This window comes from Plutella xylostella, chromosome Z (assembly GCF_932276165.1).
Source record: "Plutella xylostella chromosome Z, ilPluXylo3.1, whole genome shotgun sequence".
Classification (NCBI taxonomy): Eukaryota; Metazoa; Arthropoda; class Insecta; order Lepidoptera; family Plutellidae; genus Plutella; species Plutella xylostella.
The window spans coordinates 2,438,704-2,657,761 of record NC_064012.1 but is presented as its reverse complement, the minus strand read 5'-3'; the positions used below and the strand labels follow the sequence as shown (position 1 = coordinate 2,657,761).

Here is a 219,058-nt window from a genome sequence, read left to right as displayed (position 1 = left end):
GTCGCCATGTTTAGTGGCAGCAAACCAACCAATGAAAGAAACATCATTGCAACCAACCAACCAACAAGCTCTTCAGTTTTCAAAGCGACTTGCCTGTTCCAACGGGAGTTTTTCAACCATAGATTATAGATGACTTTATACTCAACAGCACTGCATTTTTTTTAGCCAGCATCTATAATAAAAATGCAGTGCTGTTTAGTATGAAGTCATCTATAATCTATGGTTGAAAATCTCCCATTTTTCAAGGAAATTTGCCACCAAATCTTAGTTGACGGCTGAGTTTAGGTATGCACGTTTTTTTGTCGGTAAGCTAAGTCCTCTTTTTTTCTTTCATCATTGAGGTAAACGTTTTCGTAAACGTAAATGGCAAAACCTGTACTAGAGTCTCTTTAGAGTAGGTAGTGCAAGCTGTGCAAGCCTTTACCCCATAACTAGGGCATTGAAGTCCTATGATTGGTGAAGGGCTGAAGGCTCATAGATTATGCTAGTGAGCCGCTTTCATATAATTATGATATTTTTAGGGTAAAGGGGTTTATAATGGGGCACCGTATTTAATAGGAATAAAATTGTTTGTTTTACATCAAACATTTATTACATTGATATTTATTTAAGAAGTTTTACAATATTCATGCAACACTAAGATAAATACAGAAGTCATAAATTCATAATGCGTGGAATGTTTCATATTCATAGTTCTGATTTCTTTAGTGCCTGAAACTAAGTTTATAAGTATTCGTAATTCGTATAATATAAATTTATTATTTTTTGAAATTTTTGGAACATAAATATTAAGTTTATACATTTAGTAGGTATACATAATTACCACTTGCTATTACAGGTCGGTAGAAAAAGCAAAATAAGTTTCGTAGATTCTAGATTTATAAAAAAACTACTCATAACAGAATGGATAGGTACTTAATACTTACACATCCGAAGTATGACAATCTAACTACCCTTTTAGCCAAACATTTGCACCATTTTCCATATATATTTGTTACTTTTCAAGTACCTATCTATTATAATAAAACAATGGGACAATAAGTAGATATAAAAATTCATATTATCATTAATTTAAAACAAGTATTTAAAATAGTTTATTTTTCTTATTTACACGGGAAGTTTGATATAATCAAGTGATACTTTTATATCAAACTCTACCGATTGGACCTTGGCAAAAATATCCTCAATTTCATTGAGTTAGGTTAAATTTTAAAGAATATTACAAATAATTGTGTTGGGTCCACAAGAGTAAAGTTATGTTTCATGTTATTTTATTTCCAACAGAGTAGAACAAGATATAATAATATTTATAAATATGATTTTTAGTAAGTATATAAGTATAGATTCTTAGTTTAAAACTTCATTTTGATAAATTGAACATTTCTTTTTGAAACGATTTGAATAAAAATTAATGACCAAGTTTAAGTAAATATTATGACCATGCATAATAGCCAGGAAACCGTAATGATCATACTAATATGATTGAACGCAAGAAAAATATCATGTACAGTTCTTCCTCAGTAACCTAAAGTCTAATACAAATATTAAAATTGAGCGAAATTACATAAGAAATCATCTTAAAATTAACTAATTCGTTGACCTGTTTTACATTGGCGATAGTAAAATTATAAATTTCATAATTATTTCATTTCAAAATATAAAAAGTATAAATATCACACAGGTGGATGAAATTTAAGTATTAAACATTCATTAAATACCATTTATGATATTATCTACTGTGACACCTATATTCAAAGTAGACACCTAAATTCACAATTATTAAAATTCGATTAAATTGTTTTAAATATTTGAAACCGTGATATAATTAAAGATTAATTTTCTAAACATGCTTATTTATCAATTCTTTACTCAGATGATATACCAGATTCGTATGTTAAACGTATCCTGTAATCACCGGTGCAGAAAAGTTGAAAAAGAAAAGGAACTCCGTAGTCTTCACTAACAACTATTGTGTTTCATACAGTAATAAATACATAATAAATACTTATAAGCAATTACATGAGTCCCAAAAGCGCTAAAATATATGTAGTTTATCCATAACAAAGAGTTGTGTAAAGGCTCTACAACGTATTAGATAGATTTGCAACATACCCGCCATATTAATTTCAAATATAATAAGCATAAATACCTACATATTAGTACAATTATCTACCTCAAGCATACAACAGTTATAGAGCTGCAAACTTGAAGGACTTGTGTCGACTCTGGGTATACATGGTCGACATCTATCTACGATTAAAACATTGAGACATCCACAGAGCAATATTATAATGATTAAATAGTAAATTCTATGTTTAAAACAGCAACAATTTTAGCTCTGTGGGAGATACAACGATAGACAAAAAATGATTAAAATACGCGTCCAATAAATGGAACAAAAGAACATACACCTGATTCCGGGCGTTGTTCACGCTTGCTTTGCAATTAAACAAGCGCATTAATCCGTACGGTCGGAAGTTTTGGACGGTACGGCATCAATGCGACATGTTTAATTGGCCTTTCCCTATCCGCCCTGTTTACGGGCCAAGGCAGCCGCCTCAGTCTGGCGTCGGTGGGCGCGAATGTGAGAAGCGAAGCCGAACTTTTTCTTAAAAATGCGTTTGCAACTGTTGCAGAACAGTCGTCCGCGGATGGTGTACGTGTAGGGGTACTTAGAGCGGGGCTCCAGCAGAGAGTCGAGGGAGGGGCGCGGGCGGCGGGGCACGGGCGCGGGGCGCTTCGCGCGCGACGGGCCGGGGGCAGTAGCGCTGAAAAATAACCCGTCAATGTCCTCCACCCAGTGAAAGCTGGCAGATGGCAGCACCATAGCTTTTACTCAATGCACTTGCTACTTACTGGTGCTCGAAGCACTTGCTACTTACTGGTGAATGCAAATGGTGCTGCCAAAACTTGACCATGACCAGTCGCTCTTCCCGTAAAATTGGCTCAAGCCTGGCTATGGTTAGTGAGAATGATATGTCAATAGTGTAAGGAAAAGCTTTCCCGTATAATTTTAAATATATTATATAATATATAGAAGTTATATATACAATACCTGGTAGCTATGTTCAGCGACCCCATGCTACGGCGCATCGCAGCCAGCCTGCGCGCAGCCCTACGCAAGTACGTCGGGTATCTAGACAACATTGTAATTTAAACATGTACATCATTATCGATAGTTATGATAGTATAAAATAGTATGATTTTGTGACTTAATAAATATTCAATCAAATTCTTGCTATTATAAAAAATAGTATATCGTCCAATACCTAACTTATTTGAAGTAGGTAATGGGCAATTTTATATTTGAAAGTTGAACGAAATCACCCCATTTTGTCTGAATAAGTAAGTACAAATAATCTTATATTTTATATCATATACATACAAGTATGTTAATATAAAATGGCGTCAGTATTGTGAATATTTACTTTTCCTACTATCACTCATTAATTCGCCCCATTTTTGATTAGCTAAACCGTTAATTTAGTGAATAATTACATAATAGTGATCGATATTAACTTAAGAGCCCATTAATAAATCTACTTTATGTATGTATACACGTAATCAAAACACTCTAACAAACCTACGTAAGTATATTTAGGAGCAATAAGTACTTAATATTAGATTTTTTAATTGTATACACATAAACATGTTTTGTTGTTTTTTTTGGTTCGGAATATAAACATTTGTTCGCTGTAAATTTCATTACCTACAGTGTTTTTTTTACATATTTTTTTCGATTACTATAAAATATATGTCCATATATTATATCAAGCTATTCATCCTCACTATAATATTTAATCAATTTTGTTAGGCACCAGAAGTCACAGACATTTCAAGTAATAGGAATTTCCCAGCTTTCACAACTACAGTTTGTGCTTTGCATCAATAGATGCAAATAGACTTAAATTACTATTTTTGAATTGCTTTTGTTTGGTTTTAAAAAAAGTATGACTTATTGGAATACTATTAGTGAGCTGAGCACTACTAAGGTAGTATTTTATCAACAATAAATCCTTATCCTATAAGTATCAAAGTTGGGAATCAAACAGAAAAGAATACTACGACTGATATACCTATTATCAAACTTTCAGATCCAACAATTTTATAACATAATTAGCACAACTTTTTTGTACTCAACTAGACAAAATAAATATAATATTTGTCCAGCAGTAGTATAGTATATATGTGAAGTATATTAAGTTTAACTTTAATATTTAACTGTGAACAATCAATAAGATACTTATTAATAAAATAGCTTTTATGTGTTTGAGAAAAAAGTTTTTCTCCCCTTACCATAACTGGGGTCTTTACCTTAAGTATAGTAATAATTATCTAAAAAGTAGTAATATCCTCAAACTGCTTATCTTATCATTAAATAAAAGCTAACTGTATCTACCAAAATGACCTATACCTACTGATGGAATAACGATCAGGTTTAAACTTCAACCGATTTAGACGAAAAAGTGTTGCAACGAATGTTACGAACGAATGCTACCAACGCCTATTAAATATCATGAAACCTATACTTACCATATTCATTCCAAATCATTTCCAAAGGTACAAAATCACAGTCATAAATCACTTCCATACAAGCATACAAAATATATACAATTAAGTAGGTATTTAAAAATAAAATAAAATGTAATTTTGTCTACAATATCACAATCCATATTTAAGTAGTAGGTAGGAGCTTAGATATTGCTTTCACGTTACGATAAATTGTTCTATTAGGTATTGACAGCGTTTTCTTATTCAATTTGTCTTGCTAAATTGGGTCCAATGCAGACGTATTTTATGTATACTTATACTATTATAGGTAGGATATTCGTTTACTTTACTTTGCACACTAGGCAGGTATTCAAAATAAAAACGGTAATAAATGACCGTCATTAAGGTATGTATGTATTAGCGAAATAGTTTTAACACGTGTACATTATATAATTCCTATATATTATGTAGAAAACGTTAACATTAAAAATACTTTTTCGTATAAAGGTATATAATTTAACAGTTTTCATAATTTATCCAAATTGACTATCAAAATAATATGGCGACACCATCAATATATTTTAAAAATTGTGATGCGTTTAAATTATAATAACCTTAGTAAAAAGTGGAAAAAGTAGAATTTGGGAAGCTACTGTACCTAACACGATACCCAGTTAGGTTCGAAACCCCTAAGTAGGTAATTTCGGACATGAGAATATAGGTATTAAATACAATATTAAAATATGACATACACATAACATTACTAGTGGTAGATAGTCGCCGAGCAGCACAGAAATATTAAACTATCAAAAGCTTTACCTATTCCTAAATTGATTTTTCTGAACGAACTTCAACAGCCAGCCATCCACAGAATCCCTCTCAAAGCTCACAGACTATGAGGTAAAGTGAAACTTTCAAACGGTTCCAATTTCCGAAACAATCAGAAACTTGCGGCAAAGCGATGCTGCCCCCCCTGCGGCCACAGAGAGCATCAATATCCGGTATCCACATCGGGAACGGTTTTCTGCATTCCACATCCGGACCTCTTACACCGTATGCTACTAACATAAGTAGCTATACATAGGTTATGTAAATGCACAAAGTTTCACCACAGAGGTCTGCAGAATTCCGTAACACGGCTGCGCAGTAGAAACGCGGACGACCATGATAAATATAGACGGACAAAGGGACAGTATCGACTGACCTCTGGTCATTCAGCAGACTGGACCGAGACAACGAAGATTCACTCTGCACTACACTGTAGAAAAATAGGAAATACATTAAAAATACATAATTATGGTGTTATATTTCCACCTACAACTGCCGAAGTTGGCTGAAAATTACAAATCGACGAGGACTCACACTGCACCTCCACAACAGCATCTGAAATTACTAGAGCCTATTACGCGAAAGGTAGGAGTTTCGGATCCTAACAAGTTATAATTGACCTACTTCTATTTTGAATGAAAGATCGCGTCGCACAGCGTTAAACTACCCATCTACAATATGTTAACGCACACCCACACAAACTTATCCACGGAAAGTTGAATCCAAACGTACGCAAAAACCTAAACCCTAATCCCTACCGAAAGTGTGTATGCACTTTAACCGCACAAGCTTACGGCGCTACGCTACGGGCGCTTGGCCGTCTAGTTCCGTGGACCCGTGTGGCGCAGCACGGAGCTTCACCTGGCGGAGGCGGCGGCGGGCTCGGGGGTCCCGTCGTGGTATTGATGGAAGCAGGGCACGATGCACAGGTTGGTGCGGCACTCGGGGCAGTGGTACTGCGTCTTGCGGCGCAGGATGCGGCCGCAGTCGTCGACGGTGTTCCAGCAGAAGTTGCAGCTGAGCGGCGGGCCGTTGCGCATGGCGGGCGTGTGTGAGATGCGCGGCGCGTCGGGGCGGCTGCTGGGCCCGGGCTGCGGCTCCCCGCTGCCGCCGCCGCCGCTGCCGCCGCTGCCACAGCCGCGCGCAGCCAGACGCTCGCTCGAGCGCTCCGGCTGCTCCATGCTCATCTGGAAGCAGGCTATCGGTCAGGCCCAGAGACTGAGATTTCCTGGCATTTACGCTGAACTGGCGTCCACGCTGAAGTTATACTCTTTGTGTAATACGATAAGCCGTTACGACGGAGTTAGTTGTAATAATTGTAAATAAAACTTTTCAATGGTTTTCAATTATCGCTATCGGATGTTTTCAATCATCAATTGAAATAGTATTCCACAAAAAGAAACTTCAGTGTAGATGCACCAAGGCACTAGTAGATACCATCGCGAGGCCGCAGGGTGGTTCTGGCTGTATGCATAGTAAAATGGTGACTCATTCGCGATCAGTATCTACTATTCAAATATTCAAATATATAAAATTTGTTATTAGGTCATATCGATCCACATGAAAATGTCTAGAAATACAAAGTCGGCTTTCTATCCAGGTCAAAGTGACCTTTACTTATTTATGAACCCGATGCTCAGTGGATGCATCCAAACATGCATGCATATATTATGTTTCTACCGATAGCTGAAGAGTAAATATAAGTCCCTCTTTCGTAGATTTTTTATATTTTTATTATTTATCGCTCAGCTTAGCTGTACATGTAAGGTTTTATTTTTAATCGTGATTCAAAGGCTTAAAGGCTCGATGCCGCCGTTCACCGACAACATCTGTGCGAGATTACGCTTCGTCGCCGATTTGTGGGGAACTCCCGGTCGGATTGTGGAATCGAACAACGCTTACAAAATAAATAAATAAATGCGCCAGCAGCATTCGGCAGCAGTTTGCAACTGTTCGCTGAATAACTACAAGTACAATAAAGTTTCAGTACGCTCAGCATAATTGCAATACGATCGCTAACTATTATGGCGCAGCATCTATAACCAAACAAATTGACTCAGCTACAATAAATTTCATAAACGCGCGTTAAAAAGTTTTATAAAAGTAGGTTTAAAAGACTTACCTTAGAGTGCGACATCGGTGGATGGGAGCTGTGCTTCTGCAGCACAGGCTGAGAAGGAGAACCCCTACCTGAAAGTGAAAAATAATTATTATTATTACTTGTAATATCAAACAGTCACATTGCTATAATCATTCGTCGCCGTCGCAGCCACGGTAGTCGGTACCTACAACGGTAGCTTCTACTTAAGGCGAGGCCTCATTGGTGCGTTGCGCAACGGGCCTAACCCTTATTACAACGCTCACAAAATCTCCCGATACATTGACCAATACTATAACCAGTACCAATAAAACAACTCCGAAGGCTATCATTCAAATAAATCAATATACATTGCGATTTCATATTTGTAGACTCTGGTATTTACACACCTACTTACCTACCTACCCCCTTTACATTCTACTCTATGCCGCCCACTTCCTAGAAAGCACCTTGGCAAGTAGGTATTTTATAAATTTCACACAAAAGTAAGTCTTCTTAAAATGGTCTAGACACGGCAAGTATTTCAAAGACAATATTAAAAGTACTTAAGTATATCAAAGTTAAGACTCAAAAAGATTAAGTGCAAAAGATGCTTTGCTTCGACGTTCTACCTTTGTGCTGCATTGAAAGGACCCGGTGGAAAGGTGTAGCAGAAAGCAAAACAAAGGAAATTATTAACAAAGAGTCTGGGGCTTATGAAACCCATTACCTGCAGCTTGGTACTAAGCCTGGGGTCCCAGTAGGCAAACAGTTCACTCATTACTAGGCGCCAGTAACGCCGCAAATTGCGTAGAGTCAGCGCAAAACTAGCAAACTGAAAACACTCGGCATACTACACCGATACGGGATACGGGAGACACAGTCTAATAGAAAAAATATTGTGATTGATGGGAGTAAGTATGTAAGTACCTACTTCATTTTAGGTTCAGGTTAAAGTGGGTTTAAATAAGTATTTCCAAGTAAAGATACCTTCTACCTCTTATTGTTTATTTAGTAATAAACATGTTTGATTTCCACCCCCAATTACCCCCTTTCGAAGCGACAGCACCCAGCCGCCCACAAGTAACTTGCCGTGCCTAAGTATTAAATATTGACAATATTGCCACACAAATAGGTCTTTGTAATGATACTAATGATATGTCTAATGTCTAGTCTCTACATCATAGCATACAATCAAACTTAAGGGATGAATTTTTAAACACATTCCTACTTAGTTAATGTAGTTAGGTTATTAGGTATTCTTATTTCAAGCTGCCCGTATGTGTACACTGAGTAAAATTTGCCTCATTTAATATTTGGGATCCTTTCCCCCGCACGCCCGGGGGCAATCGTCTGGCTGTCACTGACTGGTGGGTTTATCAAAGTGGTTTCTCCTAGCAATTTTACCTTATACCAGATATAGCCTTTGTAACGATGCATGGTGCAAAGCGGAAACAAAAAATAACTAAAACAAGGCAACGTGAACGTAAAAAAATCCTGGAAGCGAACAGGGTTAGAGAACAAAGGGCCCGTTATTGAATAATGAATATTCATAATTTACTCAAAGACACAATTTGCAGGGAAAAAACTTCATAAAATGACCACTAGTTCTAGTACCAACGTTGTTAGTACTCGTAACTAGTATTTATACACAGCCTGGTTTAACTAAGGGTGAAAGATTGTTAATTTCTCAAATTCGGTGGTGGTAACCCCACTGCTCGCACGATGCACAGTGGTAAAGAACACTACGGCAGCAACAGCAACTACATCTGCTTGCGAGTCCGTCCGCGGTCGTCGCTGCGCGTGAGCATCCGCAGCACAACGCGCCCCGTGGGGAGCGGGTCTAAAGCCCATACTCGATATCTACGAGAGATTTTGTCTCGGTTCTCGACCTAACTATTCACCATGACGAGACCTACCGAGTAGAGTCTCTCTCTACACTCTAGCTACGTCTCGTGTAGTTTTATCGAGAGTCTGCAGCGCGCTTTACTCGTCACTGTCGTCAATATAAAGGCTTGTTACATAGCACTTCGGTGTCACACACACGGGGGTTGCATATTGCATTGCTTCTTCCATATTTAAGGTGGTATCGATCGTGCCAATGTGTTGGTGTTGGCGGTATACGCACTACCTGAGTCTCGGCTATTCTTGAGATACTCGAGGAGTTTCTTTCACCAAATCTTCTACTCAGAACCTTTGGAATGGTGGTACATTGTGACAATCGAAAAATAATTGTAAAATTTAGAAAAGATACTCTTGCTGATATCGAGTTTGAACTTTGCTGAAATACTTTGCGTTCCCGAGATAGCCAATTTCCATATTTTCCTCGACCAGGGTGCTCGTGGCTTCGACCGTACATTCTGACGATGTTACGTGATAATGATAATGCATGTGCAAGGACATACCTGTAGTATTTTTAACACCTTTGAGGTCAGTTGTTGCATTAGGGATGGAAAGCCATTCGTTACAATTTGTAGCGAAGTCTCCACATGGCTAGTAAGTTACAAAGTTCGCATACATCACGTAATCATATGCCATATGTAGGTATAACTTTGTTTCTTTATTGGTAGTTAGGTATTAGAGCTGAATTAATTTTCTTTAAGTCTGAAGAAAATAATAAAAGGAAATTGAGTTTATTAAGATTGATCTAGTTCCAGCGCAGCGGTATGAATAGTTCATTTGCAATTTCTACAGAATTGTATAGATACTTATCAACAATAAAATTCTCTGGAAAATTTGTGTTTACTCAAAGATATATTTTCCTTTGGTAAGATCAGCAGGGGGTACTTAGTAGATTACGTCGCCACGGAAAAATATCCTTAAGAAGAAATGGCAACAATGGAAAAGTAGATAGTTGCTGAGATCTAAGACTTCGATAGCCGTTAAAATGGAGTATAAAAGCACAGTAACATAGATTCCTAGAAACCATTTTTCCTTAACGATAAAAGAGTAATTTCTTTGATGTGTTATCTGTCCGTCTGGTGAGTCAGTTACAGTTGAATTTATTTATTTCTTATTTACCAATTTTTTATTTAAAAAATACGTCACTTTTGTGCCTTCACTCATAATTTAACTGAAATAATAATGAATATTTTACAATTTGCTTCTAGGTGGGTATGTTTCCGTTTAGACCAGGATCAGGCCAGGAAAAATTTACGTTCATCAGGAAAAAAATATTACACGATGAATAAAAGCATTCGACTTTGACTTTTGATACGAAAATTAATAAGATGTTTGCCATTGTGTTAACCCTCATCATCATCAAACCTTTAACATAATATCACTTCAGAATCACGTTGCCGACTCAGTGGAGGCTGCCATAGTAACATAAGAAGTTACTTACGTATTTTTTGGCCAATTTTGCTTTAATTTCATTTTCTTGGAAAAAAGACATGAGAAGCCACTAAAGTACTTTTCAAAGTTTTGCAACAACTGGGTACAAACTCAACCGAGGACGTCGTATTTCGGCAGGTTTATCCTTTTAACCTTTCGACAAGCGGGTTAACTAGGGTCCTGACAAGAATTCGCAAGAAGCAGAGGTTAAGCCGGCCGACATCTGAGGGCTCATTCCTGTCCTGAAAAGATATCCTGACATAATTTCCACGAACACGACGACGTTTTTGAAGATCCGTTAAAAGTAAATGTGTTCACTAGTAGAAAAGAAAAACCTTTTTTTATAATTGCATTCTTGGAAATTAATCCTGCTTAAAGGTAACGTGACTTGTTTTGACCCATATGTTTATTATTTGGTTATAAAATATCAATTTATCATTTAAGTATAGTTAAGGTGATTACAGACGCCCGGCACCCCGCGTAGCCTCCTCGTTCGTCAGGCGTCCTGATGTCGCCTGGGCTACGACGAGGGACCATGCATAACTGGTCATATTATGGTCCCTTTCAGAAGCATATTATTATGACGCTTCTATAACTGGGTTTTGAGTTACTCTCTTTTCTCAACGTGACGCGCAGAGTTGGTCTTGGGAATTTACGAGTCAGAGATGATGGTAGCATTTCTTTCTCGTGAGGGCTAGTAGTGCAGTACCTATGTTTGATCGCATATTTTTTAACATTTAGCTGCATCTACGTAGTCGTCGCCAGCAAGGGGTAAACAATACAATATGTATCGGTCGACGTATGTCGATGTCTGTTATCAATAGAAATAGCATAGTTTTTGATAGTTATATAACATTAACAACTTATATAACATTTGATAGTTACAGTGTGTTGATTTTCGGACCCGACAAACTTTATGGTGGAATTCTATGAGTAATTTCATCGAGAATACACCCCCATATGTGGGGTCAAATCTCAATATTTTAGAAATGGCGGTCATTTTAAAGTTTTAGATACTTTGTTTTCATAAAAAATCATATCTCGCGATTTTAAGGCCTTACGTACATGAAATAAAATGATTTTATCCGTCATTTCTATCAAATAAAAATATCCACAACTGCTAAAAAGGTACATAAAATAAGTTAAAAGCACCTAATCTAGCTTTTTTGACAAAAAAACAGCAAAATCTACATTTACTTGATTTACTTTGAAAATAGCCCCTTTTTATGGTAAGCTCATGTAAGTTATTTCATTTACAATCAGAACTCTTTCACTCAATGGATTGCTACCTGAGCTGCGGCGCTCCGTTAGGTGTGTTTTGAACTTTCAATAATTTTTGACTGCCTCGACGTAGTGATACGGTTTTGATATCATTGTTTAGCTTATTTCAAATACTTTTTCAAAGTTATTCAAGTAAAGGTATGTTTTTGCTGTTTTTATTGTCAAAAAAACTAGATTTGGTGCTTGTAACTTATTTTATGTAACTTTTTAGCAGTTGTGCATATTTTTATTGGATAGAGATGACTTTTTTCGGATAAAAGCATTTTATTTCATGTCCGTAAGGCGTTCAAATCTTGAGATATGATTTTTTATGAAAACTAAGTATCTAAAACTTTAAAATGGCCGCCATTTCTAAAATATTAAGATTTTACCCCACATATGGGGGTGTTTTCTCGATGAAATCACTCGTAGAATACACCCTTAAAGTTTGTCGGGTTCGAAAAACAACACGTTGTATAACAGATGACTAAATTCTGAATTTACGATTTACCTATCGCATTTGTGCAATATGGCTAGTGTTAAAACGATGGTGTATAGGTCAAAGGGTTGACAAAATGAAAGGCATTATAAATCCACGGCTTAACAGAAATTCGAATGATTCTCTTGAATTAATTTACGATATTATCAATTCGACCAATTTTCCCATCAGGGGATTATTAAAATGGAAAATTGCGTCGGCTGTATGAAACACGATACTATAATGCATCATGGATGTCACAATTGGAGTGCTCAGTCCAGTCAATATAATTAATTTAATTAATTAAGACAAATTGGGCCATAAAATTATTTTTTACTAACTTTAAAATGGAGTAAAATCACAATTTTATTTTTGCGGTTTGGTTGAAGGGTCAACCACGCCATTATGCCAAATTCTTTAAATTTAATTAATATAATTAAAAAAATACGTATCACATTTCAGTAAAACATATTTTCATACATGCGTACTGGCATATATGAGCCGTAGGATGCATTTCCTCTCAAGTAAATAATTTATTTTTTTACTAAGGTTGCAGAAGAACAGTAGAGTAGCGCAGCCAAGGACCGAAAATGTAATCATACACAAAACGAGGCCTATACCCAACAGACAGGTGGCGACAGAGGGCTGATGATGATGAATTGGGAGAGGACTTATGTCCAACAATGGATGACTAATGGCTGAATATGATATTGACGAAAATTAAGTACAATTCCAGGAATAGCTCTTTCGGAGAAAGAAAACATTGTAAGGGAAAAAGTGCACATCAAAATTATGCTTTTGCTAAAATAGCGGTAAGTACAGAACACCACAATGTAGGAAAAGTGGCACACCAACTCACCACCAGGTATTAAGACCAAGAGATGGTCATAGGTCTTATATAATACCAGATGCTGCGTCTCCAACTCAGTTTAGGGCCAAAGGGTCTCGGCTCGAGAGAACCCGACTTTTAGTAACTGCTAATGACCTCTCAGTACATTAGAGACAAACCCCGACGAAGGTCTAAAGGGAAAAATACAATAAATATCCTTTTTTATACCAAATACACAACTTTTTCCTCTCTCTCCTCTCACAGTCGAGAAGACCGCTAGAACAGCCGCCGCAATCATTTGTTTATCTGAAAAGTTGGAATCTATTCTATTTTACCAGACTCCGGGGTGCTCGTCGACCTTGGACCGCATCCGTCGAAACCCACTCACTTTCTAACAATTAATTACTTTCAAAGTAATCGAAAACTTTATTGTGACGACGCGAATGAAAATAATAACAAAGAAAACTTTCGCAGTTTCTTCGCAAATTGAATCAACAAGTCGAACCCTCCCGGCATATAGCATAAGCATATTTATGCCCTAATTTCGTACTTAAAAGTCGGTTTTTAAATACCAGGAATTTTATTTAACATAATAGAAACTAACCGGCTGGTAGGTATTTGCCAGTGGTTCCGGAGCGTTTCAGGGATGAGCGGTCGGGAGGACGGTCGGAGCGCGACTGGCGGGTGACGGAGGCTCGCTGGGTCGCCGGGCTGAAGCCAGCATTTAATCGATAGAGCCCCGGTTCAGAAATACTGTTCGCCATCTTTGTTGCCAGGTCTCTCGTTCGCGCATACTGCGAAGTCGCGAAGCTTCGCGGGACGCGGGAAATACAACCTCGTGTTTCCGGTATGCACTTTGGTAAAGTTTGGCGGGTAAGAGCTCAATCTCGGTTTGAATGTCATAAATAGTCAACAAGCGAAGGTATTTTAGGTATCGCATGCATGTTTTCAAGTTGTGCAGATTGAGAACGATGTACCTATATTTATTCCAGAACAAAGATTGTGAAGATATAATTCGCTGTGCATTTCGACGGCACCGACAGCGACGAAGTGTAAAAATTAAATAGTAAGATAAAGTAAGATTCCATTAATTTCATAAACTTATTACAAGTTTAGTTTCTAAACTTTCATGTCGGTCTGTGCGTTCTGAAATTTCAAAACACGCCAACCCCGCGGCGTCGCCTCCGTGTCTAGACAAACACGACATTTCCGGCGTCTTCACAAGTCCTACAGGTAGTTCCTTAACATAACATCAGAGGTTTCCCGCCAAACGCACGAACACCGCGCGTTGCCGATGTTGCCACATCCAAAATTGCAACTTGAGCGGGGTAAATTTTCCGTTTATTGGCGAGTTTCTCGGGTCTCCTCGCATTTTCCGAAAGCTCCCGATTCGCTGGCCAATAGCGGCCGCTCTATTTCTAGTGACCTATACGCGTACCTAGGTCAGGTCATGCATAATCAATGCAGCTCATAGCCTGGGGATTCTGAGCGGGGATTTCATCAAGTGATATTGCAATCACCATTTGTTGTTTAAGACTTGGAATAGCTAGTGAAACTACACTAAATTGATTGTAATTGTTATGTGACATAAAATTAGGCTATTGTCTACTCCTCGGTAGGTATTTGACAATCGTTCGATTCCATTTAGTTGAGGTCCCAGTAGAGCTATCCGGAAAAAACGCAGCACATTCTATTCGATAGTCTATTCGAAAGTGCTGTCAACCTGTCAACAACAAAATGGCGGTGTATAGATTTGCGAAAGTTTGACAGCTATCATTCCATAGGTCATTGTCAGAATAATATTATGCACTCTGTGGTCATTCTTTTCGAAACTCATTCGAAAGGTAAAAAGTGTTCGAAAGTGCTGTCAAGTTGACAATAGTCGCACTCGCATTCGATTCTATTCGTTAGCTCGAATTTTCGTGATACGGGTACAGGTTCGATTCGTTGACAAGTTTATTCAAATGGCATCAAGAGAAATTGTTTGAGATCTTCTTTTTTCGTGTTGTGGTAGAGAGCTCTCAGGGTGGTCAGGGTATGACGACACGATTTGTCAAGTAGGTACCTAAGAAACACCTCATTTTGTCGCAGTCGGTTAAAAATTCATACGTTGACAAAGACCGTTTAATCTTCTAGCTACCAGATCGATTCTAGTGACAAATAATGGATTCAAAAACAATAGAATAATAATAATAAAATAACCTTTCCCAATCGAGCTATCCCATTTTCTTGTCAAGATGAATAAACAAAACGGCCTGCGAAATTAGTTGGGGTCAGCTCACCTGTCATTGGCTTGCCGTTGCAGAAATGCAGAAACAAACAAGCACCGCATTTCCCTATTTCGTTTTGACAGTTTGACACATGATAAACTGACAGTCGTGAATAGCATTTCAAGCTCGAACTTTAACAAAGAGAGGTAAAGCTGAAATTACAAGTAGGACGACGAAGCTGACGACTACCTGCACTGACCTAGCCTGTTTTCGTAAATAAGAAAATAAGCCTTCAGAATTTCATAACCGCATTGTGTATAGGTAGGTCAGTTATTGATAACACGATACATTTGTATAGTTTAGGCTCTTAATTAAAATAATTATGTTAACTAAAACGTACAACAGTTGTTGTTGTCGTCCCTTAGGACTTATCCTAACTTCTATGTCAGTAACCGCCAAAGAAGAATCGGTAGCTGTTCGGGTACCTAGGTAGAGCAATTTTCGAGACTATAAACCTCAAGATATCTGCGGGTCTTCCGCCTCTGTAAGGAGCGCAGAAGTCAAGGAGCCTAGGCCTAGAGCCTCCGAAAAAAGTTAGTTTTCCCTTGAGCATTGATTTGGTATTTCTAATAGGAGTCAAACATTGACAAGGCCTAAAACCCTTCCTTCTTTCAAGGAGACCCGTGCTCCAGCAGTGGCGACGTGATGGAAGTATAGTTAGTATATCGAAGGTACTCACTAGTGCTGGGTCCGGCAGTGGAGGGCAGCGGCTGCGAGGCGTGTTTCCTCAGCGGGGGAGTCTCCCCGGAGTTGCGCAGCCGCTCCTGGCGCTGCAGCAGGCGCCGGCGAGGGCATGAAGAGTTGCCGGCTTCTGTATGGGCGAAAGTGACATGTTTACTCCCGGGGATAGTGCTGGTAAAACATTCATTTTGACACTTGAGTCTCTTTTCAAGAATACCTAGGTCTTTAATCACACATACCTAATATGAGTTCCGATTCTGAGCTTAGACAACCCACGTTCCGAGTAATTTGACAGACATTCGGAAATGAAGCCTAAAGTTCATAGCTCATTAGAGTCACCCGTCACCCACCCCACACCGACCGCCTCGTCGCACGGCGTCAACTCGTTGACGACAGGTGGTCCACGGGTGGTAAACCAGTGGATCTTTACTCTGGCACTAGGAGCGGCGCATCGCCAACGTACCGTTCTCACGTGAACCACTCGCGGACAGCGCGCTTTCAACGTAAGGCATGTTTTCACCGAGTGGTCCACCCGCCGTGGGTGGACCACTTCACGAGGTGAATGTAACATGTTACACAGCGAGCATTCGTGCAGTCAGTACGTACGTAGTGTTACGGGTAAACCAGCCAGCAACTTGCCGATTTTAGAACACAGCGTTGCCTAACACGCTCTTTGTGTGTAATGTAACATAATGAGTGCAGTAGATGAGGGTGATCATTTTTTTAAAAAGCGTAGGTATACCTATTGATGAGCCAGTTAGTAATTAAAACCCCAGTACTTGAATACTCTGCACCGACAAGAGCGAATTATACCTACGTTAACTCAATTAGTCTGTAACTTGATTGAACGGGAAATTTTATATATTTTTTAAAGTTTCAGCATCAGCGTTTTACAAAGAGCACGATTTTTTCCAGCGAGAGATTTAAACGCTAATGAACAAATATTGCTTCGCTCCATCTAATGAAACTAAAAAAACCGTCCAAGTGCGAGGCGTACTCGTGCACGAAGGGTTCCGTAGCTACCTTATTTACCATTATCTAAAAATATAAACTTGCCAACTTAACATTTTTCATACTTAAACAAAGCTAACACGGCAGCGGCAGTTAGGTACTTACTAATGAATTTTATAGCAACTTCTACATAGTAAGTAGGTATCATATTTTACTCTGATTTTATTAGTCGTGTTGTGGTATCTACTCATAAATTAGCAAGTATGATAGCGTCCATGCCTTTTATAGATGAAAGCGTCAAACATAGATGTCTGTATTGTTTTTCGTTATGTTGATTGCATTGTGTCGTTGCTACCATTATAATAATTATCATAACATTCAAAATAATACCTATAAGTTTTTTTAGTCTTAAAGGATCATGGATGTGAATAAGGGCCTACATGGTTATCAAATTCTCCACGCGTTCCTGAGATAACAGGACAAACAGACAGACAGATAGGCAGACGGACAGCAAAGTGATCCTACATTTTCAGGTACGGCTGAACCCTAAAATGCGCTAAAGCCGGGTGTCTACTGTTCCGGAAATTCGAGCAGATAACAGAATAAAAACTGCAAATAATTTACAGGGAAACGGGATTAAATAAAGTTTCCTAGAAAAGTTGGGTCAAGTATTTTAATATTTAATTCATTTCTCGTATGTACTATTTGTTTATCACATCGACGGAGAAAAAAAAATACTTTTAAATACATCATTACGTCTAATAATCATAATATGGGTTACACATAAAATAAAAATCAGTGTTGCAGTTTTTATATAATCGTATATTCATTCAATCTCTAAACTTCTCTAGGAAGTTACAAACTTTTAACTTACAACTAAAATTCGAATAAAATTATAAAGATCGCTTACCATTGGACACATTTTTTGATGCCTATATTTTGTATTAGACATAATTTCTTGTTTCGTCACAATCTTCCTTTGAGACGTATTTATGGTGCATCCACAGGGCTGTTTTTTTCTGAACAACACCAAGCAACAAGATAACAGGTAACAATCTATAACTTCTCCCTATGATTTTATTTTTTTTATCTTATATCTTGGTCAGTAACATTTCAGAAACTTAGCTGGTCGAAAAGTGACTGCGGTGTGGACGCACCTTCGCGTACATTACGTCGGACCTCAGCGTCTGGTCGTCGGGGTAAGTCACTCTTAAGTATTTGATACGACAATACATAAGAGGGATAATCCCGGTATAATGTGATAGTTTAATATACATTGGAGCGACTTCGCTTATAGTCCGGACATAATGTGGTTACTCTTTTAGAAGAATGAGTCAAAAAAGGAAATGCCACAAAAAGGTCCCACCAGACAACAGGCTAGGCGTGACGCAAGCGTGCTACCGGGTGTATTAATACTATTTTGAGATGTCATTTATATGGAATTCCATACAATATGTACTGAGTCAATTTTAAGCCCCGTTGTGTGGAGGAACCTTAAGGTAACAAAGGACACATCGATATTACAAACCAAAACCATATCTCTTCCTGTTTCGAAGTGAGTACAAAATAAAACGAATATCAAAAGATTAACTGGCCTTCACCATAGCAACCCACATCCTTGTCTCACAAAGCAGGGATAAAGAGAGGGTAATAGGTTGATTTAAAAAATATGGGTAAACCTAGTCTATATACTATTTACACGCAACCGTCGCAGATCTTTCTTTAAGAAAACATTAGGTAAGCAGGTTAAAGGCAAATTACCTACACTGAATATAATGCGCAATATCATTATATTGTTTGCATTTACACTTTTCACACTAACATTAGGTAAAATTCATGATTCACTTATCTAAAAAATACGATTTAAATTACTTTATGAATCAAAATATCACGCATTTTGTTGGTTGGTTCTAAAATCATAGTATCAAGGACATTCTATGACTTAGGAAAATTAATCAGTTATATAAAATATTATTGCTGTTATGTTGGTAACTTGGTATTACAGAAAGTCCATCGGTTATCAAATCATAGCACGTAAGTTCTCAGATTCATAAAATAGGCAGTTATATAAAAAGAATGAATTGCTTTTATAGTGAATGTGTGCATGGTATGATTGAAAAAAAAAACCAATGACAGTTTTATACAGATTCTTAAAATCTATTAGATAGTTTTACATAAACAACATTATACTAGCTTTCCTCGTTCTAATCTGAGCTCCCTTTAAGGTCGATCGTACTATCAGTCCATGAAATGTAAATAAAAGTTATGCGTGAAATACTAATTATTACATAATTATTTACAACTATTTACAAAATGGGAAGTAACAAGTTGATTGAGAACACTGTATTTGACTGCAATATTGTGTTATGTTTGGAATTAGAATTAAATAGTGAATGAATTGAATAAAATAATGAAAAAAAATTGGGACTAGGACTCGTTAGTCATATGAGTTCCGAGTCATTAGACTCAAAAGACTGAGTCGTTAGAGTCCTCAAGGCGGAGAGGTAGGTAGAAAAGAGTCAAGATTGAATAAGAAAATGAAAAACTCGATGGATTTAGAGGACTGAATCAAGAGATACTTTCAAAGACTCGTCTTTCAGTTATTATTTTTTACATAAGAGTCCAAAAAAAGGACTCAAGTCTCGAAATGAAGCCAGAAAGACTTGAGTTTTTTAGCAGCACATAATTATGCAGTATTGCGGATTAATACAAATGTAAAAAATATATAATTAGTTGTATAAGGTGTAAAAAGAAGAGGAATTATAAACTACTGAATTGAAATTATTCGTAAAATAGAAAAACTGAGTTGAATCGCTTCCATACACACAACCAATTTATGTAAATTATTACTTGTATAAAGGCATTTACTTATAATTTTTGGGGATCACTCCCATAAAAACGTTTGTATTGCTTGTTTCGGTTCTACACATCTGAGATATCACTTGTGAAATTTTTCATCAGACTGCTAAATTACTGAAGAACTTATTACAAAAAAATGCAATCTTACATCTCTAAAATACAAAAAGTAAATGATAATAAAAGTTGCTTAGAAAATATTATCGAGTAAGTATGCTAAATTATAAAACGAGATCTCTTATTGTGGTCTAGATATTAAAATGAAAAATAAAATCTAATTGTAAACATAGGAATAAGCTAGCATTGTATGTTAGCCGATAATAATGGTCTCGCATCTAAAGGCACCATTTTTATATTGAGCAACGTACTTCATTGTTATTTTGTAAACTTTATGATTGGCTGCGTAAATGTTCCAAATTTTACAGTTCCAAAATAAAAATGTGCGCCTTCAGAATCGCTACCAATAAGAGGCGGTGCTATATTTAGTGTTTCATATAATTCCAACAGTTCATAAAAAATAATATTACCCTTTAAAAAAATACTAGTACTTATGTGACGAAATCACGCAAGAAAAAGTAATGATCAAACTTGTCTTCACTAATGGCTATAGTCAGTAATTAAAAAAAGTAACTAAAATATATCATAATTATAGAATCTTACTGTTAATCATGGCATAAATTAAGCAATCGTATAATTCTTAATTTCATTCGATTTTTATTTCATTTAATTTTAATCATAAAATACTTTCAATATGTATACACAACATGTACACATAAAATACCAGACATCTATTACAGCATTTAGTACATTCGTTATATATTGTATAAAAATAAATATTTAAAAGTTTCTAGCACTGTCACACTAGTTAGTACTTTTTACTTGAAGTTATTTAAATAAGTAAGTATTACTATATTAACACTGGCTTGTTGGCATATTTCCACACTGAGATATGTTGGACTTGAGTATATTGCGAGTCACCTAGAGTATTTACACTGCCGCCTCGATTAATCGTTATTATTAGAATATGTATTAAAATGCGGTTATTGACTTAGATTATTTTTCAAATCAGATATCTCACCATAATGTCTATACCAAAAAAGGGACACTTATTGCTTTTCTTCAACATTGCTAACAATTTTACAATATACTATAAATATTATAATGCAAACTGTATTATAGCTAGCATGATATGGTATACGAATAGTGGCTGTATTACCATTTTAAAATACTATTTACAAGCTAACATCGCATTAAAATGATATGGTATTGTTTCCATAACACATTAATAAGTAAAGCTAGTATTAATAATTACGGTAAAAAATAAATGCATAAAGTAAAATACTGCTAATATATGAAAAGGCGGTAAGTCTAAGGACTTGGTTCTAAAACTACACATTCATCCAACTTTTATTAACTTTACTATACTTTAATTAAGTATTTCGGGGCACCTCTAAGTTAGATTATTCACTGGCGTTCTTTTAAGGCAGCATTTAGTACATAAATGCAATATTTGTAGGTAATCAAAACTTATTCAAAAACGATAGATAAGCTTTGGTATATATTCTAATGTTTTTGAACGATATTAACCATGCTCCAAGCAATCGCCGGAACAAAAATACTTTTAGAGGTAGATTCGCTTGAACAATGCATGATTTCTTTCATTTGTAAAACTCAAGTACAAAAGCTGCTAAAAAATCGTAATCCTACGGTAATATAAAACTAGGGATGTGTGTAAGATAAACACTTAACGAATAATATTGAGTTATCACAATCATCTAATGCATCAAACTAAACATTGTGCATGACAAGACCGAGCAACTAAACCGACTCAAGCTTACGTCACTATTTGAGATCTAATAAGACGTGAATTATGGCAAATATATCATTCAATAAAATTGAACATATTGCTCAATGTATTGCTATATTCTAAAGATCCTTATACTGTAGAGCGAGTACCTTCCAGCTTGTTGAACCATTTCATCTATCTACTACTAATACTAGGCCGGTGTTCATCAGTTGCGGTGATTCTGCGATGGACACTAAGCAATAGGTCAACACCGCAGGCTTAGCTCACAAAGGCAAGTTACACATTTACAACATAACCAACTGTTTAACTCTGTACACTGTTCGCATCATCACACAAAGGCCCCTGAGTAATAAACGTTACACTATAATCGTATATTAAGTTACAAATCGTTCATTATTCGAGACAGAATCGCACATGTATTGCTCGTGTGTAGATCACTGGGCGGTCAGTTGACGTAGGTGTTCTGGGGCGGGAAGGGCGCGAGCGCGTCGCACGGCCAGTCGGCTGGCCACTGCTCGGGTCACAACGAGTACGCGTCGACGGTGGCGCCCTCCGCGGCCTCATTCTATTGCATCGTGTTGAAGTTGAGCTGGTGCAAGTTGATGGGCGAGTGGTGCGCGAGCGAGTGCAGCGGGTAGTCGCCGGGGCGCGAGTCGATGAAGCCGACGACGGGCACGGCGTGCGCGGCGTGCGCGGCGTGCGGCGGACACACCAACAGCTGCTGCTCCGCCGGCTGCTCGTCCTTGGTCTCGGGCGGCGGCGTGGTGTGCTCGCGCTTGATGCGGCTCTTGATGCTGGGCCGGTTGTTGGGGTAGCCCTTCTTCTTGTACTCGAGCCACAGCGTGCGGTTGTTGACGCCGAACATGCGCGCCGCCTTGCAGAAGCCGATGCCGCCGAAGCGCACGGCCTCGAGCGCGCGCTGGAAGTTCTCCTCGGCCTGCGGGTTGGAGGTGCGGCGGCGCTTGGCGGGCGCGGGCGGGTCGGGCGCCGGCGGGTCCGCGCACGACGGGCCCGGCGACGGCTGCACGGCGCCGTACTCGCCCAGCTCCAGCCCCATGTGGTTCAGCATGTAGCCGCCCATGCCGTCCTGCACCGCGCCCCCCGCCGCCCCCGCTGTCGCCCCCGCCGCCGCCCCGCCCCCTACGCACGAGTACCGCGGGTACGCGTGCTCCATCATATTCCACTGTCCTCCTGGGAAGAGAGATAAACGTTTTCAATCAGTATCAACAGTCGCTACGCGCTACTCGAGAGGTCTCGGCGCTTAGCTGCCGAGTGGCCGGACCATTCGGCGGCTAAGGCGGGCGGCGAGCGCTAATTTTTGCACACTCTAATTCTACTTAAATCATTGATCTCCCTTCCCTGGAAAGCAAGCGTTATATACGAGCCGTGTTATCCGTCACGTCGCAGTTCAAAGCACTTTTCACTGACACCGACCGACCGGGTTAATCGCGGAGGAATGAAGCTTTTAAGTTCGAAATATTCGCTTGACAGCGTTAGTTAGGGCGAGGCGATCACGGGATCACGTCGCTCGAGAACCGATAGCGTGAAGAAATGAAGCGCACTAAACAGGCAGCTTTATTTCAGTTTCAAATGATCATGAATGAATGTTTATGAAGGCGAAGGGAGGAAGTCAATAGTTGTAATAGAAATATAATGATGGCGCATGATAGAGAGCGGTGCGTGACACTCACCCTGGGAGAGGCCGGGCGGGTTGGTCTCCATCAGCAGCGGGTCGTCGCTGTGCATGTTGTTCGGCGTCTCTTCAGTCTGTGGACAAAACAATAACATTACAAATACAGTTAAGCGAGACAATTTCTTTAGCCAGTAATAGAGTCAACAACAGAACTATTATATATTTCGTATTGTGTATAAAAAGTTTATAGTCTCACATAAGTACATTCATGGTCATGCGTAGGATCATGTATTGCGCGTCACCCAGATCCAAATACGTCACACATCTATGGAAAACCACTATCGGGAAATCTGATCTTATTCTTCTCTGAACAATAGTGATAATAGCCTTTACTCTGAAAATAGCGCACCCCATTGTGCCTTTGTTATCGGATTAAAAGGAGAAAGGGTATCTTTGTATCGAGTTCTAATAACTCTTCTTTTGTAAAGACGTTTTATCTGACGCAACTACACCTTCAGACGTAGCTCTAAGAATATACGCTCCTTTGTACACGCGCTATTATAATGAAAAGTCCCTAGTTTTCTTTAAAATCTTCTTGTACTTATGAAGACTTATTCATCATGTACATTATTTCAGTCGGTTTTAATTGCCACTATTTAAAACAACAATGACTTTCAAGTTTTCATTGATCTTCTTCACCCATCATAATTATTATGATTTTGTACCGACGACGTATTGTTCGGGTAAATTGCAGCATAATATCACTTCAACTTTAGGCGCAGTAGTATTTTACGGGGCTCATCAAACACGCTCTTTATTACATTCTTCAGCTATTCAAGATAAGGCCATCAATTCACTACTAACCTAAAATACCTCAGATAAAGATGATACATGACTCGGGGACCCCTTCCCTCCATCCACTACTAACACGTTTCGAGCTCGCTCATTCGCATACGACACGACATGCCACGTTCTTCAACTGTTCAACAGTCTGTTCAACAGGCGGAGTCTCACCACCCTGAGGCGACTCTCCTTGTGAGTACTGTGGCTATACGCGGCAGCGGCTAGATCCACTGCTCCTTGGATCCCTGATGTCAGACTGCCGTATCTATCTATCTATCTATCTTTTCATAACCGAAAATCAGTCCTTCGACCCAACCTTTTGAAGAACTTCAATATTTACTTTTTTATGTAACGCTAACTGCCAGTTTCTACAACTCTATCTATGCATAACTGGTAGTTACTTTCATACGATTTTGACATAATCAAAAGTAACAATCTGTCAAAATCGTATGAAAGTAACTACCAGTTATGGATAGATAGAGTTATAGAAACTGGCAGTTATTAGTGTGTCGTCTACGTTACCTGTACCTGTTGTTGCGCGTCGACGGCGCGGTCGTCCCGGTAGCCGAAATCAGTGCTTCGACCCTAGCTTTTAAGAACTTTAATATTGAACACTTTTTCATTGAACGGTTAGTGTGTAGTCTACGTTACCTGTACCTGTTGTTGCGCGTCGACGGCGCGCTCGTCGCGGTAGCGGCGCTGCGGCAGGCTGCTGAGCGTGACGGCGTCCTGCCGCGCCGGCTCCAAGCCCGCCGCCTCCATCGCCGGCTGCTGGCTGCCGTTGGATAGGCGGCGGAACCTGGGAGCGGGGGATTATTTAGTTATTTAATTATTCCGTAAGTCATAGAGGCATGGCAATACAAAAAAACATTGGTTTTCGCCCGTAACTCAAGGTACTTCAAAATAAGGTGAGAACTATTTTCCCTTTGCCTTACTAAGGGTAAAAACCAATTACAATAGCACACGTTTTTATTAGAGCTTTGTCTTCTGATCTAGAATATAAATCTGTATTTCAGAGGACAGAATCTTTAAATTAGGGTACTTATTGGTAAAACACTAAGTAATATGCTTAACATGCAGACTATACTTGTTAGTGAAAAATGTTTTGAGAGTGATTGACAGTGATGGGTATCAGTAGCTATCACAAATAAATAATAATGTATGCATTGTGTAAACTGAAAACCATGTTCAGCCAGTATATCATGGCACTCACTTCCTTCGTTTAGCAGATGGTGAGTTGCAAGGGGACGAGCTCAGCCTCTGCTGGTCTTCGTCATTGTGCGACACGAACTCTGAGATAGACCCCTGGGAGCGGGTGAGCGAGGTGGACTCAGGCATCTCCGTCAGGCCCTTGATCTTCAACATCTTGGCCGTCTCTAGCACCTGCAGGGTGAGGAAGTATGGTTGAGTTTGGTTGGGTAAAATATAAGTGGCAAAGTTTAGTTGTGCCTGTTTAGCATAGGAAGTTGTAAGTTTATAGTTTTCGTATGCATGTGAATTGAGCAAGTTAGCAATAATATGTTGATCTTTTACTCATATAAGTGTACAAATGTGTAAATATTCTGAGATAGGATACATCACCAGTTGCGACTCTACAGAACGCTTCTTCCGAGAGGTGAACAAGCTACTGAATGCTTACCAATTACAAAATGAACCAATGGGGTGATATCTAATCCGCAAAGCCATTTGTCGCCGCTCGGCCTTTTTACTTAAACCTTTATCATCATGCGTTCATGAACTCATCATTGTGCTACCTCTTATTTGTAGATATAATTCTATGAAAATTGGGTTAAGTATATGTAACTAGTTATAGGGTACAATGTATACCTGAGGCAGTTGCTCCTGTGACACGTTGACCTCCCCATAGTACATGAAGTCGACCATGATGCGCAGGTCCGAGTATTTCACGTCCTTGAGGATCACGATCGGGTGTCGCGACGGATTCTCCGTGAACAGCGTCTAAGGGGAGGAATATTTATACAGGATGTTGATAAGGGTTAAGTAAAGGGTGATTCAGGGGACCCTATATGCATTAAGAACAGTTCTGGCATCAATTTTGCAAGATAGTATTGCCAGTTGAGACACTTTTTGAATGTGAATGGTATTGCAATAAAGTAATTAGGTCACCGATAAAAGTAACTTTTAAGCTACAAAGGACACATTTATTACGTGTAATTGATATAAGTAGGGTGTAATAATATACCTGTACAATGTTGCAAAAATTCTATTGTAATGCGAAATCAGGTCACATAAATTGTAAGTCAAAAGAACCTTTGTTCTGGAAATGCGTAAAGATGTACTTTCACCGTAATTTATAAAATTTCTTGGGCTGTGTGATTTACTGGGCATAGCTTTTTTTGGACCTCTATAAGGAGGCTGTTAAAATAGCGTGGTACATCTTCCAGCCCCTTGGAAAGACATAAGACAGGTAGCATATGGATGAGGAAGGTCGAAGACAGTCTTGTGGCATTCCTTGGAAAGAGCACTTGAGCAATTACGGGCTAATTTTAATGACTGTCTCAGATAGTGAAGAATAGGAAATGTTTGACAGCGAGAACACCTTATATATTAAGCGGAAAGTCCACTGAAACTCATACGGTTTCCTTACCTGAAAGTAGACGCTGCATGCCGACAAGACGACCTTGTGCGCTTGGAGGTGCCGGCCCTCAGCGGCCAGGGTGACGTCCACCAGCGACTCGGTGTTGAGCAGAGTGGTGAATACCGAGATGAAGTTGGGCTGGTGGTTGTTCCAACGTAGGCAGAACTGTTGGATCGACATGGTGGATTCTGCAAAGAGGCGAAGTTTGTATTAGTAAGTTTGTAGGACTAAAGGAAAGTTCATTGGCCAAATGGGATCTTTAGCAATGAATGTGTTCAGAGCATCAGAATACACAAATAATGGTCAGACAGTAACACAAATACCTTGAGAAGCTTGTTGCAGATGTGCGCCTATAACAATTTTTCATGTTAACAGGCGAAATATTTTAAACTGATACATTCAATATACCTATTTTTTACTTTAAGGGTGTCATTTAAACGATCGCCAATTAAATCCGTTTTGAATTTGCTAAATAATAGGTTTGAAGGCAAAATAGTAGATTTGCCAGCAAATTTTTGCCCCCAAACAATTTTAAATCAATTCAACAATTAATCACTTAAAATTGCCGGGATTTATGATCAAGTGGCAAGTTAACATTTATGTATATATTTTAATAGGTATGTCCACATAACTCGATGTTATGTTTAATATTTAAATGAAACAAAAAATTAAGTTTAAATCATCAATATTCTTAATTAAAAACAACATAAACAACCTTCTTCTAATTATAACTTAAACCTTAATCTTCTTCTAATCAAAAGCAATCTTATTGTAATTAAAACTTAAACTTCCTCTTTTCATCATCATCATCATCAGCCAATAATCATCCACTGGTGGAGATAGATCCGCTCCCAAGGAGTGCCACAACATTCGGTCCTCTGCCTTCCTCATCCAACCACTACCGGCTATCCGCCTAAGATCGTCAGTCCAGCGGGCAGGAGGGCGTCCCACGCTCCGTTTGCCTGTTCGTGGTCTCGACTCGAGAACTCGTCTACCCCAACGGTTATCGGTTCTTCGGCAGATATGACCAGCCCACTGCCTCTTCAGCTTGCATATTTTGACAGCTAAGTATGTCGGTAACCTTGGTCCTCTGACGGATAATCTCATTTCTGATACGATCCATCAGAGAAACTCCAAGCATAGCTCTCTCCATAGCACCGTCTCCGCTAATTTGTAAACTCATGTATTAAATTGCTAACGAATTATAATGTTTTAATAACTGGACCAATCATAATGTAACTACTGCAATGCTGATAAAATATGAATTAAAAAGAAATCGCAACATGCGACCTAGAGTCAATATATTTGCTGGCAAATCTACTATTCTGCGGGCGCAGTTATTATTTGAGGAGCAAAAATAATATACTGCATACAAAGTTTTTATTTATGTCATGAACTCAAATTTTTTGGCAATCCATCTATTATTTCAGATTTTTGTATTGATATTATTTGCTGATTCATACCAGAGGACACTTTTTATTTATTTGAGGACAAAAATATATTGTTGCGGTTGATCTATTAATTTGCTGATACAAGTTGATGACAAAAATAAACTTTGCTGGCAAGAAATATAGTTCCCTTACTTTAATACTAACAGGTACACACAAATAAACTTTAAATATACCGTTATTCTTTTGCGTTCCGAAGCCAGGGCGAAGCCAGGGCGAAGCCTCTACATTTATTGCTCCATTTACAAAAGTAATAAATAAATTATCAGAAATCGATTTTACAATAGGAAACAAGCAGGCAACCTAGTCTCAACCTAGCCCTCTCACATACTGGTGCGAGCAAGGTGGGTGAGTCTTAATTTTTCAATATGGCTTCGAATTTGCTCTTGTGACTGAAACATAATGAATAATTCAATGTTCATTGAACTGTATCCACTGTACGCGACCTTGCTCAGAGGAAACGCGTCAATATTCCCGCATAGTTTTCACAAGGGTTGTATCAAGGTGACAATCGCCCACGTAGTTTTCTTTAATGTGGCCTTCATACAGTCGAATTCATCAAATAAATAAGTATGCAAGTTCGTGTCTTCAAATGTGCCTACAGTAATATTAGCATGAACTATGGTACTATGGTCGTTGTGATTGTCACTGAGAGGAAGCCGACAAAACCTAAGATTGACAGGCAGAAGCAGTAATGTTAAGTTTTACTAGCCTGGACATTTATAAAGATTCTAGGGAGAGGCCTTAGGACAGCTGTTAACGATTAGAGGCTCATATTAAATTCATGGAGCCAACTGTTCGTAGGACGCACCAAAATGCCAAGAAGAAGTAAAGTTACTTTAAAATTCAAAACCTACTAAATAGTTATAGGTAAAACTTAAATGAAGACCAAGTAAAGTAAGGTTTTTATTGTTATTTCATACCTGATCAAAATTTCTCTTCTGGAAGTTCACTCAGGGACTCTTTACTGTGAAATAAAACAATAACATTATTTTAGTAAATATATTAGGTATAAATAGTGACGCTTCAACATCTAACTTTCTTTCTTTCTAATGTCACAAGCAATTTATAAAATATTTATTCATTGTACTTTATTTCTACTGTAAATCAAAGTTAGTTTAGATTTCATGGTCTGCTCTTTTATAAAACAATAGGTAAGATTGAACAAGAATGGTGTCGATCTAAATCGCCTTTGAGGAATATATAAGTCATTGCCAAAAAGTGAGATATAATAATGTAAGAAAATAACATAATAGAAACCATTGCCAAAAAGTATATTCAGCGACTGGCAAAATATGGAAGATAAAACTTAGTCAAAAGCTATAAAATAAAATATTGATAAGTGATTATAATATAAATCTACACCTAAGTTACCTACAAAAAAGAATCTTTCGTCGAAGATATATTCGGCATGCACTGCAACCTTACGTTATCAAAGTTATACTGTATTTAAATTCGCCAGAGCTGTTTAAATAATCACAAGGCGGGAAAAGTCCTACAGGGCGGAAATGAAAGAATAACCAAAACCCAAGGTTTAGGAATAAACCAAATTACCCTAAGGCCGCGTCCACGACGCCAGCAGGTGGAGCGGCGGCAACTAAATGAAGTACTAGTATTTAGTTTGTGGAGTCGGAGATCTGTACTCCGCCATAGAGAGTAAATAATGCTCTGTCCGTGTCGCTCGCTCCGCCCGCTGCTTGGCTACGTGGACACGGCCTAAGTGCTTGTTCATAAATTGAGCTAGTGGCGCGGTAGCGGGCACCGTCACCTAGACCGCAGGCGTATTTCGATGTAAAGTGTCAATTTCTCCATAGTCGGTTAGAGCATAACCAGGTATTAGTGGTTGACTTTTGACACATCTGTCAAGAATTTTAAATGGTTAGATAACCGACTATGGAGAAATTGGCACCAACACTTTCATATCACGTCATATGTTTGATATTTAGTGACCGCGCCCAGAACTTCAATTTGAAAAAGCACTAACCTAGGCGTAAATGAGCTAATAACTTCACATGAGGTAGTGATAGAGCCTTCTGTCACAAGTATTCACAGCTGTTCAGCTGCTTCTCGTTGGGCCTCCCTAGAGGCCCTAATACTGGACCGCAAATTATCATTACGATTTCAATTCATCTGTCCCATAGTCCTATTTTCACTCTACTCATTTCAGCATAGACATTCTTTCGTTATACATTGCCGGATATGCCGGCGCGACTGCATGCTTAATTGTTAGTGGATTTGTTATAGTTATAACGGAATTCCTACGGAAAAAAACCTTTTAGGGAGTAGTGAAGCCCGCGGGTAAAAGCTGACTACAAATACGATACGTAAATCCTTTAGGCTTTAATGGCTTTGGCAAAAAGCGTCCAATGACTAATTTGGTCTGATGGAAATGCCGGCGCGACTGCATGCTATAGGGTGGTACAAAAGTGGTAAGTATACTAAATCGAAATAGGGTGACTACAGAAGTCATTGTAAACATTATCTACGAAAAGTCGAAGAATAAAAGTTGTAAGTATACTTACCACTTAAGAAAAAATAGTTATAATTTTTCATGATGTTTGAGTATAATAATTCAGAGTTGTTATAGAATGAAAACAAGGTCTGTTCAGAAATACGCAGTTGATTATTCATGTACTTAAATGTTTATTTACTTTTAAAACAGAAGACATACAGAGTGAGTCTGAGATGCATATCCGAAAGCAGGTGCGTGCAGAGAGCTCTTAATTCTGATCAATTTTGTTTTTAAGGGTCTAGACAGACGGACCGCATTTCAACTGCAGTGGTGTCAACTGCATTCAAACTGCATCTGAACTACAATTTGCAGTTGGATTGCAGTTGAAATGCGGTCGGTCTGTCTAGAGTTCTAGACCCTAATTGCTACTGATTGGTTTGACTGACTGAATTGTTTCGAGACTTTGTTTGACTAGTAATAATTATGTTGAAAGTCAACTGTTATTTTTATTAATCATACTATGTCGATCAATATTTTATTTTTGGAAAAGGGCAATACAAGCTACAGTGCGGAAAAAACAAAGAAAAAATATTTGAGTGCAACTTCAATTTCCAACAGCTTAAATGTAGTCTATAACAGCAGGTATTCTGCAGGATTAGACTGAATTCAGGTCTCTAATCCTATACACCCTCCATAATGTAGGTGTATTTCATAATCTTAACCAATCACATCCCCACTGGTGGGGCACAGGTCTCCTTCCAATGAAGAAAGGGTTACAGGCCTTATTCCTCCATGCAGCCCTAGTGCGGGATTCAAACACAAGCAAGCTTGAACTGAGAGATGTATTTTAATATCCAGAATGTCATTGCCATCTTTTCTACTGTTACCAACCTAAACCAAATTCTCTAAACTGGAGATGTGCTTTACTAAAAAGTTACATGTGCATGATAATGGCATCTATTTAACTCCATAGAATGTCTACGCAATTTTATCCTGTATACCCAAATATAAATTCAGTAATTGTAAATTAGTTCATGAGGTAATACATATTTAATGGAGTCAAATGTGCATAATAAAACCTATGAAAGAAAGTAAATATTGTTATGCTTTAGGAATATCTATTTATTTATTTAATTGAAATCTACATTTTTGGTTTGTGGTGCTGGTCTTAGACACCAATAATTTCAGAATAATTAATAATGATTTTTTATTGAAGTACATTTTTTTATTTATTATGGTTGGTTGATGCATTGGTGCCATTGGTAAATCCTCTCTGAAATAAGTTTTAGCATCAACCATATTGTATTTGTCAGATGTACCTACAAATTGTGAGATAAAACCTTAGAATCATACAAAACAATATATTTTGCCAAAGAAGCAAATTCTTATTATATCTTCATAAAAGCTGATGCAGTAAGTGAAATAGAAAGTGATTAAGTAGTGATTCCTGTAGGGTTCTTTTATCATCAACATAAACCTTTAGATACTCTCAATGTAGCCATTCAGTGTAACTTACCTAATTTGTTTGTATAAATGCGAGTCTTTGTCTCCCGCTAAACTGTACTGCAGTTTGGGAGTATATATATGTAATTTGTAAGTTATACTCTGATCAACAATAAACGTTTATAAAAAAAAAATAAACGTTTATAAAAAAGAAAAAAAAAAAAAAATTCTCGTCCAGGCAGCAATATTTCACATAATATAGCTGAGCTCTTGAAAACTAGATGATTTTGTCTCTTTTATCTTTCACTCGTCTAATAAAGTTGAATTTTAAACGTAACTCTTCTTACAACGATTGTAAAAACCTTTGTTTGTACGCTTTACCAGAAGTAAGCGAAATAACTTACAATACTAAAGCCACGGTCTCTTTTGCCTAAAAATAACATTGTATAAGACATATATCGTTTCAGAGCCCACCGCACGTGTTGTTATGACGCTAGCACGTTAAATTACAGAAAAAATAAGGTAGATGTATGACGACAAGACCACCGCGAACACCGTGCATTCCTCGGAATCAATAACAACGCAGGCGACAACTTAGTTTTATGATTGAGAAAATTGTTTCCTTACCCATATTGTAATTTTGAAATGTACACTAGTCTTCAGCGCAGATTTTCAATCAATTCAAGCAGTAAAATTTAATATATTTTTTCAGAAATAATAATTTTACAACGATGACCCACGCCAAACCCACGCCGACTTTTGTTGCCATAGGAAAAAAATATATAACAACTTTAAGTAAATGTCAAAAAAAACTGGTAGTTTGTTAAAAATAAGAAGGTATACACTCTTGCACATTCGGAATATCAATAGGCTGGCCTAAACAAGATGTGAGTTGCTATCCAAGCTAAAACAATCGTTTAACATTACTTTCCACTCCCTGTTGAGATAATTTCGCGGAAGATTACGATTGACGAAGAATGATATCAATAAAGAAGAACGCACTATGTTTTTTTCCCCACCAGAGACACTATATCCAACATTATCTTGTCGTTTAGCGTTTCAGTACGGATGGTCTCATGTCTTATAGACCTTATGAGTAGCTTGCAGAATGCGACGTAGTATGGTACGGATGTACGGATAGTAGGACGCATTCCTGGACATAGTGGACATAGTACCTGACTGGACTTGACTTGCCTATGTTAAACAGTTAGGGAAGAGGTTTTCTATTTTGTATGCCCTTTTATGTTTGTTAAGGGCCCTACTCACGCCCACTCACGCTGCAGGGTCATTAAGTACCTATTTAAGATACCGGTCTGTGCAAGTTCACAAGTAACCACGCCGTAGAATAATGTTGGAACAAAGGTAGGTATATAAAAGAAAAAAAGTACCTAGTTAACTGATTTGGCATCAACGCACAGCCCAAACGGCGCAAGCTACAATCAATGTCCCAGAAGACCGTGCACACTATCAGTCGCGGCTGACAGCCGCGTCCGTAAGCCGCGTCCAGTAGTGTGTAGGCGCCTTAAGAAAGGATTTTCAGAAACTCCACCCCTAAAGGAGTAAAATAAGGGGTGAAAGTCCTTCAGTTTATCACGGAATTCCCGCGGGAAAATTTTTAAACGCGAAACGAAGCTCGAAGGTACAGATAGTTTAACGAATTTGTGCAAATACAAAAGCAATAAGTCGTATTATCGGAGATTGAGGCCGCGTCCAGCAGTGGCGGGCTGTGAGGGTGGTTTGCGCGGCTCACGCACAAGCCCACTGCAGCGTAAAAGTCGTAAAACGTGCGTGCCACGGCTCTGCGCCCACCATCCGCCGCCGCCGCGCCGCAGCCGCTGGGCTGCCGCTGCCGCTGGCGTGTTCGTGTTCGACCTATCCCATATTTTGTTTATCTGTGTATTCCCACAGAGTAGCTGTCTTCCTTTGATTGTTTTATAGATTTATAGTATGGCAACACCAAATTCAATACCTGTAAAATTTTACCGTTTGCTGCACGTAAAATGCGTTTTTGTGTGATTTACGTGTAATATTCCCGTCTTACGGTGTAGAAAATCAATAAAATAGTGATATTTTTGGTGTTATAAGTGATAATTCAAAAAAACTTTGTCAAGGACATCATTCCAAACTCTCATGCGTGTGACACATTCTGAGACGCCATGTTTGTCACGTTTTTAGTCATTTGTGAATAATTTAGCCAAAAAATTAAATTTCTTTCGTGTAATATCAGTGCTTTTTATACCTGTGACACAATGAGTACAGTTTTTACAAACAACAAGGGAAAGCGGTCTCGGTCGTCGTCCAACGAAGGAAACAATGTAAGTTGACTTAAGATTCCCGCTCTCGGCGTGAATGTCGTTAAAATTTGCAACAAATTGAAATGTGGCCTCACGCGTTGATTTTATTTTTGTCCTTGTGATGATGCTTGCCCGCCAGACTTTTGTATGATGATGCTATGTCTGCCCTTCGCGAACGTTTTTATGACCAACTTGGTGTACCCAGATAACCATTTTTGGCACAAAAATCCATGCTGGTGTTCGAACCTGTAGTTTTCATTAGCATTAAATAATGAAGCGATTATTATGTAGCTTCTAATTACTGTTGCAGCAGTACTGATAATAAATTATTTAAAAGACTAAGGTATTAAATTCAAAACTTAACCTTAACCAGCAAATTCATTTTGTAAATTATTTTTTTACGTGATTTTATTAGGATAGTTAGCCCTAACATCACACTTGCTTTAACTACAAGCCTGGCTTCACCTTAAAAAGGTTTTCCTTGTCATAATTCAAAGATAAAAAGAAGCTTATTTGATGCCTTTAAACTAGAGTTTCATCTAAATCTGTTCAGTCGTTTTTGTCAATTAAGTTATAGAAATACTCACAAACTGTCTCCATTGTAATTATGTGTATAATAGCCCCTTGTACATGCTGCACCACACAATAAAATTGTGAGGTGATATGAATCCTCCTAACTACCAATCACAACATTCAATCAAATTGGGTTAAGTTGGAGATGTACATTCATGCACATTGCAAATAAAAGATGAATACTGTGCTAGGTACAACATCTCACTATAACCTCTCAATACAATTCCAAGGTGTTTATTTAAGCTAAGCGTTCACCTTTCAGCATTATACGCAACTGACCCATCACATTCAGTATTCTTAGTATAGAAATTCACACAAGTGCATCCACTTCATTGGAATTTCAACGCCATTTCTCCATACATTTATGAAAATCTGTTTTCTCTTGTATGTATGATACACTAACATTTAATGGACCTTTTATATCTTATATCCTATCTTGATGTGTAGCTGTTTGAGTAAATGAGTCTTGTTTATTTTACACCATCAAATAGTAAGAACTATTGACATGTCTGTGTCCACTTATTTAATGAGGTACTTATTTGTTTTATTTATTCTTTATTTTAAAAAGACTTCAAATACCTACACTGCTAATTGAAATTATTTCCTTTTGACCAAACATTTTGTGTTCAACAATATTTGTTGAACATTATAGCACAAATAATAAAAATGAGAGAGACAATGGTGGACAGGATGATTCTACTGAAGGTCCTGGGTGTTTACTTATTTGTTTGATTCATGACTCCCTTGAATGCAACCTTTCTGTATTACACTTAACAGATTAAACAATGTTTAATAGGTGTTTAGAACCATATTTACTATAAGCCTTTGACTGCGCTAACCAACTGTTTGAAACTATCATTGTTACCCTTCCCCTTAGTCGCTAATATTATATCCTACATTGCTGGTCCACTGTGGGTCTGTGGGTTCACACATCTACATGTCTTAAATCTAAATCTGCAGGTTTTTTGCTTGGCGAATTTAGAAAAATAATCATTTTGTAATGCATGCTTTCTGATATAATACATACATGTATAAATGCTCACAACTGTAATCCCCAAAGAGGAGTTTTCCAAGAAAGTCAGCTGTATTTTGTTATACTTTTGGCACTCACATGATAGGTTGCGAGCCATATTGGAATAGGGTTTCGTTCCCGTGTTCCCGGGAATTCCCGTTCCCGGGAATTCCCGGGAAATTTGTCCTTCCCGAAACCGGGAAAAAAATAGCATTCCCGGGAATTCCCGGATTTGATTTTTAATCGATTCTATGCTATATTTTAATCTTTATTTGTCTGTTTCTCCTACCATAAACCAAAAAAATTATCGGCAAGCTTGTAGTCTACGATCAGAAACTCGGTTTTGTTGTAAATTATTGGAAAATCATACGTGTTATTGTTTTCGCGCAGCTGCATTGCAAAGATAAATGACTCATCTACATCACCTTGTTTCACCTCTTCCTAATTCAATATTTTCATCTTTATTTATCTGTTGGTCCGCCTACCTCAAACCAAACAATTGATCGGCTTTTACATAATAATATGTGACCAAAGAGTAAGAGTAAAAGCTAACGCTAGTGTGACGCCTGCCATATTTTTTTATGTCCCTGTTTTGTGTCCGCGTAAATTTTTTATAAAATTACTAACGCATAGAAAAAACCAAAGTAGGTTGAGCGATAAATCGTTGAATGAATTAATGTTTCTAAAACATTACCTCGTGTAATTAATTTTCTATTTTAATTATATGTCAAAATAATATTATTTTCAAACTGTTAATTGTAATACCTTTGTTATTGTTTAATTTACAATTAAGAAAAACAAATGAAGATTATGATGATATGATGATATAAGTTTATTTGATTTAATTTTAAGTGTTTTAATAGACTTTTAATACCCGAAAATAGCAAATCCAAGCATTTAACATAATTTCCCGTTTCCCGGGAATTCCCGGGAAATCTTGAAAAAAAATCCCGTTTCCCGGGAACAGAAAAAAGTCGGGAAAAACGAAACCCTATATTGGAATTTTGAAATGAGTAAAATGCACTTTGGGATGCATACATCTTGAAATCTAGATGTCATTATATTTGGTAGGCTGTAATTCTAACAACTAGTAGCTTGTATATCCATCAGTGGACTACGGGTTCCGCTCATCTGGCACAATCTTTATTGACCAAAACTCATTTCGCATAACTCGTATGGTCTAAACTTTTTTGGCCGAACCATCACTTTGATGTGGCATAAGGCTCGTTATGTCTAAAACTCTTTAGGCACAATCTTTAAACACCTAAGTTTCGTTTGCTCAAATTTATGTTCGTCTATATCTATGTATAATCTTGTTTCTCTTAATGTTATCTTAATAAATAATATATTAAGTATGTAGTAAATGTACAAATTGTGGTATTTTTCTCCTACATCCCGAAAATCACGATATTGAATGATCAAAGAATCGAAAGTTAACGACCAATATAATTATTACAAACCCCATGAGATCGAAACCTAAAGATAGGTGCGATGACGAGCAAAGCGAGGAGGAGCGTGTTAGGTGCACATGTTCATAAAAACCAAAGCGGAGCGCAGCGGAGCGGAGCGGAGCGTTTTCCAAACAGCGGAAACAATACAAGGCACCAGTTTGCGTTATGTAGGGAGACGCTCCGTCAAAGTTAAAGCCAAACGAATATTATTACTTTGTATAAACCTATGCCATAGCATTATTAGGCTATTCAAGATTTGGCCATACCATTATTAGGCTAAACAATGTTATGCGAAATAACTTTTTACTAAACGAGATTTATGCCATACGATTTTCGGCGTAACGAGACTTTGACCAAACGTTACTATGCAATACGAGATTAGGCAAAAAAATCTTATGCCAAAAAAGGTAGAACCGTGGACTACATTAATTGGCTGAAGAAATATACAGATTAAAACCTTCAGCTTGCTAGGGTATACCATTCATTCTCGAAGTTTCCTTATATCAAAGTGTGTAAGAAATATGACTTGGCTGTATTGAACAATATGCACATATTTGGAATCCAATTATGCAAATGTGTTAAACATCCTGTAACTGAAGATAAAGGTTATTTGAGGTGACATCTCCATTCCTATTATCATATTAAAGGAAAGGAACATAGGTACTGGTTAACTGCAAATAAATTAGCATGTAATTTGTCAGGTAACATCATTATTTGAGGCATGTTGGCCCTCCATGATAAATTGTATAAATCTAAAATAGAAAATCTTAAGATTGTGCTTGGTTTATATGTAGATTGGTTTTGATCCACTTGAAATCCTTTGATTATTTGCAATGCACAATGATAAGATTAATGAATATTATACTTAATAGGTATTTACTTTCTTAGCCCATTTGGATCATATCATGTTAATAAATACAGAGGAAGATTTGGATGTACTATCTATCTACATATTATGTATGCCATGAATAAAATCTGAACAAAAACTGCTTTCTTTAACTGCTTTTTTACCAGAATTGTGTGGTGCAAAGCTTGCGAATGTTCATACTTTGCTTTGTTATACACTCATGGGCAATGAAAAAGATCCAACGAGAAAATCATCTAATTTCTCCGAAACGGAAAAAACTAACTTCTCCGAAACGGAAAAAACTAACTTAATGACGCCTTCTGCAATATTTAAGACCATTTAACGGCCCATCAGAATATTATCAACTAAAAACTTAAATATTTTATTCAAATTTTCTATTAAATATTAGAAAAAATTGGGGCCATTTGGTGTCTGCATTTTGTAAGTGGAACTGATTCTTTCCCCGTGAGTGAATATTTATCGGACAACATTCTTAGCTAAAACATTTCCTTACCAACCAAACCTAGTCAGTAGCATCTCCAATTAACACGGCACACGTCCACAGTCCTTCGTGAAGAATGTGACGTCACGCATGACGGGGCTGCTCCCCGCTACCATCACCAAGTGGTTCAGCAGTCCGTCGACGACGTCCAACGGGTCGGCGCAGGCGGCTGACTCCGACTCGTCCACTGAGGACGAGGCGGCGGATCCCGGGCCCGCGCAGCCGCCGCCCTCCAAGCGGATGAGGTTCTCACCAAGTGCGAACTGCACCAACTTTGCTGAGGTTTGTGGGTAGATTTAGTGTAGATTTTTGATAGTATAAGCCCACCTTTTGCACTCTATAACTTGTTATTATGCAATAAAAAGAGTTAATCCTATATTGCTATTATAACTATTTATAACCCTATTCACGCAATCCGTGAACGTGACGTTTTGTCACATAAAATGTTGTATCAGGTTGCTACTTTTTTAGATTATTAAAAATAGTGGTTGGCATAAAAATAGTCATTGTATATTTACTATCATTGCATTTGTACCAAATTTTACTATTCTACAAGTTATTCACTAACTAACGCCATTATCACAGACAAACGCAGCAGAGAGCAGAACGTACGACGTGCCGGATCACCCAGAGCCGTGCACCTCAAACAGCAGTGTGGTGCAGACGCCGAGCACTCGCACCTTCCGGAGGGATCCCGAGTTTGTCTCCACACCGCTGGCCACAACCTCGGAGAAATCAGTGGACAAGAGTGAAAGAGACACCACCACCTACAAAACACACACTGTCTCACAGTTACGACGTTCTGTCACGAGGAACAGAAAGTCGTTGTTCCACAATGATTCTAGTGCCAGCGCTGACGCTTCTATCAAGGCTTGTGGTAAGTTGATTGCTAGGACTATAGTTGTGTACTATTATATATTATAGTATTGTAATTGATCCACTCTTATACTCTCATTAAGTAAGTTTAAGATAACACTAATTAATATTTATTGTCCAATTGTTACAGAGAAAACCTTACAAAACACAGTCCAAGATTTGAAGCAGCCATATTTCAAAGCGAGCTTGCTTGGTTCACCATTTTATTCAGGCCGGACCATGTATGGTGGCGCAAGCAGCTCAAAGTATCTAAATCAACCAAATGTCACACAGAGAAAGGTTGCAGTTGTGAACGAATCCAATAACGCCGACAACACAGTTAGCTCGGCAGCCAGAAGAGTTATGGATCTGCTAGAACATTACTCCTCCCCACTGATGGAAGCTAAGAGGATACCACCATATACGAAAAAATTAAATCACAGCGTAAACAACCATAGTTTCACTCTTCCTCCCAATAGCACATTCGAGAATAGGATCAAATGTAAGTACACCACAGGTCTTTTCTATAGCGCAGTTACTCGACCATATCTCTAATTAAATTTAGTAACCCTGCACACAACTTGATTGTTATTTGTCTGTCCACAGCGTACAAAACGCAAGAGCTATACGTGCCGAGCGTCGCGACGTTCCTGCGGGTGAAGCAGCGTAACCGGCTGATGGACTCCACGTCCTCCGCGCGCCAGATCATGGCGTCGCAGAGCAGCACGGCGCACCTCTACCCCGCCAGCGACACGTATGTATCCCGGCTTCTTCTTCTTCTATCGTGTAAATGCACTCAGCTAACTTCCTCCAGTGTTTTACTACTCTTATCCCGGCTACGGTGCACCGCGGTGAAGGAACGACTGTAACCGACTTCAACAATAATTAGTTCATATTTTGCGAAAATCTTTTTTGTTTTAATTCATGAGATCGCGAGAATGAGCTCTGTTATTAAAGTTATTATAACTCTGAAATAGTAACTACGAAAAACGGCCAGTACGGCCATCTCTGTGTTACATAATTGAAGAAAGGCTGATGTGTAAATGCTTTGTAGCTCTTATTGTATTTAGCTCTGTCTAATCTCCATTCTCATTGTCATTTTGTGTTTTAATTGGGGTATAGCTGATTTCAAAGTTATAATTATAGTCGGATGTAAGTAAGTTTTAATATGGAAAGTGTATAATTTAACATGAAACTTTTTGATTACAGACAAGATAAAGAACCAAGCAAATACACAGCCAAAGTGAAGTCGCGGTTGACGAGACCAAAACGTGGCGAAAACAGTGATTTCGAAAATGACATGTTGACTCCCGTTGAGCTGCCGACCGGGACGTTGCAGATAGACCACAACAATCTGCCCAAGTTCTCGTTCGGAGACGCGACGACGCCGCTGTGCTCCACCCCGCACCCGAGCTCGCGGCTCGCCAACCCACTGAGCTCGTCTAAATCCATCACAGCAAAAACAATTATATCCAAAAACGACAACTTTAAATTCTCTAGCCCCATTAGAATATCACACGACGAGGCCGAAGATGATGTAGATTCCAAATTCACATTCGGCAGCCCCGACCGGACCGTCGCCAAGACGGCCGCCGCGCCGCTGCCCCCTCTGTCCTCCCTCGTAGCTACCACCAACTCGAAAGACTGGAAATGTACAGATTGCCTGGTTCCAAACAAGTCGGACGCGGTGAAGTGCGTGTGTTGCGGCGGCCAGCGCCCCGCGCCCGCCGCCGACCGCCCGCCCAAGTGCGTCGTGTGCAAGCTCGCCAACAGTGCAGCGAATAAAGACAAGTGTGTCAACTGTGAAAAGACGCAAACGAATAGTTTAAGTAAATCTACAGACTCATCCAAATGGAAATGCGACAGTTGTTGGGTGAGCAATGACGAAGGTGTGAGTAAGTGTGTGTGTTGCGGGGCGACGAGGCCGGGCGCGCCCGCCGCCGCCGCCGCCGCCCCGGCTGCGCAGTGGAAGTGCGACGACTGCTGGGTCTCCAACAAGAGTGAGCTCGACAAGTGTGCGTGTTGCGGCGGCGCCAAACCAGGAGCCAAGAAAACCACGGCTACTCCAGCCCTCGCCGCCTCTACTGGATTCAAATTTGGCATCCAGCCGGCCGCAGGCACCCCCGCCATCCCCACCGCTCCCACCGTTCCCACTGGATTTAAATTCGGTGTCCAGTCGAACACAGATACCAATAAGACACCAATAAGTAATAGCTGGAATAGCACAAACTCAAATCCTAAAATTACGCTGAACAACTCTGAATCCAGCGCGAAAATCGCCGACTGGCGATGCGACGACTGCTGGGTGATGAACAAAGGTGGGTATGAGCAATGCGCGGCGTGCGGCGGCGCCAAGCCGGCCGCCACCGCCCCCGCGCCGCCCACCGCCAGCTTCAGCACCCCCAGTTGCCCACCACCACCACCAGCCAGGTGGGAATGTAGCAGTTGTTTGGTCAAAAACGACAATAACAGAATGAGATGCATCTGCTGCGAAGCCGAGAAACCGGGTACAAAGAGCGAAGCGTTGAAAAACTCCTTCAACTTCGGAGCGACCCCCAATTTGTCGTTCAAATTCGGCATCGACGCTGCGGCGACTAAAACTGACGCAGTCACCGCGAAGCCACTCGAAGACGTCACTAAGAAACTGGAGTCGGAAACAAATAACAACACATTACCCAAAGCACCCACATTCTCGTTTGCGACTCCGGACAAAAAGAGCGTAAGTTCAGTTACAGACAAAGACAAGCCGACCTTCAGTTTCGGAATGCCAGCCAAGACAGAGTCGCAAACATCTAGTACAAACTTCCTCAGTACCCCTGTGAAGGTAGCAAGTGTGAATAATGAAGAGAAAGAACAAGAAGTTCCTAAGATGCCCGAGTTGCCGAAGACTAACGCTGTGGTCGCGACGCCGGCCGAGGGCAAGCAAGCCCCCGCGTCCGCCTCCACGGGCTCCTCAGGTAGTCTCTTCAAATTACCGGAGTCAGATCAAGGAGATAAACCGAAGAAACCCCTGTTCGGGTCTTTCCTGGACTCAGGCGCGGGTAAAGAAAGCACAGAAAACAAATTTGTGATTAATCCGGATTCGAAATCCAGCCCGTTCATGAATAAAACTGAAACCGAGAGCAAAAGTATCTCCAGTGCGAATGCGGCGACGACGACCGCCGCGGCCGCTCCGGCCACCGCCGCCGCCGTCTTCACCTTCAACCCCGTCACCACAAGTGAAGCGCCCAGCTTTAGCTTCACAGCCAAGACGACGCCGGCGATCGCGCCAAAGTTCGTCAACGGTGACTCAGACACGTTCCGAGCCAGCCCGTTCCCCGCCGCGTCCTCCGCCGCCGCGCAGAAACCTCCCGCCTTCTCCTTCGGCACCTCGACGGCCTTCAAGCCGAGCGAGGGCGCGCCCATGTTCGGAGGCTCGAGCTCCGGCGCGGTGACGTTCGGCGCCGCCACCACCGCCGCGCCCACGTTCGGCTCTACCGCCGCGCCTACCTTCGGCGCGCCCGCGACAACAGCCGCGCCTACGTTCGGAGCGCCCACGACCACCGCCCCGCCTGCATTCGGCGCGCCCGCGACTACCGCCGCGCCCACGTTCGGCGCGCCCGCTACCACCGCCGCGCCTACATTCGGAGCGCCGAGCACCGCGGCTCCTACGTTCGGAGCGGCCGCCAGCACCCCCGCGCCTACCTTCGGCAGCGCAGTTACCAACTCGGCGGCACCCACGTTTGGAAGCTCAGTGACCAACTCAGCCGCGCCTACATTCGGCAGCGCAGTCAGCAACTCGGCGGCTCCCACATTCGGCAGCGCAGCGACCAACTCGGTGCCTACCTTCGGCAGCGCGGTGACTAACTCGGCCGCGCCTACGTTTGGCAGCGCGGCCACTAACTCAGCAGTGCCTACATTTGGCAGCGCAGCGACTAACTCAGCTGTGCCCACGTTCGGCAGCGCGGTGACCAACTCGCCGGCGCCTACATTCGGTAGCCCGGCGGCCGCGCCCGCGCTCACATTCGGAAGCGCGGCGAGCTCCACTGCGCCTAAATTTACCGCCAACCTGAATAACTCCGGCAGTACATTCGGCGGAGCGTCATTCTCGTTCGGCGGCGGCATGTTCAGCCAGCAGGCGGCGGCGCCCGCGCCCCAGTTCGGAGCGGGCTCCAACATGTTCGCCGCCCCCGCCGCCGCGCCCGCCGCTAATCCCGCCCCCGCCCCCGCACCCGCCTTCAACTTTGGCACACCGCAAGCTGCAGGTGTTTTCGGCTTCGGACAGGTTAGTTGAAAACGAATTAAATAATTTTATTTATTTAGTAAAAATATCAGAGGTAGATCACAGATAGTTATATGCAGTCAAACAAAAATAAATAGTATCTGGACTTTAATTTGATGATAAACCTAAAGCCGTGATATTTGTGTGCAATATGAATGATTGTGATATTGTTTTGAATTGTAGCAGCAACAGCCGCCTCAGGCCGGGATCTACAACTTCGGTGCGGCAGCGGCCGGCTCGCCCTCCGTGCAGTTCAACATGGGATCGGGGTGAGTGCTCACTACACTTGTTATTACAGGCCTCGCACTTATCATTTGTAAAATATAGCAAGAGTCCTATGACGTTTCATTGACAGATACAGACAGCTTATTAATTGGCTGGTAATAATAAAGTTCATTTTTACCATGAAAACGTATTTGACAGCTGTCATAGGGCTCGTGCTATATTTCACGAAGTATAACTTATTAGGCTCCCATGGCACGGGGGTGAGATGTCGTGATACCAGCTACATTAAGTAATGCACTTCTTGGTTCAAATATTTACTGCACTTCAGACTCAACTGGGAGATAACCGGCGCTATTTTGTTCTCATTTAAAATAGTTGTACTCTGGTTAACAAGTATAATTGTTTTTAGCATTTGAAATGAAATGTAGAAAATGAATTTAGCATTAAGTCCACCTTTTGTACACTTATGTTATATTTGTGAAATAAAGTATTAAATCATCATCAGCCAATAATGATCCACTGCTGGACATAGGCCTCTCCAAGTATTAAATAAATAAATATAATTATACTGTAACGTCTGTTTACAGAGCGGCACAAGGCAGCATGGTGAACACGGCCGGCCGCAAGATACGCCGGGCGACACGGCGCGCCAACCAGCGGTGAATCGCCACCGAGCCCCCCGCCAACACCGGGATCACATGCTAAGTGTATAGTTGTAATAATAGTTGTTAACGAACACTAACACCCGTATTTATAAACAAGTAAGTGATTACTTGAGTAAAAGTAAATACTCAAGACACAATTTTCATTCTACAGTTTAGTTGTTGTACAACTTGAAGTTAGACCTGTCAATTCCGATATAGAATAAAACTTTCTACTGAACAATAGGGAATATGCAAGCGATTCAAACAAAGTTTAAATATTATTTTTAATAAACTTGGTTATTTCAAAATTATGCCTCCATCAATATTTTTGATTATAAATTATTTTTGACCGAGTAAATAATTGTTAATTAAACTATCGTAAATTCAAATCTTTGAAACATGATGCCTTTTCATAGAGCGAATGTGACGTAAACAATGTTGATATGTCAATCTCAGAATAATCTATGCCCATTGAACTGAGCGTTCGCGTGACTGGAGAAACTCATTACGAGCTGAATAACGAGGTGATGACGTCACACATGTTTTGTGTGTTTTATGTGGTCGGGTCGGTTATAAACTTTTAACTTTCTTTAAAATATCTTAAATTACTTTTTGGCGTTGAATTTATTTATACTAAAATAAAGCTGGACACGTCTCACAACCGAATGGACACCTAGAGATGGACAGCGCAAGGTCGGCAAGCCGCTGATGCGATGGACTGATGAGTTAAGGAAGTTCAACTCATTATGGTGGAGACTAGCCCCAAACAGGAACTTGTGGAACTGGATGTCAAAAGACTTCATTGCTCAAAAATAGTAACAGATAACAGAAACAGTCTCTCTAGCTACAATATACAACACATCACCCAGTCAAGTCTGGTTAGCACGGGTGATTAGACCAAACCTCACTGATAGATTTAGTGAGAGGCCTACCATGTCCTATAAAGGACTTAAATGAATATGACATAATTTTAATGTGAATTCATATAAATTAATGGTATTATTTTGTTACGTATTGTTTGAGTTGCATAATATTTAATGGTAAATTTATATTGATTATAATTAGATATTAATCGAATGTAAAGTACTTAATTGAATGATTAAGATATTTGGATATAATAATATTGGATTAATTACAAGGCATATTTTTATATTTAATACTTTGCATGATAGTAGTGTAGATAATTGATTAATGTAATTTATTTAAACTGTTAATTTATTTTGAATAATTTGTCTACATTGTCAACATTTGCATGATTATGATTACTTGTTTGGTAATAATTTCTTAAACTAAAGTCAATGCATATGTTTGTAAAACTTATTATTGAATAAAGGCTTTATTATTATTAAAATAAAGCAATGTAAATCTATCGAATAAGAATATAAAAAATATGCATATTCCCTATTCTAGCTTCAAGTAATTTCTTAATGAAGCAATTAAGTACTTGAAGTTAGAATTCTTCAGCTATATACAAAGTTTTTTTTTTATATTCAAGTAATGAACGTTACTTACCTAAGTAAGAGTCGACACTTGATGGTTGTTCTCACTGGCAACTCTTCGTTGCTGCGTTTTGTTTGTTATATGTTCCTCATAACGTGAGGTCTAGATTTTTTTTACAAAGACTTGCATTGTTATCGCCGCAGTAGGAAAAAAATTAAATAAATTTTATCACCTGAATGATTTTAAGATCGCGCTTTTCAAACGGCTATGTTAAAATCCGTTAACTAGTTGGACGTTTTGTGACGCTTGTTCAATCAACGTTCGGCCTAGTCATAAAACTGAATAGCGTCATTCAGTGAACGAGTTAGTGATGGAAATGAGAAATGAAAGTGAAAAAGGAGATTCAACCAGATGCCTGGGACATACCTACTTACCTACCGTTTTTCAGGCATCTACAAAACAATTGATGAAATACAAAACTCTTATAAAAAATATTACGAAAATGTAAGGGGTATTAAAATATGTAGATTTATTGATATGTAAAATATTAGAGGAAGAAGCATAAAAAGAAGATACATGAGGAAGAACAGAAAAAAATTTCGCTTTAAACGAGTCTATCCAAGATTGTTATTTGTTAGCATGTTCTCATTCTTAAGCGCGCTCCACACTCGCGCCGCGAACGCCCGCGAAAAGCGAGTTTAGATGTTGTTCGCGCCTCCGCGGCGCGAGGTGTAGAGCGCACTTTAAGTAAAGGAAATGGCGACTATTACCTATCTGGCTGAGAATTCTAACTTTTGACAGGTCTAACTTCAAGCAATTTCTAAACTATAGAATGAAAATTGTTACTTGAGTATTCACTTTTACTCAAGTAATCACTTTTACTTGTTTATAAATACGGGTGTACCTAAGATAGCAACTAAGCTCGTTGCCCAACGTGCGTCGACGCAAGTACAGTCAATGTCAGATGTGTTTAGAATTTTGAAGTATACTTTGTAAAATATAGCATTAGTCCTATCCTATTAGATACTTGATTCGAGTTATTGTCATAGGACTCATGCTATATTTTACAAAGTATACTTAATAACTGTTGGTAGACGATTTGTTATGGCGTGGTATAAACATTTAAACGTATGAATCATCAGGGCATCGACTGTACTCAGTGAGCAACGTATTAATGCGTTTACAACTCATTCGGCAATCGCTCATGTAAATAATAGAAAAATGGCTGCTTATCACATGTCGAATTCAGTGTCTCGAAACAAAACGGGTATAGAAGACAAGCATGTAAATGGTAAACATCACTAATCTCAGTATGGATACTAATGTAAAGTAGGTACCGGTAGTTTTTTATAGTTGGTTTTGTTTTATACAATACAAATAATAGTAATCTTTGAATCAGGACAGGCCTTATTAATTAGTGCAGGAGTTAGATGTTTTACCAATAATACCTGTAGGGTCTAAGTATCGACTTATTTGATATCTAATTGTTTTTAAAATCCATTTAACAATAATTCTTGTAAATGACCTGAGTGGTTCGATGATGTTTCACAATTTTTATTCTTTGTAATCATCTGTTTGTGTATGGCTTGCCAATTTATATGTTACGACTTGTTATGAGCTTAAATTTACAATAGAAGATTTCCAAGAACACCAAAAATATAATACTGCGCCGTTCATTTTGATATATTAATTATATTACTGTATGTAGACTTCAATACTTTATAAATATACTACTCTAAGATTTATTAAAAATTGTAGCACAGGTAGTGTTTAAAATGCAGTGATATTAAAACCGACGGCTTCCACATTAAAATAAATAGTATTTTTTACAGAATTTTCACATACATTCTGAAAAAATGTGTAACTTTAAATTACTGACGAGATTAAATTAAGCGATTGAATTGTCATGATTGTTTCAAATACAAAAAAAAACGTACCGTGACATTACGGGTGTTTCTATTCGTATAAGAATGGCTATGGCTTCCATGCTAAAGTCAGCAAAAAGAAAAAATTTCCTATTTCTATTGGTCTCTATCACTAGCATACTTATATGTAATGCTCACACAGTAACCTTAGTAGTTGGATTGCAAGCGTGACGGCTCTATAATGACCGAATGGTGTAGTGGTTAGTGACCCTGACTGCTATGCCGAAGGTACCGGGTTCATATTTGTTTAAAATACATTCTCACTCACTCGAGTTTTAATATGTATACCTCTATACATTTCTATATATCTATACATCTGTGAACACATATTAGCTGGCTGATACCCATATTACAGGATCTGCCTTGACTGGGGTCGGATGGACGTGTGTGAGATGTCCCCACAAATTATTATTAGTACTATGTGCATGTGACAGAGACAAATATAAACAGGGTGATACTTGTTTTAGCTGTTCTTAGCTTTAAAATAAACCAGAGTAGAGCTCCGGTAGGGTAATAAGATCGCATAGTGCCTCTAACACGTTTAAAATATTTGTCAATTGCCATAGCCTTTCGGAAATACGGGACTATTGACGTGAAGTTTGCATTTAGTCAGTGCTTATTAAAAAAATTGTGCCTCCAGAATCGGCTAGATGGCTGCCTTAAAACCATAAGGATACTAACCCCCTTATTCATAGAAAAGTTACAATACGTTTTAACTAATAAACTGTTTTGTCCCTCTCTGTCAATGAACACATTGTTCTTTGTCGGAGAGGGACAAAACAGTTTATTAGTTAAAACGTTCTGTAACTTCTCTATGAATAAGGGGGTAAGTTTTTACATTTTAGGACCATTGTATGTATTCCAACATACAGAAAATAAGCAATATCATATTTCTAAAAAAACAGGAACACCAATATTTTATCTAAAACGTATTCGTATTTATTGTAGACATGACTTTTTAGTTTCAATGTTTTATGTGGCATTTTGATTCACTGCGATGATATCCGTATTTTGTAAAGGGTGCTATTTAAACGTATAACTAATAAATACCTAGGTACTATTTTCAAAAGTACTGTGATGCACAGTAAATTTGTATACCAAAAATTTAGTTTGCATAATTTTTATTTAGTTATGCATTTAAATATTTCCCTTTTGTAAACAGGCTAGTTAGTAAAGAAGAACCACACTTAAATAGGCTTAATTTTACTGAAAATAAACCGTGTGAATGTGTTCACTACTGCTGTACATTTATTACAGTTAGGTGTCGTTGTTGTTTATAAATACTAAATCACTTTTGTTTTTACTATTATAAAGTAAGATAATTATAATAATTATGGGTAAATTCAATTATTACTGCATCGGAGTAGTAAGTTGCTATAAACTGTTTTGAATGTATCGTTGTTATAAGCGTTCGGCCAAAAACATCAGTACACTATACAATTTATTGCAACTCGTTACTCACACATCTTCACATGAAGCGACTGATAGATATCAATACATAAAATTTGTGCTGGGCACGTGTCTCAAGTTGCGTTGCCAGCCTGCCAATCTACATACATGTTTTGTCATTTTGAATAAAGGCGCAATCGTTTTTATATAAATAACGACACATCCAGTCTACCCGAGAGAAAAAAACAGAAAACGTATATGAAATAAAATTTATAACCTAACAATAATTATAAACAAAAACCATGATGTAATGGTTGTGGATTATTGCAGTATTGTCTAATTAAAGTGTCTATAGCTATCGTTTGAAATTGTTCTAGGAACACACAGCAAACACTTATACCAAAAAATTGAAGCTCCTAACAAAGTTAAAATGATAGCGGCATATTAAAAGTCAAATAGATGGTTAGACCCAATTAATCTAGATACATAAATATTATGAAGAGTAAAGACCCAATCTGTAGCACTGCGGAACAAACTCTACTGACATGAAAGCCAGATTGCAAACTCACCTTGTGGGACTCACGCAACGATGACACACAATTTGTGGCGTAACTGAATAACTAATAGTTAATTTATTGAGTAGTAAGTTATTGATAATATTTCACTAATATTCTAGTATGACGGTTACACTCACTACGATCAAGTTCTACTTTATGGAGAATAACCCTGATTTCTGCCCATAGGCAATCTTTAGTATCCTATTATAGACATGGAATGTAAATGATAAATACAAGTTTCCTGTACAATTTTGTTTATCACAGTCGGTGGTCTTTACAATATTTATGAATAGACAGGATCGATTTTAGATTTAGTAGGTGCATAATACTGATATGTTGATTCTAAAGGCACAATTTCTAATTTTAGACATATATAGACCTTGAATTAATTGTTAATTTATGTTTGATTTGTTTTCGTAAACCAAATTTTTCACTGTCAAAATTTTACATCGCTTAAATTTAATGTTGTGTTTTCAGAATCGACATGACTGTTTTAACAACAACACACAACTTTTATATTATTTTAGTATCAAAATGAATTTTTGATGTACTATATATTTTTTTATCAGTTGTACATGTAAATAGTCAATTTCTTATCATTTGCACGTTTTATAGTCTCTCCCGAGGTTTTAACGTAACGAATATAATTAAGTAATTATTTTCTACGTTTGAAAAAATCACAACTTTCCAATACTTTTTTTCGTAGCCAAACAACCTATAAAAGAAAATATTATAAAGTTTGTTAATTTTATCATAAACCTTGTTATCTTGTGGTTTATCAGTTGCGAAAAATTAGTTAACTATTTAAACAGTTTTCGATCGATTCATTAAGTATCCGTACCAGTATCACTTATAAGAATATTCTTTATTATAATGATGACTGTGTTTTAGGGCCTATCCTGTATTTTTTATTTGTAGGTACTTCGGAATATTTAATTTTATACCCTGTTTAGTGTTCGTGTACATGGGAGTTGCGTTTCAAATATTTTTTTATTACACTCGTATTAAGAACAGTACAATGTCCAAAGTATTCTTCAGAATATTGTTCTCGTAATAGCTCCAATTTAACACAAGTATATTGATAACATAATAATAATCCTATCATAATCTAACAATACATGGCTAAATTATACAGTATATGTACGAGTATATAGAATAGATATTAATATCATAAATTATATTTCTTCGGTTGAACTTAAAAAGTTAACATAATTTGATAAACCATCAAAAAAGAACACCATTTACAAAAAAAAAATAGATAAAGAAAGCAGGTCTTTCGGAAATTTGATTGCGGTTCACTATAAAGAATTAAGTCTTATGTTTATTATTACTCTTTAATGTTTAAATATAATTAATTACTATTTAAACTTTACAGATATCGTGTCTAAAAGGTATTTGTAAATTTGAGTTTCATCTAAACTTTTAAAGTTTAAAGTAGTATTTTAATCTGTTATTGTGGTCGAAGGATGTTCTTTCGATTTCTGTACGCAAACTACTAAGACAAAAATATGTTTTATATTTGGCATCCTATATGACTTAATATGGTCTTAAGATCATATTATCTTATACCTACACATTGTACGTTAATTGCCTAGTTTTATTATGTTAAAGTCAACTTTTTATACTTTGTTTCGTGTAGACCATTTGTTAGAAAATTGCCGTTTTGTTTTACACTGTACCTAGTATATTGAAGAGATGATTTGACAGGATTTTAGACTATGTTTACGGTTAGTTTAATTATAATTTGTATTGTTAAGCATCGCTCTAATAGTGTAGCGGATTGGTTCGGCAAAACATTGTAACAGACATGGTGAATGAGCGCCGCGCGCGACTATTGTACATTAAAAGGTTTATAAACTTACCACTAAGCGAATGAGTAACTAAGATGAAAATATTGTATATTTATATTTTTGCCACTGATATGACTGTTACGATTTTTTGCTTATGGTTAGTGTTGTTGGTTTTTGTATATAGTTAATTGTAATGTGCGGTCGTATTTGGATAATTATTACGATAGGTTTATATTAAATTTGTTTCATAGTGATAAAATGAAATCAAATGCTATCCAAATGCGTACTGAACAAAGTCATTATGTAATGTAACAGTAAAATTATTACATTGTGAGAGGACATTACAATAAAGTGCAGGTGGGGAGCAAAACTAAGTCTCGTTTAATATTTGAATGTTGCTAGGTAAAAGAATAAATGATCATTTAAACTATTCTACAAGTTTAGATTTGTTCCTCAACGTCAATGAAACTTATTTTTTTGTTGTTTTATTTTGATATACCTATTGTCTCTCAATTTTTGGTCATCTTTAGTGAATTTCAGGATACTGTAAGCAATCATAGATAAACCTTATTGAAACATATTGAAATAATCACTTTTTTTAAAATTAAATAATTATTTTTACGATCGCAACTGGTAATAGTAAAAGTCTGTAATAAAGAGAGGGCTATAAAATTCACAGCAAAACTCACCACATGTTAGAAAGTATTCATAGGTGCAGGGATGACGGCGCCAATAGTCCGCTTGACCTTGCTGAGGAACACGTGTCTGTGTCCGTGGCCCGGCACGCCACACCCGCGCGGGCGCGGCGTGTAGCGGCCCACGCCCGGCCCCGCGCGCGCGCGCCCGCCGCCCCGCTCCGCCGAGCTGTTGAACCCGTGTCTGTTCTGGGTCACCTCGGCCGACGGGACCACTGTGTCGGCCGGCCCCGGCGTCACCACCCGCCGCCGCTCCTCCCGACCCGACTTATTCATCACCCCCAACTTGCTCTTCTTCAAATCCTCCATACAACCCGGTAAAGCCACAGGCCAGCCTGAAGAGCACGAGGGCGCTTTATAAAAGTGGTTCCGCATTGGTTGGTCCCGCGGCCCGGTGAACAGGTCGTACGGCCCTCGGAGCGACACCAATCGCTTGGCGATAGAGTCCTGGTCGACGGGGCTGTACCGGTTCGGGGCGAGCCGGAAGCCGGGCGCGTGCTCGCGGAACCGGCACGGGTCTCCGCGCAGGAAGCTCGGCCGCGAAGAGTGCGGCCCGTAGGGAGGGTGGTACGGGTTCTCCTTGTAATACGTGCCCGGGGGAGGGCCAGCAGTGGTGCTCGCGGGCTGGAAGCGGCGAGTGCGTCCGAACCCCAGATTCTGGCACGCCGCGGGCTCACACTTAGGCTCGCGAACGTCGTGCCACGCCGGACCCAGCACGGAGCGCCACCACCGACGCTGGGCTAGTATGCTCTCATTACGGTATCCCAAATTCTTTGACCACTGCTCCAGATCCTTCTTATATGTCCATACATCCTGCTTGGTGGTAGACTGGTGGGCTTTGCACATTTCACGGCGGTCCTTAGGGTGGTAGAGACAAGGGTCACATCCACGCGGCCGCACGGAGTAGAGACCGCTGGTATCCATGAGTGGGTGAAGAGGAGCTCTGTTAAATCGCTTAGAGCTTGTACCGAAGGCAGGTTTTTTTGACGGTTTCCTGGTTTTGGTGACCATGTTTGTGCAGGTATGTAGGTATTTGGTTATAAAGTTTCACAGTATTTTAAGGTATTTTAAGGTCTGCTTATATTTCGTAAAAGGTTGTTTTAACTATAAAAATCATAGGTAAGTAAATCATAAACAATTTTGTTTGAAAAGTACAACCTGTGAGTACAACATAGGCTCTCTAATCTGTGGTACAGTCAACCACAGAGTAGGTAAATAGAACTAAGAGAATTTAAATACTCATGTGAAATAGACTATAGAATCCATTAGGTACTTACGTACTATACTCTATTTTTTAATCCCGCGGAATTCTGACAGTTACCTATCCATTTTTTAGGGTGGGTTGCACCATTTAACTTTAACTATTACAAACGTCAAATCCCTTGACGAGAGAGATCAATCTTCAAGAGATTTGACGTTTGTAATAGTTAAAGTTAAATGGTGCAACCAGCCCTTACGTGTCAGAGATCACATTTTTTTTTTGGCTGGTTACTTCTTCACGTCAAAACGGCTGAACCGATTTTAATGAAATTTGGAATTGAGTTAGCTGACACCCTGGATTAACACATAGGCTACTTTTTATCTTGGAATTCCCACGGGAAAACTTATTAAGGCGAAGCGAAGCTCGCGAGAACAGTTAGTATTCTATTAGTTGCTTACTTACTTATTCCCAATCTCCGCTGGGGAGCAAAGGGCCGAAGTGAAGCGCCGCCATTCTTTACGATCTTGGGCCAGCTCAGAGACATCCGCCCAAGACATCCCCGCCTGGCCCATTTCCTTTTTCACAGAGCGCTGCCATGTCTCTCGCGGTCTGCCGAGTCTTCGTTTACCGCCCTCGGGGTGCCATGTCAGCGCTTCCTTTGGGACGTCTTCAGTACGCCTTAGAACGTGTCCTATCCATCTCCATTTGCGTTCTTTTACGGTTTCTGCTACAGGTTTTTGATGTGTTCTGCGCCAAAGTTCCTCGTTGGAGACAAAGTCAAACCAACGGATCCCTAGGATACTGCGTAAGCATCTGTTTACGAAAACCTGTAGCTTGTTCGTGGTTTGAACCGTTTTCTTCCAAGTTTCGCAACCGTAGAGGAGAACGGTCTTTACGCACGCATTGAACAGGCGGATCTTGGTTTGGAGACGGAATGCGTATAGTTGAGCAAGTAAATATTTAGATTAATCTTTTTGTATGAAAACATTAAAAAATATATTATAAAATGTCAAAATTCCGCGGGATTAAAAATCTAACTATAAGTTCTTATTATTTCCATGATAGAATCTTTGCTTTATGGAATCAATATAGCTGATCATAAAAGAGTAGAGAATCATTGAGGGCGTGGCAATCTAAGAAAGTGGCCACACTATTATAGTATAGAAAATGGACAAAAGTATCACGATACTTTAGCAAAAAAAACAAAACGAGAAATGTTTCAAATATTTACTAATTAAAAAATGCCACTTTTTGGGGAGGTTTATGTTAAGAAAAGAAATTAGTAGGGGAGAGGGGGGCAGTCTTGAATGAATTTCATTAAATCAAATCAACTGTAACTTTTATTTCATTGTGTATTTCATAATGTTTTTTTGCACTGAAACACGTGTTGGTTATCCCATTATGTACTAATTACTATAGGAGAAAAGTGATAGTATCACACATCGATATTTTAACCCACTGACGGACACTGACTGCATTTGACGTCCTCCACACTTTTAGAAAAAAATCACAACGTCGAATGCAGTCCCCACTCTTTTTCTAATTATTTCAACAACGGTCAATGCAGTCTTGTTTTACCTAGAGTTTGTATGATGAAGACCATCTTGTTGTGCCTTATTTGGCAGGATTTAAAAGTTATATGTGCACCCAGAGTACCTTTTTTTCACACAGCAATAAGTTTTCATACAGAAAAAAGTGTGCACTCATACGCACACAACGGTCACTGACGTCGTGTTTTCTTTACTGCGTCTAGGCAGTGTGCCGACATGTGCACCAGCAAACCATCACTCAACTCCCATACAAAAATGTTGTGCGTTTTTATGAGTTTCACCGTTAATCTAGTGTCCATCAATGTGTTAAGACAGTTTTTTCTTGCTCAGGAAAAAGTTGAAATGTGTCCCGGCAATTCTTCTAAAACTGTGTTTACCGATTTTCCTGCAACAAATTATTTAATTGGTCAGAAAAGCAGTGACTTGCAAATTATTATTTATACCGACTCTTACACTGAGTTGCAGAAAGGATCTTTAAGTTAATGTCGGCATTAAATGTATTGTTGCCTTGCTTTGACAGTATACGGACAGAAAGCGACAGACATAGATTTAATGTCGACATTAGCTTTGTGCAACTCGGCATTACATATTCTTACACATATTTTTACAGTAGGTACTCTAACACGGAGAGACCGACACACATAGACACCTACAGCTGTAAAACTTATCGATACCCTTTTTGAGTCGGGGGTTAGTAAAAAAGTATCTAGACCTGATGTTTTAACAACATTAGCATCCAGACCCTGATGTCATGTAACGTGTGACACTAGTATTTTCTAACCTCTATAAGAATAACAAATACACATTAAAAGGCATTCATTATCAGGTACGTTTTTTACCAGAAATATAAGCAATGTATGTTAATGGTTAGAAATTAAGTACCTACTCACCAGTATAAAACGCTGCTCTTTCATAAACATCGTATATATTGACTAATACTTCTCCAGCCTCATTCTCCGCCAAACATCGTAGGTAAACGCTGTAAATCACCTGTCTAGCTTCGCTGCGAATGGTTTTATTCATTTTCACCTCGTGAACAAACTCAACAATCCACAAAACTCCAAAATTAAGCAAAATTCGATTTGTTTATACAGGAACAGGGCGAGTTTAACATTCAAACCATAGAAACAGACCACAAATCACAAGTTTTTTTTTATTGCCAGGTTTAAATCTGTTTTGTTCCAAAAACATTAATCTCTACTCTTTTTTGTTCGGCTATAGATACAATGTTAATAAAAAATCGCGTAAAGCTGTGTACACACCGGCCAACGAACGCCCAACGAACGCCAACGGTTATCCCAACGATGGATATTTATCATACATAATACAGGGCAGATTGCAGCAACGAAGGCCAACGAAATCCGTTCGTTGGCCTTCGTTGGCCCGCTTCTCACGCCCATCCCGGCGCTGACATGTGCCAATGAGTTCTTAGGAATTGAAGTACAATGTGCGCGATGTGCACGATTTATACAATCGCACTGTGAAGGAAAACATCTTGCACATCAAGATTATACATGATTAAACATCCTAAGTGCATTGTACTCATTCAAAAACGGCGATACCAATCGCGTGAGTTGAATACCAATGTACCTACCGAGAAAAGCGGGTGACTCGTGTCACCTATGACTACCCGATTAGGTTGCGGCTGTTTCCGGGTCCAATCTTTGCCGAAGTCATAGAGCAAAAAAACAAAAATGAGTAGAACAAAAGAAAAAGGAAACATTAGAAAAACGATTTTGGCGGCTTCGGATAGGTATAAGTTTTAAAACTAGTTAAAGAATTTCGGAATAATTCATTAACATTTAGTGTGGGAAGAAATTGCTTGCTGACAATAATAAATTTTGTTCTATAAGTTTTTTTCCGATAGTAATAATATTTGTGTCTTAACGCTTATGTGCGAATATAAAACGTGTACCAAAACGGCAGATATAAGACGGATCATGCGGCTGCGACGCGGTGTGGGCAGTTGAGGTAAGTTTAGTTCACTATCTTATCTTTAATAGTATTTTCTTTACACATCTGAGCAGGCGGCTTCTTAACCGAGACATCTGTTGGTCCTTTGACAATTTTACAGTAGGTAATAGTGTTAATTATCTGTTTTGAGAGCTATTGACTTAGGTTTGACTCTACTTACGGTTGAGGTCCCCCTCTGTAGACTATGTTGACTGAGGGAAACTGATTGGTACTGAGACACGCAGAGCTTCATATTGTGTCGATGTCCTTGGTTTGATATCCGGATGAGAGTCTCGGTTCTTGGATGTGGAACGTTGGTTTTTGGTTTTCGGATTTTACCATAGTCTCCATCTAGAAACGATCTAACGTGGAGATTATGTTATAGAATCATAATTTTGTCCAGAGAAAACTTAAGTGCTTACACCGTTCTTATTGTCTTTACATTTAATTTTGCAATAGGATAACAAATTTTATTTTACAAGCTATGTGTCTGTGTCGGCTATGACTGCTGAAGAGCCGACAACCGTTGAAGTAGACAAATTTTAGAGCGCAGACCAGATTACCTTTGTCTCTGATGTACCCTCTTTTGCTGGACTGATGACTTTGAACACGTAGGGAGTCGATAGAGGTTTTATAAGAAAGTCTGAGAATTAACGTTCTGTGGCAGTTCTTGACGCCTGGATCACATCGCATTCTCGATGACGAAAAACAAAGTTGCTGAGCACTGCAGCGCTAACCACTAACGATCTCGTTGTATTGAACATTATTGAACGTATCGATTGCATGACAGCTCTTGTTCGTTAGTCTCTTATCAAATTAGAGAATCCTCTAGGGAGGCAGGCTTCGAGAAAATGCCTACGGGCTACGATATCCTTCGTAGCAACATATCGGCTACGAAAGCCTACGGCGTAGCAGCGTAGCATTATTCTCATAGTTCGGTCTTCTATCAAACTAAAACTTTTATTTTAATTGATTCATGATGCAACTACCTAGTTATATTAGTTAAATAACGGTCACAACTATAGGAGTGAAATAAAATACGAATTCAAGTACCTTTTACTTTAATGAATAACCATAAAAATTAAATTAACATGAACAAATGTACAGCAACTTAAAACAAAGTTTACAAGCCGATACGACTTTATTTGCCCCCTGATATCGCTAAGGAAGAGTTCACACAAGTCATACAAGGGCATAAATTAATATATTTTTTACGAAAAATGAGTCAAATTAGTACACTCACGAGCAATGTTAAAGTTCCAGTGACATGTGGAAGTAAATGCCAGGTGGAACGGAACTTTTTCCTTGCAAGTGAGTGTATTATTTCTTATTAAAATGTATTTTTGTCGAGATCAAATTGGGATAGCTTTATTGTTTACAGTGCACAGTTATAAGTGGATCCTTTGTACTTAATTACAAAAGCAATAATAGAAGATCGGCTCATCATGGTAGCGGGGAAATTCTCAACCACCTTGCCGTAGTCGTCTGTCAGTGTCGCGAAAATTTGTGAAAAGTTGAGTCTTTTAAAACAAATAGGATTATGCATTGAAAAAAAGAGTGGTTGAGAATCGGCTTCTAGGTATCACTTGAACTTATGAGTAGAAACTTTCCAAACAGTGTTTTGTTATTTCCAAATTTCATTTTCGTAAAATTAATGATACATATTACCGTGTCTACGGATCCACTTAAAATATTTCAATTAAATCTGTGTCACTGAACCCACATTTTTCATTGTACTTTAAATGAGTTGGTATAGAGGTAGGTACCTAAAAACATTCATGGATTTTATCTACTTTAAATAGCTTCAATATTTATTTTGCAATTATCTTTTAGTATATAGTACGCAGGTAGGAGTAACTAAAGATATTATAAATTCAAGATGGATAATACACTCATGAACAATAAAAAAGTTCCACTTACAAAATGTAGAGACCAGACGACAATTTTTTTTTAAAACATTTAATTTAGAACTTAATGTAAAGTACCTTTTTTACGTTTTTAGTTGGTAATATTTTGATGCTCTGTTAAATGTATTTCAATATTGCAGACGGCGTCATTGTACTTTCCGTGTATTAGATATAATTATGTTGCTATTGTCACTAGAACTTTTTCATTGTTGGTGAGTGTATATTTCGAATATACTAGCATCCAAACAAAGAAACCTGAAACATTAGGTACCTACAAGTAAGTTGTTAGAATATGTCACGCTATACCTAAGTACTGTTACGAGGATGATAGGTAGAATTAATATGTTTACATTACCTACTCGTTTGTATGGTTGTTTGTTGGATGTTGGGCATTAGATAGTTCTCTTATTTTAACGTAGATAATGCACTTACCTTAAAATGACTGCGCTAAATAATAAGTATCACACTATTATTTTTCTTTTAAATCATAAAGTCGTTGTATAAGTTGCTTTTTTGCAATTGGAAAATAAAAGGGGATGACTCGACATCCCTTGTAAATTCGTGGGAAAATGTGTTGTCCCCATATTGCGAAATTCACGAATTTTTAAAAGTTTATTTTACTAAGTTGTTTATTATTGTTCAATACCTACAACCCCATTTCGTCTTTCTATATTTTTTGCTTCATATAAAACGTTTTATTAAAACTTATCAAACATATACTTTAATAATTATTGGACTATGCTATAATATTATAAAGCAGCAAACTTTTCGAGTCCTTTTTATTCTGAAAGGGTATCCTTTATTTTAAGTATTCGCTAAAAGATAAATTTATAGTGTGATACTTATTAAGCAGCTTATTGTAGTCTCAAGCCATAAAAAAAAATTCATCACTAGTTTATGAAATCATATAATACTAACGAATTTAAATAGCAGAGAGTCGAACGTATATAACATAACTAATTAAGCATCTACGATTTGAAAATTACGTTCTAAAAATTTTACACGACATTTCTACGAAGGTGGACCCTCTAGGTAGTATTTACCACAAAACAGCCGAATAGTTAAACCTAGTGTAAGTAGGTACATGAATACTTGCCTACTTATATAGTTAGGTCCACATTATGTTAGTAGGTAGTTAGGGGTGCAAATCTTTACACAGTACTTTAAGCCAGTGAAAGTTGTGATAGGCCAAGACAAGTATTTTTAATAGAATTAAGATGATTGCGGAGAGTCATCCATCAAGATTAATTATTTTATTATACTTAGAAGCTGCGTTTAGTTGTTTTTATTGAATGGGACTCAATGCTAGGTGATGTTGTATGAAACACGTCGAAGTTACACCAAATATGTTTGTGTTAATGTAAAAACATATCTTTATCATAATCATAGTAAGGTGTTTTGACGCATCTTTGATAATCAGCTATGAGAATACCATGAGTTGCTCACAGAATCACAAAGGTAGCTGGTATGCAGTACACATTGTGCATTGCACGTGTCAAATAAAGGTTAATATTTCTGCTGCTGCTGAATCTATAATAACACAAAATATATTTTTAAGTAATATGTTTTCTCTATATATTGCTGTCTTGGTCTATTCTCTGGCTTTTACAGGCGGTATTTTATACATTATTAAGTATTAGTATTATCAGTGTATTCATAAAATTATTGACACAACATTCAACCATACGAAAAAATAATATTAAGTCGTTCATATTTTAAACATAAGAAAACTAGAATGATGTGCCTCCGTAATTTATCCTCAAACATGCCTACCTAAAGTGGTATAGTTCGAGGGTTTTTGTGACTAGTACAATAAAATGAAGTATACCTAATTTTATTTCCATGCTAGCGGTATGGCTACATCGTATTTTGGTAAAATAAATACGTTTATGTGTGAGATGTCCCCACATATTATTAAATTTATATCCTATTAGGTGTGACCAATTTATAAAAATACGTGCGTGTTATTTTACAGGTTATTAACTATTTAATTGTTGATAGTTTAAAATATGAACTACTTACTTAAATTATATTTTTGAAATTAATATTGTCGCCATTTAAAAGCATGGTACAGATATTTTTTAATTATCTCGATATATTATTTAATTCATGCAATATTATTTACTAGCTCTGTAGGTACTTTTGGTATATAATATCATTGCTTATTAGGAAGGAATAATTGAATTAAAAAATTGACTTGCTACGTTTAGAAGGGTTAGTAATTTATTAATGTACATTATTTAAGTTCTACTGTAGGACTGTCAATTATATAGTCTTGGAAACTAGACTGTGTGGTCTGTAGTTTAATAACCGAAATATATATAGATAGGTAGATTATTTGGCATAATTAGCCTAAACTCGTTTCGATTCAGAAAAATAAAATTTGTCTACATAGCTTTACGTTACAACAATAACAAATGTTAATGAAAGTGCCAGTTCTTTCTTGTGTCCGAGCGACATAGCTCAATAGTCAATAGTAAACATTAGTTTCAGTTTGTGTCAGTAATTGATACTGCTATTTTGACAGTCCTAGCTAAAATATTTTTAAAATGGTTAAATTACTATGTTGCACTACAAATTATAACGAAGCATTCAAATATTTTTACACAAATTGGTCATGGATAATCAACGACTAAGTACACAAATTTTATGTAAAACAAACCAAACAATTCCGTGTTTACATTTTGGTCGTATTAAGAGAAGCATAGTCAATTGGAACTTTGGCTTTATTTAACAATGGATACAACAATGTATTCGATCACATTCAAATAGGCTTAAAAGCCTATTGGCGATTATTTTCAATTGTAATGTTAATCTTCCTAATGAGAGCTGAGACGAGGAGGTAAAGTTTCGGTTAAAAAGTTATTTTCATCAGCGTTTCCGCCCAAACAGTACCTACACATATTTTGTCTATTGAGATATTTACCATACTGACTTAAGACCGAAATACAGCATCGAATATCAGATATCATTAGGGAGACTGACCTTATCACAAACAAAAATCACACAAACAATCACATCTAATAAATAAGACCAGAACTTGAATTCGCCGGGCGCTGGTGGCTTAGAGGAGGCGCAGTGTATATAATATGTATCTACACTATCATGTCTATGTACCTATAGGTTACCTAGCACGCCACAAAAATTACATCACCCTGTGCCATCAGCGTCCAGTTCACAACACTGAGACAACACCAAAATTCGGTAAACAGATCCAAAATTTCTTATTTAAATATATCGCAGTATATTCGAACATCTCCACTGACCGCACTGTGTATTCTATATCTACATTTATGTATCACTATGTTTCTACTCACTTCACGAAACTACGCATCTGATCACATTATATAATCACCTCTCCGACTACGGCTATTGTTTAGTATATATATTATATAATATGTAAATATGAAATATATTACTTTGTTACATAATAACTAGTGACTACACGACTACGTCTACAGTGAACAGTGAGATAGAAAACCTTACCCGAGTACAGGGTTATTGCGTAGGCGAGACCTATTACATTCTGTGCTTATTACATGCATGGGGAATGGATGTAGCCTCGTTACTATCAACAGCCATGTCCATTATCCATGTATGTAATTAGACACAGTGTTAATAGGTAAATATTATAGTCTGAGCAAACGGCTAGTTGCAATGGCAGCCGAAAGGAAATTGCACAAGATATACACAAATATGAAAATAATTCATGTATACCCACTTGTACAGAGATTCAATGGTGCACGATTCCAGTAGCGTTAATGCAAGCCTTGTAAGTACTTAACTATGTATACTTAAATACAACTGTAGTTAATGAAGAATATCATTTATACGCATACGCATAGATAGGTAATAGTACAAATAAATTATCCATAAGAGTTTTCATTTAAGAGCACTTTTGTTAATCATCAGTAGGTATGGTTTTCTCTCTAAATCTGTACCTTCTAACTTTCACTTTTTAGGCAGTTAATTTAGTGAAAACCTTGTTGAATCAGCAGCATAATATTAGCAATTAAGTATTTATTTTATAACAATACTAGAATATTTAGAATAACCAACGGGCTTATGGCCATTCACACAAATTCCTAGTGCTTTCAGAACGGTGCCAAACAGACGTTAATAGATAACTTTCGGATTCAATATAACGGCACTGTATTTTATCGGCTTAAAAAAATCACACATGAACGTCAAGTCAAGCTGAACTTGAATATGGAAAGTACCCACTTAACTTCATGCTTAGGTTTACTCAAGTGAGAAAGTGGATGTTAGGATAGATCTGATTAATAATAATAAAAGATGGAAAATTATATCATTAGAGATTCTTATCAAAGCCGTAGGGGTTCTCATTTTATCATCTATACAATTTATCACCAATATATTATAAAATTATTTTCGTCTTAAATTAATATTGCTTATTTTTTTCAATTTTAACACTTATATCAATTTATTTATAAGTAAATGTTAAAGTATCAATAAATTTCGTTGTAGGTATAGAAAAAGACGACCCGTTCTGACATTTTGATAACAACATTTCGTTACAGTATGAGGTTTAATGCAGTAATTTTCTTATGAACTTAAGCTTAAGAAATGTTTTCGTTGTATCTTTAGTTTACACAAAAATATTCGTTGTACCTTTTTAAATGGACTTTTATTTGTAATACCAACATCACTTTTCAACCCTTTTCTCATAACGAAATAAACGCCTAAAAACTGATGAGTCTGATGATTTATAACATACTCAGATAACACGACTTCAATCATCTATATGTCGCAGCCGGATCGTATAACCCGCCGTATTACATGACGGCTAGCCGCATTACAAGACAAGGCCGCTTTGTAATGCGGCGGATCAACGTTTAGCCGTATTGAATACGGCTGAATGAAAATGCGCCGGATTGTATTCGACATCATACGTCATTCAATACGGCTGGCCGTTATGTAATACGGCGAGAGATTAGCCGCCGCTTTGAAAGATTTTAGTTTTGATTTTTAACACTCGTGGCGCTGCTTAACATAACAACAATAATGGCGTTGGATACAGATATTTGATGATGATTAAAACGAAGAAATCGTGTTAAATATGCTAGTAAACAGTACTTCAAGAACAATTTTCACTTGAAATTAAATAATTTCTATTCCGATCAATGCGGTACAGTGAAAAACTTACAAAATATACATATAACGCACATCAATCAGCTAAAGTGACCATGGATTCTGCTGGTCGGCGGATTTCCAGATAATACTACTGGGTCAAAAAATATAAATGTGGCCGGCAAAGGTTATTTGATCTTGAAGAGACTGCGACGAGGCAAACGTAGTGTGGGACGCCCTCAGGCTAGATGGGGTGACGACTTGCGAAAGTTGGCTGGTTATGATTTGATGTGGAATGCTGTAGATCGCATCCAGTGGTGTGCTTTGGGAGAGGCCTACGTCCAGAAGTGATGTTGATGATGAAGAATAATAATTCCGAAGATCCTACACTCCGAGTAGTGCCTATTAACAGTATTTTGATACTTTAATGGAAATCCATATGATAGATTTACTCTATTATGATTACAAAAATCCTTCACCTGTAATGTAATGCTTAGTATGGACATGGTTACTAGGGTAACCATGTCCATACTAAGGTAATTGTAGGCAATTCAGTAGTAGTACGATGCGGCTAAACGTGGGCCGCCGTATTGAAGAACGTATTGAAATGACAATGCGGCTAAACGTTGATCCGGCGCATTACAAAGCGGCCCTGTGTTGTAATGCGGCCAGCCGTAATGTAATACGGCGGATTATACGATCCGGCTGCGACATATATATACTACGTAAATTTCAAAACTATTTTTACGTAAATTATACTAAACGTCTATAATACGTAGACTTTAAATTTAATGACCCTATCGCGAAGTCAAAACGAAGTAACATTTACGAAGTAATTAGTGTCAAATTCAATTTTAATTTGAATCCGAAAATCGTTGTCAAAAACAAGTTTGCGATAGAGAGCGACAACGGTAGGTGACATAGCTACCTATAACCGACATAGTCTTGTGGGATACGAGTAGTATGCAGGTATTTATTAAAATTTAACAATACGTCACCGTAAGACACCGTTTTGTAAAGTACTTGGAAGATGGTAAGAATAATATTTATACCTATGCTAGCGAATACTATAATTGCCATAAAGCACTATATTTGTGATGTGGGAAAAATAACAGGTATCAGGCATTTATTTTTCATAAGTTTGTAATTAACTCTGTACCGTTTGCGAAGCTTACACGGAACAATCATGTAAGTCTTTTTAATAACTAATAAAATATGGTCTTTTATCACCAATGGACAGTCTAAATGTACTTAAGTTTCCCCTTCCGCAATATATTCAACAAATTATAAATACATAAATATAATTAATATTGCTTTTGCATTACTTTAGTCTTAAAGTTATTGCTATTTTAGGCTATACCTATGTACCTAGTATAGGATATAGTTTATTGCTATTAGAAACTAGGACCTATTTATGTATACTTAGCTCTAGTTGTAGTTGCACTAGTTACTAATTTGGACATTTCGTTTTAAGTAATACTGACTAATGAATATACTTTTTTTTAAATATAACCTAAATTATTGCTTATGAATTTCACAAACATTGCTTTTAGTTTCTTACTTCAAATATTGCTTCAGCGAGGCGCTAAATATTATGAGTAACAACTTTATTGTTTTTCTTCTATCTTATTAATTTTTTATCTGGTTTTAAAAAATATTTTCCTAAAATTGTGCATGTTTCCAAAATATCACGCAATATTTTTTTTTTGTTTTTTGAAACTGCTTTCCAGCGGTTTATTTTAACTTTGCCATCTCAGAATGGACTCTAAGAAAAAAACCATCGAAATAAACAGTTTCATCTACTTCTTTAGTATATAGATTCTTTATTTATTTAGGTACCTAAGACTACGGAAATTGTAAAGAAGGGCATCTTGTACAGAGGAGTCTATTTACATCAAAAATGTATATTTAGTATGTATAAGATGGTTTCCTTAAACAATTTTTATTTTAGCGCTAAAATGTATCAATAACGTTAATATAAATATTTGAATAAAATATCTCGATTATTTTTTCATAGCAATTTTAAGACTTTCCTACTTACGACAAGGAATATGAAACTTGAAGAATGCAAGGAGTACCTACAGTATGATCTACTAAGAGGGGGTAGAAGTGTAAACATTTTTAAGATTCATGTAACTATCTGAGCAATCGCATTTTTTTTCTTGGCATTTCTGTATATTATGTACTTACGTATACAGGGTGTTGAAGAATGGGTATATATAGTAAGCTGAAAGTGGGTGAATCAAGGGGTCTATTCTATTCTATTCTATTCTCTGTGGGGGTGTTGAAGGGGTCATTCTGAATAACTTTGTTTCGGTAATAAATTTGCATCCCGATAGAATGAACCGATGAATGAATAAAATTGAATGACCAGCTGGATCAGCCCTTTTCTGTTTACAATTCCACTTTTGCAACGTGTAAGGTATAGGTAGGTGATATTTGGTTTAGGGGCCTATGGATAGCCCAACTTGATAGTACTTATAACTTATGCATCTGGTTTGAACTTATTAAGACGCATAAGTCGCAACCAGCCGCGATAAATTTACGATTAAACTTGTTTTTTTATAGAAGTAATGAGATAGTAAAGTAGTATCGATAGAAAAACAACTCCGCACCTAACATTCTAGCAGAAACAACTTTTAGTTTGATTTACAATTTAACAAAACTTTCAATATCCGTAAAACAATAATATATTTATTTTTTTATCTATTCGATGTTTTATTCGTTACTCTGTCTAATAACAGTACTCCAAAGCACCAAAAATATATTTTAATACTACAAAATTTCAATTTAATAATCCATAAATCCTATCATTATGTAAATCCTACATTAATATTGCTTATTAATTTACTTTATATTGCTTTTTTGCACGCGCAACGATAAGGCCTATATCTAAAAATAAATGAATAAAAGTGAACATTAGGAATTATTTATATGAGGGTAGATTTATATTGTGGCACTACATACTATGACTAGTAGGAATATATGGGAAAAGGGAATATAGCGACTAAAAATTATAAATAGAGCAGTGCCTCCGCAGGCAAACGAAATAAAATCGTAATTATACCTCTCGAATATATTATATTCTATTCAGAGAGGGGGCGAATATATTCTTCCGGTAACTTTAAAAATATATTATGTTTTTTGTGATTTTTCAATATATATTTTTCATAATTGACTGGGAAAACATATTTTCACCGACAGGGAATTGACTAGCGAGGCACCAAATAATAATTAACGTGTGGTTTTGGCCTTGTAGAACCGTTTCATAATTCCATGGCATTTTTTTTTCGGAAAATATGTTCTAATATAAGTTAATAATTATTTTTACAATGTTTATAATTAGAAGTTTATTGTTTTGAAATGGCTGTGAATACTTTGATGTACGAGTATACCGCATTCTACAAGGCCCTACGCTCTACAGGCTACAGGGCAGCTATCCACAAACTAATCCGATGCAAATTATAGAAGAAATTAATGTTAATATTGAAGTATTTTTTTTACAAAACATTGACCTTAATTTTCTAAAAAATGCATCGAAATAAATTGTATTATTAGCTCTACCGATTTCTACCACAGTATACTCAAATACAGTGAATTGTCTCATAATCTCCTTTCGTTTATTTGTTAGCATTGTTCAAGCATATTCACTCTGAATATTACAAAGGTAGACTTTTACTTGTATAAAAAAATCTATATTCGGTATTCGGATAGATATCGAGTAAGATGTTTGATGCACTCATATACCTACTGCTTTTATAAAAGCATAAGTGCCAGGATTATCTATGGATAGGTAGGATTTAGTCACTGTATTTAAGCACTGTGTATCTATAAACGTAACGTCGAAGCCTGTTGCATTGACAACGTTGCGCGACTTATTTACGATCTACATTTATTATTGCTTTTGAATACCCATCACCGCGGGCGACTCTCGCCCGCACTCGTTAAATCTAGATCTGTTAACCCTAACTTAGCCTACGTTATATTATTGCCAATTTATTTTAGACGTGTCCATAAACACTTGCTCTAAAGGCATTCTCGAAGGCACCCTGCAGCGACCCACTTACGAATATAGACGTCAAATGGAGACTCGTGTTTATCCAATACGGATAATGGTGATATTTTAAGTACAAGTCAACGACTTTTATATCAATCTTGAAGGCTTTTTTATATGTACTTAGGGCGTTTTATCTTTCTTATATATTTCTAAAATAGCTATTAGCTTGCATTTCGAACGCGTGTAATGATCGCCGCGCGGCACCGTTAAGTTACAAAAAGGAGGGTAACTCATTACGGCCCGGTAATTGATACGCGTGAGTCGGTCGATACAAGGCAGGGGTGAAGCGCGGCCCGCCATAGCCTCAGTTTGTGAACATAGTGTCGGTTCTACTAGCTGACTACATGCTCCTCGTGGTCTCCGCGGTGCTGGAGGCGCGGGGAGCAGGCGCGGAGACGGCGTAAGGCACTGCCGGGCGCGGGGACTCTCGGACGGATAGCTCGGCAGAGCCGCGGGGCGCGGGGCGCTGTCGCACTCCTCCCCACCTCTCCTCTCCTATCCACGCTACACTTACCGACTAATTCTCTAACCTACTTAGCGGTTGTAAAAATCACCTACAAAAGATATTCGTTTTTTCATTCACTTTTTATAATACTTCTATGTGTATATGGGTATATTTTATCGACAAGTATATGTACAATCAAGTTTAAAGTTAGCGGGACGATCGAGTGGCGGCCTAGTGCCTGCTACGGGGTCGTACGTGATTCGTTGTTCGCGAAACGTTGCTCGAGTGGAGGCGACGAGCGCCTCTACAAATTTGTAAATTCAAAGTATAAGTCTAAAAACTAAATTCATATGATTAGTAGATTGGGTGCGGCTGCGGCTGCGGCTAGGCGGGCGCGGGCGAGGCGGCGCCGTCGTCGCGCGTGCACGCCGACTCCTGGTGCTTGTTGAGGTAGCTCTTGAGCGCGAAGCTCTTGTGACAGCGCGAGCACTCGAAGTTCTTGTCGGAGGAGTGCGTCTGCATGTGCGCGCGCAGGTTGGAGCGGTCCGCGAACGACTTGCCGCAGTGCGCGCAGCCGTAGGGCTTCTCCCCCGTGTGCGAGCGCAGGTGGCCCTGCAGCAGCCACGGGCGGGAGAACAGCTTGCCGCACACGCCGCACACGTGCGACAGCTGGTGCGTGAGCACGTGCATGGCCAGCGCCGGCATGGACACGTACGCCTTGCCGCACTCGGCGCAGCGCTTGGCCGCCACGGAGTCGAGGCTGCGGTGGGTCTGCTTGTGGCGCGACAGGTTGGACGAGGTGGCGTAGCGCTTGCCGCACTCACCGCACGTGTACTTGCCCTTGTGGCCCTCCGCCTCGCGCGGCTCCACGGGCGAGGTCACGAAGTTGCGCCGCTTGGAGCGCCCGTCGCTGACGAAGAACGCGTCGTAGGTGTAGGCGACGGTCTCGCGCGGGCGCTCGCCGGCCGGCTCGGGCTCCGGCTCGGGCTCGGGCTCGGGCTCGGCGTCGGGCGGCGGCGGCGGCGGCGGGGGCGGCGGCGGGGGCTGCGCGGGCGGCGCGGGCCGCGGCGTGCTCAGGTACACGGCGTGCTGGCTCAGGTCGAGGATGGCGTGTGCGGCGTACAGGTCCTCCTCGGGCCGCTGCTCGAGGCAGTATGGCCGGTAGATGTCCTTCTTCTTGGGCGGCAGGGAGAGCACGGCGCCCGTGCTCGTGTAGCACATGGCGATGGACTTGCCGTTGGTTGGGGCCGGGGGCGGCGGCGGGGGCGGGGGCGGAGCGGGAGGGGGGACAGAAGAAGACTGAAGCTGCAGGTGGAACAGGGGCGAGGAGTCGGAAGGCGTGAGCTGCAGAAGGGCGTAGGAGACAGGCGGCGCGCCGGGGCTCAGCTCGCGGGGCCGCACCGCCGTGAACTGAGTGGAAGGCTGCTCCTCGGTGTAGCCTGCAAACAAAACACTATCTTAGACTAAAAGATACATCAATAACAGATAAAAAACTCAGCTTCATAAATGTAATCATTTAAGACGGACGTTATACCAACTGAAAACTAAACAGATTACAGAAGTGACGGTATTGGATATGTATGGTATAAGTATGCAGACAATACAACAAGTTTGTCGTAGTCAACACTTTAAAACGATGGAATCCGAAAGTGAATTTCAGCTTGCTATGCAATATTTACCACTCAGGCTCATATGTTTGAACTTCGCCCGTAGCTTGAATGCAGGGCTCTGCCGCATGGCATGCCCACACTATCGCTTTCAAAATGTTTGTTGCCAACTGAATACTGACGTGGAATTCTTCGGCCCAGTTGGCGCAGCCCCGCGCAGCCGTTTGTAATAAAGTTTTGAACTTTGTGATTCGGTTATATGCAACGGCTCTTTCCTCGACAGAATATTACCAAGTATACAATGTTTTAGATTGCTTGCAATTTGAGATAGTAAAATTGATATTATCGTAATAAAAGTGGAATTAACCAAAGCAAAGCCCGACTACCTAATACCTAAATCAGTTTAAAGCTTCTTGTTTTGAAACATTATGATTCAGGACCTCAATAATTTCGCGATGGAGTCATTAGCCTTGTAATATCGAACATACAATACATTCGTTACATAATCATACTCGTATGTGTAAAGTAAGAGTCAACTCTTACCTAAGCTACTAGCAAATACATTCTGAATTTCTGACCTACTCCTGAAATACACGACACGATTTAAGTCGCAAACGCCGCCAGCCGTTTCCAAGTTGAATTCTGGATGAATTTGTTTGCTAATATTGGCAAACGCCTCGCTGACAATACACAACTGATTGGGTGACGAGCTGACGAGTGTCGAGTATGTCGTATTGGAATTTCTGAATATTGGCTGATGAATATTAGTTTGCGCGCGTCGGCTGCCGCAGAGATTTACTAATGTGGCACATCTGATCATTTCGAACGGCGGTTTACGCCTCAATGTGCTGGCTCCCTATCGCGAACTTATTTTGTCAATGATTTATACTTGGGATTCAAATGGTTTTGAATTTAACACTAACTATTTCGTAAATGTAACTTCGTTTTGACTTCGGAATAGCACAAATTTTTCAGGTGACGTCATTTTACGTCACGTTAACATTAATTCGACAAGGTTCCTACATAATAGAAACGTTCAAGCCTCGAATTCACTAGGGCACAAGTTCTGAGACTGTTACAGAACATCTACGGTGCGTGTTCTCAGAACATTTTGGTAACATGTCGTGATACACAAGTCGCGCACGCGTCCACACTCTGCAACAGCGGTCGCTAGACCTAGTAAAAAAAATATACTCTATGCGCTAGACTGATGTCGCAGGAAGTTCTGTCTCGCGAGCCAAAACACGGAACCTGTTCTGCGACACGTAGATGTCGCTGTATAGTCGCGTGCGACGTCGCAGAACAGAGCGCGACGTCGCGGCGACACGTAGTCGACATGTGCCTAGACAGATTCTGCGACAATTTGTCGCCTAGTGAATACGAGGCTTCATCCTAAGTAAGGTCAGCTTTTATGCTTTGTCAAACTCAAGAACCGTCAATCTTTGTATCAAGTATGCATATCTTTAGCTACTACTAGTCATAGAACCACGCGAACTCGGGTGACCATTCATACTCAATGACTACTAGTGAACTACAGAAATGAAAAACTAAGCAATAACCCGATTTTCAATTAACTATTTAATAAGTCATTATGAACTGTGATATAAAATTCACTGCAATATGAAGTTAAGATTTATTATTTATTTTAATTTATTCATTACACAATGGCAGGTACATTTTTGTAGGATCATAAGATCGCAGTAAGTTATCTGCACACAGTTAAGTAAGTATACTTACTAGGAAGTTATTAAATGTCTGTGCACTGTGGCTACAGCATATGAATATATGCTCAATATATTAACTATTAAATAGTATACCTTTTATCATATTTTTATAACCAACATTATAAAATGCCGTAAACAACCATTGCTTCAAACATTCATGAAAAAATATGTAATAGTAAAAATAATACTGTGTTGACTACTATGGTACTTACTTAAAGGATGATGCAAAATTTTAGTACCCGCCACCAATATATTAGTTTAAAACGTTATTGGATAGCTCTTTGTGATCTAATCAAAAAATATTAAATCCATTATATAGTTCCAAATATAAGTCTGTTCAGAAATAAAAAGTCTTACTATAACATGCCAGTTGTAGACGAATGGAATGCGTGTATTGTTATTGTTTCTTAATTAACTACTGAAAATCAACACTAGAAATCAAGAGAGGCGCCATTCTTATTCATATTCTATAGAATAGAATAGAATACTACTTTATTGACTAAGGGCTGATTTTTCAATTCAGATAAAAGTTATCTGTAGAATAATTCTGATGCTGTCACATCTGAATGTTTGTATTAGACAGTGACAGCAACAATTTTATTATTCCTCAGATAACATTTATCTGACCATTGAAAAATCAGCCCCAAACAGAACACAACTACCAATTTATACAGTGGATATAACGGAATAGGTGACCTTATCGCTAAAAGCGATCTCTTCCAGGCTATAAGAAAACACTTTTTCAATGATATTTCACATTAATCACTGATATTACTATTGGAGCGGGTACCTACTAGATTTCATACAATCTCTTGCATCATCATCATCATTTTCATTTATTCAGAATGCTACAAACATTAGTTATCGAGGTAACAATATACAAACATATTATATATTGATTTTAGGAAAATCAAGCAAATCTTTATCATAAATTTATCTTACGTGGAACTCTCATGCTTTCGTGAATATATGCTAAGTTCACTTTCGTAAACAAGATTACCTATGCTCAAATAAGATTAGGCGCCCAGCTATAGGCAAGTGTGAGCAGGGGTTAAACACACAATTCTGAGTATACAAAGACTAGGAATTTCAATATACTGAAGTAACTACATAACTGGTATGAAGTATAAAATAAATTACTCTTATCACGTTGTATTGTTCCGTCTTTCTAATATAATAAAATAACGATATATTTGGTATTACACAAGAAATGTTAGATGAATGAATAAATTCGAATCATCATCATCATCATCATCATCACCCAATAATCATCCACTGCTGGACATAGTCCTCTCCCAAGGAGCGCCACAACACTCGGTCCTCGTCCTTCCTCATCCAACCACTACCCGCCACCCGCCTAAGGTCGTCAGTCCAGCGGGCAGGAGGGCGTCCCACGCTGCAAAGTCGAATAAATCTAAGTAATTCCAAAATTACTTATACCTATAGGGAATATATATTACAATGATACAATATTATTTATGAGCAATATACGCTACCTCTTATACACTATTATAGGAATTTCTACACATAGGGAATAATTGAAATGGGAAGCAATGAAGCAACACTTTCGAGAACCTTGAAATTGCTTAATCAAGGAACAAATAAAATTAACCCATCAGGTGTCGGGCAGATATTTTAATATTGCTTTTAACAAATGAGATATCACGAGAAATATGTTCTCTAGAAATATGGAATGTCTGCTCTAGCAACCCTCCGTCATTTCACCCACTCAGACATTAAAAGATAATCCTCGAATCATCTGCAGCCTTAATGAACCGTGCATTCGTTCAGCGATTTCTGTCGAGAGGCCACTACTCTTCGTGCCAAAGTCACAGATACAGGGTGGAACAAAAACTACAGACAGGGGGGCGGGTGTGGGCGTCGAGGGGGAACCGCAATGCACCAGTTGAATCTCGCCTCCGGTAAAGCTACGTGTCTTAGGCAATACACATTTTGAATAGCTCCCCTGTTAGCTCTGTTAAGTAAATAGGCTTGTATAGAAATTTGAGCGAACTAGACTGTTCGTTAGTAACACGTTTAATTAATTAATTAGCTGAATTGTAGGAATGTTATCTGTACGTAATTTGAATTGGAATAGTTTTATAAATTTAATATGTAACGTCAAAGTTTGTCAAGGAGATAAACTTTCAATAATTTTATTATAATAAGTACCTATTTACTGAGTTTTAAAGGTAGCTTCTGTCATTGATGAGTTAAGCCCCCCATTCACTACACGCACCGCGAGCCGAACCCCGAGCTGCACCAATCCGTGGATAAATCTGTCATCGCCCCTACACGAGCGCCGAGTAGCAGTTCATTCGATTGTGAACTTTGTTAAGCCTAGCACAAGGAACATAATCTACTTCTTTCGCGGCGCTCGCGTCTCAAAACATATCAATTAGTAGTGAAACATTCATACAAATATCTAACTAACCTATAAGTGTGAGATCCAGACATCCATATTACTGAAGAACGGTGAGCCAATGCCAATCTAACGACTCAATGCCAGAGCTTTTTCGAGACTAATTACAACAAACAAAAATAATATTTTTATCTATTGCACCGAAATATAGCAGGTGCTTTAAACAAAAGACATGCGCTAGAAATGATCATAAACGAGTTTGAAGAAATCTTCAGCCCATCGATGTAATTTGTTTGACTGAAACCTTTCTAGAGTCTGGCACAGAAATTAATCGTAAAGTCCAAAACTATCAATTAGCAAGTAGCTTTTGTAGAAAAAATTAAACAAGAGGCGGTGCTAGTATTTTAGTAAAGCACGGTATAGAATATAAGCCACTTAATATTCCAAAAGAACTACAATCGACATATCACTTCGAATGTTGTGGAGTAGAGTTAACGAAATTAAATACACATTTTTTTTGTATTTATAGAATACTAAAAAGTAATATTTCACAGTTTTTCAAAAACTTGGATTTACTGTTAGAAAGATTTTAGAAAGAAACCTATAAAAAACTTATCCTATGCGGAGACTGGAATATCGATATACTAAAAGACAACATGTATACCAAAGAGCTCAAACATATCCTAAATAATTACAATTTAACATGTCACACAAATACACCAACAAGGAAAAAAACCTGCATAGACCAGATAGCCAGCAATATTCGTTCAGCTTTCGGGCAAACACATGAATTGGCCTTATCAGATCATAATACGGGACAAACTATGACTTTTGAAATAAAACAAAAAATAATACCAACTACTTCTTGGACCCAAACACAACGCGACTATAACAAAGAAAATATGAAAAAATTTCGAAATGCTATAGCAGCTATGTCATTTTCGGAAATTTATGAAAAGACTAGTACTGACGAAGCTTTTGTCTTTGTTTTACAATTTATGTTTTCCTAAAACTAAGATTAAATTTACCAACAGAAAATGAGATCAAAATGGATTACTAAAGGTGTAAAAACTTGCGAAAAAAACGAAACGTAAACTCTATTATGAGTATCAAAAATCACGCCAAAATAAATTAGCACATAAAACAAAATATACATCCTACAGTAACATGTTAAAGAAATGTGTATACAATGCTAAAAGAAACTTCTCTCATAAATACTTAAACAAAGCTGATAATAAGTGTAGAGCAACCTGGAAATTAATAAATAACATTATTGACATTCAACCAATAAAAAACCCCATTGAATTTTTTTTTACGGAAGATCAAATTATTACAAATTCTCAACAAATTTGTAATAAATTTAATGAATTTTATATTAACTTAACCAATAACAAAAACAATTCTGATATATCTTCGGATCCTATGAACATAGTAAGAAACTCTTAGATGTTTCTTACGCCAACCGATGATGCCGAGATAGAGAAAATAATAATGAGTCTTAGGAACTCCATCCAACTGGGTATGATAACCTGTACAAAAACATTAAAACTGTGTGCAAAAGAATAATCAAGACCCCTAAGCTATATTATAAATCTGTCTCTACTTAAAGGAAAGTTTCCCGACAAACTCAAAATATCTCTAGTGAAACCACTATTTAAGAAAGCAAATGAGTATGATATCCATAACTATAGACCAGTGACCCTAATACCCGTACTGTCAAAAGTTTTTGAAAAGGCTATGTATAGTAGAATTCTGTCGTTCATAAACCGCAATAATATTTTATGTAAGCAACAGTTCGGGTTCCGTAAACACAGCTCCACAACATTAGCATGTTTTACTTTGCTAAAACATATAACTGAATGTCTTAATGAAAAAATTCGTGTGACAGTTGTCTTCCTTGACCTTAGCAAAGCGTTTGACTTTGTCAACCACAAGAAGCTGTTACACAAGCTACAATGCTACGGTATTCGAGGACACTGTCAAAATTGGTTTAAAAGTTATCTAGATGAACGTCTGCAGTGTGTAGAAATAGCGAAAATTATAGGGAATCACAAAGAGAATGTGCAATCCGATTTCAAATAAGCAACAGTTCGGGTTCCGTAAACACAGCTCCACAACATTAGCATGTTTTACTTTGCTAAAACATATAACTGAATGTCTTAATGAAAAAATTCGTGTGACAGTTGTCTTCCTTGACCTTAGCAAAGCGTTTGACTTTGTCAACCACAAGAAGCTGTTACACAAGCTACAATGCTACGGTATTCGAGGACACTGTCAAAATTGGTTTAAAAGTTATCTAGATGAACGTCTGCAGTGTGTAGAAATAGCGAAAATTATAGGGAATCACAAAGAGAATGTGCAATCCGATTTCAAATATAATAGCGCTGGTGTTCCACAAGGTAGCGTATTAGGGCCATTACTTTTCCTGCTCTACATCAACGAACTACCGAACATATCAAAACATGAGACCATACTATTTGCAAATGACACCACAATTGTTTTCAAATGTGAGAATCCTGATACATACGAATATGAAATTAACAGCACATTAAATAAATTTATTGAATGGCTAAAAAATAATGATATGTCTATAAATATTTCTAAAACTAATATGATACAATTTCAAACTTATAATTCCAATCCTGACAAAATTTATATAATGTATGAATCAAATCAAATAGAAGAAATCCATAATACCAAATTCTTAGGTTTAATAATAGACAAGCACTGTAACTGGAAGGCCCATATAGAACTAGTAATAAATAAGGTCGGAAAATTCATTTATGCCTTACGAAACCTCAGACAAGTGGTATCAAAAGAAGCAGCCCTAACTGCTTATCATGGGTATGTTGCATCAGTTCTTGCCTATGGGTTACTATTATGGGGGCGATCAACTGACATCTTCAAAGTCTTCCTTATTAAAAAAATATGTATTCGAGCCATAGTTGGTATAAGGAATGATGAGTCATGTAAACCTTTCTTCAAATCCTTAAAAGTATTAACAATATTTTATATGTACATAAAAGAAGTTTGTGTAATTGTTAGAGAACACATGGACTTGTTTAAAAAGCAATCAGACACAAATGAGAGGTCACGCAGAGATCCATATAAACTAACATTATCGAAGATTAGGGTAGATGTGTATAAACATAATGCTTATGTAATGTGTATTAGGATATACACTCACGGGCAGTGAAAAGGTTCCACTGAGAAAATCACCAAATTACTTCTAAACGGAAAAGGCTAGCTTAGTGCCGTCTTCTGCAACATTGAAGTTCATTTAACAGAGCATCAGGAAATCACCAACTAAAAACGATCATATTTTGTCCTATTTTTAAATTAAATCTTTGAAAAACTGGCGTCCTTTGTTGTCAACTTTGGTTGCGGACGGCACGTTAAGCCGTGGGTCCTGGTTGCAGTCGTTAAGCCTAGTCAGAGGCCTTCGGGCAGCTTGATAACATCTGAAAGACGGGTTGCCCACTTACCCGACAACTCTCTCAGCACAAGAGTGCTTGTGTTGGGGTCCACCAACCCGCACTAGGCCAGCGTGGTGGACTAGGCCTAAACCCTTCCTTCATTGGAAGCAGAACCGTGCCCCAGATTTGGGGACGTGATGGGTCGTGATGGAAAGCAACTTTTATGTTTGTTAGTGTGAGAACCACTTAACAGACGACAATTTCTATTGACGAACATAATGAAATGATTAAAATGAGGCTCCCATAATGAGTCTTCCCGGCAGAGTAAAGTTCGCTTTACATAACTTAGCACTTTCCAAGTTTAACACTGAACTTAGTTTATATAAACTTCACTAAGCTAATAAAATATGCATACTTACTGCCTTGTAAACTTTTGTTAATTAATTAATTACTTAATTGCTTCTCAAATAAACAATTTCGTGATCATTAGGAATATGTATGTTTATAATCGTAGTACGTACAGACGTACATATTATTATACATACATACAGAATTTTATTATAGGAATTACATTTTTGGTGGGCTATATGATGATTGAAGTGGACCAGAAAGCATTTTCTACCAGTCTACTTGTAGGAGGGTCGCCACCACCTCTTTGCCAAGTGTCAGTGCGTTGGTAGAGTTAATATAATACAACTTTGTAGTAGAATAGAATAGAATATTTATTCAGAAAATACTTAATGCTAAATGTTATTTACAATAATAGGTCAACTCTTAATGCTAAAGGTATTTTAAAATGCTGATCTGAACTAGGAAATAACAGAGTTTTTCCTGTATTTCAGATGGAAAAGCTCTAAATTAAACAATTTTAGAATCTAAATTAAATAATCTTAGAACAGAAAATATTAAGTAATCTTACTTTCTAAATGTTTTATGTTAGATTTATTATAAACAAGCCAATTTATGTTAGGTGTAGGTAATTATATAGGTTAAAAGTATTGTTTAGTTATACATTAATAATAATAAGTTAAATTAAACGGTAACAATTCTCACTTGACAATAGTTAATAAGTTCTCTGTATCTTCGTAGGACATCTCTTGTAGAGATTTCTGGAGAACGTTCTTACACTTGGTGTAAGTTAACGGGTAAAGGACCAATTTAGCATTTAACCTATTGTAAAGGATTGGTCCCAAGAACAAGTAAAACCTAGATGTTAACGCATGTTTGGTTGTTTTTATTGTGCAAACTTTATCTACTCTCCTTTTGTTTGTTAATTCTGGGCTGTAGGGAAGTGCCGTGTGCTGTTTTAAAACTGTACTTGAAATAAATAACTGGCGGACTGTTAGTACTTTGCATGATTCATATAGAAGTTTCGTCGGATAACGGAAAGGGCGAAATGTTGAGACTTTAAGAACTGCTCTTTGAGCTCTTTCGATCCTCAATAATAAGGTTTTAGCCGAGCCACCCCACGAAGTGATACAGTATGTTAATACTGATTGGCACAGCGCAAAGTAGACTTGTCTGATAATTTTGGAATCTGATATAAAACGAAGCTTTTTAAATACAAATATTAATTTACGAACTCTGCTGCTTAGAGCTTCTATATGTTGCTTGAATGATAGAGTTTCGTCGATGATAATACCCAGATATTTAGTTTTGTTTGTGTTAGTAATTGTAGGACAGGTGCAGGGATAGCCCAGGGATTTACAATAGTGAGCGTATACGTTTGGAATTTTTAATTGTGATTTGGGTTTTTGTTTTGAAAATTCAATAAAGTTTGTTTTCTCGGCATTAAGTGTAAGTAGGTGATGCTGAAGCCAGCGGTTAACAATATTGAAACCTCTTTGTGCATAATCGTAAACTAGATTTTTGTTTTCCGCGTTAGCAGAAAAAAGTAGAGCAGTGTCATCAGCGTACGACAGAATAATGCCGTTTTCTAGTTTAAGGTTGCAAAGATCGTTTATATATATTAGAAATAAAGTAGGGCCCAGAATACTTCCTTGAGGAACTCCAAAACCGGTATTTTCCTGATCAGAGCTGACGACATTGCCTATCTTCACGCACTGAGTGCGCTCGGTCAGATAATTTTCAAATAGTTTCAGCTGGGTACCTCTTATACCTAACATTTCGAGTTTATGTAATAAAATCGGGATAGATACTGTATCGAAGGCTTTGGAAAGATCTAAGAATATCCCTATTGTCTGATTACCTTTATCCAGATTTTGAGCTAAGTAGTCAGTTAACTCATGGACAGCATCGGCCGCTGATAACATAGGCCTAAAACCAAATTGTGTTCTAGATAAAAAAGAGTTTTTGTTTAGAAATTGCATTAATCTGTTGTTTATGATTTTTTCTAATATTTTAGACACAGCTGGTAAAAGAGAAATGGGTCGGTAATTCGTCACCTCTGTTTTATTGCCAGATTTATAAATGGGCACAACCACTGCTTTTTTTAAACATTTAGGAAAAACTCCACAGGAAAGACATAGTTGGAAAATATATGTCAGTGGTGGTATTAATATATGTTTGAATTTCTTTAAGATTTTATTAGATATATTATCCCAACCAACTGCGCAATCGTCTTTTAAACTCATGATAATTTTTTCTACCTCTTCCATGTCAGTATTTATTAACACAAATGAGTTTAGTGGGGCGTTGTCAGTAGGGAAAGTATTAGAACCCGGTGTTAGTTTTTCAATTTTTTCTGCTAGTCTTTTACCTATATTGGCAAAGAAGTTGTTAACATTGTTTGCCGATACTACATGGGGTGCTTGGGGGTGTAATAGAGCTGAGGGAGATTCATGTTGTTTTGACAAATAGGTGAAACTTTTAATGTGCTTCCAGATTTTTTTGCTGTTGTTTCCCGCCTTTTCTAATTCACTTTTTTCGTACTCGATTTTAACTTTTTTAAGTATTTTATTACAAAAATTTCGGTACCTTTTGTATGATAGTTGTAAGACAGCGTTATCTGGGTTAGATTTAGCCTTCATATGTAGTCTATCCCTATGTCTCATGCATCGTAGTGTGCGTGTGATAAATCATAAATGCTGTAATGGTATTTAATAATCGTGGTGAAAGGATGAGCAATTCAGAGTAGTTGCTGGTCGCTGACTGCACAGGGTGAACTGAACATAAGCTGGAGCTTCTTGCCCCCGTTCTACTTCTAGGGTATATGATCCCTTTTCTTTCCGAATGAGGAGTACTTAGTAGTTGTTAGTTGACTTTCGTCAAGGATGTAGTAGTTTTACTGACTAATAAAAATTTTAGATTTGATTTAATTTTTATGAAATACATTGTGTACAAAGGTGAACTCAATGATAGTACTATTGGCGACCAGCTAACAGTGTATACAGGTTGGTCCTTTCATGCACTCCATAATTAAATTTTAGTAGGCTTAAGATCATGAATTTTTAATCGGCTTCAATCAGGCCGTTCGATTTAATTTGTATTTGCTACCTAGATAGTGTTTGATCGGCTGGCGACGGTCAATGCCTATCTCTGTCTATGTTTGAACAGTAAACAGGCCGTGACGTCAAAGTAGCTAGATATAATATGATTTACTACACAGGTTGATGCAAAAGTGGTATATTTATTTATTCATTTTATTTATTTATTTATTCATCATCACACTACATAGCATTACAGTTATAAAGAAAAACCTTAGCGCTACATAGAGGCACAATAATAATAATACTTATTTAGTTATATAATAATAATTTATCCATCAGACTATTCAGACTCACAAAATTTCAGACATGCCTTTTTTAACTTTGGCCAACCATCCGCAAACACATCAACTTGTGGTGCCGAATCTATTATGGCATTCACCATCGTAGTGGCCCGAATTAGAGGCGATTGTTGCCGCGCCACCGAGCGCGCTGCACCCACCGCCAGCAGCCTGTGAGATCTGGCTCGCAGATACTTGTTAGGGGCAAACAGGCAGCAAACCTCACCAACCATATGAGGACATTCCGTCTCTCCTCGCAGGGTCCTACATGCCATTATCGCTAGGTTTAGATCCCGTCGAACTTCCAACGAGTTGAACCCCAGCATTCCCAGCAAGAAGCTAGTTGGATAGAGGTAAGGATAGTATCCATATTTTTTCTTATATAGAAAGCGAAGGAATGCTTTTTGGACCTTTTCTAGCATGAGGGTATATGTGGACTCGTGAGGAGACCAAACAACAGAGCTGGACTCAACTTTGCTTCGCACCAGAGCACTGTATAGAAGCTGGATGACGCATGTTTGAGTAAAATCTTTCGCATTCCTTATAACAAAACCCAGTCTTCTAAAACAGTTGGCTGTAAGAGCTTTAAAGTGGTCATGAAATGTCAGCTTTGTGTCAAATGTAACTCCAAGATCTGTAATGGTGTACACGCGAAGAATAACATCCATACCAAGCCTATAATCCGCCTCGAACGGGTTCTTCGCTCGGGTGTAGGACATAACTGCGCACTTGCTGGTGTTAAAGAGTAGTTTGTTGTCCAGCGACCACTGGTGAACTGCATCAAGGTCCTGTTGCAACAGAGCACTATCAGCCTCCCCACGCACACGCATGGAGAGCTTCAGATCATCGGCGTAGAGTAGGCACGTTGAGTTGTGCAGTTGTGATTCTAAGTCATTTATCATTAGAATGAAGAAAAGTGGTCCCAGAATTGAACCTTGGCTGACGCCGGAGCGAGTATGATAGGGCTCAGAGACATAGCATCCATGGCGCACAAACTGTTGCCGGTCGCGAAGATAGTCCGAGCAGAGTCTGAGAAGTTTAGGAGAGAAACCTATCGCACATAACTTCCCAAGAAGTATATCGTTATCGACTCGGTCGAATGCTTTTTTAAAATCAAGGTAGGCGACATCCACTTGTCCACCTCCCTCCATGTCCCGCGACACGATATCCACCAACGTAAGCAAGTTAGTCTCTACGGATCTCTTTTGACGGAAACCATGCTGGGCGTCAGACAGAAATGGTGCAACCTGCCGATAGATACGCTTGTGCAGTATAGACTCAAATATTTTTGCGGTCGCACAAAGGATAGCGATCGGTCTGTACTGATCCACACTTGACGTGTCATTGGTTTTGGGGATTGGAGAGACTCTGGAGAGTTTCCATCGTTTGGGGTAACTGCCAGTATGTAGAGACAGATTGAAAATATAATAAAGTGGCTCAATGAATGAACTACTGCAAGCTTTTAAAATGTACGGAGGAAGATTGTCTGGCCCTATTGCACTACGAGGCTTTAACTGGTGTAATGCTCTTGCAATATCCTCTTTCGATATAGTATATATACATACGTATAGTAAGGTGGTGAGAGAGTAGTGGGTTTTTAACCTGACTGTCATATGAAAACATAGAACAACGCGGACTCGGGTGTTATGTAAGTGTATGTATTCAAGCTGTCTAAAGACCTCGAACGTGGCTTTAATATATCGTAGAATTATTTAAAATAAAAGTAGGTAACAAAAACTCCGTGAATCGCTAAGCTAATGCGACGTTAAAACTGCAAATACTGACGGTATAAACTGGGATTACGTATAATCCCAGTTTAAACACGGAGATGTTAGCTGAACAAACAAAGCTTCATCTCATATTTACTTGTACGCTTTCACAAAGCTTTTTATGTAATTATAGCTTATATTTAGTAAATTACATTAAACCGAGCTAATCTGAGCTGCAGCTTGGGTAGAATTGGAAAATATATTACGGATAATATTGTTTCGCTAAGAATACACAGGTAATAAATGCAAACTTGTGAAAACGAAAAATATTTTTCGTCACGTCATCGTGATACTTGAATTTTGACTTCCTGTCCTACACAAATAGTAGAACTTGAATGAATTCGGGATGAAACATCTTGAATAAAAGGAGAGCCATTCAAGAAACCTACACTATTATAGTCGGAACGAATCCGTAAAAGTGATACCCTTTAAAGCAGAGTGCTCTAAGCTAGTCGCTTATTTAGTAAATCTGCCGTGACAGTTACGTCAAACTGCTCTTACAGCAGGCTTCAACGGGGCATGCGGTCACTAAATTAAGCACTTAGCCGAAGCGGCGTCCCGGCATAGTTAATACAGAGCGGAGTGTACCATCTGTTGTGGCCGGCTCTATTCTCACGGACTCCATTAGTCCAAGCCCGTGTTATTCCACCATATTTAACAATAATAAAGGAGAGTCCATTCTCTTTGCCAAGTCCGGTCGCGGTAATACGTGTAACCACGTGTACTGTTGCAGGAAAAAGAAACGTGTAGGAAGTGTGATTAGTGATTACATATTTTAGTCGGTGCCAGCTTTGAAGTAACGATCGATCGTGGGAAATAGTACTGTGATGAATAATGCTTTGCAAAAAGAGTTGTCATTTTTTCAAGACAATGGCTTCGGATCCTAAGCATTTTTTTCACCTGTAAGGGATTTGAATTTTCAGACTATACCAAAGTAAAAACTCACTTTATATTTTATGAGAGAATTTAGTACAAACAAACTTTTCTATTTTCTCTCATTCCGAGATAAGTAGAAACTTAATCGCGCATAAAATTAAGGGATTATAAATTTCACTCCGACCTTTATCAATTTATTATCAGCGAAACTAAAAATACCTACATACATTAATGTACAACCATACATTTAAAAGTAAGCAGAATCTCTTTCAGGTCAGTAGTGGTACTCTCGACGCGCAATCCATTGTGTCACGCTTGCCTTCGAGTCATTTGGCACTCTGGAACACGATGGTAGCGCCACCTTGCCTACCGTATTTGGTGGTTTTCGGGTGAACTAGTCTAAATTCGGTTACGAACGCAAGTTGGTACGCTTGACCGCCATTTTGACAGTTGTCAATATTGAACAAACTGGATATACGCAATCGCTAAGGCAAGAAGAAAAAAGTAACTTTATTACTTGTATTTGCACTTGTGAGTGGCGATTTTGTGTGGTTTTGTGTGGTACTGGTATTTGAGACTAAAGACACAAGCAAGCTTGTGCTGAAAGAGTTTATTTATTTATTTGAAGACCAACAAATTATACACTTGTTACATACATCAAGGCTACATAAATAAAATACAGTACAGGCCTCTGACTAGGATTAAGGACTGCTGCCGAAGCAGCAACCGGGTCCCACAGCTTAACGTGCCGTCCGAAGCACGGAAGCGTCCAGAAAAGAACCACTTGAAATTGGTCACCCATCCAATGGCTGACCGTGCCAGTTGTTGCTTAACCTCAGTGATCAGTTACGATCACTGAAGCCCGCTCGACTACAGACGCTTCGATAGTGTCAACTTGACACTATTCACGACAGTTTTTGTTATTTTTTCCTTTTCATTCATTCTTTCACAAAGTCGATAAAACAGTTTCAAACAATCATAACCAAATTTTAAGTGAAACCGAATTGTAACCAAATAGACGTCAAGAGTACCAAATCTAAATTGAAATTGGTTCTGACTCGAGCACAATATTAACGCAATATGAATAACCGTCTTGCGTATCAAGAGTAGCAGTACTGAACAATTCAGGGCACGTCAGCGCCGTCTATGAAAAACTGCTGCCCTCCAGTGATTTTTTTAACTGTTTTATTTATGAATAATAGTATATGAAGCCTGGCTTTACTATTTAGATCTCTAAATAAATAATGGACTATTATTAATAACGAAACGGAGGAGAATCGGAAACGTGAGACAATATACCACCTAATACTATAAAGGAAAGTCGCGGATGTATGTATGTATGTATTGGTCAATATAATCACATCTACATTCTACACCATAGCACTCTGCTTTAAAGGGTATCACTTTTACGGATTCGTTCCGACTATAATAGTGTAGGTTTCTTGAATGGCTCTCCTTTTATTCAAGATGTTTCATCCCGAATTCATTCAAGTTCTACTATTTGTGTAGGACAGGAAGTCAAAATTCAAGTATCACGATGACGTGACGAAAAATATTTTTCGTTTTCACAAGTTTGCATTTATTACCTGTGTATTCTTAGCGAAACAATATTATCCGTAATATATTTTCCAATTCTACCCAAGCTGCAGCTCAGATTAGCTCGGTTTAATGTAATTTACTAAATATAAGCTATAATTACATAAAAAGCTTTGTGAAAGCGTACAAGTAAATATGAGATGAAGCTTTGTTTGTTCAGCTAACATCTCCGTGTTTAAACTGGGATTATACGTAATCCCAGTTTATACCGTCAGTATTTGCAGTTTTAACGTCGCATTAGCTTAGCGATTCACGGAGTTTTTGTTACCTACTTTTATTTTAAATAATTCTACGATATATTAAAGCCACGTTCGAGGTCTTTAGACAGCTTGAATACATACACTTACATAACACCCGAGTCCGCGTTGTTCTATGTTTTCATATGACAGTCAGGTTAAAAACCCACTACTCTCTCACCACCTTACTATACGTATGTATATATACTATATCGAAAGAGGATATTGCAAGAGCATTACACCAGTTAAAGCCTCGTAGTGCAATAGGGCCAGACAATCTTCCTCCGTACATTTTAAAAGCTTGCAGTAGTTCATTCATTGAGCCACTTTATTATATTTTCAATCTGTCTCTACATACTGGCAGTTACCCCAAACGTAAAACCTTGTTAAGACAAGCTGTGATATAATTCTATCCCCGTTAAAAAATGTAGAACCTATCTTATCTAAAATATAAAAACATCAAGCTAAATAATAGATTAAGAGCTTTCCAAGTCTTAACTTCTTTTGTTTTAGAAGAGTTTTTTTTTCCGTTCACTTACGGGGCTTTTATCGACAACTTAAATTGTACTTAATACAGTGTAGAAAAAGCTGGTTCACTGACTCTAAGTAGTAACATAATATGTTGGTACTACGTGGTCGTCATGCCAATTATTACGTATAAGTATCGTATTCCGTAGCGGTATTTCCATTCTAGCAACAACAACAAAAATAATGGAGTTTTGCGGCGGAAACAAAAAAACAGCACACGTCATAACAACAAGAGCACAAAACCAGCTTCCAATTCATGCGAATAAAATAAAAGGTAATAAACGAACGTTTTTCATTCAGTTTGTTATTACTTCCACGCCGCGCTACAGTTTTGAACAGTTCAATTAACTGTTAAAGCATTTAGAGTGGAAAAAGGACAACCACGTTGAATTGCCTCAAATAGATGTCTAAATATTGAACGTACAAAATGGTCTGGGTATTACGTTTCACTTGAGTGAGCAGTAAAAGGTAAGTTTTCAGCATACGAGTATGTTAATTTCCAGTTGGGTTGTGGGAACGGCTGCAGTTGTCAGTCGGTTGTTGAAATGAAATAGTTGTGTGGACCGGTGGAGGCTTCTTGCCGATAGGTTCAGCGTGGAAGATTTCAGAGACGGAACGACCTCAGTTTTTTATGTAAGTACGTGTTTTTTTTTCTTTCTATAGTCTGGCTTTGTTGATTTGAAGTCTGTTCCTTTTTTTGATAAAAGCGGACATATTCATAATAAAAAGGTAAAATGTACCTATATGTATTTAAGTTGATTTAAGTATTTACAAAACTCATAGTATATCCTTGTTTGAAATATGATGTATTACAGCTCAAAATATAATGAAATAAAAAAATATCCCAGCATATTGAAACCAATCCAAAACATTGTGAAATCTTTAAATAGTACGCAGTGTTATTTGCAGTAAAATACTCGGTAAACTTTACAAACAGCCGCCATTTTAGAATATCTGCTGAGATTTAGTATAAAATAAGCGTTTGTATGGTTTTAGCGATCGCAACCGCCATCTAGCCTAATCTCTAATCAAGATGAATAGCTGGAGGAAAATTAAATGACTGCAGGCGAACTAACACCACGGCGGCTGCGGCTAAATTGGGAACTAAAATTATAATAAAACTTTTATATTTATATACGTAAGTCTCGTAATTGTCACGTTTATAAGATTAGTTATGATAAATCAATTATTTTGAGAGTTATTACAATAATTGTCATATCTTACAATTAATTTTAAGATATACGATCATTGTTCAGTTTATAAGTTTATAGTTGCGAAGTCTGCTCATAGATGGCGTTGTAGATAGTCGTGTACATCGCGGTATGGTTTCGTTTTAGCTTATGTATTTATATTTTGTATGAATTTGTAGATGGCTCCCTGAAAACAACTAAAATAAACGGTTATTCTTAATATTACGAGGTTTCATTGTGAATTGTGATTATGGTCAATAAGTGCTAGAAAATAGAGTTTACATTATGGTGCCGAAACCCGGGAGTATTTGAGTGTATAGCGTGCTATGAAGTGACAGTGACAGCGAAAAAGAAGATTGTGACAACGACAATAGTGACATTGACAGAGTCGGGCTCATTCTCCATCTCCCAAAATTGTTTTAGAAACGTATCTTCCTTTACACCAATATGCATGTTCACTAATTTAGTCCCTTCTTTAGTGTCCCGAACTCTTCCAGACAATATCCAACCGAACATCGTGTTCTGGGCAATTGGCCCGTCAGATTTCTTGATTATACCGGACAGCACTATGTCTCCGTAAACTTCCGCTCCTAGAAGGATATTAATTCGGCCAGGTGCGTTATAATGCGGGTCTGCTAGCGGTATTCTCTCCCCCTTTAGCCAAGCGATCTCCGTGAGTTGGGTGGTTGGGAGTAAAGATGTTAATGACTTCAACACAAATGCATTCACCTGTACGTTTTTTTCCGGATTGTGGCGTGACTCAAAGGAGAGAGTCAATTCATCATACATCGAGAGTAGACTCGAAGCACTGGAGAGGCTGTACGAGAAATTTGAAGAAGATCATGCCATCGTCGCCTCGATGACTTGCGCTTGTCTTGTAACTTGTAAGCCTCTTATACAAGTTCAGGAGTAAAACTTTGGTTGGTCTGTACAGTTTCGCGCATTTAAGAGGCCTACCCTGATTTTATTGTAGCCATTTCAGCTATCTCGTCCCGAAAACGAGATCGAGGGAAGAGAGTGCTACACTTATTTATTTATTTCACAAACTGACTTGTCCCACATTCCCATTGGCTCATAGAACGTTATATTTGTATCTTAAGGCGATGTGAAGAGATTTATATTTATACTTCATTTACTTATAGCTCGTGAGTCTATCTGGCAGTCAGGTAAGGGTAAGGAAAAGTTTAAATTAAATTACATTAATTGGATAAAAATGACCATATATTTTTGTCGTTCCACGTAAAAAGGTAAACAGATTTTTATAAAACAGCAATTATGTCTCAAAATCGATCAGAAATTGGTTCATCCGTTTCAAAAGTACTTGGACTCAAATTAATGAAGCTCAAAGGTTAATGACAGCATTTTATTATCTAGTTAGCACGATCCCCTACAGATATTTGCATAGCTTTTAAAAGTTTGTCCGCTATAGTTGAACCCGGCTGTGAAATATAACAGGGTGAACATTAAAGTTGTTAAAGTTACGAATGTAGATAATATTATATAGTTACCATTAATTGGCAGTTGATCATACGATTATATTAGTTTTTATCGTGTTGTAGATCACAATCTACCGTGATCTACTAAGTATTTAATAAATAAATATAAATATACGTAACAAGGTTTACACAATACTAAACCTTAAGGATCAACCTTATCGACTGTGTTCAATAAGCTAAACTGTGTTCTGAAAACTACGAAATTAGTACTAAACTGTTACGAATGGCTTTTTGTATGTTGTAAAGTGCCATTGCCTCAGGATTTTTACAAACTACAAATGCTACGAAGTTCCTATGAGTATGTACAAGGTTGCTACGAATAGCTACGAGATTGCTACGAGATTACTACGAGTGGCTACGAGTATGCTACGACTTACTATGTGATTCAATCAATACTAAGATCGTAGCATGTTGTACATGACTATTTATATTATTTTGATTTATGATAAATTGTACTTCTTGTTATGTTAATTCTTGTGCTCGTTGTTAATGTATTGTTTTTTTTTTTGTTTATTGAATTTTATGACATGTACTGAATATGGATCAAGTTATCTGAAATAAATGAATTTAATTTAAATTATTATTGCTGTCGATTCCGAGACAAAATTTCTTATTAAGTGCTGTCCACCTTAAATTCTTTAAGTGTATTCGACCATGAAAGTTTTCGTAAATCTTTTTTCCATTACCGATTGTTTTAGTTTCACATTGGAAAAATTTAATGATGTGCCTTCAGAATCGACATTATTAAAACTTTTAGTTTGATGATACATAAAATATACATCACACCTCTTAACCAAATATCTGTTTTAGTTCTGTGACCAAAAATTGCGTCTTATCGTAACATCCCAAAATCCAGCAGTAAAGTGAAACTAAACTAAGTTACAAACTGTCCACTTTCGGGTTGAAGTAGGTAAAACTATACGTAAATAGTTTGAGTGAACTTGTGGGCCAAGGTTCGAATACAGCGGTGGCCCACGGTCAATAAACGAAAGTGTAACCTTGAAACATTCTGCACCTCATGCCTTTTCATGCGGGTCTAGGCCTAGGTGGCCGAGGTATGCCATTGACGGTGACTTTCACACGTAGCGGCATATTTCTCGAACATTGCTATACAATGGGTAACTTATATGCACTTGAGTAGCACAACTACAAGTTGAGTATAAACATGTTCATTGAAAGCACATGTATGTAATCATGTTAACGACATACGTACATCTTAAAAACCACAATGGTTTAAAATAAATTTCCTATAAGTACAAGAATATTAATAACTATGCCACACAATAATAATATGCCGTCTGAATATTTTGCAGACCTGTTGTAGAAACGGTGTATTTGTTGTACAGCCCATTTTCGAGTCGAAAAGTCAAGCAATGTTAAAAAACTTAAGAAATCCGCTGACAAAAGTACCTACTCGTCAGAAATAACAAAACGTTGTGGAAGCCTTTTCATGACGTCATTATACAGAAAAGGTTCCGTATTTTAACTAAAAGGAAACATGCATTTATATTTGGGGGCTTTATTTTATTTCCGGGCCCTGAAAATAATGGCGCTTTGTTTTTATCTAAGCATGGGTTCTTGAAGACAATAATACGATGAGATGTCGCTTCGGGCCCCAGAGGTAACTATATATGTATAGGATGATCTATTATTTTACTAGGTATTGACCGCAAACTCCGCTACGCCTTAAAAAGTTTTTCTTTAACTGGTAACTCTAAATGAGTGAACAAAAATAAGACGCACGACTTTAGTGTAAAAAAAACCAAGATAAAAAGTTATGCCCTTAATAAGCCGTTTTTGCAGTTGGCACTTGTTTCTGTTGCAAAGTTTACGTTTTGAGACTCTATCACATTTTCAGTGGGGTTAAAATGGCAGGGTTGACACAAAGGTAGCTTCGTAGTTTCATTACGTTGCGACAGTGGCGGCGAGGCTCAGCGCAGGCTCGACCCGCGACAACATAATCCCACGAAGCCTTTATTCGATTATTTGCCGCAACGGATTATACTCCAGAAGTGTACAGGATGTTGCTGAAGTGAAGACTTTTGTTCTGACTTTTTTAAAATTCGTAAGGCACGTTCGTTATAGAAAGATGGTTAGTGACGTGATTTTTTAGTACTATGTTAAAGCAATATGCTTTAACATAGTACTAAGTACATAGTTCGTATTTTCAAAAGACGCAGTACGTTTTTATTTATAATTACCCTCTTAGATTGTCAAGCACAGCAAAATTAATCTAAATCTATGGCAAACTATTTCATTTTGATTAACTTTGATATGCAAAACGCCCTTAGTGACCGTCTTTCATAAAAATCAAAATACGAGTACCAAAATGAACAAGCCATCAAAAAGTCCTTTACACACACGATTAAACTTTGCTAAAAACACAGAATACAAGTGCAAGTACCTACAGGTGGAAGTGGAAGCCATTTATCGAATCGAAAAATTCATTACGTCAGTACACATCCGCAAATTGTGTAAAGGCTTCAGCATTCAGACATTTCAGTGCACTCGCTTTGCATATTGGAGCACACTCGGGTGCCGTTAAATCGGGTGCCCGTTTTAAATAATAAATTCAATACTGTATTCAGAAGCACGAGGGCTACTCTATACTAACGAAAACGAACGAACGAGAGCAGTCGTGCAATCGGCACGTTTAATACAACGAAATAGAGCCGTGGCTTACGCAGCTGCGATTTGAAACATAGTTTTACGACATATAGAGTGACCCCCTTTACCTTTGTACATATTACTGCCATTATGTCGGAGGCCCAATCAAACGCAATGTATTCATGCCATGTCCGATTGATGGGGAAACGATAACGTTATTGAATATAGGTATTTACTAGCTTTGAGGCGAGCGAGGAATGCGATTATAATCTCATTTTTGTATTTCGTCCTAACTCGGTAGGTATTAAATAAATACATACAAAAAATCTAAACCATTTAATTGCCCTATTACTTAGATACAATTTAAGTAGATTAATTATTTAAGATTATTGAATATTTAAGTATTGAAGTAAGGAAACTATGAAATAGTATGAAAGATATTATGCAATATTTCGTTGATAAATCAGTAATTCAATGTTCCGTCACGACTGCCGTCGGTCGTGTGCGGGCACGCTAAAATATTACACTATACAGGTTGTTACAACTACGCCGAAACGGGGTTGCTCAGAGAGAGAGTTATCACTTTTACTCTACGACTATTGTAAATTCGCAAGAAAGCCTTTTAATGAAATTGTTGTTTCGTGAATTCCCAAAATCCTAGAGCAAAAGGTGTTCAGACTGGCCCTCTGAGTAACCACTAGAAGTAACCCTTTTAGCTTAGTATATCACTTTAGCAACACCCTGTAGAACAGTCGAATAGCTCAATGCTCATTAACTTACACAAACATGTAAATTGGACATTAATGGGATTATTCAGAATTAAACGGACCTAAATGGTGAAGCATTTATTTACGTGAGTTTTTGCATTGCACAGTTACTTTACATTTAAATTGATGAGTTTGACAAATTTCTCTGTTTTGCGGTTGACCATAACAAGCTGTTTATGCCAGAGTTTATGAAATCCGTTTTATATCGTAGAATTATTTGGTAAATCGAATGTCACAAAATCAAAGATATAGGTATAGGTCAATAAGACATTAGTGATTAATACTGGTACTTAAGTTATTTGGTCGCTTGTTGAAGGCGTAAGAGAGGAAGACCAAAAAGACGTGGTTTGATTGCGCGAAAGAAAATATGAGATAATGTGTAGAAAGTATGAGGTAATGTATATGTATAGAGGTAATGAGGATGTGACAGAGGAAAGGTACCTCTGTTTAAAAAAAATATTTCGATTGGTTAGCTAACGACGAATCACACATGGATAGCAGAATTAATCTTTTTTTTTCTTGTTGTTGTGTTAATTAATGTATTACGTAGGAAAATATCCAGCGACAAGCGGGTGGCTCGCTTGCATGTCACCTTTAACTACCCCTTCGGAGATTACAATCATGCACATAATTATCTTCTATATGTATGTTACGGAAACGTAGAAAAATCTTTTAATACATAGGGTAGCCTGCGGGAAACAGATAGTCATTGAAGTGTGTGGTGTTGGTGATCAGGTTGGAAGGCGAGAAGTCAAGTCAAAGACATGCTTGATTGTTGGTGGTCGTTTATTGAATAATCAAAAACTGAATAAAAGTACTACAAGTATAACTTACTGACTAAGCATAACGTGACGGACATTACACGTGCAACCTAATAAAGGCATATTGCTATGTCGCAACACTACATCATAAATAAATAAAATAATTATTCAATTCGTGTGGTGAAACAAAAATAGGAAAGCGTGAAACTCGTTCAAACAAAATGGAAATGAAAAGCTGGACTGCCAACTTTTTGTAACTTTAAAATGAGTTTTAATTTAAAAGTCACCTGTTTGGATAGGGCTTCTCGTTGATTTTAATAGTTGTATTTGTGTAACAAATTGTTGATCGTAGTTTTGAGCTCTTACTTAAGTGGTTTACTTTATGATTCCGGTGTATTTAAGGGACTTTTGCGAAGCCAAAAAAAGGCATTGGTGCAGATTGGTTCAGTATTAAGAAAAAGGAGTATAGCTACTATCCTAGGACTATCCTACTTTTTCATTACACTTACTCTACACATATTTAGACAGGCTACTCAAGCTGAATGGGAAATCTTCGTTATTATATCTGAATTTTAATGCGAATTTCCACGGGAAAACTTTTTAATACGAAGCAAAGCTAGCGGAGAAAAGCATACTGTAGAACAGACGTAGGTGCAAACATATTATTAAGTAATTTGTTCAGTTATGCGGTTCTGCGGGTAGTTCCATAGCTGTGGTTACATTGCGGCTCGCACAATGGTTAACATAATATAACTCATCGTTTGTGGATGTGTTAAGTTGTAAATAATTATTATGATTTAGTAAATTGACCGGTAGTTGAATTGAGCGCGTGTTCGTTTAGTTTTGGAATAATGCCGCGGATTCTATATTTCTAGTTGGTAAGTTTTTGAAGCAATGAACAATATTTGAAATTTAAAATCAACTGAAAAGTCTAACATAAAAAGTGACAATTTGGATATGAAAATTTACCTAACTGCTTCAATAAATGTTTAATTATGATTACTAAAAGTCAGATATTTTGTACTTGGGTCTTGGGTGTTGATATTTATATTTAGTATGTATCTATCTATGTATTTGTGTAGATATATCAGCTGTCCGACACCCATAACACAGGTTCTGCCTATCCTGGGGTCGGATGGCCGTATGTGAGATGTCCCCACATATTTATTTATATTTATTTATTTATAACCGAGGCTGTCGCTTTCAAATACTATTTTGACAGATTAATTTATAACGTATAACAAAACGTGTGATATTTAATCCTCAATTAAGTGACATAGAAGTGTAAGTCGCTCTTAAAATGGTGGTTAAAAGATGCTGCATTTTCTCAATCACTTTTGTGAGTGATCTTTGCCGTAACTTTGCAGTGAATATTGTACGAACGTCGATCTCGCTTCGTTAGGCAATATACTCTCAGGGAATTCTTCCTACAAAATAAAATATTGAAGGAAATATGGCAGACTGCTTGCTATACTTACTTATATAAGTTATTTATATTATGCGAAGGCAAGGCAAGTGAAGGTAACGAGAAGGCGATTTTCTAATGTAGATTTTCTATATGAAACGTTGGATACGTATTTAATGACCTGCCCATGCAGTAAAGCGTAAGTTGAAAACTGGAAATCAATCACTAAATCACTGTATAGTTCCGCATGTGCATTTGTGCAACTAAAACTATTTTCAGTATAAGTTAATTTCAGTATTAGTAATTTTAATTAACGAATTTACAATATTTGTTAATATTTACATTTGAATTCTATTGTCAATATTTTAATTTTGTTAATTTTTTTAAATTTTATTACTTTTAAGGTTTGTTGATTTTAATTATGTTGTATACGCCTGTAACTGGCATATCGTATTAGATGTAAGACCTTACAACATATCTTTTAAAGACTGTAATAATATGTATGCTGTTGGTGTATCTTTAGTAATAAATAAATAAAAAAATGTCGGCAAAAGGTGCCATATTTAAAACCAATGTAAAATTTAATTTTAAGTTTTGTTATTTCTGTAGAATCGAGTATCGAATTGAAAATACCGCCTTTTCTACCTCGTAGAAAATACGGCACAGCCAATCAAAAAATGTTACGTAACGTTTTGTATTTTTCCATTTCAATATGAGTGAACGAGCTGACGCGTTGTCTGTATGACGCTTTGTACCTGCAATAAAAATGGCGGGCGAAGCGAAATAATGGGCGATCGCCGTTGCACGGTTGCGCTTGCTTTAATTATTATCTTTGGCCGCTGAAACAAGGTCTGTATTCCGATTTTAATTTACTTTCAGTAAGCCGGGTTTCACTATTTGTATTTTTAGTTTCGTTTGAATCTGAATATCGCGTCGATATTTGACAATATTGTTGTTTGTTATGCACTTATTCGTGTGTATGGGTAGAATAGATGCGTAGGTACATTCGTTTTTTTGCTAGCGCAATGGTTTAGTAAAAGATAACTAAATTTTTCGTATAATCAAGATCTTGATCCAGAATATTCTTAATCACGTTTCAACTTAAGAAGCGCAAAAGATATGATATCCGTTTATAAACTTGAAATTAGAATTCGGCTAAAATACGATTAGTTAAGCTAATTGTAAAAACTATTTTTTTTAAGTTAGCTCTCTCTCTTTTTAAATCTACGTTAAGTTAAGTTGCTCGCATGACATAAGTAGGTACATCTTAATGAAAGGTAAAATTGGATGAGCACAAAAAATTCAAAAAAATATTCACAGAGGCATAAAAATTTGTAAAAATATTTGAAGCAAGAATTTCCCCATACTTTTTTTTACGTTGCCTATTTCGTTTTCGCGTTTTCATATTTGGAACAATACACCAACCGTTAAAAATGCATTTGCATAGCCCACTCACACGGGCAAGCATATCCCACAGTTATTTTATTTTTCCCTGCACACAGACGCGAATGCCTAAGCCTATTAGCTCTGCGCCACAACATCCGAGATAGATTAACAAAGCCTTTTGAAAGAAAACCTCTATCATTTGCATGTGAACTCGGACAGTACAAAGAGGTTTTTCTCTTTTTTTTTTAATGTTGTGTTCGTGATAAATACACAACATGTGTAGAATGTTTTTTCTTTTATGAACAATAAGAAATTATTTTTGACGTTACTTTATTTAGACGCCAGTTAACGTAGATAATAATGTTAAACATTAGCAATAAGTTATTTTTTCTCTGACAACTTTTAGCTTAAATATTGAAAAGCCAATAATAAATAAAAAAAATATTGTTGCAATAAAAATGGCTTTCCATTACAAGTGGGATCTTGAAATCATATTGACGTGCAAAAAGGGTTAACAGAGGTCTGTAATGGAGTTATTCGCCCTGTACCTTCTTGTGCAACCAGAGCTCGCATATACTGGGTGACTCACGTTAAGGTTAAGGCACATCCGAAAGATAGTGACACAACTCGTTTTTTTTTTTAATATATTCAACTGCCGATAGTAAAAAAAATATATTTTATGAAGTACCTAGGTAGGGAGTAAAAAAAACTATATTTTATGTCTAATAACAAAATGGCGCCATGTCATGGCGTTGTGTCACTATACTTCGCCCATTGGAATTGACTTTAAAGTGGGACGATATAATATTTGCCATGCGACCCATTGCTGTCCAGCAAAATGGCTAACCTTTATGTTTAAAGTCCAAGATTTAACAACTTAACACACTAATGACTTCAATCTAATCCTGTCGCATGTCGTGAAGTAAACACACATTTTACGATCCATAAGCCCGTCGTCGTCTATGCTTAGATATTACTATGGATCGAGCCACAATAAAATATATATGTTTCGCTACGGATAACGTTTTATAGCGGAATTGCGACCAATCTCTATTCTAGTAAAATCTATGTAGGTATTTGGGATATTAAACCGTGAACAATTGCCTTAACAAGAGTTATCCCTTCACTATGGTGAAAATATACACCTTACTTTAATAATACCTGTATTGATTTTAAAACAATAAATCCAATTATGAAGGCACTGATTTTTATTTTGCAACGGTTAAAACTATAATTTGGAATATTTGATGTAGTCAACTATAAAGCCTTTGGAATCATTTTAAGTTTTGACTAGTCCCTCAGACTACAGACATCAAACTACAGATTTGTTTTTAATCTGGGAAAAATACAGCTGAGTCTATACAGCTGAATATTGCTTTATTATGGCATCTATGGATATATATATATATATATATATATATATATATATATATATATATATATATATATATATATATGGCAGCTTGAAAACATCTGACAGTCGGGTTGCCCACTTACCCGACAACTCTCTCAGCACAAGCTTGCTTGTGTTGGGGTCCACCAACCCGCACTAGGCCAGCGTGGTGGACTAGGCCTAAAACCCTTCCTTCATTGGAAGGAGACCCGTGATTCAGCAGTGGGGACATGATGGGTCGTGATGAATGAAGCTCGCAAGCAAAAGTTAGTACTTTTACTATGTAGGTATACATAAATAAACTTTTTAAAACGAGCTCGAATTTGATTTACTTGCATAGGATGAAAAGCGCCCATATATTTCATGAAAGGTCTTGAATGCATGGTTCAGAAATATGTTAATAACTGGATAAAGTTATATTCAGGAGGCTTTTTTGAGTTTTTTGTCGAAAGTTGAGGATGAACAATTAAATTTATAAGTATTATATAACTATATAAGTTTATATAAGTTATATAAGTTTATAGCTGAAGTGGCAGTGGGCTGGTCATATCTGCCGAAGAACCGATAACCGTTGGGGTAGACGAGTTCTCGAGTGGAGACCACGAACAGGCAAACGCAGCGTGGGACGCCCTCCTGCCCGCTGGACTGACGACCTTAGGCGGGTGGCGGGTAGTGGTTGGATGAGGAAGGCCGAGGACCGAGTGTTGTGGCGCTCCTTGGGAGAGGCCTATGTCCAGCAGAGGATGATTATTGGCTGATGATGATGATGATAAGTATATAAATAGTAACTTGAATTGATTGCCTAGACGTCACGTCAAAAATGGTGGTAGGCAAGTCGTGGCTTTTTTCAGTGGCTGAGACCCTACAGTTCATTAAAACTTATCAATAATGGAGGCTGGATATCGCCCATTCGCGAGCAGTCAGTAAATGGAAGCATTGAATTTTGAAAAATGTCATCAATTAACTTTTGTCTCAGACCCAATATGGTAGCGCTCTAAGTTTTAATTGTGCATCTGTGGCTTTTTGCGTTTGCGACATAGCCTAAAACCGAAGTCCTACTTTTTTGCTATGTGGTAAGTAGGTATATTATAAAGTATATTATGTTTAAGTCGTTGTGATCATTTAAGGAAAGTTAAACCGTTCAATTTTAATTTAATCATTTCCAGAAGCCATTATTCAGGTTGATTCGTTGAAAAGAACCAAATTAAGTGCAATTCCAAAACTTGGTTTATCACTTTTTGTTCGAAGGCTCATTATTAGATTTTAAGTTTTTTTGATTTATTTGTTGTAGAATGTAATTATTATAACGTAAGTCAAAATTGCAATACTCTCCAGGCCAGTTAGGTTAAACCAAGTACTTATGTTCCTTGGTAAACCAACATTTTCCATCACACTGACATACTGACCTCATGGTCACTGCCGTGGCCGTGGCGGGCTACCAAGGATACCATCCACATCGGCATTGTGGCAAACAAGGCGGTTGATATGTGAGCATTTATTTACTCAAACCTAAAGCTGGTTAGTATCCGAGTATTTATTTATTCAAAATTATTTTAATTAATGTACTTACTTACTTGAAATTTTAAAATAGCATGGCAATCAAAACTAAAAACGTAAAAATGTAGGTAACCTACGTTTTAATATTACAATTTAGATTAGATTTCGCTACATTATACCTACGAGTAGGTTCACCATATACAACTAAAAACAAGCAACGGGAGCGAATATTAAGAACAATTCAGTCAGAAGAATTTCTGAAACTCTTTCTACAACAATGGAATTGTTGCTAGGGGTTATCACAACCTACGGAAGTGGTAGTTCATTCTGAAAGGGTCTCTGCTGCAGTCCTTCAGCTTCTCTAACCAAGTGTGGAGTTCAAAGGTAACGGAATTAAAGCTATAAGGTCGACTTTCACATGACCCTCCACGCTGTCTGTTGTTGACATGAATCCAAAAGATGACATTGAGTGCCGGAGCTCAGCGACGGGACGTAACTAAGAGCAATTTGTTCAGCTTTCCAAACAAAAACAGCTCTTACTGCGGGCAAGTAGGAACGTTTCCGGATTTATTTTTCAGCGGTCGATCTCTATCGGTTTGTTGACTCAAGTTGTAGAGTCGATTCGTACATTGGGTACTATCGCATTGCAGAAAAGTTCCTTCGCTGGGGCATCTTAGGCTAATGAAGCGAGCTACAGATGTAAAGGTTAGGTTAGTGGTGATAGAAGAAGAAGAAGTTACCGTTGTAGAGGAGCGTGGGCTCGGGGTCGCGCGGCGGCGGGCCGGGCGCGGTGGCGGCGGGCGCGGGGCTGCCCGTCCCCCGCCGCCCCTCGCCCACCACGTCGATCTCCTCCTCGGACTCATCTCCGAGCTCCACCGCCGCCGCCGCCTTCCACTTCTTAGCCATGAGGCAACGCGGCATCGCGGCGCCCGCATCGGCCTCAGCGACGCCGCATCAGAGAAAGACAGAGAAAAGAGAGAAGAGAAGAGAGCCCCGAGCGAGCGGCGTCGTCGCGCGCGACCTGTGCGGTAGTGGCGCCGAGGGAGGGAGTCCACCGCTTATATAGGGGAGAGGGGTGCGCGCGCACTCCCCGCGATCGATGGGTGCTCCCCCTGCCGGAAAGTTTGAGACGTAAGTTCGCGAGTTGCCACGCGATCAACCAGTGGCAAGCGCGTGCGTGTGTGCGTACCCCGCATCCTCCACCGCTGCTCACTCGCACAAGTAGTCGATACCTACCTACGTGTACATATAGCAGCACCTACATATACCTTCCTACGTAGTCGTTGTTCGCACAGAGCCGACCGGCGATGTTACAGCCAACTTTTTGCAATCTTCCCGCAACTTGGTTTTTGTATTTGTCCTCATCCCTGCGGATGCTTTTTTGTGCTAAACTTGTTAGTCGCCGTTAAAAAATGCGGCCTTTGAAAGTGCACGTTAACTTGGAAAATTAATGTCGCTTGGGGGATGAAATGCTGAATTTAGGAGTTAGATTAGGCATGATGGTCTTGTTGGTTTACGAGGAATTCTGGGCCTATGTTAATCCGATTTGAGAGCCGGTGACAATAGAGCCGGATGCCCGGCGACCGGACGGGCCGCCCGGGCCGGATCGCTCGCCGAGCCTCGCTGGAAACTGAAATATTGCACTTCAGTCGCTTTTAATCCTCTTACCTAGTATTGCCGCTGCTATTTCCTAGCCGTTAGCGAAGTGGTCCGAACAATTGTTTACGTGTGTATTGTTAGAACTGTATTGCTTTTTTATAAAATAGGTATTGTTTTCACAAGTACAATTTAAAGAAGATTATAAAGAGTATCTTAGATCAATTACACATTACTTATAAAAAATATGTACTCGTAAGTATAACGAATTTGCAAGTAAAACTTCTCAAAACAATACGCGCCAAAGAACCATATAATCTTTATGCAACCTCGAAAACCTTTCTCCATCCATACTCAAGTCGACACCGAATATATTTAGAACATTTAGGTAGAATAGCTACACGTATGTAGGTACCGCACGCAAAATAGCTGACTCGTGGGCTGCGGGCGGCCACAAGTTGCACAGTATTGTGGGTTACTCTATCTTGACAAAATACAAACGAACGAAAGTTGTCATGGAATTGGTAGGTTTATCACAAGAAGATAGAGTCGTGGTTCGCTCGGAGACTTGGTTTATCGGCAGCTAGAGTGCGTGGGCTCCTCTGCAGACGGTACTTGTTGGAGGTCCGACCTCGCTTCCCGCCGCCGCCGCCGTGTGCCGTTCATTATCACCCACGTTCCAGCTCCCATTGTTTTAGAGCCCTCTCCGAATCGGGGAGTTTTTTCAGATCAAGTCCAATTTGTCATATAATGTAGCTCATGAAATGTTATAAGATTATACTACTCTTTTCTACTTTCCTCGTGTTTGTAATGAAAAGCACAGTTCACACTCGGGTGAACCCGCTATTTAGTCCCTCGGACTCCTCCTCTCTTCGCTCAGGTGCCAAACCCTGCCTTGGGTACTAAATAAGCTGCTTTCATCCCTTGGGTAAATTGTGCTATTATATGAAGTAGTCAGCAGGGCATTGTCAACCGCATGGACTACATTCTACAGGGGGTGAATTTTATAGCTGTGTGCCCGATCCGGCAGACAATTTTATTTATTTTACGGCACAAGATAAGCCGAAATAAAAGGATGCCCACAAATTTCAAATAGGGTTTACAGCGATTTCTTATATTTGATGTGTTTAGGAAAAATATCTATGAAACGTTGAACTGATTTTTTAATAGATAAGTAGTAGTTGTCTGTTGAATCATTTTTACTACGTCACTTCTGAATGTTTGTGTTAAAAAGTGCGGCATCTTTATTATTATGGCAACTTTTTACCCATATATAAATTACAAAATTAAAAAAATAAATACACATTACGATTTTTTTGGTGCCATAGGTTAACAGTTAGCAATTGTTTAAGGTTACTTGTGTGCTGTGTGCGACACCATCTTATATGAATGAGGAAGTCTCAGGACTGTTGTGGGTACCTCAAATTTGATCTAGTAGATGCATTTTTGTTCCTGATCAGTTTCACTTATCTTTAGGTATAAAAATTATGGATAATTTTGGACGTAGGGCGAATAAAAGAACATTATTTAGCAACTACAATTTATTTGCTTTACAATAGTAATAATGCCTAAATTACGAGTAATTACAAGCGGGTCAAATATTATTGCTGTTCATTGAATTGTCCTTTTTTTTGTTTTTTTTTTCACTTTTATATTTTAACGTGGGTGTGAACTAGGCCTAGCGCCCTATGTATTGATTTTGTTTTGATGAGACATCTTACTTCTGAATCAGTTTGTTTAGTACCTGTCAGGGCATTATACATTCTTTCTAACTAAAAAAGTATTTATGGATCGATATATAGGTATATTTAAAATAAGAGTCGGTTTTCTGATTTCCGTCTGTCACTATTACTCCTATTTGGCATAATTTGATTATTTCAACACATATCACCATCCATATACTAACTGTAATAACTTACTAAAGTATGATCGTACAAAAATTCTTTGTGATTTAATTACTTTTTTATAACAGTTGGCAACATTTTACAAGTACATATCGATTAATGTCATTAAAATTTAGCTTACAGAACTAAACATACAATTTGATATTAACATATTTACGCTTGGTGTGATACAATAAATTCGGTAACCACTGGTAGCCATTTTAGTAAGCCATATGTGAATAGGTCGATTGGCATCAAAAAAACCTCAGTTAGAGCTAGAACAAGAGCATTATTCATGTTCGTGTGATGTAAATCGACTATAAAGTTTGGGCCGTACTTATTTACCTCTCTTTGATGTCATATTATCATTAATTCCTGATCACATAATTAGCTTCTTATCATAAACCCAGATAAATAAAATACATTATTATTATATAATTATAATCCTTAAAATATATATAGTATGAGCGCTGTGGCCGTGGGTAAAATGCATTGTTTTATGTATACATAAGTTTTGACATAGAAATATTGGAAATTGCTACACGTGTGTGACTTCGGGAATAAAAATATATAAACTTTATGTTATCCCATATATATGCTTAAGTGCAGGTGCCACAGAGCTTTTCGTATATAGCACTTTAAGAAATATAATTTGGTTTGACTATTTTTGACGAAGGTACTTAAACAAGTATAATTAAATCTAAGTTTAACATAAATCTATTTGCTAGCTTTTCTACTCAGTATTATTAATAATACCAACCTTTTTATTAATGTACGATGTTGTAGGTATGTGACCTACAGGCAAGAAATATTAGGCAGAGTCTTTAGTAATGATGAAATTTAAGAAAAGATGGCTACAATAAAAAAACATAATTTCTTCATTATAAATTATACCTGGATGGAAAATTTTAAAAAACTTTGTTGACAAATTATATAATTATATCGATGTCGATGTTGTTCAAGTATGTATGGTATAATTACTATTTTTTCTATATATTATAATGTAGATAAACCGTTAATATTCTTAAATGCTATACGATGTAAATTTAGTTTTTAAATATATTTAATTTGAAAAGTCAATTATTGCTTGAGAATTTACACGTTTATTTGTCCCCACCCATAGATAACTTTTATGAATCCATAATAATAAAACTATTCCTGCTCAAAGTCGTTGTTTAATTGTATACAATAATATATATGTTATCTTATTGATCCTTTTACAAAAATAACTTTAAAATTTTCGTTGTTTAAGAGACAAATAATATTTAAATGAAATTCAGCAGAAATGAAACTGCGGCTACGGCGACGCCCGTAGGTGGGTAAATTCTTTGTGGCCAGGTTTAAGCGACCTTTTTAGCAAACAAGGCGGGGCAATACCCACTTAATAAGGTAAACTCGGACCGACCCTCCAGCTCTTAAGCCCCGCGCTATGCGACCTTTTTCCAACCCAACCTGTTTAAACTGTATAGGTACAAAGGGTGCTCCACCTTATTTGCCTTCGCAACTATTTTAATCTGAGAGTTATTTTTATTAAATCCCACCTTTCAACCCTTGTGTAACTAAGTTGAGAATTCCGCTGAATCTACTAAACGGTTGTAGGTAACATGTTAGCATTTGAACCGGAGTTGTCGAATGAACGTTTGGAAGTTTTGAATATGAAAGTAGACGATGGCAGTCAGCCTGGCAAGTTTTCACGGTGTAATAAGTTGCTCTATTTGCGTTTAATTATTGATATTAGGAAATATCTCCTAATATTCATTATTTTTTTAGGGCTGACATACACTTACTTCATATCTGCATTTTGTCCTGAAAGTAATTAATATTTTTAAATATAATTTTATTATTTAGTTAAATTAAAAATAGTATAATTATAAGTTAAAATAGTATTTTATTATTGTACCGTCGCCGTGTTGGATACATTTTCATTTTATAATTGAACATAGGAGTTATAAAAAGATTTCGGCATTCATATATTTTATAGAACAATTATAATTTTATCATTAAATTTAGAAATGCATGCGAGTACTAATTTTTAAAGGTACACGAGTACCACCTAAAGCTCTCCAAATATTGTAAATAAAACACTCGGTTAAGTATACTCGTATATATAAAAGTTATCTTTAAATAGTTAAGTAATATATTATTATTAAATTTTGATAAAATTGTACGAATTTATTGCTTTTTATTGCTTTAATTTAGTTAGCCGAAACTTGATCCTAATTATTTTTTTCTTCCTTGAACAAGAAAGTTTTTCATTTAGTATAAAATCTAATAAGTGTTTTAGCAGGGATATCTAACTTATTTATGTATGGCGTTTTTGATGATGGGGAATATAGGTATGTTTTTGTTAATATTTAAAAGGGAAAAATAAATTAGTAGCCAATGAATAGACTGAGGTATTTGTGAAGCGAAAAGTATGATTGTATAAGCAAATACATACATAAAATGAGTGTATTTTTGAGAGTTAGTAAGCGCCTAATGGAATTGTATACATATTTATTTATCAAAGGTCATACACTAAAAATAAATAAATATTCTTAAAACTATAAAATTTAAAGTAGTGTATTGCTTTTAGTTCTTAAATGCTAAATTACAGCTAATGCTATTTCTACACTAGAGGTACTAAACCTGACTAGAAATTGAGATCCTACATGATTATAAATAAGAAACGAAATCGTATTACTCGTATGTAATAAAAAATACAGTGTTGATTAAAATGAAAAAAAAAATTGCAGTGGTTACGGTCGCGTATTACAATTTGTGAATAAGATACAAGGCCATTATTTTATTTATTTTGTGAACACAGCTTTATCATTCTTATGTTACAGGAAGTGCGCTTGTGTGATTCCTACTTTCTGCACCTGAATGGCACAATTGGTCTTTTCATGGACTTAACATTTTAAGCCAAGTTTGATTGATTGCATGTATTTAAGATGTTGTATACATATAAAGCCACGTACAGACCGGCCCAACGAACGCCCAACGAACACCCAACGATGGATATTTATCATACATAATACAGGGCAGATTGCAGCAACGAAGGTCAACGAAATCAGTTCGTTGGCGTTCGTTGGGCCGGTCTGTACGCGGCTTTATAGAGATAAGTCGTGAAAAGTAAGAAGTGCTGTAATCAATAAAATATTAATTTATATAATTTGCCGAGAATCCCATCAAAAGTGTTGTACCTAGTTGTTTATTAGGTTACTTAAATCAAATAAAATATTTAAAAATATAATGATGTTAGCTGTATGTCACGAAACTATAAGTTACATTATAGGTATCTCGATGAAATAAAAGAGTTGGTAGGTACATATATTTTTCATATGTCTTAGCAATATCTGTAAAACTGAAATTCATAAAATATTTTTTAAGAGTTTTGGTAACGGCGTAATGTTACTTACAATATTCAGACAAAAAAGTGTTATAAGTATTTTAATTTTACTCGAACCCAATTCAAAATGGCAATCCACATCGGCACCAACACCGATCTAAACCCTATTTCAAACGTTTACATCATTTTTTGGAATCTGCTCAAATAACCTATTCCGTTGTGAGATTTGGAAGACTTAAGTCGATGACGAGCAATGACTCGATTTACTACTAATTAATCGATTATCTTGTAACACTTCGGATCAGTCTTTGACTATACAGTTTCAATGGAAACTTGCTTTAGTGCGGGATTCAGAAATTATGTAACATAAAAATGTTATGTACTACACGTTAATAATACGTGACTGTTTTTAGGATTATGCTGTAAACTAAACCAGTCTAGGTCGTACAACTACACAATCTTATCGTAAAATAGATATTTACCTCTCTGTCAATTGATATTTTAATGCATAACAATATGTACAAGTACATGTCAAACATCTCTTAAACCTTTTCGTCGTAATACAGTTTAATTTATACGGCATCTTAATGGCAGTCAATTTATTTTTATACCTAATTTAACTTTATTAAGTTAAGTATTTAAGCACTTTATTGTTAGGCAGTTTTTTATACGCAGCTTTGCAAACGTTTCTGAATCCCAGACTACTTTTAGAGCAATTGACGATGAAAACTCTCATGTACCTAATGGCCAGTGCGGTTTTTAGACACTATTAAAACAACTTATATCTATGTGAGGAATTGACTACATCTAAATTGACGATTTATATGTAATAATAATACTTACGCGAGTACAACGTAATATAATATGGAGTGCGTTTCTTTGTATACTGTGAGTGCAACATACATAAATAATTATTATAAACGTATGAATTTAGGAAATATTTATTAAACCTTTGAAAATGCGAAATTTATGATACCAAATACGGAATTTCTGCAATATATCTCAATTTCAATATATGAATATTTATGTGCATTTATATATTTCACCTGGACACTGTTTCGTTGCAATGTATCAGAGTACTAGTTTTTTTATAAACTGCCCAACATTCACAATGGTTTGTTTTTTGCTAGTACAGTCAACAAATCATATTGCGGATCATATTACCCACAATAATAAGTTAGTTTAATTCTAAAAGAGCTGAAAAATAAATCATTGATAAATACTCATAGCTCTATTGATTAAATATTTTAAACTTTGTGATTTATTTGTTGACTTAACGTTAGTTATTTTTATGTATTACTTTGTTTTGAATCTTGTGGAATCGATTGTGAATGTTTACCAATCTAATATCATTTAAGTAACTTAAGATTATGTGTAAAAGTATTCATTCACTATTTACACAATTGTGTTAAACAATTATTATTGTGACATAGAACGTAGCACACTTGCAAGGACCTTATGACTAAATGTAAAAAAAAACGACACCAAAAACAAAGCAATATACGCAATTTAACAAAATAATAAATATCTTAATTACTAATAACATCTTAAAACACTTTAAAAATACATATTTTCTTTTCCATAGATTTGCCACCGCATATTATCTAATCATTTTGTAAACGCTTTCTCAATTTCACTTAAATATTTTTTGATTCGTATCTAAAAGAACAAAATAAATAAAATTTAATCATAATGATCTATATGGGACACATAAATAGATTGTATATTATATAACACAAATGTGTAAATAATTACGTGCTAGTTACATATAAACATCAACTAAAAAGAGGTAACCTAAAGCTAGAGTTTCGTGCCAAAATATTATACTTATTTAAATATTTCAGCGATAGCGATTCGCAATATGACGTCATAACAATTTATCACTAATGTGTTCGGTCACAACATGATATTTTAGGCGGATTTTCACTGACAGCCGTCTCGGTCGGCCGGCAACTGATGCATTCGTTATGCATCAAGTCTTTACAATCAGTTTGAGAGTAGTGTTGAGTTAGAGAGTCCATCATTGTGTGACGACATGTCAGTCTCTAGTGTGTGTGACGGCGCATGCCTACGTCGTCGCGACGATGCCCTGCGTACTGCCGTAAATTGACCTTCGGCTGCGTTCGGCGAATAACGTTGACAATTTAGTATAGATATAAAACTATGTATACAAAATGTATTTTCGTTTCAAAAAAGTAAAATCAATTACCGTCTGATGCCGAGGGCCGAGACGGCCGTACATACTGCTTAAGTCTTGCTCGTCAACCTAGGTAATATACAAATAAACACTAGCATGTATTCTACGTACCTACCTCTACTCTAGTATATTACGGCATGAACTAGTTAACTTGTTAAAACTATTTATAAAAAAAATGGTGTTCTCAATTTGATATAATTGTATATTAATGATTGATATTGTTAAATTACCGATCCTATTGGACGCGATTCTGAAAAACTAAATGTTAAAATTTTGCACCGTCAAATTCTTAAACTCTGAACTGACAAAACCTTAAAATTATTTAAATATACGTTATTTTATTGGTGTTCTCTATGTCAGTTTATTTACGGCTCTATATTTACTACTTATTTCAATTTTCGGATTCAATTTTAAGTCGTAGCGGCTTAGTTATCATTAACAGTACAGTTATCTCACGATTAATTTTGGTACGAAACCCTAGAATTCAACACACACAAACTTATTCTAACTGTAACTTACTTGACTAGATCTACGTATATTTCTCCAAACACTAAGATCATTATATCATACATAACAGTTGCGGGGTCATTATAGAAATCGAACGAGCGAACGAACAAGAGCTGGCATGCAATCGGTTCGCTTCATACAAGACGAGTCGTGGCTAGCGCAGCGGCAGCGCTCCGAATTTTAGGGAGAACAAAAGTTTAGGAGCCAACCACGACTTTATCTCGCTGCGTGTTTTGCCGATTGCGTGACAACTCTCGCCGTTCGTTTGTCGATTTCTATAGTGACCCCCCAGCCATCGTTGAGCCCAGCGCCGTGCGAACTGAGTGCAAGCTTGATGACACCGCACAGGGGCTGGTGGTAATTTTGGCCGCAATCGCATCGTCGTTTAGTCTTTCACGTGAATCATTAGGTTAACGACAAAAGTTGTTCAGAATGACGAGCTGGGACTCCCTGTTTCGGTTTATCATACGACTTTGGTAACGTGAAGTGAGTGTGAGATCACACTTATCGCTTATAAAGCTATATTTATCGTTCAGTTCGCACGTTTGCAATGGTTCAATTATTTTACTTAATTCATGTTTGAGGCCGTCCTCCAGAGATACCATTCAAATATTAAAAGACCATAGGGCGGGCCACCCTATACTAAGCCAGTGTTATATAATTATGTAAATATTTTTTCTTGATCGGGTATATATTTCAGTAGGTCACTGACCCATGTGTCCCATATACTCGTACTTAACAAATGCCATCACAAGACGCGACACGCGAGTGTTTTAACATAAAACGCGAGGTTAAGTGGCCACTTAAATGAATTAATTTGACTTGAATAAGTTCCTAACTAAATGGTTTTCTTTCCATTCAATTTAAACTGACTGAAAAATGCGATTGATGAAGTGATGAAGCTAGTGGAGTTGTTAGTAATGTTGTGAGTGGGTGTGGTGGAGGCGGCCCGCCCCGCTAGAGAAGTGCAAGTGCCTTGGTCCTCTCGGGGCTACTCTACTCTACCCCTATTGCCTAACACTATGCTCGAGACACTAAGATCGTTAATTTTATTGCTCTCTTTGTACCACAGCTCGACGGTTTCTTTAAGTCTCTACGTATCACCGTAACTACTCACTAAAAAAAACTCACCACGCAAACCGTGCTTAAACTAACCTACCTACAGTGTAAATAAAGCCTACTTTCCATACGCTGGCTCTAGCCGAATTGACTCGATTCCCTCCGTCCGTCGTGCCCGTACTATAATTGAAAAAATACAATTTATTACTCCCCCTTTTACAATTACATAAATCGAACATTTAAATTTAGAGAAGAGCCAAATACGTTAATTTAGGTACATAGTTATTGCTTTTTAATTCCCTCGACACCGTCGACACTATGAGTTCTAGCCTAAAATTCTTTTTATTTTCGAATAAAAAGATGTAAAGAAGTTAATAGAGAAATCTTTTCGTTGCAATGTTTTTGTGGTGCGACAACGTCAACGTTTACCAGCACGTCTGTACAACCGTTGTCGTGGCCCGAGCGCGCGGCGGCGGCGGCGGCGGCGGCGCGGCGCTCACTCGTCGCGCGTGCACGCCGACTCCTGGTGCTTGTTGAGGTAGCTCTTGAGCGCGAAGCTCTTCCCGCAGCGCTCGCACTCGTGCTTCTTGTCCTGCGAGTGCGTCTGCAGGTGCGCGCGCAGGTTGGAGCGGTCCGCGAACGACTTGCCGCAGCTGGCACAAGCGTACGGCTTCTCCCCCGTGTGAGACCGCAGGTGCCCGCGCAGCAGCCACGGCCGCGAGAACTGCTTGCCGCACACGCCGCACACGTGGCCCATGCGGTGGGTCAGCACGTGCATGGCCAGCGCCGGCATGGACACGTACGCCTTGTTGCACTCCGGGCAGCGCTTGGCGGAGACCGAGTCGAGGCTGCGGTGCGTCTGCTTGTGGCGCGACAGGTTGGACGACGTGGCGTAGCGCTTGCCGCACTCGTTGCAGTCGTAGCGCGCCTTCTCCTTGGGGTCGCGCGCGGCGGCGGCGCGCTGGATCACGGACGTGGGGATGGACGTGGGCTGCGGCTCCTCCTCCAGCTCCTCCAGCTCCTCCACCTCCGCCACCTCCTCCAGCTCCTCCACGATGGGCAGCTCCTCCGCCTCCAGCTCCAGCTCGATCTGCGGCGGCTCGGGCTCGCCCTCGTACACCACGACGGGCTCGTCGGCGTACTGGATGGGCAGGTCGGGCACGGAGCCCACGTTCTGGTACATGGCGGGCTCCTGCGGCTCGTCCGCCAGGATGTAGATGTTGGAGGCGGGCTGGATGGTGTAGGTGTAGAGCGGCAGCATGGGCGGCTCGGGCGCGTGCAGCACGGTGACCACGTGCGCGGGCGGCAGCGGCGGCAGGCTCTGCGCCAGCGACAGCAGGTCGTGCGCCGCCTCCGTGTCGGCGGCCGAGCGCCCCGCCAGCCCCCCCGCCCCGCCGCCCGCCGCCGCCGCGTCCGCCGCGCCCGCCTCGCCCGCCGCCGCCGCCGCGCCGCCGCCCTCGATCTCGGCATACTCGCCTGTGCTGGGTTCTGTAGACAGAAAAGACACGGTATGTGACAATGATCTCTGGGAATTGCGAAAACTGTAAGTGATGTAATCAAGCATGCCAAGGTTTAAAAACGATATGCTTGTATTCTTAGATGTGCTCGAAGAATTAGGTACTTCATCACAAAATGGGCACTGACTTAAAACTGGTAGACAGGCAGCTTAATACTAGGCGGGCTGCTCTGGCTACAGATCGCGTGGAATTAATTTCACAGCATATCCATGGATTATTTACTTTCTTTGTTGGAGAAATACAAGTGATATAATATTTAGTTAGGTATATCTACAGTACACTATAGTTCTAAAGGTTCTAAGATACTAATTATTCATTGATTAGGCAATTAGTCAGTATTCCCAATCGCCTTTTCCTCCCGAGACATCCAAAGATGAACTCGTCATTAAGGCCCTGTTTCACAATGTCTGGTTAGTGGCTACCTGTGAGATAAAATACATGCTGTCACTCTCTGTTATTATTTTTTTGACAGTGACAGCATGTGTTTTATCTTACAGGTAGCCACTAACCATACATTGTGAAACAGGCCCTAAATGTCATAACACTGCAGCAGAAACAACAATGGGCAAACAACGTCAAATCTGATTATATCACCGCAAGTAGTTCCCAAGTTGCTGAACGCGTCGACATCTAGCGCTGGTTTGTGTGGGAACGCCGGCAAAGCTTCAAAACTCCAGTTCCAGGAAATTCTCATCAACTAGTCGAGAGGTAATAATTCCATTATTCCCATTCTCGCATTGGCACGGCACTAATCTGTTTGAGAACTTGTAGAGCTGCATGTGAGCCCGTAAACCTCACGAATTTCCATGTAAGATCGTAAGTAGGTACCTATTTATTCATCTACTTTATCTACTTACAAGCTTCACGTAAGAGTTTCGTGTGCGTGGTTTCTAGGATATAGAATAAAGCTTACTGACCTCTATTTACCATTACAGTCTCTGTTTAATTTGTATAACTTCCTAGATTATTATAGTACTTATTGGATTCTAAGAAATTTATGAATTCGACACAAAAAATCACTCTTATTTATATACTAGCTGTTCCCGCGCGCTTCGCTTCGCCTTAAAAAGTTTTACCCGTGGGAATTCCGGGATAAAAAGTAGCCTATGTTCTTTCCCAGGGTCTAGACCGTATGTATACCAAATTTCATTCAAATCCGTTCAGTAGTTTTGGCGTGAAAGAGTAACAGACAGACAGACAGACAGACAGACAGACACAGTTACTTTCGCATTTATAATATTAGTTAGGATACTTGCAAATTTTATTTATTCATTCTATTAAGCATTTCTAGATCATTATAAACATTTTCGAGTGTAAACTTTGTGAAAATTCCTGAGAGCTGTTACTTTTGTGCTGAAACTCTGTTATTTTATTACGTACTTATGATCGATCGTTTCAGCTTCTTTCAGGATCGAGTGGCCCCAGAGGACGCAGGATTAGATCCTAACTTTTAGCTTCAGGTTATGTTTTATAACATTTGCATATTTAGAAGTAAAATAAAAATCTCTTTATAAAATGGTTTTGAAACGGATAAGATTTTAACCTATTATTTGTGAGAATTGTAAGTAAGTAAATTTTTGAATAAAGACATTTTATTTTAAATACACTTACTTATTATACCTATATGTTTACTCGTATCAAGAGGTCTGAGTCAAAAAGTACATCAAAACGTGTTTAACTCTCTTTTGATTGTGATTGACTTCTCACTACCCCTTTGGAGATGATAACAGGTAGCAAAAGTATTATTTTCATTGGTCCATGTAGTTACTAAATCGTTTGGTCTGCCTTTGGTCACCCACAATTTTATCAAAACATTCAACAGCGAATATATATTGAACTGAATATTTTAATTGAAAAATAACTGTGTCAAAATTTAATATTGACAAAGTGAATTCCAACAACATAACATAAATAATACTCGTACTAAAATCACACTGTTTACTGAAGTAATGAAATATCAAACATATGACCAAACCTACCTGGCTAACCACAGCACAGGCTACTATAATGTTTGAAAACTAGGAATGCAAATACGTTAACAAAGTATAATATATCTAATTAGGTATAGAACAAAATACACTCAAGGGCAAAGAAACAGTTCCACTTAAAAAATGCAGACACCACATAGCCTCAATTTTTGTAAACATTTAATCGGATATTTGAACAACATGCTTGTATTTTCAGTTGCTTATATTCTGATGCGCCGTTAAATGTACTTGAATACTGCATAAAGCGTCATTAAGTTAGTTTTTTCGGTATAGAAGTAATTAGGTGATTTTCTTAAAGGAACCTTTTCATTTCCCGTGCGTGTATATAATAAGGATTTAATTACAATTAAGTACACCACTTACTCTAACATCGTGAGGAAATCTGCTCATCTAGATTCTAGATGTGTATCCTAAGCGTATTGTACTCATTAAAAAGGGAAATACGGCTCGCGACCTACCACATGAGTACAAATGTACAGGGAGAAGTGGGTGGCTCGCTTGCGAGTCACCTCTGATTACCCATTCGGCGATTACAGTCATGACTAGTCATGAGCATATTATATGTCTGTATGTAATTTTAGGTCATTGCAGCTTTTCAGATATGTCGCGTGAAAGTCAATAAGTATATGGGAGCCAGCAGCTGCCGCCAAGGTGAAGATAAAGAAAGTCTTCAATAAGTATATCATTATACTGCACCATCATTAGCAACTGACGTCAGCAAATACGTAGATAAACCCTTAATAAAGTATTACTTATATTAATTTAAGTATTTTCAATGTAATCCTTTTAGCATTTATCTATATTTCTCTACGTATGTCGTAATCAGCATGGACAGTATGCGTTTTTACTGAGTTTTTTGAGTTGCGAGCTAGCGCCATACCTACTGAGACGATTTTTATTTCAATGCACTGCTCGTTGGGTTAAGGAAAATATACGAGTACACTTATCATCGACACAATTAGAAGATTTTTTTTTTACTTATTTGAATAAAAAGTAGGTAGCAGATTTCGTTACTATAAAAAATATGACTAGTTAAAGTAAAAAGTATTACAAATGGTCCGACTGAACTGAACCTTCAATAAATTCGCTGCTCCGTAAATTGTACAAACAGACTATGTTTTAAATCAATATTTTCTCGCCACTAACAAGTCTGTAAATTGAGACGTTCTATTTTCTCTTCAGGGCCTCAAGTCTGCTAAGGAATGGCGGCTCAATGCTGTGTCGTCTGAATAGTTTTCCGACTTTAGGTATCAGTTTTATCTTGGTTAGTGAGTCCCAGTAGTGCAATATGAAACATGTAACACTTTTTACTGTTTATTTAAAGAACTAACGTTAGTAAGTTCTTTAAAAAATATGCAATAAATAGTCTCTAAAACACAGATAAGGAATGCCTATAGTGCGAAACCAATGCTGCCGACACACAACTGTGCCGCCATTCCTTAGCAGACTTGGGGCCCTGGAATCCTGCTCCAGCGAACGGCCCGGGCCGTCTCTCGTTCCTTTCTGTAAAATATACTGCTTCTTCTGTCGTTTAACTAAATTAACAATTGCATGAATTACAATTAGTTTTATTTATGACAGAAATAATATGAAAAAATAAAGGATTCCGGTTGAAATGAATTCCAAGACAGGGTTTAGTATATTATATAATATGTACATATTATAGGGTTGCTCACTAGTAAGAAGTACCTACGTCCATTCTTTCTACAGTGCTGTGTCGACCAAAAGTTACTAAAATATTACGATATCGGCCAGTTTTACAAGGAGGAAATATTGTAATCGCTATCCTGTGTTTCATTGTGGAGATGAAGTTATTTTTTTTGCATATAAGCTCAAACTCCTGTTTCTGAGCTCAATAAAATAGAAAAAGTAGCTTATACGAATATCGTGTATAATAATAACGAAAGAGTGGTTCCGCTTTCCCGTTTCCGCTCTAGCTAATAAATCGCTAGTATAAACTTTCCCTGTGTTGTGATACTAATTAATAGCTTATCGTACTCTTTTTAAATAGTATCCTACGTATGAATCTTGTTTGTGCTCAATAAAGCTTATTGTATTGCACTTAATTAATTAAGTAATTTTCACTTTGTAACGTTAGCATTAATTTATTATGTGAATAAATTGTTACTTTAAATGGCAAATTGCGAATCGGTAAAATGGTGAGAGAATGGGCTATACTAGATATTTTAGTCAGCCAATTGTGGCTTATTGAGAGATTCCTGTGTCCAGCAGTGGATATGACTGACACGACTAGCTGATCATCAGCATAGGTACTTAGAAAGGTACTGTCGCATATATGGAATACGGGTGTAAAAACCAATGCCTGCGCCAACTACAACATACCAATATTCAAAGATGAGGCGAGAAGGAGACAAAATTCAAACTAATTACTACATTGAATCTACATACTGCATGGGAAGTGCGAGTAAACGTGAATTTGTATGGTGTGGGAGAACTACACACTAGCTCCGCACCATACAAATTTAAGACAATTTCATTGGCAATTATTATTATTATATATATTATTACTATTGAGAAACACCTATACTTGGCCCTCTACACTCTGTTGTGTATTGACAGACTAGAAACGATAAAAAAACGAATCCACTCGTTTCACCCACTCACGTATAGAATAAAAGTTCCTCCCGAGTGAGAACACTCGGCAACCGCGACCAGGCATTGTGTGAACTAAACCAACTTGCGAAAGCACCGGGGAAAAAAACATCGTCCGTACAAAGTTTTGTGTTCCTCTAGAACTTTTACTTAGCCTCCAGCAGTGTTGAGACACATACCTTATTAGTGAAACATTACATAACTGTAGACCTATTGATAGGTAATATGTGTCAATAGCGGGACGTTAGTTCCCAGTAGTCCAACAGTGTATTCCCTTTCAAATGTCTGTTTTTAATATCCGTTTGATTGGAACTCAAAAAGATTCGACGTTTCAAGATTGCCATGAGAGCATTTTTTTAAGGTTTATTTTAATTTTATACGTTATCTCTGCCATATCCTAATCAAATACAGGCCGATGCCGTACAACGGACATAAATAGTTTTGCTAACATTACATAATTAGTGGCTTCGATTAAGGTTGCTATGCTTCCGGTTTGAATTGTATTTTATAAGTATTATTAGCATGAACAAATGATGTTGAATTAATTATGACACTTCGACAAATCAGAAGGCTAGCCTAGTTTAAAATAGGATACTTTTTAATTCCATTCATTTCCATTACGATGCGGAAATTGAAAAATAGCATTCAATATTCATCGTTCAATTTACTATATTTTATCCGAAGCATCGCTCGCTACTTCTATTTAGATAAAAAGAGAGGATACAGAATAGAGATTAAACCTTTTATGCTTACTTAGTATGAAATCAGTGGACATGCTACTACTTCTGTAAAAATTTTAACAATAATAGGGCTATAAAAATTGCATAAGCAAAATTATTTGGATGGCCCTCTAAGAAGAAGAAGAATTTATCGAAAGCCTCCACAATATCGAAGAGCAATCGATTGACTACCGATAGTTGATACATCGTGCGGAAACACTACGTTCTGTGAGAGGTGCGAGCAACGAGCACTCAAATTGCTGCACTCGAGTAATCGCGTTTGGAAACGTGCGCCGATTATTGTGGGATCGTTCATTTCTCAAATACTCGACTGTGGCAGGAATTTTTTTACATTGAATAATAACTAAGGGTACACCCAAGATACTCACAAAAAATAAAACAATTTTGAAAAATTGCTGACACTGCACACATGCGCAATTCTAGTTGTATAAGTAGTCAAAATAAATTCACATTTCGTTAAATTTCCCTAATTTAATTATGTACATTTAGTTTTACGTTATGTGTACTTATGATATATTGCAATATGTACCTACCCTATAGTACGATGTTTGTATACCAATAATATAATACATAATAACATTATATGCTGTATTACTCGCTATTACATTACATTTAAAATTAACACACGAGGTATTTTATTAATAAGTTTAATTATCTTAATTTATTATAAAGAATGTAAGCCCGCTGTGTGCATTACCTCAATAGCATCTGGCATCAAACGCGGTTTCATTCCGGGCTACATTCCCGTAATATACGAATACATGTACAATTGTACAGGGTGTTGCAAAAATTGTACACTAAGCCGAAAGGGGATGAATCTGGAGTCTCTTAACAATATAATCATGAACTTTTTGAAATTAGTGAAATAAAACCCTTTCGGCTACCATTTACATTAGCAGTGAACGTTTACGGCCTTATGATAATGATGATACAAATAAACTAACACATAACAGAACTGAGAACTGGTCACAGGGCTCCGATCTAGAAGAGTTATTTTATTTATAGTTTTAGTTACATAGGTTTAGGTCCTCGTCCTTATCTCTTGTGTATTAAATTCTTTATATAACACTTGTAAAGCCCACTTGACTACTAATCGCATATACCTATCATCGTCATGAAACTCATTCATGATCGTGTCATGACTAAGCCATGCCATTTACTTGCTCGGCATTACCATTGCAAAGGGAAGGGGTGGGGAGGAGAGGGGAAGTCAATGCATTAAGTTACATTAATGCTTGATTACATTGAATGCCTGGGTTTGCTCTTTGACAGGTCTATCATAACTAACTGCATGTATTGCGGCTAAATTGAGATGATGTTAACCTATATACAATGTGTCTCTCGATAAATTAAAGCTATTAAGGTTAGACAGAAGGTTAAGCGCCTCGAATAGAAAAAAAAAACTTCCGTATGTTTAAAGTTTTTCCGAAACTGCCAATTTTTACGGCTTTTTCATGATAATTCCATTTTTTTGAACCTACCTCCCAGTACCTAGTTCCTCTACATAGAAGTTCATGTAAAAAACGTTTGTTTTTTGCGAAAACGACATTGTAGATTGGGTTTTATATATATCTGTGTGTATATGTGTATATCTGTGTAGATATAATAATTATATGAGCTGTCTGATACCCATATTCGAAGCTATATGCCGGAAAACCTCAAATCTATTTCAGTAAACATTGACAAGGAAATTACTACTATTACTTATCATGTAGAGCGGTGGTAGCTCAGTCGGGTAAAGCGCCCGCTTCTCACGCCAGAGATGCGGGTTCGAATCCCGGCGCTGACATGTACCAATGAGTTCTTTTCTGAATTTAAGTACAATGTATACCATCGCTCTTACGGTGAAGGAAAACATCGTGAGGAAACCTGCATATCTAGATTTAGCACATCTAGATATGTGAACCCACCAACCCGCAGTGGACCAGCGTGGTGGGAAATGGTCCAAGCTTAGGAAGGCAGTTTAGACCTTGGGGATATGCACAAAGGTTCCATTCGAGAGAGCCAGGTGCAGGTACTGACACCCCCACAGAGAATAGAATAGAATAGAATATCATGTAATACTGTATGAGTGACTCTGTATGAATATTGGTAGTTACAGAATGAACACGTATTTTTCCATGAACTTTCATTTGAAAGCCTAGGCAGTTAAGTGGTAAAGTGTAGTTCATCCACATTTCTATTTCAATTACTATCAAAAGTCATATTGCAGATAACTATTCCATCACATTAGCTAAGTACATGACTTCAAAGAGCACACCGCGATAGAAACGAACAGCTCGATTAATATCTATCCATTTCCGGATCCAAAATGCAATTTACTTAAATAGAAAGCGTACTTACATCGTGTAAATTTTACTAACATTATCTTTCTATTTTGCGGAAATCAAAAATTAATAAACGTCATAGTACTAAATAGACGCCTATTCTCGTATAAAAGCCTTATTCTTCAATGGTGAAATTGGGTCCCAGCTACGTTACGGCAGATTTGACAGATAATGCAGTCTACTGACAAACAGTCTAGTTATCATGTCAGATGTCAACAAAACTTAAGAGGCTTGTCATTACTCCAAGACCTCTCCAAGTTACAATAAGAATATTCTCCGTCGAGAACCGAAGCCGGGACCGGTTCCCGGCAAATTGCTCGTTATGTCGACACAAGAGGCTTTAACTTTCAGCCTGTGCGGGAATTTGAATAAATAGTGCATTTAATGTGCAGCTATTGAAGCGAAAGTAGGTATACAGGTATGTTGTTAATAACATTGTTAGATTATAAGTTAATCTTGATTAACCGTTTAAGCCGTTATAACGTCAGATAATAGGTCACGTATAGGTGTTCGATATAAGAAATACTAACACATAAACAGAGTCTAGCAATTATAAATAACTTTTCAAGAGGTAAAAAGTGGGAGTTTTTTTGTCAATAACTAAGCCCTAATTAAGAAGTGTATAAACTTACCACGATAGTCGATAGGGTGTTGCAAAAATATTAAGCCAAAACCTACATATGCAACAAATTCGCGATTTCTTAATATAATTTTCCATAGAAATTTTGTTAGTCACGTTCTATGGCGAATGTTTTTTTTTAATTTCAATTTTGCAATTCTGATTTAATTTTCGAGCTTAGATATACCTAACTGCTGCACACGTAGATTTCGGTTTGGCATACCATTTTTGCAACATTCTGTATAGTAGATTCCGTATTATTTACATGTTTTTCTCGAAATTCCTAACCACTACGTGTTAAGGGTTATATTATATTATAATATTATATAATAAGTATTAAACTGAAATTCGCACCTACAAAAAGTTTTCGTCTACATGTTAATATATTTTGCGGAATTTTACTTTCGCGTACAAGCATCCCGCAGCCGCGGGACTTGGGGAGAAGTTTGCGCGACGCGGTTTACCAAGTTCACTGTTGAGCTCTCCGGATCCCGCGGAGATCCGTGTGCTGACGGGAGTAATGTGCGAGTGGAGAGATTGAACAATCAACGTTTTGCACTTTTATTATTGTATTGTAGGTATAGTTTTATTCATAAACAAATTACATTGTATTTGAATTTCCATGCACTTTTGCACCTCGGTTTTTGATTTTGTATAAAAGTTACACACTTTTTGCTTCTGCTGACTGTACTCTCGTCACGAAATCACTGACCTAAAAAGAGTTTATTGTGTATTTCTATTGTCCTTTGGTGGCTTCGAAAACCGATTTATTAGGTACCATTTTTGTTAAGCAGATTTAAAAAAATATATCTATACATAAGTAGCTTTATAGCAAAATGGAATAGTTACGAGTAAAGCGCATTCTTGCACTATAAAATTTTTGGCCGATGTTTATAATTACTGCACTGTACCTACGGCTTGCTAGAATGTTATCCATAGTTTAAATTAAGTACCTAACTATGTTTTTGCGTTGGACTGTTCGTTTCCCACTTCGTTGCGTCGCTGCTGGTTACTAGTCGCGGGTTGGGGATCAGATCCATTATTTTTATACAGGGTGTTTCGGTGACCGAAGTGTAAGTGTTATAGTATACCGTATACCGTAAAGTGGAAGATCAACAAGAAAAGAAACATGTTTGCACACGGTGCGTTTATACAATATATTTGTAATGACGACTAAAAGCTGAGAGTTTGCTGTAATCTGGCAAACTCGCTTTTTGCATAATACTTACTATAAAATGTATAAAAAACTTTAGCAGCTTCGATCGCGTGATAATTTTTACCACCATACACTCTAGAGTATTTTGTTTGCCTTATCAAATATCAAAATGGCAAATTTAATCCCGTGTAATCATTTCAGAGGTATACATACCACATACCTGTGAATCAAATTATAACCTAGGGGGAAATCCGAGGGGGGTAAATAGGGCGTTGTCCCGTGCGACTGTCTCGAAAACGGAAATCAGCAGGATGATTGCCAACCTCCGTTATGAGACGGTCCTGCAAAAAGTAACTAAGTAAGAAAAGAAGTTTCTATTTTTTATTCGTTCTAAAGTGACAATAATTCTTGAAGAAAGTCAAGTAAACTACTCTACTTTCGGAAAACGCTCTTTTAGTAAGCTGGTATGCGGAAAAGAAGGCATGAAATTTTCAGAAAATTTAAAATGAAATGAAGGTATTTTTTGTTGAGAATAAAATTTGTAAACTGTACAGCTTTTACTGAAATTCCAGACGGATATTTCGGTTGCACCGGGTTTTATTATAATCGGCTTCCGGTAATATACTCTCTGGTATATTCGAAGTGGGATTTAAACGTGATGCATAAGCTCCGATCAGACCGACAAATATTATGAATAATGTTACTTCATCAATTAATAAGTGAACAACAAATTAATATGGTGGTAAAAATAAATAGGTTTTACCATTACCAGACCAGCTATTATAATTTAACTACTAAAGACAAATTACCAAAATATATTGCAGGCCTAGCCGTAGACACCATTTTTCAAAAGTCGTAGAACAAAAATTGTTTAGAATGACTCCTTGAGTATTGTCCTTTCGGCTTACTATACAATTTTAGCAACACCTTTAAAAGTATGTCCGTTAGTAATAATAACTTAAGACATTCAACACTTAAAGTGTTTACCCATAGTGCACAACAATTTTGAACGGCTAAGCCGATTTTGATAAAATACTCGTCTATACCTGTCACCCTAAAAAAGTTAAAGAAAATAGGTTTAGCCGTTTGGGAGCTACACTACCTCAGAAAGATATATATACTCAAAAAACAGACACGTAAAACTTACACCCTTCTTTTCGCGTCGGGGTTTAACAGTGACTGACCTGTGTGGTTGTGTGGCTTGTTAGGGCTGTAGCAGGCGGGAGCCACGCTGCCCTCGGTGGGGCTGCGCGGCGGCGCCGTCTCGCCGTGCCGCCCGCCCTGCTTCACCATGTAGCACCGAGGCATCTCCACGTACGCTGCGGGAGAACAGCCAGCTGTAGTCATGTGAGAGAGAGATGGATAAAGATAAAGAACATAAAGAAACATTTATTAGAGTGAGAATAACAACAAAAAAATAATACAGAATATGATACAACATACAGTAATAAAATACAAAACAAACAAAAGTTGCTGACCAGAGCGTCAAGAGGCACCAACTCAGCATGTTCTGAGGACAATAAGGCCAGCGCTGGTTTTCAACTGGCCCTTATACGGTGAGCTCAGTTACGAAAAACAAAACACAGAACGCAAGATTGCAAGTATCGATCATCATCGAAAGGTCTATCAGAGCTGCGATCAGCCGGTTACACCAAAGCCGGATATGGAATGCGTTTACTATTTTCAAACGTTACCGACAGGGGCGCTGATTAGGATGTCCAAACACATTACGCTGAACGGTCTATTGAATAACCTATCGAGTATTTTTTTTTGAGTGAGGTAAAAATATATTGCTATGCATACCTATCATGAAAACGATAGTACTTATGCACATTTGCACATGTATTTCACACCAGTTTTCCTGTCAAAAAGAAATAATTAACTCTTCGCTACTGGTGTTGAGGCATGTCAACGTATGTTGCAGAGAGATACAGGTGTAGCGATAAGAAGTGTTGTGTCAAAGGGATGGAAAATATCGAGGAATATCCACGGGCATAGGCATTGAGAGTAGAGTATTAGTGCTAGGAAGTGAATGAGAGATACTGTTGCGCAACGGCTAGTACTCGGACCATAGACAGAGCTTTGACAAAGATATGCATTCGCCTTTGCAAGAAACCAAACTTCACAAACACCGATGGAGTAATTAAAGGTTTCTGAATCCATGCTTGGTGGGCTCAGAAGTGTATACGAATGGTATCCTGAGGATGAATAAAGCTTATCTTAATTTCACAATATTGAAAACTGAAATTTTGAGGATAAGACATGTTTATATAGCTGACTGTACTTGGTTTATACATGTATATTTAAATCCTAACATGTCAAGCCCATTTTGAAAAAAAACCGCAATTCATCCTGGTAGCTTTGCTTTGCTAAAGAATAATAATTAGCGATTCCGGGAAAAAGTACTAGTAAAATAGGTAAAAAGTAAAACCCGGTTTAGTAACTACGCCTATTGTACAACTTCATAACTTGTAAAATGTGAAATTACTTATTTGTCTTGTGTTTAATCAATAAAATTGTATTAAATTGAATCGGACAAGCTGGTAGGTATTGGAAAATACAAGCGTGCCAAGTAGAACGCGAAAATATTTGTGCTGCTTGTTCCAATTACCGGGTATTTTGTACACAACCTGATATTATTCCAGGAAAGCTCACCAGAGGGCTTGGTGTCAATGATAGAGAAGTGAAAATCGACTTAAATTTATATGGCGCGGAGCTAGGGCTGTCATATACTTTTTAATTTTGTGTAAAGTTTCTACTCGATCGGTGTTGAAAAACTTACACCCCTCTGATCAGACAAATCATCACGTACTGTGAAATATAAATTGGTTTATCAGAATTATAATAGAAAATGCAGATTTTACTGTAAATTGACTTTTTCTTGGTATTGAAATCAACTCGTATTCAAAGTAGATACTTAATTGGATTTGCGGGGACCCCGTCGACCAGCTAGGCCACCACGGCCTCTCCTGTCAGCGGAGTGCCGGCCGATTACCCCGCCACGCGGCCCTTAACGACGTCATACGTCGGGCCTTTGCGAGCGCCGGAATCCCCGCCATTCTGGAGCCCACCGGCCTGGCGAGAGACGACGGGAAGAGGCCCGACGGTATGACCGTAATGCCCTGGAAGTACGGGAAATGCCTAGTCTGGGACGCCACATGCACCGACACAGTGGCCCCCTCCCACATCCAGGGTAGTGCCGCGGCGGCGGGCACGGCGGCGGCTGCTGCAGAAAACCTCAAACGGCGCAAATACAACGGTCTGTCTGACAGCTACATATTTGTGCCGTTTGGGGTTGAGACCCTGGGGCCCTGGGGACCCGAAGCGCGACGACTAGTAAAAGAACTTTCGTCGCGCCTGGTCGAGGTATCAAGGGACCAGAGGGCTGGCAGCTATCTCAGCCAGCGCATCAGCCTGGCTATACAGAAAGGGAACGCTGCCAGCCTCCTCGGAACCATCCCAGGCGACGGCAGCGAACTAAAAGAAATATTCTACCTTTGATAAACTCCTGTTTATTAAGGGTAGAATATTTCCAGGCCAGGATATTATTATAAGTATTTTATATTATTATCTTTTTTATTTGTAAAATATATAGATAGTTTAGTAGGTATAAGTTAAGTAGTTAAATTTATTTTATGTGTGTGTACAAATGAACAATAAACAATAAATGTGTAAATTGGATTAGATAAGATAAGATAAGATCTTTATTTGCACACAAAAGCTGGATTAGCTATATTTCATTTTATATTTACTCATTTCATATTTTTATTTTCTTAATTCTGTATTTTATAACTAATATTTTTCTGAAAAATATTGCCCACTCATTTTTTGTGATAGTCTCCAACATTAATTCAAATTCAAAATTCAAATTCAATATAGGTATTTTATTTCCGATAAATTGCGACATTAGTTTTTACCCTAACTCTAGAAACCTAAAAACAAGCAATAATTGGTTCACAAAACGCAGGAAACAAAACAACTGTTTGGGTTGTCGTGTCTAAGCGCTGTTTGAGGACCACGCAGCAACAAGTAAAGAGATTCTGTTTAACTACCGTATTACTGGTATTCTTTTAATTTCACCGCAACATGGAAGTGCTTTGTCATATTTATAGTAAAACAGATAGACTGACCGACAAGTTAGTTTTTTTGCCAAATGAAATCGTTTGACGCTACATTTTACCCCAATTTTCTCCACTCTTTTATAGACAGGGGATTTAAACTCTTTTACTGTCTGGCATCGGTCAGGTCAACTGTTTATGTAATCATAGAAGTAATATACTATTACTCTTACTATTGAAAAAGTTATTTAGTACATAAATGTACGATATTTAAACCGTACGTCTGCCTTTTATACCTATGGCAATAAGTTGTGTAACTGAGTTCAACTATCAATATTATGCAAGTGTGTATTACGTATGCAGAGGTACTTATGCAGAATACCGTGGAGTAGTTACATTGCACAAATTCATTCTCAAACAGTACTCAATGTTGCATATTATCGCTATTCATGCGTGCTACGAGTGCTTTCAGGTATCTGTATCTAGATGTTTGCCTGAATACATCTGCAATCAATAGCCCTTCGGGAGCAGTGAAACTATTTCAGCATTTCCTTCAGTATTGAAGCAACAGAACGCTGTTACATCTCTTGGAAACTACAGAGTGTCCCTGACTTAAGTGCACATTCGAAAGATAGGCCAATTTATACCTGTGACTGTAAACAACTTTAAAAATGAAATAAAAAATAACCTACTTTCTTATAGTAAAAGATAACATGACTAACATTTATATGAAGTTGTAAAAAACAATACGATTTTTTAAAAGTCTTGGTACACGAATTGTATCACTATATTTCGGTGTGTAGGTATTTTCAACTGTGACACCGTCTCGTCTGTGTAATGACTAATGAGCAATTCACTAAGCCAATCTAAGCTCCTACATCGATATATGAATTAAAGAGGATAATTCTATGGCTTAAATCTTGTGTTCGCTCTCAATACTCTTGATTATTAAACCGCTTATTTGCCAAAGATCAGGTTAATACATATTATTACTTGTATTACATAATACATTCAGACTCCGATATGTATTTATTAGACTCAGCAAATGTACAGTGCATTTCATAAATAAGTATACCTTGGTTTATTTTCAAAACCAAACTTTGAAAAGTATTATTTATGTATTTTAAAAGTATTATAAATAGATTCGATTTATTTTTAAAATAAAGGAATTCAAGTAAAATTTTCAAGTAAGTTAAATTTCCTAAGTCGAAGATTTAGGTTTAGTTTCCCTCCAGAACCCTCATCTTTCTACTCTGCACCTCTATAAAGTTTTTTAAAGGCATATTATGAATATTAAAAGCATGGTGTCATTACCAAAACAGAATTCCTAACGTCTAGAGATACTTATTATTGAGAATCCATCACGCTCTCATATTTTATTCCAAGTGATTAAGTACCTAGTTCAAATGGGAATTCTATTGCTACAAATAAATAATTTTCTTTGAATTCCTCGTTGATTCCGTTTGTGCCTCAGGAATAAACTGTATAACGTATGTAAAGAATAAGGTTATAAAACGTTATATATAGCTATGTGACTCAGTAAAAAAACATCGTAGGCTGGTCAAAGAAAGTCAATATTATAAAAAGTCACGTCATGAGGTTCACTAGTATTATTTACAAGACGCAACAATAGGCCTAAAATGAATTTCATACGAACCCAATGGATCGATTCTTAAAATACCTCTTATATATTTCATCGCTACGGCGCTGCGTAGCAAGAGTGCTACGCCGTTCGTAGCGATCACCCCTGCTACGTCGTAGCACCTGTAGCAGCTGTTCGTTAGTAGCTACGATTACGTTATCGGAGCTCGTTAAATTTATTCCCTCGAAAAAATACGTGCGTTTTAGCGTAATATGATTTAACAATAAATAGTTTTGAATTTGTGTTAGTGCAATAAATATTTACTTTCTATCATTTATTTATAGCAATGAAACATTATACCCAAAAAAGCATTATAATAATTCATTATACAGCTTTGTGGTTACTTCTATACGACACCACACTATTTCACTGAGGGGACGGTGCCATTTTTATAAATCGTGAATATTTTTTTTAAAATCAGACCAAAAATACACAGGGTGTTGTAAAAGTGATAAGTAGTAATACTAATCTGAAAGAGGGTGACTCAGGAGGTCATTGTAAACAAGATTTGTTTTATTACTTTGGAAATTTCGGGAGTAATTTTAGATTTTCCATTGAAACTTTGATGGTCACATCACTCACATCACTTTCACACACGCAATATTTTTTTTGTGAATTTCCAAAAGTCGTACGACAAATGTTGACCAGAATGTTCTGACCTTGAGTGATGATGATCTGACCCTAAACTAGCAAAAGTGATTTACTTAGCCGAAAAGCACCCCTTTTCAGCTAAGTGAATCACTTTTGCAACCTGTAAGTATACAGCGAGTACCATACTATACTAGACCGGTGAACGATAATAGTTTAAGTACATACACATAGTAGGTCCCACGGTTTCTTTTATGTAATCCAGTTCTACCTGGCTTACACCCCACAAACAATAGACACAGATATGACGGACGGTCGATTGGCGTAGTGGTTAGTGGCCCTGACTGCTATGCCGAAGGTCCCGGGTTCGATTCCCGACTGGGGCAGATATTTGTACTCGGGTCTTGGGTGTTGATATTTATATTTAATATGTATCTATCTATGTATTTGTGTAGATATATCAGCTGTCCGATACCCATAACACAGGCTCTGCCTAGCTTGGGGTCGGATGTCCGTGTGTGAGATGTCCCCCACATATTATTATTATATTATTATTGTTATATACTACCTGGATTCCTCACGATGACGCCTGGTCTTGCCACGCGCCTACGATAGGATCGAAGCGACGACATGGCGTAGCGTGTTTCCAGTTTAAAGTTCAAAAGTTCACGGAAACGCCCACTAGATGCCGTTACTTAAGACACACCGATCAATAACACTTCTAGTTTTAATTTATAATATGCTAGCTTAATATGCTAACCAGTAGTTTAGTATTAACTATTTTGAGATTTATTTTATTATTATTCAGCGTCCAATATTTATTAATTGAAAAGTTATTCATGCCAACTAATATTTTTGTACACTACAGTTTGTTTCTTTACTAGCTATTTAAAACTAAAGCTTCTTCTTATTATGTATTTTTTATGTATTTGGTAAAACGATTAATGCGGATACTTATACATGAACAGCATGGAATAAGACGTAGTAGATAGATAGAAATTAGATAGTTCATCTCTACTGAATATTAGGATAAATTCACTTACACTTGATTATTTATACTTTTCACTTATTATTTAACACTTTTATATTGTTAAATAAGGACCTATTTAATGTTTACACTTAATTTTTACACATACACTTAGTGATACTTAAGTCTTAACTTTAACTTTGAAAATGTTTATCCACTAACACACACATATATATATTTAAGAGTAATTTCCGCATAACAAATAACTATCTTATTATTTTATACTAACACACACACACAACACAGATATATAAAGTTTCAAGAGTTCAAAACACTTATTTACAGAACACCTATATTAGAATCCTGTTAACAAAGACATAAAGTAACAACATAACGAAAACAATATAATAAATTAAACTGTATATGCGACCAATAGAATCAGTTAGGCGAATTTCAATATGCATTTGAATTGAATATACAAACAAATAATAAGAGCATTATAAATTTAATACGTATACGCTATATAACATTTATCTTATATAATTAGATTTTTTTTATCAAATGTGAAATGTCCTACAATTAAATTACAGTTGTAGGAAATTGGATCTGACTATCTGAGACGTTCGTGTGATCTATTGCAAATCACACTTAATGGTTGTTTGTGTATTATTAATGTTATGGCATCAATACTATCAATATGGTATATATACCTATTATGTTCTAATTAAATATGTAATAAATTTCATAATATTATTAATTTGATAATCATGATAGGTACACTTACTCATAGGTAAATACGTAATTTAAATGAATAAAGGTACGGTGGGGTTTGAGTTGTAATAAGGAAGAGGACATTATATTTACTACGCATCATATTTCGTTTGGACTATCATTTATAAGTTCACCCTGTATATGCGCTCAGTGGTAATACTTTAACAAGTTTTACCTGAAGAGAGACCTTTGCTTTGTACGGTCTTACGATCCAGACTACACAAAAAAGTAGATAATTACCTAAGTAGAGTAGAGGTTTTTTACGCCGCCACTAACTATATTTATTTAGTTACTGAGGTATAGTAAACCCTTTTGGTTTATTCAGTGTAAACGACAACAAATACTAAAACAAAAATAAAATCATAATATTTGAATATACCGTTCCTGTCTGCATCAAAGTCAAATATCAAAATAAAATTGACTGCAAACGAGCATTTTGCAGTTTAGAAATATAGCAGCAAGTTTTATTACCTCCGCAAATATGTTCATCGCAGCGGTACACAGGATATTGTATATAAATGAGCGCAGAATTTACCTACTAACAGTTAAAACAAATAAAACAAACGGATCTCATATTACGACAAAGTTTTAAGGTAGCCACTCGCCTGCGAAGCGACGCAATCAACAGGTATTTCAGAGACGGAACTTTTGCTAACTAATATTTACACAGCTTTAAAACGGCATCTCTAAATTATCGCCAATTTAACAAGACTTCTTATTTAACATTTACTATATAAGATAAGTACATACTTACACTACAGCAAAAACATAAATTACATAAAGGTATAATCTACCGGCCTTTCTAGGCCAAAGAAAAACAAATCCAACCAAATAAAACAAAAGACAAAAAAATCGCCAAATCAAAAAAAGAACTCGCCGCGCGCAAAATTCAAATTATGAAAAAAGAAAGAGCTATAGACAACTCCTCTTTCAAAAGCACAAAAGAGTTGGTATCGGTTTCCGCGACGTCGCGTCGGCGCGTGCAGCGGCGCAGCGCTTCAGCCGGGAGCGCGACACAGAATGCAGCGCTCGACGCAACAGAGCCCTGTTGCCGCCCGCCACACAAAGCTGCCAGGCTCATTTTGCATCTAGCTAGTTCGAAATACCTATAAATAAGACGCTATTTACAGGTAAAGCCGCTTTTTAATCCCTACCGGGTCGCTCCGAATCAGGCCAACGCGGATTTAATTTTTATTAAGGCTGAGTATAAGTATTTTTAATACCCCAGATTCCCTAGATCAATGAATTTTTAAAGGAATTAATTTCAATTGTGTCGACACTTTTGTCAGCGCCTTGTTTTAACTCTCCCCAATCTAATATGCTCCACTTACGAGTATCGAGGACCTAACTTTGTAACCGTAGACCAAAAAAAACCTACTTATATTATAAATTCGAAAGTTTGTATGTGTGTATGTTTGCTACTTCTTCACGTCAACACGGCTGAACCGATTTTAATGGCATTTGGTATGGAGTTAGCATCCTCGATTAACACGTAGGATACCTTTATAGTGGAATTTCCACTGGAAAACTTTTTAAGGCGAATCGAAGCTCGTGAGAACAGCGAGTATATCATATATAAAACAACGTAAGATAATGTAATTAATCTTATAAATGTATTGTTCTCCATTTCTGACGGTACCAAACCAAACCATAGGTGGAAACTATAAAAAAACACTTGCCACAAATAAAGTGATTGGTGTCACATCACCGCTGCACCGCACAGGCTAAACCATTTTGCAGGATGCAGTACTAACCTTGTTACAGCCGAAACCTACCCTCTGCCAGATTTTGCAAAATGTGTCTCGTTTTAACACCCTGCGGCCACGGGCTGGCTGGACGTATCGTATATTTGGATAGAAATTCGAATCTTGATATTTGTTCTGTAGGTTGTGAGCTGATAATAATAAATATAATAATGAATAAATATATAATAATGTAGATAATAATAAATATAATAATATAGAGACTCTGTATACTTTGCAACTTTGTACCTTGTCAAAAAGTCGAATTTTATCTGTGAATTTGACAACTGTATCGGTAATTGTGAATCTGACTGCACCCACTGACCTTACAATTTTACAGAACGTCTTAAGAATGAGCTTTTATTTTGTACACAATCTTATCTGTCTGACTTAAACATTGTTAAAGAAAGGTTACCATTGTAAAGGGGCTCTGTTCTTTGACTTTAAACTACAAAGGTAAGATCGTGATAGTATTATGAGGAAATCTTTTGCGAAAAGTTGAATAACCGGAATAATCCATAATACATCATTATTCATCGGGCATAATAAAATCAAAATACCAAACCAAAGATATGTAAGTGGTAGTAGGTAGGATGTAAATTACCAGAACTTACCATAATTAAAAAACCTCGACCCATTTTTTTTTAAAGTGTATGACGTCAAAGAGATGAAAAAGGCCGAGAGAGTAAGTGTTGTGGCGCTCCATCAGAGAGGCCTATGTCTATCTTTGAACGATTACGGCCTCATAATGTATATTAATAAATCGGCTGAACTATTCAAATTGCATTCGAATCGGTGAACGCGTGAAGTGCTACGAGGTCGATGTTTTGGGCATAAAAAGGCAATCGGATCCCGTGCGCCCAGCGGCCAGCGGCGAGGGCACTCAAAGACAAACTTTTACAAACGGTGAACAGCACTTCAAGCGTTGCACCGACCATCTACCTCCTGTCGGATGTCCAAAAGTGAGCAAAACAATCAACTCTACTCGATCAGCTCACTCTTAACTGGAAAATACAATTTTTGTCTCTTTTTTCACACGTCGACAGCATCGTCAGCAACATCGACAGCATCGCACACGACAGTAACAAGAACAAAGCCATTTCTGTGATAGTTATTCTATGTTGGATCACGATCGCCCTCGCCTTTTATACAGTAAGCTGGTACGCGGTCGCAATTGGTTCGTTACGGTGAACAATTAGCTGAAATGAATTCCGTTGTGGTAATTGTGGTCATAGAATTTAATGAGTTACAGTAGGTGTAAAGTAGAGGTAAATATGATAATAGAAAGCTATCGAGAGATACAATATTAACGCAACATTCATTTTTAATCGAAATCCTACACGAGAATAGATTACATTTATTAGCGACTTCATGATAGTTAAGTAGGTTGCTGCTTATAATGCTGGTATTCGGTACAATTACTAATCCATGTTATGTTGAGTGAGTATATACATTTGAAACCATAGCAAATAAGCAGGTATAATACTTGTGTCACGGGTTTTAACAATTATGCATTTTCACATACCTACCATGAAATATGTCTGGCTAATCAAAAACGCATTATACACTCACGGGCAATGAAAAGGTTCCAGTGAAAAAGCACCAAATTACTCCTAAACGGAAAAGGCTAGCTTAATGACGCCTTCTGCAAAATTGAAGTGTGTACACTACCGGGCAATGAAAAAGTTCCATTCAGAAAATCAACAAGTTACTCCTATACGGAAAAAAGTTACTAAATGACGCATTCTTCAATATTTAAGTACATTTAATGTGCATCAGAATATTAGCAACTAAAAACGTAAACATTTGGTTCAAATATCCGATCAATTTTATTTTTTTAATTAGGTTATTTCGTGTCTGCATTTTGTAAGTTGAACTGTTTTTTTGCCCGTGAGTGTACATTAAGCAGAGCATAAGGATATTACAAACTAAAAACGGTAATATTTTGCTCAATCCTTTGGTGTCGACATTTTGTGAGTGGAACTTTTTCATTGCCCGTGAGTGTATGTACAATAATAATATTACCATCTATAACTATTGTTAAATTTCTCGTCCGTAAAAAAATTAATACAGCAGATTTTTACTGATTATTTCTTTGTAAATTTGTTTAGTGATTATCATAGAATTAAACTATTTCATCTCAATATTTATTTTAATTAGAAAATGAAGGGAGTTCTTCGTTGTTGGGATCGTATAATGGTATATTTTGCAATTGTAAAGGAAAGTTTACCCATCGAGTCCTATTCTGGGAGACAGAAGTAGCGCACAGCAAGTGTTCAGTAGTGGTGTAACTATATATTAATAATATTATTGTGTAATATAAAAAAGGTTTTAAGTAACGGGTGTAGTAAAATGGGTGACTTGTCAGAAGGGCATTCATACAAGACTTTAGAAAATGTACGAGAAAAAAATATAATCTCCAAACTTTTTTGATTACTTAATTGACTTTTTACTACAGGAATCCGCCGAGGGACAGCAGTTAAAATTAAGGAGGAACAGGAAACTTTAGTAGATAATTTATTATAAATGATTGTAAAATTTTTAGATCAAGGAAATTTTATGTGTAAACGAACATGATCGGAAGCACGATCAAGTTCAAGTCCTCCACTGCAAACTACTTAACTGTAGCGTTCAATTCAATCCCACCACAGCTCTGGGCCAACTTAGTGCAGCATTGGGGAAAATTAAATTTGTAAAGAACATCGCAGTTTCGAGGGGAGTGCGGTTTGCAGTAATATTGCACGTTTTAACACGTTCACTGCCGTTGTACTCGACTGGGAAGCGATTAAAATTTTGTTAATTTTTATAATATGGTGGTATTGTTTAAATGAAATCAAAAAAAGGGATGAAATCTGAGCAGATTGTTTTATCGAAAAACCTCTCGCTTTGTAGCTAGTACTGAATATGATTCCATGTAATATTTAATTTTTAATGCAGAATTTCTAGAGTACCTACTTGTAAATACGAGTTTAAAGTATGCGCGCTGTCACAAAAAATGCATTTCAAAAGAGGAGAGAACATGTTAACAACTCTCAAAATAAAAAGTGAGAAATTATTTTTTTTTACAGAAAAGCTATATACTTCGCTTATTTCCAAAAGTTATGAAACTGAAGTAGGTACATATATAGGTAGGTCAGAGGATTAAGACCGTATCACATGTTCTTCTAATATTAAAAAAAAACCTTTATAAAGGAGACTTTTTACTCATATAGATGTTATGAATTTCATTGTAATAAAAAGTAAGGAAGATTAAAATTGCCTGAACATAAAGCTTTGTTTACCATATAATGGACACGTTTTTATTACGAATGAAAGTACCGAAGCGATTTTATCTAATATTTATGTTATTATATGGTATAGAATTAGAGATCCTCGATCGAAAATGGCGCTGGATAGGTCATTCGTTGCGGCAGGAGGATTCTCGCCTCACAAAGCAGGCCCTAGTTTTTGTCCCGCAAGGAAAAAGAAGGATAGGGCGCCCAAGAATATCTTGGATAAGGACATTAGCCCAGAAGATCATGTCGATCAACATGAGCTGGCCAGAAGTTGTGGCTGCTGCCTCTGATCGTCAGAAGTGGAAAGCTGTAGTTGCGGCCCTATGCTCCACTAGGAGTTAAAGGACTTAGGGGCCGTCCATTAATCACGTGAGGCTCAAAGGGGGGGGAGGGGGTACTGAAAACCGCACGAAACATCACGAGGGGGGAGGGGGGGTTCTCGTTAGACATCACGTGTATTAATTTTTTGTCAAAAATTAGGTATTTCTGAACCGATATTTTGGACGGCGCAAAAATTTTAACGATTTGTAGTATGACCTATTTTTTTTCTAGTCAAAAATTGCCATTACATAGACTTCCAAAAAAATACACGTGATCCAGAGGGGGGAGAGGGGGTTGGTCCCAAACCTCACCAAATATCACCAGGGGGGAGGGGGGGGGTCAAAAAATGAGAAAAACGACCTCACGTGATTAATGGACGGCCCCTTAAGAAGAAGATATGGTATAAAATACACTCGCGAGCAATTAAAAAGTTCCACCTGCCATTGCCGATATACATGTCACTGGAACTTTTTCTTTGCTCTCCAGTTTATATTTACTTGTAGGTGTTATTTTCTTTTAAAATTCGTTTTATAAAACAACTTTCTACCTAGCGGCTAAAATCATAATTGTTGTTTTTAAGTTACCAAATAACGACGGTACCATTTCCGTACCAATTATTATAATAATGATAATCATCTTTTATTTCCGTATTACCATTTTGCGTACCTATTATTATATGTGTGTATAATTAAACATTTGAAGTAACTAACCACTCAACTGGCTAAAGACAATGCATTACGTAATTTGCTCGAGATGTCTGCACTGAAATTTGTATGTACAGTACACAATCTAAATGAGAGTGGGGAGAGCGCCGCCGCCGCCGCTTGGAGGGTGAAATTTTATCAGTGACTGAGCTGAAGGCAGTATATTCCAGCGAACTATCTTATCTAGAAGAATATTATAATAACCAGTTTAAAGATTTTGAAGTCTTTTTTAATAATAGACGATATTTAATTTTAGAATGACAACTGAATGGCGTATTGGTGAGTGACCCTGACTTCTGAGCCGGGTTGCCAGCCGGGAATCGAATATTTGTTTAAACACAGATATTTGTTCTCGGGTCTTGGATGTGCCCGTGAAATGGCAGTAGGCCCGCCCGTATTACATTTGGACCAACATAAACACAGTGGGTGCAGCAATGCACCTCTGCCTACCCCGCAATGGAGTACATTTGTACAAGGTGTGAGTGTTTATATTTATATTTTTTTAATAATAACATTTTTATTGAAGCCGCATCCAGAAATTATATTTTTTTGCGTGTTTAACGCTAGAAAATATAATTTCTGGTTGCCGTTACATATTATACATTGCAAATATTGTTTTGTTGACTAAAACAGTAACTTTTAGATTCCGGGCGATGTCCCATGTGAACCATATTTCAGGAAAGCTTAGCCGCTCACTTCCGGAGTTTGCAAAACCATAAAACATTCACATTGCCTTTAACACACACAAACTTTTGCAGCGCATATCGGTCACGAGAAATTAATAATATGTCATGTGAAAAATGTACGTTATTTTCTTTACAGGTACCCACAAATGGATTATTATTGCTTTCTAGTATCGAACAACAAACCTGTATCAACTCCGACAAAACTAGAGCATGGATAGTTCAGAAATTCTCAGTATTGCAATTATCACAAACAGGCTGCATTGAAATAGCATTTACCGACGATCGGAAAATTAATTTCCCTCCAAAATCTACATACTTAATGCCAACTGTAATGGAAATTGACGGCTGTAATTGACGAAATAGCCCGGACGTTTTGGGAGATACTATGTAGTGTAGTAGAACTAAACGTGGCTATTAGAGCTAATTTAGGGTTGAGTTTTAATTGTATGGAGGGTTGAACTTTCATATACAACCTGGGTACGGGGACATCTGCTGCTGTCGTCTTTGCAAATAATATTACTAACCTACTTTTAACTTATCGCTAGTAGACCGACCGCAGTGATAGTAATGACATTAACAATTTCATTAAATTCAAGTTTCATTAATTGTCCAGTCAGATAGCGTCAGTGGCTGTCTGCCCAGTGTACTACGTATCGCAAACTTGTTCGGACAATGATTTTCGGATTTAAAATGTATTGAATTTGACAATAATTTACTTCGTAAATGTAAACTCATTTTGACTTCGTGATAGTGACCGAAGGGGTAATTCTAGTTCTTAAAATGGGTCCAAAACTGCTTAGACCACAATCATTAAAAATGTTTTAGTAAGTTCAGAAGGGCTAGTACGGTGCGCATTTAAGACGTGACAAGAGTTATGCATCGCGCTCATGCACTCACATCGCGCAGCCTCAAGAGTGAGCGCGACGGAGAACTTTTATCATGTCTTAATAGTGCCCCGTGCTACATGGCCAGGGAACTCAATACTTAATCGTTTATTGCATTGCATTCTTGTTGATATTCGCTAGACAGCTATTACGCTTTTGATACAATTCACCTTTTAAAGACAGGTACAGACTGCATTCTGTAACGTAACATGCAATGGAACACGCAACGTAATTAGGTAAATAATTCCCATAGTGCCGACGACGACCCGACGCGCGTGAACAGAGCATTTCAACCATGGGAATTCATTAATTGCGTGTTATATTGCATGTTTTCGATATTCATAATCAGACAACCAGGCTATTAAGGTTAAAAAGTCAATTTGAATGTGTTTACTCAAGAATGATCCTTCAGCGCCTACCGTGTTTCAGGAATAGGTAATACGGCACGCGGCACTAGAAAGGGCTCCTTGAGTGCACCCCAAAAGGAGCCTTCAGAACTGACTGTACAGTGCTACGTAGTATGGATGCGTTTGATATCCACCGATCATGTTCATTCGTCCACATAGCATAGCACCGGTGGGAACGTATTTCTTCCACATCATCGCAGCATAGTTGCATACAGCACATGGCTAGTGAATCGACCTCCTGACGTCATTGTCACTGAAGGCTTCACCGTCACCCTACTTAACCTGTTTGCGGTCTCCGCTTGCAGTATCTATTATTTACTCCAGTTGGAGGTTGGAAACCAAATGCTGTTGACATTTGCACAAATCAAGAGCTCACTGTTACAAGCATCGATTTTATTTTTTCAACCGAGGTTAAAGTAGAACTTGTAAGACAGTAAACATGTACTTCACATATTATAATTTATTGAAGCTATAAAGCTACTTACTGATTGTCTGGAGGTGAGTATTGTATGTATAGGTTCGTATTTTGGTTTGTTCAACTAGTGCTTTGTATTGTCGTCAGAACTTCGTTCGTTAGTTCAATAAACTAATAAACTACACTTACGAGTATGTGTCTGTGAGTACTTAAATAAGCACTTACTCAGTCGTGTTCAAAGTGAAAGTTTTGAAAAGCCAGGCAGGAGTAATGGCCGAGGCAACTAAGGTGATTTAATTGGTCAATTTAGTCCATTCGCAGAGCCGTCCTGACTGGCTTTAGTTAAGCCGAATTCGGTCTAAGCGAGCTCAGCCCTTTAATGAACGGTGTGGCAACTACGTAAGTAAAAAAATTCAGGCGATTAAAGGTAAGCGCCCTATCGGACAAAAAAGAAATTTCATGAATGTACGGAAAAACACGGCGTCGGCAATGTCGTCGATGAAGTAGCTGTACCTGTGTCAATGTCTATGCAAAGAATACTGAATGCGACGCGTCAGTTGCGGGTTACGGGCAATGCCGATAGTTGGACGCTTACCTCTTGTAGCCAATTCTCATTCACTCGTGGGGTGAGTTGCGTCGCGTCGCCTTTATCGCAAAGAAACTGTTATAAAAATGTGTGACTGCGACCACGACGCGACGCAACGCACCAATGGAGCCTCGCCCTAAAACTTTAAAGTTTTATTTTTTTTAGTTCTTGTTAAACGTTCCAATCATTATTGGATAAAAATAATCCCCAATCTAATTTAATGTCTTAATTACAGACAAGCCCAATACCAAGAAATACCGGCGCCCGATGCCGGCACAGTTTGCTGTAGAAAAAGACCGTGTAAAAATATTTAAAGGAAAAAGGTGGAAGGTGGAAGTTTTAAAATTACGTGGTCAGCCCGGCGGCGCCCGAGGTGGCGGGCAACTTCTGGAGCGCACTCTAGCATACAAATAACTGCCAAGTTCGAGTCCAACTCGCGCACAAAAGGCTCCGTAGAATCCGTACTGTCAACTATAGTTAGAATAATACTACATTGTTATCCAAGGGGTTCTCCAGAGGTAAACACTGTGCTTTTCATAGCAAATACGAGGCAAGTCGAATTACAACGTTTAAATATGTATATGAAAAACAAAAAAATCCTCACCTCCATTAAAAGGTAAATATTAGGTACTTATCAGGTGTATTTTTCAAAAGAATTCAAAATTTTCCCCCGGCATAAAAAGAGCTACTTTCATTCCTCTTTTCAGGCAAATCACACCACACCTACTTTCAGAGCGTGATTGATTAAAATTGTGTTTGCCCGCAACCATATACATATACAGGGTGTTGCAAAAAAGGGTATACTAAGCCGAAACCTACATGTGCAGCATGTTATATCTAAGCCCGAAACTAAAATCAAAATTTGAAAATTCGCGAAAAAAAAAATAATTTTCCATAGAAACTTTGTTGGTCACGTGACTTTTTACTATGGAAAAAAATATTTTTTTTCGCGAATTTCCAAATTCTGATTTCAGTTTCGGGCTTAGATATAAACATGCTGCACATGTAGTTTTCGGCTTAGTATACCAATTGTATTTATTTTTCATAGTAATTGTATGAGAACGATAATTTGCCACTTGTTACATTTACATGGTAGTCACTAATAGATTGAACTAAAAATGACTAGTTTTCTAATTTAAATTTTAACTCGATATTTTTGCTCATTCCCGTGATATAGGGTATTGCTACATAGACACTTAGACAGACAGACAGACACAACCAACAAATTTATTGGAAGCTAAGCTGCGAAAACTACGACTTTATCTATTTGTTTTAAACGTTCTGGGCCTCGAGTGCGAGTTTTTTCACCTATCGAGAAGTGAAATCGAAAACGCAGATTTGTATGGCACGGAGATAGTACAGCTACGTACCGCTCGCTAGGTAGCGTGTCTCCCGTGCCGTGAAAAAACTCAGTGCGAATTTTATGTTATCTGATTGCAAGACAGCCCTCGTTCGTTCTTTTGTTTCTTTTTTAAGCTGGTGTGACCCTTCTGTTATTTTTGCGGTAAATGCTCCACTGAACTTCACTTTACCTATGCTTACTGTTAGCCCTATAATTTTCATTCCGCAAATACTTTTTAAAGTTTAAAGCGTTGCGTTGTTGTTATAAATTTATCATGTTTTCGTACCCGAGCAACGTTGTTCTATGTGTTCATGCATTGTTAAATTAACGTTTGATTTGTTTGTATACACGAGGCCTCACGGCGATGCCACTTGAAGGGTACTTTAATCTTTAATAGTAAAGACATTTTACTGGAAACAGCTGGCAGCAGCAGCATTTATTAAATTTTAAAAACAATACCATCTGCATTTAAGACTTTTTACATAATGGTGGAGTTTTACCGAAAATTCAACCCGCTGAAAAGTTCAGAGAAAAAAGTTTCATCGAACGAAAGGGTCAATCACCCTTGGGGGATTACAGTCGTGAGCATATTATTATATGTATGTATAAAACTTCTGTTTATGAAATAAATAACCGATGAAATTCAAAAAGGAAATCTGTGTGCTGTGAAGCTTTTATCCCATAATATTGAGCATTTACTTCAAAAGCCTTTCTGTTTTACTGACGTTATTCCGTGAGCTCGACACACTTGTTAAATGAGCATCATATTGAAATCGTAAATATTATAAAATAAAATAAAAGGTTATGAATTTAACGATATTCTCCACAAAATATTAAAAAACCAAAATCAAAATCATTTATTGACGCCATGTAACACGGGTACACAAGAAAAGGTAGGTATTAGTGGAGTAGATAGTAGAATTAGTTAGGTAAGTTGGTTTACAGAGTAAAATAGAAGCAGTAAGAAGGAATCTGAATATAAACAGTTTTTTATATTTAGATCGCGTAAGTAGGTGGTTTAGATATAGGCTTTTGTTCATCTTTTATTGTAATATTAAACTATTTTACAAATCTTCAGAAATTTTATTTTTATTTTTTCAATTACTTTTAATTCGGTTTGGTTAGAAGGCTTGACTTTATTTATTGGTACCTACAATGGTGTCAGACTTGATTCTAATCATAAGATGGTGAATGAAAACTTTAGCAACTCAGCCCTACCCTTGTCTTGTCTACAGCTCAAGTTTAGTTTCTTGGTCTTGCTTGGAAGTTCGGACGGAAATATAATAAATCAATAAATGGCAGTGCACCTACTAGTGACAGTGGAGATATATATTTGTATGTATGTATGTATACAGAACGTTGCAAACGTTGTTATACAAAGCCGAGAAGGCGGGCTGAACTACTTTTGTTCTACGAGTTTTTGAAAATCCTTTTACTTGTACTTTGTTTGTTTATATAATGTATTATTACATTAGATTATTTAAAATTAATTTTCGGATATTTTGAACATTCTGTATAAAACATGTCAATTGTACGTCAATTACAACTGAAACAATGCGCTATTGCTACCGCCCGGCAAGACTCCAGTCCAGCAAAGCCTTATAATGAAATTATCTGCAGTCTGGAATAAGAGAGTACCGGTCGCTCGCTGCAGCAGTCACATCAAACCAATTAGTTATTGAGCGCTTATTTTATACTGTTTCGTTCTGTCTCGCTATTGGAATTGGAAACTGTTTTTTGTGAAATGTTTATTAATTCCTATTTTGAAACATTGAAATATTATTATGTTCTATTTAAATACGCCACTTTATCTTAGAAAGCTTAAAAATTAAGATACAATACGTAGAAATACGAATTTTGCGTTGTGTTTTTATTTTTTACTTACAAATACTAACTAGCTAGATTGTTATTAAGAAATTTTAGCTCTTGTTGGCTCAAATAAATCACTAATCTTTGCAACAAAAAAAATCAAAAGTCTTTGGGTCGTCTTTTTTATACTTACTATACAATTTTTAACCCCCTGTACACAATATATTTGTATTTAATTTCAGTACGAGTAGATTACATTTGAAATTTCAAATCCAATAATTACCAATTGATCATAATACAAATTCTAATGGGGTATGTAGTTAATCCATTCATTAGCCGATTCGAACCATTAGTTTTTGTTTATTGTATACGGATACCCTGACCTAACTGACCGCGATTTACCCTGAGGCCCTAGGTGTCTATTGGTATTAAGTAAAGGGAGGATAGGGAAGTAAATACATCACTCATTGAATTAACTGAACGTCTTCATCCATTGCAAATATACGTATGATAAAAATGCTTCGTATAAAGACAATCCAATACCAAAGGTACCTAAATCTAAGCCTAAAAAAGTTAGCCGTTTGTGTGATGTATACTTGCATATTTAATCATAATTGCTCATAAATACTAACTACCCAAGAGTACCCTAATAAATAGTAACTTAAAATGTGTTTTCGTAAAATAAAATGTATTAACAGGTTTCAAATTGAAGCGGTCATACGCTGGGCACGGGATGCGGGGCTGTGGGACTTAATCCCCTGTCGGAAACACAGGGAAAACGAAACCATCGGAGCGGAGAACGTATTTAATACGACCGTCATAAAATATTGAAACTCGTAGTTAAACAATCACTGTAGATACGTAAACAAAAATGTTACTATTTTTGGAATAACACGTTTTTAAGGCGTTATCTAGACAGATTATTTTTACGCGAATTTTCAATATTAAAAAGTTGTTGAGTTGTCTTACTACATCCTTTTTGTAACACCACGTGTGTACATCAGGCACATGATTTTTATTTTTTATCAAACTGATCAGTCCAGTATGAAGTATAAGATACAGAAGCAGCAATTTATTTCCACTGGGTCTGGAACCCGCAGTGAGGCGAAAGACTTCAAAGGTAAAACTCTCTTTGATACTCTGCATTGATTAGCCACTTCTTCGCGAATAGGTCAAGGGGAAACGTGGAACAGGTAGGTACCTAGGGGGTCACTCTATGAACGAACGAACGAGAGTTGTCCCTCGATCGCCACGCTTAGTACAATTAGATAGAGTCATGGTTAGCGCTGAAGTTTTTGTTTTTTCTGAAGCTACGGAGAGCTGCGATAAGAGTGCCGATTGATGGCGATTCTCGTTCGTTCGTTTGTCGATTTAGAGAGTGAACCCCGTGTATGTCGAGACCGGAAACAAGCAGGTAAAACAGTAAAACTACTGTGTGTACTGGAAATATATGTACCTTTTATAGTAGGTCGGTCTTTATTTATTTAAAACATTATTACTAAAAGTACACTCACGAGCAAACAAACAGTTCAACTTACAAAATTCCGGCACTAAATGGCCTCAATTTCTTCATACATTCAATAGGAAATTTGACCAAAAATTTTACGTTTTTAGTTGGTAATATTCTGGTGAGCTTTTAAATGTACTTCAATATTGCAGACGGCGTCATTAAGCTAGCATTTTCCGTTGAGGAACTTTATGATTTTCTGACTGGAACTTTTTCATTGCCCGTACATATTTAAAGCTATTTTATACTCATATTATATAAAGATCCGTTGAGCTAGTAAATATTTTATAACTTTATTGAAAATAGTGCAATTCAAAACAAATTCTAATCATGGCAATTGAGAACCTCCTCTTTTTTCGAAGTTGTTTAAAAAACAGCACCATGTTGGCTGCATCAGGATTACTGCAATCCATTAGGTCGGTAAAACATAAAAACAAAACAAATTACATAAAAGAATAACGTAAGTAGACATCCACCCGTTGCCTGGCTTAGCGGACCAATTTCATGAAAGCTTTTAAAAGCTCTTATTATATCCGTTTCAATTGATGCCTGAACAGATTATTGGCTTGTGGTTAGGTGCTTTATCATAATTATCCATATTGTTTGTATGTGGCTTTATCTTGTATCACGTAAGTAATTGAAAATGTTCTACCATTTTATCCTATAAGTACTATGGATAACACACACATCTTTACGCACAGTTATTATTATGCAGGTTTAATAGGTATTATAAAGACAAGTTTCAAGGTGTTGCAAAAGTGGTATAATAAGGCGAGAGGACGTGGAGGAAATTCCACACCGCTGAATTCTGTTCACGAATATAAGCCTGAATCTCAAGTTCATGTTACTACGCTTTGTTTCCCTGACATGTTAAAATTAAACAGAACCCATATCAAGCACTATATATAGTATACCTGATTTATGTTGCTGACAGTACTCAAGTCTGAAGTTAGGATTAGACTGTGCACTATTCCTAATAATAGGTACCAAGTTGCAGCTGACAGCTCCTCACGACTGTATAATATCTAATCTACAGCAGAGTAAATTTCCATCACACATTATTACTCTTAGATTACCAATATACGAACAAGATGAAGTGTCAGTGCAAAATGAACGTCTCGGAAAATAACACCCCACTTCCTCCATGCCGCTCGTTATTTTTAATTAGTTCGGTTAGAAATTTTGAGACTTTATTTATTGGTGCAATAGTTGTCATTAGGTTGAACTTGAAACGACAGTAAACAAAATGAGAACAGTTTTTGTTTTGTTTTTGTACGTGTCACACCTATTCGTATATTGTTAATCTAAGTTATTACTGTATCTCCTTCTCAGTCATGGTATAAGTAACTCGTTAGCTCTCGCGCCAGTGATCCAACGTCGCATCGCCGGGTAATTTCTTCATCTCGAACTGCAGCCTACGGAAGAACGTCCTCAGTGGTGCGTACTTATGTTGTATTTAAAGAACTTGTTTTCTTTCATTAAGCCTGCATATTTTTTGTTTAATATTTCATCTAGATTTTATTTTTTCGATGTACGTTAGATATACGTTTTTTTTTAAGTTACATCATTGGGGCACAGATTACATATTAGTCAAAGTAAATTGGCTGCAATGAACTCCTGATGTCTTGTTAATTTATTTTATTGCTGGTTCGACTAAAATCAATTCAGCTTATAAATATAAATAAATATGCATATGTATGTAAACAAAAAGCTCCAATATCAGCCAGAGATGTACGACTGAGATATGAATGCCTACCTTACCCGTACAACTATACATACCTACATACTTGCCTAAAAACAAATAATGTAAATTTATTGCACAAAATATAGCATGTATTATAGAGAAGGTTAGGTAGATACATAAGTATCTCATAAAACAGCTGAAGAACAGAAGGCCAAAAGAGAATTATTAGGTGCAGATTTGTGCTCGTAGTTACAATACAAACAATACAAAAATATGAGAGAGCACCGGCGATCGATTAGTAATGTTTTTTTTTGTTTTCAGAGGGTGGGCGAGAAGAGTACATTCATTAGGTAATCCGTCGAAAACAGGGCGGTATCGGTATGAAAAATATTTTATCGTACGTATTTCTGTGCCATTTAAAATTGAAGTAAGCGGATTTTCAGACACTAATTTGAAGCTTTTGAATGGTAAAATGGTAGTATATTTATTATCGGTAAAAGCATCGGCATATTTGGATATTATTATTTGAGCTGATGTAAGTAATCGCTTACCATTAAATACCTAAACAAATAAAGAGTTTGGAAACAGCATGACTTAAAGAAAAGGATGCTTACTGAAATCTAATTATTATGTTTCAGAGCGGTATTGCAATATTATTATTTATCGGCACGGCCGTCGGCGTCGTCGGGGCATACGCGATAACAATTACTTAAAAAAGTGTCGTGTGCATGGGTATCAATCAAATCAATTTTTAAATAACATGCACTAGTATGTATTCTAGCTTTATAAGAATAAAACAGCTAAGTATATATCTCCTTAAAGGTAAATACATGCAGGTAACTCGAGCACTCCTTCGCTTCGCTTCAAACAGAAATAAAAATACCGAAGCTGAGTTTTTTTCACTCTCAAATAGCTTTGGCTGACGCCGCGGAATTCTCTTCATCCACAAGATTTCACAGGATATTACGATATAGCATTCTTGTTTGAATTTCTCGGCTGCTATTGGTTGGTGGAAAATTGTATAAAGTTCGGATTTAATAGACTTAGTCGATGCTGGGTGGGTTGCTTCAGAATATACATAATGTGCTATTGTTTCCAGGGTAGCTAAAAGAATACCTCTCAAGGAATCTTTACTTGTCTAATACAATGGAATAAGACACGGGTCTCTATGAATAATATAACATTACTGTACAGTATAATACTCTGAATCTTTGTAAAGAATATTTTGTTAATGTAAATAAGCCCAAGTAAAATATTTCACGTATTTAATGTAACCATAAAAATCGTCAAAGGCAAAGATCATCATTATTTATGATAAAATATCACTCATATTACTCGCGAAATAATATATACTATTAATATTGGGTTGGTTTCCTTAAGGGAAGATCAACTGTCTCAAATCTAGCTTTACTGAATGACTGCATTACTGAACGTATGGATAGGGGAGACCAAGTTGACGTAATCTATACCGACTTCAGTAAAGCTTTTGATCGAATTGACCACGCGCTTCTTTTAAATAAACTTCTAAGACTGGGTATAAGGGGTAACCTCTTTAGGTGGTTTTGCTCATATGTCGATAACAGATCGCAAGCTGTTGTACTCAACGGTTTTATGTCTCCTTGGTCTGGCATTCCTTCTGGCGTTCCGCAAGGGTCCCTTTTAGGGCCCTTATTGTTTATAATTTTTGTAAATGACATAGACTCCTGTTTTCAGCATTCTATGTGTCTATTATTTGCTGACGATTTAAAATTATTTCGCACAGTCAATAACATTGAGCAACAAAATCTTTTACAGGAGGACCTTATCAGATTTGACCACTATTGTCATACTAATAAATTAGATCTAAACATTTCAAAATGCTACACAGTATCTTACACTAGAAAAATCCATATTTACCTATCTAATTACACTCTCAGAGGTTTACACATCCAGAGAAGTAATAACATTCGTGATATAGGAGTTATACATGACTCGAAATTGGTTTTTGATCAACATATAGATGCTATAACTACAAAAGCTTTAAAATCCCTAGGTTTCATCATGAGAGTCTCTAAATCTTTTCGGTCATTGAAATCTCTGAAGGTTCTCTACTGTGCTTACGTAAGAAGTAGTCTGGAATATGCCTCCCAAATTTGGAACCCTCGGTACAAAGATTACGTCTCTAGATTGGAAAAAATTCAGAAAAAATTCATACGGTTTTTAAGATTTAAATTCCACTTGCCAAAGGAATCATATGAAATGTCTTGCAAACGCCTACACTTACTTCCACTTTATATAAGAAGAGAAGCTGCCGATATTTCGTATTTAATCAATATAATTAATGGTAAGACTGATTGCTCAGATCTAGTCGCAAAGCTTAAATTTTATGTCCCTAGTCGCCTACCCCGTCACCATTCCATAATGCAAATTCCACTTGTAAAAACTAATTATAGACAGAATTCATTTTTTATACGTGCGAGTAATTCACTTAATAAAATTTATAACGATTCAGAGTTTGATCCTTTCAGTAAGAAACATAGTAATGTTAATAGATACCTAACAGTTGCTTTTGTGAACAAAATCATTTAAGTCAGTCTAAGTACCTAATTATCATATCTAGTTTTAGTTAACTTAGTTGTTTTTATTAAGTACAGATATTAGTGTTTTAGTATTAGTGTGTGTTACAGCTGGTGTCGTGTAACGCCTAGGTATAATAACTAAGGATTGAGTTCTGGAACCGGTCTCAGCGCTGAATAGCGAAGAAATGGGTTCTAGAATTCAATCCTTACCATTGGAACCATATGTGGGAACTTGTAATTGGCTAGTAGCTGTTTACCTGATATGTTCATATTGTGTTGTAGCTGTAAGTTCTCCAAATATTATAAAATAAAATAAAAATATAATAGTCTTGTTTATTACACAAAAGTGGTAGTGGTTGTAAATGTATATGTTATTATTTAATGTACTATTTATGCATGTTTTTTTTTAAATAAAAAGCACAAATGAAAGCTCTTTTTATAGAATTTAGATAAACAGAAATAAGCATTTATGTTTTAGGTAAGCGTCCATCTATTAGTATCGTAGTATAAGGCAGAGAAATCTGACCCCTCCCAGAAGCATTGTTACTATGAGAGGGGGGTCAGGTTTCTCTGCTCTGCACATAACCGTAGGTATAGAATCGTATAAAACAATATTTTTTTCATAAATGTTTGAAGAACGCGGCCGTCAATGCACATGAATTCGCACTTGTGTGAATTTCTAATAATAATATTGAATTCGATGCTTCTGTTGCGTACGAACGTAGTAAGCGTGAACCTATCGGAGTTTACGCTTACCTAATTTACCTATATTTTGATGGCATATTATATGTATGCCAACAAAATATAAAAGTTTATTAGGTCCAACAATGAGGTATTCTTTGTTATTTGATTTCTGGAATTGAATTCGTACGTCTTGCTAAATAATTTTTAAGGTTGATTTACGCTACATCGTGTCTCGACCGGGCCGCCCGGCTGGGGCACGGTGCATGTAGTTGGGCACGGCCGAGCCACTGTCAGGCATGAAACTTCATACAAAAGTGCCCGGTCGAGACACGGTGTAGCGTGAATCATGCTTTAATCTGTGCTCTTTACTATTATACACTCATGGCTACCAGCTTCTTGTTAGTACTTATATTCCTTGAAAAACATTTTTCCATATTTTACCCAAGTTGCGAGGTTAGCGTCGCTTGGTATACTCTAACTAACTAGTTACGTGTTTATTTAATTCGATTTTCGATCCGAGCGATCAGATCCAAACCTTATCCACTTGATTAAGAAGCCAGTCAGTTACCGTTTTTTAGTTTTAATCCACGGTTTAAATAAATAATAGGATTATCTCCGCTGTACTTAAACTGTAGCCGAAGCTAAGGTTCACAACTATACATGAGGTTAAAAAGTTTGGTAAGACTCCTGTTATAGAAACGTACGTACTTTATTTCTACATAGAAACTTTGTTGGTCACTATGGTCACTAAATTTTTTACTACTTATCAAGCATTTCATAAAGTTGGTATATAAAATAAGTTGAGACTGATTAACCGTGTCACCCTATAAAACCCCTTTTTGCAACACCCTGTAGATGAACCAAAGCTCAGAGATGCCTCGCTAGCAGGCCATGTGCACAAAAACACACATAACTGCTAATAAAACAACCCAATACTACAAACAAAGTTAGATACCTCATGTAAATGGTTTACAAAACCTTTGTCCATTGCTCAATTCGAGTGGCAGTTTACAGTAGAGACAATACATAAGGGAGTCTGAGCAGAACCTCCCCGCCATGTCCGACTTTTGTAAAACTCTTTCGATACAAAACTGAACTTGAATCGTATCTAGAGGGTTACTCTATACTGACGAAAAACGAACGAACGAGAGCTGTCGTGCAATCGGCACGAGGTAGAGTCGGGGCTCGCGCAGTAGCGTTCAGAAACTTCGTTCTTCGTCATATAGAGTGGCCCCCTATATCCAATTCCCCATTGCACTAGCGCAGGGGTGGCCAACCGGTCGATCGCAGTAACCATATTATATATAACTATACTACGCTGTCATTTAAAATTTCAAACATAATACGTAATTGGTATATCGCACAGGGTTGATTAGCAAAAACGATCGACGATCTTTGGTTCAATTAAGTTGGCCACCCCTGCACTAGAGCCTAGGGCCTAGAGACTAGAACAACGGTTCCCATAGTGATTCACTGACTCAGGGGTTCCGTAAAAGCGGTCAAGAGATCCGCGAAAATTAAGAATACCCTTGCATACGTAATGTGCCAACTAGGTCCAACGCCTAAAGAAGTGTTCCGATAAAAGAACGCCTAACAAAATAGGGTACCTTAAGCAAAAAGTATTCGAGAACCGCCGGCCTAGACTAAGTATAGTGAAGTGGTCCAACCAATAGGCGTTGGGGAGCGAGCTGCGAGTCTATTGTTGCTAGTTTTCGAAGCGAGTCAGAAAAATACGAGCTTTGTGTAGGTAAGCAGAAATAGGTCGCAATTTCACTCGTGTTGTTGGAGACGGACCGGGAAATTGTGAAGGTTCTAGTCAACAAAGACATAGACAATGTGTGCCGTAATATAGGAGAGGTTGGTTTATTCCTCCTACCTCACAAGGGAGTAGCCTTCACTATGTCAACTAATGTACCATGTACACACTTTTATACCATGTCAAAATACTGTATTAATTCATAAACTTTTTATTATGACAAGGCAGAAAAAAAATTCAGTACTTGCCGAGATGTTTTTTTTTATGTTTGTCAGTGGCATTCTAACATTTTCATAAAATATCTAAAAAAGTACCGTGCCATATTTTTACATCCTTGGAATAAACTACTTTAAATTTCAAATCTGAAACATTATAAATAGGTAACTATCTAGCGGTAGAGGCTAGCTTTCTTTGTTGCAAGTTTACAGCAAAATATAAAAGATAGCTGCATTTTGTCCCATAACTAGATAAACAATATTGCATTTCCTCTTTGGTAACATTAACTCGCATTGTCGGCAATAGCTTTTACTACGATGACGGTAATATATTCAGAAATATCTCGTTTTTAACGTTAAAGTCGCTTTGACTCGCTGAAATCATGCTATGCATTTATTTTCCTCTACACAAATGTATTTAGGAGAAATAAACTAGGAACTTATATTCCGAATGACATGAATAACATAAGATAAGCAAGTAAGTGAAAACTGATCTAAACACAATGGCAAATACCTACCACATTTTGGCTGTGCCTCATCTCTCCTCCAAATTCATCAAACCAAGATTCGTACACCAGCGATCACATCAAAAAGACAATAGACCCCCCTATTGTCTGTACCGCATTCAACAGCACGGCCCGTCCAGGGGGGTCACTCTATATGACCAAAAACCAAGTTTAGGAGCACTGCTGCGTGAGCCTCGACTCTATCGTTGTATACGTGCCGGTTACACGACAGTTCTAGCATAAAGTAACCCCCCAGTGCTCTGCAAGCGACGCGTAAAGCCATAACGAGGCCCGCCTAGATTGTGCACCTTTGTAATTGACAGCCCTGTAGCCTAAACACGGTATAGACATTATAACTATCGATAGTGGACATAGTGGCACGTAATTGTGTTGGCCCCAAGTCAGGAGGGTCACTGCAGCTTACGAAAAACTAACGAACCATAGATTTCATGTATGTACGCTTAAAATGAAAAGTCAAAGAGTCTAGTTCATTAATGCGGCGCTCCGAAGCTTATAAAAAAAGTTTGTTAGCGGTACCACTGTTGTACTAAACACATCTCTATGTTGCTGCATTAACCGTATCGAAGTACCGATTGCGTAACAGCTCTCATTTGTTCGTTTTCCGTAAGCTAAAGTGACCTCAGTACTAGACAGCAACGTCACGATATTAACTACCCGGGCGATGGTGTGGTCGCTAAACGAGGGTGTGTGGTGTTCTCACCAATTTTCCCTGCACCTGTTTTAGCTGCGCCGAGTTTAATTTGCGGGCCTAGCACCCGTTAAATAGGGAAGCAGTGAATGGTATCGTAGTGGACATGGTAGCGATGTCAAGCACAAGACTGGCAGGCTGATGTGAGAATGTATTATATGGGATTGGTGGAGGCAGCTCATGACCGTCACTACTTTTTCACCATTGCTATTTGACAATCGCGGCATTGACACGTTTCAACTGCTGTTTTACTATTCAATTATGTTTGTGCCTACTACATGAGAAAACGGCATATATTTTGGTCAACTTAAGTGAATGGTATCGTACAGGGACGGTCGGCTGGTCAGCTAGTCGAGCTGGAAGGCTGGCCGGCGCATACTGCCTTCGGCATCGCAACTCGACTGAGTGCATTTGCCTCAAATGTGCAGTGCCATTTATAAATCATATACCAACATACGATAATTAATTGTAAGCTTTTAAATGTATACTTTATGCTATTGCATCGGGGGTACAGTCAGCTGCATAAGTAGCTATAAATTTTTGTACCTTGTCAATCTGAAACCGCCTATCCATTCATTGAAATATTGACGGTTCGTTAGTTTGACAAGGTACAGAAGTGTATAACGACTTATGCAGCTGACCGTACCTCAATAAATACCTACATATAAAGTAAATATCATTTTCCAAGTTCTAAATAATATGTTATGTTTCAATAGTGCTAAAATTAAAGTTCCTTCAGGTACGGTTCTCTTGTATGTTTGTGATGCTCTTCAGCAGAAGTTTCCGAAGTGACCACTCTAACATTTCCCCGGGGCAGGTATTGCGCGCTATTTGTCGTGAAACAAAAGGTCTAGACTGGAGACATATTATGAACAGATGCTTAAATTCTGTGAGTTTATTCCTTTGTAGAATATGCATTTCCCGTCATATGTACGGTAAGTTTATTTCAGTTTCCTTATGGAATACATTTATAGATGAATGAGGGTGGATGAGGATGGTGAAGTTTGATATTAAGTGTGTTGTGTATGTATACTTTTAGGTATATGCTCACCTCTGTATTTATGCTTGTGTTTGTATTATAAAAATAACTTTTAAGTTCTATATGTAGATTGATTAAAATGTTTGTTATGATTTATATTCGTTAACACACTCTCAAGTGTGTGTTCACAAGTTTGTTTTACAAGAAAGATAAAAGGTAAATAAAGGCTTGGAAGAGTCATCGTGGTACTTGAATTTTAGTATTATGATGATGATGATGACGCTTGCAAGCTTCTTGTAAACTGCTGACAGTTCATTCTATGTATTAGGCTATTAGGGGATATAATTATATCATCCTAACCTATTATATTTATCAGCCCAATTTTAAAATTTTAAATAGGCAAATATATGTATTAAGTTCAACAATTGGGACTAACATACACTCTGGCGAAAAGTGGGTGCAGCAATGCACCTCTGCCTACCCCGCAAGGGAGTACATTGGTACAAGGCGTGAGTGCGTGTTTTTTTTTTTCAACAATGGAGAAACGAATCTTTGCATTTACCGAGTTTAATGTCCATTATGCTGTGATTGTGGCCTATGTGCCTATTCCCCGTTTCAGACTTTAATTACTTTCTTCACCTGTATGAGCATTGAGCAGGAATCAAATATTAAAATGCATTTTCATTCTGACCCACCTGTCGCGACCAGGCGCAATTAAATATTGCATAACAATTCAGCCACAAAGCAATTGCATGATATTATGTTTCATCAGCAATCTGCCTAGAGTGCGACAACCGAAACCACTCAAAACCAAAAAAAAATATGTTTGTTGAATTATTATTCTTTGTAATTTTTAACACCAACGTAGTACTTCTTGTTCTTCTTCCTCCGTTTAAGGAGTTAAAGAAAATTAATAATTTACCCGTAGCAAAGTTAGCGTTGTTGGAGTATAGTTGCCTCGCGGTGACAGGCTATCCTCGAATGTAATATTTTGATACACATTTTCATGGAAATAATTCGGCGTAACCACTTTCGGCCGCGTTGTATAAATTTCATCACTTATTTTACTTAATTAATTTGCCGTCCAATTTACAAAATCAAACGTGTATGGTTACATTGAACAAACAACTGAAATCGATGCTGAAGTGTCTGGCTTTATATGCGAAACTGGCCACTTTGGAACTTTGCATTTTTACTCCCAATCATTTTAATTCATCATGTCCACACTGCTGGGTCACGGGTCTCCTTCGGGGAAGGGTTTTCCACCACGTGGACCTAGTGCAGGTTGGTGTACCACAACACAATCAAGCTTAAGTTGTCGGGAAAGTGGTAAACAAGACTGTAAGATGTTTTCAAGAAGCCTGAAGGTTTGGTGTCTGCCACTTATACACCCAATAAGTAAATGCTATCCTAGACCTATTCTATAGAATCAATTATAGAGCTTCCATTATGTTATTGTATTCTTGACGTTTACTTATGTCTGGTAAGTAAAGTTGGTTTTCCTTTGCAGTCGTCAAACATGTATGGGATTTCGAATGTCTAAAAACCAATAATATAATGGAAAGAGTATAGGTATATTTCCTAAAGGTAGATAAACCAAAAGTACTTACCAATTTATTTTATCTCAGATACCTACTGAACTATTATATTATTTATTACCAGATTTTTTTCAACTTGAAATGAGCATTTTTCACTTTAGTATCTGAGATTTTAAAAAATACACTTTACACATGCACTGTTAGTCTTTTGTTTATGGGTTTATTATTGTTCTGCGGAACCTAGGGGATCCGTGAGAGGCCTTCGAGTTTATGAAAAATCTCAAGAATACTGAAATCAAACACGTCGTATAAATAGCTGTATGTTAATATCTATGATAAGAAATCTTTTGAGCACAGAAGAGGTAGGTAGGTATGTATTGTACCTATTTGAATATGAAAATGTATCGAAAAATCTGGTTAAGTATAAGCATCACAATAGGTACTATTTCGGTGCAGTCTAGTGCATTAAAATACGTGATGAAACATTTTTAAGTGTTACTCTTATCACATTTTAGTCATTGCACGGTATGACGCGTGGTTGTCTTGTCTTGTACCAAGAATCATAAACTTTATACCTAAATAACAGTCAGCGAAATTTCATTCTTAGAAATTCAGTAGCGGAGTCAAATATAACAATTGCTTTTTTAAGATAAGCTTCCGTCTATCGCTATCGTACAAACGGATTTTCAAACAGCGTCGGCAATGCCGATGACGTTGATGCACTTGTGTAAATTTCTACACAAAGAATACCTACTTAATGCGATGCGTCCGTTCCGTACGATGCTGCCGAATGGTGGACGCTTACCTTTACGTATAATAATGAGCATTGTATACTTATTATAACATGATTGTTTGTGCAATAATTACCACTGTACATTATGAAGTTAGGACCATAGCTTTGGCGTAGCCATATTTTTAATGGTATAACTAGTGTTTAATAGTTTAAAATATTGAGTGAAAAGTTATGCCTATAACCAATGTATTGGGCTAGATGGTTTCAAGTCGCTCTGTAACACCCGTTAAACCAAAGAGAATTCAATACAGTAATAATATTTTTTTCACGAATTAAAAAGGTTTTTTCGAACTACCTACTAAACAAAATTATTGTGAGGTGCTTAAATGGTAATATGTTAATTTGACCAGCCTTATAAAGCGCAAAAATAACGTAGTAGGTAACGCGTGGTTCTAAATAGATTCTTCTAAAGATATTGTTTGTAAGTAGATACCAAGTTACTTAATGCAAAATTCGAACTTGTATAACTTGTAATTCTTTATTTTTAGACAAAGTTAGTAGGTATTAAATTAATAATGTAAAGATAATTCCTACATCTAAAATAGTTTGTAACTATATAAAATCATATTATAATAAGTCGTGTTCTACAACAAAATTAGAAAGAAAATATGGTGTATGTAACCCTTCAATCGAAAGTGTAACCATTCAGTTTTCTTCACAGTCAACAATTCAAAAAAAAAGCAACATCGGAAAAATAATAAAAAATGTGGAAACGTCAGAAAAAGTTTTAACCTGGTAAAAGCATAAAAGTTTTGAAACTTTTTGAGGCATTCGAAATTTAAATTAAGTATAATAATGATGTTCCTTGGTCTGTGAGCCCACCGTGGGGGTCGCCGCACCGGCTCGGGATCCGGCCGCACACACACACGCACGGACGGCGGCGAGCGCGCGCTTTTCAAACTAGGAACGCGGCCGGCCAACATTTGAGGTTATAACTTTCTAGAAAATTCGCTAGGGCTATTAGTGATTAGTTGGTCACTTACCTGGGTTTTACGGGGCTTCCATATTAGGGTAACAGGTGGCTCTCGCAACAAGTCGGCCTGTAGCCGCCGCAGCCACAGGTGACGTGTGTCTGGTACTGAAGCCAGACTAAAACACGCGGGCTCGCGCGGCGCGACGCAAGCGCCAAAACCCACCCCCCCGCATCGATTTTCGCGCGTATTTACTAATGCAGTGTTCCCCTTCCTTCAATTTTTAGGAGGGTAGCGTCGTGCGGGCTCTGGTCCGCTAGCTGGGCCACTTGCCTCTGCCATTGTATCTATTGGCTCAGACTACTCTTCTGATTCGAATACTTTATCTCTGTTTTACTTACCTTGGTTTTGTTACGAATGCGCTAGCAGGTAGTATGGTTTGCTACGATTTATAAGATTAGTAAGTACGTTACTAACTTATTAAGTTATGTTAAGCGGCTTTCCATTTAGCTAAAGATATGAATGCGACAGAACTTGAATACTTACGTTCGGAGGTTGGGGTTGACCATAGGTAGTTACACAATAAATTCGTACAAAATAAAATGTTAGATAAAATGGTAATTGTGTGGATCATAGGCATACCTTCTTACATATCAATACAAAATCAGATCAGAGTAATTGGCCTAAATCATTACTGAATATACAATTATACGTCACTATTAAGAATATAATATGTACCAACTTAAATATAAAATAGCAAGAAGTACCTACTTATATAAATTATGAACCGTAAGTATGTAACTATAAAAAATTGGTTACCATTAGTTCCTCAAATAAAATAATAGGCACTCATAATTACAATATTAGCTCTATTATCCTCGTAGAGTTAAAGCTAGGAATAGTCATCATCAATAAAAAAATATTAAACTAATCTGAAGATAGGACAACTAGGTTTCACATGCAGATAAACTTTATTAACCATTAAATCTCTTACAAACGAATACTTAGGTATACATATTTCTATATTCTAAATGGAATGAAATAAGACCGTGTCTATTTTAGTTAGTAAGGGGTGAGGACAAAAGAGTTTCCAGTAACGCCATCTACACAGGGGCGGGTGAACTAACTAGTGGATTGTAGTTCCACATTTTAACACATATGAAAATACAAAAATCACACATCAGTTGGTTCGGATTTCGGATCGGATTGGAGTAAAAGTTCCTGGCAAAATATCTGTCATAAAAAGTTTTAACAGGGTTATCTAACAACATTTAAGTTTTTCTTCTTACATCTATAATTCTTAACGACAAATAAGTAATAAGGAGATACGAGTAGATAGTTTGCATGGTTTTGTTACTTAAAGACGCCTATCGACATCTCTGAAAGCTGTAATTAGTGGCCCACACGTAGGTAGGTAATCTAATTTCATATATTATATCATAGCAAGCAGTAATAATTTTTTATACTTTAGATTTGTGTTTCACTAGAGTTCCTGATCGCAATAAAGTTTTTATTAGTTAATTATTATAATGATTTACACCACATATTTCATCGGTAGGTATGAGTTGTCGAAATTCCTTCAGCCAAAGTATTTTAAAGATCACATTTGATCATGTAAAACAAAACGATGCAACCAAACTAGTCATAACTACTTAAGAATAAGCATCCACCTATCGGTATCTTACGGATAGGACCAAACGGATTTTCATATATTTCTGTATGGAGAATAAATGGCGTCAGAAATGCCGATGAAGTGGACGCACTTTTGTGAATTTCTATACAAATAATACTGAATCCGATGCCTCCGTTGTCTACGGTGTCGAAAGGTGGACGCTTACCTTCACAACCATCTTACAACATAGAAACAACCACGAACGACAGAGATGTAAACGGACAACATGAAACATACACTCCCGTATCTGCCTTCTTTTGATAGAACACTTTCACTTCATACAATGTAAAAAAAAATACATAAAATGTTCACTCAATATGAAGTTGGTAACAACAGTTTAAACAGCAAGTATACTCACTGCTTCAGATGTAAACAAGTGAAAATTGATTAATTTTTATGAAATGTAAAAAAATACGTTCATCAGAAAAATCAAATATATTCGATGAATTAAGCATTTTGATTTTGACTTTAATGAACTAAGTTGGCTTTGATCGACCATAATTATTATGAAGTGAAAAAGAGAATATCATATGAAGCGAAAGTGATCATTCAACAGTGGTTGTGGGCCTACGGGAGGCCCGCGGCGCCGGGCTCCGAGTCGGAGCTGTCGCCGTCGTCGGGCGACGCGAGGTGCAGCACGAGCTGCAGGTCCCGCTCCGTGCGCACCATGTACTTGGGCCTCAGCGCGCGCCGCCGCAGGAACACCCGCCCCCCGCGCGTCCACACGTAGCGCCAGTCGAACAGCCGCGCCAGCGCCCGCGCGCGCTCGAACAGCTCGCGGTGGTACGCCGTCAGGTGCTCGTTGACGAAGAACGGGCCGCGGCGCAGCGTCAGCCCCGTGTTGTAGGGCGAGCGCCGCGCGCGGTACACGCGGTCGCGCACGCGCCGGTGCACGAAGCGGACCACCAGGTCGCGCGGCAGGCGCACCCGGTAGCCCCCGCGCCCCCCGCCGCCGCCGCGCCCGCCCCCGCGCCCCCCGCGCCCGCCGCGAGCGCCGCGCCGGCACACGTAGCGCGGGCTGCCCACGCGCTCCGCGAACACCACCTCGGACCGCGGCACGCGCACGCCCAGCGCCGCGCCCGCCTGCACCGCCAGCGCCACCGGGTCCTCCCCGCGCCGCTCCCGCAGCCCGCGGATCTGCACGTCATTAAGCAGAAGTAGCGCTTCGTTCTCCGCGATCATCCTCTTCAGGTCCTCGATCTCCATCTGCATGCGGCGCTCCACGGCCGCCAGGTTCCGCTTGAGCGCGCGGTGGTAGCGCCTCATGTTGCGCAGGTCCAGGTCGCGCGCGCGCAGCTCCCGGCTGGACGCCATGAGCATCGCCACGAGGCGGTGGTTCTCCTCGGTGGGGGTCACGCCGAAGATCTTGTACTCGTCGTCGGTGAGGCCGTGGCCGAGCTCGGACTCGGTGGGCGAGGGCGGCGGCGGCGGCGGCAGCGGGGAGGGGGGGCACGACGGCACGCTGCAGCAGTGCCGGTGCGGGTACGTCAAGTTGCATTCGATCATGGGAATGGCCTCGCCGCCGTCCTCCATCCTTTGCTTGTAGCTGGAATTGGGAAAAAAAATAATGTTTAGTTCCATCTTTAACTACATATATATTAATCAACGATAAATCTAACGCACGCAAATTTCTTCAAGCACTATTATTAATACGTTATAAATAAAACATTTTTTTATAAGTTTTTACTGCAGCGATGCTATCGCGCGTTCATAATTCGCATCGACTCAGCCGCGATGCGGTCGCCAGCTGTACCCCGTGGCGCCGACCATAGAGGTGGCAGTTATAACACATAACAACTTATATATCACATTATATTTATATAATTTCATAATGATTATTAAAATAAAAGAAAGACTGTTATAAATATAATTATTTTCCGTAAAAACTTTTTTTCGTGACAGCGCCATCTTACGGCGTTCTAATCAAATTATAGTTTGTCAAATCTAATTAGTTGCTAAAATCGTCAAGAGATGTCTCTAGATTGGCCAACAAATCGAATATTGAAATGAGTAATATGAATTATGATCCCTGTGTACTCGTATTAGAGCCTATTTTGCTTCGTGTTATTTTTCATTATGAATATAATTTCAACTACTGTTATGAGTATCATTATATTGATTGTCTTTATAACAGGTTATCGTTTCGGTATATCGTCGCGCGTAAATTATAACTGCTCGGCACATTGTTTAAAGTTAAATATGTATAATAACAGTGTGTTTAGTGTATAACTTTATTGTTTAGTTCTACGTGTTAACTTATTTGTAATATTTAATCATAATTCATAAATATCATTATAATTTTAATATAAACATTACAAAGAAAAACGCAAATCAAACATGGATATTCATGAATAGAATGTTCCTAATACCTAAGTATTATGTAAAACTACACATACACTCATGCTTATATTACGAGTAAATTATAATTCTACCCCATAAGTAACACACGAGTACATATTAACTGAACAAGTTATAAGTATCATATTTTCTAATTTTACGTTATAGTTTGAAAATATATTTATAATGATGATAACGTATCGTTCATTATACTGTTAAAAAAACAGCAGCTTAAGATACCTATACTGCTATCACAATAACAACTTAGGATATTACTTATACTGTTACTTTATATTCGTTATCTTACACTGTTGTCTTAAACTGTTGTCTTAAACTGTTATATCAATAACAGTTTAAGACAACGAATATAAAATTATAATATAACGTATAATTCATTATTAAGATTTAGCCGTTATAACCACCTATACCGACCACGGGCGGAAAAGCTCAGTATCGCTCGCATCGCTCCTATAAAACATCGTGGGCTATGGCCCTAAGACACAGTGAACAATGCTATAAGTACTTTAGGAGATATATGAGTGAGTTACATTCCTGAAAGTATTAACCGCGGTTCTGAACTAATTTTAAATTTAGCAGTATCAAAACTTAAAATACATTGAGAAATGCACGTGAAATGCAACTTTATTTTTATTAGACGCGTAAATTACATTTTTACATACATAATACATAGGCTTTCTTGGGTTGGACATGTTCTGTATGTTATAAGAAAAAGGACACAACTTTTACTTAGGTACTTACTTACAACATTTTTTTATTTTAAATGAGAAACTAGCAGTGCAACCATAATTAGATACGATTACAGTTCTGAAACGATTCTACTGGAGTTCTGAAAACAATATCTCTAACTAGAATAATCTCGGAAAACTACGAACAACAAAGGACTTTTATAGAACGACAGAGCTATTGTGGAGCTAATGTGTCCAGCCTTTGTCTCTTTGTCTACCTTTAGAAGGGCTGGCGCCCCCTCGGTACCCTGCTGTCAATCACGACACCCGACACCCACATGGCCACATAATGTACTTATCTAGGTATATACCTTACAGGTAGGTACTTCATGTACATTCGTTATATACTCTACGTAGCCATGCTGTATGATTTACAGCGGGGATGCTATAATGCAGTACTAATAACATAAGGTATCACACCTTTTGAAATTATGAATTATAAGTTTAGACCGTTCAATCCTTTTTATCAATTTAGTTAAAATTAAACTTTAGCTGGCTATTGAATGCTTTTAGCGTTAAGCTCACCTATTGTACTTTTATTTTTCATGCTTGTGCAATAAAGAGTTCAATAAATTAATTAAATTGCTTATGCATATGGGTATTCTAAAGAACTCATTTCGCAAAACTCAAAGCTCGCAATAATTTAAACGCGACGCGCATATCTCTGAAGTTAGCGGTGGAAAACAGGACTACATTTTCCGCAACCCTACTGTATCTGGATGCGTTTCCCCCATTTCCGTGTATTGGCAATTTACACTATCTGCCTACCTAATTGCAGCCAACTTCGTATTAGTGCATTCGATGCGCGCGTCGATCAGCGCCCTATTTGCATTTGGCGTAAATTGGAACTAAATTGACACTGTCGCCATTTTTAACTACCATTGTCGATCACAATGTTGTGACTAGATTTTGCGTGAAATATAAAGTCACACAATGAAAATCAAGGATTTTTGTAATAATCTAAGGAAACTTGGTCACTACCACCACCAATCACTCAAATATGTAAAACAAAAAAAAAATATGCACACGAAATGAGAACCTCCCCTTTTTTGAGGTCGGTTAAAAATACCTACTTGCTGCCTATTATTTCCTTCACCCCAATCCCTACATATTCACATTTCACATATGTATATAACTAATTCTAACTACATATTCGATTTAGAATTCTACAATTTAGCACTCATTTAGAAAACACTAAACAAAACAAAAAAAAACCTTTGACCTGCGCAATCAATATGACCTAGATATCTAGAACGCCTGGACAGAGATGCCTCCCGAAAATCTAGACTTCCGTTCAAAATAGGTTACTCATATCAATAAAATTTATTGATAGGCTGATTTTGCACCCTATAACTACCGTACTCGCACAATTTCCGTAAAGAAATTGATACATCAAGCAAAAAATATGCCCTGGGGAACTATAAATCATTCGGTAGTTTCAATAAGCTTAATTGCTCTACTGCGCAGGATGGCGCATCTCACCAAATTTTCATCAATGTCATTTCCTTTCAGAAATATCCCAATTTTTTGGTAGTAAGTCTGTATGAACCCAATACCTGATAATAATGTCGTTAATGGAAGGTTGATGAAAGTAAAGTAACTACAACCATGTACCTAGTTACATTTCCATAATCAAATCAAAAACACGAATTGACAATGAACTTTAAATTTCAAAATGGCGGATCGATACCAATAAAATGAAAATTTTCAGATTTCAATCGGTTGATAAACTATGTTTTATAGTCAGGCTGGCTTATTTTAATAAGTAAACAAACAACAGGACGCGACAAAAATAATAACAAGAGGCGGTACTGTTTTAAAGTTGAAAATATTACATCCATATGTTAGCGCACAGCAGCATATCAGGGCTTGTAAAGGACCTAGATTTGGAAATAAGCTAATATTCGCACACAATCAATCGAGAAACAGGCATTCGCGAAAATAGTCTTTAAACAATGGCGCGACACAGTCCGATATACAAAGGCGCGACAAACAATCACTTGTTGAATGTTGGAAAATACTCACGTTTCTTCGTCTGCAAGTCCAGCGAAGCACTGGCAGAAAACACGACAAATAAATAAAAAGATTATCAATACTCAATTATATTTTTAGATTACCCTTGGGAGCTCGATTGGCAACAAACGCCCATGTAGGAGGTTCTTCTGTAAATGCCCGGGCCTAGGTTTCAGCTGTACAGTCTAGCTCAGAGTGTAGTTGTTGCCTGTTATGAAAGTTACCTTGACGCCTCGGCAGAGGGCTGGAATTGATGCGTCTACCACGCATGCACCGACTGCACTTGTAGCCTTTAGCTCGCGAGAGAGGTCCCTAGCAACTGCCGGCGCTGCGAGAGCTGAATCCCCGCCCCGTATCTAGGCACCCCCCCTTTTCATGGAACTGCATAATAGCGGTTCAGTCTGTGCAAGTTTGGCCCCAAACTTTTATTACTTTTTTTAATGTATGTGATTGAATTATTAATGCATCAACTTAGTTTTGCAAAAAATGGCGAAGTGATTAGTTTAGTTAAGTGTACTTTTGCGTAGGTACTTTTCTTTTCTCGTTATTCTAAATGTTTACTGTTTTGTTTTTAAGTAAGGATTTCGTTAATGAGCGGATTTAGGGCCGAATTATACGAGAATAATTCGTCTAATTAAGGAATATAAATAACAGACAGAAAATACCTACATTTTGCGTATTGAAAAGCTCCATTTTGCGAAGGGGTTTTTAATTGAATCCGACTAGTTACTTATCTAACATAAATCTGTGTTAGGTACATCCATCAGACTAATAAAGACGTAATTACACTCTATCTATCCTCCGGGTTAGGATGGCACAGGAAATGCATTTTATTTTATTTTATTTTAGCCCGGTGTGAACTGTTCTTTTCCACCTGAGATATTCTATGTTACAATGGATGCATTTTGTAGATATCCATCAGTCAAATTCATTGGTCCACATAGAATAGCACAGGAACGGATTTCTTTCACGTATCGCAGCATAGCACATGTCTGGTGGAACGGCAGGTAATATAATGTCAGAGCGATAGTTTTTGCCAAATTTTGGGCACATGACGGCAGATCCAAGATCTATACTTAGTTATAGTTATTAATATTAAAGCTGTCCTATAAGTTAACGTTAGGATGTGATACAAATCGTCATTGCAAGCAACTTTTGTTCTTATTAAAAGTTTATTTTGTTTCTCCTTACCTGATATGGTTGTATTTTATTTAGTATGAAGATCGGGCTATTTAAAATAATGTTATATGTATTTTTTATAAAGTTCAGTAAATTTTAACTTACTTACTAAGGGCCACTTGCACAAACATATTAAATCCAGATTTAGTGTAAAATTTTACATGGATTGACGTTTCTTAAATCGAGATTTGACACTAAATCTACATTTAAATGTTTGTGCAAGTGGCCCTAAGACCAACCTACATATTTCCCTAAACAACACCCATCGGTGCATACCCCGGCGTCAGTCATGAAGTGCAGTTGTTATAGTGTGCCTGACTGTTGTGCCGAGAATCCCAGGGTCGAAAACCGGCCTGCCCCCCTACTCTTGAAAGGCAATATATTGCGTTTGTCTTGCGTTCCCAACAGTTAAAAAATCATAACTTCTCTTCAAAAGCGTTTTTACAATGACTAAAAATACTTATATAATCAGCTAGGTAATGCCTATTTTAAGAACCTAGAAACAAGAATATAATGCATACAATTTAGAAGTTTTTTTACCAAAATGCCAAAAAAGTCTTTTTCGGCCAAAATCTAAAATAAATTCTTCATTCTGGGTACTTGGTTCTTAGTGCTAGGTTCTAAAAAAAGCCTTTATCTTGATGAACATTTATTTATTTTTACTTTTTGTAAAATCGATTTTGAAGGGAAGTTATGATTTTTTTAATGTTGACAACGCAAGACAGACGCAATACATTGCCTTTCAAGAGTGGCACCACTGGGCTGAATGTTTGTCAATGCCAATCATGGGGATTATGGCAACCCTCCATTCTTGGAGGAGATCCTTATACTGTACATATTAAGAAGACTGTTCTTAACTTATTTGTAGGTACCTCTATAGCGTCATGACTCATGACTTATACACTGACGCTAAGTTACACGAAGTTACTTTAAGCTAATGCAAGCATTAAATCTAGGTCTGTCTCTTTTTGTCCGTATACTGTCAAAGCAAGGCAGCAATACATTTAAGTTCGACTTCAGCTTAAAGTTAATTTGTGCAACTCAGCGATCGAGGTATAGATATATAGGAACTGCTGATGTATTGGTGCATACAGTCAGTAGCAAAAAAACCTGACTTGTCTTAGGTATCTCTGTGACCAATGTGCAATGTGAGGCATGAGAGAAGTGAGATCGGATCCACGACTCATCGCCAGCGTGCGAAGCGGGTGGTAAGAGCGGTTTTCATACCGAAACTACCCCACCCCGCACCCCTCACCTCAAACCGTGAAGCTTCTTACAAATCTATGAATTTTATCAAGACGCGCGTGCAAGTCAAAAAACAATGGATGATTTTATTATCGTTTGTTATAATATACATATGTACCAATAATAATTACGTAACAAGCTTTCAAAAATAAAAAAATGCTCCCATAATAAAGAGTATTTTTTTGAATTTCAAGAATTCGTAAAGCGAAGACGCCGTAACTAGATCTATGCGGTAGCTGGGCTATATAAAAAAAAAAACGTAAAATAATAGTTGTCCAGAAAGAACCCCAATCCCCCCTTTTCGGCTTACCCTTTTTACTTACTTAAACTTACGTACTAGCCTTTTTGTACACGCTATTAATTATTTTTCCAAGCACAATGCAAATCTTAATTAATTATTTGCTTAGTTATATGATCTTTACAATATTTTGCCTAACTGCTTAACATTTCTTACAGTATGTTCTATAATAAAATTGGCCATCATGTTTACATTTATAAAGCGGTTCAGAATCAGTTAGGTCTACCTACGGCATATCTTTGGATTTTGTCATCAACAAGGTAGGTAAGTACCTAATAACCTATTAAGGTACGCTAAATCGATTAAGTTACTATGATCTAATCTCTCAATCTTACTAGTAGCCTATAGGTATGTCAACTACAAACTGTAATTATTTCCTTCACTTGATGGCATGCAAACTTTTGGATTGTAACACGGCGACGAGATCAAAATCGGTCCATAAATGGCGGAGTAATCTAACAGCAAATCAATCGGCGAACATACATTAACACAAACTCATAATTACACATTGATAGTCTCCCCCCGGTGACTGTCTTACCCACAAAGCATGTATTTGCTTTGTGGTCTTACCCCACCTTACCTTACATATAATAACTACCTATAATAATTAATTATACTTATTTTATTAGATACCTATATACCTTGTTTCACGGGGAAAGTCATCTGATACTAAACAAAACTACCTACCCTTATTCGAATGTAATAAGGGTTCTGTCAGATGTCTTTACCCGTGAAACAAGGATACTGATGTATGAGAAAAGCAGATGTTACGAATTATAAGTTCTTCCACTTCAGGCGGCTACGGCTGTAGTTAAGACTTTTTTTTGTTCTCGTATACAGATTGGCGACATAAATGTACATACCTAAATCTGGCTATGTACCGAGGATCACGGGTTCGATTCCCGGCACTGCTGGACTTCAGATATTTGTACTTGTGTGCCTTATTCAAACGAAACTATTATTGTAAATTTAATGTAAGTCGATAACCAACTAACCTACCAATTTAATTTTTACAATATACTTACGGCTATTGGGTCCAATACATGTCCATATCAAACCAAATCTTTATCTCTGGAACAAAGCTAATTTCTAAGCATAGAAAATCAGATGTCAATGTTAATGTATCTCCCTTTATCTAAGTACTCACACTCATTACTAATTTGCTAAAATAGCTCATGAGTCTGAGGCTTTAAGCATATTATCTAGTACTCCAGTATTTTCTAAACCAGGGGGGTGCGATGTTCTATAGGTTCCATCATATGTCGTGATAAAGGGGTAGAGATAATCCGCCATCACTGTATTTTATATTGACGCCATATTGACGCGCAAAAACAAACTTTCTTCCTTATGCAAACACAAAATTTAAATGAAGGTAAGTACTTTTCAGTCTCAGGTGAAAAGTCAACAGTCGACCAATGAAGATTCCCACCAGATCTGGCCCATATTTCCCATTATGTTACTTGCATTCATGAATCTCAACGCATGATCGCTTACTTGACATGCGCGACTTTCTATTTTGGGAACAAAGCGATACAATATGGCGAATATGCGAGGATATCCACCCACCCACGCACTTACTATCGGTATCGTCGGCTACTTATGCAAAATGTCAAAGGTAATATTTATAAATACACGTATATAAGTAGCTACCGAGTCCACCTACTTATTCGTCCTCTCATTCTAGGGGTCATGGGTTCATTCTTCTTCTTCTTCTTCCTTGCCTTATCCTTATTTAGGGTCGGCTTTGTTGGTCATGTCACGCCATTTTACCCTATCCTCTGTCATATCCTCATTCACTTCACACTCTCTCATATTTTCTTTCACGCAATCAAGCCACGTCTTTCTTGGTCTTCCTCTCTTGCGCCTTCCTTCGGGTCTCATTTCCAACACTTTCTTTGTCACATAATCATCTTCTCTTCTCATGACATGCCCAAACCAAGAAAGACGATGGCTTTTTATCTTCTCCACTATAGGAGCCACTTTCATACTTCCCCTTATAGTTATACTCATTTCGTATTCTATCTTTTCTTGTAACACCACACATCCATCTCAACATTCGCATCTCTGTCACATGCATCCTTTTCTCATCGCATACTTTGGTTGCCCAGCACTCAGCCCCATACAACATCACCGGCCTTATGACGCTTTTATATATTTTGCCTTTGATCTTAATTGGCATCTTGCGATCACACGTCGTGCCGGTGAGTTGTTTCCATTTCATCCATCCTGCATTCATTCGTCTCGTCACATCCCTGTCAATACTTCCATCACTCTGTAGAAGGGAGCCGAGGTATCGGAAATCCTCACCTACTGCCAGTGGCGAGGTACCCAGAGATATCGACGCAGCTGAAGTAGGCCCTCCGAATTGACAGAACATATATTCTGTTTTGGTCCTACTCAGTCTCAATCCCACACTCTCTAGGGTATCTCGCCACTGGTTCAGTTGCACCTGTAATTCATCCCCACTCTCATCGACAAGCACGATGTCGTCTGCAAAGAGCATGCACCAGGGCGCCTCCTTCTGAATTGCCGATGTTAATGCATCCATTACCAATAAAAATAGGTATGGACTCAGGGATGAACCCTGGTGCACGCCTACTCGGACCTCGAACCTGTCGGTGACCCCGACTGCGGTGCGGACCTGTGTGTTGGCACCTGCGTACATGTCCTGAACAATACTTATGTACTTTACGGGTACACCCTTGTTCTGCAAGCACCGCCACAACAGGTCTCTCGGGACACGATCGTAAGCCTTCTCAAGGTCAATGAACACCATATGGAGGTTTCTTTGTACAGCTCGAAACTTTTCCATCAATTGTCTCACTGCGAATATGGCGTCCGTTGTACTCCTTCCAGGCATGAAGCCAAACTGGTTTGCCGATACTGTCGACTCCCTCCTAATCCTACTTTCGATAACCTTCTCATACAATTTCATCGTGTGTGCCATCAACTTAATTCCCCTGTAGTTTCCGCAATCTTGAATATCTCCTTTCTCCTTATAAATTGGCACCAGATAACTCCCTCTCCAATCAGTTGGTATTGACTCCTCTGCGAAGATTTTATTGAAAAGATAGGTCAACCAATAAATACCATCATCTCCCAATAATTTCCAAACTTCTACAGGTATGTTATCTGGGCCAACAGCCTTCCCATTACCCATTTTTCGTAATGCAAGCTTGACTTCCCATTCATTAATCTTATCTACCATTCCTAAATTAAGGCCCTGCGGTTCCGGTAAACCAACTCTATCATTCTCTACATTCAGCAATTGTTCAAAGTAACTCTTCCATCTCACCTTTATTTCTTCATCTTTTGTTAATACTCTTCCATTCTCATCTTTCATACATCGTATCTGAATCATATCTTTTGCATTTCTTTCCCTATTACGCGCCAATCTAAATAGCGCTTTCTGTCCTTCCGGCTTTTCAAGTTGTTTATACAGTTCTTCTTGTACTTGGGACCTTGCAATCGCCACAGATGTTTTAGACTTCTTCTTCATAAGCTGATATATTTGCCTTTTCTCTGCTCTTAATTGGTCATCTGTTAGTTCTTCTTGCCAATTTTTAAATGCATTCTTTTTGTCTTTCAAGGCCCTCTGTACTTCTGCATTCCACCACCATGTCTCCTTTTCTATCTTCTTGACTCCTTTTGTCTCTCCCAGTACAGTCTTTGCCGATTCTCTTATGGTATTGGCGATGACGTTCCAATCATCATCCACAGTTATGTTTTCATTAAATTCTACTTCTCTAATTTTTCTTACTATTCTATCTTTAAAATCTGCTGCAAAATTTTCATTTTGCAGTAGCCACCATTTGGTCTTTGATACATGTTTTTGCCTATAATTAATTCTATTGAGATCAATATCTAATTCTACGACTAATAATCTATGTTGACTAGTTAGAGGCTCCCCGGGTATAACTTTACAATCCTTGACTTTTTTAATATCAGTTCTTCTGGTTAACATGTAGTCTATCTGTGTTGCATGTTGACCACTTTTATAAGTTATAAGGTGTTCATCTTTCTTTTGAAAGTATGTGTTAACCAGAGCCAAGTCAAATGCTGTAGCCATTTCTAATATGCACTCCCCTTCAAAATTTCTACTGATTCTTCTACTATATTTCATATAAGAGATAATTGTCTAAGGTTCAAATCCTGCAAGTAGTACGATTATATCACCATGCTCTACGGTGACTACGGAGAATAAACCACCAGCCTGAACCCACCAAGTCCACCAACCGACCCAGTCACAGAATAATAACTAGTACCTGTGAATAGAGCGTAATGGGAAATGATCCAAGCTTAGGACGGGAATTTACACCTTCGGGATATGCACTAAGGTTCAATTTCAGTGAGACATGTAGGCTACTACACTGTAACCGAAAATATTTATAATATAGCTAGGTAACTACTTACGTATTCGTACAAGTTATGAATTTCCGATTATCAAACCTGGGACATTCGCACACTCGACTGTAGGAGGCTGTACTCTTCTTATTTGATGCAAAATATGTATTGGGTAGGCACAACCCTCCATTCCCTTCATTGGAAATTTAAAAAAATAGGTAGGTACTTCTCCGTCGAAACTATGATTGCTATGTGCCTTTTTAATATGGAGAAGTAGGTATATTTTTTTCCCAATTTCCAAAAGCTGAAGAACAAAAGTTGTTCACACTGACCCCCTGAGTCACCCTCTTTCTGCTTAGTACCACTTTTACCAACCCACCCGCTTTTCGCTCCACAAGATAGTGTTAAGTCGCGAGCCGTATCTTCGCTTGCGAGGTCACTCTGACTATCCCTTCAGGGATTACAGTCGTCGTGAGCAAATGATAAGTGATGAAATGATGTGAGTAGCAGCATAATGAATTCCGTTTATTGAAGAATATTACTAGATATTTCAGTAAATTTCGCTAGATGTGGCTAAATAATGTAGGTAAAGGAGAAAATAAGTACTCTATTTAATAATTTAGCATTCCTTTATTTAATTTGCATGGTATAAAGAAGGACATAACACTACATAAATATTATCCAATCTTACACAAATCCACTTTATAAAAAAATAACATAAAAACTAAGCGCCTTTTGTTTAAGAAAACCAGATAAATTAATTTTATTGATTGCAGTTTATATTGTGATTCTCAGGAGCAATACAATAACTTCATGAAAAAAAATATAAAATATTTAAATGTATGTAAAAGGGTAATTGAGTTAAAAAGAGCCATAACTAACTATGCACATTAATAATATTTTTTAATAAATAAGGCATTGCAAATCATTGCTAGCGTAAATGTCAATATATTATTATATTATGCAATTTATTAGATAGTACAACAATTGAAAATGATTATTATGTAAAGAATGTATGTATATTACAAGCGCAGTCAAATCTAAGTGATATTATCGTTTCGATAGTTCTGGCTTAATCAGTATCCACGGTAATACACCTTAGATGAGAACATGCCTTAACCATCGCAGCACACAGAACTAAGCGATTACTACAGTCCTTCCTGGTCACAAAAGCTTCCCTTGATCCCACTCGATTTAACAAAATTACCACCACGGCGCTGCGGCGTGCCTCGTGGGTATCAACAACTATGTATAAAGCAGTGTTATCATGGCAATTGTGATAGAGAAATATACTTTTGTCAGTGTAACTAAAGTACATAATTATACATTTTACATCAGAAGAGCTGTTTACTATCACTGCTCTGAAAAGCGTTCACCGCTTCAGCATTATGGTTATAATAAAATACACGGACACTTAGCTGTATTAACTTTTAATCGTTATTTTATTATTTAAAGGTATAATATAGTTATATTTAAAGTATCCGTGAATTTAGTTCAATATCCCTTTCAAATTTGTATTATCATTTATCACACTCAAAGGTCGCTTCATATTACATTATATTTAAAGTATCCGTGAATTTAGTTCAATATCCCTTTCAAATTTGTATTATCATTTATCACACTCAAAGGTCGCTTCATATTACATTAAGATTTTTGATGAGTTTGGTTATCTTATATCTTACAAATTACAACTAATAAAATAACATTTTTGCTAAAATCAGCAAAACAACGACCACCTAGCTAAATATGTATATCTATAGGTCGTATAGTCGTGACTAGTTGTTACATTCCAAGATGGTTAGAGGGAGATTCCTTCTATGTCTAAGTACATCAAAAATATTGAAAATAAAATATAACTTAATCACGAAATACATAACATATAATTTTAATCATACACCCCTTTAACCAGCTTTCAATGCAACTTTTTAAATAACTTATTTAAAATATCTAAAGAGCAAAATAGATAAATATTATTGTATTCATCGGAAAAAATCCAAATCTTTATTATAGGTATATCAAATACTTTTACTATCAAGTATTTTACATTAATTTCATGTCGATAGAAGTATCATTTAGGCTTAAATTACTGTCGCACCATTAATGAACCGAAATTAAAATAATCTGTCATAAAAACAACAATGCGACATCTCTTCAACAAGTGATTACGAGATGCGCGTGTCAGATGCTAAAAACAAAATATAAATAAATAACAAAAACAAAGTACACTATACACTTGTGATATAGATTGAAACCACAGCCATAATGGATAACGTACAGCATCTTCGCATTAAATAACAAAATTCATCGCTCGTACAACTATTTTGTTACTACACATTACAATATAAAAAATCTCATACGCTTCCTCGCGTCTACCTTAAGCTCTATCACTACTAAAATGTTTTATTTGGTGGTTACATCTTGTACAACTTCCTTAACATTACCAATAAGCCTAAACAAGGCGAATGTAGCAAAAGAGCAGACACACTAACACACTCACACACACGCACACACCCATGTCTTTGTTACAATAGCACTATCATCCCCACAAAGTATTGATAGAGATTACAGTTTACACCATCACGACCCATTCACAATGATACGTATGAGCAATCCATCACACTACAGAATCCTGATCATTTCTTATGATTCTATCTTTTCACGACCTCCTTCGAATGTTACATTTTTGTTTGCATGCATCTACACACTTTACTTATATTTTCTAGAACATTTCCTCGAATAGCATAAGTCAGATTTCAAACTCACACGCTATGATTATAGTCATAAACTCAAGGGTCATTGAAACGTGTTTACAGCTAGAGGAAATGATCGAAAATTCTAAATATACCTCTTGGTATAAAATAATATTGAATCGTAAGCATCGATTCCAATTTAAAGACCTATAGCGTGCCACACAGTATATTCAGCCTAAAGCAATAAAGACTATAGTGATATAAGTGAGGTTACATGTCTAGTTTAGGTTTTGGTGCCGTGCTCAGCGCCTCAAGATATCTAATCGTCTACGGATGCCTGTGTACTGGTGAGAAATCACACTAGGACAGACTGGAGCATTGGTTTTGAGGTATCTGCTACATAAACCTTAATACAAGGAAGAATTTCATCGCTTTTACCACATGAATACAAATTCATCGTTTTAGACAGCAGTGTACCTCAAAAACAATTGAACGTGATAGTGAATAGGTGAACCAACACACTTTGATAGAAAAGTCCAAAATGTGAAGGCGAAAAAAGGACTGAAGGACCAACTCTACACACAAAATTAATTAATACTTAAATATTAATTTGCCATCGCAACCAAATCTTGTAAGACCATTCGTAAGTTACACAATACTGACCTATATTTCCTTAACAATCCTTCTACTTGGGCAGTCGCTTTGAATGACTAGCTGGCTGAGCAAACTTCTCATATTATTATCGAGAAAACTTATTTGCAACATACATAGGTACTAATTTACGGATAAGTAATTAGAAATCGCATTGCATCGCTACAGAAAATTATTATACTTACATATTTATAGACATAAACTGAACATACAAGAACATTAGACATAAGCCAGTTTAGTTTATGATCAAAATTATCATTACCATGCTAAGGAACTGTAAAACAAAGCTTACTCAATACGACTGTCAACAAACACTTCGCTTCAACCAACCAGCCTCTCTAAATCCATCGCTCAGCCGTCATTCAAAGCCACCAGCCGTAACCACTCACGTCCCGGATAGATATTCAACCGTCTCTGACTTCCCGGGATGTGACTGGTTCATTATTAAACCACGTTCTCAGGTTTGGTAGTCATGCAGACGTAGACGTAGTCAGACTCTGACGGGGGGCGGGCGCGGCGCGGCTTGCGTTAGGCGGGCGCCACCTGCCACACTATCAGGTGCGACTTGGACGCTCGCTCGGCGAGGGAGCTAGGGCCTGACGACCCGTCTTCGGCCACTACTACGCTGTCCTCCATTTCTGAGTCCGCTGTAAGGGTGGGCAGTGTTAAAGGGTGGTGTCGTTTTTGTTGGGTGGATTTGATGGAATGAAAACTGTTGTGGGATAACAATGGGATGTACCAGAAAGTGTATTTTTTAATTGGTAGGTTGTACTGGTATGGAGATTTAAGATAAATAAAGGTATTGAATTATTTGGATTTCAGTATTTTATTTTTTATGTTTAGATAACATTTCATAAAGCACACATTGTTCTAAATTAGTATACTTAGTTCTCTAAAGGATGCCGTTAGCAATATACACGTTAGCAAATAATATACACGTATATAATTTTGACAAAATAAAAATATTTTTAAACTAAACTACGCTTACCTCCTTTATAATTATTATAAAAATACCTAGGTACATAAATAAAATGATATGATGTATGATACTTATTAGATGTTTAATACCAAACCGATGTTAACATAATGTTACGATGGTGTTATGGAATTATGATAAAATAATATAATAAATGATATATTAAACCATATAATGATAGTAAACGTGTTAATTGTGAATTTTATGGTACGACCATGCGTCTTGGTGAAATTTTGAGCTTGTTAAATGGTTAGCATGATGTTAAATCCATAAGCTTTAAACTTATTTCAGGTATGTGAATATTTGCGACCACTTCGACCATTACACGATATAACTTCAATGTTGATTTATTTATTTATTTTGATTAAGAAAACTTACAGCACTAGTTAGTTATACCATCACAATTTTGCTTAGTTATTAAAGTAAGCAGAGCGTTTTAAAAGCTATATTTGGTTTTGTTTCGATAATTTCGAAACTATCGATAACGGTAGACAGATTTGTACAATTAATGTAAAGGCAGTACCTAATGTATATTGTATCCATTACTAAACGTTCATTTACAAGAATTTCTCAGTGGTCGCAAACGACTCCCATACGAAACAAGCCTGAGCGCCGTGAAAATGAGGGTAGACGTACCATTTCGTGTGTTATTTATAGTAAAATAAAGCTTATTCGAATCAGGTACTCGCATTCAGTTCTCAGAGAGAATCTGCCACACTATAAGGTGCGACGCGGTGTCGCGAACGTCATCGGCGTGCTCCTCTATTCGAAAAAAAAGTAAATTGACGAAAACAATAACTTGTCTATGGTCTACATAATAAAAAAGGTACAGTCTATAGTCTATGGGTACTCTTGTTAGTGCTGGTCGTCGATTAAAATGTGGATTGTTAGTTCTTTTTATGAACTTAGCGGGATTTTGATTTTATACTGCGAATATTAAATGGATTGTTATACTATCGGTGGAGGGGAAGCATTATTGGTTAGGATTTATATAAAAAATCTCGACATTTTAATGGAAAAACAGCACCAAAAGACAAATCAAACAATAGGCACAAAAGCAGGATTAAAAGGATAACTTTAAATTCGTTCGAGGGTTTCGTATTAAGGGCATGGTCGCTATAATAAAACATATTAATAAGCTCATAATGATGACAAGCAAAGCTTAGTAACTACTTAAACATTTATTTAAATACTCAAAAAAGCATAAATATAAATTATCTGAAGCGTCCGCTAACGTGCATATTGCTTGTTTTGTTTAACAAATAAACATCACATTATGAAAATGTTTAGAAAGAATTTTAAGAATTATAACAGAGTATTAAACTTGAATCTTTACTTATGAAGCTCACACAAACAAACGATGGATAAATGCATCCATGCACTTATAAAATAATATAACAGCGGTGGTTGTAATCTATAAGGGTGAGGCTCCATTGGTGCGTTGCCTGGCGGCGTCGTCCCAAATAAAGAACGGCAGTAACGATGCTGCGGCGACGCAACGCACCATTGGAGCCGCACCGTAAATCAAATATAAATAAAAAACTTAACTTAAGATAATACTTTTATAAATATTAAAATCAGAATTGTAATTTTAGGGCTGTTTAAACTGTACGCTAAAGGCGTACGTGCGTGGATTCTTCCATAAGTCGTGGGTACAAAACGTAATATTTTTTTGCTTTACACGATACTTTCAACGAAACCAAATACCCACTGTCCCGGACTCTATACTTTGTAAAATATAGCATGAGTCTTATGAGAGCTGCCAAATCCATACATTTTATTTGTCATTTGTTCAGTTCAGTTCAGTGCGTTTTCGAGGCAAAACGAACTATGCACGACGCATCTGTCAACCACACGTCATACGACTCACGCTATTACAAATTATAGGTCTGAACACGGCCATCAATAACAACGCACGCGACAAACTCACCTATTCTAAAGTCGATATACCCCTCCCCTCCGGACACGACGAGCATCGGGGCCCCAGTGGCGCCCCCTGTGGGGGACTCGGGGGACCGGGCGGGGGACCCCGCGCCGGGGACGCCCACGAAGAATGTGACGGCGTCGCGGTGCCCGTGGAAGCTGAGCTGAGCGTGCGCCATGGAACACCAGGGGATGGAGCCGGTGGGGAGCGAGCGACGGTCCGCACCTGGGGGTGAGGAGTGGACGGGGTAAATATGAGTTAAACAAGTAGATAGGACTGGCACTTTTATACCGGGTCAAACTAACCAACACAGCAATAGCGCTATGGACACTTACGCGATGTTTAAAACTATTAACTAATAGTTACTGGAATTTCAAAAAATTGCAGGTGTATTTCATGAACACAAAATTATAGTTACATTATTTATTAACTGTTCGGTAGTTTAAGTTTGTACTATAAGATGTGTACAATGTAAATGTACCAGTCAACCAACATTCACCTGCAAATAACAATCCCAACTCACCAGAAAGCGGCACGGACGGCAGCGACCCGCCAACAGAATCGCGACTCGACTCAGTCAGCGGCACCGAGATCACCACCCCATTACTAGTGCCAATCCACAGCCGCCCAGAACTTATCAACAGGGCCGTGATCCGGACCAATGAGAAGCCGAGTTTGCCTGTTCCAAGCATCTTGGAGACGTAAGGCTCTATGTCCACGTCTTTGAGGTGTTGGTAGGTGTGTGCGTGGTAGAGACGGAGGGTGGAGTCCATCTTTATTGAGACCCAGACGCCGTCGCCGTCTGCCGCCATTTGACGGACCTGGAATGGGTTGGTTTTTTTAGGTGAGTTTATAAACAAGTAGTTTTACGATATGGTAGGATATACACTACGTAACAGGTGTAAGATGTGATAGCACATTGATGTCGATTCTGAAGGCAGAAATTCTAATTTTAACGCTGTCAAACCAAAAAAATTGCTAGTATAAAATGAAATTTTAACAGGGAACAGTCATAGAGTCGAATTTTAAACAAATAATTTAAGGTTTTGACAGCATTAAAATTAGAATTTCCGCCTTCAGAATCGACATCATTATCAAGGGTAATCGGTGGGTAGTGTCAATGTGTATAGCACATCTATTTATAAGCACTTGGCGTGAAACGAGCCACTAGAGGGCATCAAAAGTTTGTTACCATGGTTAAGTAATGGGTCAGTCTCTTACTGCCCAGGGAGCGTCACCTGTAGGTCAATGGCGGGTGGACTCTAGGAAGGTCAATGTCGACGCCAATATGTATGTATATTGTATACGAGGCGTAAGATGTGATAACACATTGTCACGGGTATTCAGTGGATAGTGACAATGTGTATAGCACATCTATATACATGCACTTGGCGTCACTAGAGGTTTGTTACTGTGGTCAAATGATGGGCTGTCATATTAGCGTCAGTTTCTTACTGCCCAGGGAGCGTCACCTGTAGGTCAATGGTGGGTGGACTCTAGGAAGGTGAATGTCAAAGTATATAATTTATGTTCATTCATTCATTTCATTCATTCATTCATTCAAAAATATTTTATTCATGTGAAGCTTACGACTAAGGTACATGCTTATGAGCCCCAAGCTAGAATGTAGCTTATGTGGGCAAACGCTCATATCAAGTTTCAATGTTATAAGTAATTTTAACAGTTAAATTATGTTATGTTATGTTAATGTATAAGTATCTATAACTATAGTTCTTATTTGTTTACTTTTTATGTGATTAATTGAATAAAATATTTCATGTCAAGTCAGTCCGTGACTTAACCCAGGGTCCTAGCCGAAAACCAGCGCTATGGTTTATCATAGCACCAAGCTGAGCTAGAACCCGTTTCTGCACCGGGAAACAACACCCTTGCTCATTTTCCTTTACTTAAACCTCTTTATTATTTATTTTTGTGTTGTTTCCGTGTGTGTGTGAAATAAATGTATTTTCTTTCTTTCTTTCTTTCTTTCAATGATGTATATGAACACCTCACCTGGCTCTCCTGGCGTGGATGCGCCTCCAGCGAGTAGAGCAGCTGGCGCGACCGCGGCTCGATCACGTGCACCTTGTTGCGGTAGCCGCACCACACCGTGTTGCCCACCGCGCTCAGGCAACGCACTGGAATTTTAAGTATAAAGATTGTTAAAGGAAATCCGGGGAGAATTGGGGTGTTTTAAATATCTTGTGGGTGTTTGGGTATGTGTTACCATGCAGACGGTGATTAGAAAGTAGATACGCGTGTTTAATTGGCGACATGTAAAAAAATAGGCTATATTATGGCATTGTTATAGCTATTTACATGCTAACTTCCGTCAACATAGACGCGACATCGTGATACATTTTTCACACTCGGTATTTGTGTGTTTCTTGCTTATGCCATCTCAAAATTGTTACAAAACTTTTCCATCCTCTATGAATACCTTGAGCAATGTTGTGCACAGTGCACTTACATCCAAAGACTTAAGTTATAATCCATTGAAATGACATTTTTGCACACTTTACCCATCTCACCTGAGCACTTGGGGTCCCCGAGCGTGAGCAGCCAGTACTGCGAGAGGTCCCAGGAGCCGTCGGCCTGTCTCGCGAACAACGCCACCCGGCCGTCGGCCAACGCCACCGCGCACCGCGACGCACAGACCACGATGCTCAGTATGGCGTCGTTTAGCTTTATTCTGTGGAGAGTTTGATGATAATTGTTAGTATGGCGTCGTTTAGCTTTATTCTGCAATGTGGAGAGATCGTTGATGATAATTGGTAAATCCAGTTTTTCCTTTCAGTAAATCTAACAAAGGATATTATCCTACTCAATGAAAATGCATTGCCCGTCCGCTAGAGAAACCGAGCAAGCGTAAGCACATAACACGATGCTTCGGATAGCGTCGTTTAGCTTTACTCTGGAAAGTGTCGGGGTTTTTTAGGTTGTTAGATAAACCCAGTGATAGAAATATTTTAAGAAACTTTAATACGAAAACTTTTTGACATACTATAACATAGAAAACAGCCTAAATATTCCGAAAACTATACCTAGCACTCACTAATCTCACTACAGTCACTCCGGGAGCAAGTTTGTCCGACTTTACTAGCTCATGTACTACTCACCTAGCGAGACACTTGCTGTAGTTGCCCATGGCGGAGTGTATGTACAGATGGCCGCTCTTGGTGCCCAGCCACATGGTGGCCATGACCGTGGACACGGGGCGCTCGGGCGGCAGGTCGGACCGCTGCTCCGTGTCCGACTGCTCTTGGGCGAACGCGTCCACGCCCGGCTCGGGGGAGCCGAGGTATTCCGCTGTGGGAGGAATGTGAGGTTGAATAGTTGAGTATAGTTTTAAAGGGCTAGGAAGCCGGTTCCCATTTCCATAGAGACAATTTCGATGTTTGCTTTGAATTAATGGAAGACAATTTGTCAATGAAATAAAAAATACGTTGGATGGCTCTAGTAGCACGTCTTTCAAGGCTATAGTTGGAACTCATATTTATTGCTTTTTGGAATGGCAATTTAAAGTTGTGTGATTGATAAAAAATCAACTTTTATAGTCTTTCCCATCAATCCAACTATACTGTATTCATTCTTATTTGGCGAAAAAGGTAAACAATCTTTGTGTGTCTTTTTAATTAAAATACTATTAAACAAATAAACTATACGTCCAAAATAAATGGTTTAATTACGAAATCAATCATTTTTGCTTGAAAGTATTTCATTTGTCAATATGTTTTATTTCATAACTTAGTTTTTAAATTAATTCAAATAAAAAGACACTCCAGGATTGGTCAAAATCTACGACAAGTAAGAAAAAATACATTATACACTCATGTACAATGAAAAAGTTCCAACTGCCATTGACGTTCCATATGTCTCTGGGTCGTTTTCATTGCTCTTGAGTGTATTATTATAACTCTGATCTCACGATTCTGCGGCGTAGAGCTGAGCGGAGGGCTGTCTTCCATCTCCTTTGCGGAGCACTCCTTGGGTATGTCCTGCGGCACCTCCGAAGTGTCAGTCGGTTCTTTGACCGGCGACGACGGCGGGCTCAGCAGGATCGACTGCACCTGTGGTGGGAAAATTATAATGATTAATCGTGTAATGAATATGAATTGCATATCGATTTCTCATCTTTATCGTAGAAAGAAACCTCTTGTTAGTTTTTTTGACACCTACCAATGTCAGCATCATCTCTTAGGCGCCCTAGTCTTACCAATTATTAATTGGTGATGCACATGTTGTTAGATGTTACTTACGTTATTACCCTGCAAGTTTAAAATCACTGAATGAGACAGACGGTGAACGTTCAAGAAATTCTTTATTTAATTGAATTTTGCTGAGACCCTACAAAATAGTTAGGCGTACTTATAAACATACTTCATGATATAAGTCTTACCAATTTGGAGCTGCCAACAATGACATCCTTGTCGCTGGAGTCGGTATTGCTGCTGCTTCCGTTGCCGCTCTGGCTGTCCATCGAGACACTCTTGGACGCAGTGAACTGAGCCTGTTGGGAAAATCATACAAGGATTTTATTATAAAGCATATTTCTTCACTATCTTTTGTTCTTGTGTAGAAAAATTAAATCTTACCGACAAAACTGTACCTAAACTCTTGATGGTAGGATGATGGCGGCCTCGTTATACACGATTTCGTTCGCTGGTTACATTATCGCGGTTGAGTTGAATCTCGGGCAGGAGCTTAAATAATACTCCAGGATCCGCTGCACTGCATCTTTATCTATGTGGATAAACGTGACTATTTCGCGATTTGCGTTACTTAGCGCGATTTGATTAGAGGATCGTACGTTTTCCACGTAGATAAAGATTGCCGGCGAACGGCGATACGGCTCACAATACCACGTCAGCGCAAATATACAGTGAAAAGCGGGGGACTTGCTTGCGAGTCATTTCTGACCACCTATTCCGGGATTAGACGTCAGAATTTAATAAAGATTGTCGTGCATTAGATGTGTTGTGTTCCTAAGGCACCCCAGAGGTGCAGAGGGTCTCCACTAACGTCCGCCACTTCCGCCTATCATCGGCTGTACTTTTGGCCTCGCTCCGGCTTAGTCCAGCGGCTCGCAGCTAGTTTTCGACGCTTCGGCGATACTGCAGACTATATAGTAGTGTAGTGACCTGCGCCTTCTCCTCGTGCAGCCGCTGCTCGTACTCGGCGTAGTCCTCGGCCGCGGCGCCCGGCACCGACGCGATGCACAGGATGTGCTTGTCCGACATCGAGAACGACTCGATCACCTCCGCCGGGTTGTTCGCGTCGATTATCTGTGGATTAGGCGAGGTTTAGGGTGAATGGAAATACACTCGCTAGCGGTGAAAAGTGACATAGAATGGCAATGGTAGGTGGAATACGAAAGTCGTCGATGAAAGAGGCCACAGCATTTAATATTATAGACATTTCTTTGTTCTCGAGTTTCGAGAGCATAAGATTTTTTCGTGTCGTTTGTACATAATGTTATCCTTGATCCTTGGGCAACATAGTTATTTTGGCCAATTTTCCTGAGTTCTAAAGCAGAAGAGTCCTAATGAAAGTATTAAATGATATATGACCGTGTCGTTTTAATATATTCTCCTTGAGCGTAGAGCATAGCGTCGCTGTTATTGCAAAATGTTCTATATCATCGCAAAAAGATTTGAGGTTTTGATCTTTATAGGTACTTTATGGAATCGTTTCAAAGTTCAAAACCTGAAATCTATATTCTATGAAATATTCAACATTTTGGAATAACAGCGACGATAGTTGATATTTTTGAGTTTTATTTCATCACAATCAGCCTATAGCAGTCCACTGTTGAACGTAGGCGTTTAATCTCACGACCGAATGGCGTAGTGGTTAGTGACCCTGACTACTGCGCCGAAGGTCCCGGGTTCGATTCCCGGCTGGGGCAGATATTTGTTTAAACACAGATATTTGTTCTCGGGTCTTGGGTGTTGATATTCATATTTAGTATCTATCTATCTATGTATTTGTGTAGATATATCACCTGTCCGACACCCATAACATAGGTTCTGCCTAGCTTGGGGTCGGATGGCCGTGTGTGAGATGTCCCCACATATTTATATATTATTTATTATTTAATCTACCGGTGCAGTAATCTCACCATAACGACGGCCTTGCTCTGCGTACTAGAGCATATCCACAGCAGCGACGACAGATGTCGCTCCACCAGCTCCGCGCTCAGAGTGGACTGCAGCTGCCGGCTGATCTGTTCCACTTCGGGCGAGTGCAGCGGGTTGGCTGATACCGCCGTCATCTCTTCAGCTGTGGAGATAGGGTGGAAGTGAGTTTGGAGGGAGAGTAGGAGGGTTTGGTTCTATGTTTCATATTTTAAAATGGAATTAAGATTTTTGTACTGCTAATAGGTTCTGATAAGATGCAACGCTTCGCTCAGCTTGTTGTTTCGATACTCGTATACGGTGATAGTTTGCCAGGTAAGAATAGGAAATAATAATTAGAGACACTCGCCCTCCCGATGATGCAGTGCTCGTCAGGCATTCTTCCACGGATCAAATTAAATATGGGGATGCTAGTTTTCTACACAGTGGCAGTCACAGAAATGCTCCAAGCTTGTCCGTTGGACATACTCGTATATGGCTATAGTTGGTCTCTGATAAGAATACAATAGTAAGTGTACCTAGACACACGGTGGTGGGCGGGTAGAACGCGCTGTCGCCCGCCATGCGGCCGCCGCCCGGCGTGAGGCCGCCGGTCAGGTTCACGCCGCACGCGCACAGAAGGGTCATTCGCGGTTCCGACTCCGCTATCGGCCTGCGAGTGGAAAGTGGGTATTAGTTATTACAGGGGAGATTGAATATAAGTGTACAAGTCTAAAGGATAAGGGGCAAAACTAATTGAAATTATCCCCCATAGTAACAAATTATAGACAGCCAAAGAAATTTCTAATTAGAGTTTTTCTAGTTTGACTTTATAATTTGAATAAGAAGCAAAGACATATGGCATAATATGTCTATCATATCCACAAAATAGTTAGCGTCGCGTAGCGGTCACTCCCCGCCAAATACTCATTAAAACCCCCGGCCGCTGCTAGCACAGATATGGCGAAAATTTCAGTAACAGTTACTAACCAAACAGATCTTTTGAATTTGGAGTTGTGTTTGACTAATATATTGGCTCTTTTCATCCTCAACTACCTCACAGTTCGTGTGCAATTAAAAATAACCTTTTGACGATTTTGTTCACTTGCACATTACATTCTTCATTTATTACACTATATATATTATTTACTACACAATTAGGGTGCATTACTAGTTTTAAGCTTGAATTTATATATTTTTATTGCATGTTGTGTTATGTACCTGTTGTGTGATGCCAATAAATAAATAAATAGATTTATAATATTATTATTATTACTTGCAGCAACATATTAAATTTAGATTTAGTGTCAAATCTCGATTTAAGAGACGTCATTCCTTAAAAATTTGATACTAAATCGAGATTTAACACTAAGGGCCACTTGCAGTAACATATTAAATCTAGATTTAGTGTTAAATCTCGATTTAGTGTCAAATTTTATATGGACTGACATTTCTTAAATCGACATTTGACACAAAATCTAGATTTAATATGTTTCTGCAAGTGGCCCTACATCTAGTTTTTATATGTTGGTGCAAGTGGCCCTAAATGCTCACTCAGTCATGAACTGTTACAACTACACTCCCTTACCGACAGAACACGGGCACGGGCACGGGCACGGCGCCGGGCGGCGCGGCCGGGCCGGGCGCGCGCTGCCCCGACTTGCCCGGAAGGCTCCAACCGTAGGCCTGAGTACGACCGTCTTCTTTACGCACGTGGGCTCGCACCTTGGTGGGAGAGAGAGAGAGATATATTTATTTATTTATAGATAACCAACAGCGTTACGAAGTAGATTATGCATAAGTAGTGTGTGTAAGGTAAGGCCAATAATAGGTATCCTTAAGTGTATATAAAATACAATGTTAAACAGGGTGCACATAATATAACTGCATGAATTTGTACTTAAAGAAAGAAAAGGTAAGATCTTACTAACTTAAATAAACTAGGTAAACAATAAGATATCTAATACTACAATAAATTGAGAATAATAATATACAGGGTGTCCCAAAAGTCAACGTCATCCCTTAAAGGGCTGATAGATCAGCTCATGAGAGGCCAGAATATCACAATATGACCTTAGTAAAAACTCGATAATTTTCGAGGTATTGACACTTTTATAAATTTGCTGAAAATCGACACCTTGGATCAGTTTTTTGCGTGCCGCCGGTACAAAAATCCATATTGTTAGAATTTGTTTGGTGTTGCATCACCCTGCATAGCCCTGCTATTGATCGCAGTCAAAAAAAATATCGAGTAATGCTGTATGTTTAAAAACAACACGGTTTTCAAAGTCATAAAAGGTAATCATATTTTTTTATAAACAACTTTGACTCTACATACTGTAAAAAAAATATACCACGCAAACCTGGCACCTTATTTGAAAAGATTGCTCATTTAATGCAGTTTCCAATATGGTATGAAACGTTGCTATTGTTTCAATTAACAAAAAAGTTATTGCTATTTTAGTACAAAACGACCTCGATGTAAAATTGTTTGAAGGAAATTTATCTGACTGAATTTATTAAGGGTAAGTCATGTTGGAATGAGTAAAAGTAAAATAGGTGGTGTGGCCGGGAGTGGGAAAAGAGACAACGTTGTCACAGTTAGTAAAAAAAACACATTTTGAGTATCTTTCTCGAAAAAAGTGGACTATAGCAACTCCACATTCCCCATAAATGTAGCGCATGGTAACGTACATTCCTGAGTAGTGCTGATGTGTGATATTGTACAAGTAAAACGCTTACACATGTACATTGTACACCCACAGTATCCAAAAAAGGGACAGATCAGTTTGTCATTAACATTACCTCTAATTACTTGTTATTTATTTTAAAGTTATTGTTAAACAAAACCAAACTCTCAAGATTATGATTATGACCATTAATGAGTATTATTTTTTGCTGATTATGTACTTAATATAATAATGTGGTGTTATAATTTTGAGAAATAAAAATAAAAGTCAATAAATGTTTGTTTTTTTTTAAATAAGGTGTAAAAAACGCAAAATATGTTTTATAAGAGTTTGGTAAGTTAGCAATTTTTGCGTCATCTGCGTTGCCACGGCTAACCCCACCACCTATTTTACTTTTACTCATTCCAACATGACTTACCCTTAATAAATTCAGTCAGATAAATTTCCTAACAATTTTACATCGAGGTCGTTTTGTACTAAAATAGCAAGAACTTTTTTGTTAATTGAAACAATAGCAACGTTTAATACCATATTGGAAACTGCATTAAATGAGCAATCTTTTCAAATAAGGTGCCAGGTTTGCGTGGTATATTTTTTTTACAGTATGTAGAGTCAAAGTTGTTTATAAAAAAATACGATTACCTTTTATGACTTTGAAAACCGTGTTTTTTTTAAACATACAGCATTACACGATATTTTTTTTTGACTGCGATCAATAGCAGGGTTATACAGGGTGATGCAACACCAATCAAATTCCAACAATATGGATTTTTGTACCTGCGGCACGCAAAAAACTGATCCAAGGTGTCGATTTTCAGCAAATTTATAAAAGTGTCAATATCTCGAAAATTATCGAGTTTTTATTAAGGTCATATTGTGATATTCTGGCCTCTCATGAGGTGACCTATCAGCCCTTTAAGGGATGACGTTGACTTTTGGGACACCCTGTATATAGAAGTTGTAAGTTAAAAAAGACAGTAATAGTCATTAGGAAAAGACACCATACTCCATGCTCCAGCTTGAAACACGGCGACTAATCGTACTTCCAATAGTGTTTGTCACAACCTCGCTTCTGAGTCACTCGTCATGAGAGATACCATCAGTACGTTTTATAATCTTCATAAAGTAGTGGTTAGCATACATAAACTTAGTGTTATTCATCAGCTCTAGCTGAATACTCTTGTGTTACATCGGCGATGGTTATACAACCATCTCTGAAGACAGTTCACCCACCCACGAGTCTAAGACAGGTGGGGAGAGCGTCACACAATGTTGCTTACACACTGAAAACCTCTTCTATCGCACACTTGTTAGCGCTCTTTCACGCTTACAGGGCTAGAAGCATGGGCAGTAGCATGGGTCGCACTTAAAACGTGACATAAGTTTTGCATCGCGCTCATTGTAATCGCGCATCCTCAAGAGCGCGTGCGACGGAGAACTTTTGTCACGTCTTAAATGTGCGCTGTAGTGTGCTATAAATAAATAAATAAATAAATATGAGGGTACATCTCACACACGGCCATCCGACCCCAAGCTAGGCAGAACCTGTGTTATGGGTGTCGGACAGCTGATATATCTACACAAATACATAGATAGATACAAACTAAATTTAAATATCAACACCCAAGACCCGAGTACAAATATCTGTCTTTAAACAAATATCTGCCCCAACCGGGAATCGAACCCGGGATTTTCGGCATAGCAGTCAGGGCCACTAACCACTACACCATTCGGCCGTCATGCTATAGAATGTGTCTATGTTCCTGTCGTCACCTGTCGGAACTGGTCCTGGCGCTCGCTGCGGCGGCGGTGCGAGTCGCTGAGCTGCGTCTCGATGAAGTCGGCGGAGGTGCGCGAGTGGCGCATGGCGGTGGGCGTGCACACGGCGCGCAGTTGCGGCGTCGACAGCGGCCTGGTTGGACGCTCGCCCGTGCTGGAACGTTACGGGAGTTTGGAATAAGAGCGAGAAACTATTTTATAAAGATTGTGCTGGAAGGTCAAGGGTAGAGGTTGAAATAAGAGCGAGTCTGTGTTTTATAAAGATTAAGATGGAATACTCTTTGTTGCACACAAACAGAAACATTTTCACAAACATATAAAAGTAAATAGTAGAAGTAGTAAAGAGCGTCGACAGCGGCCTGGTTGGACGCTCGCCCGTGCTGGAACGTCACGGGTAGAGTGTACAATTAGACGTAATAGGGCGAGGCTCCATTTTATAATACTCTGTGTGCAATACACAAACATACACAACAGTTTCGCAAAAATAAAAATGAAAATAAATAGTACAATCGGCATTACTAAAAGTGGAAGAGATTCTTCCAGACAAACCACATACAAAGGAAATCGAAAGTATGAAGAATATTTTATGTTTATTAAATGACATGAGCCTGAAAAATAAATGGAAAACAACGCAGCAAAGGGGCCTTGCCCTGTAAACGGAGTGTGTTAAAATGGGAACGCTATGGCGTGCGCTTGGACTGTATTGCAATTCGAAAAAATGCATAGATAGATTTAATAAAATAATAATATGTATTGTATTGTAGAGGTTTATAGTAAGACTTTTCAGTAGTAGTGGCTGGATGAGTAATTCTGAGTGTGCGTATGAGTTACGAGTTAGCGACGCTCGGCAGTGCACAGTTACGGGTTGATGATAAAGACGATAAAGTAAAGTGATAAGTATATTTTTTAGATCTATTACAGTATAGTATAATAATATTCCATCGCCATGCTGTAAATTAGAATCCAAAGCATACCATTAATGACAATGGCTGGCGATTTCTTATTATGTGGTCATCTGAGCACAAACGCAGTTCAGTTGTTATTAAGATCAGTATATAAGTACCAGAGCAATCGTAATACAGTTTATAAAGAGTACAAATTGGAGACAGCTGTGCATATGCCATAAACTGCTTGTATTTTTACTACTAATGTTACGAATGTAGAAATGTTAAAGAAAGGTAAAATGTTAAGAAACAATATAAAAATAGCGGACAAACTCATACTATCACGCCCTATTCGTAAGTCTGTGAGTACTCTACTCTACTCCAACTTATGTAAGAGCTACTCCCACTTATGTAACAGTCGCCATATTCATATTGTTTCTTTATCAGCTAGCAGTACATCTAAGGCGGAGCTCAGTTTTATGTAATTGTGGAATGAGGTAATCCAATATAGTATAATGTGAACTTGTGAAGTGCAAACGTGATTTTCATAGTTATCGCCATGGCATAGTTTCGCAAGCACGCAACGTATTCGCATGTGCATGTTATTTAAACCATATCAATAGTACTTGAGTAATTGTAATTTCGCGTGTAAATTAAGATCATAGGATTAAATTATATGCTTCATACATGATTTTTCTTTATCTGTAAGAAGCAACAAGTTCTGATTCTTTAATATTTGTAATTCAAATATGGATCATCATCATAGAATTAGATGTCTGAAAATTACGTTTCATGAAGGAAAACATCAAATGACAATGGGTGCTGGATTATTTAATAAAAAATAGTCAATTCGCATGATATCTTCTATGTTAATTCGTCGTTGATTGTAAGTTGTAATTGCATTTAGAGCTAGAGGTAAAACTGCTAGCAATGCTATCTAGAGTCTCAAAGAATTCCAATTGGCTCTGATTGAATTATGAATTGAGTAAGAGTTTCAATATAAACACCCGGCACACTGTATTTATAAATCCTATATATCATAAGCATTAACATAATAAGGCCTGGGTCTCCTATTTATGCCGTAGGTCGCGTCCAGCGTCACGCCGTAGGCCGCGTCACGATGCTCACTATAGAAATGTACTGATGCGGTCTCCCTCACACGCCGACGTTGGCGCGTAGACGCCGTAGGTAGGCCGTAGGACGTTGATCGAAATGTTTACGTCAAAGTCGGACGCCGCATAGAGCATAAAATAGGAGACCCAGGCCTAAGTAAACTTGTTTCGCTAAATTGACGTAATGAAATATTTCGAAGCCATTCTTAACGCAACGAAAGCCCTCAAAAACTCTGCATCAATGAAATTAATTCGCTCAGCACAGCCAGCCCAGTTGTAATTTCATGCCGCGCTCTGGTGTCAGCTCATCGAAACAAAGACTCTTAAAATCCTGTAACTATACCTTGTTTCACGGGGAAAAACATCTGACAGGACCCTTATTAGATTCGAATAAGGGTGGTATTTGTTTGTATCAGATGTCTTTCCCCGTGAAACAAGGTATAACGTATACAAAATCTCCACATGCATTTTATTCTAAGAGGGCCAGCCCGTGTGTATTGGAGCATTGGTGTTGCAACAGCAAACATATTCGCTCAGCCCAACCGCCTCACCTGAAGAGGTTGCTGAAGAACTTCCATATGCTCTGCTTGTTCTTCTTGTCCATGGTGGAGTCCACGCGGGACGCTCGCACCATCTCCGTCCAGCGGACCGCGTCTTGCAGCTCCATGAAACGCTCCTGGAAATTACATACCAAGCTATGTTAACAAAAATTGCGGTGTCATAGCTGAAATGTTTGATAAAAAATGCTTTTGACGTATTGTACGTGACTACCTGGCCTTGTAGCCTGAAAATCCGTCAATCCGTACTATGACGTGCTTGGAACGCTAGAATAATTTACATGCACCATGCTGTGCGGTCGAGAAGTTAAATGTCAATATTCCATGCATAGCTGCTTTAGACCGTCGCTGTAAATGAAAAATGCTTTGGCATGAGGAGATCAACGAATCACACCTTAATCAGATTGATTTATACGATCACAGGCAAAGCCTGGTCCAGCTTTGAGACCAGTGCCCAAAAATTGTCCTTAGCACATCCAATTAGTCTTCGTTCTAACACTCTCATAAAATGCGTTAATACCATGGTATAATAGTGCGGTAAATACGAAAGGAAGATGAGAGATAGGACTGGATATAGATCCAGTCAGATGTTAAACCGTCAACCATATAACGCTAATGTTTCACAAACGTTCGATTAAGCTGTCGCCTATGGCATAATTGACAATGAATCTTGCTATTATAACACTGACCTTGTACTGGTTGCGTTCCATAAGAACCCGGGCCATCTCGACGCGCGTGAACCGACGGCGCTGCGCCATCGGCACATCAGCTTCATCCTCGTTCTCCCCTCCAGCATTGTTGTTCACCGTCTCCTGGGGAGAGGAATGTAGAAGCATTGTTAATACGACGGTCGAATGGCATAGTGGTTAGTGGCCCTGCGAAAGGTCACGGGTTCGATTCCCGGCTGGGGCAGATATTTGTTTTAAGACAGATATTTGTACTCGGGTCTTGGGTGTTGATATTTATATTTAATATGTATCTATCTATGTATTTGTGTAGATATATCAGCTGTCTGACACCCATAACACAGGCTCTGCCTAGCTTGGGGTCGGATGGCCGTGTGTGAGATGTCCCCACATATTATATTATTATTATTATACGATCGCGAAGGAGTAAAGGCTTTGATTAACAATTCCACTGTTCAATTCCAAAACTGTCTATAACGCCAATGTTGGTCGCTTGTGCGTCGCGTCTCGGCAAGTCATTTTCAGTAGCATAATAAGCGAAAGTCGCGTAGCGAACATGTATCCAACTTGTGTTATACTCGAGTATCGTACCCTTCAAGTACCGTTATGGAAGAAGAGCTTGAGAGTCTCCATAACACCATAATAGTCGTACGCAGGGCTATTATCCTTGGCTAAAGCTGCGTACAGACCGGGCCAACGAACGCCAACGGTTATCCCAACGATGGATATTTATCATACATAATACAGGGCAGATTGCAGCAGGTCAAAGAAACCCGTTCGTTGGGTCGGCCTGTACGCGGCTTAATAATGATGATGATGGTGACGTCACCAGGGCGTACGACTGTACATGACGTCACTACACTCGGCAGGATCTCCCACCTCGCTCGTGACGTCACTGCGCTGCACGTACCTTCAAGTGGCGCAGCTCGTCCTCCAGCTGCGAGACCCGCTCGCGCAGTCGCTCGCGCGCCGCGCTCAGGTTGCACACCTCCTCGCGCAGGATCTCCTGCTCGCCGGTCAGCTCGTCCACCTTCACGATCAGGTCGTCTTTGACCACGTTCAGCGCGTTTCTGGGGAATACGGGGGATTGTGTTAAAAGTGATAAAACTTTGGTTGCCTTCCTATTGTTTACATTAATATCTAACTGCATTGTAATAACAGTCAGGTGGCTGGGTCATACCCTTAGAAGACCTGAAGAAACTCCTTCGAAGCGCATACTCACCTGGCAGCCACCTGGAAGACGTAAAAGAGGCCGCCCAAAAACAACCTGGCGACGTTCTGTGGAGAGTGAGGCAAAGGTTGTGGGGATGGAGTGGGAAGATCTCGCAGCCGCTGCCCAAGATCGAGTCAGATGAAGAAATCTTCTCAAAGCCCTTAGTCCCAGCTGAGGGACGTCAGGATGGATGTATGTATGTATGTTATAACAGTCGCTGGTTTTAAAGCTGCAAGCTGAAGTGGCAGTGGGCTGGTCTCTGCCAAAAAACCGATAACCGTTGGGGTAGACGTGTTCTAGAGTGGAGACCACGAACTGCCCGCTGGACCGACAACCTTAGACGGGTAGCCGGTAGTGGCTGGATAAAGATGGCCGAGGACCGAGTGTTGTGGCGCTCCTTTGGAGAGGTCTGTGTCCAGCAGTGGATCATTATTGGCCGATGATGATGGTTTTTAATAGAAATTTAAATTAAAAAAAATAATAATATAGACACAGGATCCATTCAACGCCTTGAGGTATGACTAGGAAGTGATAAATATTGAATCAAACTTACTTGGTCGCCAATAGTTCGTTGTTCTCCAAAATTAGGTTCTCCACTTCGCGTCCCATTCCTGTGAAAAGTCAACAAGGTAAAAAGAAAGTCACTTCACACATCATTGTACTTTGTAAATAACTGTTTCACACGTATAAGGTTGAGACATAACATATTGGTATTGACACTACGCCAAAGCTTTAGCATCACTGGACGAATTATCACAATGGTAGCAAGAACAAAATGATATAATGCAAAACATTACCACCCTAAATAAAACTATGGTTTTATTTCGTCGCATTATACAACTTATGTGATGAAATAATTATTACAAATCAAGTAAACATCCATTTATTTTGCGCCCAAATAAATTTTGAATCGACATTACAAGATTGCCCAAATGCCCAAAGGATAAATAAAATTTGACAACGCTATTCAGCACAGCCAAGCATTAACATGGATAGCTTTCAATTTTCACATTACATTAGGCTAAAAACTCTAAAAACAAAGAAACAAGCATATGTTGCTCTACATAATTTATATTTCTAGTTACGGCGATGAAAATGCTTCGTGGTAACGAATAGACTCAATAGAGAGCGTTTCATCATATAAAACATCTGAAACTAACAAAAACTATATCCCAAGGTAATAAGGGTTTTACCAGATACTCGTATAGGTATTATTCGGTGAAACAATCTCTAAAGGTGTCAACATGGAATATTCGCTCGATGTGAATATTTGCATGAATATTTGGTAGAGTTCTTTTTATCTAGTACGGGTTTTGCAATTAACGAATACATCGAGACAATAACGAGAAAGAACTGTCATCTAATACATTATCTGTCAAAAGTTTAATGATAGTTTCCTTTTGTATGTGAGAAAACGTAAACTTTTATAGTTTTCCACAAACTCAAAGCCGTACTAGACGTACTGACAGGCCGAATGTTCGACTTACAAGTCGTGTTCACATCGATCAAATATTCGATATCAATTAGAAAAAATAATAAAAGAAAATGTTACTCACCAAAGTAGTTATCATTCACTGCGGTGTTATTGTCGTTACGAGTGTTAGGGCATGGAAATGGATAATATATTATTAGTAACTCGTATTAAACCAAATTCTGAAAAGCTGTTCGCGGTAATATAACACGATTTCATCAGCGATTTAGAAACTGTTGGTGTGTTAATGAAATGGTAGAAGCAATAAGCACTAGGTAGATAAATATATTTTTAATTTATTGTATCTTTTTAAACGCAGAAGATAATAATTATACAAGCGTTAAACAACGAATAACCATTAAAATTCATAGCATTTACTATACATAGAGCTTCCACTATGCTATTGTATTTTAGACGTTTCCTTATGTCTGGTAAGTAAAGTCAAGGAAAACCTCCTTTAGAATAGAATAGAATAGAATAAGTTTAGTAGAATAGAATAGTTTTCCTTTACAGTCGTCAAATATGTATGGGATTACGAATGTCAAAAAACCAATAATATAATGGACAGAGTATAGACAATCTGAAAGTTCTGAGATTCCAATATACATCTGCCCAAAATAACATAAATTTGCCACAGCACATTTATCATAAAACAAGTAAACATTAGATATATATACATTTAGAAGATAAAACTCTTCCCTTCCACAAAATACCAATCATGCATTAACATTATTTATACAGCCGGAACTTACGCCACGCCTCTTTTCCCATCGAACACAAAACCCAATCAAATTAACCATCGAATCAATAGTTCATTCTCAAGAATTCTCAAAAGACAAGGTGACTTTCACCAATCATTTAATTGTAATTAAATCTATTACTGATTTGCTCTGACACTATACCGTCAAAGCCAGCCAGCAATAGATTTAATTACGTTTAAATGTTGAAATTAAAGAAATAAGGAAAATTACTTACGGAAGTTGATGATGTAACAACTAAAATTAAGACCCAAAAATGGAGATGGACTGGTTACATGATAAGAGGTAATCAGGAAAAATGGACACAAATGGTAACAGCTTGGTACCCTAGAGACCAAAAACGAAAGAAAGCAAGACCTTACCAAGATGGGATGACGACATAAAAATGGTAGCCGGTCCCCTGTGGATGGGAACGGCCAGAGACAGAGAGGCGTGGAAACGGTTGGAGGAGGCCTAAGTCCAAGAGACGGACTGAATACATGGACTTATTACTATTTATTTTTGATGAATGATTATTTAATAGAATATTATTACGATATCATTATTATAATGTCAATGCATGATTACTTAATTATTTAATAAGTATGAATCAATTAATAAAATGAATATAAATAATTATTAAATTTTTAAATTATTAATAAATGCTTGGCTTTAAGACCACAGACTAATAAATGTTTGGAGCAGACCATAAAAGTGCGAAGCTTGTTCCACCAATGGGCGTGCGCTACAAGCGAAGCTACAGGCGAAGAGTGATTGTGATTGGCTGATCGAGCCGGGGGTGTTACCTGCGGACGCGTATTCCCCGGGGTGCACCCAGCTGCCTGGAGGAGAGAAATTAATACAGGTAACTTATGTGTGACGGGGATTTTAGATTCGTGCTAGGGTTATTCTCGTACACTACACATTCTTGACTACATTCGTTATGTTATTTATGTATGTGTGTGCTGTTTAATAAAGCTACATAAATATTGAGTGTATTTTATTGAGGTTTTTATTGGTGCCATAAAGTTTGTACAGTTGTAATATAATACTAAGTTACTGCAGGGTCGCAATTGAGAAAATTAGTGATTTCAAATTGCACAGCATAGTAGCACGGAGGATGACAGAACCACTGAACCATTGGTGCTACAGTTGCTCACTTTCGGAATATCAACATTAGCACACAATAGGCCACACTGCTGGACATAGGCAATTCGTTCAGTTTTTTTATAGATACCCTTGGACCCGAGTTAATTGTATTAAATTTAAATTATCATCCCCAATTTCTCATTTTTATACTATTCGACGATGACCGAATGGTGTAGTGGTTAGTGACAATAACTGCTATGCCGAAGGTATACCGGTTTCGATTCCCGGAGCAGATATTTTTAGTCGGGCCTTGGGTGTTAATCTGTATATAATATGTCAGCTGTTCGATACCCAGGCTCAGCCTAGTTTTAAGTCGGATAGCTGTGTGTGAGATGTCCCCTCATATTATAATTATTCTTACCTGTTATATCTCCGCCATCATCACCCTCAGCTATGGTGTCAGTATCGTTGAAGGCCAGCTCTTGATACAGGGTGTTAGCGCTTCGCTTCTCGCTCTTGGTCTGGGAACGACTCATAGAGGCATTCATAGGCGTAGACGGTGACGTCGCCTGTATGACAGTGGATAGTTAAATTAGTTAAAAGACATGGGATGGATAGCAGGGCATGTTTTGTTGTGAGGGGGTGAGTTGTGGTTGTGGGGGAATTTTGTGAATATCTGTTGAATCGGATCGGAAAACTTACAATGTACATTTTTTCTATATAAACCGGCCAAATATACATTCTAAACTATCTACTAGTTCCATGTTTATAAGACCTACGAGGTCACACAGTAGCTACCAAACTTCACTCAATATTATTGAGGCCTATTTCTAGAAACCCGGCCACTGAGATTAAGATAAAATAAAATGTCACCACAAAAACATAACGGTATCTAACAAACAATGTTAAGCTTACGCAAATCTACACTGATTATTTGTATTGTAATGTGTAAAATGGTAATTTCACTGAGATGCTATCAATGTTCTTCACAAAAGGACTCCGGATGTTTTTCTCACAATCTCGATAAGGATCACTTGAAAGACTGTGCCTCGAATAATGCTGTTTGCAGGACTATTTCTCAAGTACGATTACTTGTACATTATGTTACAAGTATTATTTGGTTATTTAAACCTAGAAAGAGCTCAGTTTTTCTGATTTGAGTTAATCTACATACGCCTAAAATTGTATGTTCTGCTCAATGACAATTTAGCCAATCACAGCGCTATACTTAAGTTCTCACTTGTAGTAAACCTATCTCTACCGGAACGCTTCTGCGCTTTACAATCAATTTAAATTCAATTTTAATCATGCTTTAGTGCAAATTGACACACAACTCTCTCTTCAAACCACAGGTGCAGTATTTTCTACCAAACCAAGACGTGTTAGTTATCCGAGAGTGCGCTAGTATCTACGGGGAGCAACTCAATTGCACTCAGTCAGAATGGAGTGATGTCCACAAGTCTATCGGCTGTGAATGTGATGTGGACGCGTGCAACACAGCTAGGGGATCTCACTCGGGGAGTGTTGTGAATATGTTACTATTGTGTTTGGTACGTTTCGTGTATTAAAATAATACTGATGAGTATATATGTAATTTGTTTTTGTTTCTAATGCTAATGAAATACTAGATTACTGTGACTCACACGTGGTTTTAAAAGTATGTTTTACATATAACGAAAATTTAATATATACTAGATACTCTACTACAATATAGGGCCGGTTGTCCGCTACGACACGACTGTGAATCAATTTTGACTTACCCTGGAACCTGATGCCGATTGTATCTAAAATATGTAATTTCAATATTTAAATCAATCAATTTATCGACTATTGTATAGGCATTTTTTGTGGTAGTGCAGTCAGATAATATATGTGGAAAAGTTTTTAGCTTTGTGATTTTGATTTTGATTTTGTTGTGGGTCATTACTTCATTGACTGAGACTTGTTTAGTTTAATTCCTTTGCACATATAGGGTTATTAGGGTCTCTACTGATTTCCAGATATTTTCTCATATGATAACACTGAACAAATTAGTAGAAAACAGCTCTGGTTAGAAGTCAAAATACTATCAAGTTAATCACCTGACTCTGCTGCCTGATTGGATCAGTCTGATGCGCCTGCTCAACCGTCTGCACGGCGGCAAGCTCGCAGCCAATAGCGGGCGACGGCGGCGACGACGATAGGCTGAGCGGGCTGCCTGCGATGCTTTCTGATTGGTCGAGGCCGTGCACGGACTCTTCGAGCGACGCGAACCCGATCGAGAATGGTCCTGGAATATTATGGATTAGGCCTATTTAGATATCGCGTTAAGTATTTATGGTACTCGACACGCTGGATCGAAAATTAGAAGAGATGGGTTTATGAAAGGGTAGATTTCTGGATATGAATTCACCAAAAAACAGTAACCTTAATGTCCTTAATAAAGCCAGTACTGGTTGGATCAGGGAAACCGATGGTAGTATACTTGCGCCTCTGTAGACGATTATTGTATGATAATGATGATAATTACCGCTAGTCTTCCGAGGCCTAGTCAGTTGAGCATCTTATCTCAATCAATAAACCTTCTGACCTAAAGGTCTAACACGGGGCGAAAGACGCGCGTGAAAACGTGACAAGTTTTCCGTCGCGCTAGCTCTCGATGACATTACCAATCTGGTGAAGACTTGTAGTACTCGGTGTTTCGCTAGAGCTATACAATCATCACCACATATATCTGTCGCAGTCATCTGGTTCAATCTGGCTATTTGATTGAATCACTAGCTCGTTCATTGAATGACTGCAACATATCTATGACTATGACCAGAAGACTGCGACATATGTATGACATTACCGCTAGAGCGGCCCGCGTTGCCGAGCCCCAGCCGGTTGTGCACCTCGCCGCGGTCGCTGGCCGTGCTCAGCAGCATCTTGGTCCGTTCCATATAGTCCAGGTGCGTCTTCACCAGCTTGGTGTAGCGCTCGTGCAGCTTCGAGAACTCCTGGAAAGCGAGGGAAGGTTTGGTAGTTATGGGTCCCCGAGACGATCAAGTCGACTTGACAAGTCTACATGCTTGATGGTTTCATTTGACGGCACCGTCAAGTCGCGTCAAGTCTCCCGTCAAGTGAAACCGTCAAGCACGTAGACTTGTCAAGCCGCGACTTGATCGTCTCGCGGATCCATTAAATGGGTGGTTGGCGTGACTTGTTTTGGAAAGGGTTTTTGGGGTGAGTCGTTATTAATCCGCATGACACGGAAAACTGTAGATCGCATCTAGTGGCGTGCTTTGGGAGAGGCCTGCGTCCAGCATTGGACTGCTATAGGCTGGTGATGATGATGATGATGATAATATTATAATTATTATAAAAATTTAAACAAATGCGAACTTAATGCTATTAGCATTCTCTACCAGTTAACCTTTGGTGATGTCGAACAAGTGGTTTGTAGTGCGATCGTTTGAGAGAGGAGAGATTATTGAAAGGTTTTCCCGTGTGAATATTTAATATTATATTTAATATTAATATTATATTATATATAATAAAAATAATAATTATTACTATTGCTAGTTGGGACACTACAGTTTTGGGCATGATTGCATGGTCTAAGGTTCATATTGCGGACAAGACTTATTTGTCTTTTTAGATTTCCCCTTTACTACAATTATTATAGAAGGTATAATAATAAATATTTCACTTGTAATCTGATGAGAAATAAGAGTGTTATTACAGGCTGTAATTTACGGCCTTATTTTTGTTCTAATGAAATAACTTGAGAAGAAAATAAAAAACAACGATTTGTTTAGTCTACAGCTCATCCTACGCCGAATCCGATCACTGCTAATTAGGGAAAATATCTTGTTTATTTCCATTGTTTGAGACAACAAACAATAAAATAAATGCTGAATTGAATTTAAAATTATACAGAAACGTAATTTTCCATTAATGTTAGAATAAACAGAATGACTTGTTATTTCTCTTTTAGAAAAATAATCCTAAAACGAAAAGCAGACTAAAATTAAGGAGCATTATTTTGATACACTAATAACTATATCATCACAGGAATTGATCGTTGAACAATTACCTATAACTATAGTAAAAAGCACGTATACATAGTATTATATGTAAAATAACATAATAACGATTAGATACTCGAGCTGTATATTTCTTGACAAAAAAGACACGCAACCATCATTATGTAAATATCTCAAGGTACATGGCCGTTTAGACGCGTCATCGTAAATTAGTTTTAGATAACGCACAGGTAAGGTAACACACACTGTGCATTCTATAAAGTTAAACTATACTACGCGTTCTATGTTTGCGGCGTTTTTCTCCAAATAATAGTATTCATTCGTATTGACAAAGGAGAATGGCCATTTCTCTATGGCGCCATGACCCGCCAGATCAACCACTGACTTGATGAAACATATACTGATGTGTAGCCCATGACTACAGTATATCCTGTTGGAAATTTTATTAATATGAGGCATGGGAGGACGAAGATATAGGTGCTGAAAGATGAAGTCTTTGTACTGACTAGATGTTTCCCTCATACTTTTTTTTTAACGAGGTTTAGATATTTTTAAATATTTTTCCCTCATTTATAACACCTTTATCATTGAATAAAAATAGGTTTGGTTAATGGCTTCAAAGCGGGTCAGATTTGGCCATTCTCATTTACCTAAATAGATTGGTAATGTACACGCAAAGAACAATAATCATAATCACATAGTTATTTTATTTTTATCCAATGGCTGACCGTGTCAGTTGTTGCTTAACCTCAGTGATCAGTTAGCCCTCTCGACTACGGACGCTTCTCTAGTTAAATAAAAAAATATAAGTCAGAGAAGTTCTGTCCTCGGCCTTCCTAATCCAGGCATAATATACGGCTACCCGTTCTATTAGTATTAGTGGAGTCTTAGCCTGTTCGTGGTCTCCAATCAAGAACTCATCTTTAGATTAACAGAAGATATGTACAACAAAATTTGCATTCTAGGCTTTTCAGTATACTATCTCGGACGGGAATCAACCCGCGACCTCATACGCCTCTTTTTGTCGCATTCGAATATAATTTACATATCTATCAGGTATATATGTACCTATACATACCTACGACGACTGTTTCTAGATCATGACCTTACGAGTGAAGGTTTCATCGATTGCATTTTAAACATTTTGTTAAGTGCTCATTACGTAATGACGGCGAGTAGTTTATATTATATTTTTTGTGAATCAGACATTTTTAAGGCAATTTAAAAAATATAAAATTACTAAAATTAGTACACTTACGAGCAATGAAAAAGTTCCAGTGACAATAGCCATAAAAGACTAGCTTAATGCCACCGTCTGCAATAATGAAGTAAATTTAACAGCGCAATATTACGTAACTAAATAGGTACGTAAATATTTTGTTCAAATTTTCAATTAAAGTTTGAAGAAATTGCGGCCATTTCGTGTCGGTATTTTGTGAGTGGAACTTTTTCATTGCTCGTCGTGTGTATTTCATTTACAAGTCATAACCTCATTCATGTGAAGTTACTTTCTAGCTTGTAGCAATCGTGAAGAGGCTGTATTTCTAGACATATGTTTGATATCGACCGATACGAAAGTGACACGTTATTTACACAACCTCTATAGGATATTGGTTCTACTTTTCCGCCCATATTGTAGGTACCTATGTAAGTCTACTGTCTGGATCATAGTATTCTATACAATCCTAACTCTATCATCATCTGCTGTCTCATACGATTGGAACAAAAACTCATAAAAAGGTCCAAGGCGAGCTACTGCTAAAAAAACGAGTTTTAACTAGAATTCAAAAGTAATTTGTATCTTATTTCAATAGTCACAAGAAACAAGGATATAATGCCTATTCGTTAAGCAGCTCACATAACAGTCGTATCGGGCGTCGCCAAAGAAGCCTTACAGTTTAATTGTTATCCGATATTTCATTGTGGAGGAGGGCTCTCCTAGGAATACTAGCTGCAGTAGCAGACACGGCCAGTGGAATGGACTTTTGTATTTATTGCCAACCGGGGACATAAGTAGTACAGTTTTCACTACGGATACATAATATCGATTTGTATAAATACGAACGGTATGTAGGTACTTATATTAATTATTTACCAGGTCTGTACGAAATTAATTACTATTTTCGTACACGCTGAGCAGCAATTAATATTGAAAACCTTTTTAATATTAGGTTCCAAGTAAAACATAATATATACTCATTAAGAAAGTTGCTCGTTAACGACTACCAACATAGTTGTAAGGTACCTAACACTCCCATTCCCGACACTAATTAGAATATCTTGGAACTACACACTAATATGACCTACGGAATCAGCCAAGTAAAAAAACTATCCGACTGTGAAACTAATTAGTAGCAGAGTTGGGATGCAATTAGTCAACTCGAGTCTACGTTTTGTATTGCGACATTCATTTATATTACCATTGCTGTAGAATATACCATATTCCCAAAGGATTGATTCGAGACCAATCGGGGAATTTTCCTGTACCTACAAATAATTAATACGTACACACGTTGGAATAAAGAATTGCGCACGGGCCATTGTCCTGAAATCATGCATGGATGAAGCATGCATTTCCCCGATGGTACTTTTTCCCAATGGCTCTAATGTTAAGGCACTACACCTTAACAAGATAACAGATGCCGGAAGACTATAGAATTCGTCCTTAACAAAAGTATGCCTTCAAGATAAGCGACATAATAACGGATGCCCAGTAAGTACCTGCTCTCCTTGACAAAACACATGACATTATGAAAGTTTAACGCTTAGAATCAGGTGATTCAGATACGATAGTATTACTATACTACCTTATACCACATACCACTAATGATGTAACAGCAATGATTTTTTTAATAAAGCACTCAGTTAGGTGACCGGCTTATTGTTTATTATGAGGTTATAGTTTATGTGAATTGAGAAATAGAATAAACAAATAAATACAGGTATACAATAATCCTAGCCGGCTATTCAGCCGACCCCTTCACATTTGCATTTTGCCACTATTGCCACAGTAGAGATCGCAATGCCTACGATATAATGATGTCGTGAATAATAAATATTTAAGTACCTACTGCAGTGAAGAGTCAGATCGATTTGCATCAATACCGAAACTTTTTTACTGCGTAGCTATTGGTCTAGTAATTTATTACTGTTTATTAGGTTGCTAAATACTCAGATTATATTCAGATTATAATTGTTTAATTTGAAGGCAAGGCAATCTGTTTTTCCGTTTGATGAAACAATTTAACCCCCTTCTTTTAACTAATCTCCTTGTACCTCCTGTCGGTTAGCTGGTAGAAAATGCTTTTAGCATTAAGCCCACTTTTTTCACACCTATAAATAAGCAATAAAGAGTTATAAAATTATGAAAACACTGACCTTCTTCTGTTCGTTTTCCCGCTCCTCTATGCGTGAGGCGTGGTCCACCAAGTTCTTGTGTTTTATCTCGAGCATCTTGATGATGCTCTCGAGGCTCTCCAGCCGGCTGCACAGCTCCTTCTTCTCGCCCTCGAAGAAGTCCTCCGTCTCGATCAGCTGCCAAACGCAATGGTTGTCGTCATCATCATCTCAAGCCAGTTGGAACAAGTGACGTATCAACTGTACCTTACATACGTCCGAACCATGAGCAGTAAAGACTAAAAACTAATATTTTCACACTAGAACTGGAATATGATTGATGATCTATGAAGATCACTTCTAATAAACGTGGTGCTATGTTGGAATAGCCACTTCGTGTTTCGCCACACTTACTTACCACGGCCGCGCGTCTTCCGCACTTCAAGTGAGACAAAACGCGGAATAGCTATTCCGACATTACACCAGATTTATTAGTAATTAAGTATCAGTAACTTAAATCAACTAAAATCCTTTATCACCGCAGCAATAACTGCTCAAATCGGAAGTGGAGCGCAAACTGCACACAACACGAATAACGAAACAAAGACTTAACGGTCAAGGCTCACCTTCTGTTCAGCTTGTTTCCTGCCGACCTTCTCCCGATCGTACTGATTCATCAGCTGTTCGTTGTCCTCCCTCAGCAGTTCCAGCTCCACGGCCTGCCGCTGCACCTTCCTGTAGGAGGAGTCGAGGTTCTCCAGAATGTGCACGACCAACGGCATGAGCTTCTTGACCACATCCTCGTCGTACCGGCCGATCATCCGCTCAAACTCGGTGTAAACTTGGCCAGCCAGGTTCTGCACCTTCTCCGTCATGACGGGAGTTTCCTCGGAGGTCCCGTAGATGGTCTCTTGGGTGATGAAACCACCGGGACCGTCCTCGAAGTTCATCGTGGCTGCGGTTGTCGTCTCTCTGTGGGAGATTTTATTGCTATAATTTCACAGTTATTAATTATTAGCAAATGTGTAGGGGTAGAGACGCATGGGACACACAAAGACGGTAACCTGACTGTTTACTAATCTCATGTGACAAACACGGTCTAGGTCTTGTGCTTATGGTAAGATGAGAAGAATTTGAATAATTCACTAATCTTTGTTTGATCACGCACGTGGGATTACCCTGCATGCGTTCATACAAGTATTCATTATAACTCGTGGAATATGCACGCGAGACGCCGGAAAATGGCGTACCATCCCGCGTGCGTGATGAAATCCACATGAGACGTCTTTTTGAAAACCTACAATGTGTGATTCTATAGGTCATTGGTACTCAACCTTTTTTATATAAGGGCCACAAACACGTTTAAGTCATGGTGTCGCGGGCCGCAACCATTTTTTTTTACTGTTATAAAGCCATGCAAACTATTGAATAATAATATAAAAAAACACATGCATATACTACTCTGTGTAAAAAGTATCGGGATAAGAGCGATTTTGCTAAGACTTTATATCATTTTCAGTTATTAATTTAGGTACATACATTTTAAAAATAAAATACCGATTGATAATAGCTTTTTAACGGATTTGTCCTTAAATAAATAATATAATGGATCAATTAAATACGGTCTTAAACAATTAGTTATAATCTTCTTCCGTTTTCAGGACTTTATAGTTGTACTGTACGCCATCACAACATTTCTTTAAACACAGCGTTCCAGAGTTGTGTTTAGTACTCGCGGCGAATTTTCCTTTTTGTCTTCTATCGATTGTTAGTTTGTCATGTTGACAGTTTTCTTTCACTATCGTGGTATTGTGCACTTGGAATTTTTGCCAGAAAGACAAACGGTAGGAAAATAACGAAGATGTGTGTAAAAAAATTCGAGAAAATATTTTGCACCGCGATATTGCGCTTTTCGCACAAGGATCATCATTATGAATGAATTTTTGAGCAAACACTCAACAAATACCATCGAGCATCCACCATATTAACCAGATATGGCCGCAGCTCACGGCTCTAGCTTCTTTTTTCCTAAACTCAAATTACCACTTCGAGGCACTGTTTTCAATCGATAGAAGACAAAAATAAAAATAAATGATGTGTATCGTTTTTGAAGGAGCAAACTTTGAAGGTGATAAAATAAATTTGGATGTATATCAATATTTTTTTGTTTTACGGATTTATATCCGATACTATTTACACAGAATGTATATTCTCTATTATCTCTCATGGCACGCGGGCCACTGATAAAAGCCCGACGGGCCACATGCGGCCCGCGGGCCGCAGTTTGAGTATAGCTGCTATAGGCGTTGTTTAAAACAAGGATATAGGATAGGATCTCTGGTTATAAAATACTAATGATATTTATTGATTTTGGATTGGTTTATGGTAATTATGTAAAAATATGCTAGCATGAATACATTGACTAGTTAGGGTTCTTCACAATATTATTTTTTCATGTTTACATAATAGTCAACATAATCTATGTTGTTCTATACTGCATTCATATTCATACTTGCCATAAAAGATTGAAATAAATAAATATAATGAAACAAATAAACTACAGCTAAAATAAATGCTTGCTTGGCGAAATAAATATTTTTTCCTAGTAAGTATTTAATTTGTTTTTATGTTTTACTTTAAAACCTAATTTTAAATAAATTCAAATAAAAAGACACACTAAGATGTTGACTAAGATCCACACGGCGCATACTAATGTGCAGCAAGGGGAATCTGCCCTTGGCATGAGTTTGGGGTGACACAGACATCTACAGCCTATTTAAACAGTTTATCATGAAATTCACTTGGGAAACACAGTAAAAGTAGAAAAAAGTTGGAAATCAATAATGGGGAAATAAGGAACACCTACACTACAATTTGGAATATTCCCTAAAATATAATGAGTATCATTTCACAATCACTGAATAGATAAATGAATAAACATTGAATAAATTACAGGAGAATTCACAGAAGTTTAATCCCTCTGGCTGTCCCAACACTGGTCATCCAAGACGACCTCCTCAAGGCCAACCACAGGGGTATTGACACGGCGGACCACTGGGCCGAGCAAGTCTGACACTTTCCAGCAACACCACAAGAAGAAGAAATAGGTGTATCCAATAAATAGCAGAAGTTACAAGTGAACCAACATGCACCGCCATTGCATGGTACATAATAGGGTAATCAGATATCAGCCAGTAACAGCCCTCGATAATTTAGAGCCAAGCCATTTAATAATAAAATCAAAATCTTATTGTCTAGTAAACTCTAGTAGACAGACTGACCTCATTTCAACTGCAATCCAACTGCAAATTGCAGTTCAGGTGTAGTTTGAATGCAGTTAATACAACTGCAATAGAACTGCAAACCAAATGCGAAGTCCGCGTTCACACGACTGCACACCGACTGAAATTGAACTGCAATTGGACTTCGCGTTTGGTTTGCATTTCTAATGCAGTCGTGTCAACTGCACCTGAACTGCAATTTGCAGTTGGATTGCAGTTGAAATGCGGTCCGTCTGTCTAGCTAGACCCTATCAAATACACATACTCGCCAAGTCAAATTATTTATTTTATAAAGTGTTTAATATATCAAAAATATATTAAATACATAAAAATAAGTTTACCACAATTTCCAGTACTTATTTTTATACACTTCTACACACTGCTACAACTATCCTATAAAAATTATCCTATTGTCATTGTTCAGCAATAAACAAGCAACACATTATTTGCTCATTAAAATCTATAGTAGTTAGTTACCAGAGGCAAAATATTAGATTAGATGTTTTAGGATAATAAAAATTCCAATAATGTTTACGATATACCTATATTATGTTAGTGTAACATTGACCTTAGTAGGAAGGTGCACAAATTACGACTCAATATTACAAAAATAAATTTCAATTTCATAAATTGATACACCTCCCTAATAATGTTATGAATATTTATTGTAATTAAAACAAGTAAACTATAATGTTATTAAATTCTATTTTTGTGGAATAAAGTTTAATACAAGATACTAACAGCGTGTTTACTTACCGTATGTCGGGAAATCTTGGACACTTTATTAGATTCGAGGCAACATCAACATCTACGAAGGCAATGGAGTGACTAATGCATTTTTCAATCAGGCATTGCAAGTTATTTGAAAAAGCATGGATAGCTAGTTTATTTTAAGAAGAAGAAATACGATATATTAATACGTTCACATTTGTTTCAATCGCTTTATTATTGCTATGTAAATTTGTAAAAATCACACAAAAAATTATCCCATTCTTCTCAATACCCATAGACAACATAGACTAGGAATAGAGAAAAGAGTATTTTTTTAATTTCATTGATGTCTATGTCACTATGTGGCAGGCAGCAGACCCCCTCTACATTTTACAGTTATGAGTACAGTAACGAGAAGGTTTATAAACTTCACTTTAGATCATTATGTTTAGTTATAAAAAGAAGATAGGGCATTTTTGGCATTTTAGGTACCTACTGATAGAGTGCGTTTCATACAGTTTCATAGAATATTATAGAGGTGTCTCAAAAGTCAATCGACTTTTGGGACATCCTGTATATGCCGTTTTGTTGGCTCCCCTGTCTGTCAAGCCTGTAATGTTACCAACTTAGCTACTTTATAACTAAACTAGCCATGGAAGTAATAATACAACAGGAATGCGCACTGCACCGAAAAAACGAGCCGACAGAGATAGTCAGCACGGAGCCCTCCATCTCTTTCTATTTTTGGTGACCATAATTTTAGGTAATTCATGAGACATCACTTCTAATCTATCATGTCGCGAATAGGTGTCGATGGTCTCAAAGTCACCTATTATTCGAATAATTCGATTGCAATGTAGGTACACACGGCAACGTTAAATGGTTGGCAGGGCACACTAACGTAGGTAGTGTATGTGTGTGTCGGAGACGTCGACGTAATTATTTAGTTCTGGGCAACCCACACACAGATATTGTAAGCATGTAGTTGTGCCAGTGACAATGATTCATTGTTTTTATTATATAAAGCAAAATTTTGCATGGCATTGTAATTGATTGAATGGCTCAGTTGGTATGATACAAGACTTACGTTAATCGGTATGGTGGTTCAAATCCCACTGAACTTACAATATTCCTTTTTTGTTTTTTTTATAGATTTAATTTATTTTTTAAGATGGTTAATAATAGTATTGTAGTATATACGAATAAAAGCAACACAGAAAGTAAATGAAACAAGTTATTAAGTGTTAAAATTACCAAATTTATTCTTGCCGTAACATAAACATTAAGGATGTTACGTTTTTGTTGTTTTTCGTTTTAAAACATAGTTGTTGTTTATATTAATAAGGAAAATTTTCAATTAGCAGTTTAAAATCATAATAAACATCAGAAAAGGATGGACTGGCTGTTTTACTAAATTAAATAGGCAAGTCATTAGTTATATGAATCAACATGTTAATTAGCTAGAAATAAGATAACTTATTCTAACCTCAGTAACAATAACACCATTAACACATTGGCTTACCCATAATTGTAAATAATGATAAGTATTTAACAAAATAACTAAAATTTTATACAAATGGAAAAATAAAAATTACTGAGCTAACCCCAATAACTATAATTTTCACCACTTTTTCGCCATAATATCTTACGTCCATCCTTGTCTGACTTAAAGAACTTTTCATCACTAAATATCACCACATTGTTGCACCAATCAAAGTTTAAAATAGTCAGTCGCAAAACGCACTCTGTTTCGACGATGCTGATCGGTGCTGCAGAACGGATCAGCGCTATGTGCAGCTACGATTTCTCGCTGGCGTGGTGATGCATCCGTATAGACGACTACTGTCTACATGTCCCGAATCTGCGTATCGGTGAACCCATAATTGAACAGTTCTCCTCTGCAAACAAAAAAAACAAATACTTAGCTTATACAAATACAAATATTCTAACAGTCAAATAAAATATTTGCAATTCTATGTTACTTACCGTTAAACGTCTTGCGATTTCACTAATTGTAATATTTTGTTCATATAAATACGATTATCTCCGCCTTTTTGAACATGGTTAAGTGACTTTCCATAGTAACTGCGAAGAGTAATTAATTAAATTGACAAATCACAAAGTGAATCACTTTGCAGACGCAGAGGTGAATTGTCACTAAAACTAAAAACAAATTTCGTTTATTCATATTGTATGAGGGTAGAATGGTTTTAATTCTCAAATGAAGAACGAATCATATATTTTTGGCGAAGAGAAATAGTCGACAGCTATGCAGCTTGTAGTCATTTGTCAGTTTCAAATATATTAATTTTATACTCAACAGCGTTTAAATTAACGCAAAATTTGAAATTAAGTTAAAAAAAGAATAACCTTCCGTGGACTCGAACTCACGACCTATGTTTCATTAGTCTAACATTCTACCAATGAGCTACGAAGTGTATAGACACAGGCGGTGAAATTTTGCTTCACATCAATTTTATAACTATTTCACTAACACTACCGGTTCATATTTTTATGTCACAGCTGGTATACGGGCGTTTGCCTACGCGCAAACTCGTTTGTGCTGTTGTGTGTGTGTGTGTGTGTGGTTTGTTACTGGTGTGTGAACCGATTTCTGCGTTTATGCACACATAGACAACGTTAGTGTGCACACATACACTACGTTAGTGTGCCCTGCCAACTATTCGACGTTGCCGTGTGTACGAACTACGAATGTATTTTGGAGATATGTCAATTGAGTAAACAAATGGGGTGAAGGTAAAATTTGTATAGATGTAATATTGATATGTTTTTTTTCCACATCAATTAGATATGGGTACAATTTAAATCATCACCAAAAAAAATAATTGTACGCTAATACATTGCACCAAAAAAATCAATTAAAACCAAATTAATTAAACCAACTCCAAAATCGAAATCCCAAAAAAAAACGTTTACGTTCCAAAATAAATAAACACGCCTCCAAATAATTGCAAGTTTACAATAGAAAATCTTTTTCGTCGCCAAAACGGATAAATCATCACCAAATTATGCTATACTAAAATATAAACATTGACACCAAAAATAAGTGTTAATTTTTTTTTTATCACCAAATTATCCTACCTAAAAACAATATCCTAACTAATCCTAACTAATACTAACTAATATTATAAATGCGAAAGTAACTGTGTCTGTCTGTCTGTGTGTCTGTTACTCTTTCACGCCAAAACTACTGAACGGATTTGAATGAAATTTGGTATACATAGTGCCTAGATCATGGGAAAGAACATAGGCTACTTTTTATCCCGGCATTCCCACGGGAAAACTTTTTAAGGCGAAGCGAAGCGCGCGGGAACAGCTAGTCCTAACTAATATTATAAATGCGAAAGTAACTGTGTCTGTCTGTCTGTTACTCTTTCACGCCAAAACTACTGAACGGATTTGAATGAAATTTGGTATACATACGGTCTAGACCCTGGGAAAGAACATAGGCTACTTTTTATCCCGGAATTCCCACGGGAAAACTTTTTAAGGCGAAGCGAAGCGCGCGGGAACAGCTAGTATAATATAAATGCGAAAGTAACTGTGTCTGTCTGTCTGTCTGTCTGTTACTCTTTCACGACAAAACTACTAAACGGATTTGAATTAATTTTGGTATACATATGGTATAGACCCTGAGAAAGAACATAAGCTACTTTTTATCCCGGAATTCCCACGGGTAAAGTTATTAAGGCGAATCGAAGCTCGCGGGAGCAGCTAGTATAGTATAAAGGTAATCGATTACCTGTTTATTTTAATATGTAGGTATTTGCGACTCTACGAGTGGTGCGGCATGAATTTTGATTTCGCGCGATGCTTGTGGACGCAATGTATCAATGATGTCTAGTACATCGACCACAATACATCGCGGCTGAAACCCGCCTAAGGTCGTCAGTCCAGCGGGCAGGAGGGCATCCCACGCTGCGTTTGCCTGTTCGAGGTCTCCACTCGAAAACTCGTCTACGCCAACGGTTATCGGTTCTTCGGCAGATATGACCAGCCCACTGCCACTTCAGCTTGCATATTTTGACAGCTATGTCGGTAACCTTAGTCCTCTGACATATAACCTCATTTCTGGTATGATCCATCAGAGAAACCCCAAGCACCAAGCACTTAACTATAATAAATTGTATTTCAATTCCTTATTTCTATAGAATTTATTGGTACATGACAGAATTCAAACCCTCGGCCACACGGCCACACGAATGGGAGTCGAGATGGCGTAACGGATAGATTTTACTAGGCACATACTAATGATTTCATTAATTCATAAACTGTGTCTGTCTGTCTGTCTGTCTGTCTGTCTGTCTGTCTGTTACTCTTTCACGCCAAAACTACTGAACGGATTTGAATGAAATTTGGTATACATACGGTCTAGACCCTGGGAAAGAACATAGGCTACTTTTAATCCCGGAATTCCCACGGGAAAAGTTTTTAAGGCGAAGCGAAGCGCGCGGGAACAGCTAGTTATCTTATAATACTCATATCTATCACCAAAAAAATCAACAGCTCATAACTCTTTACCAGCCTTATAAGATAACAGCCACAAAAATACCTAATGATACTTAGGTATAAAATAAAATAAAAAGTTGAATGAAACAGGTCCTAATTAATGGAAAGTGATTCAAAACTACGAATGAATGGTCACCCTAACCATAACGTCTCTCACAACAGTATAAACGTCATCCGTCATCTTGACAACTTCGGTCTTGTCGTAAAGTATTTAGAAAAACTACCAATATTTTTTTTATGGAATTATTATTCATACAAATACTAAATATTTCATTAAAATTACATGTTTATAATGATTTATAACAAATTTGTTTTTGAAAATGATATTATATACAGTAGTCTATGATTTAATTTAATATTTTTTTTTGCATAGCTCTCTTCGTACAAAATCTACTAAAGTTTACACAAATAAATCCTGGCAATTGTTAGAAAGAGAGGAAGGGCTCTGTGGTAACCCTCTCTATCGGCTCGCGGCCTCTTTCACTTCAAATATAAATCTTAAGGTGAATGGGTTAGGTCTATTTTTGTTTGCATCATTTTGGTGAGTGCGCATTCCTGTTGTATTATTACTTCCATGAAACTAGCTGTTGCCCGCGAGCAGTGGCGGATTTACCTATAGGCCAAAAAGGCCAGTGCCTAGGGCGGCAGATTTCGAGGGGCGGCAAATATAGCTAATTTTTTAAACAGTTTTTTTTTATAATTGTACTTGTACAACTGTACATAGTCCATACCTATATAAATAAACGATTAATAAACGCACTGTAATATATACTGAGGTATACTTTTTTGTATTTATGTGACCATAAAATTTAAAATATTCTAATAGCGTTTCAATAAAAATAAAATAAAAAACTCGTAACACAGGATCTTCGGAGCCTAGCACGAGCACCATCTCTCCACAACTTCGTGTACCTAATATTGTTTTATTACCATGTAGATCAGCTCGTTTCCGAGTGAGAGAAACGGCAAAAGGCCTACCACACGAGTTAAACGAGAAGTTTTCTTTTCCATCTAAAATGAGTGAATTGTTACCATCGACCCTAATGGAAAAAGCCATTTCGTTGGAAAAAAATATCCTAATAATTTAGAATCTGTGTTGGCGCAGATAAGTGAACTGTATTCTTAAGTGAGGACTGGTCCTAGCTTTCCTAAACTCACACGTATTGGGCACCCTTATTAAATTGGGATAAGAACAATTCACCACCCTGTGCACGAGGTCAATGGCCGATCCGTCTTCCGAGGAAAGTTCTTCTTGCCAGGCCTGGCGTAATGTTTAATTGATAAAAAACACACACAGCTCACTATGCAAATATTCTTGTTAAAATGTAAAAGTTCACCAATCACAAATTGTCCGTAATAAATGAGTGGGAGCGGTTATAAGGTCCGCTGGCAGCCGACGACAAACGTTCTGCAGGGATCCCGAGTCCACACTGATGATGGCCGCCTCTCGTAGGACGCAGCTCACAAACCGCCATGTGAGGGTAGTTTTACTATCCTCATACCAAAAAAATAAAGGTGCCCGAACAATCTGATTTAGTTAAGGAATGCTTACACTTTCAATGCCATGTTTCTTCTGAAAGAATTTCGATAAAACCAGATTCTAGATTATTACAAAGTCTATCTTTTTTACTGCAAAAACAAAATTTGGAGCATATTTATCAAAACTTTTATCAAAACTGATATAGCATTTCGCATGACACTGTGCACACCGGTGACAAATTTTCTTGCTTAAAACGGGGTAAATACTATCTAAGATCTACTTTAAGACAAGAAAAGCTTAATAATCTATTTTGTGCATAGTCAGAACTCATGAAAAAGACTTAATATGACAGTATGAGTATATTTAATTAATAATTTTGCAAAATTAAAATCGTCGAAGAAAATAAGTACCTAATGTAAAATTATTGGAACTTATTGTCTGTCACCATTTAACTAATTGTTACATATTTTAATAGAAATTGATTGTATTGTTTTAAACTGTTACGTGCAATAAACATATTTAACAAAAACAATGTTTGGTTACAGTTGTTAAGGTTAGAGAATGAGCCGTTACAGAGGTTTTAAGTCCAAAAGAGGTTCTAAGCTATAAAGTCGGGTTTTTTTTGTTTTGACTTTAACAGTCTATATATACAGGGTTATTGGTAATTATACCGGATCCTTTCAGGAGGTGATAGAGGAAGGCATTTCCATTCGATTGAACCCAAAAATGCATTATCCGAAACTTAATTTCTAAGATATTTAATATTTTAGTTTTTTAAATTTTTTGCCTTAATTTTATGCTTAAAACCGAAAAAAAAACTACCCATATTCTAATACTTTTTTTTGGTTGTTTTGCATAATTAATCCCTTAATAAACTAATTAAAATAATCAAATGTGGATTATTCGACTTAAATTAGACACAATACCTCAAAATAGTTAAACATTTTAAAAAAATATTCAAAACCCAAAAACAAATAAATTAAATTAAAAAATAATTTCATACGACTTTTTTGTGCACTTCAGCTTATAAACATGGAAAACTAATAAGCTTTCAAACCAGATAATTCAATAATTTGTGGCAACACTAAAAACCATTGCTGCCAAAAAAATGGCATTCATAATATTATTATTGGTTTCACTATTAGCACTATTATATTAGCCTTCATAATATTATTAACACTGCTTGAACAAGAGTTTTTTTGTGGATGGTAACTAAGTTGTTTTTAAAATACAGAAATATAGGTAGAATTTCGAGTAACAAAGTCGGTTTTGTTTCGCTATATATATATATATATATATATATATATATATATATAGGATTGCTAGTTGCTACATGGTTAACGTGACCATACGTCCCGCTTTGGGCGGGACAGTCCCCCTTTCAAGCTGTGCGTCCCGCTGTCCCCCGCAGCAGCAAAAATGTCCCGCTTTCTTAAACAGACCAAACGATAATTTAAATTACCTACATTTTGTAACTTCATCCCATATTTCCTTTCTTTCATTTAATCACTTGAGACAACTATTAAATTTATCTTCTTACCACTTACTCACATATACTATTGGGAGTTTTAAAAAATAAAAGTGGGATGTTTAAGAATTTTGTAGCGTCTGGTATTCCAAAAATTCCGAAAAAGTTTTTCCGAATTTAAAACACCGAATACCTACCTACCAAATTTAGAATATATTGCAATAACGATTTTTTAAATATCGATTTATAAAAATCGAATAGATATAATAATCACGATTGTTAAATACACGAACGTTAAAAAATAGGATTAAGTAATTCTATACGAAAAATAAAAATACAGATTTATTATAATCACGAAATATAAAATCCGGACCAAAAATATGATAATTCGTGATTTTGACAAAAATAAAATGAAAGTTTCACCAACTTTAGAATTAAAACCTAAAGATAGGTACAACGACGATCAAAGCGATGAGGAGCGTGTTAGCTGCACATAGATATCGAAAAACAAAGCGAAGCGTTTCAAATATAGAGTAAAAATATTGTTAAATAGAAAACTATTTGTAGTATTTGTTGTTAAGTAACACAACAAAGCTAAACAATTACTGGGATTTTTACGGTGTTTACTGTTTAACCTTAAAAACTTTAGGACCTAAACTTAAAGATAGGTGCAACGATGAGCAAAGCGAGGAGGAGCGTTTATTAGGTGCATAATGATGTCGAAAAACGAAGCGGACCGAAGCAAAAAAATAAATAAATTGTTAACTTAGTTACATTCGGGGATTTGTGTTTTCGGAATATTAAAATTTCGGGATTCGTGATTTAAACAATTCCATAAAATAAAAAATCGTACATTTAACATTCGAAAAGTTTACTTTGGTCATTTTAATAAATCTGTTGTTTGAAATTCGTTTATCAACTTTTCGTAATTTTCATTATTCAAAAACTTAAAATTTACTAGAAATATGAAATTCATAATAAAAAAAATCGTTATTTTCATATTCGTAAAAAAGTAATTCGGATTTATGTAGTGTACCCGTCTGGTATATTTATAAAAACACAGTAAGTAAGTACTTAGGTATCCTAAATATACCAACTTTACAAGATTATTAAATAAATATAAAAAAATTGTCATTCACCATTCATGCATCTCTTTCACATTTCACTCTTTCATCGTAGGGATTGAATTTTCAATTGATGCACTGAGCAAACTGAGCGAAAAGATAAGAACATGAGAATGAAAGATAATATATGTATCTTTGAGGGATATGAAATTCCGCAGGTGTCTTGCTTTGACAAAAAAAAATGGTCACGTTATACATGGTAGATAGCAGTGCCCTCATTTATTTGGACTTTATAGTTCAGCTGTTAAGTGCGACAAACTTATCTGTTCCGGTGAGAGCGAACTAAATTGATCTATATCTCATTATTTACTAATGAATTATATATTGTTATAGATTAAATGGGTTTATTGAAACCACAAGAGCTAATTACCACTACTGGCAAACTTAAAATCTTATAAAATGAAGAAATATTACACATTTACGTGAGCTGTCACCGGAACAGGATAAGTTTCTGGCACTATCAAGGACTTTGTATATATAAGGTATTATTATGAGGTACGATACAAAATAATATCTTATTAAATAATAACTTTAATCTTATTAGTAAGTTTAAAGTTATTATTTAATTATAAGTTATGCTTAGAGTTCGTATGATAATTAAATCATTGTTTGAAATAAAAATCTAACATTTTAAATTCAAATCAAATCAAATATTTTCTACCAACTATCACGTTTTTTTTGGGATGGCAAGCGTTAGTAAGGGACAAACGGCCTCTAATCTAGCTATCTCGCTCGGCTCGTTTTGGCTCTTGAAACGTTGATTGCCAAATTGAATCTTATTACAACAGCTTACGACGTGTTTAAGTAATTAAAATTTTGGCAGTACTCAGTCCTGTTATAATTCAAAGTCCTTGGGCACTATATAGTGCCACAATCTTATCTGTTCCGGTGGTCAAAATGTGCAACTAACGAGACGTCATTGTCAAACGTCATTTCATACTCTGTGCGTTATTTGAGTTGTCAATTTCTGCGAAGAGGCTGACGCTACGTTATTTAATTTGTTTTGTGATTTTCTGGGTGAAATAATGCCAAAAGCGCTGTAATGTGATGCAAGAAAAGTAGTACTATATATATTGGCTTTTATGCAGGAAGAATAACATATTCAGGCGCCTTTAATTCCGTTTGAAAAATTGGAAGAACGAGTTGCAGCAGCTACAGGTTAGTGTTGCCAAATATGACGAATAATTTTACCCATATACTCCATGTAATTTTATTAAATATTTTCCCGAGAGCGGAGAGGCCCGTGCCCCAGCAGTGGGGACGGGATGGGTCGTGAATAGTCGTGATACTCGTGATGAAAAGTATATAATCTTTATTTTTCTTTGATTACAGGTGTGAGGACATGACATGATACTTTAAATCTTATGCAGTATACCAAGAAGAATTTCTCGCACCTGCAGCGATTTTAGACGAAATAATGATGATTTATGACATGTCATTGTTTTCCCAACCTATCAAGAGTTGGCTGAAAGAAATTGCTTTTTGGCAATTAGCCTTTGGAAGGAGACCCGTGCCCGCTGGTCCCCACTGCTGAGTGGGGACGTGATGGGTCGTGATGATGATGAATTAACCTTTGCACACTGTCTGAATTTCTTTTAATTGTATGCTCTTGTTTCTATTTACTTTAAAAATGTTAAATAAAGTGTTCAAAAATAATAATTAATAGTTTTTTTTAAGTCGTATTCCCACGAACCACATATATTACCTATACCTACCATTGTAATCTAGATTTAATCTCCTATATCAGAACATAATCAGAACTAATTTTATTTCTGTTCGCCGTGGACAAATTTTCCATACAACAAATGTCGTTTGATATATTATATCCTCTTTCATTTACTACCGACCCTATATTTTGATTTATCTATACTTATGAATGTACCTAATTATAACAATAGGTAATAGCAGAAATGCATTGTCGTTTAAACCAGAAATAGGCAAAATTTAATCGATGGCATCACTGGATTCGACCACAGCGAAGTCGCCACCGGAACAGATAAGATTGTGGCACTATACCTGATGTTAATGTCAAATTATAGGTTTTACCCTCGTTTTACCACTAACCAGTTATTCTTATTGCTGAAGCTTTTCATCGGTTTTCCAAGAAATATATATTTATATGCTTGATAGAAAAAAATACCTATTCAATGTTAACAATAAATCTATTCTAAACAATACCTATGATTTAATTTAGCTCGCGATCCAGTAGTACCTAATAATTTTTTAAGGCAATATGGGTGTTAATTCACTGGAGTACGGATTATGGATTGAAAGAGCTGCGGGCATAGGTTTGCTTACTTCTTGAAACTACTTACGTCATCTAATTAATATTTTCCGTTGGCTCTAATCTCATAAATGAATAGGATAAAATAAAAATAGGTTTAAGAGCACTATTGTGACAAACAAAATACGATAAATTTTCCCTTTTTGCCCGACTATCCACTTTACTGTACACTGTACAGTGTATTCAATTCATACAACTCCAACGCGACTGATTGTAGAGTGAGCATAAAGTGCCAACAAAACGAAAACGAAACGTCACCAAGTTATGTCAATTTGACAGTGACAAGCGAGCGTCAGAAAAGTTTTCATTTTCACTTGCTGGCACGGTAAAACTTTTAATTCATGTTTTTAAATAAATTGTGCAATACAGCAATAATCCCTGATGATCACGGAAAGAAGTTTCTTCCACGTAAGCACTTTTTAAAGTGACCTGTTTGTAAAACAGTTGCTTAATCGACCTTTATCTACTTGAGTAAAAAGTACGGTTACACGACACACATAAATATTTTAGAAATCATTGAAAATGTCAGCAACCGGAGATAGTATACCGAGTCAAAAGTCTGTATTTTGGGCGTATGTGTTCTGGTTGTTCGGTGGCATACTTGGGACTCACCATTTCTACTTGAGGCGGGATCGACATGCGTTTGTTTGGTGGAGCACCCTCGGAGGGTTTGGGGTGGGCTGGCTGGGAGAAGTCTTCAGGATACCTCGCTACGTTCGAGATGCCAACGAGGAGCCCGTCTACATGGCCTGGCTGGTGACCAAGATGAAGCAGAACAAGAAAGTAAGTAAAGTAGGTCAAATAGTGTCATGCAGGTGTAATGTAGTTTTTTAATACTTTATGATGGATAGCATAATTTTACAACATTAATAATTGTATTTAACTACGGGAAATGGTATTGGTATACGTATGTTTAATTTGGTTAGTTATGCAGACCGTGGCATAACTGTACATACATCATTTAGCAAAATGCTTAATTTAATACTTTTACAGTCATTTCCAGAGGTAGAGATCTTAATACCTTTTGATTTTGTAAAATATGAATATAATTTTGTGGTATAATTAATAAAATAGATATTTAATAAAAGTATACTTAAAGTAAATATTTTAAATGTACTTTTTTATAAAAGGTTTTGGGTTTATTTTATATACTTAATACATAGTTTATCTTGTGTTATTTTATATTTATTATGTATCTAATTGCTTTTCTTCTTTTAAAGCTGTTCTCCTTTTATCCAGAAATAAGGGCTTGAAGGTAATACTTTAGTTAGATCCTTAATTTTTCATCTAACTGCTTTCAGATTATGCTAATGATTCATGAAATACATTTATTCTGCATCTCAGCTTCACTGCACCATTCATTACCAATGTAGATAAACAGCTATTGGTCATTGTTATTTTGTCTCTTTTGCTATTTTGGTTACCAATGAAGACAATAATATTCTATCACTATTCTTTACAAGTTTATTTATATATATAATTATGTTGATCAAGATTTCATGGGTCCTCTATGTATCTGTAACATGTGAATTGCTAACCTTTGTTACACTCAAAAAATTGTAGGGTCACTACCAAATGAATGGACAAGAGCTGTTATGCAATTGGTATGCTTAACTCAAATCAATAGGGTTGTGGTTAGCGCTGCACTTAGAACAAATTCTTGTTCGTTGATTTAGAGAGTGACCTCCCAGTGTGAATCAATATGTTATACTGCATTAAATGAGATGTTACAGCTAGCTATAGGTACTATAGGTGAATCAATTTGTAAATAAAGCTGGTGATAGTCTTGCTAACTGCTGGGTCTTATTTACAAATAACATTGATCACTATCTTGTTACCACATTCCCTCAAACTCATTCATGGAAAGACAATTGTTGAAAGCTAACACCAAGCAAATCATATCCATTTTACATTCGAAAGTGATTCATTATTAATTTCACAGTACCAAATCTCCACATTACATAATTTTGTCATTATGTTTACTTTTGAAATTTTATTGTATTTTGCCACCAAGTTATTGGATAAATGTGTTTATAAAACACGTTTTCAGCCTCCGTTCTCAATGAACCGGTTCACGGGTATGCTGATGGTGGGCTACTCCTGGGCTCAGATGATGATGCTGGCGGTGCCCCCTGATGAGGTGTGGGGCATCAACTTCAGATATCTCAACTACCTCATACCATTTGTGGCCGCTCTGGGTAAATACTCTTTGTACTATTTAAGAGTTATTTGTTACATTGGGGGGGGCCTCTGTCTCCTCCTTTTATCCTCTGGTTAAAGCTGGCACTCTGTCCTCAGCCATCCTCATTTTAAGATCCAATAATCCCTAACCACTACCCCACCAAATTCCTTCAACATTTTATTCTCCATAGCAACCAAGCCTTTGTGAAATGTAGACTGATATTTTGTTAATCGACACATAATCTTAAAATCTATCTTTGAATGTAATTTCAATGACCAATCCCCAGGCGTGTGGACAGTGGGCAACATCGGGCGCGAGCAAGGGTCGCTGAAGTGGCCTGTGTTGGCGGCGTACCTGGCCTACCCCGTCCGCTATTACATCTTCGACGAGAGCATCTGGTTCACGGTGATGGTGCTGGCCTCCGGACTCGCGTTCGACTGGCTGTCCAAGGACTGGAGACGCACACCTAGGAAGAAGCAAGGGGTTGTGAAGTGAGTGGTCTTCGAAAAGTATGAAGCATAAGCGGTGCGGAGTACCACACTCCTAGAAGTCTCTATAAAGAATTAGTAGTTAGCCCTGATAGTGAAACCTAAGATGCTGCTATCAGATGTCGGATTTAAATAGATTACAGTGATTACGGTTCCTGTAACGAAATTACTGCATGAGCACTAGCGGATTTGCTTAAGAAAAATCTTGGATTACCTGTTAGTCCCTATTACCTGCTTTTTAATCTTCGGTTTCACAAAATATGACAATGAATCACTACTTCTGCGTCGTACTCTAATCTGGGTGTTATTGCCAGCCTCACCCGAATGGGACCTTTGTTAATAAATGACTTGTTATTTCCAGGCGTCTGGCAGTGCTAGGAGTTTGCGCTTGCCTGTACCTGTCGCTGTGGTGCGGCTACCTGTACTTCCACGGTACAATCACCGACAGTGAGGGAGACGAAGTGCCGGTCTATGAGGCCATCCATCACTTCTTTACCAGCCCTTGGTAAGTGTTACAGAGCATATTTTCATTCATACTTTGAAAATTCTGATTTATTTTATTGTCAAATGAAAATATTCTCAACGAAAGCCAAGTACACTACTCCCCATTCGGAAAAAAGGCTCTTATGTTCTACGGAGAAGATGGGAAAGTCCAGAGCCATCTATCAAACATAGAACTAAGTACATATATATACTTGGGTCCTAGATTGAACCACTGAACGGAGCTATTCACTTCTCTTTGAAGGTTCGTTTATATGTACAGACATTGTTTTTGCGGGCTGTGTGGAACAATATTATTTTGTGACTCGCTCGATGTGTGACAAATGCACTTTTAGGTGTTAATTTATAAGGCCATTATAACTTAGAACATGTGGTTACTTCTCAGGTGGTTGGATGTGAAA

General features: G+C 37.6%; 8 protein-coding genes across 16 annotated transcripts in view; 2 read left to right on the top strand and 6 right to left on the bottom strand.

Moving 5' to 3' along the window:
* Positions 1-1,637: 1,637 nt before the first annotated feature.
* LOC105394165 (longitudinals lacking protein, isoforms H/M/V) lies at positions 1,638-33,041 on the bottom strand. Of its 4 annotated transcripts, none has more exons than XM_048632870.1 (12): positions 32,907-33,041; positions 29,308-29,351; positions 26,946-27,124; positions 26,165-26,296; positions 25,551-25,720; positions 24,989-25,136; positions 23,553-23,628; positions 16,246-16,377; positions 7,442-7,509; positions 6,181-6,506; positions 3,056-3,136; positions 1,638-2,768 (listed from the first exon to the last, which is right to left on the bottom strand). In XM_048632870.1, the coding sequence occupies exons 3-12, from the start codon at positions 27,114-27,116 to the stop codon at positions 2,525-2,527; spliced, it is 1,548 nt and encodes a 515-aa protein (XP_048488827.1). In that variant the 5' UTR covers positions 27,117-27,124; positions 29,308-29,351; positions 32,907-33,041; the 3' UTR covers positions 1,638-2,524. The 4 variants fall into 4 exon arrangements, with proteins under 4 accessions (XP_048488827.1, XP_048488828.1, XP_048488829.1 ...); XM_048632871.1 differs by having other exon boundaries at positions 24,995-25,136; XM_048632872.1 differs by lacking the exons at positions 1,638-2,768; positions 3,056-3,136; positions 6,181-6,506; positions 7,442-7,509; positions 16,246-16,377 and adding an exon at positions 18,000-23,052.
* Positions 33,042-34,208: 1,167 nt separating this feature from the next.
* Positions 34,209-48,938, top strand: LOC125491289 (nuclear pore complex protein Nup153-like). The gene is made up of 8 exons (XM_048632869.1): positions 34,209-34,594; positions 39,022-39,240; positions 39,544-39,835; positions 39,965-40,315; positions 40,420-40,567; positions 41,023-44,077; positions 44,258-44,343; positions 44,887-48,938. The coding sequence occupies exons 1-8, from the start codon at positions 34,529-34,531 to the stop codon at positions 44,960-44,962; spliced, it is 4,293 nt and encodes a 1,430-aa protein (XP_048488826.1). The 5' UTR covers positions 34,209-34,528; the 3' UTR covers positions 44,963-48,938.
* Positions 48,939-52,627: 3,689 nt separating this feature from the next.
* LOC125491219 lies at positions 52,628-53,879 on the bottom strand. The gene has a single exon (XM_048632682.1). The coding sequence runs from the start codon at positions 53,748-53,750 to the stop codon at positions 52,740-52,742; it is 1,011 nt and encodes a 336-aa protein (XP_048488639.1). The 5' UTR covers positions 53,751-53,879; the 3' UTR covers positions 52,628-52,739.
* Positions 53,880-63,823: 9,944 nt separating this feature from the next.
* LOC119694827 (transcriptional repressor scratch 2) lies at positions 63,824-100,316 on the bottom strand. 2 transcript variants are annotated; one of them, XR_007268171.1, is made up of 3 exons: positions 100,027-100,316; positions 65,154-70,382; positions 63,824-64,111 (listed from the first exon to the last, which is right to left on the bottom strand). XR_007268171.1 is itself a non-coding variant. In XM_048632535.1 (2 exons), the coding sequence occupies exons 1-2, from the start codon at positions 100,205-100,207 to the stop codon at positions 69,328-69,330; spliced, it is 1,236 nt and encodes a 411-aa protein (XP_048488492.1). In that variant the 5' UTR covers positions 100,208-100,316; the 3' UTR covers positions 65,153-69,327. The 2 variants fall into 2 exon arrangements, 1 of the variants encoding a protein (XP_048488492.1); XM_048632535.1 differs by lacking the exon at positions 63,824-64,111 and having other exon boundaries at positions 65,153-70,382.
* A 2,092-nt stretch (positions 100,317-102,408) lies between these two features.
* Positions 102,409-155,050, bottom strand: LOC125491214 (zinc finger protein SNAI2-like). The gene is made up of 3 exons (XM_048632670.1): positions 154,929-155,050; positions 122,004-122,138; positions 102,409-111,347 (listed from the first exon to the last, which is right to left on the bottom strand). The coding sequence occupies exons 2-3, from the start codon at positions 122,125-122,127 to the stop codon at positions 110,356-110,358; spliced, it is 1,116 nt and encodes a 371-aa protein (XP_048488627.1). The 5' UTR covers positions 122,128-122,138; positions 154,929-155,050; the 3' UTR covers positions 102,409-110,355.
* Positions 155,051-157,095: 2,045 nt separating this feature from the next.
* LOC125491268 lies at positions 157,096-168,415 on the bottom strand. Its single transcript, XM_048632809.1, has 3 exons — positions 166,335-168,415; positions 157,537-158,074; positions 157,096-157,302 (listed from the first exon to the last, which is right to left on the bottom strand). The coding sequence occupies exons 1-3, from the start codon at positions 168,413-168,415 to the stop codon at positions 157,096-157,098; spliced, it is 2,826 nt and encodes a 941-aa protein (XP_048488766.1).
* Positions 168,416-170,251: 1,836 nt separating this feature from the next.
* On the bottom strand, positions 170,252-204,904 carry LOC105385470 (JNK-interacting protein 3). Of its 5 annotated transcripts, none has more exons than XR_007268165.1 (26): positions 204,646-204,904; positions 201,235-201,580; positions 200,651-200,806; positions 196,096-196,243; positions 195,347-195,534; positions 193,687-193,834; positions 192,983-193,018; positions 191,525-191,542; positions 190,522-190,579; positions 189,666-189,825; positions 188,759-188,881; positions 188,064-188,188; positions 185,511-185,670; positions 182,636-182,772; positions 181,587-181,720; positions 181,053-181,213; positions 180,073-180,216; positions 179,331-179,441; positions 178,860-179,001; positions 178,051-178,240; positions 177,463-177,623; positions 176,945-177,069; positions 175,455-175,752; positions 174,938-175,156; positions 173,644-173,769; positions 170,252-172,678 (listed from the first exon to the last, which is right to left on the bottom strand). XR_007268165.1 is itself a non-coding variant. In XM_048632454.1 (26 exons), exons 2-26 carry the CDS (start codon positions 201,556-201,558, stop codon positions 172,560-172,562), a joined length of 3,585 nt encoding a protein of 1,194 aa, XP_048488411.1. In that variant the 5' UTR covers positions 201,559-201,580; positions 204,646-204,904; the 3' UTR covers positions 170,252-172,559. The 5 variants fall into 5 exon arrangements, 4 of the variants coding, with proteins under 4 accessions (XP_048488411.1, XP_048488410.1, XP_048488412.1 ...); XM_048632454.1 differs by lacking the exon at positions 173,644-173,769 and adding an exon at positions 177,656-177,673 and having other exon boundaries at positions 177,463-177,605; XM_048632453.1 differs by lacking the exon at positions 173,644-173,769.
* A 10,857-nt stretch (positions 204,905-215,761) lies between these two features.
* Positions 215,762-219,058, top strand: part of LOC105385449 (dnaJ homolog subfamily C member 22) — a 5,220-nt gene continuing 1,923 nt past the window's right edge. Inside the window, exons 1-5 of the mRNA XM_011555834.3 lie at positions 215,762-216,269; positions 217,537-217,684; positions 217,955-218,159; positions 218,518-218,661; positions 219,043-219,058. The exon at positions 219,043-219,058 is cut by the window's right edge and continues 108 nt beyond it. Of these exons, the coding sequence (XP_011554136.1) occupies positions 216,009-216,269; positions 217,537-217,684; positions 217,955-218,159; positions 218,518-218,661; positions 219,043-219,058 (774 nt within the window). The 5' untranslated portion in view covers positions 215,762-216,008. The remainder of the gene's footprint in view (positions 216,270-217,536; positions 217,685-217,954; positions 218,160-218,517; positions 218,662-219,042) is intronic.

Bases quoted from the DNA above. Each gene is read 5' to 3' on its own strand.
- LOC105394165 (XM_048632870.1), bottom strand. From the start codon at position 27,116: ATGTCGATCCAACAGTTCTGCCTACGTTGGAACAACCACCAGCCCAAC. The intron at 3,137-6,180 runs GTGAAGCTCCGT...AATGTTGTCTAG, and splicing joins CCCGCCGCCGCCTCCGCCAG to ATACCCGACGTACTTGCGTA. The intron at 2,769-3,055 runs GTATTGTATATA...GTTATTTTTCAG, and splicing joins TCGCTGAACATAGCTACCAG to CGCTACTGCCCCCGGCCCGT.
- LOC125491289 (XM_048632869.1), top strand. From the start codon at position 34,529: ATGAGTACAGTTTTTACAAACAACAAGGGAAAGCGGTCTCGGTCGTCG. The intron at 34,595-39,021 runs GTAAGTTGACTT...ACACGTCCACAG, and splicing joins CGTCCAACGAAGGAAACAAT to TCCTTCGTGAAGAATGTGAC. The intron at 40,316-40,419 runs GTAAGTACACCA...GTCTGTCCACAG, and splicing joins ATTCGAGAATAGGATCAAAT to CGTACAAAACGCAAGAGCTA.
- LOC125491219 (XM_048632682.1), bottom strand. From the start codon at position 53,750: ATGGTCACCAAAACCAGGAAACCGTCAAAAAAACCTGCCTTCGGTACA.
- LOC119694827 (XM_048632535.1), bottom strand. From the start codon at position 100,207: ATGCCGCGTTGCCTCATGGCTAAGAAGTGGAAGGCGGCGGCGGCGGTG. The intron at 70,383-100,026 runs GTAACTTCTTCT...TTTTGTTTGCAG, and splicing joins GCCCACGCTCCTCTACAACG to GCTACACCGAGGAGCAGCCT.
- LOC125491214 (XM_048632670.1), bottom strand. From the start codon at position 122,127: ATGCCTCGGTGCTACATGGTGAAGCAGGGCGGGCGGCACGGCGAGACG. The intron at 111,348-122,003 runs GTCAGTCACTGT...TTCTGTCTACAG, and splicing joins CAAGCCACACAACCACACAG to AACCCAGCACAGGCGAGTAT.
- LOC125491268 (XM_048632809.1), bottom strand. From the start codon at position 168,415: ATGGCTACAGCATTTGACTTGGCTCTGGTTAACACATACTTTCAAAAG. The intron at 158,075-166,334 runs GTATGAAAGTGG...TCCCAATTCCAG, and splicing joins GAGTATAACTATAAGGGGAA to CTACAAGCAAAGGATGGAGG. The intron at 157,303-157,536 runs GTGTGCCGGCGC...TACCACCGCGAG, and splicing joins GCGTGGGCAGCCCGCGCTAC to CTGTTCGAGCGCGCGCGGGC.
- LOC105385470 (XM_048632454.1), bottom strand. From the start codon at position 201,558: ATGAACTTCGAGGACGGTCCCGGTGGTTTCATCACCCAAGAGACCATC. The intron at 196,244-200,650 runs GTCAGTGTTTTC...CTCGCTTTCCAG, and splicing joins GGGAAAACGAACAGAAGAAG to GAGTTCTCGAAGCTGCACGA. The intron at 178,241-178,859 runs GTGAGATCAGAG...TTCCTCCCACAG, and splicing joins CAGCTCTACGCCGCAGAATC to CGGAATACCTCGGCTCCCCC.